The sequence below is a fragment of the Ochotona curzoniae genome, unplaced genomic scaffold, assembly GCF_017591425.1.
Source record: "Ochotona curzoniae isolate NIBS_2020 unplaced genomic scaffold, NIBS_Ocur_1.0 contig_4514, whole genome shotgun sequence".
NCBI classification, from domain to species: domain Eukaryota; kingdom Metazoa; phylum Chordata; class Mammalia; order Lagomorpha; family Ochotonidae; genus Ochotona; species Ochotona curzoniae.
The window spans coordinates 2,283,411-2,571,768 of record NW_024466312.1 but is presented as its reverse complement, the minus strand read 5'-3'; the positions used below and the strand labels follow the sequence as shown (position 1 = coordinate 2,571,768).

Sequence of the window (288,358 nt, the reverse complement as noted above, 5' to 3'; positions counted from 1 at the left end):
TTCCCAGAGGGTCCCATAGCCCAATTCCCAGGTCTCTACGGAAAGAACATGCATCAATCTCTTTTACTTATTTCCAAGTCATACACAGCTTTTCTTGGCAGAAAAGAGTAGATACATATTAAGTGGTGTGAAAATTATGGAAGAGGGTTGAAAGTACCTGTTTGAGCTGATGTATTGAAAGAAAAATTGCAGGGCAGAATGGTGTGACACTCCCCACGGTAATCTAATTCATGAAGGCTGGAACTCATCACTCAGGTAAGTGTAAATACAAAAACTGACTTGGAAATCTCAGGAGGATACTGGCTTGCTTGTGAGATGTAGACACAGTGTATCCAAACTCATACGCCTTTTAATGGACCAGATGACCAAAATCACAGCTGACCTCTTGGCAACACTTCTTGCCAAATGATATTCAATTGTGAGAATTGAGATTCTGCTGCTGGGGCAGGCATTTGGCCCTACAGTGAATTCATCTGTGGGTGTGACAGAGTACCAGGTTTGATGCAGGCTACAGCTTCCTGCAATTCACTTGGGAGGGCAGCAATGATCACGCAGGAAGTTGGGTTCTTGCCATTATGTGGGAGATCTGAAATTAGTTCCTGTTCCCAGCCTCAACTTGCTTCCGGTTTTCCAGGTTTTTGTGAAGCAAGCCAACAGAGAGAGAGCTCTTGTTCTTTGTCACTCTGTTAGATAAGTTTTTGCAAAAGATATATCCTTTCCCCACATTGGAAAGGCAGATTTACAGAAAGAAGGAGAGACATAGAGAAAGATCTTCAATCTGCTGGTTCACTCCCCAAATGGTCACAATGGCCAGAGCTGAGCAGATCTGAAGCCAGGAGCTTCTTCAGGGTCTCCCATGTGAATGTAGGTTTCCAAGGCTTTAGGCTGTCCTCAACTGCTTTCGCAGGTCACATGCAGGGAGCTGGATGGGAAGTGGAGCAGCCAGTATATGAATCAGCCCCAGGAAATGATCCTGGGGCTTGCAGGTGGAAGATTACCCAGTGAGCCATAATGCTGGCCCCAAATAAATCTTAAAACAAGGGGTAAATGGAAAAAATTCTACTTCTTTCAACATCTTTGGAAAAAAAAATGATTTGACATGTTTCGTAATAGTAACATCTTCAGACATCCAACAGCACAGTGATTTTACTGAAACTACTTTTCTGAAACTACTGTAGTGTTTTCACATCCCTAAAGACCATTCCCCCTCCCCAGCTGTTCCTGGTTTGATGACTAATCCCAATGCAAACCATGATCATGAGAAGCAATATGCTTATGATGAGGGATGATTGGTACCTAGAGAAAGGTGCTGAGGTTTGCCAGTTAAAGCTGACATGACAGCCCCATCTGTATCAGCCACATGCCTGTTCTCTGTCTCACCAAAACCTGCCTTCCATGTCACAGACACCACAAATTCCTCAACGTTGCAAACTTAGAATTGGCACCAGCTGGAAATATCCAATAAAGCTGCACCAAAAGGACCTTTGGGTCATTACATCATTAAAATAAATTCACCCTGGGGAGCTTCCCCAATCCCCTGTATGCCTCTCGCTATGACATTTCTGATAATTCAGAAATAGGGCATGTCAATGAAATACTGAAGTCCCATTGCAAATTTCATCTTCTTTAAATATTCAGTAATGCACCAGTGGAGACACCAACCCTTGCACCTCCTGATAGTACAAAAGGATAGCGTGTACATGGTTGGAGTGGGTTCCTTTTCTCTCTCCCAGCACTTGACTCTTGACTCTGCAGTACCCCCGTGGCTTTTAATAAATTCTACTTTCCAGTGCATCCTTATGCCTCCACCATGAATGTTTTCACGCCTGGGGAGAAGGGTCTGAATTGAGGCCATTCAAGGCTTCACATACCTTGATCAACAACAGCTTCTGAAGTGTTCATGTGTACAGTGGGTGAGATCTTACTTTCCCTGCTCTTGTTCCAATCAGAATTTGTAGGTTCCCGTTTGAGAAGCTGCAGACTAAACTGAGTGATCAGATTGAATTGAATCAAATCTGGTTTCAGCAACCAAATCCTAATTTGGGCTGGTCATCCATAGCCAATCTAGAATGCTTAATGTTGATACACTATTTGGAACTCTCTGGCTGAAATCCAGAGCTGATTTTTAGAGGTGGCATTGCAAATGGCTAATGATTCTGGTTCTAGAACCTGGTTCTAATCCAGGTTCAACACTTCCTGGATTGAATCTCTATTTTACCTCTTGCCAAATCCTTTGCCTCTGGGAAAGTCATATCTCTTATTGGTTTAGGTTCCCTAATTTTAAAACAGGGACAATATTGGTAATTTTCTGGTGAAGTTCAAGTGAGATCTGAATAAATTCACATATATAACACACACCCAACACATTGTCACTATGATGTACATATCAACTTTATTCTTCCTGGCTTAATTATAGCTGAGCAAGTCATGTTTGAAGATTTACAGAAGCAACAGAGTTTCAGATATATTCAAACACACAAATAGGCAACATTTGTGTATATCTTTGCAGACAAATATTGCAAATGCATCTATATGTACATGCTATAAACATATATTTCCTACTTGCCATTGTATATATACATATCAGAGTTATATGCCAGAACTCTACCAAATACACCAGTTGAGTAAAACAAACATAAATATATATAAAAACACACACACACATATAAATGAGAGACAGAGATAATTCCAAAGAAAGAATTATTTAATAAGATATTAGAGACTGAATAGGCAAATCCAAAATCCACACGTCAGGCTAACAGGCTGGAAATTCTTTAGTTACTAAACCACTGTTGTGCACAGACAAAATCTGTTTTATCTTGGGGAAATCTGCTTTACATTTAAGAGCCATGAACTGATCATTGAGGATAATCTCCTTAAAGTCACCTGACATATATTTAAGCTGCATACACAGATTACGTTCCATAGGACACATAGGTCAGTGTTGGAATAACTGAACTCAGGCCAGGCCAAGTTTACACCGAAAGCTACACCTTGCAAGATGCTTTCAATCCTGGATGCTGTTCTGGATGTGAGGGTTGTTTACTAAAGAATTCGAGCGAGCTTTTACTTCTGGTAGTACTGCTAATAATTTGATGACATCATGTGTCTTTGATTCTGAGTTATAACTAAATAATTGTGGACCGCATGCAACTACAGGTATCCAAAAGTTTTCATTTTTTTCCTTTATTTTTTTTTCCTGCCTTGAGAAATACTTTAGAAAAATTATCTGGAGTTGGCATAGTGGCATAATGCGAAAAGCCACCACCTGCGATGCCAGCATCCCATATGGGTGCCACTTCATGTCCCTACGGCTCCACTTCCATTCCAGCTCTTAGCTAATGGCCTTAGGAATGCTGAAGAAGATGGCTCAACTGCTTGGGCCCCTCCACCCATACAGGAAAGATGGAAGAAGCCCCTGGCTCCTGGCTTCAACTTAGATCAACCTGGCTGTTGCAGCCACTGGGCCTGGGCGTTGAGGAGCGAACAAGCAGCTCAGAGATCAACCTGGATCTCTCTTTCAGTGTGTTAACTCTGATTTTCAAACAAATAAATAAATCTTGTTTTTAAATATCTGGAAAAGGTTGTACTAGGTTAAATGCACTTTCTGAAATCCACTGGAAGACAAAATTCCCAGAGTGACTACATAAGGCCTTGGAATTAGTGTTTGAAGGGCTTTTATCTTCCTTTATTTAGAATCCTAGAATTGTAGGAAGTCTGCTGAAGAGTCAGGCTCCTTCATCAGTGTACAGCAGGAGTAAGGAATGTAAATGCTTCACAACTACAGAATTACATCCACAGTGGAAACAGATATATCTATGTTTTCTAATTTCCAGTCACCTTTGGTTTTTCCTATTGTATTCATTCTTTCCTTTTTGTTATTTTATTTTTATTGGAAAGTCAGATATACAGAGAGGAGCAGAGACAGAGAGGAAGATTGTCCATTCACTGATTCATTCCCCAACTGGCTGCAATGGCCAGAGCTGCGCTGATCTGAAGCCAGGAGCCAGGGGCCTCTTCCCGGTCTCCCACACAGATATTGGGTTCCAAGGCTTTGGGCCATCCTTGACTGCTTTCACAGGCCACAAACAGGGAGCTGAATGGGAAATGGGTCCTCTGGGATTAGAACTGGCACCAGTATGGGATCCTGGCAGGTGCAAGGCAAGCCAGGCCCCCATTCTTTTCTTTTTGTCTATACATTTTGTTCAGCTGTTTAAATGCAAAATGCAAAAGGTTTAGCATTAAATCTGCTGAAGCTAAGAAAACATCTTCAGACTTTTTAAAAGTCAATATTAAGTTCCGATAATTCTAGAATAATTATTTTGCACCTTTTTCTTACAATAGTGAGGTGAGTGATGGAATACTTGATAATATAATGTTAGAGATGAATGTAAGAAAATCTAAAGAAAGAATAGATATTTCAGCATGATTCACTAACAACCCAAATGTTGCATTATTTATAAAATGATTCCACTAGAGTAAAAAATTAGTAAAAAGTTTTGTCCCATTAACATACGAACCTATTAAGAGCTACAAAAGGTATCTTCTAGAACCAGTGAGATTTGTTTTATGTGTATAAAGGAGACAAGTCCAGCGTTAGAACTACATGTATCCAGGTCTATCTCTGTACAACCATACAAGAGCCCTTTGGCGATCAAGTACTGTTCATCTTTGTTAACTGCAAAGGTCAGAACAGTCCACGGCGCGTACCTGGCCATCAATATCAGTGAAGGAGTTAGGTGTGCTCCTAGAATGAAGGGTTTTTTCCTAGTTGATGTGGATGGTGTGTGAGGGCTAAATGCTTCCCTGTTTCTCTGAGATGAAGCACCCCAAGCATTCCATTTTAGAAACATTGTTTAGAAATAGGTTCAACTTCCTTCTGTGGGAACTATCTTCAAATGTTTACTCAGAGGCCTGAAGACAATGTGACGTTAAACATAATAAAGCGAATTGCAATGTAACCTCATATACCGTGAAAATGGAAAATGTGCTGCAGATTTTAAAAAATATTGCCTTTTTTCTATTACAAGGTGCTTAATAATAAAAATAAAAGCATTGATATTTATCACCTATTTAGTGCTGTTGCACATTTAATTAAAAGTTGTACTTATAACAAAAGAATTATGGGTGCTTATTAGAACCTTCTAGCTCTTTTACATGTATATAGGATTTTGAAGGTTATGTCTACTGTATTGCAGAATCAAATTTCTTGGAAGGAAAAGTAGGCAGATTGAACCACAATTGGAGGAGCTTCTTTTGGAACTTAGCTCAGACTCTCACTGTCCCATTGGCAAATAGCATAGCTCGAGCAGATCCCTAACTCTGTCTAGCCCACAAAATAATGTCCATCTTCTGGTGTGACATTTGTTGAAGAAGTGAAACTATGTCCAATCTTATAAACTGATTATTCTGAAATGGAACTGCACTTCATTCCAAAAACTTTGAATTCTGGGACAAGTTTAGTATCAGGAAGTTTTTTTATATTTTAGAGCAAAGTCTGTGAAATATATTCTACCTAGATTTTTTAATTTGCAAAAGATTAGGCCAGCATTATATAATATGCTTTTCTCCCCTAAAAGTACAAGCCACTTACAAAGAGGGCCATTTGTCTCTTCTGGGCAGTGTGTGTGTGTGTCTCTAATGCTTTCTAGTACCTGGTGTGTGCGACTGTGGCAGAAGCACTTTTCATTCTTTAAAGTAATGGCTAGCCATTATATTCATAATATTAATAATGTTAATTGATTGGATAAATTCTATTTGCTTATTGTAGCTGTAGGCATTTTAACCACATATAGCATTTGCTTGATGCTTGCCAAACTTTTGCAAGTATATTTATTCTCTCTATTTCTAAGAGCAGAGCCAGAATCAGGGAGATGGGAGTGTACCTGGAAAGTATCAGAATCACATGCTAAGGCAGAGCTATCCCACTCCCCTGGAGTCACCATGCCTGCACTCAGTGTGGAACCCATGCATGGCCATCTCTATAATATATTAAGATTAGTTTCCAACTGCTTTGGGTGCATTTAATCTAAAGGGCCTACTGGACAGTCCAACTTCAAGGAACTACCATCCTGTGGTGCTGTGGCATGAGCCGCAATCCAATATGGGTGTTGGTTCTAATCCCGGCACCTCTGCTTCCCATCCAGCTCCCTGATTGTGGCTTGGGAAAGCAGTGGAGGATGGCCCAAAGCCTTGGGACCCTGCACCTGTGTGGGAAACCTGGGTAGGTTTGTGTAGCTCCTGGTTTCTAGCTTTGAATCAGTTCAGCCCTGGCAGTTGCAGCCACATGGGGGGTTGAATCACCCAGCAGACAGAAGATCTTTCTGTCTTTCCTGCTCTCTGTGTATCTGACTTTCCAATAAAATAAATAAATCTTAAAAGAAAAAAAGAAAGTGGGCATTTTGTTTCTTATAGGACAAACGCAGATGTTCAGGTACTCCATTCCCTTGTGAGCTTAGGCTGTGTTCCAATGATTCTTTGTGTGTGTGTGTTCCAATGATTCTTACACACCTTGCTTGTTCACACCTCCATACAACACTCTCATTGGGCACAGTATACCCACCAGGGCGGGGATTCCTTCTTACTTACATAGATGCCTTCTTTTTAGATCACCACTTTGATTAACACATGTTTAGCTGAAGCCTCCATGGGTAAGATTTGGGGTTTAAATGTTTCATGAATTTACATAATCCTTATCATCATGATTACAAAGCACAAAGAGTACAAATCCTGTTGATCCCTCTTGGTAAAGAGCTTTGCATGACTGTAGAAGGGAGAGTCACACAATTAGTGGAGAATTCAAACAGAATTTCAACCAATATCTTACTCAAGGGCCCACATATTTAAGAATTTTACTTACTGAGTTTTGCTAACTTAGAAGGCACAGTGACAGAGACAGAGCCATTGTCCAGTGGCTGGTTCACTCGCCAAATGCTGGCATCAACCAAGGCTGAAGCCAGGAGCCTGGAGTTCCATCCTGATCTACCACATTGTTTGCAGAACTCAACTACCTAAGCCATCGTCCGCTGTTCCACTGGAGCACGTTACCTGGAAGTTTCATTGAAGTGGAGTCAGATATTGAACCAGGCCCTACAATATGCAATGCAAGCAAGCTTTCTTACCTGGGTCTCAACTGCTATGTCAATTGCTGTCCCTGGGGGCAACATTCTTAATTTCTCAAACTACTTCAGAAAAGTCTTCATTGCCTCAAAGACTGAGAAACTTAGATACCATACAGTAATCTAGTGGCTAAAGTCCTTTCCATGCATGCACCGGGATCCCATATGGGTGCTGGTTCATATCCTGGCTTCTCCACTTCCCTTCTAGCTCCTTGCTTGTGCCTGGGAAAGCAGTTGGTGATGGCCCCAAGCCTTAGGATCCTACATCCATGAAGGAGGCCCAGAAGAAGCTCCTGGTTCCTGGTTCCTGGCTGTAGAAGAGTTCATTGTAGCCACTTGGAGAATAAACAAGCAGATGGAAGATCAACCTTTCTGTCTTTCCTGATCTCTGTAATCTAACTTTCCAATAAAAACAAAGAAATCTTTGTTTGAAAAAAAAATACCATATAGGATGTCAACATATAAACCCCTGAGTCTTTTCTCTCCCCTCCCCCACCACCTTGACCCCACGCACCCCTCTTCTTTCTTCCTTTTTTCCCCCCTGCTATCAGGACCATTTTGCACATCAATATCAAGGTTTCAGTGTTGGCATCTCTCAACAGTCCCTACTTAATTTCATCCAAAGCTTTGTAATTTCTCTGTGAAACTCCTTGAATCGACTTTTCCTGCCTGTTACTGCAATTTGAATTCAGTTGAAATCTTCATCTGACTTGTTCTTTTACCTCCTTTATTATTATTATTATTACTACTGTTGTTATCACTATTTCACTTCATTCTCTTATTGTTCTGAGATCCGCCATGAAGCTAAGCTGGTGTGGCCTCTCCTTTCTCTCTCCCTTTGCAAAAACAGTTCATGGGGAGATTATGTGATGCATAGTTACCATGCTGCTCTGATACCCTCATCTCTGGTCAGAGACCTGCGTCTGAATCCAGCCACACTTCTGATTTAAGCTTCTTGCTCATCAGGTGATGACTCAATCGTTCGAGTCTCTATTTCCCTGATGGAAGACCCGGATTGGGCTCAGCCTCCCCAGCCAGAAGAAAGCATGAGAATTTTCTGCATGTCTGAATGATGGACTTGTTTTCTTGAATCTTCTTGATATCAGAAAAGACAGACTTGCATGATTGTCAAGATCGATCTTGCCTCCCTCTCTTTTCTTTTGCTTGTCTTCCTGAAGCTTCTTCTTGGCCAGCAGGGATGAGGCTCCTAGGTAAACCAAACCTCAGACACAAGATAGATGTGCAATCCACACAAAATTAATATTTTGTCTATAAATAGACCCTGGAGAGTCTGCTCCTTTTCTCCTCCACGTGTTTTCAGTATTATCTAATTGAGAAAAAAAAAGGAAAGAAATGGAATCTCTGGTGTGGCACAGCAGACAATGATATCAGTTAGAACAAAACATCCACAATGAGCTAAATATGAACACTTAGCCCAATTCCTGCAATGTCTTGTTTCTCTATTATTGTAGAACTAACAGTACCTGTGTTCAGGGGAAAGGGATTTCATAATTGAAGCTAACATGCCAAACATATTTATACTTCTCCCTTCTTATCTCTCAAAACATTTTTTTCCCCTCTATTCTGTGTGCTGGGTATTGCTGATGTTAACTAATTTTCCAAGATGGAAGCTGGAAGCTGCCCTTGATGCTTTCTATTACCACCACACTCACCCAATTAATTTGCAAAGCATGTCAAATCCACCTGCTACATACATGTGTATTCACATCAAACAGCATGTCAACATCATAGTAAAACACAATTGTAAACTATGGGGGGGGGGAACAGAGAGGAAATCAAATCCTAAAAAGTCAAGCTCCGAGCCAAAGTTTCTGGGGCTAATGGATAACAGAGTTGAGGTTTGAACCACAGCCTTTTGAGGCTCAATAATGATTTGTGCACTGTGACACACTGAATCTACATTCCATTTTGTCTTCTTCATCTGCAAGTGTCACAGTTTTTAGATAATCACAAACTGGAGAAGAGGCAATTATAGTCTTCTGTCATTCCCTCCGTAAACTTGAAATGGCACCTAACCTGTCTATTGATTTATCTGGGAACAGCTTCCTAGCAGAACCACTTACTCAGGGTTAGGAAAGGACTGGAGAGCCAACAATAGGTGGAAAGAAACAAGTTAGCTAAAATATGAATCAGGAAATGATGGAATAGTTCCTCCCCAACATGCAGGTTGTCGAAAACACTAGGGGAGGTTAGGCAGAGGGACCCACATCCTGAATTCCAGAGCTGCAGATAGGGGCAGTTGGTTGTTTAAGCCATCACCATAACTCATGATGAAACAGAAACTAGGATTTATTTCTCTATACTCTGGGAAGGGTGTTGACCTGCTCACTGCCAAACCTGCCCTCCTCTCAGTGTAGAATAAAGATACATCCTCTAAGTGGTCCTCATAGTAAAGACCAGCTGGTAGGAAAAACATTCAGAAAAATAAAATGGCATGGAACATATGGGCCATTCATGCTTGGAGTATGAGTCACGGACAAGTTTCCTAAAGAAACACAAGTTCACGCAGCATTGTAGTGACTCTCTTACACTTGTTCTTTGATTGGCTTGGTTTCAAAATGACTCCATGCTTTTATTTTTGTACCCAGGAGCAAGAATACATTGCCACCGAGTGTGTGGTGAAATGTTGCCATTTTCAAAAATTTTGTGACAAAAGAGAAATTCTTTTCCACTGCTTTAAGAAATATAGCTTAACATGATAGAAATTTGTCTAAGCCATCCATTCAGATTAAACTGCCATTAAGATAATTCCCATGGCACTTAGGCCTAGCACTTAAGATGCCCCACCCTATGTCAGAGTGTTTGGCTAGTACCTGGCTCTGGTTCCTGACTCCAACTTCCTGTTACTACAGACCTTGGGAGGCAACAGTGGTGGCTCAAGCAATTGGGTTTCTATCACTCACATGTGCAACTTCCAAGTAGGGAGTTTCGTGCCTCCTACTTTAGCCACTGCCAACAGTTGTAGCATCTGAGGAGTAAACAAGCTGGTTGATACCAGCTTGGTCTCTTTGTTCCTCTCTTCAACTAAATAAAATTTTAAATTAAAAAATCCCAGTGTTTAGAATGTTGCGGACAACACAAAACATTTCTTTAGCTAACCTTTTATGGGAACTGTTCCTATACCAAGCAAAACCTTGAGCATCACTGTTTAATTTTTCACAATGATAACCTTTTAAGGTATACACCTTGATGACCTGGAGTATTTGTAGGTACCCATTGTAAAATGATCCTCTCCCCACCCATGCACTACTTTCTGTGTGTGGTGAGAATGCTCAGGCCCTGTTCTCTCATCAAGCTGCCTGCATGGAATATCGTATTGTTAGCTTGTTAACAGTCGCCATGCCCTACATTAGGTCTCCAGGACTCATTCTCTTTGCGGGTTGGTAACTTGGTTTCCTTTGACCAACATCTTTATCTTACTTTTCCCAATCTCCCATTAGCCACCATTCTGCTTTCTGCTTTTTATAGTTTGACTATCTTTTAGATTAATTAACTTATTTCAGAGGCAGAGAGAGAGAAGACTTATAGAAAGACACAGAATACAGAGTACGCTCCCATCTGCTGGGTTACTCCTTAGCTGCCCACAACAACCATGAACCAGGAGCCAGAAACTCCACTCCTGCTGGTAGGGACACAAGTATTTGACCAATTACCTGCTCCCTCCTGCAACACTCACTAATAGGACACTGGAATCAGGATCAAAATAAGTTACTGAACCTAGGTACCTGATAGCGACATGGGTCTTAACTAGCATTTCAATGCCTAGGCCAACTAATTTTACTGTTTTAGCTTCCATATACAAATGAAACCATGCAATTATTGCCCTCTTGTGTTTGACTTATTTAACACCGTGTTTTTGAAGTCTGCACAGTGACAGCTTCTCAGCTGCTTCCTTGCAACAGCGCAGGAGTGGTCCTTGTAGTTGCATATGAAGAGTCTTGCTTATTGCTCCAGTCTATATTGGGCAACCCTTCTCCCTTACTTCTGAGCAACCATCTCTACTTCTTCATCCATTCCTGTGCTTCTCCATACCTCCTTATCAGCTCTATCCAGGGGGCTCCATATCCCCTGATTTTGTGACTTCTGTGAAAGGAGAGGGTACCTGCATGAGCAATGTCCTTGCTCCCATGAATTGTGTACTTCTTTCTGGTTTTTCTCCAATAATATGGATTTTAAATGAGTTTCACAGAGAACCAGCAAATAGCTAAAATATTAATGAAAGAAAGAAGGCCCGGCGCGGTGGCGCAGGTGGTTAAAGGTCCTCACCTTGCATGCCCGGGATCCCATATGGGCGCCGGTTCTAATCCCAGCAGCCCTGCTTCCCTTCCAGCTCCCTGCCTGTGGCCCGGGAAAGCAGTGGAGGACGGCCCAAAGCTTTGGGACCCTGCACCCGTGTGGGACACCCGGAAGAGGCTCCTGGCTTCGGATCGGCATAGTATCGGCCCGTTGCGCTCACTTGGGGAGTGAATCATCGGATGGAAGATCTTCCTCTCTGTCTCTCCTCTCTCTGTATATCCGCCTTTCCAATGAAAAAATAATAAAAATAAATCTTTAAAAAAAAAAAAAGAAAGAAAGAGAGCAGCTGAAAATAGAAAAAAAGCAAAAGAGGCCTGGATAATCCATAAACTGTGCTGTGGAGTTAATCCCACTCTCATAAAGTGGCAGCAGGAGGAGTTTAGAAGTGAGGATCTGAAGAATATTTCATTTTGAGTTTAACAAGCTAATTCTCTGGAATCTTGCAGAATGAAAATGTCTCTCTTTGCCTTTATGCGTGATGTTTTTTTTTTTTAAAGATTTATTTTTATTATTTTTTCATTGGAAAGGCAGATATACAGAGAGGAGAGACAGAGAGGAAGATCTTCCATCCGATGATTCACTCCCCAAGTGAGCACAACGGGCCGATACTATGCCGGTCCGAAGCCAGGAGCCTCTTCCGGGTCTCCCACGCGGGTGCAGAGTCCCAAAGCTTTGGGCCGTCCTCCACTGCTCTCCCGGGCCACAAGCAGGGAGCTGGAAGGGAAGCGGGGCAGCCGGGATTAGAACCGGCGCCCATATGGGATCCCGGGTGTGCAAGGTGAGGACCTTAACCACTTGTGCCACCGCGCCGGGCCCTATGCGTGATGTTTTGTTGTATTTCAGCTCATGGAACTTTTGAAGCAATACACTAGTTATCTATAAAATCAAGTAGTTGCAAAGTCAATTGTGGTGCAGCAAGTTAAGCTGCTACTTGGGATTCTGGTGTCATATATCAGAAAGCCAATTCGAATATTGGCCACTCTTTCAGATCCAGGTCTCTACTGATGAGCCTCAGAGGGCTGCCGGAGATGGCCCAGGTACTTAGGCACATTGCACCCAGGTGTGAGATCTGGATGCAATTCCCAGCTTCTGTTCTCATCCGCAACCAGCAACAGTCATTGTGGGATTTGGAGAATGAACAATCAGATGGATGATTCTTCTGGTTCTAAATTCTCATCCTTTAAAATAGAACAAAATCCTTAAAAACGCTTTATATAAGAGCTGGAGCAGTGACATAGTAGGCTAATCCTCTGCTTTGGTGCTGGCATCCCATATGGGTACTAGTTCCTGTCCCATCCAGCTCCCTGCTTATGGCCTAGGAAAGCAATGGAGGATGGTGCAAAGCTCCTGCACCCACCTGGGAGACCTGGAGGAAGCAACTGGCTCTTGGCTTCACATTAGCTCTGGTCCTGCCTTTGTGGCCATTTGAGGAGTGAACCAGTGGGTAGAAGACCTCTCTCTCTAAAACCTGCTTTTCAAATACAAATAAATAAATATTAAAAAAAAATGCTTTTGTTTAAAATGTACATAAGATAGTTGGGGTTATTAGTAACTCATTCTAATCTCTAATACATTTCAGTCTCTAAGGGTTAAAAATTGTTTCAACTCTTCACTTGAGGAATTAGGAGGTAAAATGATTAGCACCCAAGATCACTTTTCAAATTCATAATTTGACACCCAATTCTAAAGTATCTTGAGTTAAAGAATTAGTTTTAACAAGAACTGGGCAGTCTGTTACGTATAATAAATTGTGCATTGAAATATGTTCTCTAGCCTAATTAAAGATTCTGAGACATTTTAGACTATTCAGCAATTTTCCATTTTGGTGATTTGGTACATATAGGTCCTATTTGAATTTGGAAATTAACTTTTGAAGCATGAGCATGAGTAGTCAACCAATCAATATCCAGTCAACCACCAATGTTGTGTGTGTGAGTTGTGTGTGTTTGTGTATACAATTGAGAAAATTCAGGTATTTGCGGTTCAAAACTTCAGAAGAAAGCACCAACCTACATTTTACTGCAAGTTAGGTACAATTTATACCCTTGATTTTATTAAAATTGAAATAATCTTGTAGTTAATCCCCTACATTTAGGAGCTTTACTAGTAAATACAATTCAAATCAATACAAGCAAAGTTCAAGAGAGGGTCATTGCATCAAAATATTGGTAGTAGTAAAAAGTCATGTAATAAATGCCTAAACATGAGAGTTTATGAAGGATGCTAGGATAATGGCTAATATGTAAAAATGAGAATGTGCAAGAATTCAAAATGAATTCTGGAAATACAGTGCTTGAACATGATTCATGGTCTTGAAAAAGAAACACCTACCTTGGCCGAGTTCGGTTTGCTGGATGAGAAATGGGGAGTGTGTGCTCCAAGAACCATCCCAGGTGTCCTGGTTTGTTCCTTCACTGTGATTTTCTTCTCTTTCTCAAACAATGGTTTCTTTATTAGCCCAGGAGCACTTTTGTTTTTGTTGTTTTTCTTGTCTTGTAAGCATTTTACAGCCTGAACTAGACATAAACCTTAGGAAGACGCTTCCATTCCTTGCCACTCCTCTTTCCACCCTCATGAGGCTATTTTATAACGTCTTTGCTGCCGAGTTTGGCATCTTTTTAATTTTCCTGACATTAGCACAGCTGTGCAGTGCTGCTCTCTTGGTTATGAAGATGCATGGCTGTGCTCTCTGTGTTGCTGCGGTTTTTGTGGCTCTCTCTGAGAGCAAAGCCGAGATGCCCTTCAACCTCGTGTGATGGTACGGGAATTCTTCCTTTGTGGTTAACAGGCACATCACCGCCTGAAGCCGCAGGGATGACATGTTGCTGTGTTTTAGGGAAATCTTGGGTTGGAAATCTTGAGTTGGTCTTTTTTTTGTTAGGAGGATGCAGGTTTTGCTTGTGCTTTGAGAAATGTCCTCAATTAAATTGCCTTTCCATACCTGAAAAATGTTTCGATGTGCTGCTCTTTCCCCAGTAACATGAGGAGTTAGCAAATAATCTGCAAAGCCAACAGACATCTGTGGCACTGCACTCGCTGTTGGTAGACTGACAACTCCCAAGTTTCTAAAGACTTAGTCTGGAACTTAATACAGAGAATGAGTGCTCTGTGGTCATTTACTAGCTTAATTTGCTTCTCTTTTGATTCAATTTTGAGTTCATTTTTCCCCCATACTATTTTCCCCGTACTATTTACACATTTTGTGTATGATTCAAAGTGAAAAGCGTATTGGAAACATGTATTTCATTCCCTTTCCCCCAAATAAGTAACTATTGCTATTACCTTCTCGCTCATTTCACTTTTGTTTCTTTTTGCAAAAATTATCAAATAATTGTAAACATTTTATGCACATATCTTATATGAAAGACAGGATAGAATTCACATTGTAATGTGCTATGTAGAGCTACATATTTTTTATAGTATATATGGCATATATATATAGATAGAAATAGACATCAGGCTCGATGCGGTGGCCTAGCGGCTAAAGTTCACACTTTGTACACGCTGGGATCCCATATGGGCACTGGTTCTAATCCCGGCGGCCCCGCTTCCCATCCAGCTCTCTGCTTGTGGTCTGGGAAAGAAGTTGAGGACGGCCCAAAGCTTTGGGACCCTGCACCTGTGTGGGAGACCCAGAAGAGTTCCTTGCTCCTGGCTCCTGGCTCCTGGCTCCTGGCTGCAGATCGGCGCAGCTCTGGCCATTGCGGTCACTTGGGGAATGAATTATCAGAAAGGAGATATTCCTCTCTGTCTCTCCTCCTGTCTGTATATCTAACTTTACAATAAAAATAAACAATAAAGAAAAGAAAAGGGAGAAAAAAAGAAATAGACATGTACTTACTAATAATAACAGCAAATCTTGGAGAACCTTCTTGTTTCTTACTATTATGTCACTAAATATTCTAATGAGGGGTTTTGTTTTCTAATAAATCCAATAAAACTTAGCAGTATGGGACTTTCACATTATAAAATCTGTTACATGTTATAAATTAATTGACAAACCAGAAAAGATGATTAAGTTGGAATTGAGTTATCATTTAAAAAAAACCCCGAGGCGAAGCTTCATGTAATAAAGCTTGTAAATGGCAACAAAACAAAACAAAACAAAACAATACAATACCACAATCATATACCCTTGATAAAGTTCAGACATGTGAAATTTGATCTGGGGAAATTGGACTTGCTATGAGCAAGAGCTGCCAGAGAAAAAAAATCACAATAATGGAAGCTATAATTGCAAAAAGATGATGTTCTCATGAAATCCAATAGAATAATCAAATCTTCAGGGTAATATTGAAGTTGGAGAGAATCAATCTCTATAAAAGTAATTATTAGTTACATTAAAGATAAAAATGAAGAAAATTAACTGAGTGATATAGAAAATTGATCAAGGAATCAAATTGGCTTAATGGAATGAACTCTGGAAAATAGTTTCTTGATGAACATTAATCATATCTGTATAATTCTTAGCATATTTTCTTTGGATCAAAATATTTATTTCCTCAGAAGATGATAGCAGCATAAACTGCACTGATCTGCCCTCAGCTCCTGCAAACATGGCTGTTCATGATTTTTTCAGCTTCTCTTTTTCATTCTTTTGTAGCCTTCAATGTGCTATTTCAGAGCTCCTTAACCACGAATCAACTTTTTATTTGAAGGATTGTGTTTTTTCCTTCCTACTCCCCAGTGACACCAACTCTCTTGACTCCTCAGGCCTGACTTCCTCTGCAGCTTGGACTGTCCCTCCTTCCATCCATCCCATCATCTGTCACTCATCATCTTTGCTATATCTGTTAGTGCATTGGAAGGAGCACCCAGCCTTAGCTGTGGGTGCCCTCATTGCTGCCTTGGAAACCTTCCTACCTCCCGTCCCCCTCTCTCGGCCCTCACCTACACTCCTGATCCTCCACTGCACAGGTAGTCCAATTCTAGCTGGCATCATTAGATTCTCAGCTGAAGAAATTCCACTGACGAAGGACACGAGTGTCTAGGGGAGGGGACCTGATGGCAGAGCATCACACCAGTTCTGCTGCCTGTGCCAAGTTTCTGTTTAGGTTAGTGCCCTGATAAATGTTTTATCCTCCACATCAATATTCCCATCTTGTTTTTTTGGTGAGTTTCTGTTTTGATGATCTATTTGGTACTTTTGTTTCACTAAGACTGCATTGTGGGTCCAGTGTGGTAGCCTAGTGACTGAAGTCCTTGCCTTACAGGCACCAGGATCTCATTGGGCAGTGGTCCATGTCCCAGCTGCTCTACTTCCCTTCCAGTTTCCTTATTTGTGCCCTGAGAAAACATTGAAGGATGGCCCAAAGCCTTGGGACCTTGCACTCACATGGGATACTTGGAAGAAGGTCCTGGCTCCTGGCTTCGGACTGGCTCAGCTCCAGCTGTTGTAACTACTTGGGGAGTGAACCAACAGATTGAAAATCTTTCTCTGTGTATCTGTTTCTCTCTGTAAATCTGACTTTTCAATAAAATAAATAAATACATCTTAAAGTAAAAATAAACACTACAACTGCCTTGTTAGTCCTCTGGAAAAGCAGAAGTTCTACCCTGAAACTCTAGCTTTCGCCTCGTAATCTGTTTCTGGAATTTCCTGATGGCTACCAGCAATCTACCCAACTACACTTGGGAGCATTATTTATTCCATTACCAAATACCCAGGCTCCTCCTGCAGTGGAATACTCACTCCATGTCTCAGATTGCCCCTCCCAGGCATTAACCATCTGGCTGGACTCCCTCAGGCCCCAGGACTTTCTCTAGATGGGACATGGCTTGGATTCTGCTTCTTTCTGTTCCTTGATGTTGGTATCACCCTCCAGCACCTGCTGCATTCTGGGAAGTAATTTTGCTATTGAAGTCTCAAGTTAAGCTCTTATTTCAAAATCTCACTTTGGCCACAACTTTTATACATGTAAATATAAAGTTGTACCTTATTATACTACTCTCCACTATACTGAATTTACCTCTTAATCTTTAGTTCCTTCTGGGAAATATCATTTTGCTGTTTTGTATACTTCATAATGCTCTTAAGTATTCTTAAAATAACAAATAATTCATTTACTATCTATATCTGCTCAAAATTTTTAAATAATCCCTGTGGCCAATATAGAAAGCTTCTGCAAGATTATGTTTTAGAAAACCTGCCATATTTCAGGGCAAATGAGGTATAAAATAAGTTCTTATCCTTAGGAGCTTGTACACTACGATTACAACATGGCATGATGCAAAGTAAAGATGAGCTCTGGAAGAAACTTACCTGACTTGGAGTAAAAGGTTCAGGCGTTGCTCCACAGCTAATTTGCATTCGTTGTTCAAGAATGAGTAAGAGTTTGCCGTAAGAGGGCATTTGATATGCCTGCTTAAAAAATAAAACAGGAAATGGAAATATACCAGTTACATCAAAACATGGTCCATGCCATTAGTGGAAGGATGAATAATCTGGGCGGGTCCATTAAAAACCACATTTGAAGGGGTAAGGGCAGGAAATATGGCTGGAGAGACAGGCTGAGGAAGCCTCTGGAAAGATCTTCCATGCTATGTTGAGGAGTTGGGGTTTAACTCTGTTGGTGACAGAGACTGCTCCCTGATGGTTAGGCAATTCTTCATCTACCTTATGAAGTGATCTAGTTCTTCTTATCTGCCAACAATAAATAAATAAATAAAACCCCGCACAATTGTATCCCCAGCATTTTAAGGAAATGTAAAGAATATCCTGTTCTGGAAGCTGTGTGAGGCTGGCATGATTTCTCCAAAAGGCAGGTGCTATTGAAACAACTCTACAAATACCGTTTTTCAGGACCTACATGCAGTTTTCTTTGTTTTATGGACACTTTGTGAGAAAATATAGCTAAAACTGTAGATCTCTGTGATATTGCACTGACACTCATTTAATTTTAATGATAGTATAGTTCTAAAGCTCTCTCTCTCTCTCTCTCTTTCTGTGTGTGGCTTAAGAGAAGCAAAGACAACAAGAGACATAAGAAAAGATAAATACAAGTAGACAGAAAAGCTGTTGGAGAGACTAGAGGACAAGGTAGAAGGGCTGGAGAGAGAGAAATTGGTGGGAAGAATCTCATCATTTGGAGCTGGCGCTGAGGTGTGTTAAGTTAAAGCTCCACTTGTGCCAGCATCGCACATGGATGCCAGGTCAGGTCCTGGCTGCTCTACTTCTGATCCAGCTCCCTACTGATGACCTGGGAAAGCAGCTTGAGACAGCCCAGGTCTGTGGACTCCTGCACCCACACGGGAGACCCAGAGGAAGCTCCTGGCTTTTGGCTTCAGACCAGCCGTGTTCTGGCTGTGGCAGCCATCTGGGGAGCAAACCAGCAGATAGAGCTCATTATCGCTCTCCTTCTTTCCTTCTTTCTCTGTAAATTTATCTTTCAAATAAAAAAATTTAAAAAAAACAACCTCATGATTTAGCAATGTACATTTTGTGTTCTTTAATATTGTTTTGGTAACATATAGATTCTTCTTCCTTCCTTTTAGGATATGTTGCCAGAATTTTCTGGCAAAATATCAGTAAGCTTAATTCTATTATGTAATTTTAGAAAAGGAACTATGTGTCCAATAACTGAAAATATTTTTAAAACTTTTTTTAAAATATTTGTCAAGATCTGAGGTTTTGAGAAGCATCAGTAAAGAATCCGAGAATGGTTGATTCTTGCTTGCTTGTTCATACGAGTCTTAGTCAACTGTGGCAGGTGGGGGCCGCTTCTTTTCTCACTACCTGCTCAGTGTTTGCTATCCATCAGGCCTGTGATCAGGTGGCAGCGTTGGTTTTGCAGAGATACAGGGTCACTCCTCTTTCTGGAGCCATCCTGACATCTCTCACTCACTTTCTTTTCTGGCCTCCCTGCTCATCCCATGGTCTCAGGTGTATTTATGTCCCTCCAGGAAGGCCATGATCAGAGAGAAAGGACTCACCCAGAAAGTGCTTCTGTGCCACGTTCCTCATTCTCTCCCTCTCCTCATCCACTTCCTTCCTGCTTTCTTTTGGGAATACTAGAATCATTTCCAACCCAAGGCAACAGCCATGTGCGTCTCCAAAAGTCTCCAGAGAAAAAGACTCAATAGAAGCTAGAAAAGATGGTAGAAAAATGTCCAGTAATTCATAGTGGTGGTGTTCTATTACTTTACACAAGATACTGAATTAGCAAATATTAAGCCATTCCTCCTGTGTGCAATAGGTAATACAATGGAAAATATAGCACTAAATTTCTGAAGTCTCTGGTCACATTTTCCTCAATTAATCAATACATAACCTTGTCTCATGTGGGTTTCTTTTTAAAAAGACCTTGTTTAATATACATTTATGATTCATTACCATTGAGTTCATGGCCAAGTCATGGCTAAATGGAGTGTATTAAGCATATATTTTTTCTCTGTAAGACATTTCACAAGCTTCTTAGGCACTTTGGACAGAACTTCAGCACCATGCTAGGGGCTAAGGCAAATTTTAAGCAGTAAAATCAACAACAAAAAAATTCAAAAATGCCCCCCAAAATAGTATTAAATACACTACAAAAGTACTTTTTTTTACACTATTACACTGTTATTGACTAAGACAGTTGAAATAGTGAAGTATTGCCTAGTTGATCATAGATGTGAACATACAAGTAGGGCAACTCAGAACTTTCATTACTCTGAATATCCACAGAGGACCACAAAAGCACCATGAATATGGATTTTTACGATTACAAATAAGTTCTAACAAGCAAGCCAATTAGTACTTATAGAATATATAAGTAATGATTACTGACTGTGCAATATATATGCTATATATAAACAAGTATATATATGTATGTAACATACATGTATTACAGAAAGAGACTTGAAAATCACGCAGGAGATAGTGCAACTACCTTGATGCAGTTTCATTCTGAGGCAATCTCCAACTTTGGGAAGACCTTCAGCTGGTTGAGTTCCAACCATAGTATTAAAGGTAGTCTTTTATATTCTTTTATATTAACGAATTTTAGATGATACTTACATTTGCGACACATAGATTACTGGTTGGTTTAACTACTAGGGTAATAAAGCCTAACCAAGTTGTACAAACACCAGCATGCATACCCTACAAAGGGCTTTGCTGTAAAGTTGGTTTTTCCATTGTTAAAGCATCTTTGGGTCACTACAACACCAGATGCCTCCATTTGCTATTTTGTTGCAGTCTACCTCCTTAGTCCCATCCTAGGTTGATCATCTTTTTGTTCATTAGGTTTATGCCTCCAAGGCAGGATCTTCCAGCTCAGGAATTCAGCCAGTTATTTTCTCATGTGGCTCTGGAATTAATTCAGTTTTCATCCAGATACAGGTTAAAAGTAATTGGCTAATCGTGGATTTGAAGTAATAAGTCTTGGGTAACAAATAGTATCCACCTAGGCTGGGCATAATCCAGGGGAGGAACGAAAGGAACCGAAGTATGGAACAAGATGAGTAGAGAGTACAACCCAAATCATGGGACAGAAGTTGGATGCTAAAATTCTATGAGCTGTGGAAGACAGATGAGAAGGTGGGCGCGGGCCACATGGTGGAGTTTCTGGCATGAAATGATGAACGATGAGGAGCTGTTTCTGTGAACACAGCAGCCTGCGCCCTGAGCTTGTATTTTCCTCTCCATTTGTTATCACTGCCTAGTAGAAGACTCCGTCCCCTGGCTCCTGCACCCTGAGGAACTCCCTGTAGATTCAACCTGAGATGCGATGCATGTGTCTGAGTGGGATCACTTTCTCCAACAACCCGGGTTACAAAAGGCAGTAGCAGAGCTAAAACTGGAAAGGATTTTCTTACTACACAGTTAGCAAGTCATGAAAGAGCATGGTATTTACTCCACTTTTCACTTTCCATTTGAATGAGAAACCAGGAGAAATTCATAAGAGGCAGGACCAAGTGCCTGCTAGGAGGCTACGGGGGGAGGATCCAGCAGACAGAATGAGACAGTGTTTGAAAATGCAAAAAAGAAAAAAAATCTCTTCCTCTCCATTCCAGAAAGTGACCCCAAAGAGAGTTGAGTGCATTCTCTATTCTGTCCTCCTGTCTTCAGAATACAGAAATCGCAAAGCACTGCCTGAAAATGGCTGGTTTCTTTGTTCTCCCTCTGTAGAGCTAAGGGACCTTGGGAGGTATTTACAGGCAGTTCAAGTGCAAGTGGATGTCGTGTAGCTCACTTTCTGAGGGAAAAAAAACACACACACACATAAAAAGCTCCAACAAGTTGCCTCCAGGTGCATCCCAAATGGCAGGTTGATTGACTGGGCTCAGAAAGAAATTAGGGATGTAAATGCATTTGAGAAAATTATTACTCAAATCACAACATCCTCTTCAGACAGTTGTATGATTGAATACTGAAAAGAACATTTAAAATCTTCCAGCAAAAGCCTTTACGAAAGAACTAAATGATAAACTGGTATGAATTCTCTTGTTGCCCTCTGAGAAAAAGACCTTATTTGCCTTTGATATTAATTCAGGTTTGTTTGCATGTATAATTCAGACACATTTGTGGGTGGCTTTCTGTAAAAATGTCATGAGATTTCATATTTAGAACTTCCAATTTTTAGATTGATGTAATGATCATTAAAATTACTGGCATAGAAAACTGCTGCTAGTGTCTTCAAGCAAATTGGGTGGGGATAACACGTCCTAAAGATGAATGGATTTAAACCGAAGGAATCGAATCCCAACAATCTTCCTTTGTGTATTGATTAATCTCTTTAAAACACTCTTTACATGAGTACTTTTATGGACAATTAATAAACATCTGAGCTCTTTATCGCTCAAAGATTTCTTACATTATGAATTGATCAATTCATTCTTGCAACTCATAAACATAAATATCAGTTAAGCATTATGCCCTTACGGAGCACAGGAGAGCCAGGCTGTGCTAGCTTTGGAGCTTATATTCTTAAGAGAGGAGACAGGCAAGCTAAAGGAAATAAATGTGCAAATACTTCTCAGACCCAGGCTTGCTTCCTCCTTCTACCATTCAATCCACCATTGCTGATTAATTTCATCAAGATCATCCATCATCTTCAGTCATTGCCATGTATTCACAGGAGTTCCTGCAGAAATGTTTCAACATACCTGAGTGGAGGGAAGAGGAAGGATGATTTTTGCAGATGTTGATCTTTTTTAAACATCAAACAGCTGGACTTGTCTTTGCTCAATCCAGGATGGTTAATAGATCATTTTAGAAAGATAACATTGCTATTTTATATTGCAGGCTTGTCTTTTTGTGAGCCTTTGTTCTTGCAAGTTCCCAGGGACCAAGGAGTGTGTGTAACAACCTGCAAACAAAATGCGTTTGTATTGATCAGCAATGCATGCATTTGGCCAATGAACCGAAATTATATATTGCAAACGTTTCTAAACGACGTCCTGTAATAAGTGTAGTTTTCTGTTTCCAACCAAGTGAAAAGAATCCAATATCAGTTCATAATTGAACTGAGTCAATCTCTGTCTCCCTCTTTTTCTCCCCCTGTCCTTCAATAACTCACCAATATTTCAGGAATGACAAGTTGAAGACACAAGACCAGTGTCTCCAGGGCCATCTCTGGCTTTAACCCATGTGGGGACCTGTGTGTCCTTTTTCCTGGGGTAATAAAATAGTTTTGATTATGCAATGATCAGGTAGGTTATGGTCAGAAAGCAAACATCACGCTCAAACTAAATAGCATCCCAGGAGTCTGCTTCTATTCCCACATGTAACTAAGATACAAAACTTGTGCCTCTGATTTCCTGGATGCCATTCCCTTGTCTAGGTGCTAACTGTAGGAGAGTCTCAGCCCGTCTGAGAACTCAATAATGAATTTTTTTTTACTTGACCGAGTTTCAAAATTATAAAGCTATTATTATCAATAACAGTAAACTACTAGAAAAAAATTGCATTTTGTCACTGAATAAAATTTCCAAATCTACGTATATCTACCACTGTGTTACATGGTGTTTAAATTGTGCATTTAGGTGTATATGATCCTATTTGATAAAGAAGGGCAAACACTACTATTGTTTAAAAAAAACCAGCCATAACAATAAAAGAACACTGAACTGGAAGACAGAAAGCTAGATTGCACAATTTAATAATTGGCTTGGGCAGCTACTACCATCTTCTGGGTCACAGTTTTTTCTCACCTATCAAATTAGAGAGATAATTAAATGACATCTAAGTTGCCTTTCAAGCTTCTTCAACCACTGAATAACTGGGCAACATGACTAGGGGCAAGCTGTGTGGAGCTCTTAAATCCTGTCCCCACTGGAATTCCATTTCCCTATTGTCCTTCCTTCAGAGTAGATCAAATTTCCTGGACTAAATTATAGACATGAAAAGGGGTAAAAGAGGAGACGCTTTTAGAATTAATTATTTTGCCTGTTTCTGTGGATAATTTTTTTTATTAAAAATTATTTTTAATGGGCCAACATTGTGGCATAGTGCATTAAGTTGTCACCTGTGATGCTGACATCCTGTGTGTCTACTTGTTCAAGTACCATGTGCTCCACTTCCTGTTCAGCTTCTTGCCAATAGACCTGGAAAGGTAGCTGAAGATGGCTCAAGTGGTTGAGTCTCTGTACTCGTGTTGGAGAGCTAGCTCCAGCTCCTGGTTTGTGCTTTTGGCCTGGCCGAGCTCTAGCTATTGAGGCCATCTGGGGAATGAACCAATGGACAGAAGATCTTTCTCTGTGTTTTATTTTCTGTAACCCTACTTTCAAACAAACAAATAAATAAATATAAAAATTCCATTGAAGTTAAACAGTTGGAATATAATACGAGACATGTGATATTCAAGGGTCTGGGTTGGAGTCCTGGGTCCACTCATGATTTCAGCCTCTTGCTAGTGCCAAACCTGGAAGACAGCTGATACTGGTGCAAGTATTTGGGACCCTGCCACCTACATGCCAAATCCAGACTCACTTTTTGCTTTTGGCCTTTGACCTGGCCTGTTCCCTGCCACTGTGACTTTAGGGAAGTCAACCAATGGATGTAATCTCTGTCTATCTCTTTCTTCCAGTGTGGCTCTCAAATTAGACACATCCGAAAAATACATCTGCTTGAAATGCTGGAGAAAATACAAAGTTCACTTGTAATCATGTTCATACACATTCTGGTTTTGTTCACTGGCTCCACACATTGTTACATAGAAAATCCTTTCCATTACACTTTAGAGACAGAAATCATGCAGCAATTCTGAAATCATTCTTTATTTTTAAAATATAAGCTGGAGCTGATTATTATATTTAAGAATGCTCTAGTTTTCCCCAGAATTTCTGTGTCCTGCACTGATACTAGACTGTTTCTCAAGTTCCTTCTGAAGAGTCCATCTTGGACCTAACCTCCTAGGTCTGTTCCTCTTTGACTTCTATTTCTACTTCTCACCTGAATTCAGACTCCCAAGGGAATTAGTATCTAAAAAATTTCAAGCAAATCTTCTTGTGGATCTACCTTTATTTGGGGAGTGCTTATGGAAATTTGGACAAGTGCATAGTCACACAACCAGCATCCTATGCAGAGTATAAACCGCTACTGTTACACCAACATCTTGCCTCAGCTGTCTTTTTGTAATGAAACTCTACCCCAAGCCTAATCTTTGTCAGTTGCTGATTTGTTTCCTGCCCCTAAAGTTTTGCATTTTCCAGAATGTTACATAATTAGAACAATTTGGTACTAATGTTTTTGTCTCGTTTCTTTCACTTTTCATAATGTATTCAGGACTCATTTATTTTGGTGCCAAGATCAATAGTTGATTCCATCTTGTTACTGAGTATTGTTCTATGAATACCATATGGATAACACAGCTCCTTTTTTCACCTGCTGAAGGACATTTTGGTTATTTTCTGGCATTTTTCTTGCAATGATGAATAATGGTACTTTAAAAACATTCATATTCAAATTGTTTTGCAGATTTACATTTTACTTTTCTTCGGGATATAATGAGTAGAATTGCTGGATCATATGATAAGTATATATTTAACTTTCCCCAAATGCCTAAACTGTTTTACAGAGTGGTAGTAGCAGTTTCCATGTCTATTAGTGATATACTAAATTTATAGACTCTCCCTTGATAATGTCTCACATAGTTAGGTGTTTATTTTTGAGCCATACTAAAGGTGTGCAGTGAAAGTTCTGCTTTTGTACTGTAAGAATATCTTTTATTTGATGAAATAAATATATAGTTGATGTTGCAGTCTAATGTATTTGCATTTGCATTCAATTGCAAATACCCAGGGAGTACCAAAGTAACATAGACAGTGAGTGGGCATTTGATATCTGCATGGCAAAGAAGCTGCATAAAAGAGAAGCTTCTCAGAATGAAGACACTTCCCAGTGGTAAACAGGACATCTTGTGCTATACGCAGCAACTGCAAAGTTTTAGAGTAAGTCACTTGTTAATCTCATAGCTCACTATCAAGAGTTCAGAAATAATGGAGCCCCTTAGACTTATTCACTAGGCAACGAGAGAACATTTAAAATAATAATAACATACCTGCTTTATAGAAGTCTAAATATAGACTCATCAGGACCGTTAGTATCGTTTTTTTTTTAAGATTTATTTTTATTATTTTTTTATTGGAAAGGCGGATATACAGAGAGGAGAGACAGAGAGGAAGATCTTCCGTCCAATGATTCACTCCCCAAGTGAGCGCAACGGGCCGATGCTATGCCGATCCAAAGCCAGGAGCCTCTTCCGGGTCTCCCACGCGGGTGCAGGTTCCCAAAGCCTTGGGCCGTCCTCGACTGCTTTCCCAGGCCACAGGCAGGGAGCTGGAAGGGAAGCGGGGCTGCCGGGATTAGAACCGGCACCCATATGGGATCCTGGAGCGTGCAAAGTGAGGACCTTTAACCACTTGCGCCACCGCGCCGGGCCCCGTTAGTATCGTTTTTAAGAAAATCGTCTGGATTGATCTTTACTTGGGATAGCCTTCTCCCACTATCTGTTGAGCGTTTGTCCTCATGGCATTTCAAAATCCTGCTGATTTTCCAACCCTCATGACACTCACGATTTATCCTGCTTGCAACTGCTTAGAACCAAGCATAACCGGCTGACATTGCGAGGGAAGGTTCAGTTCTCAAGTTAGCAGAAAAGGGAAACAACTCACAGTCAAAGTTACTTCCCAAATTCCTTTCGAAGACATCCAAGCTGGAGGCTATCAGACCAGCTCCCAGCTGAATCGAACTCTGCCAGTTTTTTTCTCCAACTTCGAAGCAAACAATTCTTTCTTCAGTTGAGCACCAGATGAAGGAGTTGGCTTGTGTTTAGGAGGCCTGCGTTAAGAAAACCTTCTCTGGCATCTGAATGTTGCAAATTCTGTTTAATTCATCTGATTCTCATCCTGTAAGCCTCTTAGTGGAACTCTTATAGGAATTGAGACAAATTGAGACAATAGACTCACGCCTGCTTCAGATTCATCTTGGGCATGCATTTAGCCAATGCAGGAGGAATTTCTGGCCCCTTGTTGACTCTTATTTTTCTGCTGCCCATTTCACACCTGCCTAAGGGTTTCCAAAATGTTCCTGCTTCATACTGGTTTCTACTAGCTGGCTACTGTATCCTTTTCTATGTCTTCACATGGAATGGAGAGAAAAGCTGACAAATGTTCCCTACCTCCTGCTGCTTCATGGTGTCTTGGCCAGCTCTGCTGTTGCTGCAGGCGAGGTCCCCCAGCAAGTGCAGGACAGATGAGCCTCACACAGAGCAGCCATATTCCGCCCTGTTCTTGCTGGACTGAGGGATGTTCTGTGCTACAACTTGCCCAGAGCCACAGAGCGCACCTCTGGAGGTCTATAAATGCTTAGGCAGTTTATAGAGCTGGGCTCATTAAAATCTGGCTGTAGAGCAATGGTGGTAATAGAATCTGATGTGTTATTACTTCCATTTTCATTTTCTGAAATGACTGTGACATTATTCACTGGAGATGTGTTAGACCTTTTGGACATGTTTTTACATAATTGGGCCCACAGAAATAAAAATGATAACAAAATTCTCCAATATATGCCAATACAAATTGCCAAGTCTGGTTTAATATAAGTAATACAAGATAGGTTCTGTTTACCCATCATAAACCATGGTGCATAAAAATAGGTAAAGATATATAAATGCACTTAATTTAAAAAAGCAATACAAAAAAATAGGTAAGTGCAAATTGAGAAATTGCCAACATTCAAAGCCTTCCATGTTAGGCATTCATTAAACATCCATCACATTGGCTCCTTTTGTTTCAACCCTCTGTGTTGTAAGGGCCTAATCATGGCAAAAGGAAGACAAAGTGCTTAAACAAGAAGAGTTAGCACCTATATCCACTTCCTGGCTTATTTTCAAAAGGTAGTGTGGTGCAGCAGAAATATCACAAAGCTAACTAATATACATTCATATCCCAGCTAACTATGTGACCTTGGACAGACTTGAGGCTCATGCACATCAGTTTCTCATTCTCAGAGTAAAATAACATTTGGAACATTCTGGGCAGTAGTTAAAGTTGCAGAATGATTCCTACTGTTTAGGATAAGGCCATTAAATACTTACCTTATTGCATTTCTTTTGTTTTGATTCTAGACAACCTCCTAATTTTGTAGTTTCCCTGCTGGGTTTCCCTAGAGGGAGATTTTCTTGGTGACCATCTGGGCTTCCTGACCTTAGCAGTCATTTCTAATTTTAAAGCAAAGATTCTGTTAGCTCCTCTCATTGCTTAACCAGAGAAAAACAATGCACCATTTATGCAGATCCTGGCTCCCCGTCTACTGCTCTAGTGAGACCTCCCACCTAAGTTAATATGCCACATTGTATAAGTGTTATTCAAAGTGAGCTTCAGAGCCTCTCCGAGATAGACATGCTTTTTACGTGCAGCTGAAATTTAGTTTTTGAGCCTGCAAGGTGAAGGACTAGCAGCTGAAGGTTATAAATTCAGTGAATTTGCCAACCAAGGAGACCAGGGCAGAACAAGCAACCCCTTTGCAGGCTACTCCATTTCTGCACAACTGTTAAATTTTAGCTAGGATCGTTATTAAAGTAACGACCAGACATAATTTTCAAGCAAAATGTAGTATTTCACTTATAATGAAAATCTCCTGATTCCTGCTGCTGAGAAGGGACCATTTCCGACTCCCTAAGGGCTTGCTTCTGGCATTCACCTCCACATTTTAAAATTGCATGTGAGTAGTGATGGTTTCTTGGTTTTTAGAGTTTCGGACATTTTCTGTTTATATCATACGAACTATGGAAGGGGAGGATATCGCTTACCTATAGTCGGGGGAAAGAGAAGAACGAGGGAGAAAGAAAAGAGGCAAAGAGAGAGGGGGCGGGGTTCACTCCCCCAATGCTTGTGATGGCCAGGGCTGCTGTCCGGCCAAACCAGACACCGGGAGTTTCATCCAGGTTTTTCACGTGGGCAGCCAGGACCCACCTGCTTGAGCGCCATCCCAGCTGTCTCTGTGAGTCTGCTTTAGTAGGAAACTTGAATCGGGAGCTGGAACTGAGAATTTAACCAAGGTATTCCACCTTAGCTGCTATGGTAACTACTCGGCTAACCACCTGCTGCTGATTACACACCTTTCCTTTTGCCTAAAAATGATGTTGACAGAAGGATTTACAACCCCATAAGGCTACAACATAGAGCATACAGCAAAAGAGTGTTCAAATCTCAGAAAATTATAGACCCTAAACCTTCCACTGCACGAACTCCAAGATTCTCTCTAAGTGTTTGCTGTCAGCACTGTTTTCAAGTGCCTGTTTTCAGAGTGGAGCTCAGCATGTACAATTTCCACACCCTGAGGTGTCCTCCACCAGCTGCAATGTGCTGACAAGAGGGCAGTTCTGGAAACAGACCTTAGGTTGTGCCCAAGTGTGAGGCAGAATCTAGCTGTGATGTGTGAGGACCTGAACTTGATGGGCTCCAGCCTCTGGCTGGCTTGCATGCAGCCCCCTCCACACCCACCCCCCTCCGTCTTCCTGAGAGCTGAGCTCCTTAAAGACAAGGTTGCTTGCTACATTCTGAATCCGAAGCCGTAGCTTCCGAAACAGTTGTTACCTTTTGTCTCTGTTTTCACCAACTTTTCTAACTGAAAATGTGCTAGGATTTTGTCCAGTTGACTTTGTTCCTGGAGAGGGGCGTCCCGAAGCCCTCTTTACTTTCCTGCCACAGCTGCTGCCTGGCATCGCCCTTTGCCCACATGCACACAGGGCTCTGACATCCTTCTCCCCTTGGGGAAACAAGCTTTTTGGGGCACTCTGTTTCCTCATTAGTGTTTCTCCTGAATCACAGCTCTGTTTGAAGGAAGCCTACATCCTTCAGCAGTATTCTGGGGAAAGGCTCAGGGCAGGTACTCTCACATGTATAGTTTCATACCCTGACGGATCATTATTCTATTTCACACTTTTTAGTTTGATTGCGTTTGGGTTCTAGCATTGAGATGACCCTTTCTTTACATTTCAGATTTTTTTTTTGTTTTTGTTCTTTCCAGCTTCCAGTTTTGTATTTGGGAAATTGCATAGCATTTTTCATTAATAGGCTTATCATTATTATTATTATTTTAAAGATTTCTTTATTTCTACTGGAAAGGCAGATTTACAAAAAGAAGGAGATACAGAAAGATCTTCCACCTGCTGGTTCATTCCCCAAGTGGCTGCAATGGCCAGAGCTGAGTCAATCTGAAGCCAGGAGCCCTTTCTGGGTCTCCAGTGTGTGTGTGTGTGTGCGCGCGCGCGCGCATACGGGGAGCAGAGCAGATTTTAGAAGACCAAGATGCTAAGAGAGTGAACTAGGTATCATCTGTTCTAGTATGACTCAGGTGGTAAGCCACATGCCTTCCCTGCTCTGAGGTGAGGATGTGGGTGTTGTGGCTGGGCTGTTTCACAGTGCTCTTTGCCAGGGTTGTTTGAGCACATGTTTGGTGCTCTGTATACATCTTTGAGCTGTAGCCACGAGGGTACTCTAGGCCTGTTCTTTGGAAAATGTTGCTGACCTACCAAGGATAAGAAAGAAGGTAAGTCACCCAGCACTCTATGTGTGCTTAAGGGGTTCCTGGTAACCTAGTAACAGGTACACAATTATCAATGTATTAATCATCTCGTTTGTGCCTAGTCTTGCTAAAAGGTCTCTACATTAGGATCCTACCTTCAAGTACTTTATATTTTAGAAGACACATGAAAATGGATAAACATGATCAGGAAAAGAACACAAGTTGAAACAGAGAATGTAAGAAAGAAATGCATGTTATTAAAGAGAAATAACAGTGACCCCAAGAACTCACCTTGCTTGAGGCCAAAAAACAATCTTTTCTGTTCTCAAAGAAGAGTCAGGTGCCCTGGCTTTACCCAACGTGTTTTTGTCTTTTTTTTTAATTCTGCAAAAAGATGCTCTGATGTCCTCTAATTCAAGTCTTTTGCCCCAGAATTGGTCTCATTCAAACATTTGTATCCTTATATTTTTAAAGATGTGCTAACATAGAAGGATAAACCAATATACTTTGGATAAACGTATTAGTCATTTTCTGTTGCTCTTCCAGAAACAAGGTGTCCAGAAGATTTTAGCAACAGAAGACTGAAGTGATTGGTGTAATACCATAAGAGGAATAAAGAGGACAGAGGAAGGCGCATTCACACAATAGCAGATGGTGCAAAACTAGGTTAGACCTTTTAGCAGGCTGGTACTGTTGGTTGAATGACTGCGACTGAAACCTGCTAATGCATATCAGCAAAGGTTGATGCTCACTGCAGTTCTGCTGCTTGCAGAAGTCAAAGAGGCTTGCATTCTTAGCAGGGATGCCAAGTTCAAAAGAGTTGGTTTTCTTTTTTCTTCTTTTTTTTTTTCCTTTTTATATTTTTCATTGCTCCACTCAATGCAGTCCCTGGACCTGACCAATCTCTGCCAAACCCATGCACTGAATCCTCTACCCCTCACCTGTCCCATCTTTTTTTATCTTAAGATTTATTTACTTTTAAAATTATTATTAATTACATTGTATTATGTGACACAGTTTTATAGGTACTGGGATTCCTCCCACCCTTACCCTAACCCTCCCCCCATCGTGGATTCCTCCACCTTGTTGCATAACCACAGTTCAAGTTCAGTTGAGATTCCTTCAATGCAAGCATATACCAAGCATAGAGTCCAGCATCTTATTGTCCAGATAAGTTGAACGGCTTGTTGGGGAGACCTTCTCCGGTCCCCGTTCAGCTGGTGGTTGCAATTGCTGGGTTGGTTCCGTCTTGAGCCTTGACTTCCACTGGAATGAATGGGTGTTGTAGTCCGTCCTGGTTCTGCTTGTCACGTACTCCACCATCACACCAACCACTGGGAGCTACAGCCTAGTGGGAGCGATCTCCAATAACCCGACCTGGTCCGCCCCTACCCTGATTTGCCAGCACGTGTAGCAGCCTAGTTCAGTCTGCCCCATGTCCCATTGGACTCTTGTAAGTGTCAAAGGGTATTGGAGCTTAGTTCCATTCAACCAGCTCAACTGTCCAGCCCTCACGGATGTTGTTGAGTGCCTCTCTGTCTAGCCATCCCACCCCTGTCCTAGTTGTTATTGTGCCCTCCCATGGGAGTGTTAATTCAAGAGGGAGGAGCCCACTATTTCCCACCCAGGTCACTCTCAGAGAGTTGGTTTTCTTAAAATGGTTATTTAAAAAAAAGACCTTGCATAGCAATGTTTTACATTACATGGCTTTTTAAATCTTTATTTTGAACACAGTTCATCCAAGAGGAGAGCTTCGTTCCACTCAGTATCCCTTGCTGATCTTCAGCTGTAATGGAAAAGCATGACTTACACAGATAGGCATTCAACAACATTTCAGTATGAGCCTCCCACGCGTGGGATCTGATGTAGGCTCTGGAGATCACGACATGATTCCGACAGCTTAAGGATTCACAAGTTTACATTGCAGTGAGAGAGACAGAGAGCAACGAAATCATTACACACTGTGAGTGATGCGGTGTTAGCTGGGCAGTTCATAGAAGCTTAGATGAGCTTGAGCTCTTTTACCTCTGTAAAGGCGTGCTTGCTCTCTCAGCTTGGTGTGCCTATGTTCCCTATTTACACTTGTCTCATTCGCTTGCCTGCTAAGACCCTGCTCTATTTGCGTATCTAATAAGGGTACCACTCCTCTCTTCTGACCACAGAATGGACTTACACATAGAGGCATCATTCTCACTTTTTCCTTTCTCTTTCATAGGCAATCCTCTCACCCACTCACAACGGGAATTCTTCTGTTGAGGGTGGTGGGGTGGCAGCCTACCCACGTGTGAATCTATGTTTAGTTTCTCACTGTATACTACATCATGTTCCTATTTGTGAATGTTACTACTCTCCACTTACATTTTTTTTTTCGGTGTGAGGCAAGAACCTGGATTGGAGGTTGAAATGCTCAATGGCACATTACTGGAAGAGCTCTGCAGCAGGTCAGCACGGTGCTGTGGACATCAGGTTAGATGGGCGGGAAGCGTGTGCAGGACACTGACCTGGAGTCTGTAGGGTGTGAGGAGGCGATGCATCAAGGCAGGCTAGAGCTTTAGGAAAGCATCAGGTATGAAGGTTTTGCCGGCCACAATGCAATCCTGCCTTTGACTTAACCACCAAGAGAAGCCATTCAAGGCTTACAAAGGGAGGTGATCTCTTTTGATATGTACTTTACCATTTTGGATCTGTATGGGTCATTTTGAATGATAGCTGGAGAATGACTGGAAAGGTTAAACTGGAAGAAGGCATTCCATCTGTAACTGATCAAGCCACATGGAGAATCATTACACGAAGGCAGCATTGAATTTCTAAGAGAACACAACTGTAAAGGATGTGGAAAAACTCATTTCTGTAGCCCCTCTTAGATCAGTAAATGCAAAAAACTTCCACGACAAATGACTTCATAAAATCTTCCAGAAGAGGCAAATCCACCACATCTCTTGGGAGCTGATACTGACATTTGCCTTTATTACCAGAGAGCCCATTCGGTGTTTTAAAATGCCATGTCTCTTATTAGATAACCTTCTCCACAATATTGAGAAGTGGCTTGGCATCATCATTTGACTTTTACAGATGTGGGGTTTAAGGACTCAGATGCAGACCATCCAAGTAGTTACTTTAGGTGATGAGAAAATGGTTGTTGACTTTTTTTTCTTTTCTTTTTCTTTTTTTTTTTTTGCTTTCAATTCATACATAACATACTTTATTGAATTTCCATAGTATCTTTTCTTGTTGTTAAGTTTTTATTTTGAACTTTTGGATGTTATGGTACAATTTTGTATAGGCTTGGATTTACCTCCCCCACAAGCTCCCATCCCTCTGACAGATTTTCCCTCACATTATGATAGTATTGTCCTTCATAAGGAGCCATGGTTCCATCAGTCTGTTGTTTAAGTGTGCCCTGACATTGCTGGTACAGACAATGCAGACAGTCCAGCATCCCATTGTCTACACATTTCCAACAGTTTCATTGGGAGCCCATCTTTGATTTGGAAGCAGGGATGCATATTGCATTGTATCTCCATATCTGGATATGATAGTCTGTATTACTACATCACTATACATTCTTATAAATGAGAAGCCATGAAATAAGGTCGACAACCAGTATGAATTTTGACAACAACAAAATTACAGCATCATGAAAAAAAAAAGTGACACTGAGTAACCAACGCATGGGTAAAACAAAACAAAACAAAACCCCAAAAAACAAAGAAACAAACAACAACAACAAAAAACAAGCCCACAAAAGTCTCTTGGGTACTTGGGTAAAATGATGCCTCCGTGTGATCTATGAACCAGTGATGAATTTGACAAGAGAAAAGTGTATTTGAAAGAAATGAAACTGAGATAAAAAAAACACCAAAAACACATGGGATGCAGCCAAACGGAAAAAAAAAAAAAAAAACCCAGTATGGAGCAGGTTATTGAAGTTACAATTTGCTGATGGTTTCCTTATATTAGAGAGAGCATATGGTATTTGTTCTTTTGTGATTGACTTATTTCACTGAGCATAATGGTCTCAAGTTGGGACCATGTAGCTGCAAATGGTCTAATTTCATTCTTCTTAATAGCTGAGCAATATTCCATGGAATAGATGTACCACAGTTTCTTTAACCGCTCTTCTTTGGATGCACATCTAGATTATTTTCATGTCTTTGTTATCATAGATTGTACTGCTGTAAATATAGGATTGCAGATCCCCTTCTCACATGCAGATTTCATTTGTTTTGGGTATAATCCTAGGAACGGGATAGCTGGGTCAGTTGTTGACTTTCATCTCCAGCTTTCAGTTTTCTCAAGTGTCCAGGTGACTCTGCATTCAACAGCAATATCTTGGTGCCCTTAAAGTTGGAATGAAATCAAATCTGATATTCTAGTCTAGGAATATTCTGGATATTCTCAATGTGATTCTAATCTTGACCTTATGCCCTTGACCTCAATTTTTTGTTTCAACATACACAATTTACCCATTTTCCTTCTGATGTTGACCAATTCCTCTGTGTTGTTTACTAACCTTGAAGACAGGTTTTAACATACCAGTATTACAAATTTACAAGGTGAATCCACGAGATAGGATGTTCATAGGATGTTCATGATGTTGTCTCTTGATCACATGGGAAATGATAAAAATTTTGTTCTTTTTTTAAGATTAATTTTCATTGGAAAGGCAGATATACAGAGAGGAAGATCTGCCCATTGATTCACTCTCTAAGCAGCTGCAACGGCCAAAGCTGAGCCCATCTGTAGCTAGGAGCCAGGGGTCTTTCCTGGATCTCCCACGTGGGTGCAGAGTCCTAAGGTTTGGGGCATCCTTGACTGCTCTTCCAGGCCACAAGCAGGAAGCTGAATGGGAAGCGGGGCCACTGGGATTAGAACTGGTGCCCATATGGGATCCTTGCGGGTGCAAAGCGAGAACTTTAGCTGCTAGGCTACCGTGCTTGTCTCGACTTTGGCTCTTAAATGCAAGCTTTCTCCATTTTGGATAGGAAATAAAAAGCTTACTCTACAAGTGCTTTAAAATTAAGTTCTTGATAGCCACATTTTCCCGATTATTAATTTTGATTAACAGCTGTTGTTTGACCTATATTTGTGACTATTGGCTGCCCATATTCCAGAGTTTTCAAGAGGCTTTAAACATAAGTGTTAGCCTCTAAAATCCCTGGAAAATGAAAACGGAGACATTTTCTTTCAAACATACACATGCTTGTGACCAGGAATTTGAATTAATGATTTCCCATTAGTTCACTTAAAATTTCATTAGAGAAAATAATTCAAATAATTTGATTCTTCTCAGGAGGATGTCAGAAGAAAATATTTCACATAATAAAAAGATTGTAGTAGGTATTGGAGCTCATGTTTGAGTGTAAATGCACCAGGCTTATAACATTACGTTTTGAAAAGCTGATAACATTACATCTTGGTTATTCAACTGTGATTATCTGTATAAATGTAGGCAAATGCGATGTAGTTGGTTTTAATTAAATATAGTTAAAAATACAGCCTTGAAGTTTATTGAAATTACACGTATTCACTCACACAAATGCTGTCAGCCTAGCACATTTTCTAATAGAGATTTCTAATTTTATTATTTTTTTGTCTAAATGTTTTGAACTCTTTGGAGTCTGTGATCAACTAAATGAAATCATCAAGAATGATGGTGAGTAAAACTGTAAAAGTTAAACAAGGAACATGTTATCTGTATAACATCAATGAACCTCGTCTCAAATCACCATTTGCAGTGGATAAATCCGACAAACCGTATCTTAACTAAAACTCAAAGGGTAACACCTTGAAATATAGAAATATCAGAATGCTACCACCGTTTTCTAGGGAGAAACTTCATACTTTTTGCTCACAAAATAGTAGTTTTCCTAAATATTTCCTGGCAGATGCAGACTTTTTATTTACTGTAGCTACTCATTACACTTTAAGTATTCAGTAGTAAGTAATCTCTAATTTGTATGATATTTACTGATTTTCCCATACACATATGTAATATATGAGAGTCCTTCAAAAAGTACATAGAAATGCATATCATGCAAAGATTTAAAATTTTTTTGCAACAAAGCAAACTTAACACTTAATTTCCTTTTTCCCATGGACATTTTGAAATACCCTGAGAGTACATGTTATTGAAGGAAGAACTCTAAATGGAACACTGTTACATCCGTGTTACAAAACTGAGTTCCAAAACTTTCCCTTAGAACATTCTTTTGTGTTTCATGGTCAAGGAACCTTTAAGCTTTGTAAACCTGCTCCCAAGTAAGTTAAATATATGTGAAGTTTACCCCAAAGAATAAATAAATCTCCTCGTCCCAATTGATGTAAATGAATAATTGAATACATAAAAATAAGGATGAATATTAATATTCTTTATGTAAGAGTTGAGTTAGTAGAATCAGAATAAGAAAGGAGGCAAATATAAATCCATCATTATTACACTCTATGATATACAAAGGAGCAAAGGTGAGCCATTGGAGAAATGATATTCATTTCAAGAAACTGTGCTGGAAAAACCCGAGTATCCTCACTGGGAAAAGAGTTCTAAATATAGGCCTTACTTTTCACAAAAATGAACTCAAACTGCATCATAAATTTGCTGACACTGAATCATTTAGTAACTCTATTCTCTGAGCTTCCTTCATTGTGAAATGCGGACAATAGTAGTTACTCTGTTTTGGAAGGTTCATTTGATATAAAATGGTAGAATGTCTATTAAACACACTTTATTGTAAGGTCATTTCTACAGAGAGGAGATAGAGAAAGATCTTCCGTCTGCTGGTTCACTGCCCAAGTGGATGCAACAGCCAGAACTGGGCCAATTTGAAGCCAGGAGCCAGGAGCCTCTTCTGGGTCTCCCACGTGGGTGCAGGGTCCCGAGGCTTTGAGCTGTCCTCGATTGCTTTCCCAGGCCACAAGCAGGGAGCTGGATGGGAAGTGGGGCAGCTCGGACATGCACTGGCACCTAATAGGACCTTAGAACATGCAAGGCAAGGAGTTTAGATCATGCCAGGTCCCTGGTGATTTTTTTTTTTTTACTGAGAAGTATATTGAAGAAATGGATAACTGTATTTAAATTTAAAACTTTGTTAAAATTGATAACTTTAAAATTAAAATATCTGCTCTACAAGAGAATCTGTCAAGGGAATCCACAGATTGGAGCAAATGCTTTCAAAAGACATGTTTGATAAGTGGCTGTTATTTCCAAAGCTTGAAGAAGTTTTAAAATTAAATAATAAGAAAAAAACTTAAATGGACCAATAACCTTAAAAACACCTGACTGGAGATGACAGACATGCTATTTAAGCATATGGAACGACGCTCCTCTTGATTATCATTAGGACAAATGCAAATCAATCAGCAATGAGATAGCATAGCCCATTGGTTAGAATGTCTGAATCCAGAACACTGACAACAAGAAGTTCTGGCAAAGATGTAGGGCAGCAAGAACTCTCTCCTGTGTTGGTGGCAATGCAAAAATGGTGCAGCTATTTTGCACAATAGCTTGCTAACTTCTTATTACACTAAACATTCTCTGGCCATATTTATACCACATCTATTCTCCTTGATAATTACTCAAAGGAGCTGAAAACTCATGCCTACACAAAGAGATGAGGACAGATGCTTAGAGCAATGCAATTGTAAAACTCAGAAACAACTAAGTTCTCCTTCAGTAGATGACCATATCAGTAAACTGTAGTATATTTAGAATATTTTTCTTCTTTAAGAAGTGTCAGGAGTGGGTATTTGGCCTGGACATTCTGATGCCTGTTACGGCATCTTAGATCCCACTTCTGAGAAGTTAAGTTTGATGGTTGGTTCCAGATGCTAATTTTATTTCATTCCAGCACAGTCTCTTGGACATGGCAGTGATGGACAGCCAGCTTAAGGAAGTTGGTTTCTCTTATCCGAATGGGAAATCTGGGTTAAGCTCTAGGCTTCTCCATTTGCTCTGGGCCAACCTCAACTGTTCTGAGTATTTGGGAATGAGTCAGTGGATGGGTGCTCTGTTTTCTAGTCTTTGCCTCTCTTCCTCTCAGATAAATACAAATTAAAGTAAAAAATGGCTGAGAAGACATAAAAAGAAATGCTAGAAATTAAATGTGTATTTTCAAATGAAGGTAGCCAATCCTAAAAGGCTACACCCTATAACTCCGGCAATATTAACTTTTAGGAAAGGCCAACTGCAAAAGAATCAATGATTGTCTTCATTTGCAGAGGAAGTGTTTCATTTGGCAGTAGAACTGCTTGGCTTGATACTATAATGGTAGGTATCCGTCACTACACATTAGTCTACACTCATAGAATATATGCTAACAACAAGCCTAACACATTATTGACTTTGGGTTGTCATGATGTGTCAGTGTAAACAGCAACAGTAATAAATGTGTCACTGTGATTGGTGTATGTTTATGTGTGTGTGTGAGTGTAGGTGGAGGAGTGTTGTTTGTTCAAGTAGACTCTTTTCATGTGTAGTAGTCATTGTTACATAGATACTGTCCTCTCACTTTTACTGTGAAACTAAAATATGCTAAAAAATAGTGTAAAAAAAAGACCCACTTGTATCACAACATGACCAGAAAAAGAACAGAATCTCCAGAGTGATACAAATAAATAACTGAATAAGCAGACAAATAATGCAAAGGGAAGACCCTTTCCTTTCAGAAGAGTCCTACTTAATAATTGCAGAAGGAAGGTAGTAAACATAAAATCTTCATTATAACCCTGCAGAAATTATTGCTTCAGGCTAGATCCACTAATGGATGTTAAAATTAGTGAGCAGCATTTTAAGGAAGAACAGAATGTTTGCATCTGCAAGCCTTTCTTTCCAAGCAGTAATTGTGGAGTGGAAATATCTGGCTGACACCACCTTAACCAAAGGCTCGTGACGTGCTGACGTGGCTCACTAAGGAGTCTTCTCCATCTGTATGCTGATTCTTAGTGGTAGTGGAAAGCTTAATCCAAACACAAGCAAACATAAAACAAACTGCGATGGATGTACGACTGAATTAGACAGTCATTCAGTGCTGCACACAACATTTTTTTTTTTTTGGTATACATCATCTTTTATCTAGCCATTCACCTGCCAATGGACATGTATTGATTCCATATTTCAGTTATTATACTACTGCTATGAACGTGGACATTAAAAGAAATCCTTGAGACCCTACTTTCAAATGTTATTTTTATTAGGCAGAAGTGCAGTTGTACACAAATTTTAAAGTGAAAGACAGAGGAAGTGCAGCACTCTGGAGGGGACTGGAGACATATCAGCTAAATGCTATGTGGGATTCTGGAACAGATTCTGAGGCAGAAAAGAGACTTTTGTCAAAGACTCCGAGGAAAGTTTTAGTTTTCTTAACAGTATTGAGGCAGTGCTAATTTCCTGGCTGTGTTGGTACCATGATTATGCCATATTGGGGAAGATGAGTGAGGGGTTTGTGGGAAAATCCTGTACTGTTTTGCAACTCTTCTATACGCCTAAAATTATTTCAGCTAAAAGATTTTTGAAAGACAGTTAAAGCAGAAGCTAACACTGTGAAATGAGCACTCTCTTTACTATGCTACAAATACCCCAAGTTGGGAAATCTAGGGCAATGAAATTTCCAGTGTTCGCTTCCATCTGCACCACTTGAAACACATTTGTTCCATAAATACTGGATATTTCGAGACATAGTGATGAAGCTCTGTAACTGGCTGTAGAGCTGTCAGAATGCTCTCTTAATTCTCACCTGTATCTCAGGATTTACTGCCTATAGGCCAATTTCCGCATATCCCCTGGGATAGAACGAATCTTCAGAGCAGGCTGCATTTGAGAATTCATCACAATCTCAGAACCCATCACAAATTCCAGCCCACAAAACGCTTGCTTTGCAGTCATTTGTTGTGAAAAGTCCTTCGCGGTGGGTACTGCTGATGGCAAAGCACTGTAGCAAGTCCTTGGAGTTCACTTAGGTGAAATGTAAAACCCAATTGCTTTTGGTCTTTTGCTTTGGATATCTTGGGTGAGACTGTGGCAAAGTTGGTCTGGACTCTTGTATGCCTTATGGAGCATAGTGGGAGAAGAAAGATGAGAGTAGGATATGTAACCTTCTTTCCTTGATGGTCAGTAATTGTGCTCTGAGATGCTGTCCTGAATACGTTATGGACGTGCATAAACATGGAAGAGTATCAATAATATCATGAACAGTTTAGTTCATATTCCCTCATAATTTGAGGGGAATTGTAACATACTACAACCAATTATATGGCAGAATTTAGGAGAAAGACATGCAGTAACATGTTTTCCATAAAGGATTTTGTACATAAGGCTCAAATTTCAAAAGAGTAAATTTTGGGAACTTCTCCCACCCTAGAAAATGCTTGGTGGTCTATATCTTTGCATTTGCATTTTATTCTTAGATTTGATTATAAGAAACTTTCTTGTTAAATGTTTATAAAGGCTAGAGTTCTGCAGTTCGGTGAAAGAGAACAAAATGTGTTTCGTTCTAGCATTTTACTTTATTCAGAGCACCCAGGAATAGGGTAAGGCCACCCAATGTTATCCTATGGTCCCCGCTGTGGAGCATGTTGCAAGTATATTGTTTAAGTGATTTTCATACTTCTGAGATGCTATTGATTTTTTTGCTCTAAGACTGAGGAAATCCTTCCAAGGACCACTGGCTGACAGTCCACTTTAGAGACTTGATTCACCCAGATACCTATCTGGGAGAGCTGTCCAATTTGTTCTGCTCTCCATGATACTAGCTGTCCTCTGCAGGCCTCAATGAATTGGTTGTTATGTCCCCATGCGCATCTGAGCATGCTGTCTACCACACAGGCTTCAGCAACTGTGTAGACCCAGTTCTGACATATGTACACCACGATCAGACCACAGATTCTGTGATTTTCACCATGGTAGGAGTTCTGAGTCCAGTGATCTAGTTGGGAGGGTGTCCACAAAGAAACCTTACCAACCTGACCCCATCCTGACTCCTGTGTATGCCAGCCAGTGTGGGGTCCAGCTCCTTCTACCACCCACATCCACCTATACACATATGGGTGATTGCTCTCACCTGGCTAGTTCTGTCCACAGCCTCATCTCATATGCAAACCAACAGATGCTACAGCCCAGACTAACCCTGCCCACCACACATTCTGCTGTCATATACTCCAGTGGGAGCTGCAGCCTAGTTGGTGCAACCCCCCAAAACTCCACTCCTAGCTCTGGTTCCTATGCATGCCAGTATTGCAGCAGACTGGTCCAATCTGTCCCACAACACATTCAGTTCTTGTATACATTAATAAGCATTGGAGCCTAGTTTGATTCCATTGTCCAACCCACACTCATACCAGGAGGTGCTGCCACTTTTCTAGCCAGGACTGCCCCTAGTCTTGGTTCTCACACTCACCAGTGGAGTTGCAATCCATCAGAGAGGTGCTCACAGCTTCCCTACTGGGCACACTCCTAGCCCTGGAACTTGCACTTTCCAGGTTGTGCTACTATTGTCTAGTCTGATAGGACTTGTCCCCAGTCTCAGCATTTGCCAGCTGTTGCTGTGGCAAAGCCCAACTAGCCTGCATTTACTCTGGCTCATGCATGTATCAGTGGATATGGTTGCTTAGCCCATCCTGGCTCTCCCAGCTCATATGCAGACCAATGGGTATTATAACCCTGCCCAGCTTAGTCTGCCCCCATTCCCAGCATGAACAGTGCCCAACAGGAGAGTCCCTGCAGCTCCCCTGCTAGGCACCCCCCCACACACACACACCAATCCAGGGTCTTGCATGTGCTGATGGGAGCTGTAGCCTCGACTGGTGTGGTTCACCTCACCTCGGCATCCCACAGTGGGTGCTACAGCCTGGCTTGGTATGGCCTGCCTCCAATTCCAGCTCATGCTGGCAGGTGCCATAGCCTAGCCCCGCCCAGCCAGCCCTCAGCCCTGGCCCTAATGTGAAGTGGCTGGTGTGGTGGCCCACCCAGCCCATCCTGCATGCACCCTGTACTGGTTCTCAGATCTGCCAGTGGGTGCTATGAATGGGACTAGCCTGGCATGCCCCCAGTCCTGAGGCACATGTTTGCTGTCAGCTACCATAACATGATTTTGTCTGGACTGCTCCCAGCCTTGGTTCTTGTGTTCACTTGCAGGGACTGTGTCCTGACATAGGAGCTCCCCAAACTCCTCTATCAGGTCACGTCCCATTGGCAGATCTTGCACACACCAGTGGGTTCTTGGCCCAGCCTGACTTGGCCCACCAGGAACAGTGGCCTTGCCTAACCAGCCCACACCTGATCTGGTTCTTACTGTTGGGCCTTAAAACCTAGCCAAACCTTGTCTATCCCCAGTCCTAGCTCTCATGTGGTTCAGTGGGTGCAGAGACATAGCTCAGTCAATCCTATTCCTACCCTGGCTCTGTGGGCACCAGTAGGTGCTGGAGACTGGCCCAGTCGGACATATCTCAGACCCAGTCCATACCCATGCTGAAAGATGCTGTAGCCATGTCCAGACCAGTTTGCCACCCCCCTTCCAGCTCTTGCATTCACTAGTAGGAACCACAGCCAAGTGGGAGCATCTCCTTGGCTCCCTGACCAAGCTCACTCCCAGCCACAAATCTTGCACTTGGCAGTGATTGCTCTGACCTAGCCTGGCATAATCCATCATCCAACTTAGCTTTTACCATCAGATGTCATAGCCTGGCTTTGCCTGCCCCCAGTTGCAGATCTCACTGGTGGGTGCTGCAGCCTAGTCCTGCCCAGCCTGCCCCCAGCCCTGACTTCCATGCAAACTGGTAGGTGTGATAGCCTAGCCAAGCTCAGCCTGGCCAACACCCCATCCTGGCTACCACACATGCCAATGTGTTGTGGTTTGACCTTACCCTGCCCAGTCTACCCGCAACAGATTCAGCCCACACACCTGTTGACAAGTGAAGCAGCCTTGCCTGGCCTGATCAACACCCAGGCCTGACTCACATGCTCACCAGTGGGAACCAAAGCCCACCAGGGAATTTCCCCTGGCAGTAGCCAGGTTGTTGGAAGTCCCTCAGAAGTCACTCCTCACCTGTCATGTTCTCCCTCAGCAGTCCTCCCTCCCACACATCTCCAGAACCACTTCCCTGGACAATCCACAGTCACCTATGCCTCGTCCTCTGGCGGTGCGCCATGCCAGCTTGGGGCCCTGCCTGACTACCCAGGGCCCACACACCCTCGCATGTGGGTCCCCAGACTCTGTCTGTTGTCATGAAAGCATCCGCCCCCTCTCACATATTTAAAAAAAAATACAACAGGTGACTATGATGGCACACTGATGTAATATGTGGCATTAACCAGGCCCAGGATGCCTACAAGCTATTAGTTGTTTTTCCTCCAGCAATGTAACACTTGTCTAGGTACAATATAAATAAGGGAATCATATTACTTAATTTTTTAAACCAGTTCTGGTTTAAGAATACTGTATTGATAATACTTATGTGTTACTGTGTCAGAAATTACCCCCAAACTAGTTTTAAAATAAGATAAAGCTATGTCATCTCAAACTTCTGTGAGTTAGGGTATATTGTCTTATTTTAATAATTCTGGCTTGGAATTTCTCTTGAGGTTGCAGCTCAGATGTTGATTAAAACTTTGGTCATCTGGAACCTGAATTGTTGCTACGAGATCTGATTTCCATTTAGCTCACAGAGTGACTAGCCTATGGGTCCTGGTTGTTGCCCTCCTCACATGGGCTTCTCTGGGGCAGACTGAACACCCTTCACGATTTGGTGGCTAGATTCCCCTGGAAAAAGCAATCTAAGAATTGTAGAAGACTTGTCTATTTTAGGATAGTGTTAGAATTTCACATCATTCAATTGCTGTTCGCTGAAGTCTGTCCTATTCAGTGTGGGAAGGTGCTATTCAAGGACAGGGACAGCAATGGAACTGGGGGCTGGTTCCTGCAATCGTCCCCCTGCATTTCCTCTTAACAATCATATGAACCACTAATGTAATGTTCTATTGACTTAGTGATTTCAAACTTAGGAATTATTCTTGTACATTAACAGCCTTCAAAGCGTACAATGATAGCGACATTTCACTCTTGCTACAACAATTACATCTTTATATTGCAATTGATGTGTAATTTAAGTACAACAAGCCTATGAACACATTTTATTTCACACTATACCTTGAATTTACTGATATTTGGAAGGGCTAATACAGTCAATAATAATACTTCCAAATGACTTGTCTTATGTATCACTGAGAATGTCATTCTGATTAGAGATAATATAATATACATGGTGACATCATCATTGGATCACACACTGATCGGGGTTGTGTAATGGCATTCACATAGTAGATACTTCTGACTCTTTCAGTGTTGGAGGCTATAGAACAAAACTAGGTCAAGAAACAATGTCAAATTTCAGGATGGCTCCCCAAGTGAGGCTGTTGGTAATTTCAATATGATATTCCATGTCCTTCTCACTGATGAATTAGTGCTAAATGTGAAAGAACTGCAGTTGTCTTGAAATTCTTTATGCTACAACTTGGCCAGAAGGTGTGAGGCCTGGAGCCTCGGAGTCTTAATGGCTGATTATGAATGGTGTTTAGTATTTAACAGGAGGATCAGTGTCATTAAAAAAAATTATGCTATAGAGTTATCACCTGAACTTCAAAGGAAATAATGCTTGTACTAAGAATTTAACAAATTCGTGTTTGGCCCTGAAACCCATAACCTCAGTGATTTGAATTTCATCCAGGCTGTCAGAAAATATGCAAATGCTATGCATTCCTTTCCAGTGTCTTTTGTATTTCATCTCATCTTCAAACAAGACTGCTCCCACCTTCTACGATGATAAGACACATCCTCTTGGACACAAACTGGGGAACGATCAGGGGAAATAATCCGAAACCAGAAATACTTGCTCTTAACTTCCAATAAAATAGCCCAGCACTCCTACATAAGAAGGCTGGAAATTCACTTACACTCCCACCAAAAAGCACAAGTAAAATGAAACCTCTTTATTTCCTTTAACACATCAGATCTTTCTTACAAGTTGTTATTTTGCTAGAGAATATGGAGGAAAGGCAAGTCTTTACACCTGATAATTCCCAGCATCGTAGCATTTTCTAGACAGAGTAGCCTCCTTAGGTTGATGCAATATCTTGAGGATACATTGTTGGTATCTGATATTTCATCTCAAAACCTCGTAATCCTCTTCAATACACTCATGAGGTTTGTTGAGGGTTAGTTTTATGATCTTGAAGTTTCAAGGGCCAAGCTGCCAGTGAGATTTGGGAAATGAGTCATGGATCCTCATTCATTCAGGTCTTCATTCATTTTGAAGCTTCACTCATCTCTACTGAGAGACAAATCTCACCTGTTCTATGAAATTGTAACCCTCAGAGGATGGTTTCAGATATCATGCTGATTCCCACCATGAATGGCCATGTGCAAAGAACATTGGTCTGATACTGAAGCTTCTCCTCAGAGCACAGTCTTTTTTGTTCAGTCAGTAACATGAATAGCATGTTTAAACGTTCTCAGTTTTAGGGTTAGCAAGGTCACTTCTTCAGAAGCAAATACCTATAAAGAAGTGATGGAAGGAAAGCTCCGATTTCCCTTCTGGTGGTAGGACAGGAGCATAATGACTTCAGGGGATTTTTGGAAGGCAAGAAGTTTTTGTTGTTTTAGTGAGGTTCTAGTTTTCAGGTGCCTACATGGTTCTGCTAGATTAAAATATGATTAAACGTTTATGTTTACTGAACCTTTGTCATCAGATCGTTGAGATCCTGTAGCAGTCGGGGTCCAACCTGAGCAGTAGAACCAGCAGGAGAAGGTGATGAAGGGACTTACTGTAGGGAATTGGCTTATGCAATAGTTGGGGCGGCTGGGCAAGTCAGAACTCTGCAGGGCAGGAAGAGCAGGTTGCAATCCAGGAGTTGAAGATTCTCTTCTTCACCGAGGATGCCTCTGTCCCACTCTGAAAGCCTGATGGAGTCAGACCCATTCTGATAACCTAGGACTATGCCCTTTTCTTCAGGTTTAGTATTATGGACCTTAGTCACAGAAATGAGTTGTTTTTTATAGCAACAGGTAGGTTAGCCTTTGATTGAAGAAGTAAGGCTTTGGTCTGGCCAGGCCAAGGGCTCCACCATGTTTGTCCCTGGAGTTTCTCCATGTTACTCATGATCTATTTTTCTGTTTTGTTTCTCTGATAATAAAGGGTTTATTGTGTATATTTACTTGATATTTTTGTGTATTTAAAAAATTCAATCTGACCTATAAGAACAACACGATATAGTCAGTATACTCTGAATATAGGAAATTCACATTCATTGTTTAATCCATTTCAATGAAGTCACATATGATGGCATTAATTTCTGTTGGGCTTTGCTTGCTAGTTCAGACTTTATATTTTGTCAGAACATTCCAAAATAAGATCTCTTGATTTAAAGTATAGTCAAGAGACTTTGACATATGTTTAAACAGTTTTTAAAGTGTCACGAACAAGTTATTTATTTTCTGAGTTCCTTCAGCAGTCACCTGGCAAGCTCTCTGCTGAAACTATAATGTTTTAAAAAAAACTTGTTCAATGCTACAGTGAATGTATAATTTCTGTATTAAGTCTTACCTCATGCTTTCTACCATCAGAGAGTCTGTGCAATTGTAGTGTTTGCTTTGGTTCACTGTATCACATTAATGTCCCCATACCCTTATATACATGCATAAGCACATACATACATATGTATGTGTAGATGTATATGAAAAAGTAAGGCAATTTTAATATTTCAGTTATGAAATATTGCTAAAGATGAGCATTGCTCAAAGTTTCTAAAGAAATTTAGCAACTCTTTCAAGTTTGAGTGACAATAGTTGATACTAACAATTGCTGCAATTTTCATATTAGGTATAAGAAGTAGATAATCTTATTAATTTACTGAAAGATTAAGCATTTCTATCACATAATCACCTCATACTTAATGGGGAGTAGAAGGGTAGCTGGATAAGGCAGAACATTCACCTTAATTTTTCACTGTATATAAGAATATCATAAGTACGAAAGGTTTCATAAGATATCATAAATATGCAAGATGTCATGGGATATCATGGACCATCAAAGGTATCAAAGAATATAATGAACATGAAAGTTATGAGAGAGAATCAAAGGGTATCACAAATAGGAATATATCAAAATAGAAAAATCTTCAAAAATTTTATTGTACCCTGAGAATATGTCATAGATCCAGAAGGGTCTAGGCTTCTATTCAAACTGCCTTGAGCATAAATACAAGTAGAATACAACAAGATTTCATTCATTCTGATGTATAATTGAATATTTCTTTGAGAGGGAAATAAATGATGTGGAATTAATTTCATTATCTTCTTAATTGTCATTGTTCTGAGGTTCCAAGTGATGGAACATTATTTTGGTTTATAATAATAGTAATTAACTGAAGGGGTTGGTGAAACTCTTTACTTCTTTAGGAACGAAAACTCAACAGCCCTTTTTCTGTTGACTGATAAGCTTAGTAATGTAGATACATTCCCCTAGGATCTAGCTTTGAAAAGAGGTGCAGATTTATTAGGCATTAGGAAGGAGAGCAATAGATTTGTCCCACGGATGAAGGAATACAGAAAATAACAAGAAGGGACGGGCAGATAAAAGGGTCGAGTTGGGGGAGAGTGTACAGAGATAAACTCTACAACCTGTCATCATATAATCCAAGAAGAGAACTAAACTCAACAAAGACTTTGTGGGTGGCTTCCTTTTGGTTGTTGTGAACATGAAGCATCAGTGGGTTAAACTGCCTTGGGACATAGAGCATATGAATTCAAGCCAACAACCCAGACATAGGCATTGGGAAGCAGAGAGACCTGGGCTCACGTCTAGGTATCTACACTTGATCTTTCCTGTTAATTCTCCATGCATATCTGTGAATCAAGAATAACCATTATCCTACTTATTTGATCAAGTGCTGGAGCCTCAGACATCAACTTAGCGAGGAGGTGGTAGAACAAACTCAACATCTTCTCACTGAGGGAGTCCCTTCCCTGCTCCTCCCAGTGCAGGCACAGGCCAACAATTCTCCCACCAATCCCTGTGGCCATCTTGCCCCTTGCTGTAGTTGCTGCCTGCTTTTCCAATGTGCTCTGCCACATCTCATACGTTTCCTCTTATAGGGAATAGAATCACTATTTCAAAATGTCATCTTGTCAATGACAAGAGGCTGGATTTCCTGGGCTCCTTGAACTACACAACACATTTGTTGTTTGCTCACAGCGCTCAACTTTCATTATTGGAGGAAGGCTGAAGATCTGAGGGTCAATCCAGGATTGTTTCCCGTAAAAACATAAGTGGTAGAAAAGCCTGGAGAACTTTGGGAACATTTATTTTGTTGTTGTTCTCTTGGACAATTCCATGGTCAATAAAGAAAGAAGAGAGAGTAACGGAAAGAACAAGATTAATTCCAGTGCTGTCTTCTAAATGATTGTTTCTGGTTGAGATACATTTATTTTTATATCTGAGAATGCCACCACTTAAGAAAAGGGTTAATATACCAAGTTGATCACCATAAGCATAGCAGAAAGTAATGAGCAGTTATTTAAGATAATTTTGAATTGATTGTTTAGAAAAACATTGTGGGTTAATCAATACTCTATAAAACTTTGTTCGAAATATCTGTCCAGTTCTCTGTAGCAAGTCTTCAGAGGTACCACAACCATATGCTCTGATTGTCTCATGCTACCATTAAAACACTCATTAAAATGCATATCTGGGAGAGGCAGATGTTTCAGGTTTATTTTATCCCACTCTGCTCACATTTCCAATCTATGTATGCTTATATAATGGAAAAAGATTCTTTGACACATGCTTACACATATACTTTGAGTCTCTAAGTATGTGTTTGTAAAGAAATATGTATGGTGTATGTTCTTATATATAAAAGTGTATAAAATGGTAATTTTTGAATGTAGACTTATAAATTCATTCTAGCCTATTTAAAATTCTATTTTTTAAGAAAAGATTTATTTATTTTTGTTTCAAAGGCATATTTTTACAGAGAGGAGAGACAGAGAGGTCTTGCATCTGCCAGTTCACTCCCCCAAATGGCTGCAATGGCTGGAAGATTCTTTCCAGCCTCCCACGTGGGTGCAGGGGTCCAAAGCCTTGGGCCATCCTCCACTTCTTTCCCAAGCCACAAGGAGAGAGCTGGGTCAGAAGTGTAGCAGCTGGAGCGTGAACCAGCACCATAATAGTGGATGCTGGCATCAAGGGCAAAAGATTATCTTGCTATGCTACTGTGCTGGCCCCAACAAATGTTATTCTTAAGAAGTCAAAGTATCAGATACTCAAAAATGAAGTATTTCCAGAGGTTTGTCGAACAAGGGGACTTAAATATAAGCTTCATTTGGTGAAAAAAAAAGTGAAACCCACTTAGGTGTGTGGAAACTCGTTGTAACTGAGCATCATCAGTGATTGCTTCTTTTTTTTTTTTTTCTTTTATTTTGATGATCTTTACGTAGTTGATTAGGGCTCAGAGGGTCAAGGGATACAGGAAAGTGGGTAAGACCATTATCTGATTGCTTCTTAATTCTTCCTGATATCTTGTCTGCTTTCTGTTTCAAATATTGGCAAGCCAGGGATAAGGAGATGCAACTGTCAGGACTGGAGGCCCTAGAAACAGCCACAAAGGGACAGACCTTATATCTGCATGCATTGGCCAATTCATGCTGGTGTTGTTGGACATTCCAATTAAAACATTTTATCTTGATTTGAATTGAAGTCATTGATTGCATGATTTCTTCCCAGCTATATCCTCTCAAAGTTAGGCAGTAATAATTACAGTAGAAAGAAAGGGTGTCTTGCTCAACACTGAGCAGTTAACTGGGGGACATATTTTTCCTATATTGAAGGTCAAAGTTTAAAAATACAAGGAGTGATCATCTTAGAGTTTACCTAAGAAAATTGCTTTCTAAGAACAGTTGTGACGTATTCAAAAGAATGTATTGTAGAAATAAAATAAATCTTTAAAAAAAGAATGTGTTGCCACCCTGTGAATATAGGAACTATAATGTTTGTGATAATCTTCTTTTAATTGCTCTGGAAAAAGGATGGCCACTGAGGGCTGAACCATATGATGTGATTGGTTTGTTACATAATTTTTGAAAATTCCTTTTAACCTGTATAAGATGTTAATGGTAGGGAAAACACAAAATGAGACAAAATGTATAGTACTTTAAACTTTTTGCTCTTATGTTTAAAAAAATTGATTTAAACTTACACAGTATAACAAGACTGATATTTCTGATTATGCCTCCTCAAGTATTTCCTTCAATTTTAGCAGTTGTTTAAAAACATTCAAAGTATTTCCACCTTTCCTTATTCCTTTTCTTCGTAAGACTACTAGTATAATTAAGGAAAATTTTATTTTACAAATATACTTTAATCAGCTCAAGCAAATTGTGACTCGCTCTGTATGAGAGGGTGAATACTTCTTTGCAAGAGTGTAAACCACCTTGAAGTCCCACAGTCATGTGGCTCAGTGTAAGATAATCATCGACTTTATCCGACTGGTGCTCTGGGATGACTGATTTGTGAGGGGAATCTGTACCCCGGTGCCTTTGCAAGGACTTGCTGCTTTTACACATACAAACGAATGAGTCTTATTAAGTTCCCTCAGAGTACATTTGGCTTCTTACTTTTATGAATGAGGTTTTGGCCATCCACAGTTCTTCTGCCTATTTGATCCCTGTAGCATGGGGAATGATAACACACTTGAAAATCCTGAATCTGGTGTCTTCCTCCCACCCACCTGTTTCATAGCATGCCTTATCAATGTCTTCTATCGCAGGTGGGTCTTAGGTAATGAGGTATTTGTAATGGGTGCCTTATTATCTTAATCCTTGGGTGGAGCCCCACCCTCCTTGTAAAAGAAGGGTGCTATTATTTTCACTATGAGTTAGCTTCCATTTCCCAACTTGGCTGTGCTTTCCTGCCAGAGTTAAATGTATGCACATGACATGTTTTCTTATTTATTCTTGCTTGATGAGGGCCTGCTGGGGAGCTGGCTTTGTAGAGCTAAGACCTGGGTTCAAGTCATTACACTGACACTTGTTGGCCCTTGTTAGACACTTGCTAGATCCAGGAAATCTATTTGACCTGTGTTTCCCTATCTATGGAGGTACTAATATTGACCACACAGATTTAGCTTGAGGTTTAGATTCTGTATGTAATGAGCATCTCATAGCATCTTAACGTACATTCATGGTTATAAACAAATCGCTGATTCTTTGGATAATGATCAGTTTGGAGTTAGAGGAGTAAAAGTACTGTTTTAGTTGCCAATAAAATGCCTAAACTATTTTCTTTATTAATAGCTCAATTCCACATTTCCTTTTCTGTGCAAAGTGGTGATTTCAGGTTTTAACTTCAATTAATGTCTCATTCTACTGATGTTTTGCCTCTTTCTCCCCTGTGAATTTTATCACACTCCATCCTCGTAAAAAGTTTGAAAGGCAGAGTGACAGAGGAAGAGATGAGATCATTCATCAACTGGATCACTCCTCAAATGCTTACACCACCAAGGGTGGGACCAGATCAAAGGCAGGATCCAGGTGGCTGGCATGGGTGACAGGAACTCAGGAACTGGGCCGTCATCCACTGCCTTCATGGCAGATTCTAAGGAAGTGAGATCAGAGGCACAGAGTAGCCAAGACTCGCAACAGGAACTCTTGCAATGGGGTGTGAATGTCCCACACTCCTGCCTCGCAAGCTGTGCTGTGATGCCCACACTGTACACACTGTCTTTTTAGAAGTGTTGCCAGAAAATTCTCATTCTAAAGCTTCATTATGACATCCTTTGCTTTTTTAGCTGTAGGTCTCTAACTTCTTGATCTTTATTTGTCCCACAAATTTGCTCTTAGATTTAGTCAAGCCAACGTTCTTCCCTGTCTTCAGGGATACAGAATGAACTGTCAGCTCTTAGTTTCACTAGACATTCTCCCTGCATCCAAGGGACTCGGCATGTAGATGAAGAGACAGAAGAAGGCGATACTATGTATGGACAAAGGCTTATGGGGAAACAGACGAGGAAGTGATTAATTCAGCCAGGAGGGGGTGTGGGATGGATGGGCACAATGAGCCCCAAGAATTGACACTTGTGTAAGTGCTTCAAAGAATGAGCACCATTTCATTTTGGGCAGAGAGAGCAGTGTGACCAAATCCTGAAAGTGAACAGTCTGCCTGTAAGGCACATGGCAGATGGCAGGAGGGATGGCTGAGGGGGGAGGGATTCCTGATTAAGCAGGCAGCAGCCAGGCTTCGAAGTGTCTTCCTGTTCCACTGAGAAGCCAAAAAGAGGAGCTGTCCTCTTTCTGTCTTACTGGAGCATCTATTCTTTGTACTGTCATTTTGGGCAATTATTTTTCATGTGTGAACTTAAAAAAAATGCTAACTTCTTTTGTTTCCTTTTTAGTTCTTCTTTTGGAATGTAGAGCATGGAACTAGAAAATGTGTGGCTACAGCTCGAAAATATGAAAGAATTTGAGTTTCTCCCTGCTGTTTCTACTGGCCCCACTTCTAACTGAGCTTGAGCAAGTCATGGCTCCTCTAATGGTCATTGTCTTCCTCTGGAAATGGGGACAGTAACCGTTCGATAAGGCTTCTGTGAACATTTGAGTACTTCAGCAATCTTTGCTACTTAATTATTCAGAAAGCATTAATTGATCACTTACTACAGGGCTGAACCTGTGCTAGATTTGTATTAAAGAATGACAAACTAGATACTGGTTTTGTAGTTCCATAATTATTATTATATTTTTATAATTGTAACATGATTAATTCATTAGAAAGGCAGAGTAACAGGAACAGAAAGAGAGAGACAGGAGGAGGGAGAAATTGTTCTTGTAGCAGTCTACCCCAACAAATACCTGCAACATTCAGGGCTGGCAGGAGTAACACGTGGGTCTCCCACGGAGGTGGTGGGGACACAAGTGCTTGAGCCACCATCTGCTGGCTTCTTCGATGCAGTAGCACAACACTGAACAGCTGGGTCCTGAACTGACACTGTTGTATAGGAGGCCAAGTCTCAAGTGGAGACTTAATCCATTGCACCATAACACCAGCTCCCTCAATATCATCATTATTAACGCAGATCTTTAAGATATTCTATTAAGAGAAATTCATGTGTTTGAGCCACATTAAACCTCCTTTGTGGTTGGGTCAATTTCCTCTTTCCCTGTCTCTGGCATATGCTACATGGTAGGCTGGCTGACTGACAGGTGGTACCATGTCCAGTGTTTATGGAGATCATTCACACAGTGGTGCCACCCAAGAGTCATCATTCCAACTTCACTCAGTTGATACAGTGACCCTGGGGTCCTTCAGTTACAATTGCAGAGGATGATCATGTATGCTCAAAACTAGTTCTGGTGTGGCCTAGTCAAATCTGGCATGGCTGAACTTAATTTATGATACATCAACATTGACTTGGGATCCTTTTATCTCCTCCTCAAACTCCTCTCCCCCACCCAATTGATTTCCCTCTATTATTACAATAGTATAATTCTTCATAAACAGTCATAAATCCAGCATTCTACTATTTAAATGTATCCTGACAAAGTGGTCATGCACAATGGCAGAGTCCAGTAGCCTATTGTCAAGATATAGTCAATAGTTTCAATGGGAGTCCATGTTTGATCTGAAAGTAGAGATGCATACTGCATTGTATTCTCACACTTGGATATGATAGTTTCCACTATATAGCTACTATACATCCCCTTAAATGAAAAGCCACAAGACAAAATCACAAAACAGGAAGAAGGGTCCAGTGTGGTGGCCTAGTGGCTAAAGTCCTAAACTTCAACATGCTGGGATCCCTTATGGGCACTGGTTCTAATCCTGGTGCCCCTGCTTCCCATCCAGCACCCTGCTTGTGGCCTGGGAAAGCAATCAAGGACAGCCCAAAGCCTTGGGATCCTGCACCCTCATGGGAGTCCTGGAGAAAGTTCCTGGCTCCTGGTTTCAGACCAGTGCAGCACCGACTTTGGTGGTCACTTGGGGAGTGAATTGTTGGAGAGAAGCAATTCCTCTCTGTCTCTCTTCCACTCTGTGTATCTGACTTTGTAATAAAAATAAATAAATCTTTTTTTAAAAAAGGAAGAAAAGATAAAATTTGCAATGTTACGAAGTTAAATAACATGCTACTGAATGACTAATGTGTTGCAGAAGAAATAAAAAAGAAAATCCAAGAATCTTCTTGAAGGAAAGATGCTTCTATATGACCTATGAGTCATTGAAAACTTTAATATGAGAAAAAAATCCCTTTGAAGAAATGAAAATAAAAACACCAAAACCCATGAGATATAGTTTCTGCTGATCTTTGATGGTGAAATGTGTCTCCCGTAGTCAACAAATGAATGGATTCTGAACTTTATTTAATCCTGTCCACTCATCTGTGATGTTCGATTGATGAGTGTAAGCCATTTACATTTAGGGTTAATATGAATAGGTGGTAACTTGGTTCTGTCATTTTAGCAATGGATTGTTCATTGTCTTCCATTGTCATTTTACTGAAATGTACTCCACATTTGCCTTTCATTTTGGTAAGTGTTATTCCTGTTCTCTGTCAAGAGAACATCTTCAAGTATCATTTTTAGGGCAGATCTGGAAGAGGCATATTCTTTGAGCTTATCTTTATTAGGGAAGAATTTTATTTCATTTTCAAAGACAAAGGAAAGCTTTGCTGGGTACATTTTCTGGGCTGACAATTTTTTCCTTTTAGAATCTGGAATATATTGCTCCATTCTGTTCTGGCCTGTAGAGTTTCCTTTGAGAGGTTAGCTGTTTTGGGGTTCCTCTACATGTCCATTGATTTTTTTACTTTGATTTGTATTTATATTTATATATTTAGCTTGCTTTCACAAGAGCTAAGGAAAACAGAATTTCAGACACCTGGGATGCCATGATAGGGATATCTATTTGCTTTTACTCTTGGTGAGGTAAACACAAAAGCCAAGGCTGTTGCAGCTCAGTCAGATGGGAGGCCACCTTGAGAAGGTGAGGCATGTATTCATCTCCAGAGAGGAGAGTCGCCAAGAACAGAGAAAGTAAGTTCAGGTACATACTGTGGGTTGAGTGTTACAGTCACATTTTATAGGTGATTAGATCTCTCAATCCTCCTTAGTGAAGCAAGATTAACTTCTCTGTATAACAACAATCTGGAAATAGCTTATTCTTAAGCATGCTTTGTTCTTGTGTGTCATATTGTTCTAACTTCGGTTTTGTTTATTTGCTGATCAGTTTAGTTTTGAGTGCCTCTCCCCAAATGCAGATTCTTCTCTTTCTTCAAGGGAAGCTCAAATTGTGTACAGTAGCACCCCAACCTAGAACCAGGAATAGAGTACAAGGCTATATCATCCTGATCCATGCAAAGAAGATAGAGTATGTAGTTTTTGATCTTGTACGTTCTTCCTTCTGTTCCTTTTTTGAGTTAGTGCAATAATCATTTCAAGTTCTGTTCTAAGCAGAGCTTGTGGTATCTGATTCATGGAAGCCTCAGACACCAATCTAATGCAATGATTTTCTGCAATGGAATTTTTAGATGTTGTAACATATCTTTTTAAAAGAAATGTTCAAATTTATGAGTATAATAGGAACAGATGTGGTTGATAATAGAAGGCAAGATCTTGATGTTCAGAATCTGCTAAAATTGAAAACTATGATTGTCTATATATCCTAATATAAACTGTTTCTGATTCAGTTTTGTGAAAGATTGCCCTGGACTCCAGGGAGAGATGTGTAGTATTTGGAGCTGGGACAGAGTACACCTTCACGTACAAAAGAATATTTTGAGTGTATAAAGTACCTAACATTACAGCTTTGGTATTACACTGGAGAGCAGGATCTCCTCGACAATCATGGGTTGTAATAAATTATGTCACCTTCATTAGGAAACCAGAGGAAGCGGATGAAGGTGCACAGGTAAGAGGACAGCTTGAGGAAGCCTAACGGGAGCGAAGCGAACAGCCACCAACATCAATGAGCCTGTGATTCTCTTGGGAGAGGTGATGAGTAGCTGCTGGGAGAAGCTGTGAGAGGCTCCTCAAGATGACCTCTCACCTGCATCTACCATGTGGTGAGTCAATACTTTCCATCTGAAATGACCTGACCTAAGGAAGGGAGTGTGTGCCTGCAACATTTTGCATCGTGTCCAGTCACATCCCTAAATCCCACCTTATCTCTATAACTAAGCACTGTGTATGTGTGAACCACAGCGGTCCTGCTTTGTAGATGGTGACAGGCAGCAGGGAAAGAAGGAAGGGAGGCAGGAACTCGAGTCATCCAAGATTGTGAAAGCCAGGTGAGGCTTGACGACCACACCCCGAGAAGGAAGGGTGAGGGCATCGCTGTCAGGACCCTCAATAGTCTGAATATCTTGTATCTACCCTATTCCAAAAACAAACAAACAAATTAAAGGGCTGAACTCTAGTTGTCCAGTTCTGACTGTGTCATGTGACGTCTTCCAGGCTGGTTGCTGATGGCTCTGCAGGGCTGGCATGGTGACCAGGCAGTGGCACTAGCAATTACTCCATGTTTGGAGGGGGAACTCAGACAATGCCTTCTCTGAGTTTGAATTTGTCAAGGTAAGGCAAGAGGATGGAGGAGAGTTTCATCATCCCTGTCTCTGTTTAAATATTTGTGGCCCACCAAATTACATGCACGAGTACTGAGCACCTTAGCTGCTGTGACACAGAACAGCCCACAGTCTCAACAAAATGTACAATCCAGTGAGAAAAAGAAAATAGATAAAATATATATAATAAGATATATCAAATGGATGTAAATATATAAGATATGTCAAATATATATATTTGAGTTTTCCCAGAGAAATGGCCACCCCAAACAGTGTTGAATTCTAGAACAACAGAGAATATACTCTACAGGGTTATCTGAGGAGGCTGCATGGAAGATGTCAAAGATGTCAGCTAAGAGTAACTGGCTAACTGAGTAACTAACAAAGGGCCCTAGAGCAGAAGAGGGACATCCCAAGTAGAGAAAATAAAGGAACTCCAATAGCCTGATATGATAGGGGCTTCCTGTAATAGACCCAGGAATCTTCCCCCACCAAAATGAAGGAATCCACTGTGGGGCATATGCATTGCCTATCTGAAGCTTCTCTCTTGTTACCTACATCAAAAATAAATTGGGATAGAAAGCAGAACCTTGCCATCGTGGCCACTCTTGCTCAACTCAAAGCAGTGTATTGTACATTGATTGTACATTGCTGCTTTCCCCTAGGGATCTAATGATGGGCTAAGGTTCAGAGCTGCTTTGACTGAGCTCTGGTCTTACTGACTGAAAACATCTTAATGGTACTTTGAGTCACTCTAGACTCCCCGTCTGTGCCCAGAGTCTGTAAAATGCTGTGCCCTGCCTTTGTGAGAGGAAGCGCTTGTGCTTGGAGACAAGGCAGGGGAATGCAGGACAAGTCCTACTGGCCCGGCCAGGGTCCCACCTAATTCCTGATGACGTGTCTAATGCAGGTGACACGTTCTGTAAGGTGTGGAGAGGCAGTTAATTTTATGGCAGTAGGAGGTGTGGTTTTTTTTTTTTTTCTTGACAGTGGGGCATTATCTGAATGATATTCATTCTTTCTTGAGTCTGGAGTTCATGCAACAAGCAGCAACTGGATATTGTTTTAATATAAGCACAATCCGTCAAAAGACGCTGATCTGGGTCATTCCTTCAGAGAAGCTATTGAGAAGTGTTTCTTGGTCAAGACCTAACCAAGGCAAAACTCCAGCAAGAAGAAGAAAACCGTGGGTCTCTTACCCCAGCTACCACGGGAGCGATGCCGTGAAAACACTCGTGACCCATTGACACGCTGCAAATTGAACTGGGTGTTGATTCTTCTTTGGAGGACTGGAGGGAAAGAGAAAGATTCCCTTGCGGAGACATCTGAAGCATGGCTTCGCATTTTCGGCAGCTCCGAATCCTCGTCTGGAAGAACTGGCTTGGTGTGAAAAGACAGCCGGTGAGTTTCAACCGGGAATGAGGATGCGGGGCACAGGACACTACTTCAGGCAACTCTAAAATGTGGTGTTCATGTAGAAAGAGGAGAGTTAAAGGGCATTTGGCAAAGCAGGAAATAAGATACTTAGAATTCATCCCTCTGTCTTTTAACTAATGGGGCGAGTCTTAACATGCTTCTAAGCAGACTTTTGATTTCAGTAAATTAAGAGTAAACCAAGACATGCCCTAGGCATAGAAAAGGATGTGCCTTGTTGCTGGTTGAATTGGAACTAGTGTTGAATTCTGGGTCCAGGCCAACTTTCAGAATCTTCTTCTGAAGGAATTCAGTTCAAAATGGAATGAATGAAAGTAAGGTGTTATTTGAAAAGAAAAATAAATGGAAGTAAGTTATTGAAGAATCAAAAGGAATGGAAAGTTTTGATTAAAAATAAGTGAAAGAAGAAAGCATCTGAAGGCTGTTAGCATGGAAAGGCTTCTAAGAAATTTTAATTTCTAAAAATCGCTTACTGGAAATACCACAGAAGAGTGTATTTATGGGCTATGATACAAGGCATTATTGAGTCATCTAACTTTACTGCCATGGTCTGTGTTTTCTTTGCTCACTGCAACATCTTTTTGTGTTCTCACACTAATACTTGCATTTTAAATTACAAGACCTAGCAGTTAGCTGCACCAAATGGACTTCAGGAGACTGAGAAAGAAGTTTCTACAGATTTTCACAGGCTCAAAGGAATGTTTGGAAAGCATAGAAGGTCAAAGTGTACTCATAGACTTTATTTTAGAGAGAGAATTTCCAGGCTTCAGTGAGCAATATGAATATTATGCAAATGATGCACATCATAGAAACCAACATTAATTTATGTACCTCATCATGTTGTGGGTTTGCCTGCAATGTCAGATGCCTTGTTTTGAGTGTTCTTATGCATGTATTAAGAGAGAAAGGTAGGTAGTCATTTAACTGGGTGAATTTGATGGGTAGAATTTAAAACCTCAAGAAATACGTACTTGCATGCATCTGATGTTTGAATAGAAAATCATAAAACCATTAATACTTAATTTTAATGGCAAAAATTCAAAAGGGAAATTTCTAAGTATCACATGATGCTGGGTTGGTGGCTGTGCTCAGAGGGTGAAGGCTGGCTCCTGTTGTGACCAGCGTATGACATTTTTCTCAAAGTACCAGTTGGCCCACGTGCAAAATGGGTGTGTGTTTTGTCATCTCAAACCCACAATGCTGGAAGAACTGAATATACCCATATATTTCAAATAATTTGTAAATGGGGAAAGACAGCAGACAGATTACTGAGGGGTGTGGAATAATGTATGTGTTACTTTTTAAAATTCAGATCCTAAGAAATTAGTCCCCAGAACTTTCCCAAATTTCAATACAAATAACTTGTTTCATTAAAAAAATTGCAGTTTGGAATTGTATTGACAAACTCCTTCCTTATTTCTAAAATAGTGAGGATATCAATTTTCTATCTTAGACTTTTCTCTATGTAATCCCGTTTCTCCCAGACATGGTAGCATAACTAGAAGAGAAGCACATCATAAATGAGGAGAGTGCTTCATCCTTTACCAAAATTATCATGTTGTTCCCATTTACCAAAATCCCTAAAAAACTCTTTGTAGTTAGACTTTTTCTGTGGAAGGAAGGTAAGTGAGTTATTATTTCAGATCTTAAGTACAAGTTGAGAGAATCTTGTCCAGGTTGGATAAGTCTTGGTTGCAGGAAATGAATTTAAAAAAATTCAGGTTAGGGACTGTGCAGAAGATTCACTGAATCCATTATAGCTAAGCAGGGGAACACAGAAGACCTGTAGAAGTGGCCAAGAAGAAGGAAAGACAACTCCACGTGAAGGGCAGAAGGGTAGGGAAAAGTGCATTGCCTCCTTTGTTGTTTGGCATGTGACCAGTTCTATCTCTTGGGATTAGCAAACTTAGGAACACAGAGAAAGATGTATGAAGATACTGCACGTTAGAGACACACATGTCTACATCCTACAGAGTCCTTGGGTTCTACTCCTGGCTCCAGATCCAAAGTCTAATGAGTGTGGACACTGGCTCAAAGTCAGATTTCTCTAACCTCAGGTCTATCCTTCCCATTGCCTCCCTATCTTTTATTGCTTCTGGTTGTTTCCTTTGCCAGTAGTCTCTGGCTGCCACTCAGAGTTCAGGGCCGTGAAAGGGAAATCAAATCCAGAAAGGGAATTGGAGGAGTTATCTTAGATTTTCTTTCTTTTAAACATATTTGGTAACACAAACTCCTAGTTCCATTGGGGAAAAAAATGAATGCTAAAGTAGAATGAAAAAAATACATGAAGTACAAACAGAAATGTTAGGCAGTTGGGAAAATCACTAAGACATAATTGATCGCTACTCTACTAAGCTTGTAATTTAATTCTTTAAAAAAGTTTTAAAAAAATGAAAACCCTTTCTGGAGGAGTTTAAAAACATGGGGGCTCACCTAATGAGATGCTGGTTAAAGACAGAAGTCAGGATCCTGGGCCAGCAGAGACCTCAGGCTGAGAAGCTAACGCTTTAGCAGATGAGTTCCACTAGACAATTCAAGGAGTGATTGCCAATCTACACTGACCTAAAGAAGACACAACAGTTAGCAAATCATACTTCTCTTAATGGCATAGCCAGAATTGTCTATTACACACAGTGCTCCAATTTTGACACTGTAACAATTTTATAGATTGATTTGAAACACACACAGGTAGGGAGGGAGAGAGAGAGAGATATCATTTCCATCCACTGGTTTACTTCTCAAACGCCTGAATGTCTGGGCTGAGGCCAGAGTCGGGGGCATGGAACTAACACAGTACTCCAGTGGGAGCAACCCAATCCCTCGATCTGCCACCACAGCAATAGCAAGAAACTGGAGTCAGGACCCAGAACCGAACGGACATCAATCTCAGGCTCTCCGATGTGGGATGCAGTTGTAGTAACCACTAGGCTACCCGTCTTCTCTGACACTAACATTTTGGATCAAGCTTGACCCTTTCCCCCAATTTTCCACCTGCTCCTTTCTCAGAGGGTGGACCAAGAGGAAGTTTTAACTTAAGAACTTTGGAGCAGTTTGATGTATACTTGATATTAACTTAAATATTAAAACTATTTAGGGTTAAACCCTAATCCAAATTTCATTCTAAACCAGGTAAAAATTATGTAGGTTTTGCACAATTCATTCTCCTGTGTGGTCATATTTTCTAGCTTCAGGCTCCCCATATTAGTATTACCTGTTGATCACATAGCAGAAATGAATACTTCATTAATTTAGTCCATCAATAAAACACATGAGGTAAAGATGCTTCAGAATTGGGAAAAATAAATTGCTTACTATTCAATAAAATGTGTTGCTTTTACATATATCATAGAAACTGTGAGTCTCTAAAATACATTGCAGCCTCTAAGAATGAAATTCAGAAAACTTTCTTGATGTCCTTTTCTAGATGAGGTATGAATTTGGATGGCAGTGTTGAATGGCTGCAAGCCCAGTGGATTGAGATCTCTGCCATTTTTTTTGTAGTCACTCATTTTGCGATAATGAAAAGTTACGGTTCCAGGTTATAAGGAGACCTTTAAATGACTTTTAATTCTCCCTGGCATTGAAATACTAAAAAATATTTTATTACTCTCAAGGCTCAACTAATAAAACCAGAATATTTTATTAGAAAGAACCAATAATCTATTTTGCAGAGGTTCATCTAAGTAACTTGGCAATATTTGTTGGTGCTGAAACTAGATGCCCTAAGTTCAAACACTAGCTCCAACATTTAGTGGCTTGTGGGTAAAAAAAGAAAGGCCGGTTAGTTCCCTTGAAATTCTATTTCTCCATCTGCAAGAGGAAAAGAGGCAACACATGGCACATGTTCGACAGCACATGACACATTTTAAGTCATCAATGTACCTCAACTATTACCATTTGAAACATCACATTGATTAATGACATGAATTATATGAAGGTCACTTGATAATAGGAATCCATCCTGGGAAATATTAAAACAATACTTAATGATAATTTTTGCAGTTATCCAGGAAAAAGAGGGACCTTATGTTAAAATATTTCCAGAATTCTCATGGGAAAAGGAACCAGACCTACACACAGGAGCACTGGTCATGAGGGAGAATTTCACATCAGGAAAAGCAAAATTATCAGACATTGCGAGTCACTCAATGAGGAGAAGTCTCATAAGATAATGAATCTCTTGCCACTAGAAGTAGAAGCTTTTAACTCAAAGTGATGGAGTCATTCTGGACCCATTTCTGTTTGTGTCTTTCAGATTTTAGACTCTGTTTTCCTTGATTATTTCTCTCTGTCATTACTTCCTACATTGTAGCATTTCTATTATAAGTTACATATATATGTAACTTTTAATAAATTCTTTCCTCAAAAGTTTGAAAACTTTGATTTTTCCCATCTCCAGTGCATAGAACACAATGGGCGTTCAATAATGTGTTTGTGTGTGTGTGTGTATTTAAAGATTTGTTGTATTTACTTTAAAAGTGGAGATACAGATGGAGGGTTCAACTCCTCAAGTAGCTACAATAGCCAGGGCAGATTCCAGCTGAAACCAGGAACCTGCAACTCCATCAGGGTCCTTTGTGTGATTGTCAGGAGCCCAAATATTTGGACCATCTGTTGCCACTTTCTTGGCGCATGAAGAGAGAGCTGGACCACAAGTGAGCACCCAGGACTTGAACTGGCACCCATATTGGATGCCAGTTTCACAAGCAGCAGCTTAATCCACTATTGTTATTTTCATAACAAATGCACAAAATTTATATAAATTATGACTATGTTATATGTCAAATCTAAAGTTTACCCCAACTGTACAAGATTATGAGTCCATGATGAGAAATAGAGAATGTTCACCCTAGATATTTTCTTCATATGCTTCAGAGTTAGGTAAATAAAGTCTATTGAAACTGAGAAACTGTGCTAATATTCAGTGTCATTCAGTTGTAACATAACCAATTTAAGATCAATTTAGCACCAAGCACATAAGCCCAAATATCTGTAGGCATAAGGTCGGCAACGTGACTTTGTAAAGTGCACCTGCTACAATGCAGCAGGAAAGGGTGTCATGTGTGGCAAACTACAGAATGTGTGCCTTAGGTGAAGGCATTTGCATTTCATCAAAACAGCAAAACTAAACCTGTGTGCAAGAGATTGAAAACTTTCAGTACAGGCTCTGCCATCTCTACTAGAAGATTATGAAGCTATGATAATTAAACTCATGCAAACTCCAAATGAAATTTTAAAATAATTTCTTCAGATTTTAAAGTACAGAGTAAAGCTCATTCTTTAAAATGGACCCATATCTTAATTTCTTACATTTTAAGAAAATTGATAAGAAAAATAATAAACATAAAAGAATCAGATGGATTAGCAGGAGATAGAATGAAGGATTGTGGCAAGGTAATGGAACATGAATGATTTAAGGCTGAAGGTGTATGCTCTGCCCAGATTTTTTTCACAACATTGGGATTTGGAGATTTTCAGAGATTTGAAACAATAGGACTTTTTGCAAATACAGAAGCAAGTGTTAGCAGATAATTAAGTACTGCAGGTCAACTCTAAACGAAACAGTTTGAGTGGACTTATTTTTGATTGCTTCAGAGGACTGCTAACACTTTGAAATAGTGATTTTGAGTGAATGATTTCATGGACCACAGGGTTGCTGAGATGTGCTCTGGCATCGTCCTTAGTTTCCCAAGTGTTAACACCTGCTGGTGTTCTTGAGTAAGAACTTCTGGGCCTGATTTCCCTTCCTGTTCCTTCATTTTTGCTTCCTTGCTAAAATTGTTCTATATTTTCAAAGAGAAATATGAAGATACTTTGCATAATTTATAAACCTTGCATTTTGAAACAATTTCAAATTTAAGAAAAAGTTGAATAGTGTAAAGGACTTTCATTCTAGGACCTTATGAGATGGATGCCACATCACCTTGGATTTGTTAGTGTGCCTTTTACATAAACACATAATACCCAGTATCACCATCGTATCCTCAGACTTAGTTCACATGTCACCATTTGTTAAAACTGTCCTTGATAGAGCAGGCTAAACCCCTGCCTGCAAACACCAGTATCCCATGTAGGCACCACTTTACATCTAAGCTGTTTCATTGCCCATGCAGCTCCCTGCTTATGGCCTGGGAAAGCAGTGGAGAATGACTTAAGTCTTTGGGCCACTACAGCTACCTGGAAGACACAGAGGAAGCTCATGGTCCTGGCTGCGTTTCAGCGTGGCTCCTCCAAACTGTGACCATTTGGGGAGTGAAACAGAAGATAGAAGATCTTTCTGTGTCTGTAAAATATGCCTTTGAAATACAAATAAGTGCATCTTACAAAAACCCAAAAAACACAAAACCTGTTTCTGTATAGTGACAAGATTCTATTCAGATCACACAATACATCTGTTTTTCATATCTTTATTTTCTTTGGTGAAACAGTTTCTTGGTCTTTCTTTGACTTTCAAGAACTAGAAAATCTTGAGCCTTCAAGATCAGTTGCTTTCTTTGTGGTTTGTTCATTTGTAGAATCAGGTTATCCATCAATTGCAACGATGTCCTAGAAGTCATGCTGTTTTCTTTCCATTACGTCACACTTGGTGGTGCTTGACATTAATTTGTCCCATTTTCTAGGAAATATTTTGAGACTGTATGCACATTCCACTCCTCATTAAGTTTTTAATTCATTCGTATGTTTTCTTATGTATTTGTTTATATCTAACATGATAAATCATCACCTGTAAATTTTATTATCATACTTTATTTCAGTGCTTAAATTTGGCCAGTGGATTAAATTTTTGGACTGAATTGTGTCTTTAGATATGTCCTCACTTTTAAATGGATTCTGAACAATTTAACTGTCACGTTTCTATCTCTTGCTATGCCTACATCTGTCCATCCATCTGCCTATATGTTGTGAATCATGCATAATCTCTCTCTTTTTCTCCATCTTTTACTTATATTCTCTAGCTCTGCCCATAGTTGGAAATAGTAACAGCCAAGAAGCAATGAACATAATTAACTCCCTGATGTCCACTAAATGATGCTGCCATTTCTTGATAAATGCATATTTTCAGGGCTGGGACAAAGTGCATGCACAATGAGACAGAAATGATTTGTGAATGCAGGAAGCAGAAGAGAAATAGTCACTATACATTCATACACACTTGTTTGTATTTACATTGAACAATTCTTTACATATTTTGGAAACACAAATGTCATGGCCAAATATCGAACAGGAAACTATTTTGTGGATAGATAACCTAAGATGTCAAGAAAGCAGGGGGCTGGTATCCAAATGAGTTTCACTGGCATGATAAGATAATTGAAATATTAATTAAAAATTCTGAACCTATATATTCTTATTTTCATTAAGTTTTCAAGTAGTTTCTGTTTCTACAGGTGTAAACGCATAAGATTAGGCCTTTCTCCAAATAAGCAAGAAGTCATGGCTCACTGGCTTAGTATTTGAATCCTTGACATTACATTTGATCCAGGCTGTTTATTTAGGATGGTGTTGAGAGCTGTCCTGTTGCTATGAAAATTTAAATTTTGTTTATTTCTTGCTGTTGTAATTAATTTATCAAACTTAACATTCCCAAGATTTCAGAGTGGAGAATTTTGTGTTTACTACTCCTCTAAAATACAATATGTAAAAATGTTCTGCAAACTTCTATAATCTTGAACCTTAGCAAACATAATAATTGATCAGCATATAGTTTTATTGTGGACTTTGCCTTCAATACAGTTGAAGAGTGTTAAAGTGTCTTAAACTTCTCTGATAGATATATCAAAGCAATATGCATATATACATATACATATACACATATATTTCTTGATTTAAGGCATGTGTAATTAAAATTTGTCAAAACATCCTCATGAAACTACCAAATTAGTTCAATCAAAAAGCTGGCCCTGTGGCTCAACTGACTAATCCTCTACCTGATAAATGCCAGGATCCTATATAGGCACCAGTTTATGTCCTGGCTGTTCTACTTCCCATCCAGCTCCCTGTTTATAGCCTGGAAGGCAGAAAAGGATGGTACAAGGCCTTGGGAATCTACATCCATGTGGGTGACCCAGACAAAGCACCTGGTTCTTGGCTTCAGAGGAACTCAGTTTTGGCCATTACAGCCATTGGGGAAACAGCAGATGGAAGGTCATCTCTGTCTCTCCTTCCCCCTGTAAGTCTACCTTCCCAATATAAATAGATAAATCCTTATAAAAAGGCAGCTTAAAAACACAATTTATTTCTGTGATTTGATTATGAATGCACGTTTGTGTTGATATAGCTGAGCTTCATCACTGACTTTTCATGAGGTTGCCATAGTAGCATCTAATTGATTAGATGCTCCTAAAAGTGGCTATGGGCATTAAGCCTACTCAGCCCACTATTTTCCTTAAACACACACACATGCACACACATGGCTATGACTTCAACTCAAAAAAAGACAAATCTGTAAGTATTAGCGGTTGTTTATTTTTTTTTTAACAATCTCTTTGTAGTCTACATTTCATATGTACTTGTTGTCTAGGATCTTTGAAGATCAGACTCTCAAGAATAGCATAGAGCAAGCTAGAACCATAATATTTCTGCAATATGCATTTTCCACCACAATTTCTGTAATGCTTTTTCTGCCCTTTGGTGTTGTAAAATTATTATAAAAGTCATGGCCTTTGTGCCTTGCGGCTAATATCCTTGCCTCCCACTTAACCAGCCAACTGGGTATTTGACATTGAACAAATCATGCTCTCCTTCTGCACCCAGGAGAATAAAACAGGTGTTATATTACAACAATGAGCCTTAGCATCTTCAAAACAATGAACATCTTTGGTAGTTTGACCAAGCCTATCTCCCTTCTAAGAATGTTTTCTTAAATTCACAAAATAAAAACAAATAAGGCTATAAATAAAAACACTTGTCTAAAAATTCAGTTATCAAAATATTGAAAACATACACTATGTTAAAAAGTATATTTGCAATAGTATTAAATAAAAGCTCTAGTGATAAAGCCATAACCACTGCAATTTCAGCACAGTGGGGCATGTAAACAGCACTTTATGATATCATCAACAGCTCTAATTGAGTTCAAAACACGATTTTCATTGGTGACAAAGTCACAGATATTTCTAATAACATAATGGTTCATTGCCTGCATCCATTACTAATGGATCTTCTAAATTTCAGTTACAAGTTATAGAGAATAAAAATATGGCATTTTCCTCCTATCCAGGTTTACAAATATTATGAATTCAATGGATTCAGTTATCTCTAAGAAATGTTACAACATCTATATTACAGGATTTTATAAGTAATTCTGCTAGTTGGGTAGAACAGAATATGAAGGAGTTCTACTTTTCAGGGAGTTTGCTGAAAAGTAGAATTTAGTAAGTTTACTCTAGAGTAAGAAGTTGAAATTCATGCATAGTTTTTTCCTCATATGCAATTTAAAAATATTTGAAGACTCCTCGTCTAAATGAATAAAAAAAATTTTGCACCAAAATGATCTTTTAAGGCTATTTTCCCACAAACTTTGTGAAGTGTTTTCATAACTTTGAACCACTATTCTCAAATATTGCTTGGGTCAACACTTAGCAGCAGCATCATTTACCTACCTGGGCATATGCTAGGAATGCAGTCGTAGGTCCCACTTGAAATCCACTGAATAAACTCTGCATGCTGATGAGATCCCCCACATGATGTGATGTACAAACGAATATTCGAGAAGCATTGTGAAGCCTGCTAGCTATCATGCAGTCAAGCACCTGGAGATTCATTAGAACTACCATGAACTTCCGCCATTTTAAAAACTATGTCCTTATGCCAGAAGTCTCATAAGTTCATTACACGCCTAGCAGCGAGAACAGTGCTTTTAATTACACAACAGATTGTGGTTTTTGCATTCATTGCAATCCCAATCAAAATGCCTTCAACATTCTTCATGCATAATAAGAAAAATGATGTTAAAAATCATCTGGAAACACAAGAGACCCTCAATAGCTAAAGCAATTAAAGAACAAAAATAAAGCTAGAGGTTATCACGAAACCAGACTTAAGATGTACTAAAGGGCAGCTGTAATCAAAACAACCTGATACTGGCACCAAAATAGACCTGAAGATCAATGAAACAAAATAGAAATCCCAGAAATGAGCCACACATCTACAGCTACCTGATTGTTGAAAAATGAACTGAAATTAGTCCAGTGGACAAGGACAGTCTCTTCAACAATTGGTGCTGGGAAAGCTGGAGCTGCATGTACAAAAGCAGAAAACAAGACCCCTGCCCTATGTCTTTCACAAAAACCAACTTTAGGTGGATCAAGGATCCAGATCTCTAACCTGATATCATCAAATTACTGGGAGTAAAACATCAGTGACGCTCTGTAAGACATAGTGTAGGCAAAGAATTCTTGGAAAGGACTCCAGAAGCACAGCCAAACAAAATAATAGGGATTACATCAGATTGGAAGCCTCCACACTACAAAGGAAGCTGTCCACAAAGCAAAGAAATGGCCAACAGCATGGCAGAAAATATTTGTTACCTATGCAACTGATAGAGGATTAATATGCAGGATGTAAAAAGAATTCCGGAAACTTTACTACAATAAATCAAGCAGCCCAGTTAAGAAATGGGCAAGCAACATGAGCAGGTATTTCTCACATGATGTAATTCAAATGATGAATAGACACATGAAAAATATTCAGGAGCACTGTCTGTTACAGAAATGCAATTAAAAATAAGATTTCACCTCACTCTAGTTAGAATGGCTGTCTTCCCAAAATCATAAACCAATAAATGCTCATGAGGATGTGGGAAAAAGTTATTTTATTCCACTGCTGGTGGGGTTGTAAACTAGTGTAACTGTTATGGAAGACAGTCTGGAGATTCCTCAGATATATGGAAAAATGTCTACCATATGACCCAACCATCCTAATACTGGGAATTTACCCAAATGAAAAAAGCAACCTGTAAGTGAGTTATCTGCACCCTCAGGTTTATACCAGTTTAATTCACAATAGCTAAGATGTGGAATCAACTCATATTCCCATCAACAGGTGACTAGGTAAAGAAAATGCAATACATATACACCATGGAATACTACTCAGTTCATAAAAAGGATGAAGTAAAATATAGTTTTTTACAACGAATTGGATGCAATTGGACACCATTGGGGTTGGTGAAATACCTCAGCCCCATAAAGACAAATATGTTTTCACAGTTATCTGTGATAACTAACACACAGAGTACAAAAATGCAATCTGTAGGTGTGAATTACATTCTGGGATCTCGTTATTGTGTAGAGCTTTTGTCTATACATCCAAGAATGGTGGGGTTTTTTGGTTGTGGTTTGATTTCTCCTTTGTTCTTTGTTGTTGTTATTTTCTACTTCATAGGTTTTAATATCTTTACCTAGTGGAGTATTAAATCTGTAATTGTGAAATTGAATGACAGTATGATATTGTAAAATCTAGAAAAATGAATAAGGAAGCAGGAAGACGGGTGGGAAATGTGGGAAGAGGTGAGTAAGGTGGAAAGTACCAGTAAGCTTCTTAACCTGTACTGCAATAAAAGTGAAATTTGTCCACGTTAAATAAATGAAAAATGTAAGAAAAAGGATCAATGATTGATTTGTGTTGCTTTGGTAAGTTGAGATAGTTTGACATTTTGAAAAATTCAAATGTCCCTAAAAAGTGGAGATGAAAATGAAAACCCATCTGCATAACCATACAAGAAATAAGTTCCTACTTTAAGTTTATTAAAGATAGGCAAGGTGTTTTTCTCGAGGGCTTGGTTGAAGCACTCTGTATACCAATAGATGTTCTTGAATATATGCGTTCTTCACCATCCTAGGTCCAATTTTATAAGTAAATAAAATGGTAAGCACTTAGTGTTTTCAAACTGAATCATGTCTAGGTGAGGGGGAAAGTGGGTTACTTAAGTGCCTTCAAGTGACATTCTCTAACAGAAGTTTCAAAGCAGTGTACATGTTTGAAAACTTATTTTGCACCAGGTGGTGAGAATTCAGGTCTGATTAAGATGCTGTTTCTACAATAAGAAAACTGTCAGCTTATTTTGGGAATCAATCAATGTTGCTGTTGACTATAGCACCAAGTTCTATGATAGAAGCAAGAGTGGGAAATTATAGTGTTATAGCAGATTGCCTAGAACTTCAATTACCTGTTTCCTCAGTTCATAATTAATTCAATTATTTACTTTTGGGTTCACTCATTCATTAATTGGTTAAATAATTTTGACTGAGTCCTTTCCTAGTGTCACACACTAGGATTTAAATACATACAATGTCTTTGTGGCTGAGCATAGATTGTTAACATTGAAAGTTTTCTCTGACACATAATGAAGGGAAAGATTACAGTCTGGCTGCATAATCAGACAGAAGTGGTTAGATATGCCTAGGTTGAAATTATGTCAGGTTTTATATGCCTTGCCTTTTAAAGAAAATATTATCCAACATGTGACTTGGAAACTCTTACACATTTTAAATAAAAATTGGCAGTTTGATTTGAATTTTAAGATAATCCTCTTGCAGCAGTCACAGAAGGAGATTAGAATGCAGGTTTCAAAAGATCTTCCGAAGTTTTAAATCTGAAAAAAAAATTCTTGTTTATTTAGAGGTCTTTTAGGCTAATAATGTATTTTATTTTGTTCTGTTACTGGTATTTACAAACAATCAACCCTCTGGCTTTTGTTGGACTTTATAGTGTGGCTTAGTTGTGCTTAGAATGTAGTGATTTTTCTTGGATCCAAAAAATACTTAACATTTTTTCTTATCATTATTTTACAGCTTTGGACACTTGTCTTGATCTTATGGCCAGTCATCATTTTCATAATTTTGGCTATTACCCGGACCAAATTTCCTCCAACAGCAAAAGCAACCTGTAAGTAAATGAAATTGGCTTGTTTCCCCAACCTTTGGATTCTAGTTAAAATTTATTTTTTCGATCAAGTATTGTTTCATTTTCAAATGCATTTTTAAAACGGTGCTTTCACTTGGAAGTTTTTGTATAAGCAGTTTGTGGGTTTTTACTTTAGTTTTTCAAATTGATCAGAAGTTTATGGTACATATATAGATATATATAAAGCATGATCCTGAACATATTTTCATATTCTTAAAATATTTACTCATTTATTATGAATGTTGTAAAATTAATCATGCTACATAAATACAAATAAGCAGCTAGATGAATCTTTAATTTTACAGTGGAAACTACAGACTTAATATTTAATTGCCTACATCAATGAAATCTACAGTGCTATAAAAGTCTCTCTTCATAGCTAATATTTGAGTGCTGTGAATGTGTCAACATATTTAGTATAAAAGAAGATTGTTTTCTAACTAGTGCTGTTTCAATTACATTTGACCATTGCCAAATCATAAAAGTGGGTAGAACGCCCAATGTGTTTCATTGTTTTACTGTAGATTTGGAGTGGAAATTCAGAAAGTCCTCACAAAGTTTTCAGAACTGAGGCAAGTAAACTTTTCAAGCCCAGTGGTTTGACAGTGTTGGGTTTGCTTTTGTTATAGCTCTACAGGGATGATGTTTCTATTCAGGCAAAAAAGCAAAGGGAGACATCTCATGTCTCATAAAACATCCATTTCCTAAATCCTTTCTTATAAACCTAATTTCTGTAAAGCAAGTTGAAGTATGGACATTTCCAATATAAAGGAATACAATGTTGAGTTATTTTGTAGAGAGTAATGAATTAGTGACTTTTAAAGTGGTAATATTCTTCAAAAACCTGGTCCTAATAATAAAACTAGAGTCATGACACAATCTACTCGAATCATCCACAACAGGATAATTAAACAAAATAGAAACACTATCAAGATAAAGCACATAAACTCTTTAGAGAATTTCCCAGTAATGATAATTATACATATTCACGGGCCATAGCGTAACATTCCAACGCATGTATACGATGTGAACTGAAACTGCGTATGCACTTTAGATTCTACAGTTAATAATTCCTTACATTTGAAGAATGCCTTGTTTCTAAAGAACTTATGTGGAGGTCATGATATTGAGTTATTGATGAAGTTTTATTAGGTTGTTTAGCAACATAGGATGGTGCTGTTCCTTTTGTATGGTGAATACGTTAGTTTTATTGAACAGATTAATCTCATTATGTACTGTTGGAAATTAAGTTATTCTTGTTTAAGTATACAGTAACATAATGTAAAGAAGTAATGTGTGCATTTCCAAAATAATATATTTAGTATATAAGTAGGAAAAATATTGTGAAATATCCCAGTTTGCCATACTTCTGCTATATTGATTACAAAAGGGACAGATGAAATCTAGGAACACCTGTCAGCAACTTATTTTCATCAATTTCTTGTTTTTGAAGGATTTTTCAGTTACATAAAATATCTCTTGTAACATTTTCAAGAGAAAAATATAAGCTCTGTAAATGCTTAGTCTTTTTTACTTATATGTACGAATTTATTTATACTCTTTTTTTATTTATATGAACAGATTCACCTATTTCACATTACAGATAAAGAAGCATGGTGTTCTTTCACAGCCCTTGTAGAGTTCTGAGAAATAGTAACTTTTTTTCTCTACTTGCTATGTGTTGATAGCTTTACCTAGCAGAGTGTTAAGTTTGTGATCTTAAAGTGAAACAAAAAATGCCAGTGTAAAAATCAGGGAAAAAAAGAAATAAGAAGGCAAGGTGAGATGGGAAGACTGAGTAGTTTAAACTCACCAGTGCTTTCAGGCAACATTTTAGAGACTTATGGGAAAATCATGAAGAGCTTTTTTAATTGCAATAAATTGGAAGGCAAAATATACTGGAGAAGCATTGTGACAGGTGCTTCCAAACCCAGAAGAGAGAGCTGTGATCTGACACACGGGAATGGAAAAGAGATGCTCCACTCTGGATCTATTATCACATTCTAATGACAATTTGCTGTGAAGCAGTTGTGTTTTTTGGATAGGAGAGGAGAAAAAAAAAATCATAGGATAGTTAGAAACACTGGATGTTTGCCCATCTCTGAGACCATGTAAGTCTCAGTACAAACAAACAAACATTTTATTGGAATAGGCATTTGGCGCAGCCGTTTAAACAGCTGCATGGGTGCCCTATCCTCTATTGGAATGCCTGTGTGTAAGTGCTGGCTCCACGCCCCATTCCAGCTCTTTGCTAATGCACACCTGGCAGGCAGCAGGTGAAGCTCAGCAGTGAAGCCTCTCTGCCTCACAAATAAAATTAAAGAAATAAATAAGCATTTAGAAGCAGCTTATTGAATTACCAGAAGTGGAAGGGATTTCCTCACTTTACAGATAAGAAACCTGGAGCCCATGGAGATTTGTCAGCATGCAATTGCATCTGATAGAAAAGAAAGATACTGAAGATCACAGTTTCTTATTCTTTCTTCGTGAGATTTATGTCATGTTTTATCCTCTCACAACTAATACATCCTTAGTCTAGATACTATTTCTTGGATCAACAAAAACTGAATAAAAATATGTCCATGGTTTAAACTTATGTGATAATTTTACACAAGAAGGTATAATATGCAGAGTAATTTGGAACACCAAACTACTGTAAAAGTTACTTTTTTTCCCATTCTTGTATTGAATATTGATTAATTTTGATTGATGGTTCAGGTTTAAAATTCTGCTTTGCTTCTCATATTCATTACACAGAAAAAAATTAGAACTAGCTGCTAATAAATAATAACAAAAATAAATATTTATTGGCCTCATACACTTAGAGAGGTGGTAGCTGTATTATTTGTTTGTAGTTGAGAAAATGAATGCACAGAAACACTAAGTAACCTGGCCAAGACTGCAGAGTTAAAAAGTGGTGGCATCAGGATTTAAACCCAGGCAATCTGGCTGTGGAGTGTGATCTATATCCAGTACTTAACATTAACTTCTAATGCTGCTTAGTTTAGATTTAGTAAAAATAGAATAAGGCATTAGAAATCAGGAATCGAAACACTTTCTGTATCAGGAATTGTAGAAATATAAGGAACAGGTGCATTGCAGTTGATGCATCAAGATTATCTTCAATATTAGTATACCATGAGGAATGCTCTCTAATTTTTCATGCCATTATAGTTTTAGTATGATAGAAATTAGGCCCACACTGAAAGAATCAAAATCTTTTCTGAATGGAAGTGCTAAATGGGCCCAAAAGAACTGAAGATGAAGCTAAGCTAGAGCCCTAGCTGAAACTTGGCCACTGTGAAAATGGGAGTTGCAAACCCATGGGTTCCTTCTACTTCCAAGCAGAGCTGGGAAGCTCTGCAGGCCTTGATAAATTATTTATAAAATATAAACAATGATTTAAAGGGCTTCCTCCTTAGTCTTTTTGACTAATGGGGACCTAAAGATATCTGGATTGGGGTAAGTAAAGAGATCATTACAGACCCTGCCACTGTGGCTATTGGTCAGAATAAAATGCGTATTTTTAGCATTATGTATCTTTAACTCACTCTCTTTTATGTTGTGATAAATGGATTAGGTAAGCAGCCGTTGCGAACTCTGAATCCCAGGAAGTGAAAGCTTTCTTAACCTTGTTGGCAGTTTCTATGCTTCTCGAAGCGGGCAGGGAATGGGCTTAGGTGCCAAGTTGGAAGCCGTGCCAGCTTCTTGCAATCTTTACAGGCAGAGACTTGTCAAGAGGCGAAATTTAAAACCTAAACAACCATGCTTCCAAACAGAGACAAACTAAATGATGTAAAACACCCACATATACCAAATCCAGATTTAAAATGCAGCTCTTATTTGATTCCTTCTAATACGTAGAAACACATCAACATCCAGAGAAGCAGTTCCTATTGTTTTTTTTTAGAATGATAAAACCTTGCCAGAATGAAATAAACATCCAAAAATACATTCATATCAACCAATCAGTTGCATTTATGTGATGTTAATGAAAGATATTTTTCCAAGTGGTTGGAATATCTCCAAAGACACAATGATATTATACTGTGACAATGTGATCATACACTCACACAAACTTGTAAAATGTCAAAGCTGTCACTTTTGTACAGCCCTGCTTCTTCAGAGGATGTAAAATCCTTCCTATTCTTCATTTGGAAATAGAGGTTGATGGAAGGCATGAGCCAATTACTTATTGAATTCTAGGCAAGTTTATGTTATGGAGTATTACTGAAGTTTATGGAGTTAATGTTATGGAGTTATACTGAATATCATCCATCTACACGTGACTTAACAATTTTGGTAAATTCATGATCTCCCAACATTTCTAATTTATCTTTTGACCTTCAAAGCACACTTCTTGTCTTCAGGGATGCATAAATACTATAAAAAGTGTGAACACTGACTAAGCACCATGTCAGACATCATGCTAAGTACTTTCCATATATTAACATAATTAATGCAAACCACTTCTTTTTTAGCCAAGTAATGCTGCCTATTTCAAAGATGAACACACTGACTTAGAAATGTTATTTACCAATGTTTCTTTGGCTAGCACAGGAACCCCCTCTTCCCCTTCTTAAGAATGTGTCTGAAATGTAGAAAGACAGGGAGAGAAAGAGAGAGAATCTATCATATGCTGGTTCACTCCCCAAATTCAGCAGTCAAGGTTGGGCCAGGATTAAGCCAGGAGCCTGGAACTCAACCCAGTTCTCCTAGGTATGTCAGAGACTCTAGGACTTGTGCCATCATCATTTCATGCATTCCAGGGTTCATAGCAGCTGGAATGGGAAGCAGAACAGGAACTGGAGTCCAGCACTTGGGTATGGAATACAGGTGTCCCAAGTGGTGTCCTGACCCAGAGTCTCGTCTTTACCCACGGTTGAAAGCAGAAAGATGGTTTCATCCAGGCTGAGGATGCCAACAATGGCAATCCTGGGGCATGATTCATTTGAGGTCATGGTATCTCCTTCTTCTTCCTTCTACCATCTATCGGTGGTAACACAGACTCAACATGTGATAAAAATGAACTCAGTTGATTTTCCTACTTGTCAGCAGCTTTGAGAAGACACATGAGGAGGGAGATTGACATTATGGGTTGCCTGTGGGACCCAGACATCCTTTTATATCTATGGTGTCTGGTTGTCCAGAGGAAAGTATCCGTAGTCCTGTGTTGGAATGGTCTGGGCAGCACCCCATCACAAAGGGCTTTGCAAGTCTGGAAGGGTGAGGTCGTTCCTGGCCTCATTCTGGCTGCTGACTTTTCCCAAGTAGAGCTTCTGGGGAAGCAAAGGCAAATGCGTCAGGACAGGATTCCAGGGCGTACCTGTTCTCCTGCACACCAGTCATTTAATCCCTGTAATTGAGGGGCCCGTAATAAACTGTTCTGGCTCAGAATTTATGTAGGTTTTGTTCTGGGACACTCAGGACTCATTGTCAAGTATCTTTTCCTGGGGATTGCCCCATCATGTGCCTCCATTCTCATGAGTCCCAGTGACAGGAGTCAGTTTCTCAGGTTAGAAACATCTGAGTCACTCCGGACTCCTCCCTTTTCCTTGCTTCCCATACCTACTGGATTTCATGGCAGAATTTGTATTGTGACACATGTCCTGGAGTTACCTCTGTCTTATATCCACTCCTTGGTTCGAGATCCCATTGCCTAATGCCAGGGTGAATCAGTGTCTGAGTGAGTGAATGAATGTACTCTTTCTGATCATGCTCTCTCTGCATCTACTGAGGAGGCATTACACGTCCTCCACATGTGCCATTCATATTCCCACTTGGATGCAAATGCTCATGGTTCATCCTCAGTGTCTACTAAAAGGGCAGTTCATCACTAAAACTCGCCCTTTCATCCTTTCCTAATCAGTCAAATTCAATCAGTTCTCCTTTTTTCATGTGAATCATGTGGATATAGTGGATATAGTTTCCTGTTTCAGTCTTTATCTATTGGAAGAATTGAACCATAACAAGAATCACATTACAATAGTATTCAATGTCCACTAATTCCATAACATTATAATTTGTTGCTGATGTTATGTATGGGCTTTTAATTGATTGGAATGATACTCTGCCGGCTCTACCTTCAGACCAGAGATAGTCTACCCAAGAAGCCGTTGAACTTATCTGAACAATAAGTTACTGGACTCTATACTTGGTATATGCTTGCAATGAAAGAATCTCAACTGAACTTGAACAGTGGCAATGCAGCAAGGTGGAAGAATCCACCATGGGGGGAAGGTTTAGGGAGGGGTGGGGGGAAATCCCAGTACCTATAACACTGTGTCACATAGTGCAATGTAATTAATTAAAAAAAAATAATGAAAGTTCAAAAAAAATAAGAAAATCAGAAACAAAGAGAAAAAAAAAACAGTATTCAAATACCAGATGCAGCACGATTCTTGACACAGGGACGATAACACATATTATTTGTAAAATTTATCTGAGCTGATTAGATTCCAAAATTCATTTGAAGAGGTGTAGTAACAAAATGCAATGTGATCATGAGATGGGTAAGAGACAAGTTTTGCTTTTCTTGGTTTTCTTAGACACAAAGCACCTGCCTCATAGAGTTGTGACAATTTTAGATTGGATAATGCTTTTTAAAAACCTAGAAAATTTGTACATAGTAGAAGCTATCTTAGTGTTATTATGTAGAATATTCATGTACTCTTCAGCTTATAATGGGATTCCTTCTCAATAAACCCACTGTAAGTTGAGAACACTGTGAATTGAAAATGTGTTCAGTGTTCCTAATCTACCAAACATCACAACCTAGCAACACAGTACACCACACATGATGGGTTATCGACCATCACGATTACGTGGCTGATTGGAAGCTGCAGGTCAGTCCTCATGTCCAGCAGCATGAGAGTCATATAGAAGATACTATAATCTCTGGCAGAAAAAAAAAATCAAAATTTGAACAATGGTTTCAAATAAATGTGCATCACTTTTGCATTATAGCAAGTATAAAAATTGCTAAATCAAACTACCATAGAATCAGACTGTACCATGTCAATCATTGAGCCTCATTAAAACAACTCAGCATCCTGTAATTATTGACAGATGAGGAAACTGAAGCTCAGGAAATTTAAGATACTTGATTGAAATTATACAACATTTAGTGTTGCCATCAGGGCATACTTAGGTTGTCTGTCAGGCATCCTAATTACTGATCAAGAAAGGCAAGATCCCTAAGAGCAATCAAGTCTATAGGAAAGAATAATACACATATTAGAAATGGCAATGTAACATTAAAATCCCCCAGTGGGACTGATCCCAAGGCAGAAGAAGCAAAGAGAAGGGAATCAGCAAGTTCACCTTAGGTAAAGCTGAAGCAAATACGAAGCTAAGGCAGCACACAACTCAAGAGAATAACAAACACTCAGCAATTGAGATCAATTGTTTTTCAGAGCAATCTTTTTCAGAATCAAAATTGATGTCAAAACTCCATAACGAACAAAATATCAAAATTTAAAGTAAACTCAGGATCAATACTACCAATTTCTCTTTTGCCTCAGGCTCCACTGTGTCTCCCATAGCACTGTCTTGGATGTCAAGAAAGGCTTTCTGCAAAATGCCCATGTCTTAGAATGAGTCTTGAAGAATAAGTAAAATGTTCTTTGGTAGACAACTGGTGTCGTTGCATTCCATACAGTGAGCGACCAACGGAAGTGAAGGCACAGGACATGAAAAAAGTCAGACCTGCCAGAAATTTAGAGGAGTCTCTTTTATATGACAGAGTAGGATGTTTGTGAGTTCTGAAAGATAAAGTTGCACATATTTTAGTCCATATTAGAAATATTGGATTTTATTTTGAAGGAGATGCTACTGAAATTTTTAAAATCAAATCAATTGAAGAATGTTTATATGTTTTGCTGACAACAAATATGCATGTTGATTAAGAGTAAATAATCTAATGCAAGTATAATAATGTATATAATACTGCAATGCAACTTGTAAAAGGAAGAGGACTTGTGCCATCTTGCTGTCTAAAGAGAATCATTGTTAACATTTTAGCATAATTTTTCTGGGATGCTTTTGTATATTCCAAACACACACCTGCATACACACAGCCTAAAGAGGACTCTTGTCATCAGACGGCATTTTATAAAGACCTCCTGCAGCTGTGTGCAAGGAGGACAGCCCTGGGAAATATGAGACAGTTTCTCAACTGAGTGTGGAGTTCAGGTTTTAAGACTCCACTTCAGCTTTTGTTCTAAAGAGTTCTTGATCATCTTGGAAGTGCCCTGGGGCTGACATCTCTAGATGTTTCCATCATAGTTTGCTGTTTTTCTGGTTCTTTTAAACCTCCTCTTCAATATCTTCCCAGAGGTTTAGACTTCAAATTTTTCAAAAAATAGAAAATTACTCTTTATATTATGTAGACTTCCATGGCTACACTAACTATAGCCCTTTGATTTCAGCTGTGCGAATAGATTGGCACAATTCAGGATATGAAACCACTAATGAGGAATAATGCCAGGAATCAGATACTATTACCTGTATGTTTTCCTTTTTGCCTTTTTTTCCCATGCTTGTGAGTTAGAAGCGGATCTGCACAACCACTCAACTTTAATGACAATGATCTAAGTGTGTCTGTTGAAAGACATAGATTTTAGGCTCTTAGCCTAGGATTTCCAAATTAGCTTTTCAGTGGAGTTGATGGAGAAGAAGGCAGTAATGCATGTTAACCATGGTGAGAACCAGGCATCTTGTGTTTTAAAGAAGTCCTTTAAATGATTCTTCTGCAATTTGAAGTTTGAAGCCAGCTTTTCCTTTCTGTTCAACTCTCATTTTTAAACTGTAGATGATTTACATTTTTCACTGGCTTACTGCTATAGCACGGAACCAAGGAATTTGTTCAGTAACAGTAGCAAAGAGCTTGCTTCCCCTGAGCTATCTTGGGGGCATTTTCATGATTGCCAGCACCCGTTGCTTTGTTTCAGCACTGACTCTTGCTCTGTAATCCTCAGAATTTCAGAAGCCTCACACTATTTTTCATACCGTACGAGAATACTATTTTTCAGGACAGTTGAAAAGAGAATGCCTCCTTTAAGAAAATACTGTGGGATTGATATGTATGGATGGAAATATTCACGGTTTCCTGAACAGGTGTTCCTCCAAACCGATTCATGTTTAAAGTCTGTACCCAGGGGACCCCAGCGCACAGAAACAACTGCTCCACATGCTGCCATTGTAACCCTGCAGTTTTGGTTTCTTCAATAGCAAGATTATAAGGAAATTCAACACCTTTCCATTAATTTCTCACTGCAGCCCTAGATGGAGAGGTGTTTCTAGAGTCATGTTCTACAAGTCTGTGTCTACGTCTGAAAAGGATTGTTTTTGTCCTCAGATTTCTGACAGTTTCATTGTAGAGTGAGCAAGCACCAGTGGAAAACATTGTGTGCCTTAACAGATTTGAAATAATGTTTGCAACACCTGTTAGGGTGCTTGGAGAACCGAGGTTCGATCTCTGGCTCAGGTTCCTGACACAGCTTTCTGCTCAGTGAATTCTGGGAGGCAGCAGAAACAGCTCAGGGAGGTGAATTCCTGCCATCCATGTTCCCAAGGCTCATGGCAGTTATTTGGAAAATATACCAACAGATGGGAGCACTCTTCTCTCTCTGAATCTCAAATAATTAAATACTTTAACGTTAAAATGATATGAGGAAAAGATGGTACAGACTTTGCATACCATAGGCCCTCAGATGATTTTTGAACAGCAACATGTAATGATTTGCTGTGTCTCTCCTGAACAAGGATCCAAGAGAGAGGCTGAAGCTATCCTTTGGAGCTTTGTTTTATTTACACAAAACAGCATTTCTAACCCTTTATCTCATCACTAGATGCTAGATACAACAATTGGAATTTAGACAAACATTTCAGAATATTTTTGGCTCTAAACAACATTTTTAGAAGGAGAGAGTGAATTGCATGTGTATTATAATTCAATATTCCCCCAGTCCAGGGACTTCTTGATGGTGGTGGTGCTTCATTTTAGCATGGATTGATATTTAATCAGTATTTATGGGGTATAATAAAATGTTTTGGTACATGTTAATATTGTGTAGTGTTCAAATTAATTCATCCATCAATGCAAACATTTCTTTGTGATTCACTCTAAAATCTTTAATCGACCACGAACTATTGTGAAATACAATAACCTTGGTATGCACCCAAACATACTCCTAGTAACTGTAGCATTGTACCTATTGAGCAGTACACCCCACCTCCTGTGCCCTCGCCCTCTCCTTCCTTCATCTTCTGGTCTCTTTCTACTTTTAGTTTTTAAGAGATCAACACTTTTAGATTGTGTTAGTGCGTTCATGTGGTATCTGTCTTTGTGTGCACAGCAGGATTCAACCAACATAATGTAAAAATGTTGAAACCTTGTCAGAACTTATACTTTCTATGACCTGTTTTGGAAGTCTTAAAATAGCAATTCTTCCATATTCTATTCATTAGCAACACATCACTAGGCCTGACCCATGTTCACAGGCAAAGGAGCTAGACCCTACTTTTTGAAGAAATATGCAAATGATTTTTGGACACATATTAAAACCATCTCCACAGAATAACAAGATTTAGTGGTCCAATAAGAGCATGTGTAAACACGCTTGAAATGTCTATCCCATCCCCGGCAAAATCCCTTTCTACTTTGGACCATGCTGCATTCTAGAATTTTTGGATTGTCCCTATTCATAGATAAAGATATTTATTTTCTGTGATGTTAGTGACAGACCTGACAAAGCATTGATTTAATCTGATCCTATCAGGCTCTTCCATTTTATACCGTGCAATCCATCAAACACAATCACTCATGTCTATTTAAAACACTCACTTTGCTTTTCGCATAGCCAACAAAATCACTCTCTGGAATATCACCTGGTATTTAGTAGTCACCCAACAAATATTTGTTGAACAAACAACTGAATTTGGTGCGACAATAATTGAAGGCTAGAACTGTACAGAGTCTTTTCTGATTTACAAGTCAATGGAAGACTGGTGAATACAGCCAGCATGCTTGCTTCTTGTGCAGGTTATGGCTTTTGTCCTATTTATTGAAAGGGCATGATGTTGAAAGCTCAGCAGATACACACTGAGGCTGGGGACAATATGGAACTCTCAATGTTGAGATTTATGTCAGTCACACACAAGGATTCTATGGCAAAATAACTTGATATCATTACATCATCTTGGGGGCACATTCTTTCCAAGCACAGTGCAGTTGGAGAAAGCAGGAGAAGGTTTGTGTGGAGTATCTGAAGCTCTTCCCATGATGTATTGTCCTTTGGCATCAGGGTACCACGTGCCATAATAACACTCTCCTGCATCTCTGTATAGAACTCTTACATAATTTATTCTGGAAAAAAATATACTAGCATAATTGAGCCAGATCACTTTGAATATTCACCACTCTTGAATCCTGTTAGCTGTAATAAGCTATTATTAGTTTTTATGATAAGCAGAGCTGTAAAAATCACAATATGATTACAGAACTTTTTTTTTTTTTTAACATGGATTACATTACTGTCAGAGGCATACCATGAGCTAAAAGTTAAGGTCTTTATTGTGATGACTGTTTTCGATTTTATGTTGAAGGTTGGCAAAGTTCATTTTGGGGGTGTATTACGAACTAAATGTTAACATTAGGTAATGTTGGGCCCGGCACCATGGCCTAGTGGCTAAAGTCCTCACCTTGAAAGTGCCAAGATCCCATATGGGCACCAGTTCTAATCCCGGCAGCTCTATTTCCCATCCAGCTCCCTGCTTGTGGCCTGGGAAAGCAGTCAAGGACAGTCCAAAGCCTTGGGACTTTGCACCTGTGTGGGAGACCTAGAAGAAGTTCCTGGCTCCTGGCTTTTGGATCGGCCGTTGGGGTCACTTGGGGAGTGAATCATCGATGGAAGATCTTCCTCTCTGTCTTTCCTCCTCTCTGTATATCTGGCTTTTCAATTAAAAAAAAAAATTAGGCAATGTTAACAAAGTCAAACCTCCAGACAAAAACGTATCATATTTTGTGTCATGTCAGTGCAGAGTATCAAAATTCAGTACAAATAAAACCCAACTCAAATAAAAGAGATAGGATTAGGTAAATATAAAGCATTAGGGAGGTTGTTCAGTAATAGAGTCATAAGCACAAATCTCGCTTTTATTTTATAGATTACTATATAACTCAATGTCCACATCCTGAACATTCAATTCATTAGTCAACACATACTCAGTCATCACAGCATCACGCAAAATCTGAAGGAAAAGACCACAAGGTTCCTAGATAAAAAAATATCAATAGTCAAGCTGAGGTTAGTTAAAACCCATGAACTCGTTCATAATTAATTGTGGTGGACAAGGTTTCTGGAAATGCACTAGTTTTTTTCAATGTCTTTGGAAACCAGTCAGTACAGGCACAACAGTATTTTAAGTAGGTCTTTAACTGCAACCTGAGGAAGACTCACAATGAAATCTGCGTGAAGAGTGGGATGTTTTTAAGGGAAGGAAGAGGAAGAATCAAGTTCTTTGTGACAGAGCTGTAAGGTAAATGATGTTTACTATTTATATTAGGTTTCATCCTCATACTTTACCACTCTCTTGTAATTAATTTAGTAAATAGTACATATTTGTTTTATGTCTGTTTCCTGCACTCTCCCCCTGTGTCTGACCCTGTCTTTCTCACTATCTGCAATGCTCCATACAAAAGACTGTCTGTGTATCAATAAACGGCCCTACTATATTCTATTGACTGGAACATGTGCTAGACTGAGAGATACAGGAAACAAGACATCCATAGTCTCAAATGTCAGATTTAAAATGCTGGGATGCCTTTGTCTGGTAAGCAGTTAAGAATGACTTATGGCAAAAGGAACACGCTATTTTGTGTGTATTGATAATTACTGTGAGGAGGCTAAATCTGCAATAAGAGCTGGAGCAAGAATAAGAATTATATGGTTGCTGGAATTACAAAAAGCAGAGGGCATTCTCAGATAATCGGAGAAACAAAAATGGATATGGATGACTATGTCTTCATATTAGGAAGAGAAGGTAAATAGGGTAGATTGAGATTGGATTTTGGCGGTTACACATAGCAACCACACAGAAGAAACCAACGGGTAACTTGTCCAAGATGAAATCAATAGTAACTGACAAGAGATTGTGACTTGAACCCGTAGAATCTAACGTACTCACTATGCTTGTTCTATAGGAAAAAAAATAATAATTAAGAGGCATAAAGGTAAAATTGCTGCAATTGTAGTTGTTTGTTAACCAAAAGATACCATTTATTTATTGCAATTATGGTTTTTTTTTTAATGACTCAGTGATCTGGGAGTTGGCATTGCAACATGGCAGGTTAAACTTCCCCTTGGTGACACAGGCGTTACTTACATGACTTATGATTACAGTGCAGGTCTCTACTAATACTCATGGGAAAGCATCTCAGGATGGCTCAAGATTTGACCCTTGCCACCCTTGTAAGAATCTTTCATGGAGCTCTGTGGCCCTGGCTTCAGTCTACTCCAGCTCTGGCTGTTATGGCTGTTTTGGGCAGTGAACCAACTGTTGGAACATTTCTTTCTTTCTTTGTTTCGTTTTTCTTTCTTTCTTTCTTTCTTTCTTTCTTTCTTTCTTTCTTTCTTTCTTTCTTTCTTTCTTTCTTTCTTTCTTTCTTTCTTTCTCTCGCCACTCTGTTTTTTAAAATTAAGTAAGTAATACATTTTTTTAAATCATTGCTTTAGTATTTGAGGGCAAAAACAGTCAGTATTTCTGACAAAATGTCATAGTTCTGACAATCTAAATGATTGTAAGAATTAAGAAAAGACACTCAATTGTCTTTGTCATTAAACAACCAGATCATAGGTGTGATATTATGTCAAAATAAACACACTGGACAGGCCCAGTGCGGTGGCACAGAGGTTAAGGTCCTCGCCTTGCAGGCCCGGGATCCCATATGGGCACCAGTTCTAATCCCGGCGGCCCACTTCCCATCCAGCTCCCTGCCTGTGGCCCGGGAAAGCAGTCAAGAACAGCCCAATGCCTTGGGACCCTGCACCCACATGGGAGACCCGGAAGAGACTCCTGGCTTCGGATTGGCATAGCATCAGCCGTTGGGGTCACTTGGGGAGTGAATCATCAGACAGAAGATCTTCCTCTCTGTCTCTTGTCTCTGTATATCCGCCTTTCCAATAAAACTAAAATAAATCTTTAAAAAAAATAAATAAACACACTGGATGAAAATTCTGTTAACACTAAACTAGTTTTGTAAATTTTACTGATGCAACTGCTAATCACACTTTTTTTGTCACTCTGAACTTTAACATCAAATACAGTGCTTCTGTCTCATATGTTCATAGTTGTGAGGCCAAGTCTGTCTTCAAGAAACCAACATTTGGACCAATTCTGCTTCCTGCAGTAGGTCACACATAGCAACCACAGAGAAGACATGACTGATGGCACCATTTTTCCTGAGAGTAGAAATATTAGAGCCTTCTGCACACTATTCAGTGAGATGAAACCATATTCTTGTTAGTACTTGCCTTGAATGTTCTAGATTATCAGAGTTCCTGAAGTTTTAAGATAGTAACAATTAGTCTTTTTAAACTTATTCTGTCTCATAAATCTCGTGAAACAATCAACAGATGATTATATGGCTTATGAGGAACTTATTTTAGCACAAATAAACCTTAAAAAATAAATCTTTAATCCACCACTGAAACAAATCCAGCAAGAGTAGAAATTAATCACTTTAGTTACGTATATTTTTGTCTCCTGGGTTCCATTTTCTACATAAGGAATTATGAAAACATTATTTCGTTATCCCAAGTATGATTTGATACCTTTTAAATGTGCCCAAATTCTCCAAAGTCTTTCAATGTACATGGCACTTAGCAAGTGTTCAATAAATATCTGTTGGATAGGTGGACCAATATGTGAATAATTTATAGAATGTTAGATCAGCCAATGCTCGAAGTTTTGAAGAAAAACTCTCAACTCTGTTATGATAGTAAAACTCACTGTGTCAAATTACCAAAATCATTCAGCTGTACTGATGACAAGTGTGTGATTGTAAGTAGGCGGTTAGAAGCTTTTTTAAAAAGAGCTTCTTTAAAAAGCTTAGAAAAAGCTTTTGGAAAAAGTCTTTTTATTAGTAAGGCAGATTTACAGAGAATGATCTTCCTTCTGCTGGCTCACTCCCCAAAGGGCTACAAAGGCTGGAACTGAGCTGATCTGAAGCTAGGAGCTTCTTCCAGGTTTCTCACACAGGTGCAGGTTCCCAAGGCCTTGGCCATCTTCCACTGCTTTCTAAAGTCATAAGCAGGGAGCTGGATGGGACCTGGAGTAGCCAGGACATGAACTGACACCCATAAGAGATGTTGGAGGATTAACCTATTGAGCCATCACACCAACCATCCCTGTCCCCCATAACCCTCATCCTCGACCTTTTATTTCCTTGTGGAACAGGGGTCTCCTTTCTCATTTTCTTTTCCTTAATGAGATCAACTTGGCTTTTTCCCATCTATTAAAATTCTAGTTTGGACTGATGACAAATAACCCCCAAACTAAGCCTCTGAAGGCTTCGTTTTCAAATCTTCCAGTCAACTCATTAAAAATGAATTTAATCCGGCTCAGTTCCAGCTATTGAAACTTAATGGTTTTTCATTATGTTACACTAATCCAGTTGTAACACCTAAAGAAAGATAATTAAGGAAATGTGGTCTGTTACAAGTTTTCAATAAATCCAAAACAAAAACCTTTACCTCCTATTTACCCCCTAAACTGGTTTGTGCATAATGGGGGGATATATCTACCATCCAGTGAGTCATTCAGAGCAGTGACATGGTAGTCATTTTTTCCTTTCACTGTACATCCCTTAGTCACCAAGGCCTGTCTAGTATCCTGCCTAATGTGCCAGGAAATCCTCTTGTATCTCCATTTCTGCTACCACAACCTTGGTTTAGATCTTCATCCTGTCTCTGTAATAACCATGGTGGATTTTATCTAATTGCCATGCCTCAGTTCTAATCCTCTCCAATCTCTCCTTTATATTGACAGCAATTATCATCCTGAACACAAACCAAGTGCATGGCCATTTCTCCACTAACTGTTCTGCTTCAGTGTTGCTTGCAGGCTAAAATCCAGACTGCCTCCAGGGACATCAAAGGCCTTTCACAGTGATTCCTTGATCTAACTCTTTAGAGCAATATCCAACTTTGACCCCCTTCTCATCACTCACAGACTTATAATTCATAACCCAGCCACTTTCACTGAACTGAATAAAAGAAATGCTTTCATAGCATTGTAAGTGGAATCTAGAACATTCATTCATGTAAAATGTAGGAGTCTGTTTTGCAAGGATAATGAAATGACCGCGTGAGCTGATTGCCTTATATTGGAATTCAAGCTATTGCATTATCATGAGATTTTTATTAGACTTCGAGATTCTCTAGGGTTTCTGACAGTCATGCTTTTGCATATATTATTCTTTCCCTTCCTATCATTCTTTCATCTTGCTCTAACTTGTCCTTCACAATTTATAACATTACCACTTCTCTAACTCACAGCTACCTCCACTATCCTCTAAAATCTAACCATTTTAGAACTGAAATCTCATACATGAATAACATAGCTGTACATGACCCTATCATCACAGTAAGTATCACCAATTGTAACTGTGCAGTCAGGGTCTCTTTTATTTTCCTGAACCCCACCATCACACAAAACACATATACATGCATAGCACACATACACACACACACACTACGCAGCTAGTACAACCATGCAGGGTAGAAATTTTATTGTTCACATCCATCTGTGCTTTGTAAACTCAGACCAGTGGTCAGCACATGGGAGAAATTTTGGAAATAAAAGAAAGCTCAATATCCATGTCCCTGCAGGTACCTAACAAGGACCTTGATGCAACAGTGTGTTGGAAGCACATGCAACCATAGTTTCACAGTAGAGCATATTAACTTCAAAACCACAAGATTCTCAGTAGGATGTGTGGTTGCAGGGAGCTTTTTGGCTACCTGTGTCCCAGAAGAGCTTTGGATCCTGCATTTGCTGACCATCAGACCCTGTCCATGCAAACGTGGAGGTGCCTGCATAAGATTCTTAGCCAAGCCACATTAACTTGCAGACCTTTCAGGTGACTGGGGAAACTTATTTCTAACACACTTTATGCTACCTCAAGACAGGAGAAGCATTTTCTTATAGATTTCCATTCTGGCTCCAGTTCTCCCAGAGTCTGTCATTCAAAACTAACTATTCCCAGTCTGTGAATTACTGATTTGCGAACTTCAAAAATTAATACCAGCCACTGAAATATACATTAGAATTAACCATAAAGTTCATGCATAGTTTGTAGGTTATAATTAAAATTAACTGGTTCATTTTAACCCTTTGTAGCATGATGTATTTTAAAATAAATTGCAGACCATCCTGGCACCTGTGACTGGTGGGAATGCTGTCTGCCAGTCTCCTCCTAATGATAGTACACATTAAGTGCTGTTGACAGCAATGAGATGTGGACCAGAATGATTGATGAAATGAGCAAATACTCTCCTGCCTTGGCTGGAAATATTCCCTATTCCTTACTACTTTTCTTGAACTCATCTTGAGCTTATTGCCCTGCTTCAGTCCAGTAATTCTGACATGTAGCATCACCCTTATTTTTTATATATAATTTTGTAGAAATGGTAGAATGGTCTTTTCATTTATATACTGCATGTGTTGGTTACATATTACTGGACTCCCAATATACTAGACTGCCGATGCCTTGAGGAACCAGATTTATGCTTTGTTGAACATTCTCATCTTTTTTCTTATGTTCTTCCTTCCCTTCCTTGCTCCAGTATCTCTAGTGCAGTTACTTACAAGTATAAATTGCTAAAATGTCTGTTGAATGAATGAGTGACATTCAAAGTTACAGAAGTTTCTCCATTATGTGCAGAAAGCCAAAATGCAGCTGACAGAATTGTTATATGTAAAAGCAAATTAATTTAGGCCAGGTTACGTTGAAGTAAATTTCATCATAGAACATTTATGTATTGGATATTAACACTTACTGCACCCAGGACTATGAAAATTTTTTACATATAATGTCTTGTCTGATATTCAGAATATCATTCTTAGTTCCCCTTAATGCCTCCAAGGAAAATAGAAAGTTAAATCAGTTGGTCAAGGTCATACAGTGATTGAACTGGCTTGGAGTTCAGAAGAGGGCTAACACCACACACATCTCTGTCATAATCTGCTGCCAATAATATTTTAAAATTTTGTTCTGCTTTACTTAATTTCAATTGATTTTTAAATCAGTGAGTTCTACAGCATCTACAGTACAAGAAGCTCTTTGCAACTGAGATTTAGACCATATGATACAAAGTGCAAAGTTCTTACATAGGTGCTAACTATTGTGTGACTCACTCATTTGTCCATTTTTTTACATTCAGCAATAATTTTTGAGCTCCTTCTCCAACCATATAATCACAGACTTATTTATGACACAGTGAACATCTACACTTGGCTGGTAAAAGTAATATGATCTTGCTTATGAAGCATTGTAACGACTAACAGGTTCTGGGATCAAATGAGCACATCAACAGTGTTTCTGCAGTTGGAATGACAGTGACAAGAAGCTTCTGGCCAAGCTCCCTCTGCTGACAGTTAAGAATTCCCACTCAGTAGTTGAACATCTTCAGTCCAATAGATTACAAGATGGTGAAAGACTTTCTTTGATTTTGGCATGGCAGTTGCTTCTGCTGTTTCTGTCTTTGGTGACAAATAAAGGAAAATAAACACAGCTCTTTTGTTTCATTTGGGTAATAAGACAATCAGCTGTTGTGACTTCAACTGAAAATAAATAAACATGCCTAATCTTCTTCCGTGTCTGAAATCATGCAACACATAAATAAAGGTTCAGGCTCACATGTAAAAATGGCTTTGGATGTAGATCAAAACTACTCTTTATAAAAAGACAAAAAGTAGAATCTGTTACCTATAAGTTACCTGTTACAATCTTGATAGATTATACTTTCCACATATACTCTAAGAAGGTGGAAGATTTCTCTGCCCTCCCGATCTATTGCAGAATAAAAAAGGATATTAAAAGCATATCAGGTTTTTCAGTTCTTTGATGTAGATCCTCTGGGGATTCCATCTGCCAAGAAGATCAAAGGGAATTTGAATGTCCTCGTAGGCCAAGAACCCTGAGGTCAACCATTCCCTGTTGGATCTGCTACGCGGGATTGAAGCAGCCCAGAACCCTCCTCACAGAATTTAATGGCTTTGGAACAACATCCATAGCCAAGAAATAAATTTCCTTCTTGACTCAGGAGTTAGGAGCTTTCTCTGGTTCTTAGTTGCAGCTTTGGCCTCTCCCAATCCTCTCTTGCCCTGACCATCATGGTTGCTCTAGAGCCCCAAAATTACCTCAGATAGACAGACTGATATAGAAAGATTAGAACAGACAAGAAAAATGGCTTTTCAAAGACTTCACTAGGCAGGATGCAAAGTTCAGTTATTCCTCACTAGTGAAGTTACTGGAGATTTCTCCCTGCACTGCCTAAAACTGTTCTACTCTTTAATTATTAATATATGGCTTGTTAGAGTTATAAGTCTGTTTTGATTATCCTAAAATGCACACAGTTCTGTAAAATCTTGCTTGAATACTATATATATATAAAAGACAAGAAGTAGAAAGAAACTTTATATGATAAACATAAAAGTCATCAAAATCAAGCTGTATCAAAACTATTCCCATTATGCAATAATGGTGTAAGAGGCAAATGTGTATAAATATCAAAGCTAAAGCTCCCAACACGAGGTACCCTGTGCCTCTGTCATCGGATTGAACATCCACAATAAAGCCATCCCGTGCCATGTAAGCAATTCTGCCGCAGTATTCCTAACTGAACTGTGGCTTTTAATCTCAGTATTTCCAAGAAAGCACCAAACGATGAAAAGCAGTATTTTTCTCATTTGAAAGGATACTGAGTGTGGCTACAGCTCTTTCCCAATTGTCCATGCTAGAGGAACTTCAATGAATTATTGTCTCTCCTTCCCAAAGAAAACAAACACATCACATCACAAGATATCCACATCCAGGGCCCGGCACCATGGCCTAGCGGCTAAAGTCCTCGCCTTGAACGCCCCGGGATCCCATATGGGCACCAGTTCTAATCCCGGCAGCTCCACTTCCCATCCAGCTCCCTGCTTGTGGCCTGGGAAAGCAGTCGAGGACGATGACCCAAAGTCTTGGAACCCTGCACCCATGTGTGGGAGACCTGGAAGTAGTTCCTGGTTTCTGGCTTCGAATCGGCGCAGCAACCGGTTGGGGTCACTTGGGGAGTGAATCATTGGACGGAAGATCTTCCTCTCTGTCTTTCCTCCCACATCCTTTCTCCTTGTCTTCCACCTGATGCCTTTGTTCTGAACCCCAATATGTATCCCTCTAACCCTGATATCCTACTCAGGAGCAATCTCAAACGAGGAATACTTTGTAGACTCCTTTTCCATTCATTTCTCCTATTCTTTCAGTTATTGCCATGTCATTACCTACCAGCTACCTGCAAACGTTAATAACTAGTAGGTACCAATCCTTGCAAACATGAGAAAACTCCTTATGTCTTATATTCTCAATTCAACTAATGTGATACATTAATGTGATCTAAATTAACCTTTTCCAGTAACCCAGTTCTGTATGGAAATACAATATCACATGACAGGTTGGGAAGAGCTTTTGATTAGGAGGACTTTTACCAGCTTTCAGATCACACAGTCCGTACAGAATGGTGTGGTGGATAGAATATGCTCCTTTTATTCACAAGTCCTTTTTAAAGTGCCAACTTCGCTTACTTACAGATGTCACTGAGATTTTATTGCCTAATATATAAAAAGGGAAATGATGCTTGTTGCCCAGGGTTATGAGAACGAGGTTCAAATGTGATTTTATAAAAGAACTTTTAAGGCTAGAAAGCGTTAAGATACTTTATAGTTATACATGGCTCCTTGTGTTATCCTAGTAAATGAAAAAGAGACCCCCTGGGCAAACTCTTTAAGAGAACCTAAGAGGTAACATGTATTCCAGAAAACAACAAGAGGCCTGCTATTAGCAAGAGGCTGTCATGTGGAACAGTGGGTCACGGAGCTACATATTTATGCACTGGCCTTTTCAATGACTCCTTACAGGATACAGATCCCTTCTCTTGTTGGCCCAGCCTTAATGTCATCAGACTGGCAATACTGAAGACAAAAACGGCAACTGCTTGTAGCAGGAATGCTGATTGCCTTGGGCCTATGTTCCTGCAATTCGGCAACACAATTATCAAAGTGTTATTGCAAAAAAAAAAAATGATGCCTTTTTAGTAGGTGGGAGAGACATGGACTGGTTGAAAGGGAGAGACAGCTAAATTATGATTGACATTGGGTTTTATTCTGAAACTGGAAAGCTATTGCAGAAATAAGGTCCTAAAATATGATGAAGAATTGAACAATTTTCTTGGAAAGCCTGAACAACACATAATTGCAAATGCACTTATTATGAAGGAATCATATTTTCATCCAAGGTCTTGTATAAAAGCTGTAAGAATGATGACTGCAATAGGCTAGTAACCAAATAGAAATTACCCAATCCCTTTTTAACAGTGGTGTTGTGTTAGACATTTGAAGATCCCTTATTTATTAATAGGAGAATAGAACACTGTTCTGAGTCTTTTCTTCCTTAGCTCTCATCTATTAAGTCCTATAACTTAAGCAGATAACTTAGAAGAAGGGAAGAAGATCTTGACTTGGAACTCCTTACAATGGTTCCCTGACTTTTTAGCACTGCCTACAGAAACCGCTGTTAGCGAGACACACTGAAAATACATTATTGAGTGGAAGATGGCACATAGGATACAATCATGACTTTTAGGGAAGCAACCCACTGGAAGTGAGCAGGTGTGGGTGTTACTTATAGCACTGACCCCACTACTGCCAGCACATATTGCTCCTGCAGTGTATTCCTTGCCTAATCTACAAAGTTTAAAGAAGTGATTTTTCTCTCTGAATAGCTTAACACAATTTTCTTAGATTTAAATGTGTATGTTTACATAATTTTTAAAATTTAAGAATGTGTCTGTTTTATACTAAACCCTTCAGTTATTTTTAATTCACTTATTTGAGAGGTATGTCTGAACACTGAAGTCACTTGCCTAAATGTAAAATTTCTATTTTTCTCCAAAACATTGTATTAGGTAGCACAATATTAGGGACTGTATGGTCTTCCCCAAAGGAGCCACTCAAACAATCTGGGGGCACACGGAGGATGTGCAACCAGCTAAGAGCACCAAGTGCAGGTGGCAACTCAGTTTTTCTTTTTAACTGAGTAACACAAAACAAGTAAACAACAGCAAGGGAAAGAGAACGTTGAATAGGAAGATACTGATAGCCTCGACTCCGCGCTTGGCTAAGTCTCTGTAAGTCAGTCAAGCCATGAGTGATGAAGTCGCAGCAATCTGACCTTCGAAGCATGGAGATCAGTTTGCGCATTCAAACACTTTCCTTGTTTTTTTTTCTATTATTTATTAATGTTCTCCAGGGCTAGTTCAGAGGATTTGGCATTGAATACCAACTGTTTAGTCATTTCTTTATTGTTTTGGAATCAGAAGGGCATGGGTTAGAATTGCCCAGATATGATTCTTCTGTTGCGTAGAGTCTGTCACATTTTTCTGAAAAGAAATCCACTATCATCAAGAAGCAAGTGTGTGTGTGAGAGAGAGAGAGAGTGTGTGTGTGTGTGTGTGAGAGAGATGAGAGAGAGAGTTGTTTCTTTCTCTGTTTCCCCATATGGAACCTGGAAGAAAAGATAATATGAAGGATATACTTTTAGTATCCTTTGTCTCTGAAGATGAACAACCTGAGGAGATTTTCTCATGTCCTTCTGTTTTTCTCCACATCATTAGACAAAGGATAACCTACTAATCAGCTATGGAAGGAGCTACTACAAAATCCACTAAATACACATAAAAAGGAACAAGAATGGAAAGGCAAAAATCTACTTCCTCTCACAGTTGTTATGATGCCCTGCATCCCAGGATCTTTTAATTATTGCGGTTATCTGCATAATTCTTAGGTGTTAAATGCCTAAGGCAAAGATGGGGTGACTAGGGTTTGTTGTGATACTTGGTAAGCTCTGTGCTTTTGCTTGTCTTTCATTAGCCTTCATAAAGGCTTTCTTGTTCGTAAACAGAAGCTCCCCACAATGGATATAACAGACATTCAATAGCTGGGGATTGACTAGACAAAGGGTGATGCTGCAATGGTGTAGACTCATATATGGAAATCCTTGTCTACTCAGGATAAAACAAAGGGGCTGTTTATTAGCTGGACTGTGTACAAAGCAAGACTTTTTAAATTATGAAGGGATTTTTCAGATCATGCTACCCAAATTGAAAATCGTAAAAGGAATTTTATGACAACATCATTGTGATAAAACCAGGGGCATCCATGAGATTGGCATTTCTTCAAACAGTCAGGGAGAACAAGGGCCAACTAGGACCCTGCATGATTTTGGGGGTACTGGTAGAGTCCGGTGAAAGCTGTACGAGCTAAGCAGAGTTCAAGGACCCTGCTTCCCCTGGCTGTCTTCTCTAAAAGCAGAAGGAATTGAGGAGTAGAAGCAAACCACTGCTGATACTCTCTCACTTATCATTACTTGTGAGAATATCTTCAAAGAGAGGCCAGCTGGCTAATGGCTAACCTGCTTTAAAAAATGTGAAGCATGAGGTCCTGGGACTTCACATTGGGAGTAAGCAGAATTTTCCCTTAGCAGGAAAAAACAGTGATGGTGCTGGAAGTTCACATGGTACAGTTTTAATGAATAAGTTGTGTCTTCCTGCTGAAATTTATCAACGGGATTAGCTGAATATTTGATGCTTAGAAAAGAAAGTGGGTTGGCACATTTTTGTGATCATTCCTCAAGGCTGTCAACAACAGTCCTCTTAAGTAATTTGAGATATAACCTTATCATAGATCAAAGATTTGATCCCAGAAGAGCTTCAAACCAGCTGAAACAGGCTGATATTTGAAAAGGGAAGAACGTACTCAGTTTGAACAGTGATTTGATTTTTAGAAACAATTTAAAAACTTATTTATTAATAATTCAAAAGCAATGTAAATGATTGATATATATTAGCCAACAAGGAGAAGCCAAGAGGATTGTGAGAAACTCATGCAAGACTTAATTAAGCTTAGTAATGTGGTAAACACAACAGCAGATGACGCTCAATGGAGAGAAGATGGAAGTAACAGATAATGGAACAGTTGGGACTTTACATCTAATGAGCTCAGAATTCACTGTGGCTCTCAGGAAGACATACCCCAGCTAGTAGCATAATAAACTGGGGCAAGGATGACAGTGGCTTAAAAAAAAGATAAACCTGGGTCAGTGAGGTGTCTCATAAAATCTGCAAAAAGCAGATGGAATTTATTAACTCAGCATTGTTAAAAAGCTATTCTTGAGCTAACATGTAGGTGTAAGTATTCATGAGCTTCTTCTGGCATTTCTGCAACTAAAACCAGGAAAATTTCTAACAGAATCGTAGCATCCCATCATCAATAAAAATATGAAAAGTTTCTAACACATTGACAAACGTATAAATAGCATAGGAGCAGGTGTTGTGGCACAGTGGGTTAAGCGGTAGCTTGATATGCCTGCATCCCATATCGAAGCATCCAATCTGAGTCATAGCTATTCCATTTCCAATATCTTTTTTTGCTAATGAATATCCTGTAAGGTAGAGGTGATGGCTCATGTGCCTGAGCCTCTGATTTGCACATTGGAGACCCAAGTGGAGTGTCTGGATTCTGGGTTTAGTCGGACTCAGCCTGATTGTTGCATTAGGGGAATAAACCAGCAGAGGAAAGACTATCTCTTTCTCTCTGTATTTGTGTGCGTTTTCTTCTGTTTTTCAAAGATATAAAAAGAAATAAATTTAATGAAAATGACATTTATCTGCTTCCTGACTGCATCGGACTCTTTTTTTTTTTTAACCTATTTGTTACAGCATTTATCTTTCATCCTTGTTTTAACATCAGCTGTTAGAGGTACAGTTGAGGCCCCAGTGTAAGCTCCCGGCTCCCATGTATCCCTCCTTTTCTGCCACCTTCCTATTGTTCCTGAAAGAAACCATTGTCCCGAGTTACCAACCTTCTTCCAGTCAGTGACGTCTGCATGTTCAATTTGTGCTTTTCACTACATATTTTTATTCCTGATTACATTAAATATTATCATATTGAGGGATCCTAAGTATTATGTAGTTGGTATCTCTCATTCACGTTTTTTTACAACATGATTTAGGCTCAACTTATGTTTTCTTAGCACTGCATTTTGTAGATGAATCTCCACTGACACGTGCAACTCTCATGCGTTCATTTGGCTATAAACCCGCATCGTAATCAAGCCAGTCCATTCATGGCTTCTGGGAACAGGTAGATCATTTTGGGTTTACTAACAGTAACTTGAGAGATACTCTCTATAACTGTCTCATTTGCACATGAGCATTTTGTCAAGAGCATTTTACACTCTGCAGAACATTGTCAAATAGACTTCAATAGTGGCTTTAGCAAGTTGCTTTTCCCGATCACTGGATGAGTCTCCCACTGCTCCAAGTTCTCTCCAGCACTTGATGTTGTTCGATTTTCAAACTGTTGTTAGACTCATAGGCACAGAATGAAACCTCTTGATTTTAATCGTTTTTTTTTTCTGAAAAAAAAAATCTGCTTTAGAAAAAAATAGAATATTAACTGTTGTGTTAAAAGTATCAATTTTGACAGCCATCACAATTTAGAAAAATATCACTGGGGAATTTTTCTCTGCCTTTTTCTCCCCTTAATGAGACAATGACTTTGACAAAAAGTGATTCTGCTCAGAGGAAGCGAGAAAGCTAGTAATATGTTGTGGGTTACAAAGCGAGCCACGGGTCACTGAAATTGTCTCTTAGTAATTGGCAGAGGTCTTGGTAAGGGGATCCTTGGTTTAGGAAAAAAGTCAAGCTTGACAAGAAAATGGGGTTGCTACCTGTCAGCAGTGCTGCTTAAAGGAAAAGGTTGCAACACACATTTTTCCCTGGCAGGCTGTCACACGTATCATTTGTAAGGAGACAGAATATGAATACCAAACACCAAGATGTCGCACAAACTGCTGCAGGATGACAAAATCTGGAGCTGGGCCCTGAGCTTCCCAAATGAGGAGACCATCTGTTGAACCACGAAAGTCGCTAACAGTCTGCCATTCTGGAATCTTCTGTCCCCTATACAGTGATCTCAACAAGAGCTTTCATTGGCTTTTATTTTTATACCACAACATTCAAAATTCTCTGTGATCGTAACTGACTCAAATATCTGAATAAAACAATAGTTGTTGGAAGTGTCCCTCCTTAGCAGTAATCACTGAAAATTTCCCCCCTATGTCATTTCTCTTAATGGGTTACTGAAATCACATTTCCAAATATAATTTCCATCTTAAGTGCTTCATACTTCAACATGCTAATCTCTTTACACAAAAGATTCTTATGGCTGAAACGGTAGTGATGGATGGGTGGTAATGATCTTTTCTCTTGTGTAAGTGAGGAAATTGACTCAAGTTGGAGGGTGGTGGCTACATAATACATTAGTTGCAAAGCTGGCATTAGAATGAAGCTTTTTTTTTTTTAACTCTTGCTCCTCTATGCTATCTTATTCATTAGCATGATTCCTGAAAGCCTTGGCTAAATGCAGGCTCTCACAACCACTCATAACCCTGCTCAGCTTCTAAGAGATGCCGAGGTTTGCAAAGGAGCCAGGTGTTTTGGTGACTCCCAACAAGCCCACTTACGCTCTTTCCAGTATCATACTCAGTATCCTGCGTACCACTACCATTATTGCCTCCGGTTGGCAGCAATTGTAATACCAGTTGAGAACAACACCTCAACTTCTCTCCATCTTTGCTATCCCACCCAACCCCATCCCTGCTTCTCAAGGATCAGTCACTGGGAGAGTGAGTCACTTTCACAGGTGCTTCCACACTGGGTAGGGGCTAATGCGCTAGGAACACACTAAAAGTTCTTGGTGCGTGAGAGAGGTGCTTTGTCTCTGAACCAGAAAAGCCGTACCTGTCAAAACATGTTCATTCATTTTTATTTTACAAGCTGTTGACCTGGCCATGTGTTTATATTTGTTAGAACTTCTTATGACCTTCAGATCCAAATTTGTGACCAAAATCTGATGACACGTAGACGTTTGATGGGTATTACTGAGCTGGCTTACTTTTTTCCTACCCTTGTTTGCTTTCATTCTGATTTCCTCATTACGTTATATTTTCCCATTATAGAGTGTGTACTTTTATAAGCCTCCACAAATCCTTTTGGAATGAAATTCCCTTCTCCAACCAATGTTGTAGATGGGTCTCACTGTGGGACTTCCACAAATAGCATAGCCTGGCACTGGCACAGGCGGTAGGTGTTTGCTGAATTATCATAGTTAAGCCATATTCAGGGAGGCAACCGCTTACAAGTAAGTTTTAGCGTGTCAGACTTGAAACTAACATTTTTTCTTTAGCAAGACAGTTCCCTCCTGGGGAGACAGGTGGAAACGTTTTTGCTGTTCCACCTTCAACTGGGAACATGTGAGAGTATGGATTAAGGCACTGTTTTCTAAAATGTACCCCATGGAATATCACTGGTGCAATTTTAAAGACAGGAAGGAGAAAAAAAAAGAAAAATGATTCTGAGATCGTGTAAGTAGAAATGTGGAATTAACTCTATTTACTTTTTTTTTAACTGAAAAACTTCTCAAAATATTTAGTATGCAGATGTATTCTGACTTCCCCAGAATGGGAGATAGAGTTTAGTTTCCTAAGCTCATTTTGCCCCAGAGTCTAGTTTGCAGAAATCCCTGATGTTCCCACATTCTCCATTCCCCCAAATCCAGCATCACTTTGGAGATCATAGTAATAGAAGAGGAATTAAATCCTCTACTGGTTCCTTCCGTGCAGGCTTGGTGAGTTAATCACCTGGATACCTGAGTGATCTGCAAGCAGTTAACTATTAGAAGTAAAGTAGATGTAACAGCCCTGTGGGGAGCTCTTCTCTTCGCAGTCACCCCCACAACATCAACTGCTAGCAGGAAGTGCTGGATCAGGGCAAGGCACAGAATCTCAAGAGAGCAGTACCATGGTTCTCAGCCCATCAGCACCAGATCTTGGTGATACTCAGCACAGTTGTACCTGGTTGTACACATTCCTGCTACAATGCTGGCCTGCCCAAAGGTTGAAGAACATTTTCTATAGACACACTGCAGGAGAATTAGGAGACTAAGTTTCAATGGGTGAATGTTCTACAATGAAATGAGCTAGCCTCATGTTTTGTATCATTTTGGATGAAGAAGAAAAAAATAGTGGCCAAGACTGTATTTTTTTTTTTGTATGATTTATGAATCTGGGTTACTAAAAGACAAATTTCAGGAAAGCAAAATGTTGACTATCATTAGGCCCACTAGCAAATCCAGCAGAGCCCACTCACCTGAGATGAACCACAGACCTCAACATTTTTAGCCAGATGATAATATTTTAAATTGCAACGGTTGAAATTCTTATTTTTAGACTTCTCAAAATGCTGTCCAATTGAGAGTTTATTATCTACCATGGATATGCAGACGGGTTTTTGTTATCTCTCCTAACCTTGAATCAAGGCATTTTGTTTAAAATTTAAATAGATCAGGGCATGGCCTCTGGAGTCACACAGCAGGGGACCTGGAACACTCACAGAAAGGAGGGGAGGTGCATTCTAATCTGGACTTTCATTAAGGTGGGGTTATGGAGCCCTTTGGACTGACCATCAATTTCAGCGTGCACTTATGGGTCAAAGAGATAGTGTTCAAGGACAATGCAAGGTCCTGGGTCTAGATGCCTTCTAAAAATTTCTCTTCCTATAAAAAGTGATAATAGTGATTTGGCAAAGCTATAAATAAGTCAGGAATCTTTTCCTCACTTACTCTCACTTGCAGTTTCAGAACCAGAGGCTCAAAATTATCTCCACAAGGACAGGTTTTTGCTCGTTTCAGAATTCGGCTATGGTACCTTGTCAGCAGCTTTGAAAATTGTGAGGCATTAAAGAAATAGGCCTGTATTGTAGGATGCTCCTTCACATGACCCAAGGTTTGTTCTTGCTCTCTGTGGCCATACCCTTTTAACATCTGTGGTTTGAGTTTAGGATCACCCTTCTCACCACTTTAAAGGTTAGTTCTTTAAGTTCTTAGTCGTTGTCAAAGTTCTTAGTACCACCCACTTTTCTTCCAATGAGTTTGAACTTGGAAAAGCACCTGAACTATTAAGCAAGACTTGCCTTAGGATAATTAGGAAGAATGTGTCATAGCACCACACCCACTGAGCACCTAGCAGTTGAAGCATTCAGGTACGTACTGTGAATTACTAGGGAAGGAAACACATGGTGCAACACTCCTAAACACTCATTGGCTCATTGGCAGAAGTGGGAGACAGGGTAGAGCAGCCAAGCTTCAGCCACCATGCGGTAAATAAGAATGATGCAACAACGGTCTGAGCAATGGTTCCTGGCGGGTCTACTGAGGCCTTTTGTCTTCCGTGTTCACAGTATTTTATGCATGCTTTATCTAGTTAATCTTCTCTGCACCCTGGGTGGTAGCAAAACCAATTTGGTAGATGTGGAAATTGAGACTTAGGGAGGTTAATTTATCCCCTGGGAATCAGTGATTCAACAGCCAAACTAGAAAGGTGCTCCTTTTCCCACTTTTCAATCTGTTCCCTGGGAGAGACTGATACTCGGCTGGGCAGTTTTGTTTCCACTATTCTCGTATGTCAAGAAGTTCTAGATCCATCTCTGACATTTTGTTGTCCATGTGCTCTCGAACGAATCATTTTATTTCTGTCGTGTTAGCTTCAAATTGGGCATAACCCTAGTCCTGGCTATCCTACAGCATCCTTGTAGGAATCACACAACAATCGCGTCTGGTAAGTCCCTTTAAAAAACACAAAGGGATTTTAAAACCAATTGCAACTATTTTTTTCAAATATGTTCTCTTTAATATGCAATATCTCTTACTAATTGAGGCACCAGATGATTTTCATGCGTACTTGGTTTAATAGAAGTATGATGAACTTGAAATTCAGCTCTATCTCACTTGTTTTCTCTCTATATATATATAAAATAACTCAGAGTTAAGTGTTTCAAGTGTGAATATGGAATATCTCTTTTAAAATAGAATAATTAACCTTAGTTAATATCCTTATGGCTGATTGCCCAGAACTTATTTATTGATAGATGAGAGATAGATTCACTTTGCAGATAACAAATCCAGTCATTTGTATTATGGGTGTCAGATTATATTTCTTACATTTTCAAGAAAATAATAATGCTTAAAGGATATACAGCAATAATATTACAAACTTTATTAATTCATTTAATCACTTATATAAGGTGCATTGCAATATAATACAACGTTATTCTCTCTGCTTATTATATTCATTGCACTGATGATAACACTAGGTTGAAATTTCAAGCTATTTCTACAAATAAGCACGAACGTGCATATTATGATAAAGCCTAAATCATGGTGTGTTCTTGTGACTCTCAGGAGTCCCTGTATTTGTTTGGGTATTTAGTTACATTTGGGGTATTGTCCTGTGAACAAGGATCATTCCTTTCAATATCTCACAAAACTGCCATTTTTACTAAATAGGTGCCTGGATTTTAAGGTTCGTAGGCATACATTAAACCTACAGAGAAGCCACAGTGGCCCATGTAAGGATTGACACATTTGTCCAGAAGGGCTGGCATCATGAGGAACTGGTACATTTGACTTTCAGTGGTGGTCAGTGGTAGAACAGTGCACCTACCCTCAGACAACTCGAACCTCTGGATGGGTGCTGTGTATGAAGGAGAACAGGTATAAAACTATGGCTTCTAGATAAAAGGTCTTACAATTTTAATTACATCTTGGAAAATGCAATGTAAGACAAAACTTGCCTAATGACTATAAGCAGAGTAAAAATGACTTCACAAATTATTTTAAAGATGTTCCTGAGATTCATTTTTTTAATAATTTGGATTGTGGTATTTGGTAATTTCATGGTGATGTCTTCAGCTGTGCCCAACTCATTTTGAGCTCTTGGGGTGTTGGCAACGCCCACGTTGCCATCTCCCTCTACCCCAAGCTGAGCGGAGAGACTAAGGTTACAAACAAGATAACACACAGTGGGTCATTCTTGTATAGAGAATGCCATTTCTTCGAAGTTAGCCTGCCTCTTTTACGGTCTGCCTAGATCCTCCCAGTATTTTCCCAAGGCTCAAGCAACTCCTAAGCTCCCTTGGGGACATCTTAAAAACGGGGAAGCAGGGAAGAGGGAACTTGCAGTCAATCCAGGGGTTAAATGTATCAGGCCAAGATTGCCCATCCTGTTACCCCTTAAGAAACAAGCTAAGCTGTGGAGTTAAACCTTGGGAGACCCGGCCGTGCATTGGGAAGTGCTAAATTCTTGTGTTCAATAGGTAGACATTGTTTGTCCTCAGAAGACGCGGCGATTGTTTTGCCAGTGTGACCCTGTGTTTGGAAAAGTATTAGGAAAGTATGGTTCCAATCCAGTAACCCTGCTGATGTGACTAAAGGAGACAGCAGAGGATGGCGCTCAGACTAATGTGTGTACCTGCCACCCTGTGGGGGACCTACACGGGGTGGGGTTCTGTGTTCCTGGCTTTGTCCTGCCCAGCCTCAATTAATGTAGGAATTCGGGAAGTGAACCATAGAATGGGAGATATTCTCTCTCTATATCCTTTCTCTCCCTCTCTGCCTCTGCTGCTCTGCCTTTCAAATATGTAAGACTCCTTAAAAATCAGAAAAAAAAATTTTAAGTATAATTCCTGAACGTAGCAACTGTTTTTAATAAAAATTCTTCTTTCAAAAGCTATCCGTTATTTCTTCGCTGAGATAAAAATGTCAAAACCCGTAATTCACTAAGTATAATGGTTTCCATTTGCATCTATTTTGTTTGAAAAGACAGGATTTCATTCTTTCATGGCTGAATCCGTTTTTTAATAGTGACAGATATCATGTTTCCCCTGATTTGTCGTAACTAATATTCGGTGTAAAAAATGTAATCTAAATGAGTGAAATTGGCATTTTGAGATTTGATCATTGTTTACAGTGTCTATACTCTTTTTTTCTACTTGCTATTTGTTGATTCTTTACTTAAAGCAATGCTAAGCTTGTGATGGTGAAGTGAGCCGAAAGTATACCATTGCAAAAAACCAAAAAGAAAAAAGACATAATGAAGGAGGATTATTATGTCATTATGCTCCTAAGCCTGTGCTGTAAAATATGTAAAATTGTTTCATCTTATATAAATAAAAATAACCTAAACTATTAAAAAAAAAAACTACACCCCTTTCATCCGGAAATAGAAAAATACCTCGTACGTTGGATTTTGACCTGTTTAGAAAAAAACACAAGGAATGACTGTGGACATTCTCCAATTCTGCAATCACCATAGTGTCTGCCAATGTCAGCCAGGCAGCCTGCACAGCGTTGCCTGAGCCTCATGATGCCAAATGGAAGTAGCTTCATTGGCAAAAAGACTGTGACACTTCCTTCTTCCACAATAGGATAAACAGAAACTAGCACTTTCCTAGACACTGCCCCTGAGCAAGGGCCACCTGAGAAAAGTGGGCAGAAATCATTTTGTGAAAATGTCCAAGTTGCATGAGGAGATGCTGTGATAGACCCCCTGCTGGGCTGCATCAATGAGTAAAGAAACAGGAGAGAAAGGAAGAAAGAGAGCCACAGGAGAGAGAGAGAGAGAGAGAGAGAGAGAGAGAGAGAGAGAGAGAGAACTAGAACCAGGCAGAAAGAGAAATGGTAGGTGGAAAGAAAAGCAGAAAGCACAAAGGGATATTAAGCAGACCAAATGATGAAAGAGAAGAAGGAAATATTGGGTGAGGAGAGGAGATGATGGGCAAGCAAAAGTAAGACATGAACACAGGGGAGGATGAGAGTGAGGCAGGTTACCAGGGAGCCAGCCACCTTCAGCCTGCAAGATGCATCTTCCTGCCTTTTTGGTAAATAAACTTTTATGGAAATACAAGCATGCCCCTTGCTGACTACACTGTGACTTTTGTATTGCCATCACAGAATTAAGAAATGATGAGGAGACAAGGTAACCCATCAATTTACAGTCTTCACTATTGCTGATGGAAAGGCTGGCATTTTAACCCCTTGGTTCTGCAAACATCAAAATGTATCAGAATTACTGACAGGGCTTGTAAACAGTCAATCGCTCCACCCCTGCACTCAGGGCTCAGAATGCAGTGCTCCATCAACAGCTTCTCCTGTTGCTTCTAGTCAAGAAGCTCTGGGGTGAGCTTGCACTGTTCGTTTCAGATGCTGACACTGCTGATCCAAGCAGGATTCCGAGAGAATCATGACTCCAATGTTTACATTATATCACACTAGTGTTTTTCTTAAAAAAAAAAAAGTACTTTTGTGCAGAAAGAGAAAGGAAAAGTAAATTTGATCTCGCTAGGTAAACATAGATGTATCCACTGAAGTCACAGGTGTTTGTAAAATGTCTTTGAAAAAAATCTCTAGGACTGAGTGTTTTACAGCAGTGGTTTCATGATTACCACAATGAGATTAGAGTTTGATTTTATTTTAGGCTTTGCTGCTTGGCAGTCTGTTCCTGAAAATGTTATATAGTTTGGTTTAGTTCAGTTCCTCAAAATAATACTGAACTTTGCCTATGTTATTATCAGCTTGTGTCAATAATGTGGACTCAATACATTTTATGAGGATGACCTCTCACCTCTTTTCCAAGTAAGACTTTGTCCACCCACTTTTTCCACGAGAAAATGAGGCTGTGTGTGGCTGGGAATTCTGGTTACCGCTCACCTCTCACCTCACCTCATTCCCAAACTAAGTTGGAGGACGGTGGAGTTGCCACCAAGAGCAGGAACCATGTTAGCTTTCTCTTATAGATGAACGTGCATGGCGTCCTAGGTATGGAACTTCAGAATCCTTGTTGCAAGGATGCTTTCTGGGTTTTACACTGTCTCAGCTTTGGAGGCCTGTTCTCCCACCTGCAGGTGTGGCTCTGTGATTTTCACAGTCATGGTTTTCCTTTGCCTCGGTCCCTATCTCAGTGCTCTGGTTAGAAGCATGGTAACTCAATCATTAACCTTCACTGCTGATTCTCCATGCTTGCTATTCAGAAGTTTTGTGAAAGACAGAGAGGTGTTTTTTTTTTTTCCTTCATCCTGGAGTTTGGTAATATAAAGGGAAACATAATTTTAGAACCTAAAAGTTCCAGAAACACCTTCAGAACAGAATGAGTTTGAGTTTAAATTAGCAGCTTTTAAAAAATGTGTGATGATTTGGTTCTACCATTGCTCTGACTTCTTGCACAAATCACCTAGTTGGGCAAAAGATTGGAAAATTTATTTTCTATAAGAAAGCAAAAATAAAGTTTGGATTATATTCTGTCTTGTTAACTTTGCAAATTTTCTGTATTTTGTAAAAAGCTGATGGTGTGTGTGAAATTTTGTATGGATGTCAAGGAAAGATGGGTAATGGAATGTGTGTTACATCCCTGGCATATTACACGGGATGCCAGTGCTGCTTAGTCAGGTAATGCTATTGTTATTGCAACCGTGCCCCCTTACTTTAATGAGTGCATCATCCTTGCTTAAAAGATGACAGTAAAAAAAAATACAGTCCATTCACTGTATGACACTGTACTTATTAAAACATGTACATATCTATATATGTATAAAAGTGCCAAGCATTGCTTGTACTTTGAACAACATGGGGGCTTATTTCCAAAGAAACCTCAGAATAAATTTTTCCTTAAAGTAGTTATCTTCTTCAAATATCATATCAAGGAATGTTGTGGGTTTAAATTCTCTTAAATTCTTCTAAAATAATTTACAGGTCATAGTGCCAAGGAGAGTAAAATTAAATGTAAAGTGCCACCTCGCCTAGGTTTTTCCATACTGACTTATTTTAGCAGTTCCTATGACATCCTTTTCCATCTTTAAATCTACATTTTGTGAGGCTTTGTTGAGCGTTTGTTGATTTGCACACTGCTGGACTCAACGCACCCTCACGCTGATGGGCGTCCTACGATAGAGGACTTGTCTGGCCATCTGTTGTCCTTTTATCTCTTCCTCTTCCATTCAAGTCACTTTGAGTGTTTGAGAGCCAGTAGGTACGAATCCATTTGAGGTTGCATACCCTGAATAAGGAATTCTAGCTAGGATCTTTGTAGCAATAGCTGTTGAAGCACCACGACAAATACAGGTCTTGTGGTATCCAGTCCACGGTAGCAGAATATTGTTGTGAAAGGGCAGGCAGTACATGAACCCCACAGGCTATTCAACTGCTCCTCTTTAGCTTATTCAGGCAATTGTATTACATTGAAAACATAAATGGGAATTATTGGTGATTGACTGCAATTTTTACCATTGATTGTTTTGGGGTTTCTCAGAAAAGACCAATGGAAAGTTTGATGGGTACATGGTTTCCTCAATTTCAGAATTTTCATCTTTACTCATGTTTTTTATAGTTTGTTTCTTTAAGAAACCAATGCAAAATGAGTAACCTGAACAAGTCCTAAACTTAGTGTTTTATGATTCCGGATATCAGTTCAGAATTTGGTCTCCCTGGCTTGGAAATCAAGGCATCAACAGGCAGATTTTCCTCTGCAGGCTCGTGGAGGGAGCTTGTCTCATGGACTCGTCTGGCTTTTGGGTGCTGTCCCTAGGCTTTTGGCTGCTTCTTGCTAGTTCAAAGTCAACCATGATGTATCTTTCCTAAATCTCTTCCCTCTGCTCTCTCCCCATCCACCCGCCTCCCAGCTCTTTATTTTTTTTTTCCTTTGGCCACATTTCTCATTTTATTTCTCCCTTTCACTTCTGTTTCTCTTTCTTTATGCAGGTTTTTACTTAAGTTACTTGGATCCAATTTCTATTTACTATTCTCTCCCTGCTAGCATTACCATTTTTTTGTATTTTTTTTTCATTTTATCTTTCTCTTTGTAAAGAAAGCAGACTTGCACTGATACCCTTTTAAACAGACTCACTGGGAAATTAGGGTTTTATTTTTAAGCCTTCTATACAGAACTTCCCTTATATGTTCTAAGTCTCTCTTATTAAAATGTCCATTGTCCCCGTATTTTCTGGAAGGGAAGACTGCAGTGTTCTAATCTCAAAGCTAATTATTAAAAGGCTTATATTTCATGGTTCTCCTATTATTTTAACTCCTATAAAGTTATCCTGAAACACAAAATATAAAATAAAGGTTGCAAAGCCCTCTGATGTTACAGTTCTTAGTTTCTGTGGCTAATTTTTGGAATGAGCTACAGCTTCACTTACAATTACTACCATTTTCTAAAAAATAGGAGCGTAATCATAGATATAACTAATATATCCAATGGATATAAACTGAAAACTTATAAGGAGATAAAAATGTTTCTCTGGGTAAAGATCAGCAGTGCAGATACCAAAACCACAAAAGAATGCATTATGTGAAAAAAAGTTCATGGGTAATCCAAAGGAAGTAAATACAAATTATGCTAACTAGTTCACTTGGGGGGAAAAGGCACCAATAGAATTTTGGATATATAGCTTTCAAAGTTTTAATATGTTTACATACTTGTATATGTTAAAGGAGATTGTGCTATTCATGTTTTCTAATCAATTCTTCTTAATGAGATAAAAATTTTCCATCGTAATTGATGTTTTAACAACTGCATTGGATTTACTATGGTTCCACTGTGAATTACTTTTAAATATTCTAGATGTATTCTTTTTTAAAACTTACTTCAGAAGAGTTTTAGCTTTACAAAACAAAAATCCCAAGACCATGAAGAATTCCCATATACCCGACATCCAGCTTCCCATGTTGTTAGCACCTTATCTAGTCAGTCTAAAGACCCCACCCAGTTTTTCCTATTAATAACCTCTCCTATCAAAATCAAGATGTATTCCTGGGGCCCGGCGCGATAGTGCAGCGGTTAAGGATCCCATATGGTCACCAGTTCTAATCCCAGCAGCTCCACTTCCCATCCAGCTCAGCCTGTGGCCCGGGAAAGCAGTTGAGGACCGACTAAGACTTTAGGACCCTGCACCCGCGTGGGAGACCCAAAGGAGGCTCCTGGCTTTGGATCGGCGCAGCACTGACCCTTGCGGTCACTTGGGGAGTGAAACATCGGACAGAAGATCTTCCTCTGTCTCTCCTCTCTGTATATGCACCCTTCCAATAAAAAATAAATAAGTCTTTAAAAAAAGATGGATTCCTGAAGCTACTTTAAGTATTTCTTCATAATATATCACAGAAAGAAAGATTTCTGGGGCCACAAGCATTTTTATGTCTTTTGATTAATGAGAACTGGTCCAAGCTCGACCAGCATGCCTAGAGGACGCAATCATAATGCTGAGGTAATTTCACGACGTGGAGCTACTGCACCTTTCAATCCTTGAGCAAACTGATCCTAGTGATGTAATTCTCATTGTGTCGTTTCAGGTTATCTTGCTCCTCGAAACCTTCCTAGTACAGGCTTCTTCCCATTCCTGCAGACTCTACTCTGCGACACAGACTCTAAATGCAAAGACACTCCCTACGGACCACAAGATCTGCTTCGCAGGAAAGGGGGCAGTGACGCACTATTCAAGAACAGGTGAGGCACTTGGAAAACATGGTTGTTCTAAGAGGTCAGATCTGTTTCCTTCTAGGAAGCCAACCTAGGTTAGATGTATGCTTGATTTTCTTTGTTTACAAATGTGATGATCTAAACACAAACATCAGCTAGCATCACTGTGCTTGTGACATTGAACATAAGCTTTTGTTAGGTGGGTCACTCAAGCTTTTAGTTTTTATTGTTTCAGATGGAGAGAGAGAGAGAGAGAAATTATTTCCAAAAGCTGGCTAATTAAATGCCTACAGAGGCTGGGTTTGAGTCAGGCCAGCACTGGGAGTATGATGCAGGGCCCCAATCTGAGACGTCACCTGCTCTCCTGGAAAGCTTGAGTCAGGAGCCAGTGGTAGGAATAGAAGTCAAGTGCTTCAGTTTTTGATGCAAATAGCAAAATTAATAGACCTAAACCTATCCCTCAAACGTTCTGCTTTTGATGGGTGATTAAAGCAGTCCTTCTTGACTTGCCTCAAAGGTTCTCTACCCTGCTTCAAATCATCAGCAACAGATTGTCCTGAATTAGTTTTAGCACAAGATGTCACCAGATTAAGATTAGTGTCAAGAGCGCCATCTCCTGGAAGAATAATATGTTTCTATTAAACTGGGTGGTACTTCCAGATACAATGAAAACCAAGAAGTAGAATGAAATTATAAGTAATATAAGTAATAATGAAATGCAAAGTAATAAAATCGAATGATATGTAATTGATAAACAACCTTTCATTGAAGTGAATCCATATCCTACTTGATGGTGTGGGAGACAGCTGAGGGAGGAAAATGGAGAATCGAGACCATTTACAACCTCAATTTTCTTTCCCGGGATTCTGAACTAATAGTGACACGCAGGAGTGGACCTTTGCATAAGACTTAACATGATGCTTCAATCTTGAATGATCTATGAGATAATTCTGTTAAAGGGTTTTTTTTTAAATGGATTTTTCCTCAAGAAAAGATTTTCTAAAATAGGAGGTATTCTGTTTTTTTTATTTTATGCTATTTTTTTTTAATTTTATGATACAGTTTCATAGGCTCCTGGGATTTCCCTTAGCCCAGTCACAATCCCCCCCACCTACTTTCTGTATATCATTACTAAAGTATAGTTCTTCATACACAGTCATATGTCCATCATTGCGGGCATGGACAATGGCAGAGTCCAGCAGCCTATTGTTAAGACACGGTAAACAGTTTCATTGTAAGTCCATCTTGGTGTGGAAGTGGAGATGCACACCACATTGTATCCTCACATCTGGATATGTGAGTCTCCATTTCACAGGTTGTGTACATCCCCTCAAATGAAAAGTAATAATACAAAACCAATAGGAATAAAAATAGAAATTTGTAATACCATGAAGTTAAATAACATGTTATTAGATATGACAGTCTTCTAAAATAGGAGGTATTTTATACCTATAATATTAAATTTCCTTGGCACACAGCACAACTGTTACTTCAACATCATCATCACCATGATTTTTTAATTTAATAATATGGGTAATATTTAAGAGAGTGCAACTACAAGCTATTTAACATAAAGAATGTCACAGATACTCAACAGATATCCTTGAAGTAGGGACAGACTTGACCATCTTAGCAGAAAGTTAGTTAATATGTTTGTAGCATATTAAGGGAAGAGATGGCAGTAAAGAGATCTGTTGACATGAAACACAGGAGTAACAGAGTATTCATAATGTATCATGAAGGAACAAGTAAACGGAGTTATATTATATTTGTAGCATAATGAGAAGTCAATGGACAATTTTAAGCTGGGGTATAACATAACCTATTGTTTATGAGAATAAATGCTCCAGGCATATACAAGCATTACCTCAATGAGCACTGGTGCACAATTCTGAAAGGAGAGCAATACCAGTTAGAGTCTAAACGCAAATACATGAAGATAACATGCAAAAAAGTGTGATATCCCCGGTCGTTCAAGTGTTGGATATCAGTGCATTCCTGTATCAGTAATAAACTGGACATGATATATGCTGCTGCTCTAGCAGCAAAATTTTATCTCAAGTTGTATATTGCTATATGTTCAGACATTTTTTTCTGAACTACCGTGTAATTGGAACTTAGCTTAGAAAATGATATGAAATGATAAAATAATAATTAATAACAATGTATCCTAGCATGCTTTTTATTTTTGTGTTTCATATAGCATGCAATGAAACTGGTAATGTGATTACTGAGTAAACCATACTAGGTAGGTTGTTTCTTTTTGGTGAGGAAAGCTTCACAACCATGGCCTCATTAAAAAGCAAAAGAGCCTTACTCTTTTGTCCTGTAAGTAAGGAAAGAAAGGACAACGTTGGCCTCATCAAAACAAGCTTGTCTTGTTTCTTTTAATAGAATGTCCTTATGAAAGACATGATCACGCTGCAGCCAATACTGGCTGGTCAGCTGCCAAATGTTTTGATGTGATTTTTGCAGTTGGCACCATCCTTCGGCTATCAGGTTCATACTTCTTTAAGTGTTAGTTTCAGCAGGAGGTGTTTCAAAAGGATGGGACACTATACTCAGCACCAACTCTAACTAGTTATTTGAGAAATGATTGTATTTGTGGCTTTCTTGCTCATTTGCACAACAGATGATCTGGCATCACAGATCCTACCCTTGTCCTTTCTCCCTGCACTGTCTCCAAGAATTCCTCAAACAGCGGGAGTCACTGGCTATGTCATTGCTCACACAGTTGGCAAATGGCAAAGATCATCCCCAGGGCTCACAGGGTCATTATTTGGAGAAGTGATTCGGCATTCCTGCAGATCCTGTGCGGGAATTGCCTCTATGGGTTTGCTCCCTGATTCTGTTGACACTCATCCAAGACTGGTAATTTTAAAATTGATATCTCTGCTCCTATTGCATGGCTCCTACAGACCAGGTAAATCAGCTTAGCTAATTTAAATCAGGGATAATTATAAGGTGGTAGAGCTTTTTGTTTAATCCTAAAAAAATATGGATGAGTTTTAAAAATGACCTAAAGATTATTATAAAGAATGTGTGGCAAGTGGAAATAAAACAGATGTTTAGCCTCTTTTGACCATAATGGTGAGATAGAATAGCTAAGTCTCACACTGTTTTAATCTCAAATTATACCACTTTAGTCACCTTTTACCTAGAGTTGTTATAACAAGAAAGGTTTAAAATTCATCTATCAGTAAATACAATGAAAAATCTTAACTGCCATGCAGGCAAAACTATTCATTCACTTGGCAATAGCGTATTGAATGTGTACAATGTGCCAGAGCATATGCAAGTAACTGCAGAGAGGTCAAATAGAGAAGTCCCATTTCCTGCCCTACAAACAGATAGAGAGGCAGGATAAATGATAAATTGTTGTGTAACCTGGTAAATGTGATGAATATTTCTTTGGATCTCATTTTGTCTAGAACATTAGATATCAGATGGTAAAGAGGTATCATAGCAAAAAGGTACCCTAAGACACAGGTACCACGGGACAGTATTTCTCTATGGGGAGTGTGAATGTTACTATCACTTGTATCCTTAGAGTGGAGCTGGGTTTGGATGTCAGTGTCTAGCATTCAGAGCAGAACAAGGGAAGGCATATTTCAGATAGGCTATAAAATTTCCCAGAACTTGCAGAAAAATAGATGGATGCCTTTATATAGTTGGCTTAGGGAAAATGAAAAGAATAGCTTCGCAAAACACTGTAACATGAAAATTACAGTTTCCATTGTATTGCTGCCAGACTTATCTGTTCATGCTTATATAAAACATAATCAGTAGATTATCATGGCAAGAACTATGACATCATCTTCTTTCCCCTATTATACATGTTCTTGACCCATACCTGCTCTCTAAAAACCTCCTCACCTGCCCCACTTAGTGCCTTTAAAAATTCTCTAATATGGGCCCGGTGTGGTGGCCTACTGACTAAAGTCTTTGTCTTGCATGTGCTGGGATCCAATATGGATGACAGTTTCAATCCCGGTGGTCCCACTTCCCATCCAGCTCCCTGCTTCTGGCTTGGGAAAGCAGTCGAGGATGGCCCAAAGCGCTGGGACCCTGTAACCGCATGGGAGACCTGGAAGAAGTTCCTGGCTCCTGGCTTGAGATCGGCTCAGCTCTGGCCATTGTGGCCAATTGGGGAGTGAATCATCAGATGGAAGATCTTCCTCTCTGTCTCTCCTCCTCTCTATATATCCAACTTTGTGATAAAAAAGTGAATAAATCTTTTTAAAAATCTGTAATACTTTAGTTCAAGTTATATATATCAATAACTTCAAAACCCTCCCTAGGATTTAAATCAAACCCCAACAAAATCTTTGCCAAACCTGCCTGAAAAAAATTCTCTAAATCTTAATGTCTTTACTTATCTTGACTTTGGGATGAAGCTGGACCACTTCACAAAAAAGTCTGGTTTGATTGTGAAAAGACATCCGTTTATAAATCACGGTTACTCTCAGGAGATGAAGATCAGGAGAAAGAATGAGATGATACATCATTAGATTTTTACTATGAGCTTTTCTGCATGGAGAAAGCAAGGAAGGGCACCTGTGTCAGATCTGAGGGCTCCTTAATGGTCATTACAGAATCTTCAGTCCTTAGCTGTGGCTAGAAATCAGTAGTGTTTTCTGTAACTGTGAATGGAACTGAGCTTACAGCACATCTCACATCTTCCCAGGTGTCACTACATACCCATATTATTCTGTGCAGAGAAAAAAAAAATAGCGTGTAAAACTGTGACTAACCTTTAGAGACAAAACAGAATGTCAGAATTTTCTTTCCAGGATTTGCCATCTGTCTTTTGTGGTAAGAATTCCTTTTATAAACATAATTTACCGTGGCACACATGGATACAGGTAGCCTCCCACTCACAGGAAAAACAGACATCCATATAAGTGCATAAATTCTACCATATAAATATATGACATTTTCCAAATGTAACTGTTGGTAGACATATCTGAGGAGGAAGATCTATTCTGAGTTTAGCGTCCAAGGAGGATGATATTCTTCTATCCAAGATGTTTCTTGTACTGAATTCCATTTCAAAAGGGAGCCCTCTACCCCTGATGCAGAGTCTGTGACTTCAGCAGCTCAGAGGTGAGGTGTGCAGCCACCTCCACGGAACAGTGTGTGAACTGGGCAGAAGAAAATTATTGACGCCATAGAGCACTTGTTGACTTGGTTCAGGCCTTCTTGGCTCACCCTGGGGATTTCTTTTCTGGAACTGGATGGGTTGAGTTTGGTGGATATGTAAGTTTTCTGTAGGGCTTTAATAAACTTTACAAAGATAATCTGCACAAGATAGATTCTACAAGACTTGCTCATAGTGATTCAAGGATCCTGAATGGAATGTCCAAGTGTTTTGAGTTGGTCCCAGGAGTGGGAGTACCATCTCTGTTCTACTTAACTGTCATAGTCCAGTAAAAGGCTTCTGGACCTTGAACCTGTTGATCAACAGATCATTCTTGTGGACTGTGTGTTATAAGATGCTTAGTTGTGTTCTTGACTTCCACCTTCCAAAGACTTTTGTGTAACTGGGTAGATGATAATGATGAGAAGACCAAACTCATTTTTAACAAGGTGTTACCTTAGCTATAAACTGTTCCAGCTAAAGTTCTTTATTGTCAAGTATTCAGTAGTTGTCATGTGCTAAACACCCTGCCTTCTGCCAACACAGCACACTGCAGACTTTTCTCAAGAAACCTAAAATCTTAGAAGGAAGAAATTGAACATTACTGTATATGCAAAATTGCTCTCATGTATAGATGAAGTGATTATACAAACCCCTACAATGAAAAAGGGGTTAAAAACCCTGCATGTGAGCCTCTGCTTTATCCCTTCTTATCAGCAAATACTTGCAGGTTCCAGATGATAAAATATTTGGTTGCATCCATTTGGTGTTCTAGGATTCTAAATGAATAATAGATTATATCTGGAGCATAAATGCATAAGTCTGTGTCTTCACTAACTCTAAGAAGAGCTGCTATGAGAAGCGTTAGTCAAGATAGCGAAGATTGTGTCTTAGCACCAGGTTCTTTTGTGTGTACTTTGGCAAAGTATTAATATTAGCGAGCATCTATGATAATAGACCTTAGACTAATATTGCATGCATGTTGTAACACACACACACATCTATAGGGTAGACAACATTATTTTAAATCTAGACAACAGCTGAGATAGTTTAGGAAGAGGCGCTTAACTACAAAACTTTTTTTGCCACACTCCAGCAATATTGTATGTCTTTTTTTATTTAATTTGTATCAGATCTTGCTGTCTACTACTGTGGGACTATAAAGAGAGATGATTGCAGATCCCAGCCTCAGCTGCCTGTACCGCATGGCTTGATCTGGAAGTGTCTGCGTGTTCTCCCTTCTTGTCCTACAGAAACTTGTTGTTGTTGTTAACTTCTTTGCTGAAAATTTGCATCAATCAGACCCCCTGAAAGCTCAGTTCTTTATTCTTTACCTATCCCAGGTAGCCTAAGTTAGTAGCTATGCCCTACCAGCCATCTTGATAAATGAGACAAATAAGACATGATACTTGCTTCCAAAGATGTTGCAGAGTAGATTAAGGAAATATGGAAATTATACATAGGGTTATGAAATAAGATGAGTCTTCAAAAAATTTCATGGAAAACCATAGTTTGGAAAAACTGTGCATGAGTTTCAATGTTTGCACCAAAATAAATATCTTTTAACTCATTTTTTCCATGAATTTCTTGATGTGTGCACAAAATGACTGCATTCCCCATACTTGTAAGAAGCTTGTCTGTGTGTGTAATTATGCTCATCGGAACGTTCAGACTGGCTACCTTCTTAACCTCATCTGATGCTCTTGTGGGAAATGAGCTATATTTTAACGTTGAGCCCTGATGCACCTAATTCAGATTTAGCATATCTGAATGCTTGCTGATTTGCATTTAGTTTGGATTCTCACGTGAAGAGCTGAAAGAGAAACTCTTGGGCACAATGGAAGAGGACACATGCCATCAGACTGCATCTTGTAAATGCAAAATAAAACTAGCTATGGTTCAGGAACAAGAATGGCAAAGCGTATGTGATGTTCCAGACTGTCAGCGTCACAAAAAATGTACAAGAGGACCACTGTTAAGGATACAAACAGCTACATTACCATGGTCATTTCCTAGTTAGCAAAGGGTGCTGTGAGAAAGGGAAGCGCCAGGATTCCTAGCCTGGGAACAGCAGTTTTAATGGGGAGTACACTGAGACTCGGGCCAGCTGCATGCTGAAAGGGAAGTGAGCTTGTCTTCCCTCAGTGTTTATAGAATGTCCATAGCATAGATTTTGAGCTGTTATCTGCTCATGGATGGAGTATCTTGGTGTGCTAGGGGCTGCTCCTGTTTTTCCAGGATCACTTTTCTGCACTCCCCGTGGACTCTCCTACCTTCTTTTCTTTCCCCATTCCCATTTATCAACCAGTCTGTTGCTCTTTCGCTGCTCATTTTGATCTTTGTCATTCTTTTGGTTTTGATTGCTGTTGCTACGCTTAAAATTTTTATGAAGGCAGTTTTTCTCTTGATTTTCAAAATGTATTGATATTCAATAGTCTTGCTTACAGTATTTCAAACTGAACCTTAAAAAGCAGTCAGAAAAAGAAAAATAAAAAACTTTTTCACATGTTCTAACTTTTTAGGGGGGAGTAAAGAAAAGGTTCAGGTCAGTTCTTATTTTTATCTGAGCAGTTCTCCCATCCACATCGTCAGCATAAGCAATGTAAAAAGATTTGGAGGAATACAGTGATGGTCATGAATAATTCAAATAAACATTAAGGATGCAGAATTTTTGGAGCAACCAGTATATTTTAAGGAGACTATTGGAAAAACACTAGGAAATGAAAACAAATATCACCTTTTCTTATTTTTTTATAAAAATAACCACATAAAAAATAAAGCAAACAGATTTTTTTCCCCCAATTATATATCATAAAGCACTCTGGAACCAGGATTGAGATCTTGCTTCTAAAATAGAAGTCAAATTGAACTACAGTGGTAAGCAAAATTTTTTCCATTATGTATACTTTTCATAATTCTAACTTTGAAGTTTTATTCATGTATTTATTCATTTGAAAGAGTACCAGAGAGCAAGAGCTAGAGCTGGAAGAAGGCAGAGAGGAGCAGAGGACCAGAAGGTGAAAGGCCTGAAGGAGACAGAGAGGGAAGAACAGAGAGAATCTTCAAACTTCAAATGCCCAGAACAGGCAGGAGCAGGTCAGGCTGAAGTCAAGAGTCAGAAACCTCTTGTTCTTAATCCAGCACCTGCTGCTTTCCATGTCCATAAGAGGAAAGCTGGATGGGAAATGGGAGCAAGACTAAATCCTAGGCACTTTGGTATAGAACATAGGCCTTTCTAGAAGCAGCAGATTAACATGTGGAGTCAAAATGCCCACCTTTTCATTATGTGTTTATGTCTCTATGTGTCTTTCAGGATTCTTATGAGTAATTACACAAAGTTCACCTAGCTTTTTTAACCCTGAAAATCACCCACACTCCTATATTTGGGTTCATTTCATTTCGAAAACATACGCATTTATTTTGTGCACTTACATTTACATGGATACAGTTTGGATTGTAACCAGCTAAACTAGAAAGGAATTTTCATTTAAATTTTTCTTTAAACATTTACCAGTTATTTGCAAGACAGAGAAAGAGAAAGGTCTTCATCTACTGACTCATTGCGGAAGTGCCCCAACAGCTGAGGTTGGCAAGGAAGAGACAGATGCTGTACAGCTGTGCCCTGAACCTAAGCTCTCTGGAACAAGCTGCAAATGTCACAAGGCGTGTTTTAGCCAGCTCAGCTGCTACTCCACTTGCCTGCCTCTAGATGGAGAGGCTTTTAGAAATGGGTTACTGAATTGTGAAAAGGTTCAGTAACAATTAGTTCCCAAGGCTAGTGATGTCACCTTGTGTAGGAATTCCTGGCACTACAGAAATGGCATCACTTCATTGACAGGTTTAATAAACTTAGAAACCTGTTTCAATCTCACTCCTTTTGTACCAGGTGTCAGAGATGACACCAACTACAGCAACTATAGTTACTGGCAAATGCTAGGTTTTTGTTAGATACATGTTGTTTTTCTTCTTCCTTGAATCTGACTAATGAGTATTCAACTTTAAAAGTGCTCCAAATCCCACCTATAATTTAACATAAAGTTATTTATCTTTCAATGTTTACACAAAATAACACTTTCATTTCAGTTCCCAAAGTACCCTTGAATGCTCATCTACTTTGAATTCAACATTTTAAAAGAAATATGCACTAATGATATATTCACTGTTTAGCCCCAATATCTTTTTAAAAATATTATTACAAGATTAATACCAAGTAAATATGTTAAGCCTCATCCCAGCAATTTTCTCTGAAAAACCTCTGCTTTACAGGAGACTTAATATATTCACTGGTATATGGTTAGGTGAGTTCTTCAATGAATATTTTAGAAGGTTGATGAGAAATTTGACAGTCCTCCATCAGCCCTGGAATCTGCCACACAACACATTGCTTTAACTCATTGAAATGAATGTGGATGAAGATATAGAGTTCTTTTTCTTTTCTAGTGAAATTCTGAGAAAGTCATCCAAGTTGGAGAAGGACAGTAATTTATCACTCCAGAGCACCCCAGTTCCAGAGAGAAGGCATGCATCACTGGGTAAGTTATTCTTTTCTGTAGAGATTAGAATAGGTCCTTCAGAACAGTGGTACAAGTCTAATCTTTAAAGGGTTTATACACCAAGCTTTTCAAACAAAGATAGAATGCTTAACATATTCCTAAGAGATCTAAATGTTCCTCATGGGTGCCTGAGTGTAGTAGTCCAATTATACAAAGTTCTTGAGAATAATTGGAAATTAAATTCTTGCTAAATTGCCCTATAGGAGCAAAAGCTGCTTCCCAAAACAGCCTCTGGAAAATTGACTTGTCTACAGTTAGGTGACACTGGGATAGGAAAGATGCTTGAAATTTGTCTAAAGTTTCCATTTGAGGGAGGAATGGAAGTGCTGTGTCTCTTGTCCAGGGCTGTATAAGAATGGCTTCCAGGCCTGGGCTCATTTGGGTCTATGTTTCGCTCTCTCCTGCATGTTCAAAGTCAGTTGTCAGCGTGATTGTGCATTGGCTTCAAATCCAGGCCCATATCCTCCAAATTTCCTTTTGCATAAAAATCTTCCTGAATTACTTCATGGAAACATTAGTTCCGGATGGTTCCATTCAAATGATTCTAATGCAGAAACTTATAATAAATGCTGATGAGGAGCCACCAATTGAGAATACAGGATTTGTAAAACAACAGGACTATTTTGGACTCATCTGACAAATACTTATTGAATGCTTGAGTTTATGCAGGCTTTGTCCTAGGGACCAAGAATATATTAGAGAGCAAAACAAAGTTTCCCATATGATGGGATATGACTCAGATTCAGAAAAAGATATCTTTAAATAGCACTGGATATTTAATGCTCAGTAATTAAATAGTATTGTACTACAAGTTGATGGACCAAATAGATGATTTTGAAGAGATAATATTCTGAGTGAATGACCTGTGGATGTTTGATTGAGTAGGTGAAAGCATTGTAGAGGTAACGTCACTGTGCTGTGGTCCAGTAAACTTTGCTTTTCTCATTAGCCACATATTATGTTTCTTGCCATGACCAGTCACCTGGCAGATGTATTGCCTTGGTCCAGAAGAGTAAGTTATAAATTCTTTAGCTTAAAGGCAAGAAAGTAAAGCGCAAACACTATTGAGAATGGATTGGTTGTGTTTTTGCATATTAATATCATTTGCTGTAAACGTAACAAAATGTTTCTATCCAACATTTATAAACGTCTTAGTAAACACCCATGCTATAGACATGAATATATACTTCTGACTTATGCTTCAGATTCAGAAAACTCTGTCACATGATAAACCATGCTAGACGAGGCCACTTTGGGAATTACTTAATTAGAGTATACTGTATTCCAGGCTTCATCCCATTTATTTGATCTGAAATATCATTCAGAAACCACTTTGGGGAGGAGAGAATTTATGATCCTAAGCAGATTTCAGAGTCCCTGTTGGGTAATTAAAAAGAAAGACCATTATCACCAGATGTGCACTGGCAGATCCTCTAACAGATGTTGGGTGTGATGGATCTGTGGAGCCAGTGGAAGCACCTCAGATCCTCTAGGCTTGCAAAGAAATGATCTCTTTTATTGAGCAATAATATTGGTGATGAAGTTTAATGACACAAACTGGAATGAAAGCAAATGGCATCTAAATGATTAGGAAAAAGAGTGCAGACCAAAACTATCACAATTTTATGAAAATGAATAACCCATGGTATTTTCCATTTTGTTAGTATGAACTTTTCATGGATAAGGCATATTGGGGCACACTCTTAGTGTAGGATATATATGGCCAAAAGTGATATATATGAATTATTATGTGATTTTGCCAATGCTTACATATGTATGTAGCACACTAATTATTACTATTTTTTTTTATAGCCACAGCATTTCACAGTCCAAGTTTTGATTTGGAAAGCTTTGAAACAAATACCTTCAATGGCAGTCAAGCGCTCTCGTGGATCCTTGGCTTAGAAAAGGTAACTTTATTCAGTTTGTGATGGACAAATAGTAGAAAATGATTGGGAAAAAATGGCTTGTAGGATAAACGAAGTGTGTCCCTGTTGGAAGAGGTTTGGGACACTTTTCTCATTTAGATTAGTCTCTCAAGCAGATTCTTTTGTTAGGTCCTCTTCAATAAACAGTTTAATTTTAAGGCATTCTGAATTGCTTAAAATCCTGGGAATTTATTTACTTTCTTGTAAAGTCTCTTAATTGAACTTAAGGTTTTCATTTACTAAGAAATAGTGTGGCATTATATGTGGTCTTGTAATTTTCTAAAGGAGAAGGGAATTAAAGACCAAATGAAGCTATCACATGCTTTGAACTCGCTGTCTCATGCATGCTATTAACACTTTTGGTAAAAAGACTCTCCTAGGTAGGAAAATCCTATTCTTGAGTCTATTTTAAAGAGCTTACTTATGGATTTCTCTTTATTTCCTAGTGATTATCTATTTTAATATTTCCCAGGTGGCAAGATAACAAGCACAATTTCTACCTGAGGTGTGAACAGGCAGCCTGTGAGCTCTGTGCTGTGTGTGTATGATCTGTGTGTGTCTTTCTGTGTGTACACAGGTTTTCTAAGAAACTGAATTTGTGTGTCTTTAGGCAAAACAGATGTTTCCCAGTTAAATATAATCCCTACCTCTTCTTATTATCTTTCATGTATACATAATACTTTCAAGGTTTAAAAAAATTTTTTTTCTTTATCAAGATAAAGAGAACAGTTTTAACATGTACTTAAGTTTTTAGGTTGGCCCTTATGAACACTTGAGTCTTATTTTATAAGTTCTTCTGAAATGAAGAGATTGTTTTCAACATTTTGCATTAGACAAATTATTGTGTCTCTCTCATACTCAGACACATACATGCATGGGCACACACAACATTTTCAATATGCATTTATGTCTTTCATATAAGCCATAATGCATGTCTCTGACCTATTTTTAATTCTAAAATCTATAGCAACTGCTACCTCAAATTTCTTGGGTTATGCTTGAATTAATGTTTTATACAACTGACGCATCTCAGTAAAATGTTATTTGAACAAGCCATAGAGCAAAACAGGAATGACGCCAGGGAAGGGTACAATATTCACTGATGCAACTCTGTAGTGCTGACAGGAATATTCCATAAAATGTTTCCATTCAGTACAGTGTGCACACTGAAGGTGTTATATATGCAGTAGTTGAGGTCTGTCAAGAATGCCCAGCATATGAAATCTGCCAATATGACTAGTTAATTCTGTTCTATTCTTTTCTCAGTTTCTTTTTTGGAAGCATTTTATTAAAAGATAGTATACACACCAAGAAAGACACGGAAATATACAGATCAACATGTTTTTTTTTTTTTGCGGGGGGGGGGGGATGGGAAACAACTGATCACCCTCAAAACCAAACCCAAACACAGCAGTAAGTCCTGCCCCAATTAAATAGATGCGTAAACTAGAAGAAGTCATCGTATCCTAGTCCGTGTCTTTCACCTTGTTCCCAGAAGACAGCCATGCACTGCATTAGTATGTTCTTTAGTATTTAGAACAGCAATATATAATTATCAAAAATATCACTTGATTGTGTTGAAATTTGCCAGTTCTCGTTCTCATGCGGAATGACATTTCAGAACTTTGTGAAGCAGCACAGAACTGTATCTTCAGAGGAGATAAGCCAAAAAAACTTTCTATGAATAGATATATATTTTTAGAGTAGTTGGAGCACAGAAAGGATGTAAAAATTAGGATGACATATTGATACTATGTCAGCAATCTCTCTGACTTCTCTTTCTTTCTCTTTACTGTTTTCTGCAACCCTTGCAGGAATGACTAGAGAAATCATTTTGGGGTGAGTTTATGTGTTATGTTAGGAAAGAGATCAGGATGAATGGCTGGAAGGCCAAACACTTACAGTACATCTCAGATAAGTGGATGCTGTCTTGTTCCATTATATTCAGGAGTGGCTGAAAGCCAGAGTACAGATTGTGGCATATAAAGTTAAAGGGGTGAAAAAGTTGGCCCTCATCTTACAGTGTTATAGGATTACTAGGAGCAATGCCTTGAATATTACAATCAAATATAATCCATAAATACCTAAACAATTGAATGATATAAATACTATCAATATGAGAGGTGAAAGTAGTATGGTGTCTGTGACAGGTCTACGTTTAAACAGAAGAGGAAGATTAATATTCCATTACTATAATGGTTTCCATTGATTACTTTTATTAATTATGTTTAATTACATATATTTTATTCGTGTTTTACCATTTTCTCTGCTTAAGACTAAAACTGAATTATTTTGAAAATGAAACATACTGCATGTCCACTTCTGTAAATTAGTGCTGCTAGTCCTGTGAATAGTCCTGGAAGCTCTTTTTTCCTAAAATTTCTTAAGAATATAGCCAACTTTCCATGAGTGTTTACAAAGAATCAGGACTCCTGAATTTCTGCCACCCAGTTCTTAGGGAAAGTGAAAAAGATTTTTTGTCCAAAAGACTCTGATGTATTTAGGTCTTCTTGTTTGAGATATAGGAAATGAGATCAGATAAATAAATCAGATTCAAGTAAGTCAAATCAAATCAAAACACAACAAGAATTTATCACATTTAAATTTGCTGTCCTTAATGTGTTCTGAAAAATCCATTGTTCTCTTTAACATAGATGCTATAATTTGGCAACTTAAAACAGCTATTGCTTAGATTGGTCAATTTCTTTGAAGACCAAAAGTATTTTAACATTTATATTTACTGATATCATTATCTGACTCTTCTCATATTTGTTTTAGCTGTTACAGCAAAATTCAACTTCGGAAGATATACGGAGAGAACTGTGTGAGAGCTATCCAGGATACAATGAGGAGATTTCCTTTTCTTGGATCACAGTGGGAAAAAATGTTTTTAACCATTTTTGCTTTTCCAACATGACACTTCTAGATTCTTCTCTTCAAGAACTAAATAAACAGTTCTCTCAGGTGAGTGCAGAACCTTTATCAAGATCAAGATCCTGTACACTCTAGAAGGAGGTGCGCTGTTTCATTGCCGGATCCACCGAAGAGTAACAACTGACATATGTGATCTCCTTTGCCTATTTCTGATATAGACATTTGTATACGATGCTTAATATTAAGCAATGTCTACTTATGTAAGTCTATACGGTTGGAAGCAAAATATTGCAAAATTATGGTTAATGTAGGGACATCTTCACAGACGAAATTTAACTTTGCTCTATAATGAATGAAGAATGATCGCTTTCTCTGAGATATTTAAGTAAGATTACTCAGGAGGTAATGCACATTTAAAAATGACACTGCAAGTGTCATGTAAGTATTGCAAGTTAGACTAATGGATAATTTCTTTTTTACTTCTCTGACTTTAAAAATGAACTTGAAAGCTTAATTTTAATGCAACAAAATACTCTCTCCAAAAATACACAATAGATTGGAGCCAAGAATGTTGAAGTGTTAGTGGTCATTTTATAGGCTAGTCTTAAATGACAATGGTGAAACCATGCCACTAGCTATCTGTATTTAATGAAACACCACATATAATCAAAGACCACACAAATATTTTAAGTTCTCTTAGAATAGAAAAAATAAAACACTCACTTCTGACATTTCCCCCTCGATTTTCTGGGTTCTATTTTAAGTAATTAATTTTAACAACAGGACACCTCCATCAGCCTTTCCCAGTCTGGATTTTCCAGTTGAACTGGATTAGAGACAATGTTATAATGACACCAAACTGATGTAGGCACCTTAAAGTCTCTCCTTAAAAACTGGCCATCATTTGGAGTAGAATGGGTGATCAAAATTGCGTTGTTAAAAATCACATTCTTAGTAGTGAGGCCCTCAAACTGAAGCAAATTAACTATGTTACCATGGTAAACTCTAAGAAAATTACAGTGGTTGGGAATATAGTAAAGAAAAATGTCTAAAAGTAGTCGCTGGATCCTGTTATTCAGAGCAAAATCTAGATCATGCTTTTTATTTATTTGCTTCTGCATAGCACACAATTTGGATATTTGAAAATATTTTTATTGAACTACATATGTGTAATTCTAATAAAAATTCATTAATGTGTTCAAGGGGTTTACAAAGAGCACATAGGAAGTGTAATTAAAGCAACTATGCGTGGATTTCCAAATTTTTGTGTCAAAATAAACTTGCCCTTTAACTAGACTTTCTTGAGCTTTGAAGTTTATATTTACCATGATTAAACATATCAATCCTTTATTTCATTGTCTGCATCAACCCAATTTTGTATGTGTGTATTCTGTAATATTCCATACTCAAATAAAATAAGGTATAGTGATAGATATAGGAAAGATATATCTGCCACTACTAAGGAAGAACTTGACTTTTACAAAATTAATTCTAATTTGCAAATAGGTAAACTACTTCATGTAAATACAGCTTTGTTAGCCAAACTATAAATATGCCAATTTCTGGAGCTATAGGAGAATATATATTAGAACATGGTTGCAGTTTTTCCAAGTATAACAAAGTGAGGAAAGAAAATGCATAAGAACTATGTGATACTTTCAGACCATAAAGCCATGTGATTACAAATGCTAAACCTCACTTTGCCTCTCTTGTGGTTTCCTTTTGTAAGTTATCAAGTGACCCCAACAATCAGAAGCTGGTGTTCCAGGACCTGGTTCGAGTGCTTTCCTTCTTCTCACAAGTGCAGGAGCAGACAGAGTTGTGGCAGTTCCTCTTGAGTGTTCCAAGTGTGTTTCAGAATGAAACATCATTAAGCAACCTGTTTGACATTCTTCGAAAGGCCAACGGGTAAGACAATGTAAGAATTCAATGGAATATTCTTGTCATCAGGATGTCTTTACAACTCAGTGGATTTTGGTTGGCACCATCCAATATTAAACCACCCTGCTATGTAAAATTTTTCACACAGTTGTCTCAAGAGGGTTGGCCTCTCTCATGTGCAGCCAACTTACAAATGATCTTTCTGAGCTTGAATATTGGATTGGCTTGTGTTTGGTGCATGTGTCACAAGGACTTAAAACTTTTGCCAAAGCAATGCCTTTAAGGGCTCTACAATCCCTATTTCAACTCTTACATTTTCATCTTACTGCATTACATCCAGTGTCAAAAGTCCACTAGAGGTGTAAAGCAGAGTACTACTGAAATTATCATGTATAAAGGAAACTATTATTTGGTGGGAACACATACCAAAACTACATGTAGCTGTTTTGTTCATGAAAATGCAGAGAAACAGAAGAAAGGCAGAAAACAAGCAATGATTTCTGAGGGTTTTTATTGAGGCCAGATAGTCTTCTCTTCATTCTCCCTTTCCCAAATAATTAGTCTCATGGAATGTTCTTTTAGTAAGACCTACAAATTCACCCTGTAGAAATTTCATTTCTCCTAGCAACTTGTTTTATGAGCATAAGCTATAGACAGACCAGTTATCAAAATCAAATGATGTCATGTTAAGATTACAATGGAAATGAACAGAAATGAGCTATATCTCAAAAGGGTAGATGAAAGAATATGTAAGATTTGATAGAGATACAAGTAATGCAAACTCATTATGGAAAAGCATTATCTTAGAAGGGGCAATTTTTATTTTTACATGATGAAGAATGGAAAAAAAATGAAGTAAAATAAATATATCTTTACTCAAAGTTTTTCAAAAAGTATGAGGACCAGCTCTCATTATTTTTTGTTTTGTTGGAAAAAGATAAAGTCTACTGCATTTTATTCACAATATTAGCAACAATAATGCCTACAGTGTTGATGAGGTGGCTCAAGGGTTCACTCTTTGAAGATGTGACATTGAGACAACAGATAGGGGAGGTGGGTACAGGGTCACTTTGGGAAAAGCCTGACCAAGGTCTATTACATGAGAGGACTTAGCTGGTCTATGTGATTTATCAGGGTTCAGAAACACCCTAAACTTCCGATAACCAGGAGATCAATTGTAACTGTGCTCGTGTTATCCACTATTGTGTCTGCAAAGTAGAAAAAGGATTACCCTGACTCTTGTGGCCAAACATTTACAAGCCCAGCTGAGGCAGAGCATCCATAAGATCCGGGCTCTGAGCAGAAGTGCTCTGCTTGCCTGCTCCTGGCCCCGTTGCTGGAGCAGAGAATCTGTGCCAGAGGTAACAAACAGGTGCACAGAACACACACTCTACTTATTCCTACCTGGACAAACAAGCAAATGAATGCACTTTTTAAACATTAGCTGAAATCACTAGGAAAATATACTTGACATATATATATAAAAGCTTTTACAAGCCTACATACACATCTCTATGTACACGTGCATCTTATATTAAAATAGAGACTACCTACAGGGCTTTCAAAATTGAGCTCTCTAAACAGCTATCATTTGTATACAGGAGGGTAACATAAAAGAATCTTAATCTAAATCTTAAAAAGCCAACAGCTAAAAGAATACCATGGAAGTATACACATGTACCTTATTCCTGGAGTTTGCTTCCAGTTAACTAGGATACGTATAAAGAAAGACTACTAGATAATTCATACTACATAGAACTTCACAATAGCAAAATTATTAACAAAATCCTTTTGTTCTAGTTACTACTCAAGTTAATTAAAACATTGACTCAGCCTTGATTGTTGGTATAAATCACAGTATTTGTGAAATTAAGACATGCTTGTGCAATAGCAATATTTTAAAATGTGCTAATGACTGCAGGGGATAAAATCATTTCTTAAATAATTAATTGCTATGGCGAAATATAGAATGAACTTCAGCATGAAAGAATTTGCTGATGATCCATGTTCAGTGGAGACTGCACTAAATGACTGGTAACATAAAAGTCATAGGAAGACAATACCAATTAGTATGAGTATTAACATCCAGCTACCCCTGGAGTAGAGCCCATAGGCCACTTAGACAATAGATAGATGTCTTTCATTAGGGCACAAGCTCCGTCTTTTTCCTGAAACATTACCATTTGTTTAGCAAAAGACAGAGACTTATGAAATGCTTAAATATTAGCCATGTCTGAAGCTGAATCTTTTATCTGTGTATGATTTTTAATGAAAATAATTTATAAAATATAATTCCTTATTTGAAAAGTGATATCCTTCCATTTCACTTCCTAAGTGTTGTAAGTCTTAGCAACCCCCCTTAACCCAACCACCCCCCTCAAAAAAGAGAAAGTGATGTGAGGTTTGCACCCTTATTTCAATGCTTTTCAGGCTTTAGAATCCTGGAAACAAAGTTCTCTGTTCTGGTTCAAGGATATTTTTGGAGATTTTGTGCATGAAAAGACAAACAAGTAATTAAATTACACAGGCAGCATCTTGCTTTGTATGCTATAAGAATAATTTTTCTATACTATAGCTATTTTCTCCTTGAATAACCTTTTGTTTCTGTCTGCAAATCTCCACATACAATCTGGTGTAATTGTTTTTCTCCTTGTTAGGGTGCTGCTGGCTGTGCAGAAGGTTTACCCACGTGTTGAAACTAACGAAGGCTTCAGAACCATCCAGAAGTCTGTTAAACATCTGCTGTACACTCTGGACCCCCCTATCCCAGGTATTCTATCTCCATCTCACTGTGTTAAATTTAGTGTCACGAAGCCCATAAGGAATACAGAGAAGAGTGCCACTGAAGTTATCATGTGTAGCCGAAGTGATTCTTCGGTGGGGACATATGCTTCAGGTCCATATGAATCTCTTGTTAATCAAGTTGTGGAGAAATGGCAAAAAGGAGACCGACATTCTAGTGTTTTCATTTGGTAAAAATGATCTCTCGGTTGTTGAAAATGTTTACACTTGGTATGGAAACTAAATATCGAGTAAAATTCAACAAATAGATTTATTTATAGTATTCTTCTTCTTTTTTTTTTTTTGCAAATATGAATGACCTTTATTGTTACCATGCCAAAATGGAGGAGGGGATGATGACAGCTCCTTCTGCTGCAGAGGCGTCCGCACACTCCCTCACTGCCCTCCGAGAGATATAGTATTATTTTTGAAACAAAAATCTTAAAGAAATTATAATATTTTTGTCCTGATTTCTAAATGTTTTTGACCTCTCAGCCATCCATCTGAAGAATTCCTGCTGGCCCTAAGAACATGGATAGATCACTATAAATCCACTGTTAGCCCGAGTGAAATAAGTAGAGCTTGCCAGTGGGCAGTGTCACTTTCAAGGCTGCTACTTGATTTGATCCTTACAGGTGGCATACATAGTTGAAAGGATCATATTAGACCCACAAAGACATACACTTTTTGACCAAAGATTTTAAGTAAAATTAATTTTGATGTTCAAATGTTGTGTCTGCCAATAGAGTCTAGCATTATCAAGTGGAAATATAACATGCACAGGTACCTGCATCTAGACAAAATTTTCAGGATATGAAAAATAAATCCAAACTTCCCAAGAACATTTGATTAGTATTTAGCACCCCTGAATAAATTTAGAATTGTGTTGTGTCAATAGAGTTTGTCAGTGATTCAACACATGAAGTCTTGCTTTTGGATGACAAAATAAGCATCCTAGTAACACTGAGGATGTCGGCTCAGAAACTCCTCATTCACTGGGTTGCCTTCAAACATCAGTTTTCATATGAACAGCAGGTATGTGGAAGCTTTAAAGAGTTCTCACTTGTGAGTCCAATAAACCATCTGATACAAATTTATAGTCTAGAACATTCTCATATCTGTGATTATGAAATTAATGACTAGCTTTCAAAATTGATAACTGTTCAATTTAATGGGCTTGAAGAACATCAGAAAAGCAGGATTACTCTTTTTAAAAAAGGACCTAAGATAAATATCAGACAGTGCTTTAACAAAGGCTATTTCCCCTGTATTTTTTTTAATGTTTGCATTTGAGGCTTTGAAACATTCATATTTTTCTTCCCTTCTTTTCCTTTTCATCTTTAGACATACTTCATAATTAGTATGAAGCAATAACATTATTTTTTTTTTACAAAGGACAAAAGATGGTCAATGTCTTAGATGCCAGGGATGTAAGCAGTGCTACAGTCATGTTAGCTAGGCAACAGAAACCAGTTTTCTGGTGGACAATAGAACTCAGTTTTCAATATTTAATAAAGGCCAGGATTACACCTGTGAATATACAAATGACTTTCAGAAATATTAAACACAATGATTGGGATGACAAGGGAATACATGGAAGGAATATATTTTCACCTATAAAATTTGTTGTTCTCAATGTATTTTTTTTTTTTGCTTTTGATTTTGTGATTTTTATGCATTTCAGATGTCACCAACACCCACCTGCCTGACTATAGATTTTGTAGGTTTTTAAATATTCTAGATATTTCTTAGGAAACTCAAATTTGATCACTTCTCGGCCTTTTGGTTAAGATCAAGTGTAGGAAACTCAAAGTTGCCATTGATAAGTGAGCCAGTGACACTCCTCCAGACGTTCTGCCACCAGGTACATTCCCACTCATGCTTTGTCTTGAAGGTGTTTATCCATGTGTTTGAGTTGAACATACTTCCTTCACTGCTTTTACATCAGTTAAGCTAGAGCAGGTGATATCTCATAGCAGAGTTGCTTGGGCATATGACAGGATTAAGAAAACTGGAGGTCTCACACTACTTCTTAAATAAGAAAGTAATAGGTAGTACTTAATGTGTCATGCTTTGGATTTTATTATCTTAAATATTTTTATTAATTTCCTTTTGACATTAAAAATATCTTCTTGGATACATTGCATGGATATGTTGCAGACAAAGAAACTGAGGCATGCCAAGGCTGGGCACTTTGCCTCTTTCTCAAATCCACCAAGTGGTCAAAGGAAAAGTAGAGCTGAATCCCCCTACCCCAAAACTTGTCTGTCTTGCTGTTTTAGAGAACCTTCTCACATTGTTTCCTCTGGGTCACACATAGACCTGATTTCAAGGTGTCTCGCTGGGCTGTCAAAGTATCTATTCCATCTCAGAACACCTTCCCCTTTCAGCCACACACGGAATCGGCCTCCTGCTGCTCATGCTCCTTTGCACAAGACAGACTTCCCCCCCTAACTATCCCCTGTTTTTGCTACAATCCGATTTCTTTAAATGTTCTTTATTAATATGAAGAGCCACGCTCCCATTTCTACAAGCCTTGCAACTCATTTTTCTTATTTCTAATCAAAACCCAGGTATCAAGACTCTCCAAGATAATTTCAGGTGCTTCCTTGGCAACCACAAAAATGTGAAGCTGGTAATCAGGGAGAGATTACAGGGAAAAAGTTACCTCCTAATTTTCTGTCTTCAGGAATCTTGTTCTCAGCTCTTCCCCAGCAAGGCTCCCTGCTACAGAGCTCTTAAGCTCCAGTATATTCATTTATAAACACTGACTTTCAGAATCAGGGATTGGTTCTGTGGCTCATTAGTATTTGCTCTTCTGCAAATTGCAAATTACATGAAATTACATTTTTTAAGTGTAAAGCAGTCCTCAATGATGAAAACATTTATCTGTGTTACTAGATGGCTGTGGGTGCCATTTTTAAAGATGCTTAATCCTACATATAAAAAAGAAATGAAATCTCATTTCTTTAAAGGTCTGAAACATTTTCCTTTTCATTAACACCTGCTTATAACAAGCATTTCTCTCAAGATGCTTTATTTTCATTAGTGCCCCAAGGGAAAATTCCATGTTTAATTTCAGGTCAAGTCTATTCTTGATAACATGCAGTTAATTTTTCTATTAGTTACTCATTTTTATAGCTTGATGCAAAAGAGAAATTTCTTAACTATATAGTAGACAAACACCAATTAACTCGCCCAGCATCCCATAGGATTTCTAAGTGAGTGAAGATTCAATCCTGGAAACGATTTTGTAGACTTTGACATTGTGTAAGCACAAATCTGGAAAGATTTCTATTTTAGGTTATTCTTTATACAGGTACCAATCTGGAATAGGTGCTGCTCTTATTAATTAGGTCTATTTGTTGTGAGCATTTTCATTCTTGGCCCTTTAACTTGCTGATGTAATATTCAGACGGGTTTTGAGTAGAGTGCAGGAAAACTCCAGTTTCCTGACTTGAAAAAAACACCTGAAAAAATGATCCCGTTAGCAAGGACTGTAAAAACATTCAAACTGATACAGGAGGTTTTTAATTCCAGGATAATATTTTTCATGTACACATGAATAAACAACAAGCAGCCAGGACCAGGGACCCATGGGTGATGATGCAAGTAGTGCTGGCACGTTCATACAAAGTTTTAGTGGGACACTAATTAGAGATAGCAGAATAATCATTAAAGCTAGTAGTAAAATATCCCATTGAAAGTCATTTTTAGGACAATGTTAGAAATGACAGCAGTGAAACACATTAGTTTATTTACAAGACTTAAGTAGTGCCTTACGAATATACTGAAACAGTGATACCATTTCCATTAAGGAACTGATGAAAGCACTGGATTTGTGGTGTTTTTATTTGTGCAGTGGCCACTGAAAGCATTTTCATCTTCAATTTTTCATGTGAATGCTGTTGCACACTTTTTTTTATGACACAACCTAATGCAGCCAACTGAGTCAGTGACCTATTTAACTTTGAGAGGCAACTCACAACATTGAATTAGATCTTCACATATGGTTTCCATTAGACTCAACTTACTGATTGCCTTCCACACTCTGCACATTCATATTATTTGGGACCACTGAGAACAATTCTGCTAACATTATCCAATTTGTATTCACGGCTGCATTCAACTGAGAACCGCGGATGCTTTTGAAAGAGAAAATATGGATGGCAGATGCTTCATAAAACTACATTCTAAATAACCGAAGGAAAGAAAAATCCAGTGACCCATAAGACTAAATTTGATTAACAGATCATGTATTAGTCAAATCTTTATTATACTGCTCAAGAATCATGCATGTGGGTCATAGGATAAAATAATATATTGGTTTGATGCACAAAGAAAGAATGTTAGAAATTCATGTGCTTAACTGTTTGATTTTTAAAAAGATTTATTTATTTGAAAGGTAGAGGGTAAAGGAAAGGAGGGAGAGAGAGATCAAGATCATCCATTTGTGGGCTGGCAGAGTGAGTCAACAGGCTAATCCTCCACCTTGTAATGTGGGCATCCCATATGGATATCAATTCTAGTCTCAGGAGCTTCACTTCCTACCCGGCTCTCTGCTTCCAGCCTGGTAAAGCAGCAGAGGATTGCCCAAGTCCTTGGGCTTCTACTCTCACGTGGGAGCCCTAAAGGAAACTCCTGGCTCTTGGCTTATGGCTTCAAATCAGCTCAGCTTGAACCTTTGTGGGCATTTGGGAAGTGAGACAAAGGATGGAAGACTTCTCTTTATCTGTTTTCTCTGTAAATCTGCCTTTCAAATAAAAGTAAGACTTTTTTTTTTTTAATCTTCAGTTTGCTAGTTCAATTCCCAAATGGCCACAATAGCCTAGGCTGGGCCAGGCAACAACCAGCAAACCAGTAATTCTAAGTTTCCCATATGGGTTGCAGGGTCCCAGGCACTTGAGCCTTAATCTTGTTTCCTAAACACATTAGCACGAAACTGGGTTGAAAGTAGAACAATAAGGATGCAAACAAATATCCTGCAGCACAACACTGGCCTCCTGTTTGGATTATTTAACTTGTAGGAGTCGGGACTGGCCTGGTGGCTAAATCTTTGCCTTTCAGGCACCGGGATCTCATATGGGTACCAGTTCATGTCCTGGCAGCTCCACTTCCCATCCAGCTCCCTGCTTGTGGCCTGAGAAAGCAGTAGAGCATTGCCCAAAGCCTTGTGACCTGCACCCATGTGGAAGACCCCAATGAAGCTCCTGGCTCCTGGCTTTGGGTTGGCTCAGCCCTGGCCGTTGCAGCCACTTGGGGCGTAAATCATCGGATGGAAGACCTTTTTCTCTGTTCTCCCTTTCTCTATATATATCTGCCTTTGCAATTAGAAATAAACAAACAAACAAATAAATCTTTAATTTGTAGGCATCATTTTCCTATAAATATCTTAAATGATTCTAACAAAGTTATAGACATCATTTATCAAATTCTTTCAAGAAAGTTCTTTTTCCATTCTTTCCCATTTTCTTATAAATATCCTAAATAATTCTAATAAAAAGAGATATCATTTGTCAAATTCTCTCAAAGTTCTTATTTTCTATTTTTTCCCAAGTAGTATTATCTTGGATGATTTTTGATGAGAAAAATCTCAATAATTAAAATACTAACTTTCATAAATATAATTATTTTAGGTGATTCTGTTAACTCAACATTTGTGTGGAATGACGATGATGGGCAAATGCTCTCGCCAAGCAGTCTGGCTGCACAGTAAGTGTTTCTCTGTTGGTAGGTAACTTAGCTGAACCAGCAATCAACACAGTTTACAAGTGATAAATTCTCTTTTAAGTGTGTAAAATCATGAAATAGGGAAATCTACTAGCAACTGACTAAAGGAAAGAACACTGTTGAAGTGCGGTGAAGTTGGGACTGCTAGGTGATAGAACATATGGATTGCTCTTTCGGATGTCTGAATGGGCACAATTTTATCTAAAGTATCATGTCTCTGGGTCGGTTACTTCATGTAACCGTGAGACGATTCTGGGTGGAAGTCCAATTTTTACCATGAAAAATGCATGTCCCCATGAAAATGTATAAGCATTTATCTTAGACTGTTATAATAAGCTAACATAACTTGCGTGGCTTCTTTCAAAATTATTTTTATCATTTTCCATAACATATTTTTGTAGGTATAGGGATTCACCCCCAGCTCTCCCCTTTTTCCAACCCCATTTACTCTACCACATCCTCCCTCCGCCTTATTATTACAGTAGTATAATTTTTAATGACAAGCCTTGTGACTTCCAAACCTCAGAAACTAATTTTTCACGGTTCTGGAGGCTGAGAAGTCAAAGATGAAGATGCCAGAAGAGTTGGTGTCTGATGGGGATGTGGCATAGAGAGGCACCTCGTCATCCTGTCTGCCACCTGGTGGAAGGGGCAAGGCGACCCTGCACAGCCTTTCTTATAAAATCCCCCATGCTTTTCCTACGAACTCTACCCACAGTACTTTCTCACCCCATAAAGCTACTGTTATTGATAGCTGCAATAACGTTGGAGGTTAGGGTTTTAGCATGCAGATTTTCTGGGAGGATATCAAACATTCAGACCACAGCAGAATTTTGTGTTTCACATTGCTATCTCTTTTGATTTTCAAAGCATTAAAGACATTTCTTAAGCCCGATGAATGTAACAGAAAATTTGCTTGCTTTCAGAGGTATTCAGGTAGGCAAAACTGCTTATCGGTAATTTAATTTTGGACTTTTATTGGAAAATATAAAGTCTCAGGAACAGGCAATAGAAATGAGAGCAGTAATTGTGGTGTCTAAAGACCAATAATGTAAGCAGATTAGTGAAGTAACTAATAATTACGGTAGGAAATGCAGGCAGTTGCCTCTTGGAGCTGACTGAGGAAAATTCCTGCAGTTCAAGGCAGTTTTACAGACTAGCTTGCCTCTGAGATAAAGGATGCATTAGCCTAATAAATTATGCTATTGAAATTCTGGCTTTAGTTTCAACTAATATGTAATTTTTGTGTGAATATTAACTTTGTAGTTTATTTGTGATGAAACTTGACTATATTAGATATATTTATTTCAATGGTTTGTGGAAAATGAAACGTGGAATTCTTTGAAATCTTTTTGCAAACAATTTGTATAAAATGGTATGGTTGGAATGACAGAAACATGCGTTTATATTTGTTACAGGATTACACTAACATTTATCCTTTGAGACTTTTTTTGATTTGGTTTGCATTTTTACATTTTAATTGTTTATGTAAGATGGACAAATTTCAGTGCAGACTTGGGAACATCGTACCCCTCCCACTCTGCCCTCTCTCTTGCCTTCATTTCTTACTCTCCCTCCTTCTTCCAGCCTTTTTCCTTAATTTTTTAAAAATTTATAAAAGCATATTTTCAGTTGATTTCAGTCACACACTGAACATTACTCTAGATCAAGAATTAATAGCAATTAGAAACTCCCCCTCCCCACTGTTTCTCAAGAGTGTAGACAATCACTATAAATAATAATCAAACCTCTAAAATGTCAAACTTGCTCATAAAGATTGCATTTTTGTATTGGGTGTATTACCGCATGATATGGAAAACATGATATTTGTCTCTTGAGCACTGATTCAATTCATTAATTTAATTCCCTAATTAATTTAATTAGCTAATTTAATTCATTAGCATAATCGTTTTCAGTTGTATCCATTTTGTGGCAAAAGGCAGGGTTTTACTAATTTTTATTCCTGAGTAGTAGTCTATGGTGTGTATATTCACCGTAGATCCTTCACATCCTTGGTTAAATTTAGTTCAAGGTATATAAATCTTTTGCAGTTATTCTGAATTAAACCAATGTCACAAGTTATTTCAGGTCTCCCATGCAGGTGCAGGGTCCCAAGGCTTTAGACCATCCTCTACTGCTTTCCCAGGCCACAAGCAGGGAGCTGGATGGGAACTGGAGCAGCTGAGATATGAACCAGCACCCATATGGGATCCCATGTGCATGCAAGGCAAGCACTTCAGCCACTAGGGTACTGCGCCGGGCCCTGCAGTTGTCTCTTGATAGAATCTTTTGGTTTCTCCATATAGAATGGCATACAATCTACAAACAGTGGTAGCTTGACTTCCTGCTCTCCAGTTTGTACTCCTTTGGTTATTTCCCTTGCCCAATAGATCTGGCTAACACCTCCGGAACTGTACTGAATAGAAGTCATAAGAATGAGCATCTCTGCCTGGCTCTGGATTTTAGCCTACAATGACTATCATCCCACTGACACCAAAACGAGTATCCCATAAAAGATCCACAGAGTTTTCTGTGTGAGTGCACTGCTGTGCCATAATCCACCTTGGGGAAACAGGGAGCTCTGAGCCTCTGATGTCAGACATTTGGAACGCCAAAAGGCCCAGTTACACACCACTCACTATGGTACAGTCTTTGTATGCAATGCACCACAGACACGGGATGCTGAGGATCCACACAGCCCTGTGAGCCCATCACAACCTCAAAGAGAGAAACATTTCAGCACCAGATGTTTACAAGTGTCCCTGTTTTGCAGCTTGTGTCTCAGTGCCTGTAGCACGCTGGAGGAGTGTGTGTGTCTCACAGACCTAAATGTGTGTGCAGCCACTAACCCATATTCAAAAATCAGTGGGGAAATGTGTATTTATCCCTTCAATAGAATCACCTAATTGTGTGCCAGCATCCAGGGCCAGGTGTATGTATTACAGCCATTGGGACTTTTGGCGGTCCAGTCCCTTCCTAGTTGGGGCTTTCTCTCCACTGGTTCATGTGCTTTGTATGGGTGATGTGAGAAAGAGGTATGCTCATTCCTTTTCCCTTGATCTGGCTCCATTGTAAACCTGGGGTCAGAGTGGTCCACAAGTACTGCCAGTGACTCTGGCTGTAGTGGTCTGCTTCCACCTTTCTCTCTAGGTTAGTCATCTTCTGTGGGACCCAGCATGACATCTCTGCTCCCTGCTGCACAGTATATAGTCCACACTTCACAGCATTTATCCATTTTATGCAAAATGTCCACTGCAAAATTCTTTCCAACGCGCCCTTGAGAATGCAGTTTGCTTTTGCCCTAATCAAAATGAGCATGTCATTTCCCTATTCAGCCAACATGGAGACCCCATCATGAATGTAAATCTGTATAAATAAAAACAGGATTTAGTTTCTTTTTATAAAAAAAAAGAATGAATGTAGTTTATAAGTGTTATTTTTCAGTGAGAAATCTTTAACCTCAAGTTGTTAAGTTATAGTAAAAATCTGAACATAAACAATCTGCTCTTATTTCTAATGCCATCCTTCTCTTCTCAGTTGGTTAATGGAGCCAAGCTCTCACATTCCCGATAGTCAAGCCTTTTGAAGATTTATTTGTTTGACTGACTGACTGAATGATTGAGAGAATTACACAGAGAGAGGGAGAGACAGAGAGATCTTCCATCTGGTGGATCATTCCCCAAATACAACAGCCAGTTCAAAGCCAGGAATGAGAAGCTTCATCCAGGTTGGCTACTTGGATAGAAGGGACCTAAACACTTGGGCCATCTTCTGTTGCATTTCCCAAGCCACAAGCAGGGAGCTGGATCAGAAATGGAGTGGCTGTGGCTCAAGCAGGTGCCTATGTGGGATGCCAGTCCCACAAAAAGAGGCTTTACTTGCTATTCCAAAACGCTGGTTTCTAAATTGCCAAAGCTTTTAAATGTGTTCCTTATGTGAGACTGCTGGCGCTGATTATCATTATCAGAACCTGGGGGCATCCCCAGCACTTCTGATGGTTCCACAGCGAATGCAGTTTGTGACTGATGACAAGCTGACAGTTTTTTAGGAAGAATTCAGTGCCTCTGAGATGGCTCTTCTTCTGATCGAGAAAATAAACATGTGTCTTCAGAACTCTTGCTTTTCTACTTCGGACAAATCTAATTGATGACAAGCATGGCAGGAGAAAAAAAATTTTTTTGCCAAAATTTTCTAGAAAAAGCACTCAAAAAGATTTTCCCCTCATAGTTCTCTTATCTCATAATTTTTATTTTTTTGTTTGTGTGTGTATCTGTGTGAGAACAGACACAGGTGCTTGTACACATGGCTTTTCACTGTAAGCAATGTTGGGAAGTAGGTTAGCATTTTATATAAAGGGTTACATAAATAGTTTAAAGAAATAATTTGATGCTTACAGTTAGAAAAAGAGCACATAAATACGGAATCAAATTATTCCTCACGAAATCAAGGCAATAACGTAGAAGATATCTCAGTGTCGCATGTAAACCAGCCGTCCTCTGCTTTAAGCTTGCCGGTCAGTGCGCTATAGGAATTTCTTACTGTCTGTCTGGAAGGTTGGATCAATATTTTACCTAATATTAAGTACTGTGGCCAGGTGGAAATAGCTCTATGCCATATTAACTACAACCAGGAGAAAGATGCAGCTAAAAATCCCCGGTTGATATTGAGACAAGTGGGGAAAGGTAAAGGAGAGATAAAGGATGACTGCCCTGATGCAGGCAATGGCCTCACACAGGCCCAGCCAGACATGCTGCATTGAGCTGCTTCTCAGAGAAATACACAGTACTTCTGCAGATACTTCTTAAAGAAAGACTTATTTATTTATTTGAAAGTCAGGGTTACTCAGAGAGACACCTAGAGAGCGCTCCCATTCACTGATCCATTTTTCAAATGACCACAACAGCCAGCGCTGGGCTAGGCTGAAGCCAGGAACCAGGAGCTTCATCTGGGTCTCGTCCATGGGTGGTAGAATCCCGAGCACTTGGGGCCATGTTTTGCTGCTTTCTCAGACCATTAGCAGGGAAGGTAGAGCAGTCAGGATATGAACTGACATCTGTATGGGATGCCAACGTAACAGCAGTGACTTAATCTGATGTGCCACAGCTCTGGCGCCTTTCCCACATCTCTTTCACGTATGTATTTATACTCCCAACAGCTACTAACTCAAGTCTGTGACATACAAAATTGAATCGATCATTCTTTCAAGTTGTTCACAAGAAACATACATTTATCCTGAAATTATCCCTTTGGTATAGTTAAAGAAAATAAATTAAAAAATCAACCTCCCAAAGAAAATAGCTGCAATAAAATGTAGTTATTTCCAAGGTTCTGTTTATTTCTTCTTTGATGTATTGGATTCTCAAATTTTACCCTCAACTTTATCTTTAGGATTTTGTTAATCTAGACCAGTTTTCTGTTTCCTTCCGACTGTTAATGTTAGTCATCAGCATTCAGTGCTGTGCCTGCATTGATCACTTTGATCATGAGCTGACTTATTGATGTATAGTATTGCCACAGTCCCTGAATCTTCACAACATACAGGCATGACTTGATGTTTTACAGAAAACCTAGCCTAGGGTTAGTTTTGTCATCTATTACATTCCTGTTGGAATTTTAGTAATTCCAATGTAATTAAAGTTCCTTGACAGCTTACTTCTTTTATGCCTGCCAGAATAGTTAGGAATAGTCACCTGTCCTTCATTTTTGAATTGATAAATGGCATTGATTATCTACAAGAAGGCTTTCATAAGTAATGAGGCTGATCAAAATTTTTTCAAAACTCATACATAATATTATCAAAATTCTCTATGTCTAAGCAAAAGGACTTTTGAAATGGATGCTATAATTTTATTCTGGAGGTTATAAACCATACTTTAAAAAGAATCAGCAATGTGACCTCTGAGCTATATTCTAATTGCCAAGTTAGAGATGTTTATTGCTTTTCAGATCCAGTAGTTAACATACATCTAAATATCCTGAGCTCTCTCTAATGTTAACACAATCATTCTCTAAATTTACTAGCTATGCCAGGAAAGAACTCTCACACTACTTGTTTAATAAAACCCAAGTTAAATATCTGATAGGACTAGTTGGTTTTTGTACTGCACAAGTTGATTAAAAGCAGATGGCCCATGAAAGATACGCACCCAAGGAAACCCTTAATCATCTCAAAGCTACACTTTATATGTATGAACTGCAGCAGACTAATCCACTGTATCACTTATAGACACAGCTGACATTGATTGTAACAAAAGCAATCACTCAGACTATACTCCTGAGCCCACCTGGAATCAAAGCCAAAGCAACAGGCCAGGTGGTACCCTGCCTACCAGGTTAATCAAAGCATTTTTATAATCAAATCTATGCCATAAATAAGAGACGGGATCACCCGATGGGCAAATGTTAACATAAGGACAGATACACGAAGAAGCAAGGTAGCATAACACCTCCAAAATCATGCAAGACTACTAGAATTAGATCCTATACTACTGGAAATCTAACAAATTATGTAGAATTCAAAATTCTAACTATTAGGAAACTCAGTGGCCAGAGAATACAGATAGGTTAAAGAATGAAGAAACCAATAAGTGTCACTAATGGAGATAGTGACGCTATGGAGATAGAACTCATTAAGAAGAATCAACCAAGCATTTTCATGAGGAAATCTTCATCAGTGCAATAACAAACACAACCCAAAGCTTTAAGAGAAGAATAGACCAAATGGAGGAAATGATTTCTTACCTCAAGGGCAATTAACTTGAAATAATCCAATCAGATGAAAATAAAGAGAAAAAAATGAAGTAAGCCAATGCTAAACATGGCATACCACTAAATTACTAAATATCCATATTACACATTTTCCTGAAGAACAGATGAGGTAAAAAGCATTGAGAATGGGCCTGGCATGGTAGCCTAGTGGCTAAAATCCTCGCCTTGCATGTGCCGGGATCTTAAATGGGTGCCAGTTCTAATCCCGGCAGCCCTGCTTCTTATTCAGCTCCCTGCTTTTGGCCTGGGAAAGCCATCAAGGATGGCCCAAGACCTTGGGACCTTGCATCCATGTAGGAGACCTGGAGAGGCTTCTGGCTTCAGATCAGTTCAGCTCCAGCCATTGCGGCCACTTGGGGAAGTGAATCAGTACATAGAAGATCTTTCTCTCTGTCTCTCCTCCTCTATATATATTTGACTTTCTAACAACAAAAAAAATCTTTTTTTAAAAAAGGCAACAAGAATCTGCTAAATGAAATAATGATTGAAAATTTCCCAGGTCTTGAGACAAGGACATTCAGATGCAAGAAGCTTAAACAAACCCAAGCTGACTCAACCAAAAAGATCCCAAAGGATTATTGTAAGTCAAGGTTTTAAAAGTTGAAGGCAAGGAGAGAATGCTAAAGACAGTAAGAAAAAAAAAGAGTCAAACTACATTTAAAGAAAGACTAATTAGATTATAACATCATACTTCTCCGTGGAAATCCTATAGGTCAGAAGATAATGAAATGATATATTCAAAGTCTTAAAAAAATATTTCCAACCCAGAATATTTGATCCAGCGAAGCTATCCTTTAAAAGTGAAGGAGAGGTCCTGGCTTGATGGCACTTATATGAATGGGGATCTCATATGGGCGCCAGTCAGTGTCCTAGCTACTCCACTTCCCAACCTGCTCCCTGCTTGTGGCCTAGGAAAGCAGTAGAAGATGGCCCAAAGCCTTGGGACTCTGCACTTGCATAGGAGACCAGGAAAAAGCTCTTAGCTCCTGGCTCTGGATCACCTCGGCTCTGGCCATTGTGGCCATTTGAGGAATGAACCAGTGGATGAAAGATCTTTCTCTCTGCATCTCCTCTTTGTAAAATCTATTTTCCAATAAAATAAACAAATCTTTTTTTAAAAAAAGAAAGCTTTTTTTTTTTTTTTTTAAGATTTATTTTTATTATTTTTTCATTGGAAAGGCGGATATACAGAGAGGAGAGACAGAGAGGAAGATCTTCCGTCCGATGATTCACTCCCCAAGTGAGCGCAACGGGCCGATACTATGCCGATCCGAAGCCAGGAGCCTCTTCCGGGTCTTCCACGCGGGTGCAGGTTCCCAAAGGTTTGGGCCGTCCTCGACTGCTTTCCCAGGCCACAGGCAGGGAGCTGGAAGGGAAGCGGGGCTGCCGGGATTAGAACCGGCGCCCATATGGGATCCCGGGCGTGCTAGGCGAGGACTTAACCACTTGCGCCACCGCTCCGGGCCCTAAAAAAAGAAAGCTTTTTAAAAAGTGAAGGAGATATAGAGGAGAAAAATTTCCAGATAAGCCGAAACTGAGACAATTCAAGGCCATCAGATCAGTCTTACAAGAATTTCTGAAGTTTTCAGCATTATAAGTAAAATTCAGGAAAACAAAAACTTTTTTGAAATAAATGCAAGTGAAAACTCAACTTATTAGGACTTGTGGGATACAGAAAAAGCAATATTAAGAGGGAAGTTTTCACCATTAATAGCTTACATGAAAAAAAAAATAAGGGAAAGGCCAGGGCCAGCAGTATGCTGCCATAGGCTAAGCTTCCAACTGCAGTGCTGGAATTGCATATGGGCACTAGTTTGTGTCCCAGCTGCTCCATTTCCCACCCAGCTCCCTGTTTATGGCTTGGGAAAGCAGCAAGGAATGTTTTAAGTCTTTGGAGCCCTGCACCCCTGTGGGAGACATGGAAGAATCCCAGCTACCAGCTTCCTGGTTCCTGGCTCCTGGAGTAGGATGAGCTTAGCTCTGACAGACGCTGCCTTTGCAGAATGAACCATTAGATGGAAACTCTTTTCCGTCTCTCTCTCTCTCCCCCCCCTTTTCCCTCTCTTTTTTTCTCCTCTTTCTGCAATTTAGTCCTTCAAATAAAAATAAAATAAACCTTCTTAATAGAATATCTCAAGGATCTAATGATGTATTTTGAATACTCAAGTTTTTAAAAAGACCCAAATCATATGGTTAGAAATAATAAGAATCAGGGCAGAAATGAATGAAATTGAAACTTAAAAAAAAACCCACACAGAGTCCACAATCAGGTTTTTGTTTTTAAGATGAAATGGGTAGCTCTCCAGCCAGACTAACAAAGAAATAAAGAGCCAATACTCAAATAAATGACAATAGAAATGAAAAATAAGATGACAGCTGAAACCTCTGGCATAAAAAAATCACAAGAAACTACTGTGAATAACTATATACTAATAAACTGAGAATTTCTGAAGTAATAGATAAATTCCTGGATTCATATAAACTACCAAGATTAAATCAAGATTTGGACATTCTAAACAGAACTAATGTTGAATAATAAGTGGAATAAGCTGAACACAGAGAGAAATAGACTTTGTTTCCCCTCACACGTGGGAATCTCACTATTACTGAAAACACAGTTTTATAAGACTGTGTTTTAAATCTTGTCAGGTCAATGGCGAAGAATGTTATGCTACAATAGTTTTAAAATCCACTGTACATTGTTGAAATGGTCATCTTTTTCATTCAATTACTGTTCATAGCCATTGTCTATATTTCCACCAAGCAATGTTCTTTTTGTTTTTTACTTGTTAAGCTTCCTATTTGGTAATAAGCCTTTTTACTGCAATGTCAAAATTTTATCTCACAAACCAAAAGAAAGGAAAAAAAACAGAAGGAAAGAATGAAAGAGGGTGAGAGAGAAGAAGTAAGGGAGGGAAGGAGAAACATAATATCATTATGTTCCCAGAATTGTATCTGCAAATCACATCGAATCTGTTCAAAACGAATTAAAATTAAAATTAAAAATTAAAAACCAGATGGTCCTCAGATCAGCCTTTGTCATTTATTCATCTTTATGGTGTATTAAACTCAGTAACAGACACTAAGGAAAGATGTTACCAACAAAGTAGCGGTGTAGATTCACAGTCAAGGTGACAGAGCAAACAGAACTGAAACACACCTGCTCGTACACAGACACACACTTCGGAAGTCTTAGATTGCACTGGAATCAGTCAGTGTGAAAGGAAATTAGCAAGTAGTTAATTTGAAACCTCAAAACTGGTTGAAGCAAAGGGGGAAAAGAATGTATAATGGATTTTGGTTGAACTATTTCTTTTTCCTGACAATGAGATACATTTAAATATAGTCACGAGTCATGACAGGTAGAAGATCCATCGGGCTGGTTCTTCTCACTAAACAAGGAAGGAAAACTGAAGCCTAAGAAGGACTTGCCAGATTTAGAAAAAAAAATCAACATTCATGGTGTACCCCACACTAGAAAAATAAGCAATTTATCCATAATTCAACTGTAATTGTCTGTGTTTGGGCAACCCTAGCCTACTGGTGTGTTTTCTGTCATAGAAAAGTGCTTAGAAACAAGCTTAAGTTGACTTCTTGATGCGAGACTAAAATGACTAAATATTTGAAAAGTATATAGGAAAGGCAAAATATACAAAGAATCCAGATTTGGTGCAGCTGGCTTTGATAAGGAAAAAAACAGGTTCAGTTTTACAGTGTTGTGCTAGCTGAGTTAGCCCATACCAAACAATGAGCAGCAAAAATAATGTCATTAAAATGGCTTTGTTTCCTGTTACATGTGTACTGCATATATGACTTAATTTATAAATTCTCTTTCAATTGTGCAGGCTCCTGATCCTGGAGAACTTTGAAGATTCTCTCTTAAATTTATCTGCAAACAGTCCTTATCTTCCTTATTTGGTCTGTGTGAAAAATATCACTGACAATTTGGCCAAGGGTTCAGAAGGTAATAATTAACCATAAATTTCTGATCTTCACTTGTAATGCTGTCCTAAAAGTGGTACATTTTTAAAGGGATTTGTTTTAAAAAGGATTTTTATAAAAGTATTCATCTACCTCTGATTCAATTTGGTTATGGTATATGAAAGAGAATCTAATCAACATGTTTTGCATTTTCTTATTGCTGTTACGAGCATATGCACAAATTTTACTATATACTGGCCACACAACAGAAAATGTGATCATGGTTAGCTAGACAAACTTTCTGAATGTCCAGGTCATTAGCACACATAATCTTTCGTGTGATCTTCTGTGTCCTTAATAACCTTAGCTGTTAAGAACCAACAAGAAATGATAATACGGAGTTCCAAAAGCAGTTGCAAATTCCATGAACAAAGGCACGTTTGTGGCAGGCTACTTTCACTTTCTCCCACTGTATTTTCAATTTTCTGCCTACATGGGCAACCAAGAATATTTCATTAAATCAAATGTTTCCTTTTTAAAAAATGAGCTTTTTTTTTTAAAATAATAAGATACTTTTGACACTCACTGGAAAAAAATCAATGGCACAATGAATATTGAAACGTGGCCATCATTGACCAGGTATGAATCAGTCAAAGCTGAAGGGACATCTCTAGCTCATTGTGATTTTACCAACTGTTTTCACCAAAACACTTCAGCTTAAAGTATGTCCAAAAGCAGAAATTAAAGCATATCCAGTTTGCAAAGAGCTAAATCTGCAAAGCACATTGGTTTATATTTTTATCTCTAAGCAGAATATCTATGAATACTTTATAGTAATAACTCTACAGTTTCCATCAATCAAGGAAAGATTACATTTTATATTTATCTTTACCTTTAATGAGGATACCAGCTTAGGAAAACCTTAGTGATAAATTGAGATAGAAGTATCTTTCAAGTGAATTTCATAAGTGATCTTGTAATCCATGTAAGGTAATTCTTCTCACTTTTTTTTTACAGAAAATCTAAGACTCCTCCAATCCACAATTCGATTTAAACAATCTTTTCTTCAAAATGGCTCATCTGAGGACTACTTCCTTCTAGTTCCTGAAGTCTTAAAATCAAAAGTAAGACACAAAAGAGTCAAATGAACTTCAACATTCTCTAAAATCATTTGTAAAGATCCCCTTTACATTTTCCATCTCATCTCTGTAAATAGTGGCCCTATTTTTGACTCTAGACTTAGGCTGGAAAGAAAGTGTTTGTCATTTTAAGCTGAATTTTGCCTTTAATCATCTCTTTTTTGAGATGACCCTCAGACTAATTACAGTATTTGCCTATGAAAGAAATGGCTGGAATATGATATCTCATTAAGCATCTTAATTAGAAAAGGATTCATAATATGATTTCTAATTTCTGATGTCTTTAGTTTTAAAACCATGAAAGTAGATTTCAAAATATGGTGCTTTAAATCTTAAAAATTGACTCTATTTGTTTCTAGAATCGAGGCAGAAATTGATATTTCATATCACAATATATGAACTGGACCCCCTGCCAAATTTGAAATCTGAAGCTTGAATTGATCCATGCTTATTTGTCTATTATTCTTTGTTTATTTCATAAATAGAGTATACTGGTTATCATGAATTTTACTTCGTTTCTTAAATAACCTGATTAAGTTTTGGAAACACCTTTCCTGGTAAGAACAGCAGTTTAATTGGATTTATGTTGCTGGGATAAAGTAAAATTAGATCTGATCTATTCATGGCAGGCAAGATCATTTTCTGTAGAGTCAACATGGTATAATTAAAGAGGCATGGCATGCAGAAATATTATGTCCATGTATATAATAAGTAAACATGTCAATTAGCTTACCTACATTTTGACCATAACTTTCTACATAAATCAGATTTTTCTAATATGCTTAATTTAACATTGTCTTTAGTTCATGAAAATCAGAAAGAATTTATGCATTCTCACAGAAAATTTTAATCAACCTTCCAGGACAAGTTTAAATGTCACCCCTCCTAATTTTTACAGAATCACCTTTCCCACATTTTTCAAGCCAAGATAATATTTTGTTTTTTGAGTTTCTGTAATATTTATCTACTTATTCATTCCACCCATCATTTGTATTCCCATGATGCTAATCTATTTATGTATAAGATAGAATCTTAATTCCCAAAGTGCTTAAAATCAGTCCAACAGGGGAGATAGAAAAACAGATCTATAATAATAGAGTGAGACACGTGTTATGGTACATACAGGGACAGTATTGTCTATATGGAAGGAAGATATCTAACTCCGATTTTAGGATATGAAGGTGGAGAGATACCATTTTGAAGACGTAATGCTAACACCAAGTATTGAAGGTTTTGTTGGGTTAGGTTTGATTGGTGCTTTCCAATTGTAGACCTCTGTGTTTGCAGGAGACATGAGGCATGAAGATGAAAGTCAGATGTAAGTTACCTTGAGTTACATGTTCAGCTGGTGCAGGACAAGGGGCTGCAATGGGAAGCTGAGCATAGGTCCAGAAGGTCACTTTTAGCTTTGTCAAGGAATTGGGATTTCATCTTGAAATTTGTGAATTTGAATAAAGTGAAATGTACACTTTTATCACGAGATTACGCAGGAACGATTATGGAGACAAAATTGAAGGAAAGCCAAATAAACTATATCAGTGACAAAGTGTAGATGGAAAAGGATTTCTAGAGTTACACAGAAGGTTATTGACACACCAGGGAGAAGTGAGGCACAATTAGTAACCTTGAGACTTCTGGTTTTGGGCACTCATTACTGGCATGGTACATGGTACGTAGGATCTATTTCCCACACTTGAGTGTGAACTCTAATGAAATCTTGCCTTCTTCATCAATAAAGCTTCATGTAGTAAAGTTTAAGGTTTGATGAATGAATTACTCATTGTAGTTCTCAACTTATGAATCAACCAGGCAGAATACAACATACACTGGAGAAATGGAAACAATGCATTCTCAACCATTTATACTAATAAAATGGGGCTAAGAATAATTTAATAAGTCATTATTTGGATGCAATGCAAATGAAAATAAGCTTTTATTTTTGTCCCTTGGATAGAAAATCTGTTGTCATTTATAACAAGCAAGGGTGCTATTTTAAAATGACAGAATGCATTCAGTGCTGAGTCCTGCGGGTTGTGAAGACTACCCAGTTTCTGTTCACCACAAGATCAGCAGCATCTGGTTCAAGCTTGACATGAGGCAAATATTCAGTACATATCATGAAAAGAAAAAAGATAATCCTTGTGGTTTTACAATTTAGAAAAGTGCTTACTTCCCTGCCTTGCCAGCCCTCGGAGTCATTGTCCTCACCACAATAGTCAGTGAGGACTCATTCATTCTAAAATTTTATTCATGGGATTCCTAAGACAGCAGTTTAGACTCCAGAATGCAAAATGCCTGCATTCATGAATGACTTTTGCTCATTTCCAAGTTTTGTCTTCTAACTCAGACTGGAAAAGTCTGCTTTGCTTGAGGTTGTGTGTTCGCCCCTGCCTTTCTATTTGCTCTTTTTCACTTCCCAGTCCTTTGGTGGGAAAGACAGCTTCCTGACGGAGGAACTGTGCATAGAATGTATGCTGCCCACATCAGGCGGAAATACAGATAACACCCTATCTTTACTTGTTAAGTAGACATCTGGCTGTGCTTGCCCATCAAGGGTTCAACAGCATAGCTGCTTTTGACATTTTATGGTCAGAATATTTTGAGGCCTTTATAAGCATATCATAATGAATTTAAAAAAATTATGTGAGAGGCTGAGAAATAAAGAGAAAAGAATGCTACAAAGAGAAGCAGGGTATTCTCATCTGCTGATTCACTGCCCAAATACCCACAAAGAACCGGGCTGGGCCAGACCAAAGCTGGGAGCCAACATCTCATGGTGGGTCTTCCTACTTGAACCACTACCTGTTGCCTCCCAGAGTGTACATGAGCAGAAAGTTGGAGAATTTGCTGTATTATTGGTAGAGATGAAGTTAGCTATGGGTTGATGTCAGGTTTTGTAGCTGAGTCCTTGCTTGTGATAAAGCAAAGGGGTCTTCTATCTGAGGTTTTTGCAAATCTGTCCCTGAAGCTGATATATGATTATTAACTTTTAAAGAAGCTTCTAAAAGTTGAGTGTATGTAGAATGGTATTTCATAAAAGTTTATGGAAAATGATATCAAAATGAGGTTGTTTTGGTTCCAAAATTTTGAAAACCTTGGAAAGTTTTTCTTTATTTATTTAAAGGGCAGATAGACACGCATACATGTTTAAGTCCTATAACAGCTGGCCCTGGACCTGGCAAAAACCAGGTCCCTGTGCCTCAATCTAGGCTTCCTACATGGGTGGCTGGAACCCAAGTACTTCAGTCACCAACAACTGCCTCCCAGGGTACACATATTAAAAAGCTCATTTAGAAGGGGAGCCAGGAATTGAACCCAGAGACTCTGCTGGAGCATATGGACATCCCAAGCAATGTCTTATTTCCAAATGCCCACCACCATCCCGTTTTTAATAGTATATATTTTTCATGAGCTTTTTGAAGAAGTATTGCTTTTAGAGTAATGTAGGAAATAATGGCAAATACTAAATTTGTGCAATAATATACTCCTCAATGCAGTTTTTAGCAGTGTAGCTAGACTGCTAATTTTCCTTCTATATCTTGTATTTCACCAATCCATGATTAAACTACATCTAACTTTACTAAATTATGCATATGTGTCTATCAAACTTGCTATTAAAATTCCAGGCTCCACTAGGTAAAAATTATTCAAGTTTACTACATCCTCCCAAAACTAATATATTGAGTCAACAGTATTTATCTTCTTGTTTGAGAAAGCACCAAAAGAATGTTCATGAAAGATGTAGTATGCAGGTTTACTTTATTTGTCAGAGGCTTAACTATATCAAGTATTTTGGAAATCAAAGGAAGGAATAGAGTAACAAATGTCATAAAACAGTTGCTAAAATGGGCCTATTTCAGTATGAAAAATTTCTCATAGCCATATGACCAGTAAGTGGAACTTCTGAACACATGAAATTATCTTAGATAGTTCAAACTCAGAAGTTAATTATAAAATTAAAGATGGTAGAAACTAATGACATTCGTTATCTAAGATGATGAATGATTAATTACTACCACCTCTGAGCAATTAAGATAAACCTCTCATTAAGTCCATCTTGTAAATGGTGGGAAGGAAAAATTGGGAGAAAGCAGAGAAAAGGGGGAAAATTGGAAGGGAGAAAGCAGAGAAAATACAAAATTTTATTGTTGAAAATAATAGCAACATTAAAAATTTTAAAAATCCATCTTGTTATATGAAAAACAATATTCTAAAACACTTATCTATACTGAAAAAAATTTCATTTCTGTGAAAATTTGGCTTCTGGTTAGATACTGAGCTGAAATGAAAGGCACACATATTTGCTTCTTTAGGCATTGTTCCAATTGATTTGCCTTCTTATAAGGGGTAGCTCCAGGGCAGCTTCCAAGTGCAGCAGAATTGGCTGTCCCAAAGGCGTGTTCTTCCCCCAGGATGGATAATTTTGGAGTACATTCTCAGAATACACTGATCATTCTGAACCAGAGAGATGAGTATAGGTGACAGAATAGAAACTATTCTATTTCCATTTTTCCCTCTTTTCCATTGGGTTTGGGATTTATGAGCCCTTTTAAGCAATTCGATGAAACAAAAACACCTAGCTTCCTTCAATACACAGAGGAACAGAAAATAACATTAATACTAAATAGTGCAGGCACTTCTGCGAACCCAGGCACATTCCTGCCCATATTTGAATATGGCTGTATGGAAATGTGTGCAATTCTCATGCTGCTGATGAACTGATACCTTTTTTTTTTAAGATTTGGTCACTTAGTTTTTAAATTGTGGGGCAATGCACATAGCAAGCTTTACATCTTAGTCATTTTGAAAATGTACTCAGTGTTAGGCAATTAAGCTCCAGAAATCTTTTCATCTTATAATTTAACAATTGCCTATGCCCGCTTGCCAAAGCTGAAGGTAGACAGCATTAAATTCTCTCTGTCTGTGAGTTCACTACTCAGAGGACCCCATGGAAACGGCATCAGATTGAATTTTTCTTGAGTTGCTTCTACCTTATGGCTATTGAGAGTAATGCTATTTGAAACATGTGTGTGTACAAATATGTCTCCAAGATGCTATTTTTAACTCTGAGTTATAGAATGAAAGGAGGAATTTACAACGTAAGTAGTTTTGTTTTTAATGTCATGGAGCATGGCTATACTATTTTCCATAGGAGTTGTACCATTTTACATTCACGACAACATTGCACTGATAGCCAGAATAATATGTGTGAAAAACAAATGCTTTCTACGTATCCTAACACATAATACAATAGATACCTGGAAATATAAAATTCGTTGAAGGCTTGCTGTTTAAGAGGATAAAACAAAGCTGTATTTATTTTTCTCATTTGCTCTTTTTACTCTCTTGCTTATGTAGCATATTTTTAAAGACTATGATTCTGTAGTGAGATAGATCTAACAGATCCAAAGGTTTTATAACATTTGAAGGGAACAATAAACTCAAGCGACAGAAAATAGTTCTTTGTAATAAAACGAATGCCAGATGCCAACTCCATAAGCATATATGCAGAATGTCTCTGGAAGTAAATCAGTTTGATTGCTTATTACTGGTAAATATGTAAGATGATGTAACTAATCTGTTTCTCATTCTTTCTCCCTTTTGGAAAGCTGTCTCAACTTCAGAACCTGACGAAGCTTCTTTGTGAGTCTGAGACTTTCAGTTTAATAGAAAAGTCATGCCTGCTCTCTAACATAAGCTTTAGGGGCCTGTGTGAAGAGAGTGTGTTTCATGTGCAACTCCTCGAAACTGCGGAACTGGGCACTGAACTAGCAATGGGCTTGCTGCGCCATGACAATATCCTATCTAAGAAACTGAGGGATTTGCTGACTGGGGATCCCAGTAAAATTAACTTAAATATGGATCAGTAAGTTTTCTTTTGTCTTTTTCCTTGGTGAAATCCCTTCTCAAAATATTGTCATGCTTAGTTGAACTGCTTCTTTTCTGTTTTGTTCCAGGTTTCTAGAAGAAGCGTTGCAAATGAATTACTTGGAAAATATAACTCAGCTGATACCGACAATTGAAGCCATGCTGCATGTCAATAACAGTGCAGATATTTCTGAAAAACCAGGTGTTTCCCCATCCATATATTCAATGCTATTCTGTTAGAATGCATGTGATTTTCCTGCAGCAGTTTTGGAATGCACTTCTGACGTTCCCAGCTAAACATGATTGGCTATCTCCCATTCCACAAAAGAAACCTGAAGCTTCAAATTTGATTACTAGTGAGAAGCAAACATACAGAAAGCCAGCAGAGACTGAAACAGGGAAATTAGATTTCCCTGAAAAGATCTTCAAAAAAATTAAGCTAATTAGGTCATTTTCCTTTTTTTTTTCACTGATATATATCAATGTGCATTAGATAGCTGGCTACATGAGCAAGGATGAAATTTACTTCTCTGAGAATAATCTGATAAAAAATGAAAAGGTGCCCTGTTGCCTACTAAAATCTCAATTCACAACTTTCTATTAGTATTCTGAGCCTGATGCTTCATGCAATGCGTTTTGTCTTCGCAAAATACCTCAATTCTGAAAAGAAAGGCATTCACAACTGTGGAAAACAGTAAAATCGGAAGGGCACTAAGTCCAAAAAGAAAGAAGGCATGCTTGCATGAAGGACGCTCCCTAGAATAAGTGAGAAGGTATCCACAGAACAGAGATTACAATCTATGTGATAAAATAAAAATATTGTTGAGTACAGCTTACATGACCCAAAGTCCTGTGGGTTTTGAGTTAAATGTATTCTATTTAAAGAGCTGAGATTATTGTAAAAGCCCTTTTATCAACTATTGTGTATTGGGAAAAGTAATGAAAAACATTCTGTGTTCATTATGCTGTGAAATTATCAAAGTAAGTTGGCAGTATATGAATCTATGTTAAAAAGTGTTTTGAATTGGTGTGATGTTTTTAAGTCAAATACAGAGATATTTTATTTGGTACATTATATGATCAAAGTCTATGAGAAAATCATTTTTTCCTTGAGTCTACCCAAAGTTATAGGAAAATTTATAACCCAGAACAATCTGTTACTTTGGGTTAATGATATCATAATAAGACCAGCTCTAAATTAGATATAGATCCCACAGATGCAAAGTCTGCCCCAATTGGGAGACATCTGTTACTATCAAGTAAATATGTTCTAGTCTAGAAGACTGCTCCACAGTAGTAAGGATAAAAGAACGCCATTACAACCAATATATGAGATGTACCGTGTTTTTCCCGCCCCCCAGGTCAGCTAATTGAAATGTTTAAAAATATTGAAGAGCTTAAAGAAGAACTCAGGAGAACAACAGGAATGTCCAACAACAGCATTGACAAGTTGCTAGCTATTCCCATCCCTGATAACAGAGCTGAGGTGAGATATGCGTCTGTACCTCCATGCAGACTTTATAAATGTAAACATGCTTAGTGCTGTTAAGTGCTTCTCAGAGGCACTTTCTGAAAATTTCCATGTCAATCTGCAGACTTTCCTATACAAATGGTTAACTTCCCTAATTTTTATTATTTTTATTTTCTTTATTTAAAAGAGAAAGAGAGAGCCCAATCTCATTGAATGGTTCACTCCCCAGACACAGCCCAAAGCAGAGTTAGGAACTCGGTCCAGATCTCCTGCCTAGATGGGTGGAACCCAACTACTTAACTACTGCTGTGTTCAGGGTGTGCATTCGGAGGAAGCTGCACTGCAAACTGAGCCCCAGTACTCTAGAATGGAATGTACACATCACAAGTGGCACCTTGACCGCTACAACAAATGCCCACCCCTAACATTTATTTTAACTTAAAAATAATGATGCAGCATTTGTGCCATGTGATAATTTGACCCTGTATACGACAGGTAATGATCAAATCTGGGCAATGAAAATTTCCATCTCCACAAACATTACTGTTTCTCTGCATGTGGAGGCTCTGACCTTCTCTTGTTTAGATTTTAAAATAAAATCTTTACGGATTAGTAGAAATTATAGTCATTCTGTGCGGCAGATATCAGGATTTGTCTCTCCTATTTTATTCCTCCTATTCTATTCCTCCTAATCCCTGCCCCCATCCTGAGGCGCCATAATTAGGAAAATATGATAGACAAATTCTGAAGCAAAAACATTTTCATGCATTCCACTCATTTTTCCTCTTCCCCTCAGTTCTTGCCTTTCTTTACCTCCAGACAACTTTCTTAAACAATTAATGGAGAACTATAAGCATTATCACAATCAGATTCTCTGGAGTAAATTTGCACCTATCAAAGCGATATTGATTGAGGTCAAACATCAATCACACAATTGGGGAAACCAGCATGGAAACCATTCATATTTGTTGAAAATAAAATTGGATACTCATTTTGCATATTACCAGCTCCATAATAAGGCACTATATATATAATAGATATGACCCATGAAAATATCCAGAAGTTTGTGATTACAGTAAACATATTTTTGTGTGTGGAAATGAGTAATGTCATTTCCTCATGAGCTGATAATAGGGTTTTCTACTTGGAATGTCTTCTATTTAGCCCTTTTCCAAGACCATTATCTGGAAGTGTCATAGAAATTTTCCAGAAGCGCTGCAGAGCTTAAAGTTTCCACATTCAGAGCATACATGTGACAGAGTGTGTCATTGCTAAGCACAGCCCAGTCATTCTCCAATAGGAGATCAAGTTTATTACAAGCTTTGAAATCTGCCTTTGGAAGATACTTGTTTTCTCTTGTCATTTTAATTGGTTCCCCCACATAAAAATTAAAACTGTTTTGCCTTTATGTTTTTTTACTCTTGTGTTAGCAAGTAATATTTGTTGACTTTTTTCTTTGATCTCATCCTTTTGCTTATTTGATCCTAAGAGCAGCAATTAGACTTTTCGTTTCACAGGAGCACAATCACTTTAGTAAGCAGAAACATCTAAACGGAGAATGTGAACTTTTATTACTTTTAAGTGAAAATTTAAAAAAGAGTTTCTTCCTTGACCTTCATAAGAATTTTTTCTTTATTTGAATCTGGTGGCAACACAGATAGCACCTTATTTCCTGTAGTCATGTGTCACTATGTAGGCATACTTGTTCAGGATGGGTGATTTACATTACTGGGTGATTCTGGAGTTTTCTCTTTGATTTATTTCTCTGGGCCTACCATATGTTATATAAGATGATAACTTTTATCATTAAAATGAATACAACATAGACAAGAGAGAGAGGATAGAGAGAAAAAAGAAAGAGAGAAGGGGAGAGAGAGTAAGGAAAACTTCCATCTTTTGGTTCACACCCCAAATGTAGCCAACAACTACAGCTGGTCCAAAGCTTGGAGCCAAAAACTCTGTTCAGATCTTCCACATCAGAGGCAGAAACCCAATAACTTGAATCATCAACACTGCCTATTTGGGTCTGTATTAGCAAAAAATTTGAGTCAGAAACTTGTGTGAAAAATTGAACCCAGGCTCCTTGATTTAACACATTGCTGTCTTAAGTAGTATACTAAATGCCTACTTACTAAAAACACTAAAGACAGAATGACTATCAAGTGAGTGTTTGTCCCATACTCAGTCTGAGCCCAATTTTTAAAATCTTGGCTTATCACTTATGTAGTTTTTCAGCAAAAATATCAATGGAAGTCATAGTGGATGGTCATCCCTTCTCCCTTGTTCCTTAAACTTTCTGGTTAATTGTTGGCTCTCCATACCTTCACTAACACCAATGAAGAATAAATTACATAAAGAAATGTTACATGATTCTTTAAGATAAGTGATCATATTTAAAAGTTCAGAAGAGTAAAGACCCTCTCAAATGCACACATGACTTGTAAATGATTCAACACTGAAATAATTTTCTTTCTTCAATTTGCAGATCATTTCACGGGTGTTCTGGTTGCATGCTTGTCATACTAACATCACCAATCCCAAACTGGAAGAGGCCATGGAGGAATTCTGCAGCCTGCCTCTCCCAGAAAGATCCCGTCAGTCTTACCTCATTGCACTCACTCTTCTTCATTACTTGGATATTTATAACTTCACATACAAGGCAAGTTGCTATAGGTGAAATATGTTTATCTTCATGGTTTAGTATAAAAATATTTGATTACACATCTATGCCTTCTGACACTGTAGCAAAGAGATTCATTTACACAGCTTTTGGAATTATAGTATTATTTTAGAGCTAAATGGGACCTTAGAGAGCATATATTGCAAGTTTGCACATTTTATAGATGGAGAAACTAACATTATTGCCTTATTAACTCTGTATTTGTGTACAAAGCAGGAATTAAATTTAATATATATTATTAGAAAGTGAACTAGAAACATTGTAATCCTTTATTTACAATGAATAAGCATTAATTTGGTAGGAAAAAAATAAAGATTAGAAGGAAGTATTAATTAAGTTAAATGTAGTTTTCGGTCATTCTCAAGTTGTTTGTGTTTTCTTCATCAATTTATATAGAGACTACCATTACTTCCCAGTACAACAAAGCAAACAGACAACATTGGGATTTACTAAAGTCAGCAGTGACTCCTCTGCAATAAACAGATGCTATATAAACATTCTTCAATAAATAAATGAAAGAAAATACAAATGCAGGAAAATAAAACATTAATATCACCCAGCTTATCACTGGGTCAAAAATATTGCATGTTCTTCAAAACCCTGAAAAGACATTTTTTGAGGGGGACTGACATTGTGATGTAGCACGTTAAGAATCCAGCAGTGACCCTGGCATGCCATATGGGTGTTGGTTTATGTCCTGGCAGCTCCACTTCTGAATCAGTTAATTGCTATTGTTCCTGGGAAAGCAGAAGATGGTCCAAGGCCTGTGATCATTTAAGGAGTGGAACAGTGGTTGGAATATCTCAGTCTCTCTTTCTGTGTGTGTGCCCCTTCTCTCTGTAACTCTGCCTTTGAATTGAAAAAAACAAAAACAAAAAATAACAACAAAAAAAGCTTTTCTTTTTAAAGTAAGCAAAGTCAGAAGCAACATAATTGAACCATGTTGTTGAAATGTTACAATGAAGAGGTTAATGTTTTAGTACCTGTTTCAAATTGTCTTATCTTAAATAATCACCATTATCCCACATTTTTTCTATTTCTGCAATTGTTTCCGAATTGGTCTATCTTCCTCCACAGCTGCGGCCCACTTCCCTTGTCATCACCAGGGATTCAGAATGATCTCTGAAAACGTGTGTCACATATTGTCATCTCTGCTCAAAACTTTCCAGTAACCACCCCTGCTCCTTTTCCCAGGAAAACCCAAAATCATACAAGCTGTGTGACCTGGACAATAATGCCCCAGCCCTAAAATACCATGTCATACTTGGCCAAATACCATGTCATACTTGGCCATTCTCTGGGCGCAGTGCTGCTTTGGGCACTACTCCATTGGCTACCTTTCTCACTGCTTTCTATCTGTCTTCACTCAGCCCTGACCACCACAGTAAGGCCTGGCCTGTTGACCCACAGCAATCTCAAAACCCTTTTCCATTCATTTGTTTTGCATTGCATTTCTAGCATAATCTCTGCGTTATTTATTTTTTCCTGTTTCAAATTTATATTCCTGCTAGTGTGAATTCTTAATAAAGGTCCTTTTTTTTTCACTGAAAAATTTCAAATACCAAACACGTTGTCTTTTTACTCATTGCCATGCACAAAAGCTCAATAGTGAGGGAGACAGGAATACAAGCATCTGGCCAGCAGAATCTTGTGCTTGTAATAATGATCAGTCACTTCCTTGGACATGTCCACAAGTTTTTCTTCGGAGGTAACTCACACCTTTCCTCTTCTGCTTGCAATAATCCTCTTGTTACCCTTCCTGTGTGGTCCCTTCTTTCTCAGTCTTTGTGATTCCATCATGGAGAGACTTTCCTATCATTTTGATTAAGGCACAGAGGGTCAAGGGTTACAGGAAAGTGGGTAAGACCATTGTTTCCACATTAATATTATTATTTTCTGTATCTGGGGCAAGGGGAGAGATAAAGGGAAAAGCCCTCCCAACCTCCCAACCATCCCAGGTCCCTGGCATGGGGCATGCTCCAAGGTCCTGCTCATGCAGCTTTGATTATTCATCAGTTCTGCCAGTCTTGCCATTCCAATCATGATTAAACCTATTCAGAATCCACTGGACTAACACAGTCTCTTCATGGTTGGGGTGTAAATTTGCTTCTTAAAGAATTACTTACAAACTGTGTAATATCCTTGTGCATGGCTTTTTCCACTTAGTATGATGTCTCTCTGAGTTTACTCTACAACATATATCAAAATTTAATTCGTTTCTGTTGCCAAATAATATTTTGTTCTAAACAAATACTTATCTATTTGCTGGCAGTGTATTCACTTTTTGGTTATGATAAACAAGGCTGCTATGATCAATACACACAGCCTTTGTGTGGGCATGCGTTTCACCTTTCTATACTCCTATCAACAATGCATGAGTGTTTCTCTACACCAGTCACTCACTTTTATTCTGTTCTCTTAGGTGTTGTTCCCTAGAGAAGATCAAAAACCTGTAGAAAAGATGATGGAACTCTTCGTAAGACTGAAAGAAATTCTCAACCAGATGGCTTCTGGCACACATCCGTTGCTAGAAAAAATGAGATCCCTGAATCAAATGCATCTGCCTAGAAGTGTTCCATTAACACAGGTAGAAAAGTCACCCACAATGTTGTTTCGGGAAAATCCCTTCATTCGATATCTTTTAATAATTGTTATAATTCATTCAGCTACTGATTTAGAAAAAAATTACCTATTAAAAAAGTCTTCTACTCTGGCCACATTTTTGGGGGGGGACACTAAACTTGGCAAAGTTTATCTTTCTGCATTTATATTGGAAATATGCATTTGAGGGGATTTATAAAAATCACAGAAACGCTCTGTCGAGTCTTCTTCCTATGTTTTCTTCATATAGCTCCTATAATGTTATATAGCTCCTATAATGTCAGTGAATCATGGATTTTTATCTAACAGGAAATATACAGAAGCAACAGAATGACCACGCCCCAAGGATCTTTTACCACCATCTCCCAAGCCTTGTGCTCCCAAGGAATCACCACGGATTATCTAATTGCCATGCTCCCTTCTTCCCAGAAGCCAAAAGGCAACCACACCAAGGATTTTTTGACTTACAAATTAAGCAAAGAACAAATCGCTGCTAAGTATGGAATTCCCCTACATACCAGTGAGTATATTTCAAAATAAGCTTGATAAATTTTCTTAATGACTACAAGAACATTTATTCTGTCTTACCTTTTCATGATAAAATGAAATAATAATTTTCCCCAAGAATAAAATATATACAGCACTTATGACATACCAGGCATGTTATCTATGTTAACTCAGGTGCTCTCCACAGCAATCTTAGGAGGTAAGTTTGATGGTACATCCATCTTAGTGAGAGGAAAAGACATACAGAAGTAAAGTAACTTGGCGAGGTCACACAACATGAATTATAGAATTGGAGCTGTCATTTGAAACCCAGGTAATATCCTGCAGTCTGTCCTTTTAAAAGAATATTATATAGTCACGAGCCCTTTAACAACAGGGAGACAGTCTGCTAAACATGTGTTTAGATGATTTTATCATTGTACAAATATCACAGAGAACATTTACACAAAGTCATGGGATCATTCTTATCCCTATAAGCTGTTACTGACGAAAGCATCATCATGTGGTGTGTGACTATATTTAGAATTTTCTAGTTTAAACCACAATGTCTTCCTTGGCAGTAGATAATACAAACAAAGCCCGTTTGGTCAATATTTTTTTTCTTAACGTTCTAGAATTATAAATTTATATCATACAAAGCAGTATGTGTGACGTAAATGAAAGAATGCGGCATAACTATAAACACTTAGAGACACAAACAGTTATTCACTTAATCTATAAACTTTGAGAAGAAAATATGATCAATGGAGTTCTTCCAAATGCATGGATGTTTAGTGTAGTGATTGGATTGCCTCACTCATTTATTCATTTATCTTTTTATTCATTTGACAAATATTTATTTAACAGTTATTGTACATCTGGTACTACCCCAGTAGTATATCTCCATGTGTTTTTGCAAAATTCAGTGATAGAGACGGATATGAGTTGATGATTAATGACAGATATGTTAAAAGACAACTGTAACAGATTTTTAACTTTGATAGTCTTACTTCATCTTGGAAAAAACATCCACTGATTATCCTGATTTGCTTATTGGGTTTAACTTTCTCACCTGAAGACTTCTGTACTGCCTTACATCGGCACAAGATGACTGTAATACAAGTGCGAGAGCGTCACTTGGGGAAGTGATGCTACAAGCTGTGTCCATTCACCACGTGGAAATACACTTCAAACACATTTCTTAAGTGGCTTTGTTTTGCTTTTGCTTCCCAGCACCATTTTGTTTCTCCCTTTACAAAGACATCATTAACATGCCAGCTGGACCTGTGATTTGGGCTTTCTTGAAACCTATGCTGTTGGGAAGGATTTTGTATGCTCCATATAACCCAATTACAAAAGCGATCATGGAAAAGGTATGCTCAATATCATGAAATGCTTTTATGTTTAGTATTAAAGTTATTGACTTCTAGACTTACTTTAGCAACTCTGTACTTTATGGCTTACCTACTATTATGATCATTCTGCTTTTCTAAAACTCTTAAGTCTAACATTTTCTACAGCTGATGTCTAACCTTCAAACTATGTAAAAAGAATGCACAAGAAAAATTATGTTGGTTCATTATTCAACTAATTTAAACAAAATAGTCCTTGAAGTACAGATTCTTGGGTTCATGATTGACTGTACAGTTTAATATCTCATACATATCTAAAAATGGGTGCAGAGAAAGACATTAGAAACATCATGTACTTCATCTAGCCATATTAGCATTTATCTCTCACTTTTAGAGCTGGCCATAGAGATTGGAAAACTAAACCTAATTCTTTTAAAATGAGAATGAAATTTAAAAAAAAAATCTCTGCTTTACTGTTACTTGTTGATTAAGCTATAGTGTTTATGAATACAGCATTTATAGGTCGATGTAAAAATGGGCAGAAGGCCAATGCAAAATGTTCTTTTATTATGTGGAATATAATTCCTTATTTGCTTTATTTGACTGTACATTTGTCTTATTTTTTTTTAAAACTTTTGTTTCTCATAACACAAGCTGAGGCACTTCCTCTTCCACCATCTCTGTACCCTTTTCTCTCCTGTTATATATGTTTTCTCCCATATTACTGCAATAGCAAAACCCTTCAGCAACAGTCTCAAGTCCATCATGCTGCAGTTTAAGTAGATCATGATTGACTATACATTTCAATGGAATTTCTCACAAATGTAGTCATGAACATGTTTAATCTCTAAGAGCACTTTTCTCCTTTCATTTTTGGCTCTGCTTTTTCTCATCTCCTCTTCTTATTCTTCCTGTTGTGTAAAAATTTTAGTATTCAAAAGTGCGTATTCCTATCATTTGCTCACATTTTTCTAAACCTTTATATATATTATTATGTACACATCATGTACTTCTTACAATATTAAACTGATATTGCATTATAATGCTTTTCTACATGTTGTTTTTTGTGACACAAGAATACATTGTGGAAATTTTCTCCAACCCAATAAATATACTTCAATTCATTATTCTCAATGATTGCAATTTTTTGTTATTACAGAATTATCTCAAACAAACCTCAATTTTTGGAGCAATCATTTTGTTTCCAGTGTTTACTTGTTTTGTTTTTGCCAATACAAACAGCATGACCACAAATAATCTTGCATGCATAGTTTCATGCAGTGGTACTTTTATTTCATTGAGATGGAATATTTTCAGGATTGAGGTATTGAAGGTCACTGTATTTCATTTCAGTTGCTGTTGTCATGCATGAATATATTCTTGAACAAGGGTATTTCTTTAGTGTTAAAATTAAACATGGATAAGAACAAAGCACTTGTGAGAACTCCAAAAGACATGCATTTATTTTGCCTGCAAATTCATCTTGGACTTGGAGCAAATACTGAATTTGCTGAAATTTTTATAAAAGATCTTAACTCTAAAAAAGCTGTCATTTAAGACTTTTGACCATATGGAAAATTTTTGACAGCTATTCTTGTAAACTGATACAACAAAACAATCTTCAGATGTCTTTTTGCATTAAAGGAAAATTATAATAAACCAGATTTCTTCTTCTTCTTCTTTTTAAAGTCCAATGTAACTCTGAAGCAGCTGGCAGAATTAAGAGAAAAATCTCAAGAGTGGATAGATAAGTCACCAATCTTCGTGAATTCCTTCCATCTGTTAAACCAGGCAATTCCAGTGCTCCAGGTAAGGGATCATTCTGTCACTCACCAAAGGAAGAATGCATACATACATTTTTTAGGTTTTAATCTCCTTCAATTATCTGAATGGGCTGGTAGTAACTCAGAATCCATATTCAACAGATTAAAACGACCTCTTCTCTAGAAGCCAGCTGTGAGATAGAATACGGACCTGCCACTCACATTTACCAGCACCCTAACCTCTCTGATTGATGTTCCTTGTCCAACATAAGACATTTTACACCTTAATATTGTGATTTATCTACCGCTTTAGATCCATATTCCAAAAGCAAAATGGTGTAATAACAATATACATATGTTATGTACTCCTCTACTTTAAATTATGCTTTTGCTAAATTCACTAGATTAGAATTCCTACAATAGCAGCATTCTAGAGAGTTCTTTGGTTAATATATATATGCATAGATTTCCAAATTATAAATTTATTTTAACATATTGTGCAAAGGTGTTCTCATTAAAATAGTTTTAAGCATCATAAGTTCAAGGCCACACAAGGAAACAAAAGTTATCATATCTTAAAGAAGTGCTCTAATGGATCGACTCCCCAAAATTTAGTCTTAATTAATCATTATGATAAATCTAGGTTAAGATTTGAAAATGCCACTAAAATTTAATGCATATTATTTGAAAATTGTAACTTGCAATTCTGACAAAACATGCAGTTTTCTAATGATGCTATAAATAGTATGGGAAAATATTGTAAAAGCAAACAAAGCAATTGACAAGTAAAAGTCAAACAAGTGCCAGTTATCCTAATTATCAGTGGGAGAAATGAAAATAGGCAAGGATGAAAACCAAAGAGAGGCCCTGGGAAAAATGTTGATGTGCTATTCAATCTTTGTTTTCAGTAGTCATTAGTGCATAGTTATAACTGGAACCTGACTTTTGCTTAAAGGACAAACTACACTTCTAAAATAGATTTAGTCAGTTTAATAAATATAAAAAATTCTTTAAATATCTCCTCCACAATTTACCCTTAAATTTGGGTTTTAATTTTCAGCGTGCTCACTGTGACCTTTTGGAGTAAGTTCCATATAACGAAGCCTCCTTAGATAGTGCTTTATTGGCACATGTACTTTTCCAGTGAACAATAGCCCTTTTCTCCTCAAACACATTTTGTGAAAAGGGGAAAAAAAGTCACGTACTATTTTCACAAGACAAAATGTTGCTATCTAAAAAAGTAAGTTAAGAAAGGACATTATTTATGTATGATTATTTCAAAGTGTAATACATTACTAGAACCTCTGTGAACATTCCATTCTAAAACAAAATAAATTTTAACTGTTTTTTGTAATCATGCAAACATATTCTGTAAATATGCACAGAATTTGAAAGAATAAAACATATAGCGCCAGTCCCGGCTGTGCCCTGTGAGCCCTTTGGCAAATAACTTAAAGTGCTTGAGTTGCAGTTTTCACTTTTAAGATAAAAATACTGATACCTGCTTCACACACTTGCAAGGATCATGTGTTCAGAAACATTTAGAAATTATTAGTAGAGCCATGGGTCTGACTATGAAGAAATAATGGGAGACAATTAGCAATGCTCTGATTCAAAATTTTCTAGTACTCACAAGTTAATTCCCAGTGAACAGACTTTACAGAACACAGCTAGCATCGAATGTAGACATATCTCACACAACAGTGAGTGCATATTACCAGCCACTGCTAGAATCTTCAGCGCTTGTGGAATTAGCAAGTTATTCTTACCATATACATTGTTGAATAATAAATATTATTTTTAATCATTCATTTCCATGTTACCAAAGCAATAGTAATTGGTAAGGATAAGTCAGTGGTATTGAACTGTGTTCTGAAGAGAAAATCAGTGTAGCATAGCTACATTGACAAAAACACAGCCATGAATTTATACTTAAGATGGAGTTGAGGGCCCAGCGTGGCACCCTAATGGCTAAAGTCCTCGCTTTGCATGTGCCGGACCTCATATGGGCGCCACTTCTAATCCTGGAAGCCCCGCTTCCCATCCAGTTCCCTGCCTGTGGCCTGGGAAAGCAATCAAGGATGGCTCAAAGCCTTGGGACCCTGCACCTGCATGGGAGACCCGGAAGAGGCCTCAGGCTCCTGGTTTTAGATAGGCGTGGCTCCGGCCATTGCAGCCACTTGGGGAGTGAATCAACAGACAGATCTTCCTCTCTGTCTCTCCTCTTCTTTGTATATCTGACTTTACAATAAAAATAAAATAAACCTTTAGAAAGAAAGATGGAGTTGAGAATGAGTTCAGTTCTCAATTAAATTTAATTTTTCCTTTAGCCCCAGTCACTTATAATGTTCATCCAAATATGTTTTGGAAACTAAATGATAAATTCAAATCAAATTGGAGAATACAGTGCCCTGCGTATAGTAGGAACTCACACAGCAGCTGTGAATATTCCCACAGGGACAGAAAGTAAAGTTCCTAGTTTGGAAGACTGTTATAAAAGTCTTTATATTTAAAGAATTTTTTTTACAACCGTAGTTTCCTTGGGTATAGATTGATTTAGGTTTTCATCACTAGTTTAATTTCCCATGTTCATATAAGTGCACTTAGAACAGCACTTATGTAAGATGATGTCTCAACATCCTGATTATTTTGACGTGGGGACTTGTCATTCATTTCTACCTTCCATTAAAGAAAACTGAGCTAGAATAGGAGGGGTGCTTGTTTAAAGCCTCAGGGCTGAGAAGAGGTAGAAAAAGAATACAAATCAGTTATACCGTCAAATTTTGAGCAGAATTCACAATCTCTAGAAATCGTTTTTTCTTTCAGTTGAACAAAATTCGAACATGAACCATAACATTGTGTACTTCATGTGTTTAAAAGCAGCGACATGAAGAAGTCATGAAGGAAAGGCTGACTGTAATTTCGTAATGTTGATAATTATGTTCATATCTGGCCTCTTTTGTGTTTTAACAAATGTGTGTAGACAGAGCCCCAGTCTTCCCGATCACTGTGAGCTGCCCACCTTCTCTTTCTCAAGGATCTGTCCATTAGCCCGTGCAGGGCAGTGCCGTGAAGGCTGGTGGTTACTTCAATTCCTGTGGTTGTTGTTAAAGAAACAATAATGACATCTTGTTTTCTTGTGTTGAAATGGATTTCCTATTATTTGCTAGAATACTCTAAGGAACCCCTTTGTGCAAGTTTTTGTGAAATTCTCCGTGGGACTGGATGCTGTTGAACTCTTGAAGCAGATAGACGAGCTCGGTGAGTCGAGATGCATGAAATTTGTTCACTAGTCGTGTCAGAACTGTGAAAAACGTTGTGCCATAGGACAAATTCTCTTCCTTTGTATCAAAATTGAGTTTCTAGAGTTAAGCAAGACTGAATATATTCCTCATTCTTCTTCTCAGTTGGTTTCCAAACTACAAATAGTTATGCCAATTTGGACATTCAATGCCCAAAGTTAGCTTTAGTAATTATGCTACCATCTATTTCATGTAAACTCGGGTTTTTCTTCAACCACACATAGGTTGTAAGAAGTAAGGAAACCCCCTTTTTTGGAGGTGGGGAGTACCTTGATAAAAAGCAAGTCTTTACAGGGAAGAGGAAATGATTTCTTTCTGGTTGCATTGAATTCTTTTTCTCTACTGGCTTCCCTCTCACTTGACTAACCCAGAACTTAACTGGGTTGCAGAGGACGATAAGGAGGTAACACAGTTAGCAAAAGCAAGACAAAGGCTCTGGGGAGACGCACTGGGAAGTAGCCATAAATCAGCATGCAAGGTCGGGTTTTTCTCCCCTGGTCGTTTAAAAGAAACAAGCTGCTGCTGATGAAAGGAAGCAGTCTGAACTCGTGCATCCCCTCTGCCGTATCCCCACTTTCAACCTAACGCAAGCAAGGCTTCTGATTCAAACTGTGTCTGGTTCACTGTTGCTATGCAACCACGTGTATGAGGAAGGGATTCAGAGCATCTCTATTTGGCAGTAGCAGAGCAAATGCCCCGTCTTCCTTGGCACTGCTGGGGCATAAATGACTTGGGTCAGATACCGCTAGGTAGGAATTATGCCACGTTCACGTGGAATATCACTGTGCCCATTTTATGATAGTCAATCCAGTTTGATTAAAGAAAGGTATTAATGGATTTATTCACTAAAACTGTAATTCAGATGAGGAACCATTTGATTAAAAAAAGAATAAACTACAAAATTCTCACAGAAACTTATCCTCCCTAACTTTTGAAATGGAAAGTGAGGTTTACAATTTAAAATTGGTTACAGTGAATGCAGCAGAGGGGCCCGGTGTATGTATCACATAGTTATATAATTATATATAGGTATATGAAACATATGTAACTTATTATTCTCAGAGGTTGTAGAATTCAAACATGGCAGCCCTGATAATGCGAAGCATTTCTTCTGTGTATCAGTTTCTGAAGGCTCCTCTGGGGCTGCACTGATCTCCATGGCCGCTGGAGGGCACTGTTCAGCCACAATTTACCCCTCCCCCACCACATCTACAGCAAGTGAAATATCTCACTGGACATCCCAATGAGAAATACATTTTAGATGTTGGCCTCTGTAAGAAAGTTAGTCACTTTTTGGATGATGTAAGAGACGAGTTCTGTAAGAGGTATTTCTGATGTTCACAGGCTTGCAGGTGTTCACAAAGATCAAGTCAGTAAAAAATTAATTGGCCAAATAATCTGTTAACTTGCAATTCTATTTTTAAGCCCTTTGTCCCAGGTGACTTTTTCACAAGAAATCATGAAATGGAAGAGCAATTAAATTCTTTTTCTTCCAGAATTATTACCCCAAATGGAATCGGGATCATTATGTTTAGATTAATACAGATATCAGCAGAAGCAATACAATAAGGTTTTAAATCACACCATATTAGAAATTTTCAGCTAGAGAGCACAAATCCTCAGATGTCATAAGTATTTGATATGCAGCTTATCGAATGACATAATTTATTTCTTCTACACTCAGCGTACACTTTGCTTCAACTGTACTTTCACATTTGCAGTTCAGGGAAGACACTATTCTATTTAGTTTAATCTCAACATTCTCACTAGTTTCTAATTTCATTGCTAACTACAGGTAGATAGAGTTTTCACCTTTTTTAGGAAAATGAAAGCTGATTAAAATTATTCAACATTCTTTTTTTTGTTAAATAAATTGTACCTGAATATACTTTTATTTTGTTAGCTTTCTATGAATCTGGGTTTACTATATTTGTAAATAATTTGTAACATGCTCTTCAATGAATGTGGAAATCCAAAACTGGAAACATTTATCTAGGTATAGAATACTAAATGTTTTTAGCGTAAATTCTTCAACCCTTCATGGTTTACGATGTAGTCTAACACGTAGCTTTTATGCAGACTATCAGTATCTTGTCTCATTGCTACCATCATCAAAATTGCGATGTATCTTTAACACATTTTGCCTTATTTCTTCAGACACTCTGAGGCTGAAACTAGAAAACAACCTTGACATCATTGATCAGCTTAACATACTATCCTCGCTGACAGTAAACATTTCGTCCTGTGTGCTGTACGACCGCATTCGAGCAGCAGAAACTACAGACGAAATGGAGAGGGAGGCTGAAAGGCTCTCTAAAAGCAACGAACTCTTTGGCAGTAAGTGTTTCTCTTTGTACTCAAATTGGCTAAAATTTCCCCATACCTCTTTCATCCAGAACTCAGAGGAGTCGCTGTAGGGGCCACTGCACCTTCTGATGTCTTTAGAAATGAGAACATTTCATGTAGTCAGCCAACCCTTTTGTCCAAGTGCAAGGGGTCTTCAACATATGTCCGATTTCTTTGTCATAATTAACATTGAGAACGAGAAGGGCTACATGGGCAGAGTGAAGTTGAGCCCATCCTCATGATCAGCCAAGTTATTCATTTAAAAGTGCATTTAAAAAATTTTAATAAGTGCCTTACGGTGATTTGGCCACTTAGTTTGTGACTATTTTTTCAAACCCAAGTTAGAACTGCTGAGGCTGACACCTCTAATTAACCAGCCTTTCCAAATCAGGAGTCTGAACTTACTGTCACTTAACTAACTCAATCAACTGGCTGCCCCCATGTGTGCCCTCCAAACAATGAGTAATGCCAAGCGTGCAGTAACCTTTCTGCTGTTGTTGTCATTTTATTTTTTAGGCGTTATTTTTAAGCTTCCTTCTAACAGAAGCTGGCACAGAGGTTATGACTCTGAAAATGTCTCTCTTCCTCCTGTCATAAAATACACCATCCGCATGAGTCTCAAGACCGCACAGACCACCAGAAGCCTGAGGACCAAGATCTGGGCGCCGGGACCACACAACTCTGCATCAAACAACCAGATCTACGGCAGGGCGTTTGTTTATTTACAGGACAGCATCGAAAGAGCAATCATAGAGCTGCAGACGGGCAGGAACTCCCAGGAGATCGCAGTCCAGCTTCAGGCGATCCCTTACCCGTGCTTCATGAAAGACAAGTAAGCTTGTGCACTTGGAGCTAAATGATGACAGTTTTCTGAGAAGTGATGCTTGCTCATTCATCCTGATACGTGAAGTGAAAGTGATGGCAGTCACTAAAACTTGGTCATCTATTTAGTATCTACGATGGAAGATGTCTGAATGTTTCTTTAAAGAATAAAAGCAAAAGCATTTTCCCATTTTTATGGGAGTATGACCATAATGCCTCTCTCTCTACCTCTGTCTCTATCTAACTAACTTTCTATATGTAAAATTCTCACATATATATAATTATCTTTTTATATATACATACATATATATGTAACTCTCTATAAAACTCTTTCATATATAAAGCTCTATATATACATATGTTTATATGTGTGTATATATATATATATATATAAGCTCTATTGCATTCAAAGTGCTTTTTTCTCTATTTTTTTTCATTCCACGAAACAGTCTCATAATTGGCAGCAAAAATTATCATCCATACTATTCAAATTAAACTGAAATTCCGAAAGGCCTAGTAACTTGCCTAAGATGCCAAGCTGACACTGCATCAGATACGCTGAGTACAAGAGCAGCATTCTCTCCTTCATAGAAGACCAACCTAAAATACACACTCAGTTGGGAGAAACATTGCAGGGGGAGTTGTTATTAATGAAAGGAGCCCTTGTCTAATGCTGGAGGCAGAGCTACATTGTGGCTGGACTTAGACCATGACCAAATCCATCTAACAAGGTTTCTTTAAGTGCCTTTCTTAGGAGCTAGCATTGTGGCACAGCAAATTGGGCTGCTGCCTGAGATGCTGGCATCCCGTGTGCATGCTAGTTCAAGTCCCAGACACTCCATTCCCTATCCATCCTCTGGTAATGCACCTGGAAAAGCAGTGGGCCCCTGTCATCATGTGGGAGGGACCTGGATGGAATTCTAATCACAGCCTTCGGCTTGGCTGGGTCCCAGCTGTTACTGGGAGCATTTGAGGAATGCGCAACTGGATGAACGTGCTCTCTCTCTTTCTCATCTTGCCTTCCAAATAAATACAATAAATATATTTTCGTAAAAAATGCCTATCTAATCTCACATGGTTTCTCAGGAAACAAACAAAACATTGAATAGGCCCAGACTCCAACTGTGCCCCACCGCAAAGCATTCCCCCTTCCTGATGGTGCCCTGCATGCTAAAATGACAATGACTGATAGCAATGCTATGTGCCATTAGTATCTACATTTTTCTCTTAGGAAACATGAAGGTAATGCTTTATCCCCTACGAATTAAAAATGAAATGGCCTTGGGATATTTCTCCAGGTGAAGGTCTCAGTGCAGCCCAACATGTAAAACACAATTGCTTGAGTTCCTCTCACACAACACAGCTGCCTTTACCCCGTGGAAGTACTCCACTTAGCAGAACCATGGCTCATGACATGTTGTTTCTGGACCAGCCATAGCATAAACACCACCTGTGTGACTCCACGCCAGATATAACAAATCAGAGACGTATCAGTAGCACTCAGAACTTTGTGTTTTTAGAATCTCATTAGGCATTCCTGATATATGATCAACTTTGAAAGCCACTGTATTTAAACTTGTAGCATCTGGGCAGGTCCCACAGGCATTTATTCAGGGCGAAGTGTTGACGCTAGGAACTAACATGGACTTTGGTAGGAAAGATGTCTGAACTGCTGATGAAAGAGTTCCTATAGCAGTCATTATTCCTGGGAAATCAAAATTCTCCATCTTCATTTTAAATCAAGTGTGTTGGATTTCATGGTATTTTATTACATAAAATGTAGCTTAATAATAACTAAGACTTTCCCAGGGTTAACAGATACAGCAATTTTAGAAGATACAGCTTTTATTTAGTTAAATCAATCATAAATCAAATTTCAAATATGCCTCTTGGATAAGAATTGAGAGAAAAGAGTTTTGAACCTTGTAATTAAATCTAAATAATAATTATATTCCCAGACATGAAACATACTAACATAATTTTAATAATATGGTAATTTTATCTAAATATTTAGAACTATTTTTAAAATATTCTTGCATATTATATTAATGAATCAGGAACCCACCATTAAGTTAGCTTTGCATTGAATAGATAATGCAACAATCTTAATGATTATTCTCAATTTGAAGTGCGATTTCATTGTAAGTGGGAGTGTGTCCTTTATATGTTACAATTTGCAAGTGTCTCAGTCATTTTGGTCACTGGATTTTTGCTTTGTTTTGCTTTACAGTTTCCTAACCAGTGTCTCTTACTCACTGCCAATTGTGCTCATGGTTGCCTGGATTGTATTTATAGCTGCTTTTGTAAAAAAACTTGTTTATGAGAAAGATCTCCGGCTTCATGAGGTATGTTGAGAATTCTTTCTTTTAATGAGCAAATCCTATTCATAGAACAATTTATTATCCTGATTTTCATCATGCCTATACCCACACAGAAAGCCTATCCGATAACCAGTGACTTACACAGAAAAAAAAAAAGAAACAGGCCTTTTCTGACTCACAAAGGTAACTGATAAGCGAATATTGTTTTCTCTGAAAGTGACATGAAAGTGTTTTAATGATTACTCTGAAAAACAAAGTCTGAGTATTATGAATAAAACACACACACAATTAGGATCCTAAGGGAAAGTCCTATAGGACTCAGTAACTAACAGAATATACCTCAATGCGAGTGATAGCAGTAACTGGTAAGGCAGGAAGATTGTTGGCATGGTGACTGAGTCCAAATGGAGAGGCAGATATAAACAGAGGCATAGGGCTTATTTTGGCTATCAAAAAGAAAATTCTCTCTCCGCATACCTTGTCTCCTCCAATTACTTTCTCCCCTATTCCTCCTCACTCCTGACTTACAGAAAAGAAGAATTTCATCTTATGTTTGTGACTGGGTTAATAGTAAGGTAATGACAGAAGATAGGACTAGCAGTGGCAATGCAATATCGTACTTCTTGTTATAATGCACAATATACCATTGTGTACTTTTAGATTGTATTTGAGTCAAATGTTTTTATCTGCTCATCATGTATTGGGTTAGTTCTTATACTTGAATGTGTAGTGCAAAGAAAGCAGAGACATTTCAAAACTGGGACACAATAATTTTTGCAAATCTGGCTGAAAATCTGAACTAATGAGGTTACAGAAGCCTGCAGGTAACCCGCTTGTGCTTCTCAGAATCCCTTTGCCAATGTTTTTGGGCAATCAATTTTTTCTCCTTATAAGTCACAAATCATTGCTTCGTGTAATCATTAGTTTAGCATCAGCTTTGCACGATTGTGCCAGTGTTTGAAGCTACATTTCTCATCTTTTCTTCTTCTTTTCCTTAATTTATTTTCTTGTAAAGACTTATTTATTTTTATTGGAAAGGCAAATTCACAGAGAGAAGGAGAGATAGATCTTTCATCTGCTGCCTCATTTCCCAAATGGCTACAATGGCCAGAGCTGAGCTGATCCAAAGCCAAGAATCAGGACCTCCCACCATTCTCAGATCTCACACACAAGTGCAGGGTCCCAAGGCTTTGGGCCATCCTGCGCTACCACAAGCAGAAAGCTGAATGGGAAGTGGAGCTGCCAGGACATGAATAAGCACTTAGATGGAATTCTACCCCTGGCAGGTGAAGGAGTAGTCAATTCAGCTACTATGCCGATCCCATTTTCTTATCTTTTCTATTTGACCCACCAATTCTTGGTGATCCTTACAGGTACTTTGTTATATTTTAGCTACAATTTGCTAAGCATTTCCACTGGTTTGAGCACTGTTATATTCAGGAGACTGTATGCAATGATTTCCTAATTCCAATTTAGAATCCTGAATCCAGGCCCTGGACTCTAATTTTGCTTTAAAACTCCTACATTATATTTCTTCTTCAGAATTCTGGTGTTAAGAAATGAATCTTCAAAGATTAAAATATATTTTGAAGCAGGAAGCTGTGTTACATTTTGTGTTGTTTTCTACTTCAAAATAAATGTCTACCTTAAAATATCACTGGTGATGGAAGAAATAAATTTAAGTATGCATATGTGTATATACATACATATAAATGAGAGCAAAACTTGGGTACATGTGTGTTCGTATCATTTATGCATTCTATTATTTTGCATTTGAACATGGAATTCTCTGAATGCATCTGTATATATCACACAAAAATCAAAGCATAACGAAGAGTTTTTCTCAAGTGAAGATGTGAAGGATATTCTTTCCAATAGTTTGTTTTTCATGTAAATACAATATTAATACAAAAAGATTCAAGGTAGTTCAGATACAATTCTAAGAAAGTAGTATTGTCCTGTTCTTTCTTCTGTCCCCAACCACCACCACTCTCTCCCTCCCTCTTCCTACCCCTTCCTCCTTTTCTAGTTTTTGATAAAGCAAAATTTCATAACTCAGGGGGCACTAAGTTATCCATACTATCTATATTTAATCAATTTCAAGAATCTATTTTTTTCACTTAAGACCTTTGAAATTAGGATACAATAGGGTGTCATAATTTGTCTGATAGCAATTTTTCTTTATTGGTGACACACAAAACAATGGCACATCACATCAGTGGCGCCCCAAATTTGAAAAAACAGTGCTCAATAACAGGTCAGGCCCCAGGGGAATGTCAGCTCCTAGCCATGGCCTGCAGTCCTCATCTGCACTTCCTCTTTCTAAAGATGAGAAAGCTGAGAACTTACAGCTAGTTAGTAACAGATGTGGTACTCAACTTCAGTACCTTGAGTTCCAACATACTCTTTTCCATATCCTACCTACTTCTGCTTTTAAGGACTCCTCAAAAGAAAGATGGGTAATCTTTGAGGCTGCTAGAGACTCCAAATCATTTTTAATCCATTATTTTATATTCAATTAAGGTATAAAGCTTCCCCTTTCCTACTTGCTTCTTCCTGAAATTGATCTTAAAAGACAGTCTTTTGGCGTTGTCTTTGTGTAATTATTCTCAAATGGGAGCAAGAAAGCTTAAGTCAGTTACAGCCTCAATAAACCTATTAAGACATCAGTACCCATGTGAGTGGCCGATAGCTTCCTCTTTGAAATTAAACTTGCAATTTTGAGAAAATAATCAACTTTTCAGTCCTCACAATTTGCAGTTTTGTTCTTCATTCTTTTTTAAATTTTTTTACATTTTATTATTATTATTATGATTTTATGATACAGCTCCATAGGCTCCTGGCATTTCCTTTATCCCCCTCCCAATTACCACCGCCCCCCCCGCTTCATTCTTTTAAATATTAAAATACTGAAGCTTGAGGCTGTAAACTACTGATTTTTACAACACATATTAAAGAGTATTTTCTCACAAGTATTGTCATGGTTTGGGGGCTTTATCTATTTAATATAATATGTCACTAAAGGGGCTTTAAGCACTTATATTCTGTTGGTGACAGAACCCTGAAATCATTTCAGTTCAGACAGGTAACCTACTTCAGGGCAGTAGAGATGTTATCAAGACCAGTGTGAGTTTATTTAATACTCTAGTATTTCCCATTAGACAATGTCTTACACTTTCTTGACATATCCATCCCATTAGTGGGAATCTGAAACATTCCAAGTAAAGATCACAATAACCTGTATCTCTTACTAGAAAAGCAATAATATGAATATCTACTGTGAAGGGATTTTTGATTGAATAAGGAAATGTCATCACTACTTAAGAAACAGTGCTTGACATCCTTGCTGAATTGAATGAAGAGCACATTGCTGTCATGCAAAAGAATGAATACTTATTATTCCTTTCCAGACAGTATTCATGTCGACTCCTGTGCCCCAGTTTCTTAACTGTATGGCACACACATTTACACAAAATCCTGCAGAATCTCTCTTGTCTTCCTGCTGTGAAGGAAGGTAGATTTTGAATGCTGTGCACAGGGATTTCCCTTGAGTAATAGGTTATCAGATACTGATGAGTCGTTCTGGCAGGCTCAGAGGCTTGAGACGAGAGACTCTTTGATTGCTACACTGGCACCTGACATCTGTCACTTTGTGGAGGAACTGAGGGCATCCAAGGAAGCACAGACAGCCGTTCTCTGTGGGCCACCTGCCGATGGCGAAATGTGGCTTGTTTACTACGGCAACGTTGGCAGTGAAACTGGATAATTTATGGATGACTTATACACTCTACTGCTCTTTCTCTTTATGATGAGCAGCTGTTCTCCTCATGGCATACAATCCTGAGGCTTAACACTGAAGTCTTTTCTAGAGCATTTAAGTAGTGAATGCTGCTGAAAGCACCTACTTCAGCCTATTTCAGGTAAAGACCAAATGATCATTGTTCAGTTTTCGTCAGCTCTGGGAATTGTTATCTTGATTCCCCAATTTTTCACAATTGTAGTTATAAATGCCCTTAATTTTTGTCTTCAGGCTTGCCAAATTATATTTTCATTAAAAAATTCGAGATTTAAAATGTTTTATATTGCAGCTATTAGTTGTTAGGCAAGAACATCATGTTTACGAATATAATGTCAACTTTATTTCATGGTGGATATTTCTTTACATCCAGCATGTGAAACACATTATTGTGGTCTGCTGTTGACATATTTCATTTTCATATATCATTTTTTGAGGGTGAATGTGGGGAAAAGTTTGGATATGTTACATAAAATTATTTCTTAACTCTACACAATTACATTCAAATGGATAGCAGGATATCTCAAGAACTAACAGATGTCACAGTAGTGGCATAGGGAGTTTAGCCATCGCTTAGGACGCTTGCATCTCATGAGAGAGTGCTTGGTTGGAGTCCTGGCTACTCTGCTTCTGTGCAGCTTCCTGCTCATTAGCCAGAGAGGCACTGGATGACAGCCCACGTGCTTGGACCCCTTCCACCCACACAAGACATGAGGATGGAGTTCTTGACTCCTGGAGAGAAGCCATCTTCATGCTCCTTCTCTTTCCCTCCCTCTCACCCAGTCACTCTGCCTTTCAGATAAATTACTAAATCTTTTAAAAAAAAGAGTCTAAGATATAATTACATTGATATAGGTGAGCGTCTCTGTAATGCTGTCATCAAACAGGACACAGTGCTTTTCTCCATTTTTTGGATCTGTGAAACCTTTCTTTCTTTCACACTCCAAACCCTAACCGTGTTTTCAATGATAATCTCCCCAACAACTGGAGGGAAACTTTACATGGTGAATCTTTGCTGTTTGGTAATTTTTAATTTGACTCACATTTCTGTTTCTATGAAAATACAGGTAGAGGGTTTGCTGCACAGGGTGACAGGGCCTAGTAGAGGAAAAGCAGTAAAAGCAGAAGAAGGTGAAAAGGGGGGAAATGTTAAGAGAAAAAGTCAGTGGCATTCTCTTTGTGGTGATTAGCTGAGGGCCCACAGCTTAGACTTTGGCAGTCAGGTAGCTGTTTCCATGGTAACAACAGGAACAGGCAAGTTATCCAAATGGGATAAGTTATAGAGACAGAAAATAAAATTCACTTGTTTGCTTATAGAGCAAAAAGATCCTGCATTCTGTCTTATTTTGTTTTTCCTACACAAGCTAGATTTGAGGATGAAGACACTGAAAATATTTGATTCTGCAAAAAATAGACAAAATATTTCTTTCTTTTTTATTTTTAAAAATGGATTATGAGGTTTGTGCATTTAACATTAATTATGAATTGTAAAGCTGGAAACCAAGATATTTAGATTTGCCCAAAGTATCACCTGTCACCCAATTTAGAACAATTGAGGTCCGTGGGACTCTAGATCTTCTAGGATCTTGTGTAGTCAGTGCATGAGCACACCATGCTGGTTTGCATTTTTTTTTTTTTTTTTTGCCTAGGAATCCACGGAGATCATGAATTTATCAAAGAATATCATTTGAGAGCATCTGAGATATATGAATGCATTTTATAGATATGAATGTCTTAGAAATCAAGGATGAAAAACTTGACTTGAACTGTCAGTGAATATTAAAGATGGGGAAGCTATGGCTGAGGACCAAACGTCTCCCTTCAGAGCTTCCATTTCTTAAGTTTCTTGGATCAGGCCTATCCCATTTATCTTAGGAAAATAGATACTGATTATTTTGTTCATTGAGGTTTCATTATAAAATAAAATAGGTTTAACTACAAAAAAATTACAAAAATAAAAAATATTGTGATGTAATGGGTCAAGTTGCTGCTTCCAACACCAGCATACCATATGGATGCCCCTTTGAGCCCTAGCTGCTCCACATACATCCAGGTGTCTGCTAAGTGCCTGGGGAAGTGGCAGAGGATGGCCCTGTAACCACAAAACAGATATGTATGAAGCTCCCAGTCCCTGCCTTTGTCCTGGTCCCCCCGACATTACAGTCATTTGAGGAGTGAACCAACTGATGGAAGAGTCTTTTCTCTCTCTCTCTCTCTCTCTCTCTCTCTGTAGTAAAGCCTTTCAAATAAATAAAATAAATCATTAAAATATCCATTTAATGACTTATTGTGAATGCATTTAATCTAGAGACATCTGCTAAATGCAAATTAAAATGTGGAATTGTTATCTTTAAAAAAGAACCTCAGCATTTAGATCATTATATCGAGGTACTCTGGGAACACGCACTGTTAGACATGTATGCATAGTCTTATTTCACATAACATAGTCCTATTTCACATAGAAAGTATTGAAAAATTACTAGAATCACACAAATAGGTCAAATGTCTAGCTTCACAGAGATGGAGTCTGTCAAGGGCATTTTTGACCTAACAAAAAGTTTTAGAAGCAGCTAACACTTTTTCCTTCTTACAGTACATGAAGATGATGGGTGTGAACTCCTGCAGCCATTTTTTTGCCTGGCTTATAGAAAGTGTTGCATTTTTACTGATTACCATCACGATCCTCGTCATTATTCTCAAGTTTGGCAATATTCTTCCTAAAACAAACGGATTCATTTTGTTCCTGTATTTTTTGGACTACAGCTTTTCAGTTATTGCCATGAGCTATCTTATCAGTGTCTTCTTCAACAACACCAACATTGCAGCTCTGATTGGAAGCCTGATCTATGTCATTGCCTTTTTTCCATTTATTGTTCTGATTACAGTGGAGGATGAGCTGAGCTATGTATTGAAAGTATTTGTGGTAAGTCAACCGTCAGAATGGCAGGTGTGTAAGAAGAATAAACCCTTTCAGGTTTGTGTGTAGCCTGTTAACCTGCAAGTTCATTTAGGTTAATTTAAATGTTCAATAATGGAAAAATTCTAACTTTTTCTGATCCAGATTCCTTGAATACCATAGAGCCCCTAGTATTAGAAGCATTCTGTGATTTTCATTTTAACACAGCTTACACATGTAAACACAAATGCATTGGTGGCTTGTACTACACTTTGGCTTCTCCGTTGCCTTTCCAATGTAGAAGCAGTCAAGTTATGAAAGAATTTTAGTGAAAAAAATACAGTTGCTTATTTTGAAATTTGGAAAGTTGGGGAAAGTCACATTAAAAGCTGACTATTTATGAAAGTAGAAAGTGACGAATGACTTTCTTCTAGCATAGACTACTTTGCATTCAAACAAAATTTAAATGTGTACATTATTGTAGTATTAAGTTGATAGCTTTGGTACATTTTTATTCCTCATATTTCTTTTACTTAAACTTACAAGGTGAAGACATCTTTTGATCACTGATGTTTTCGTTTAATTTTACTCTTAACATTGCATTATTCTGTGACATTTTACATCTTGTCAAGCAACGTTTAAAAAGGTTGTACTTTTTTTTTTAAGATTTTCCATGAGTCTTTTATAATTTGCAGATTTCTTTTATTTTTCCCCCTGTCTTCTTTCAACAGTGTAGCATTCTTGGTAGGGAACTCCTGTATCGGCATCCTCAGAGTGATGACAGCTTCGTCTACACCAATATCCAATTTTATACAAATTCTTAAGTGTTTAACAATTCACCTGGACGAAACATGAAATCTATAACAACTATCTTTCTGTCCAATTTCTTCACAGAGTCTGCTGTCCCCAACAGCATTCAGCTATGCCAGTCAATACATTGCGCGCTATGAGGAACAAGGCATTGGTAGGTAACATCCTGTAAATCCAGATTTTAGCTCTCACAACTGTGATATGTGTCATGGAAGAATAAACATCTGTATTGACTTTTTAGGCCTTCAGTGGGAAAACATGTACAGTTCTCCAGTGCAGGATGACACTATATCATTTGGTTGGTTATGCTGTCTAATCTTGGCTGACTCCTTCATTTATTTCCTTATTGCTTGGTATGTCAGAAATGTTTTCCCAGGTATGAACATGCTTTTTTATTGTTGTCTTTAATACAAATCAACTAATGACATGTCATTTATCATATATTAGCTTGAAAACAAATATTCAGATCCTCAAACTAATCAGAAGTTTCAAGTTAAGAGTCAGCATTGCTGAGTTCTGTCTCTGATACTACATAAAAAAAATGAAATGAATGAACAATTTTTGACTGGTGTGAAACAAAAACAGCCTTTCTAAAGTAAGACTATAAAATAGTGTAAGGGAAAAAGCAAAGTCTTCTAATACTAAGGAGAGTTTGACCCCAGTAAAGGAATACAAATTGAATTATTCTTTTTTTGGGTCTCAAGCAGCGGTACTTTCTAAAAACACTCTGGTATTTTTCATTAAACCTTATTTACATTTGTACACCTTTGGAAGCTGTGTAAAAGAACATGCTTTCATTTACAGAGAATTTCTGTAGATGTCAATGCTGGTTTCAGCCTTGAGATCTCAGCAGAGATTACCTTCCAATGGGAGAAAGCTATTTGGAATTTAAGAAATGATTTAATATTAATTGTGGTTGCGGTGGCTGCACAGCTTTTTAAAATTGTTAAAAATCACTTGTTAAATATAGTTCAATGAAGCTGTGTAAGAAACAGATTAGTGTTTCCATTTGATTTTGGATACTGAGACCACCTTTGACTTTACATAGTATTTGAAATATGTGATTACTTCTCGAACAATATGTAGTACTATTGTGTTTTGTTTCTGATGTTTCATGCTAGTAATAAGTCAGTCATCACTTTTCTTAATGCTTTTACTTGCAGGGACATACGGTATGGCAGCCCCGTGGTATTTTCCAATCCTTCCTTCCTATTGGAAGGAGCGATTTGGATGTGCAGAGGTGAAACATGAGAAAAGCAATGGCCTAATGTTTACTAACATCATGATGCAGAATACCAACCCATCTGCCAGTAAGACAAGTGGGTCAACAATATGCATTATTTTGAGAGAAATGATATGAAAATTGCATGAAGAGTGGTTTTCATTATGTTTTTCTAAATGGCAAAATTATCATCCTTTTAGTCATGGATGAATATGTCTACACATATGTGTTTGGACTCTTACGAGGTTTAAATTGTGTCTTTTTCTGGGCTCATTAGCTCAATTGGTTAGCATATGGTGCTAATTAGGCCAAGATTGCAGATCCCTTTGTGGTCCAGTTAGACTCACACAGAGAAAAATTTGTTTCTTGGCCACATTCTGCACCCTTACTCCAGCCATCTGTCACCAGTCAGAAGGAGTAACCAAGTAACAACTATGAATAATTTAGCATAACCTATTACTGATAAGAAAAATAGGTTAAATATCATATTCTACCAACATTGGTAAGTAGTTTGCCTTTAAAAAATGAGGCCCTTTTATGATGCCTGAAGGAGGTACAAATAGTAATTAATGAACTGGATTCTATAAACTACAGATCTGAACTTGCCTTGTTACTGTAAAACCAAGCTTTATGAATATTTATTCCATTAGTTGGAGTCATACTACCTCATCAGAGGACCAAGGCTCACACTGATCTATTGAACAGATGAGTTCAGATATGGAGACAAAGTGCTATATGTCGCCATGCCTACAGACCAGAGATGGACTCCCAGTGAAAGAACTGAGTACAGCCTAACTGTAAGATGTTGGACTCTCTGATAATGTCCACGTCTACATGTTGGGGAGACACGTCAATAACAGCTTGATGAACTTATGACTGTTCATGAAGGACATCCAATGTAAAACTAGAGGGGAAATCAATGGGCAGGGGCAGGACCTTGGGGAAGTGCACAGGCAACCCCAGAGCCTATGAAACTATCATAAAACAAATAAAACATTTTAAAATGTAAAAAAATAGATTGAATGAAGGCAAATTCATAATTATGACACTGTGTTCCAAGACTACTTTTTTACAACAGAGTAGGATGATATAAATCTTATGAAATATGGCTCCTTTTCCTCATTCATTATATAGCTAAGAAGGAGTATGAAGACTAAAATAAATCTTTCGTTTCTGAAGTTTATTTTTATATAGAGGATTATATACTCACAATACTCAGGTTTTAATAAAGAAAAAGATTAGGTCTAGTTACATTTTCTTACCTTTACTTTATTCCTCTTTAGGTCCTGAATATATGTTTCCTTCCAACATTGAGCCTGAACCCAGAGACCTCACGGTTGGGGTAGCCCTGCACGGTGTCACGAAGATGTATGGCTCAAAAATCGCAGTTAATAACCTCAATTTAAACTTTTATGAAGGCCATATTACTTCACTGTTAGGACCTAATGGAGCTGGGAAAACTACAACCATGTATGTTCCTTTTCAATATCCACTGTCACAAAAAAAAAAAATATCAAAGAACATTATTAAACTTAGATATCTTTAAATATACAAACCTCTTCTACAAAAAGTGGTTATTACAAAAAGTCCCCAGATGGAGCAAACTTGCTCAACTTGCATACTATGGGGTGGAGTCTAAATCAGAAGTCCTAAACTGTGCGTCAGAGGTCAGGCCCATTGGATGACAGGTTTCTGTAGTTCACTTACTGTTAACCTGTCCAGTGCTTCTTAGAATGCTTAATTCAGTCCCACTTTTTAACAGGGAGGCGTTTCCTAATAAAATAAGCACCCTAGGGATCTCCTAGGTAATACAAACATTGACCCCACATTCTTAGGGAGAAACTTGTTTGGAGTTTGTTAGTGACAGGTCTCATACAAAGGACATCTGCTTTCTGGTTTATCCCTACTTTCCACTGTGCTACGTCATTTATTTGAATTTAGGTTCTGCTCTATATACAAGTTTGAGTTTTCACTCACTGATATAGACATACTTATCCTCAGTTGCTCCAACACAAGAACCCCTAATTTCACAAGAAAACAAACGAAATCATCAGCTATCAGATGAAAAAGGCCAGGAGTAATACACAAAGCTTTGTTTTGTCACTCTTCCCTTAAGCAACATTTCCCTCCATTAGAATACAGAAGACGTTCAAGTTTCATTTTTCTGAATGTGTGTGTGTGTCTGCATGTGACTTGCCTCCAGGACCTCACATTTACCTAACTGCTGAGTCAGCTCATCTAAATGCTGTTGGTGCTCTAGCCCTTGTTTGAAGACAAAGTGCCAGTCACTGCAGATGCTATTTAGTATCATAGTAAGCTTGATGGTTGCCAAAACACTGAACATTTTTTCTTTTTTGACAAATAAGATAGGAAGGTCAGGAAGAAAGAAATACAGCCTTCTTAATTTGCATGACCTACTTAAAGCCAGAGTTGGCCTGCTAGGAGGACATAGTGCTTAAAAGGCAAGATTCCTAACAGGCAATAAGAGGCCTGTGAAGAAGAGGAACGGAAAAGGTTTCTGAAGAGGCTATAATTTTAGCTGATAATGCCTCATTTTTGTTGTTCTAAATATAAACCTTAATATAAATAATGAAATATTATGAATATTTTAATGTATTACAGGGGAAATTTTCACATAGATTCTCCATTTTACCCAAAAGTGTTCATTGCAAAGCAGTGATTAAGTAGTGAGATTGGTGAGATGCAGGTCAGTTCTATGACCTCATGAAGGTTACTTCCTAGTGGGGGGAAATGAAGAGTAAATACCCAGTTTTACCCATCATCTGAAAGATGATAGGCTATTATCTAAATGAGAATACACTAGTCCTAGTATAAGGAAAGAGAACAGATGATCACAGAAAATTGGGAAGTACAATTAGGGAACTTACAGTCGTGGTAAAGACAACTGAAGATGGAGGCTGGCCATTTGGTAATGGCTGTACAAATGTGGATGGAGTTAACAGATGTGGATGCAGTTAAGAGACTAAGAGAGAAAGAGGGTGCAACACTGACTTGTACATTCCAGGATTTATAACAAATATATGAATTCATCACATGGAAAAGAGGGAAGACCAATGATTTGAAGGTGAAGATAATGTACTCAATTTTATTTTTTTTTTAAGATTTGTTTTTATTATTTTTTCATTGGAAAGGCGGATATACAGAGAGGAGAGACAGAGAGGAAGATCTTCCGTCCGATGATTCACTCCCCAAGTGAGCGCAACGGGCCGATGCTATGCCGATCCGAAGCCAGGAGCCTCTTCCGGGTCTCCCACGCGGGTGCAGGGTCCCAAAGCTTTGGGTCGTCCTCGACTGCTTTCCCGGGCCACAGGCAGGGAGCTGGAAGAGAAGCGGGGCTGCCGGGATAGAACCAGCGCCCATATGGGATCCCGGGCGTGCAAGGCGAGGACTTAACCACTTGCGCCACCGCGCCGGGCCCTGTACTCAATTTTAAACACATCAAGTTTGAGGCCATGTCTCATGGGAAGTGGCATGGTCTGTTGGATGAAAGACTACAATTCTGAAATTGGGCGATGTGGTCTCAGCCAAATATAGAAATCTGAATGTTATTGACTCACAGACTATGGGGTGCCAGGGAGTGCATGAGTTTCTCAAGGAGAGAGTGGACTTAAAAACCTTAAACATTTTTGTCATAATTACCACCACCACAACTATCTAAGCATCATATAGTGTTGACATAACCTTAAAAGATTGTAAGTTAAATATAGATTTTTTCTCTTTTAATTCCATTTATTTCATAGCCTAAGATGGCAAGGGAGATACAAAAAATTTCTCCCTTATTACTGAGACAAATTTAGCTATGATATCTAACTTATATGTGTGGTTCATACCTAATTTATCATTTATCCATTTCCAGCTCCATGTTAACTGGACTATTTGGAGCCAGTGCAGGCACCATCTTTGTGTATGGAAAAGATATCAAAACAGACCTCGATACAGTCCGGAAGGACATGGGGGTTTGCATGCAGCATGATGTCTTGTTTAGCTATCTTACTACCAAGGAACACCTTCTTCTGTATGGCTCCATCAAAGTTCCTCACTGGACGAGAAAGCAGCTCCATGAGGAAGTGAAAAGGTGAGTTATGACACCTTTGAGGCACAAGTCCAAGAGATGCTAACTGTCCATTTCAAAGACACTTGTCTTGATTGACCAAGCACTGGCAGTAACACAAGCAGGAAATGTTTTCCTACAAAACAACCAACTGATTTTTTAGTTGCTCTATTTCTTGGCTCTTTTACAGTTGATCTTGCACATATTAAAAATATTTGGAAAAAATATTATGCCTATACTGAGCATGTGTAGACCCTTTAGTCTTTTCATTATTCCCTAAATAATTTGCATAGCATTCATATGGTTTAGTTCTCATAAGTAAGGTGTTTGGTTTAGATTATGTAGGGGCACTAGGAGAATGAGTGCTCATACGGAAATTTTGTTTATTTAAGAGATTTGAGCATCTGCAAATTTTGATATGTTTGAGGGTTCCTAGAACCAACCTGTGATTACTTAGGGAATTCTGAATACATTTGTCTCAATGATCCTCACCAGTCATTTATACTGAACTAATTCTACTTTCTGCCTCGCTGGCTCCATACTGTCATGGATCCTCGGTTTCTTTTCTCCATAGCTACTCCACAGGTACAGGACCATAACTTCTACACTTTCCTCATACAGTCTGTTCTGTAAAGAGTATGTAAAATGATCCCTTCTATTACATATCAGACTTTATCACTGTAGGGTATGAACCCTTCAATGGTGATGGCTGGTGTTGTGACATAGCGAGTTAAGCCACCAACAATGCTGCCATTCCACAAGTGCCGAAGTTAAAGTTCCATTTGTCCCTATCCTATTCCAGTTCCCCAATAACAGCCTGAGAAAAACAGCAGAAAGTGCCGCCATGTGTTTGAACTCCTGCCACCAACACTGGAGAGCTACAAGAAGCCTCTGGCTTTAGCATGGCTCAGCCAGAACTGTTGCATCTGAGGAGTGAACCAGGGAATAAGCAGTCACATTTCTCTTTCTCCCTTTTCCCCATACCTCCTTGTAACTCTGACTTTTAAATACAAAAACAAATGAATCTTGCAAAAAGCCTTCAATGATTTCTTTTCACTCACTATAGTATTCAAAAGTTCTTAAAGAGGCCTTTATGTTCCTATACCACTTGCTTCCAATCTTGCTTCTGATCTTATTTATCTTTGCTTCCCCTCCCCCACACCCCTCTCACACCCGTGAATATGTTACACCTGCTCCAGTGGCAGAGCTTTCCATGTAACCTTCCTTGTAGTTACAGCACCCTTTCCTAGACAGCCATTTGATCTTCTGTTTAGTTGCCTAGTCTCTGCTCAAATGCCACCTTATTTGAAATGACTGTCATAATCTAAATATATGCCAAAAAGAGCACGCCCCAGGCACTCCTCTAAGTAAGTGTCATGCTTTTTTTTTCTGTTGCATTTATCATTGTCTGCTGTATTTAGGCTGTAGTTGAAAATATGTTTATCGACTGGATTTCTCTATTCAATCTTCTGCTGCAGAACATAATCTCTATTGGGTTAGAAACTTCATTTGCTTGTTGCCTTTCTCCTGAAATTAAATGAACTGTATTTTCCTAGTGTATTAATTTTGTACTTCTGACTAGAGAATAAATAGTAAGAAACTACATTATAAATTTTCAAAAATTATACCTTCTGAATACATAATAGTAGCTTGGTGAATGTACATGTTGTGTTTTCCAACATTCAGACAGTGTATCTATAAAAGTAAGAAAATAATCATTGTGCTGTATTTCTAAAGGACTTTAAAAGATACTGGACTGTACAGTCATCGTCATAAACGAGTTGGAACACTGTCGGGAGGAATGAAGAGGAAGTTATCCATATCCATAGCTCTCATCGGTGGATCAAGGGTAGTAATTTTGGATGAACCATCCACTGGAGTGGATCCATGTTCTCGCCGAAGTATTTGGGACGTTATATCTAAGAACAAAACTGGTATGAGTACTTTCTCATAACTTTTCCAATCAACAGTCACAACTCTGTCCTCTAGGATATGCAAACAACAGCTAATTCCTTTTCTGTTTCTGATAGAGATCTAAGCTTGGTTCTTTCCTTTTCCAGGATTGCTCTTCTCATAGCTAAATTTGTGGGTGCATGTTTCAGAGTCTGTCTAGATGAGCTGAGAATCTAATTAGAGATACCAAACATACACAAATGAAAATAAACTGAAAACAGACTAAATAAGTGCTAACAGGATGTGAAGCAGAGCAGCAATCAGAGTGGAGTGGATTAATCAGAGCGGAATATGCAAAAAGCCTTTAAAATGACTACTTTTCCATAGTGAATAGAGACAGGCAACATGAAGGTGGCACAGGAGCAAAATTCTGACAGATTGGGAAGAGTTTCCAGTGCCTACAGAGTAGATGATGGGCATTTATTCATACAATGTAACCAATCCTTACTTGCCAATAACTTATATGAAAAACAGCTTCAGATATTTAAGAACATTACTGGATTCCCTTTGATCATTTTGGATATCCTTTCTCATCAGACAGGCTTTTTTTTCAGTTAACCCATAAAATTTGACTCTCCTCATTCACTACAGGATTTACTCTCACTCAAGATAACTCTAAGGAGCCTGGAAATGGTATGTTCTTTTTCATTCTTTTTCTCCTGTGTATTTTCAAGCCAGAACAATCATTCTTTCAACACACCACCTGGATGAAGCCGAAGTGCTGAGTGACCGCATTGCCTTCCTGGAGCAGGGTGGGCTCAGGTGCTGTGGCTCCCCTTTTTATCTTAAAGAAGCCTTTGGGGATGGCTACCATCTCACGCTCACCAAGAAGAAGGTGGGTAGGATCCTATGTTAATGTTTTATATGAAACAGAGGAGGGATATTTCCATCTTGATTCATTGCTCAAGTTTACTAGCATGTTGGCTTAGCGGTTTTCAATTTTGAATAAGCATCAGCATCCTAGAGGGCTTGGTTAATCCCAAATTTGCAGCTCATCTCCCAAGAGTGTATGCTTTAAATGGTCTGTGATGGATTTCTTCCTTTTTAAATGAAAACTGTTTATTTGCAAGTTATAGTTTACAAAGAGAGAAAGGGGGACATAGAGACAAACGAGAAGAGACTTCCATCTGCTGGTTCACTCTCCAGCTGGCCACCAGAGCCAGGGTGGGGCCAGGCTGAATCCAGGAGCCACAAGATTCCTACAGGTCTCCCACATGGGTAGCAGGAGCCCAAGCACTTAGAGCATCTTCTGTCACTTTTCCCAGACCATTAGTGGGAAGCTGGATGAGAAGTGGAGAAGCCAAGAACTGGAACTGGAGCCACTCTGCCAGCCCCATCTTTGCCATTTCTAATGTGTTTCCCTAGGTGATGCTGATGCTTCTGGTCTGGGAACTGCAGATCAAAAAGCCAACGTGCTGGGGACAAAGGGATCTCCATCTTGAGGTTAATGATGGAGAAATAAGCCTTTTGACTTCTCTAACATGTCAGCCTGTCAAGCTAAAAATTAAATGTTCTGACATATCAAGAGCAAATAAATAGAATATGGAGTTGTATATTTACTTTCTGAGCAGCATTCCTCCTATGACAGTATGGAAACTAATTCAAACACATCCACAGAGCTTTCACATCTTTGGATAAACAAAGATGCTGACTAGGGATTCCTGTGTGCCTAAGAAAGCATCTCAGTGTCACGCCAGATGTATAGGCTCCAAAGTGAGTTTTGATCACCACCATTTATTTCATATCTATTCATCCTTACAAGATTTTCAAAATACAAAGTAGTTCATTGTTATATTCATTATTTATTTCAGGAATGTATGTTTTAGATTCATATTATGCCCTGAACACTGTTCTAGGCACTGAGGACACAACAGAGTAACACAATCTCTGGACTCATGACATATGCATTCTAATGGACTTTGAAGAATTCAAATGATGCACTCACTAAGGGATTATTTAATGCGTTAATACTAGTATTCAGTATATGGTTTAGTATTTCTAAGCTATGGATAGAAATAGAGCAGGAGAAAAAAATGTTACTGTGGTGCAATTTTTGAGCAGAATATTGAGAAGGAGTCCCTGAGAAAGTGAGAGTTCAGGAATGAGTTGGGGCCTTTGAGCACAAGGATTGCCTTATACAACACTGTGCAGACGTAAAACTGGCAAGGAGCCCCTGGAAAAGAGACGCGCTATCTGACTCTGGTCAAGAATAATGGAAAGAAATCACTAGCGCTTATTGCGGGCCCTTGGCCCCCAAGGACTAAAGAAAGCAGCGTTTTACTGTTTTTGTCTTTAGAGTCCTAATCTCAGCGCCAATGCGGTCTGTGACACGATGGCTGTGACAGCGATGATCCGATCACACCTCCCAGAAGCCTACCTCAAGGAGGATATTGGGGGAGAGCTGGTTTACGTGCTCCCTCCTTTCAGCACTAAAGTCTCAGGAGCGTACTTGTCCCTCCTAAGAGCACTGGACAGGGGCATGGGCAGCCTCAACATCGGGTGCTATGGCATCTCAGACACCACCGTGGAAGAGGTACACCTGGACATTTTTTCTCTTAGAGTTGATGAAACTTGTTTTTGCCTTAAAATGAATAGGTATTGTTATTTAAGCAAACAAAATAATTAATTTTCATAGAATCAGAAAAGCTTTAACCATCTTAAAATTATTTGTATGTAAGTCTGACTTCTAAGAACAAAGACTCATGACAACTCTTTATATTTTAATTTAAAACACAACCATTTGCATTGTAAATACAAATATAGCCATCCAAAGTCAGCTTGGAAATGGCTGTTATAATAAAAATGATAAAAATTCAAGTTAAGAATTGAGCTCAGAAAGAAGTGTCATATACTTTGTATGCTAATGAAGTAATCTGTGTTTTCTTTCTAGGTCTTTCTGAACTTAACTAAAGACTCACAAAAAAGTACTGATATGAGTCTGGAGCACTTGACGCAAAAGAAAATTGGGAATTCCAGTGCCAATGGCATCTCAACCCCTGATGATTTATCTATGAGCAGCAGCAATTTCACAGACAGAGATGGTATAAATCTACTGTAGATATTTTGCTTAATTCTGATGAATGACATAAATGATAAAATCATAGTACCAATGCATTGTTTAACATCAACCTTAAATTTTTACTCTAAATTAAAAAAATCAGAGAACTATATACCTCTTTTGATTATGTAAAAAAGTCATTAAACCAAGTTGAAATCTTGTTTTCAAAAGGACTCTGGAAAAAATAAGGGAACCGGTATGCTGGAATGGTGGTGGTGAATACTCCTTCCACTCACCAGAAACCATATTAAATATGTAACTCATTATAATTTAAAATGTAAATCATTAAAATCTAAAACTTAAAATGATTTGTGCTATCCAACAGTGGACAAGGTTGCCATTTGGGTAATTCACTCCCTGTTACTTGAAGGTGATAAAACGGAGTCAACAGTTTCAACAACAAAAAAGATTTGTTTAAAAAGCAAATCCTGTCATCATTCTTCATAGAACTTCATTGGAAAAGATGCCTAATTTTCTCCTACTCTGAGTTAGCTAGGTGCTGAAAAAATACTTTTAGAGTATGGGAGAGTCCTTAGGTTAATTAAGATGGACGTGTTGACTAAGAATGTATTATAGATTACTGTTTTCCAGTTCCTTTTTGGGGATATGTTTCACAAAACTCACGCATCTTGTTATGAATTTAAGAGGTGACATTCTTTTGAAAATATTATTTGTTGGTAGTTTTCCTCTTGCTGATAGTCAATTTATACCTCTGGAAATACTATTTACTTAAGGAAGCATATAATAAATTGATATATGAGTTATGTAGTCATTTCAATAATTTGCTTCAACTGGTGAAAAAAATCTGTAGGAACAAATCTCTTAATTAAACATTTACCTATCTCTAAAAGTCAGAGAAAATCACCACTGATGTTTGTAGAATTTTGAAAACTGAATCTCATTTGTTCTTTGACATAATCTTCATTTATCACCCTTTGGGGAACATAATTGTAGAGTATATAGAATTGAGATTTTGATTAGAAAGTGGTCAGCTACCTTGGAAAGTAAATTTTATGCGTTTGCATCTCCATCTGCCTCAAAATTTGAACTATTCTTCAGTCAAAATGTTCCCATTATTGACATTATCTTTGAGAAAGCACATTTACTCCATTTGATACACCTGTAAGCCATCCACATGTAATTTCTAAAGAAACAGAAAAGCATACTAATTAACTCAAAATATTCGACTCCTTCTGATTTCCTTCTGCCGAGATAGGAGTTTGCATTTAAACTTGTTCACTGTGTTTAATTGGAATTCATTTTAAATTAAGCAGCTTTGTATTTCTTGTTATCAGCTAAATGAAGATCATGATTTTTGTGCTGCATAACTTGCGATGGAAAATTAAAAATATACACAGAGTTGATGAATACTGTCATCATCTAGGAAGGTGTGTTGGTGGCAGGCTTTACAAAGAATGCTATATTTTTAAACCTTTTTTTTTAGAAAAGGTTGCTGAAATTATTAGCCACCTGAGCTCTGGTGAGGAACCAGTGGTTTACGTCTTCTCTATCTCCTTAGACAAAGGAGACATGGATTTTTTTCTAGGCATCTAAAGAGCACATCAAAGTTGAGATGGAATGGGGTTGATTTTTTTTTCCAAGTGAGCTCTTTTTAAAATAATGGTTAAAATGGAGCCTTAAAAAGCCATGCATTCATAACACAAACAATCAGTATTGAAGCTGAAATTATACTTTGTCAGCAAGTATGTTTCCCTTTTCCTGACTTGTGGTGCATTCACTGGCCCTCCTGAGGCCACTGGCAAGGGGGGTGATGACACTCACCAGAGCACTCTGTGGGCAGTGTTAGACTCACTGAATACACTGCAAGGGAATGGTATGCAGGCAAGGCATCTAGGGGCAGCTGCCTGCTGCTGCAGCGCGCGCACACACACACACACACACACGCGTACATATTTCTATACATGTAGTATGTATGTGTGTGTATACATATATTTGCATGTTATATAGCAGAGTGCCACTAGCCAGGGATTTTCCCACTCAGAGGGACTTTTCCATCACTAATAACTTCCTTATTTTTGGAGACCTTGCCTATACAATTATCAGTGCTTTCCTTATTGCTGGGTATTTTCTCATCACTAATGATTTCCTTATGATTAGCACCTTTTGCATCACAAGTAACTTCCTTATTACCAGGTGCCCAGGTGAACTCCATGAGAGCAGAGCCAATTAGACTTACAATCCATGAATCACTCATAATAGGAATGAGTTCTTAGATTGGTGATTCTATGCATCTTACTGAAATTCAGTCTCTTGATAGGAACTTTTTTTTGAGTATCGGTAATTAGTACATATTGCATCTGCACTGAGTCTTTGTGGAATTTAATATTTGTTTTACAATGCTAGATATATTTTATATGAAAACTTACTATGTATATGACTAGTACTATTTTGTGTCCAGGGAATGATAATTTTCAAAGTAGTTTGATGCAGTTAGTATTATAGTGTTCGATTATAGGCTTAGCATGAAGGTTGACAGATGTGCAAGTTGTAAGGATGAATTGCTGAGCCTTTAACCCAAGTCCGTATTGTAAAGTGTTCTTAACTTTTTCCCTCATGCTACAGTATGTATCCATAGCGTTAGGAGTCACTTGATTGATTTATCAAGGTACCCAGAACCATATCAATTCTCTTTCTGAATCAGACAAAACCCTGACGAGAGGAGACAGGCTGGAAGGTGTGGGGCTGCTACTGAAGAAGGTAGTGGCCATCTTCATCAAGAGGTTCCACCACACTCGCAGGAACTGGAAAGGTCTCATTGCACAGGTCATCCTTCCCATCGTCTTCGTGACCACTGCCATGGGCCTTGGCACCCTGAGACATTCCAACAATGACTATCCCGAGATCCAGATCTCCCCCTCTCTCTATGGCACCTCAGATCAGACAGCCTTCTACGCGTAAGTGTCTTTCCAATAACAGAAACTTTCTTTTTTTTTACTATCACTTTCTCTTTATAAGGTGAACAAATGTGATGTATTTCATCTGTACAGATTTAGGAGCACACCCTATTCTCTCATCCAGACTCCCATCCTTTCTCTTCCTCCTTTCCTATATTTTCTTTTAATTTTTACATTCATATACTGTGTTCATTTTGCAACTACAAGCTTAAGTCTCCATCAACAAATACCAAAAAAACAAAAACAAACAAACAAACAAACAAAACCCCTGCTTTTTCTCAAGAGTATGGACAAGGGCTGTAAACAATAATCAAATTTTAAAATGTCAGTATCACTCAAATATGTTACATTCTTTGTGATCTGTAAATTAATTACCAGAAGTTCGGGAAAACATGTGATCTGTCTTTTTAGAACTAGCTCATTTCAGTAAGCATAATTGTTTCCAGTCACATACATTTTGTTGCAAAAGATGGAATGTTGGCACTTTTTTTTAAAGACTGAGTACTATTAAAAAAAATACTGAGTAGTATTACATAGTATATAAATACCGCGTTTTCTTTATCCAGTCATCAGTTGGTGAACATGTATTTTTTAAAAGATTTATTTATTTTAATTGGAAAGTCAGATATACAGAAAGGAGAAGAGACAGAGAGGAAGATCTTTCGCCCATTGGTTCACTCCCCAAGTGATCGCAACAGCCGGAGCTGAGCCAAGCTGAAGCCAGGAGCCAGAAGATCCTCCCACGTCTCCCACACAGGTTCAAGGTCCCAAGGCTTTGGGCTGTCCTTGATTGCTTTCCCAGGCCACAGGCAGGGAGCTGGATGGCAAGCAGTGCTGCCAGGATTGGAACCGGTGCCCATATGGGATCCTGGTGCATGCAAGGCAAAGACTTTAGCTGCTAGGCAACTGCGCCAGGCCCAGTGGACATCCTTGTTGATTCATATCTTAGCTATAGTGAATTGGGCTACAGTACTCATGGTAATAGAAATAACTTTTATATGTTGATTTCATTTATTTTGGATAAATTCCAAGAATGGGATGGATAGATCTTAGGTAGATCTATTTTCAGATTTCTGAAGTATCTCAACTGTCTTCTGTAATGGTTGTACTAGATCAAATTCACCCCAGCAGTGGCCTATAGAACCTGTTCCCCTGCATTCTCACCAGTATTTATTCCTTTTTTATTTTGGGGTGATAGCAATGCTAACAGGTGAGATGAAGCCTTGTGGGATTTTAAGTTGCTTCCGCCTTACGGATAGTAATCTGAGCATGTTTTCACATGTCTGTTGGACACTTGAAAATTGCCTGTTCATGACTTTCATTTATTTCTTTACTGGAATACTTGTTTGTTGTTGAGTTTCTTGAACTCTGTATAGATCCTGGATATTAATCCTCTATCAGTAGCACAGTTGGCAAATATTTTCTCCCATTCTGTTAGTTGCTTCTTCACTTTGGTGATGGTTTCTTTTGCAGTTCAGAGCTTCTTAGCTTGATGTCACCCCACTGTCGATTTTTGCTTTTATTGCCTTTGTTTCTGGGTTTTTTTTTTTTAAGTTTTAAAAAATTTTTACTGGAAAGTCAGATTTACCAAGAGAAGAAGAGACAGAGAGAAAGATCTTCCATGTGCTGGTCCCCAAGTGGCCACAACAGCCAGTGCTGAGCCCATCCAAAGTCAGGAGCTAAGAGATTCTTCTAGGTGTCCTACATGGGTGCAGGTTTCCAAGGCTTTGGGCCATCCTCTACTCCTTTCCTCAGCCACAAGCAGGGAGTAGAAAGGGAAGTGGAGCAGCTGGCATACAAAGCTTTACCCACATAGGACTCTGGTACATGCAAGGTGAGAACTTTAGCCACTAGGCTATTGTACCAGGCCCAACTTCTGGGATCTTTTACAAGAAGTCTTCGGCTATGCTAATGTCTTGCAGAGTTTCGCTGATGTTTTCCTCTGGTAATTTGAGAATCAGTTTGTAGGTTTATATCTTTAATCCATTTCGAATTGACTTTGTGCAACTTGTAAGGCAGGGGTCTTGTTTCATTCTTTTGCATGTGAAGATGTAATTTTTCCAGCAACATTTGTTGAAAAGACTGCCCTCTCTCTGGGGATTGATTTTAGCTTGTTTGTACAGAGTTGTTCACTGTAGATGTGTGGATTAATCTCTGGGATTTCTATTCTGTTCTATTGATCTACATACCTATATTTGTTCCAGCACCTTCTGTTTTGATAATAACTGCACTCTAACTTTATCTCCAAAGTGTTTACAGAAATGTGTCCTCTACCTGACCAAATGTTGATGAATAAAGACTGCATTGCTTAATTCTGCTCAAGGAATGGACAGCTTGATTTATTGCTATTTACTATTTATTGTCAATAAATGGCCCTTTAAGACTTTTTGTGTGTGTGAAAATAAAGCTATAGTAGAAATTCATTTTTAATTTTGTGAGACTTTAATCAAGAAATCAGGTTTCTCAATTTATTATAGTATGCAACAAATGGCTTTTGATTGGTCTCACAAATATTGAGTAACAATGTCAGAATCCTGTATAATACAATGGGATATATACAGTCGGCAATCAGTACGTGCATGTGCCAGTTACAATGACAGGACGGCAAAGTAGACTGCAATTTGTTTCCACTGACACCTTCTGTGAGTCTTTTTTAGAAAATAATTCAATAGATAGCTCTTTCCTTTTCTAAAATAATTGATTAGAAACAGCTTAACAAAGAATAGCAGGAGAATTAACCATTTGTTTCCAACTGTTTAATATTTCAGGAATTCTCACCCGAGTACAGATGCACTGGTCTCAGCGATGTGGAGCTTCCCTGGCGTTGACAACCTGTGTTTGAACACCAGTAACCCGTAAGTAGTGTTGGCCCTTTCCCCTTTATTTTCAGGGTTTCAGCTTATGGTTATGGAAGTATTTTTGTGTGCGTTATTGGCTGAAATGGTGTACTTCCCTGCAGAAGTCTTTTTTTTATCTATTTCCTTTAATTCACTGTATGGGTATGCTATGCTATAATAATAAATACTAGATGCTTTATAATTTATACAGCTCAGTTTACTAAGAAGCTGAGGCGCATGGAAACTGGGATACTCTTCTGTAGAAACCCAAACAATAAGATGTGTAGCTAAAGCTCAGATCCAAGTCTTCTGACCACAGTTCTCAAGTTTTCACACTTCCCAGCACTACTTATTCAAAAGTTTAATGATAGTACATAAATACAAATAAACCTGACCTTGATGTATTATTATGCTAATGTATTCCTTCTGTCAGAGAGGAAGAAAAGAGCAGAGGATGAAGCGTAAGGATACCACATTCTGCCACAGGTCAACAGGCATTGGTCCAGGCATTGGACCCCCTTATTCCCCACCATGAAATGTCAAAACACTTGGAAATGGTAGTATAATGGTTAGTCACAATATGAAAAATTAGCAAATCAGTCTTAGGACAGCATATCCAAATGCAATATCAAGTTTTTGGTTATATGTGCCTAGATAAACATGACAACACATACACACCTCACTACCTTATCATTTTTTTGACATTGATTGTTATGAAATACAATATCATTTTTATTTGCAGGCAATGTTTAAAGAGAGACAGTTTGGGAAAATGGAACACCAGTGGAGAACCTATTACTAATTTTGGTGTTTGCTCCTGCTCAAAACATGTCCAGGTGAGATGGAATTCAATTTCAGTGAAATTGGGAAAGAAAGGGAATGATTATAAAAACTTGAAAGATCTAGTGAGGTTATGGAAGTCAATATAATCTCATTTTGGGGGATAGGGGATTTAGCACCTCAGATAATATGCTCTAAGAATATTGACCTTAAATCCAACTTAGTACAAATTTCCAAAGGCAGGTAACACTCTGATGTTCTTTGTGAAAATCAACTGAAAGTGTATTTCTGGTTTCAGTTTAGCTCTACTAAGAAAACTGCATGTATCACACAATGAAATGCCACCATAACTGTCACTTTTGAAAATTCAGTGAGACTGCCAGTGTAGAGGTCAGCAGGGAAGGTAATCCCATGAACATCTAGAACAGAACCCAAACCCTGTCTCCAAGCAACACCTCCAGATTGCAAGAAGAATTATTTCCTGAAACAGAAGCTCTTATTCTGTCTATAGTCTATAGATACAGACCTTAGCTTCCTAAGCCTGTTTATTTTCCAACCTTTCAACAGAAGAAAGTTCACTAAGGAAGTTAAAGATGGAGAGAGGAACAAGATACTTATTATATTCCTCACAGTCACTATATTATTAATTTACCTTCTCATAGAGAAGGAATCTACCAACTTTGTCTTCACAGTGGAATATGGTTGTATCCTAAACTGTTCTTCTACAATACTTAGAAGGGAAATAATAGGACTATGTTAATTTTGATCTGATTTAATTAATTAATTAATTTATTTATTGGTTTTGATATTCTCATGTAAAATACCTGTTTAGAGTAAGACCTGGTATTCCACAAGAATCTTACAGACATCTTACATGTTAAAAAAATTGGTCTTAAAAGCAGTAAGTGTTTTTAAGTTTCCCCATTATTAAGTTATTAACCAGCTTATTAAAGCTAGTTTCTGGAATTTTTAAGTATTTTCTTGAGTTGACAATAAAAGGTAACTAAAATTGCAATCTGAGTGATTTTTTATTAATTAAAACACTCCATTAGGTCTTAATTTTTATCCTATTGTGTCATTTCTAATTACTTAATAATAATGAGGTAATTTTGCATAATTGAAACTCTACACACAAAACTTATTCTGTTAAAGTCCTAGATTTTTGAAGAAAATTTATACTTTATATACATCAAAAGATGCAGTTAAAAGCATAAAAATGAAAAACAATGGCGTGAAGGATATTTTTAACACACAATAAAGAACCCAAATCCAAAACATATGTAAAGAAGTTCTACAAATAAATAAGAAAAAGAAAAATTAGCAAAATAGTTTAAGAGGCACTTCACAAATATTACATATGGTTGGTCAATAAATAGTTGAAAAGCCATTAGGGAAGTACAAACTAAAGCCACAGAGCAACCCCACTTCACAATCAAAAGGTTTAAAATTAAAAAGAGAGATTCCAAGTGTTGGCAAGGATAAGCAGTAGCCTTTAACTCTCATACTCTACTGATGGGATTTTAATTTTGTACAAATAGTTTTTTTTCAAAAACATATATTTATTTTTATCTGAAAGGCAGATTTACAGAGAAAGTGAGAGAGAGAGAGAAAGAAAGAGAAAGATACACAGATTTTCCATCTGCTGATTCATTCCCCAAATAGCCACAACAGCCAGAGTTGAAGCAACACAAATCCAGAAGCGAGGAGATTTTTCTGGGTCTGCCAAGTGGGTTGAGAGGCCCAAGCATTTCCATCCTCCGCTGCATTCCCAGGGCATTATCAGGGAGCTGGATTAGAAATGCAGCAGGTTAAGGAAGCACTTGTACTGCCAGCATCACATGTTGGTGGGCTGATTCAAGTCTCAGCTGCTTAACCTCCATTATGGCTTCCTGCTAATGTGCCTGGGAAGGCAGTTTAAGATAGACCCAGTGTTTGGGCTGCTATCATCCACGTTTAAGACCTGGATGGAGTCCCTGGCTCTTGACTTCACCTTGACGTACACCTGGTGTTGTGGCCACTCAGAAGTAAAAGAGTAATTGAAGATCTCTGTCTCTCCCTTTCTCTCTCTGATATTCTAATTTTAAATAAATACATAAATCTTTTTAAAAACAATTGTACTATAAAAATATATATACATATAAAAATATATATATACATATAAAATATACCTATATACATATATCTTTAATTAGTTATTAAATCAGTGTCTTTCTGTAATGTGATCTTCAGGTTGACACAAGCTGATATATGATGAAATCCAGCACTAATTTTTCAGAGCAACCTGCAACGTTCTATCTCTGGATGTACAGCTAGTGCTAGGCTCATAATAACACAGGAACATAGTGTAAAGGGCCAGAAGGATAAACTGGGTAAATGCAAGACTCCTCCAAGCTAAACTTTATGGCAATGAGGCATGAATAGCTTTCCTGAGTGAAAAGTGTAGAAAATATAAAGCCAATTATTTAAAACCAAGCTGAAAACAATAATAAGATTTAATGACAATGTAATATTTAACAGTGGAGGAAACCAGGTTAAAGGTATGCAGAAACTTTCTCTACTATCTTTGTAACTTTCTGTAACTCATATTCCAAACAAAAATATTATCTATATAAAAATGCATATACTATACATATAGCTAATACACACACGAAGACTTCAAACCATTCTTGAAAATATCTATTGTGAAGAAAATCTATGAATTTCCAAATCATTTTTCACCAAAAGAAACTTACCTTTTAATTCCATTTTTCGGTGTATTTTAACACACACACATACACAATTAATTTTTGCTTTCTAGGCTAGGTATCTAAAATTAATAAATATGAAGATTACATCAACTGCCACCAATCGTAGTTTATTTTTATTCTGTATTTATCTTATTCTATTTAAAAGGCAGAGAGAGAGAAATATCTTTCATCTGCTCTTTTACTCCCCAGCTGCCTAACAGGCGGAGCTGGCTAGGCCAAGCCAGGAACACAGGACGCTACGTGAAGCTCCCACATGAGTGCCAAGGCCCTAGGTATTTGAGCCATACCTGCTGCCGCCAGCAGGCGGAGTAGCAGGAGACAGAAGCAGAGCTGGAACTCCGGCACCCTGATAGCGCATGTACAGTTCCCAGCAGCTTCCTGGCCTCTGCACCACATGCTTACTCCCAATAGTGCCTATTCAGTCCGGAGACAAACATGTTTTTCTCCTTCCTTGTGAATTATAGAAGGAATTCTGAGCCATCTTAATGGTTAGTTTTATTCTCCAAAAATATTATGCTTGCCTGCTCAGTGAAAGAAAGAGCTCGCAGACTGATCAGCTTATTTTCTTGATGGCTCTGAGTGAGTCCTAACCACATGTACATACACCATGTGAGTAATAACTACTGGTTCTGGGTGTGTGTGTGTGTGTGTGTGTGTGTGTGTGTGTGATAGGCAAGAAGATGTCATTTCAAACCTCTTTTGAGTCAGGGACAGTCTTTTCACACTGTGTCAATTGCAGAAATAAAAAAGTCATAAGATTGAAGTTCCTTGACATTGCTTATGTACCTTGCACAATCTTAAGTCACAGAACTTAACTTTTAACTTTATTTTTCAGGAATGTCCTGAATTTGACTATTCTCCACCTCATAGAAGAACTTATTCTTCTCAAGTAATTTATAACCTCACTGGGCACCGCCTGGAAAATTATCTTATATCAACTGCAAATCAATTTGTCCAGAAAAGGTAAAGCTCTGTTTTGACTGCACTTTGTTATTTTCTAAGTGATTGGTAAATGACTTCCAGCCTTGATGCAAGAAGTACAAATTTCTATCGACTATGTACATGATTAATATTTTTTAGCTTTACCTAGCCAATAGAGCTTCTTGAAATTTAAATGATGACTCTAAATGACAATTCATTGAACCAAACAAAAACATTGGTTTTTGGTTTGTTTTTTTTTTCCCAAGCCTAGAAGGAGTATGTAGATTTGTACTCTCATTTCCCCCTGAAGCAAAAGAGAAGCACTGGTTATATACCAGTTGAAAAAAAAAATTAAGAAGCTTCTGGTGGCAGCTGACTTTAGTTTCAAATCGTAGGGCAGAATATCTGTGAGCACAGAGATGTCCCTAGGAAAGGCCAGACCACCTGAACAGTGACTAGGATCGTAAGGTTCACAATCATTCCTTTCCTTCATCTCTTCCCTCCTGGTTCTCCACATACATGTGATTAATGTTCACTGCAAAACCATGAAGACAGTGAGAAACTACACATAAGACAGAAGAAGAATTTTCTCTACCCAGATATAACTATTATTGATATTTTAGTGTATATGTTTGCAGAAAAATTCTGTTTTATATGCAAAATTCTGTGTTCTAACAACCTAAGCAATATATCAAAGTTGTAATTTACTTGTCAAAACAATAGTTGTAAGACCATTTTAAGTGATGGTACAATTATTTATTTAACCTAATCCTAATTCAGTGGGCATGTAAATTAATCTTAAAATTACTATTCAGATTTTAAAAATCATTTACTTTGCTGTTCCATTAGCATGGAATGATAATAGCTAAGTAAATTCAACTCCACTTCAAACACAATGAAGAGGAAAAGTACAGTGACAGTGGACAAGCTTGGGGAGGAAGAGGGTGGTGGCAGAATTTGGGGTATATAAGATATAGAGACATTTTGAAAATAAGAACTATTGCTATAACAGTTTAGTATTTGTCAACCAAAACTGACAATATAAGCACTAAAATAGTATGATTTTGAGATAGTGCCTGGTTCAGTTAAAATAGAGGAATCAGTTGGATGATATATCACTCATTTTTAAGAGAATTATTGCATCAATGCAATTGTTTAGAAGAACTTTTATCATATAGCCACAGTGTGTACTTAGGAACAGAATATGACATAAGGAACCAATAAAAACATAAAATTTTTGTTAGTGTTTATTTCATACTGTAAATATTCTCTAAGTGGAAAGAAAAAAATTGGGTTCCCAGTCAAGTATTTTGGTCTATGAAGATCTTTTTCCATTAGTACAAATGCAAATTTTCTTTCCCTGTAACAGATATGGAGGTTGGAGTTTTGGGTTGCCCTTGACTGCAGACCTTCGTTTTGATATAACAGCAGTTCCTGCCAATAGAACACTTGCCAAGGTAAGTTATGATCTTGCTGCCCAAGGTTATGCAACTGAGGGTATGAGATGACGCGCTCAAGCATTTTTGTAAAGAATAAGAAATGAACATGATCAGGTTGACGTTTTGCACACCCCACTGGAATCTGATTCCAATCTAATGTAGGTCTCCTTGGGAACAAGTGCACATCAGCATCTGTTTACAAACTGTACTTAACAACATTTTATAAAATAGCCAGGCACACAACATATGCGGAATTAAGATATGGCTTCAAATTAGTTCCATCAAACTACCATAAATAATATAAATCCTCTTCCATTTTAAGGTGAAATCTCCAAAATACTAAAGCACAGGGAAAGACATAAAAGGATGTATGTATATGATTCCATTTACAATAGGATTCAAAATTAGAGAAAACCATATTGTAGAAGGGAAAGGAGGAGTACCAGCACTGGAAAAGACAGAGAGACAGAGAGCATTTGGAGTGCTGGATATTTTCATTTCTCAACTGTGGAAATAGTTTAATGGGTGTGTTCCTTTCAAAAATTTTTTATAACGCACCTTTATGTTTTATCCATTTTTCTTATGCCATAATTTATGAAATGGAAACACATGAGGGAACTTCAAGAATCTCATGGAAAATGGAATTAAAAAGAAGTTTGATGCAAAAAAATTTTGAAATCCATACTTTTTTTCATGACATACATGAACTTTTTCAAGCCCCCATATATTTGTCCTTTCTTTTTAATGCGCCTGTAAACTTAATGAAGTTGGTGGAGAGAGATAATCCAGTTGGCATTTTTTTCTAGTTCATGCCTAGCCAGAGTTTCCTATGTGATGACCTATAAGATTGATGGTCGTGTTAGATATTTTCATATAGTTATCCTTCATATAGTTCTCATTTGCTACTAAGTGATACATACAGCCTTGGGGAATGCAGAGAAACCAGAATTCATTTAGTGGCTATTATACATCAACCACCAGTGTCACCTATCATACACACTAATTTCCTACTTACATCTCTGAAATAGATACACGTAGTATCAAGGGTTTTTCACTGATTTTCACAGGGTCACGGGGAAAGTAACTGGTAAGGTTGTGCTCTCCTTTATTCTCCCCTCTCTCCACACATGGAATAAATATTATTGTATGAACAAAAAAGTTTCTAATATATAGTGATTTCTATCTATATCAAATATGTGATTTTGAACTATAATGTTACTAAATTGTGATGTACCAACATTTTAATCCCTCTGCCCCTTCTAATACAGAAGTTAGAGGTGGTCAGCATCTTGTTTGTTAAAACTAGGAATAGAAAGGGAGTAGGGGGATTTCAAAGTTATCAGTCTTGTTGTCAAGGCCACATGCTTATATTCATATTCTATCTCTTTCTGCAGCTAGGTCCATGTGCCAGTTATTTTTATTCCTATGACTGACAGTAAGGATCCACTAGCTGCATTCTGTGGATATACCACAGAGATGGAGATAATAATAGCTTCTGCAGTTTATTGTAAGCTTTTACTAGAGATGACCTAGAATAATTAATAACTTAGTGCTATCTAACAAAACAACTGCCTTCCCAGTCTCTGCCCATCTCTCCACTTTGGGGTGTGGGTCATACTGTTCCAAGAGGAAACAGGTTATTGGGAAATTAATGCTCTTATTTTAAACATAAATAAGGTAACTTATTAGAAGTCAAGGTAGCTTAATTGATTTGAACATAATCTTGATCTTGGAATTCAACAGGTCTGGTATGATCCAGAGGGCTACCATTCCCTGCCAGCTTACCTCAATAGCCTGAACAATTTCCTCCTGCGAGTTAATATGTCAGAACATAACGCTGCCCGACATGGTAAGTTTGCTTACGACAAAACATTTGGGATTACAACTCTTGCTATTCTCTATATGAAATGCACATTTCCTCTATTTTCTTCCAGAGGCAGGCATTTTATGACATCTAAATCACAGGTCTTTAAAGGAGTTTGGAATTAGTAATCACCACCATATGGAGCATGCTGAGGGTATCGTTGACTTCAGCTCAATTGAATTACCTAGTTTACTAAGTTAGGATAGTAAAACTGAGCTCACACTAGCATCGGACAGGTATAGCTCATAGGAAAGTATTATTAAAATATGTACTTGTTCATTGGCTATTTTTTTTAGAAAATACATTTGTAAATGTTGTCCACAAATCTTAAAATGCATTTTCTACACTTGACTAAAAGCGCTACCATTTATTGAACACTTATAACATGTGCTTCACATGAAATATTGATGATCCTTACAGTACCCTTCAGGCTACATATTATTGCTCTCCACTGCTTTCTTCCTATACCCAGAGGCAGAACTTGGATCAAGGGCTGTGTAACTCCTGCACACTCAGTTTTCTAGTCCTCCATACCACATCTCTGAATTCATTCAGATCTACATCACTTGGTTTGCCAAGAGGTTTCCATATAGTCTTTAATACAAGGTATAAGAGATTGACTTTTCTGATTCAACCACTGTTCATCATATCATTTTACAATAAGATTTAGAAAAACTGAGTAACTCAGTTTCAAGCCTACTAAATATCCTGCTAAGGAGGAAAAACAAAATACACTACGTCTCCTTTAGAAACACTAACATTTACTTTTCTTTCATCTCCCTACTTCTGAGCATAATGGAGTGGACAAAATTATACCGGTGATCATGCAAGTGAATTTTCGAGGTTGGCCAGCATTGTAGTGTAATAGGTAAAGACATCACCTACAACTCCAGCATTGCATATGAGTGTCAGTTTGATTCCTGGCTGCTTCACTTCCAATCCAGCTCTCTGGGCACCCGTGTGAGAAATCCAGAAGAAACTGACTTTGGCCTGGTCCAGATTTGGCTCTTGCAGCCATTTGGGGAGTGAATCAGTGGAAGGGTAGACTTCTCTGTCCCTCTGTCCCTGTAACTCACTTTCAGTTAAACAAATAAATGTTAAAAAAGAAAAAAGAAGAAGAAGTAACTTTAGAGTCACTCACTCTAGAACAGACTTTTCTTTTCTTCTTCTTTTTTTTTTTTTGCATCTTAATTTCCAAGAAAACAGATCCTCCCCACCCTCCACCAAATTCTTTGGTATTTTCTGTGCTCGCTTTGGCAGCACATATACTAAAATTGGAACAAATTCTTTGATATTTTCTTAGGAGAAGGAATCATGAAGAAAATAGCAAGACCGATAGTCTGCAGGTTTAAAGCATCAATAAAGGATATGGTCAAAAGTGGTAAATTGAATTAAAAGTCACATGGATCTAAAGCAACCTGCATTGAAATAGTATTGAGTATGTACCTTTTAGTAGGATATTTTATTCAGAGGAAAACACAAGTATTTCTAAGACAGATAATGAAAGTCTGAGAACAATGAAAATGAATAGGGGAATGGGTGACAAAGTCACAAAGAATAAAAGAGAAATGGTACTTTTGAAGGGCCAGCTTTTTGAAATCTGTACTCTGGTTTTAGACTGGTTAGACAAGGGCAGTGTGATAGGCTGGCTATACATCCTACAATTGTATTTCAGCTACACAATTCTCAAACATAAACTTCATACTGATCCTAAACTAAAATTTATTTTTAATTTAAAAATAAGGCTTTACTTGAGCTATAAAAAGAATAATAGGCATGGACCTTTATTCCTTATTAATTTTCTTATATAGACTTTTGAAAGTGGTAGTTTTCCATCCTCTCTGTAAAGCATTTGATTTCTCTCAAAGAGAAAATCCATATCACTCCAAAACAGTTATTGTTTCATAAGCAGGTATGGGGTCTACCAGGGTAATATTACTTGTCTTTAAAAATCAATCTAATTGTTCTACCACTTCCTTCTGACACACCACTTACTTGAAGGCATTTTTGTTAGATTCTACATGAGCTGGGTTTTATTCCAGCTATAAAATTAATTTTTAAAAAATTACTAGCATACAAATAAAAATCTTTTAATTAGCAATTCCTTATAATGTCAATATCTATTACATACACGCAGTTCCCTCTAGTGGTTAATTTAATATGAAGAAACACAGATGTGTTTTTCCTTAATGAATGTTGCATTACTTCGCTCTCTTTCAAAAATGCTAACACATTGCCCCTTCTGTGCCAGTGTTTATTCAAAATCTTTTTCTGTATTAGTTGAATGGTCAGTGGAAAGTATTGTACTATAGGTCTAAAGCACTAGAAACAGCAGAAAATACATTATTTTAATAGATATTGTATGCATTTTAAGATGTGGTTTCATTTAATAAGTATTCATTGATGAATTGCTGTGCTGAAGATATTATATTGCATACACAGAAGCTACCAAGACAATTGTAATATACATCCCAAATCCTGGCACATTTACTTGATCAACTGAAAATATGTGTATAGTGACCTGCTTTCTCAGGTTTTTTCATGGAAAAGTAAAATATATTTGCAAAGATTCTTCCAGTGAAATACATTTTTTTGGGTTCTAAAATACAAAGGAAAAATAAAAACTTCCTACTACCTATATTATAATTTAACAACAGGTTTTAAATGAGGCCTGATGGAAAACTGAATCTTTTTTTTTAAATGGGTCCATTAACATACAGAAAAAAATTCATACATTCCTCATGATGTGGCTAAAATTACAGCTCAAATTTGGTTTCTGTTATTAGTTTACCTATGTTTTAATTGTATGATTTGTTTTTTATGTAACCTACAATCACTGTTGAACTCTTCTTCAAAATATATAACATTGTACTAAATAAGCATTATAAATACATTAAGGGAGAGGATATGCCTTTAGGATCAGCTGTAATTTGCTTACACATAGGTACTGCATATGGATTTAGTTTCCTAATATAATAAGCATACACTACACAAGCAGTACATTTTCTCTTAGTTCATGACTCTATAGAAACAAACATTTCCGGGACAGTCTTGATTCCATCCCATGCCATTCTTATACAGTTACCAGACATGGCAGGTTTTGTGTTGTATGCAGTCCTCTTTTTAGAATCTGCTGCCAGATCATTTTTGACTCTAGCTAAGCAAAGCTTGCTAAGGACTTGTAAGGGGTGGGCAGGTAAAGATTATTTCTGCCTCAGAGTTTCTTAACAATTGCAGGAAACCCAGATATTTTGGTACTACAGTGAAATTAAGTCGTTACTTTCCTGGATCAAGCAAACATCACTGAACCTTTTTAGATGTTCATGTTTCACAAAAAAAAAAAGTCTTGGGCATGGTGAAATTCTTATTGTGCTCTGGGTGAGCTCTAGAATGGCAGGCACTTTAAAAGTTAAAAGAAGATTTCCCACCACAAACATAGGACAGTAAGGAAGAGTAAGGTGGTATCTGCTTTTTGGTGGAACCTAAAAGTACTGCACTGGGCTTAGGGCAATAGCCTAGTGCCTTAATCCTCACCTTGCATTATGGGATCCCATAACGGTACTGATTCATATCACAGATGCTCCACTTCCCATCCAGCTCCCTGTTTGTGGCATGGGAAAGCAGTGAGGATGGCCTAAAGCCTTGGGACCCTGCACTCATGTGGGAGATCCAGAAGAAGCTCCTAGTCCTTGGCTTGGGATTGGTTCAGCTCCAGTCGTTGTGGCCACTTGGGGAGTGAATCAGCGGATGGAAGATCTTTCTGTCTGTCTCTCCTCTCTGTATAACTGACTTTCCAATTTTTAAAAAAAAACACTTTTAAAAGTCCTGCATTTTTGAGGCACTGTTAAAAACAAATAAGCATGTGATAGAAGGAAACGAAAGTTATTTAAATGTAATACAGAGGAAAAAATAATGCAAGCAATGTTAAAATCCTGGTTTCCTTCCAAAGTTTCCAAAATGTGAAAAACTTTTCTCCTTATGCGTGCACCAACAATTGTACTGATGGAGTCAGGCAAAAAACAGTTTTCTTTTAAAAGAAGATCCCCATCTTCATTGATTCATAGATCATAGTAGCATCGTTTGCTTCAAGGTTTTTTATTTTCATTTCTTCAGCAACACATTGGATATTTAGCAGCATGTTATTTAACTTCATGTTGTTGTAAATTTTCTATTTTTTTCCTGTTATTGATTTTGCTTTATGGCTTTTCATTTAAGGGGATGTATAGTAACTGTGTGGTAGAGTCTGTGATATCCAGATGTGAAGATACAACACAGTATGCATCTGTACTTCCAAATCAAAGATGGATTCCCAATGAAACTATTAAATAGATCTTGACAATCGGATGCTGTGTTCTCTGCCATTATCCATACCTACAATGTCAGGATATACTTAAATAGCAGAATGATGAATATATGACTCTTTATAAAAGAATATAATAGTGTAATAATATAGGGGAAATCAATGGGGGAACAGAGATTTGGTGAAGGGGTATGAGAAGTCCCAGAGTCTACTGAACTGAATCATAAAATAATAAAATAAATTAATTAAAAAAGAGGATCCCCAAAGTAGCAATTTTTCTAACATAATATGAGAAGAAAAGCATGTACATGCACGTATGTCTGTGTATAAATCGGTATTTCTGATGAGCTGAATATCTACTAATAGAAGAATTGTCTCTTCTTTAAGGTATCATCATGTATAGCCATCCTTATCCTGGTGTACAAGACCAAGAACAAGCCACGTAAGCAGATACCTCTGGCTCGACTACTTCCTCCCTGGCACTGCTGAGATTCCGTACAAAGTGCTAAAGGGAAAACCCAGCTGTGTTTGAATGAATGTCAGTCTAGAAGGGCTGGTAATATAAGTTACCGATTAGGATAAAGAGAAGTTTCTGAAAGTGTGTTGAGTGGGGTTGCCAAGTAGATTCTGTTGACTGAAGACTCAGAGTGTGCTGCTTTCATGAGTCAGTACATAAGTGCTTCATCGTTTCAATTTTCTTGCATACATATCCCTGTCATATACCTCGTAACCCTTGAAGACTGATGCTTTTGTATAAAATACTGCTACTGAACTCAGATGCACAAAACATTAACTTTACTCCAGTGTCGCAGGAGGGTCATGTAGAAGATGGTATCCGGCTTCCTTGCAGAAGCTCTTGTGTGACGGTTAACATTTACATCGTTTGGTTGATAGCTTTAGTCATGAGTCTCTTTCAAAGGAATGGAGCTTCAACATCTTATGTGTGCTTTCCTCTCCTTTTTTCTAACTATAGAATCAGCAGTTTAATCGATATTTTAGTGGCGCTGTCCATCTTGATGGGCTACTCCGTCACAACGGCCAGCTTTGTCACCTATGTTGTAAGGGAACATCAGACTAAAGCCAAACAACTGCAGCACATCTCAGGCATTGGTGTGACATGCTACTGGGTGACAAACTTCATCTATGACATGGTGAGTAGTTCATTCCACAGCAAGAAAGACAGCATTAATTTGAATAGGAGTTATCGGTTTTGTTTTGTTTCTTGTTGGAAAGAGATTTATACAGAGAAGGAGAAACAGAGAAAGTCCTTCCCATCAACTGGTGCATTCCCCACATGGCCACGAAGGGCAGAGCCAAGCCAGTCTACAGCCAGCAGCCAGGAGTTTCTTCCATGTCTCCCATGGAGGTGCATGATCCCAAAGCTTTGGGCCATTCTCACTGCTTTCCTGGGCCATAACTAGGTTGCTGCTGGATGGAAAGTGGAACAGGCAGGATGTGAACTGGTGCTCATAATGGACTTCAAGCACTTGCAGTAGAAGAATTAGTCAACTGAGCCATCACACCAGAACTGAGTCATCTGTTTTATACTCAGGAGTTATTTACTCTGTTTTGTTTACGATAAAATTATAAGGACATCCAACTAAGAGAAATAGTTTGAACCAAATTTACATTTTTCTAGTGGATGAGAGAAAGACAAACCCACCCCACTCCCCAGCTCTGTGGACTCTTGCAGACCCTTTGGGTACTTGTTAAAATACACATTGCTGGGCCCCACTCCAATTTTACTATCTAAGTATCATGGGAGTGGAGCATGGAGAATATGCATTTTTAATGAGATCTCCCTAGGAGATTTTTAAGCACATTGGTATCTGAGAGGCACTACTGTAAAGAAATGGAGGCTTAGCATCATAATAGGCTTACTCAATTGTGTGAAATAATCAAGTTTATAAAAATTTAATCAGCTAATAGTGGAAAATTTGAAGTAGCAGTCCTGCTGAATAACACATCAGAGAAGTTTGCAGGGAAAGAAAGGATATGTTTTATTGACAGCCCTGCCATTTGCATTACATAGTTCCAAAGTTCAGATGTTTTTCCTTGACTCCAAGTGCGCCAGTGCTAGCCAAAAGCACAGGAAGGGTATGTAATTGCCTCATGATTATGATGACATTAAATGAATTGTGGAGATTATTGACCTGAGGAGCTAGAGAGTAATTAACTGCATATCCATTGTGTTAAATGTACCCAGTGAGTTCTGAATTGTGTTTGTTACACAAGTTAAATGTACAAAGAATGCTAGTGATGGCTGTGAACCTGATAAGAGCTTTAATGTTAAGAAGGCCCCACATATACACTTTTGTGAGTCTCCTTGCTATTTTAGATTCAGTTGTTCTCTTATATCTGGTGCTCCCTGCAATTCAGAAGCTTAAACTCCTTCCCCGCATCAAATCACACCATTGTAAATTTGCTTCTAACTTTCTGAAAACTCCTTTGCACTTTATATTTCTACTGGAAACAAGATGCAGTTCTTTGTTCAGAAAACAATGATTCCAAGCATGTGTGAGACTCATCGCCCTAACGTATTTCACAGAGTAGCTCGCTCTAGTTACCAGGTCTTGGAAATCAGCCATCTAAGAGTTGCAGCATTCAAAAGCAAATCAATAATTTTTAAATATTTTTAAATATTTATTTATTTTTATTGCAAAGCCAGATATATACAGAGAGGAGGAGAGACAGAGAGAAATATCTTCCGTTCGATGATTCACTCCCCAAGTGACCACAATGGCCGGTGCTACCAAATCAATATTTTGAAGATTGAATCTGATACGAAGATACCTGGATGCCTTATCTTTGTTAGTGAACCTCTATCAGTAAATGGTCCCATATCTTAAAGCCAAGAGGCAAGAACACCAGGAATCTCTTGGATATCTGTAAATATGTTGATTAGCTGGACTTGATATTGAAGGAGACAAACCACAAAGAGAAATCTATGTGAAATAGGCTGAAAACTACAAGCAATGGGAAAATAAATCAAAATCTGTTCTTCCAGATGTTTGTATGTGAATATGTTGCAAGTGTGTCGCTGTCCCGCAGCGATGGACCTGGTACACGAAGCTGATAATAACACGCGTGGACCCTGACTGATGGTCAAAGCCAAAGTTTATTAGGGGCATCAGACTTTATACACTGAGAGTCCATACTGTTTCTCTCTCTTGATTGGAATTCCTTTTGTTTTGTATATTCCACCAGGTGTTCTCATTTACATGCTGTTTATACCAAAGGTAGCCATTTGGTTGTTGTCATGCAAATACTGTCCAATGAACTGCAAACCTGTGCTCGCTGACCTTCCAGGGTCACAATGTCCTCCTACACAAGTGTTAGAGATGGAGTATAACTTTTTGAAAAGTTCTTGCCGTATAGTAAATGTTATTTTCATATTCTCATAGATCTTCTACTTGGTACCTGTAGCATTTTCAATTGGTGTCATTGCGATTTTCAAGTTACCTGCCTTCTATAGTGAAAACAACCTAGGTGCTGTATCTCTCCTGCTTCTGCTGTTTGGGTAAGCTGCTGATTAAGTAATAAAAGAATTTACAAAATTAAAGGCTGCTAGACACAAGTAGTACCTAAATCACATTAGCTAATTTTCAATTGTCTTGGGATTTTATTTGACATAAAGAATGAATAATAATACATCACACTTGCTATTCTACAGTGTGAAAAGCAGAAAATACATCTGCAAATTAATACTGCTATTATTAATTGCTATACCTTGATACCTAACATTAATGAGCACTTGCTGATGTCAAGTGTCATGTGTATCAATTTACAAATTAATCCAATTTATGTAAGACATGGAAGACTTATGCTGAGCAGAAAATGTAGATACTTATGTGAATTTATGTATTGACATAATATGTGGACTTTTTATTATTTATTTATTCAGTTATTAATGCTTAAGGGCAAACACATAACACTGATGTTTCTTTTTCAGACTAATATACAGTCAATAACTACTGTAGCAATTCTTTGTTCCCAGAATACATAGTTGATATCTCTTAGCTGGCAATTGCAGCTAGTGGAGGAATACTCTCTCTTGCTGCTGAGGTCTTTCCTCATACCTGCTCTCTAGTCTCTAACCAGGCTGTGTCTACTTAGTTAAGCTTGCAAAGATATCATTAGTTTTTCCCAGCTTTAAGTGATATGATCTATACTGATTATACTCATATTTCTAAGCAACAGAATTCTTGGCTGGGTCAAACAACATTATCTCCAAGGGGAATTAATTTGTAGTTGAAATAATGTGGAACTGCTTGCATTCCTTGAAAGAGAAGCTGCTTACTGTCATTTAACAAACACTGTTTAGAACTTTTTTTATCAAAAAGAAGTTGAAAGATCTGACTACAAATCACCCATTATGTCAATTTTTATTTTGAAACCTTATCTAAGATTTAATTTTATTATATTAAAAGTTAAGATATAAGTTTAATTCTCAGTATTATTAACCTTTAGGTATGCGACATTTTCTTGGATGTACCTACTGGCTGGGCTCTTCCATGAAACAGGAATGGCTTTTATTACTTATGTCTGTGTCAACCTGTTTTTTGGCATCAATTCCATCGTTTCCCTGTCAGTGGTATACTTTCTTTCCAAGGAAAAGCCTAATGATCCGGTAAGATCTTTTATTAGTCTGCTAAACTTCAGTGAATGTATCAAAAGCGTTAACACATTCAAGGTGAAAAGATTTTCTTTATTCTGCATTCTTTAAATAGCAAAGAAGAAGATCACTGACTTCTATTAAATTTAGGAAAGGAGAAAGTACAGCTTTTAAAAATTCTTTTTAAGGCTTCATGTAGGTTAATGCCTATTATATTCAAGGAGTGTCAAAACTATTGATATTTCGTAGGGCTTAAGCAAGGTGACAGAAATGAAATCAGACATATTATATACTGCAACATAAATCATGCAAAAAACTACCCAAATATTTTTCTCCTTAACAAATCCTCATGGCATGATGGTGACAAGGACAATGGCTTATTCATAGGACTATAGGTCAAAATTCATTTGAACACTCACACAGACAAAAACCTAATTCACTTGCTTTCAATCATGTACTGGAATCGACTTCATTGTAACCATCAGTTTCCATTCAAAGCTGACGATTATGATCAGTGAGAAAAGAAGCACTAACAGTGTCAAGCAATTGAACAGAAAAGAATAGAAAGGAAATGAAGTGAGCTGAGAAACAGACAAACACTCTTCAGGAGGAAGAAAATTCATGAGGTGGAAGTGGTTGGCCCCAAGTGTGAATAACTCGAAAATGAGCCATTTGGTCCTCTTTGAGATGTTGTGTTTCTCCTTCCATCTCATTTCACCATTCTAGTCCCTCTGAAGCATGAAGTACCTTAGGTTCTGATACTTTACTGTTAAATCCAGCACCTCTGTCATCCAGGCACCTAGCAATGCTGTGTAATGACTGCAGCACCTTCTCTGGTTCTATATTCTAACTGGCTAAGGCAAATCTAGCAGACATTCTGTCTCCAGGATTTAGATCCAACACCTCATGTCACCTCAAGACAAATACAACCCTTTTCTACCGATGAGTTTCTGCCTAAAGTAATCGTTATCAAGCAAATTCAGCATACATGTAAGAAAATTGTCAACCTAAATCACTAAACTTCACAGGTTTCAACATTGTCCACATCTGGTTTTAGTGTTTTTCTTAACTTTTTGGAGGCATAACAATGACATTACCTTTGTTTCCTTATTTCAGACTTTAGAACTGATTTCTGAAACCCTCAAACGCATTTTCCTCATTTTCCCACAATTCTGCTTTGGCTATGGTTTGATTGAACTTTCTCAACAACAGTCGGTCCTAGACTTCTTAAAAGCATATGGAGTGGAATACCCAAGTGAAACTTTTGAGATGGATAAACTGGGAGCAATGTTTGTGGCTTTGGTTTCTCAAGGCACCATGTTCTTTCTCTTACGACTCCTGATCAACGAGTGGTTAATAAAGAAACTCAGGTAAATATAAGAAAATAGTGTTTGATGTCAGTGATGAAAATCAATTCAAAATACAGTAAAAGTCTACAGAGTATTATATCATTGATTTAAAAAAAAAAACCTAATCTGTTACAAAACAACAATGGATTGTGCACTTCAAGATTTAAGAGGGAGTATTTCATGTCAAGTGTTTCCATAATAAAAAAGTAGCAACTGGAAATTGCAAAAGGAGTTGATTATTACATTTAGACTTGTAGGTATTGAGTTCACTAATAACCCTGAAGTCTCTTAGGAATTAGTTTTCAGGTATTCATCATTACTGGATTTAGGATTCTGAACTTGAACAGTGGGTCTATAACTACTTTAAGGCATGGAAAGCAAAATCTCATTCCTAGTTATTGTGACTATGGTAAAATCTATGCTAAATTTCAAGTTATTTGAAATAATTTGAATAATATGCATACATAAAACATTTAAAAGAACCTTAATTATGGATGCTACATTTTCAGTGAACAGAAAACCCATTAGAACATATCCAAATTGAAGGGTATTATTTGTGCAGAATCATTGAGATAAAATCACTGGGTCTGTTTTTAGGCTCTTCTTCAGGAAATTTAATTCTTCACCTGGAATGGAGACGATGGATGAAGACGAAGATGTGCAAGCTGAGAGATTAAGAGTGGAGAGTGGTGCAGCTGACTTTGACCTGGTCCAACTCCACCGTCTCACAAAGACCTACCAGCTCATCCACAAAAAGATTGTAGCTGTAAACAATATCAGCATTGGGATACCTGCTGGAGAGGTAACTATTTTGCTTCTAACTGTCCTTTTCATTAGTATAATAAATGAATAATAAAAATGTCTTTCTAGAAATATGAACCAATCTCTCAATATTTCCATATATAAAACTAAGTTTCTACATATGTTAATAAGTATATATGAACGTTTATATGTATTTAGATGTAGATTACACATGTCCACATGTTATTTGTCTTATAAATATTCCCTCTAAGCAGAAAAAATTCACCAATTCCAATCATTCAGAAAGTTCTAGACCCCTTTCCATACTACTGTCCTCCCAAAGGGGACTTATAGTCACAAAGCCTGTTTAGGATGCTTATACAATTTTTCATTTTCAGGCCTCTTCAAAAAAACAGCATAAAGAAATCAAAAGTTTTTGAAAATGAATTCCTTTTTTTTCAGAGTAATATTAAGGAAGCATTGAAAGGAGAAAGCGAATATAGCTATTTCCTTTAGTTTCTTAGAGCAGAGCTGTAAACTCCATGTTTCAAGTGTATCAGACAGCATAGGGAAAGTACTGCTTCAGCACATTAGTCCATGAAGTTGTGATTTTGTGTGAATAATATGAAATCTATAAATAGAATTACTTCTTTGAGTTAGCACATCTTATTTGTGGGGTGTTTTATTATGTCACACGGAGACTGCTATAATATAATTTGCAGCATGAGCCCGCTGTATACACCTGGATGCTGACATATTTAAAGAAAAACAGTAATACCTAAGTACCCATTTGGCTTAAGAGAGAAATTTTTTACCAAAATCCAAGAGAAAACTGCAACATCCAGCTTATTTCACTGAGGGAGAAGCAGGAAACAGACAAAGCAACAATGTCTTTGATTTGGATTAATGGCATCCCTTTTTTATGTCCTCAAACTAGTGCTTTGGCCTTCTTGGGGTGAATGGAGCAGGAAAGACCACCATATTCAAGATGCTGACTGGAGACATAATTCCTTCAAGTGGAAACATTCTGATCAGAAATAAGACTGGGTATGAAATACTAAGTCCTGATGGCAACCTAATTTAATGAAAAAAAAAAGTAAACGAACATTTTGTCTTGAGGGTTGATTATTAAAAATTTTTAACAGGGAAGCATTTACTAAATGAGCTGAAATTTCTGAACTTTGAACTCTTGTTCTGAATGTGAGATGATTTTTTATCTCCCTTTGTGAAAATCACCAACTACCCTGATGAAAGTTGAGCTCCTTTCTCAATACTGGTGTGGGACATCTCTTTTGAAACAGTCCTGTGGTTTAATCTGATTCAATGCAGATCTCTGGGTCGCGTTGAGTCGCACAGCTCATTAGTTGGCTACTGCCCTCAAGAAGATGCCCTTGATGACCTGGTGTCTGTGGAAGAACATCTGTATTTCTATGCCAGGGTACATGGAATTCCAGAAAAGGATATTAAAGAAGTGAGTACATCTGTGGGAAACTGGTGAACTTGAAAGCAACCCTTGCTTCTGCTTCTTCTCCTATCTCCCTTACTTGATATCTGGAAAATCATGACTTTTTACTCTTCACAATGAATCCATCCTAACCCTATTGTATGTATTATATAAAAACTATGGATTCAACTACAGTAATCCTTAGGTTTGTGTTTCTATTAGGAGCAAGCAAAGTAAGAGCATACTTCCATTTGACTTCGGCTGGGAATTGGTAGGTGGTATCTGCATATACATTAGTGCTCAGATAAACACCAAATACACCAAGAAGATGGAATAACTTCCATTCACATTTTAATCTGTGGTTTTGTACTTTATTACAACCATTTGCCTTTTTCTAGGAATGGCTAACCATTAGAACAGTTGCCTTTGTTTTGGTAGCCTGGAGAACCTGTTTTGTAAGTTCAACTAGGATTTCTAGGATTTCATTATTTTCCCAGGGCTATTTAGCTACAGAAATAACCACATGAATGAATACTTCATAATGTCCAAAACTTGTGATACTGGGTCAGTTTTAAACAGATGTAAAGCATTTATAATAACCCTTAGTACGAAGTAAGATAGCGAATGAAACAATATGGTGACAACGAATGAAAAAACTTCCTTGTGAGTTGTTTCAGCTCTTTCAAGTTTTACAAGAGAATCCTGTTGTAATACAGCAAAGTATAATTTGTAATTGTAATTGCACACACACACACACATTTGGATGAGGGGAATCTCACTTGAAAATGAGCCTCCAGGGAATGGCTTTCATCTGTGTAAATGAACTATTAAATTTTTAAGTGGTCCTTTGGCCATGAAAATAAAAACTCTGTGTTGAAAACTAATTGTTTCAATTTGTGGGAGGTGTAGTTTCCATGATAAAATTTCCCTTTCACATCAGTTTTATTTTTTCCACTTGGGTGAGGGAGAGCAAACGAATTTCTCCTGTATTGTCCACAGACTGTTCATAAACTCCTCAGGAGACTTCACCTGATGCCGTACAAAGACAGACCTACCTCTATGTGCAGTTATGGAACAAAAAGAAAATTATCCACTGCACTGGCCTTAATAGGAAAACCTTCTATTCTTCTTCTGGTAAGAGAATGATTATAACAAGACTAGATTCTAATTAGTACAGTAGATCCAACTATGTGTTAACATTTCTTCATCATTATTATTGCCGTCAACATTTAGTGAGGTCTCACTATGTGCCAGCTGCTGTGTAAACCACTTCACATATACTTCCTCATTCAAGGAATTTATGTCAGCAAATTATCTGTGACTACAACAATATGCTTTCTTTTTTTTTAAGATTTATTTTATTCTTATTGCAAAATCAGATATACAGAGAGGAGAGACAGAGAGGAAGAGCTTCCGTCCGATGATTCACTCCCCAAGTGACTGCAACAGCCGGTGCTGTGCTGACCTGAAGCCAGGAGCCATGATCTTCCTCCAGGTCTCCCACAAGGGTGCAGGGTCCCAAAGATTTGGGCCATCCTTGACTGCTTTCCCCAGGCCACAAGCAGGGACTGGATGGGAAGCAGAGCTGCCGGGATTAGAACTGGTGTCCATATGGGATCCCGGCGCGGTCAAGACAAAGATTTTAGCCATTAGGCCACCACTCTGGGCCCCACAACAATATGCTTTCAAAAATGTTTGGCTGAAGTTGTCAGCTTAGCGAGTTTCTAAGAAAACAATTTGAGCCAGGATTGTGGTGCAGTATGTTAAGCTGCTTCCTATAACAGCAACATCATCCCATATACACTCAGCCTGAGTCCTGGCTGCTCAACATCATATACACTCAGCCTGAGTCCTGGCTGCTTGGCTTCTGATTGAGCACCCTGCTAAAGTGACTGGAAGAATAACTGAAGATGGTCCAAGTTCTTGAGTCCCTGTCACCCATGTGGGAGACCCAGACTGAATTCCTGACTTGTGACTCTCGACTTCAATCTGACCTAACCATTTTGGGAGTGAGTCAGGAGATGGAAGAGCTCCTCATTTCACTGCCTTCTTCTTTCTGTAAATATGACTTGAAGTTTAGTCAATAAATTTCTAAAAAAAGAGGAAACAGTGTGGGAACTGAAAAAAACTGAAACAAATTCAAGTAAAGCTGTGAATGCCTGCTGAACTTGATTCCCATTTACTGAAGAAATGGTGTCTCCTTCTCTGTAATTACTTGGTCAGGTGCACTAACACTCTCCAATTTCTCCTAAGGACAAATATATTTCAGGAGGGTGTATTTTGCTCAGATCTTATTTTCTTATTACTTAAAAATATGAGTTACCTGGCTTAGGCGTCAATCAATACTGTGCCATATTACTTTATTTAGGCTGTGGTAAGATATCATTCAGCCTTTATATTTTTATTTTAGATGTGGAAAATTAAGTTGATCACTTGTACATATAAATTATGCATAATGGTGAGATAGTTATTCTGCTTCCCAGGCTCAATAGTCTAAAAAGGTGCTTGTCTGTTTTAAAGTTTCTCCAACAAATCAACAGGAAGTACACACTATCTTGGTATTAATGATACTGTGAGTATTTTGATGTTTATTTGAGTGAATTTGAACATCTTTTCATTTGATGATTTTTGTAACCCAGGCTATTTTCCTGCTGGCCTATGGTCTTTTTTACTTTTTATTTGTTGGATTCTTTGTTTAGTAGAGACATTAAATCTATAAGGTAAAGTAGAAATGTGATAAATGAGAAAAATAAACTATTAAGTTAAAAAAATTTTTTAAATGGTGTTTATATTACAAAAAGAAATTTACCCTCATTTTGGAAGATCCCCTTCATTCAAGGACTACTGAACTCTGAAAAAGCTTTACTCTATGCAGAAGAAATCCAGCTATAAATCAGCATGTTATTCCAGGGATTAAGTCATACAGTGGATCAGATCATTTAAACTGCCTAGATAGAATAATGCACAACCCATCTTTGCATAATACCAAAAGCTTATAATGCATTATATCCCTGCCAATTGATGCTTGTAATGGAATTCTATTGTGTAAGTGTCCCTTAAATTGAATGAAACAATCCTGAGGCACCCCTGTGAGATAATAGACATAAAGCATTTTAAAATGTTAAAAGGGCTATGCAAATGTTATGTATTAATGAGCTGAACTGAAATACCGGCTGTGAGAGAAAGGTATTGAGTTGTCTTTTGAATGCATTCTCTGTATACGCTGTCTTCTTCAAAAATAGCAGTGGCAACATCTTTCACTGTGTTCTCAAACTGATATTCTATTTTTGCCTAAATTTAACTTCTTATTCTTTTTTAATTAATTAATTAATTTTATGATGCAGTTCCAGAGACTTTGGGATTTCCCTTTCCACTTTACCCCACTGATTTCCACTATTTTATAACAATATTGTAGTCTTTCTGCTATTTAAGTGTATCCTGACATTGTAGGTATGGAGAATGACAGAGTCCCATTATCAAGATATATTTAACAGTTTCAGTGGTACTCCATCTTTGATTTTTTAAAAGATTTATTTATTTTTACTGGAAAGGCAGATAGAGAGGAGGACAGAGAGGAAGATCTTCCCTCCAGTGGTTCACTCTCGAACTGGCCACATAGGCCGGAGCCGAGCCAATCTGAAGCCAGGCGCCTCCTCCGGGTCTCCCACATGCAGGTGCAGAGTCCCAAGGCCCTGGGCCGTCCTTCACTACCCTCCCAGGCCACAGGCAGGGAGCAGGATGGGAAGTGGCGCTGCCAGGATTAGAACCGGCACTGACATGGGTCCTGGCATGTTCAAGGCAATGACTCTGACCACTATGCCAATGCGCCAGGCCTCATCTTTGATTTTGAAGCAGAGGTGCATACTGCATTGTTTCTTCACATCTCGATATGATTGTCCATATTATACAGTTCCTCTAGATGACTGTGTATGTACATGCATGTTTACCTCTATATCTATTGATCTTGTATTTTGCATGAAGGGTGCCTTATATCCTGGAGAACATACCACATTTGTCCTTTTGGGATTGACTTATTTCACTGAGCATAATGGTCTCTAGTTGGGACCATTTTGTTGCAGAAGGTAGAATTTCGTTCTTTCTAAAGTGGTATTCCATGGATAAATAAATGGCAGTTTCTTTATCTACTCCTCTTTTGATGGGCATCTGGGTTATTTCCCTGCCTTTGCTATTACAGATTATGCTACTGTAAACATAGCATTACAGATCCCTTTCTCATATGCAGATTTCATTTCCTTTGGAAACACTTCCACAAGTGGGATAGCTGGGTCATATGACAGCTCAATTTTCAGTTCTCCTAGCACTCTCCATGCTGACTTCCACAGTGGTTGTACTAGTCCACACTCCCACCGGCAGTGCAGGAAGGTCATCTTCTGCTGCTTTCCCAGCTCTCCAGCGGGGAGCTAGATTGGAAGTGCAGTAGCTAGAACAGAAACCTATGCTCATATGGAATGCTGACATTGCAAGTATCATTCCCCAACACCAGTCCTAATATTTTGCCTATACTTTATGCTTTTAGAATCATCAACTGGAAGTACTATTGCTTATTTAGATTACCTACTGCCATGTTTTTGAATTTTGTATCTGAACAAGTTTTCAAAGCATCATCTACTTTAAAATATGACGTTTCTCTTTCTACTCGATAATTTCTGCTAATGTCACTTTATTTACCTGAGGAGTGTTAAACTTTAATTATTAAATTTTAATGAAACTAAAACTACAGTTAAAACCTATTAACTGAAATATTAAGTTGTGTTTCCATGTTAAATGTAAAGACACCATTTTGTCAGTAGCTGAAGCAGATGTTTTTCCATAGAAACGTAAGAGATACATGTAAAGTAACAGAGTGTCAATTTCCTGGAGACACTTTCTAAAACAGATTGACAATTTTAAATGTTTAATTTTGAGCTTTCTGACAGCAGCAGAAAAAAGCTTATTAAGTATGAAACAAGCCAGTCAGAGCAGCTCAAGAAATGATTTCTAGGGAAGTGAGATGCAGTGATTCGTGTAAAGAACTTCATCACAAATTAATTAATTTGATAAATTTTTCTTGTAACTTTCTATTAAGGATGAGCCGAGCTCGGGCATGGATCCTAAGTCAAAACGGCACCTCTGGAAGATCATTTCTGAGGAAGTCCAGAGCAAGTGTTCTGTCATCCTCACATCTCACAGGTAAGTTGAAGGCTGCGTCTTTAAAGTCAAGTGACACAATGTTTGCGTGAAGGACACAGAAGGTAACCCTGTGTAAGAGAGAATTTAACTGTTTTATGCTGATAGTAATAGGAGCAACTCAGAAGGTTTCACAGTGAGAATATCATTTCTGTGGTGAAACACGGCCCAAATTCTTTTTCAAAATAAATGTCTTGTGATTTATTCTTCTCTTGACTCTACTATGACTCCCTGTTGCCTACGAAACAATAGTAATAAATAATAATAATCCTTAAGCCTAGCATGCAAGGCTTCCTATATCATCTGGCCTCATCTAAATTTTCAGTCTTTTCACCCAGTGACATTCCTTGAATGACTTATGGTTTCACACCTACTCACTACACCTTTCATCTCCACACACTTTCTACTTGAAATGATCTTGCAACATGTCTAAGTTCTAAATCCCACCAGTTTTTCCACAGCCATCTCCTGTGTCTCTCCTCAGTGAAGTAGATTCCTCCCATCAAACAAGTATAAGGGAATACTGAAGCATTTTGTCTGTGCCTGTCTTGTACGATCAACCTTTCATCGTGATTTGTATTAAATTCACCTTTGCTCTAAGATTACCATATAGCAGAAAAAATATTAGATCCATTTAATCACAAGAGAATTTCTTATAAACTGAACATGGAGTAAGAGGCATAAATGAAGAGTTCAGTGTTACTTTGCAATGATCCCTAGGAAATGTATGTCTTGAGCCAAAATTTCAGAGGACTTGAAATACTTTCACAGAAGGGGCATTCTAGACAAAAGAGATGGTCTCAAGTTTAGGAGAAAGAGTAAATACTCAAAGATATTTAATTTATATTTAAAATGATTATTTTTCTTCAACACAACTAAAACCAAAAAAAGGACTAAAGAACTGAAACAGTATTCCTAATGTACTAAAATGAAACTGTTAAGATTATGCTCAAGAATTTCAACTGGATCTTCTAAGTCCTCCTTGTTACCATGATTCTGCTCTGTCTTTCAGCATGGAAGAATGCGAAGCTCTCTGCACAAGGCTAGCCATCATGGTGAATGGAAGATTTCAGTGTATCGGGTCTTTACAACACATAAAGAGCAGGTAAAGACAAGCACAATGGTCTGACGTTGAGTAAACCATCTAATGGTTGTCAGACTCCAGTTACAGTAAACCAGCATATTGACGGCAAATCCTCATTGACTTGTTTCTCGAGAACTTGGTTACTCTAAATTAGAAAGTACTCATGTTTAGACACAGAAATCGATATCAATTGCCAATTTTGGAATGCCAAAAAAGCTAGGTTTTTATGTTTTCTTTTCCACGTGGCATTTGCCAAAGTGTCTGACGTTGCATAGAAGTAAAGTAAAAAAAAAAAAAAATCATGGCAGTGCATTTGTATTTCTAATTTTCAACCTGTCCTGAACTTTTCTGGCCAAAGCATAGTCGTTATATAAGAAAGGCAGCTGTAATGGTCAGCTTGGGTCCTGTCTCATTGTCTAGAACTCCAGAGGAGCTATTTTGGCAGAATATAACTCAAAACATAGTCTGCACGTTTTCTTTCCAGGTTTGGACGTGGATTTACTGTCAAGGTTCACTTGAAGAATGACAAAGTGAGCATGGAGACCCTCACAAGATTCATGCAGCTGCACTTTCCAAAAACATACTTAAAAGTAAGTAGCTTAGATTTCAAACCTCACTCGTCCTTCCTAGCAGATGCTTGACTCAAAACGTTGCCTTATTATTAGTCTTAATATACTTCTCAGATCAAGACACCAAAGAGTCGCCCAGCACTATAGCCTAGTGGCTAAATCCTTGCCTTGCAACCACCAGGATCCCAAATGGGTGCCAGTTGGCTGCTCCACCTCCCATCCAGCTTCCTGCTTGTGGCTTGGAAAAGCAGTTAAGGATGGACCAAGCCTTGGGATCCTGCACTTTCATGAGAGGCATGGAGGAGGTTCCTAGCTTCTGACTTTAGATCAGCTTGGCTCCAGCTGTAGCAGCCACTTGGGAAGTGAAGCAATGGACACAAGATCTTTCTCTCTGTCTCTCCTTCTCTCTGTGTATCTGCCTTTCCAATAAAAATAAATAAGTCTTTACAAAAGACACCTAAGAAGTCCTAAAGCACATTATATAAGAATATAATCTTAATAATAATTATATATATTTATTTAAAGTTAACACAGTCCTTTCACATTCATGATTTACTTCTTCCTCACAAAGACCTTATGATAATATTGTATTCATTTTCAAGGTAGAGTCATTGCTACTTTACAGGATGTATACATTGGGGAACTAAAGAATGATAGGTATTATGTAACCAAATGAATTTCTTTTCAGAAAGAAATGATTTAAAGAGTATGAGGATGCCCAAACCCATCAGATTATCTTCTTTCTTCTCACTGGAAAGAAGCCCACAAAGATTGAGCAGGGCTGGATAGAAATCAAAGCCTCTAGTCCTAACCTAGTGAAAAGTTGGACCATTGATTTCATCTCACATAGTCGTATCCATGGGGGGGACATGCATATAACACCTCACCTGCCTAGACTTGGCAGAACAATTTATCGTTAGAACATCTTGGATGTATAATCAATTTATATCAGATAATTTCAGCAAATGATTGTTTGTAAAAGGAAATCAGTTTTGGAATAATGAAAAGAAGTTGGAAAGACTTGGGTGGAGCTTACTGTAACTGGGTACTTTGCACAGACATTCAGGATTTCATTTTTCTCTGTTGTAAATAGCGATAAAACATCTACTTTTTAAAATCACTGTGAGAGCTAAATGATGAAGTACCTAAAAACATACCTCATAAACTGTCTGTGTAATATTAATGTGAAATGATTTTAGTGAACAAAATAGAAGGCATGCTAAAAATAAATTTTAAACGATTTTTTAAAATTTGGAAATGCAGGATTTCAGAGAGACAGAAAGCAAAAGCAAAATAGGGAGTGAGTGAGAGAGAGAGCATACTCCCATCTGGTCCACTGCCCAAATGACTGCAGTGGCTGGGGCTAGGGCAAGGCTGAAGAGCTGGAACGGCATCTGACTCTCCTGTGTGGGTGGCAGGGGTCCAAGCCCCTTGGCCACCTTCCACTGCCTCCTGAGGAGCATCAGCAGTGAGCTGGATCAGAGGTAGAGCAGCCAGGACTCCAAACAGCACTCATGTGGAATGCCATTTTCTGAGGTAGATTAACTCACTGTACAATTTGGCCCCAAGAATTATTTTTAATTACATTACGCATTTATGGGGTATAGTACGATAACTTGACAAATACACACAAAAGTAATAATCAACCTGATAATATTGTCATCTCCTTAGACATTTATTATTATGAAATGCATAATAAGTTGTCATAAACTGTAGTCTTGCTACAGTGCTATAAAACCCCAGTACATGTCTCCTATGTAACTGTATTTTGGTTTCTATTAGCTAACCTAACTGTATCCCTTGTTCCTCTTCTTCCTGGTCTCTACTGACCACTCTTCTAATCTCTACTTCTACAAGATAACATTTTTTTAGCTTCCGAATATGAATGGGAACATGTGATATTTGTTAAAAGAGTGCTTTTATCTTCACAGTATATTTTTTCATTGGCCTCCCCAAGGTTTGGCTAACATATCTAGGAAATAATAGCTTTCATAATTCTTATCAAAGCCCATTTTCTGTCATCTAAATTTAAATCAAATTCAAAAGTGAAAGGGCACCTTTCTTGAACAAAATCGTGTTGGTCATAGCACTTTGTATTTCAGTGTTTCTCTGTTGAAATCTATGTTTATCCGCCAAGTGATGGAATTATATTTTTTCTGGTGTGCTCCTCAAGGGACCAAGGTTATTCAAGTCAAATGAAGTGGTGATAAAGGTCTGATTTCTCTGTAAACAGATCTTTTTTTTTTTTCACTTCTGAAGTAAATTTTAGATCTCATAGAAAGGAAACAGCAATTTGGTAGCACAAACAAGTAGGATGCCAGATTTCAGTGACAGACATAATACAAACACAACTTAATGGGAAAGACCAATCAGTGAACAACCGAACTCACAGGGTTTGATTCTAAGGGAAGAAATCACCTGATCAAACTTGTGTTAGGAATAAACAATCCTTGCTTCTTTGTGCTGGAATAAATCAGAGTTTAAGGTGTCTAGGCTTCTGAAGAGGTTGTTATAGTAACTTACATGTGGCATGATGAATGTCAAGCTAATATTATTGGTGATGCAAATACAGACAAAATATGAAAGCTGAGAGGCATTTGAAACCAAAAGAAAATCAGATGTGGTAACTGATTTAATATTCAGGAAAATAAGGTGCAAAGACACTCCAAGGCATTTCTCAGTAGAAGTGATACTACTTATTGAGTAACATTTAAGCTTTAAAAAGGATGGTAGGGTAAGTTCAGAAATAATACAACATAATTTGAATCAGACTTCTTTGCTTGTAGGATCTAACATCTTTAGCTGATATAAACTGAATAGATAATTACTAGCCTTTTAGAATGATGTTGACTAAGAAGTTTCGAGAATTGATGTCTGGAAAAACTTTATATAAGAGAATAATCTGACAGGTTAATTACTATTCTACAGACTTTTCCCAGGAAAAGTTATAATGAGCTTATAAATTCAGGAGCATGTAGAGTACCCGGGCATTTTCATTAACTTTGTGGATTCTCCTTGATATTTATTAAAACTTTTTGTTTTATCTTTTCAAGCTGGTAGATTAAAAACACACCTATTATTTACTTTCTGGCATCATTTCCAGTGCAACACACTGCATTATTTTCCTTAGTTTTCTGTAATGCTATATCTAATCAAATCATTATAACCTAGTGTTGTTAAGTAACAATTTTTTTCTTTGCACCCAAAGGATCAGCATCTTAGCATGTTAGAGTATCATGTACCAGTGACAGCGGGAGGAGTAGCGAACATTTTTGATCTGCTGGAAACTAACAAGGCTGCTTTAAATATTACTAATTTCCTAGTGAGTCAGACCACTCTGGAAGAGGTAAGATGCATACCATGACCCATGTTCCCAAATCACAAATCAATCGTTACACATTCTGTTTATTTCTTTTTAATGACACTCAATTGGTTTTTAATTGAAGCAATATTTAATCCTGCACCTGAAAAGTTTAATGAATTGCCAATTTATTTCTAACTTGATTTTGTAATATTAAAAAATGTGAAAGGCATGAGCTGTTCTTGTTTGGAGACAAGATTTTTCCATTCTACAACACATCTATATCCATCAGATCATGTTTACGTGTAAAGGAACAAAACATTATTTTCACCTACAAATCAATGACACATGCTTCCCTTATTTTCTTCTTGATAGGTTTCATAAAGATTTCTATTGCCTTACATCACAGACTAGGAAGAGACTAGGATAACCATATAGTTTGGTTCCACAATTTCAGATCTGTTAAATGCTGGCAGTGAAAGCCATAAAACACAGAGTTCTAGTCTTTCATTTATATTTGCCTTAATTAATTATTAATTAAGTTAATCTAATAACCAGCAGTTTCTGGGTCATCCTTTACCTCTATAATTGTGGTGGAGTTCAACTAACATGATGTATAGAGCATGAACCAACAGGATGTATTATAATCCTCATTGGAATAGTCTAGAATTTTGAAAGTTAAAGGCCTTTCTGTTGATGTATGGTAATACGTTTTATAGCCAAATTTTACTATGAGGCTTTGGGCATTTTAACAGAAAACTTTAAACAAGTATGACTCAACTGGCATAGAAGATTTACTGTTTGATTTATCATCAACTGCCAGCACAATGCTTGTCCCTCCCAAGAAAATACTCTCCACAGAGTACATAGCTTTTGGATGAATCTACCTAACAGATTTAGAGTAAAAATGCCTGCCTGTTAAATAATTGGCTAATGGAATATAATGTTAATGTACACTTTACATTCAAATTTTGTTTTAGCACATTAACTCTTAAAACAAATGTAATATATTTCAACATTTTTAATATTTGACATGGTTTAAGACTGGACTTTTTCTGTATGATACAGTAGACAGATACTAACCTAGATCTTAGAAATACAGATATGTGGCTATTGTTAATCATATTCAGTTATAGCTTCTGATTTGCATTGTGGTTTTAATCACTCACAAATACATACATTAGTAGCTATTGGTGCTATTTTCAAAAACCCAGTTACATGAGAGAGGCCATATTACCTGTGTGAGCATATTTCTATAAAATATAGTTTTCTTATTTGTTTTCCAGTGTTTATGTATATATGTATGTGTGTATGAATTAGTCTAATTCCTTGTTTGGTTTACCAGCACTACTAGCCTTCTCTCCTTTGATTAACCAGGTTTTCATCAATTTTGCCAAAGACCAGAAGTCCTATGAAACTACTGACACAAGCAGCCAAGGTTCCACCATTAGTGTTGACTCACAGGACGACCAGTTATAACAACTGTAACTCCAGAAAACCCCATCTCAGCCAATGAAGAAGAGTTTGCCTTGGAAGAAGTGCCAAAGAACATAAGACTTCCTCAAAAATTCTGTTTAAGTTATTATACTGTATGGAAATTTATTATTCTGTAATGCTAACTAGTTATAAACAGAAATTATTCTATGATCCGTGGATGTTATTGCTACTGAAATGAACTCCTGTTTACAGAAACCTGTGAGGGTGCCAATTGGATATGCTATTGATTCCCATAAGAATAAGAAGGCAAAATCACTTCAGGACAAATGTTTTAATGTATTACTTTCAATAAAAAGGTTTGAAAGGCTTTGGAAATTAGTGAAAAGTGAGAGTAGAGAAGGAAAGTAGAGTGGTTTGGGATAAATAGGGTTGGGCAAGCAAAAGAAAGTTTTTCATTTCTAGAAGACAATAGAATGAGCACCGTCATGAATACATGAATCAATTGTAATATGCAAAGTACTGCTGGCTAGGTTAGCAGTGGCACTACGCAGTGTGCACTGTTTCTACAAGGGATGTGAATGTCAATTTCAGTAACTGTGATTACACAGGGACAAGCTGAATTTCAGAAAGCCCCTTTCTACAGGAATTCAATTGCAAGAACAGTTTGCCCTGGTGGTGAACAAAATTTAAAATCATTCCTGCCACGTCTTACCAAGAGTAAGGCACAGGGCAGAGCGTGAAGCCACTTGCTCTTTGGTGTGTGTCGGGGGGAGGGAGGTAGTGTGGGGAATGTGTCAGCTGGGCGGATACAGATTGTGAAAACTGATCATTCATGTGCTGCTGGCAAGCAACATTTTTTTAAGCTCCTAGAGAAATGTTCATATTCTGGTTTTCTCTACAGAACAGATTCCTGTGGGGGGAAATGAATATGAAGATAATTTTCAGCTATTTACTCGGCTGATCCAGATTTGTGTGTAAGGCTAAATGACAGACTTCTTAATAATCCTAAATTAAAGTGGCCCTGAAGACAGCTGCTATATGTATTATTGTGTGTGTGTGTGTGTGTGTGTGTGTGTGTGTCTGTGTGTGTGTGTGTGTGAACAAATTTGCCAGCTGGGCATCACTGTTTCCAAATCAATAAACTCAAAGTTGAGAAAAGAATTCAGCATGGCATTTCATTTATTAAGCAAGAGTCACATGAAGTACAAAGACCCAAATGATTCCATACCTGCTTTTCTCTCTCCTCACCCCATTATTCTTCCTATGCTCTTGAGAATCTAGCCTCGGTAGTATCCTGTTTTCAGTGCTCAAAACTCTTTGTCTTGTCCAGATCTTGGCATATGTGTGAATTCCTGCTGGAACTACTCTCCCACACAGCCCCAACCACCACGATGTTTGTGCCTTGTTGGCTTCATAAACATTATACAGTCTCCAAGTAGCTTTACCACCTTGCTTTCTTAGTTTAAAACTGCACCCATATTCTAATATCTTACTTTATTGTGTCTCCCACCTTTCTGTCAGAGCATATATCACATTAATATAATAAATCCAGGCTAACGATATGTGTCTTACTTAACAGATGGCAGTGCAAATTTCTCTTAGGTTAGAAAATCACTTTGCTGAGTATAAGATATAGACCTCTTCCTTCCTGCTAATTAAAGTTAAGAGTAGTGGACTATTTTTTCTAAACCAATGTACTTCCCACACAATAGCAAAAATACTGCTGTTGTTTAATAAACTCTTCAATGTCTATTTCAGTTTAAAAATATTTTTATAATGCTTGCTTTAAATTTTTTAAATAATATTTAGCTTATTTCTAAAAGTTTTATCAAAGTTTAAAGCTAATTGCTGTTAAAATGTGTGGATGATCAGTAATATTAATATTAATTAAAATGTTGGTTTTGCCCAAAGTACATTTTTTTAAAATGCCAAGCATTGAACGTATTATTATTTTCTTAACTCTGTTGCCTGTTGTGGCATTTGTTCAAGGATATTAAAAATATAAAGATACTGGGGCTTCTAGTCCTTGATAAATCTAAAACCTGTCAGGCCAGTAGGCCCAGGCAGAGGCTCTAGAGTTGCCCCAACAACCGAGATCTGTACCCTATGAAATAGACTTGTTTTAGGTATGTCCCTAACAACCTCACATTGGTCTGCTGTACACAGCCATGACTGAACAGCATCTAGATACTATCAAACCCAGTAATGATCCAGATTAGTACCAGCCTGGTCAGCCAAGGAGCTGCTTTTGTCATCCTTCCCTTAACCTTGGGTAGACATCAAATAACCTTGGAATACTCTATCAGAATGGAATGCTGGGATGGTTAAATGCACATTGGGTAGAAACTAGGAGTTCCTGTCCAGAGGCTAGTGACAAAAGAGCCCTTGGCCTTATTTTGGTGTAGTGTTATTGGAATTCCAGCATCCCAATCACATTCGTGGCCAGCTGAGGTAGCCTCAGGGTCTGAACACATCTCAGTAAAGGCTGGATGATAGCAGTGTGGGCTTTGTTCTTCCATCCATGCTGTGCTTGTAAGATGGGCTACAGGATCCAAGAGGGATCTAACTTGTGGTGGTCCTAAAAGTGGACATGTGGGACTGCTCTGGTTTTAAAGAAAGGCTTGTCCAGATGGGCTAACCCTACTATAATACCTTTCCCAATTCATTCTGAGAACACATCCACTATAGATTAGGTTCAAATATGATTTCAGGGTATCACTGAGGTAGTGACAGTACATGGCCAGCAAAATGGCAGTAAACTTGACTTAAGGCACCACCTTGTGAAAATGGCAGAAGTGTTCAAAGCCTCAGTAGAAATAAACAGATTAGAATTTCAGGAAGCCACAAATACAGCAAGACTACAAAATGAAAAAGATAACTCACCGTTCAAGACAGAGATGACATTATATACTGACTAGCATCAGTAACTTTCAGGAATTCATGGCCTCATTTAGCAAACACAGTAAGATTCCTGAAAGCAACCTTCCTAGATTTGAATCTGTTAAATGCTTGTAAGAGGAATAATTGTGAATAGTTGCTTTAAGAAAACCCAATGAAATGCATAAAAGCTCAAAGAAAGTATTCATTATGACAGAGAAATGAAAATAAATTTAAAAAAATAAATATTAATCTTTCATTTGAAAATTACACTAAATAAAATTAGAAAGATGACAGAATGTCTCAAACAGAAAAAAAGAATTGGAAAGACTATTTGAAATACATAGTTGGAGGAGAAAAAAATTTAAAAATTGATCAAGAGAAATAAAGAAATCTTTTTTTTCCAGCTCAAAGTTTAAGCATTTAATTATGTTATAAATCCTTACTATCTTTTTTATTGTTTTACAATATATATTTTTAAAATTTTTTATTTTCATGATATAATTCTTTAGGAATGAAGAAAACTTGAGGGAATTCGGAAACAGCATGAAAAGAGTAAACATCTGAACAAATGGGATATAAAATGATTTAGTACATATTCAAAAAATTTAAAAAGAGAAAACTTCACAAACCTGGAGAAAGATATAAGCATCAGAGGTCATCAGTAAGATTCTACTCAAACAAACTTAAAGCAAGGCATTATAATTAAGCTCTCAATGTTAAAGGGAATATTCTCAGAGGTGTAAGAGCAGAAAGCTGATAAGCCAGGAGGATATGACTTTCACAATAATTCATGGAAGAAAATAGCTACCAGAGAATTCTTTTTTTAAGATTTATTTATTTTTGGGCCCGACGCGGTGGTACAAGTGGTTAAGGCCCTCGCCTTGAACACCCCGGATCCCATATGGGCGCCGGTTCTATCCCAGCAGCCCAGCTTCCCTTCCAGCTCCCTGCCTGTGGCCTGGGAAAGCAGTCGAGGACAGCCCAAAGCTTTGGGACCCTGCACCCGCGTGGGAGACCCGGAAGAGGCTCCTGGCTTTGGACCAGCATAGCATCGGCCTTTGTGCTCACTTGGGGAGTGAATCATCGGACGGAAGATCTGCCTCTCTGTCTCTCCTCTCTGTATATCCGCCTTTCCAATAAAAAAATAATAAAAATAAATCTTTAAAAAAAAGATTTATTTATTTTTATTGGAAAGGCGGATATACAGAGAGGAGGAGAGACAGAAGGAAGATCTTTCATCCACTGACTCACTCCTCAAGTGCTTACAACAGCTGGAACTGCACCTATCCAAAGCCAGAAGCCTGGAGCCTCTTGCAAGTCTCCCACGTGGGTGCAGGGTCCCAAAGCTTTGGGCCATACTTGACTGCTTTCCCGGACCACAAGCAGAGAGTTGAATGGAAAGTAAGGCTGCCATGATTAGAACTGGCAGCTATATGGGATCCCGATTCCTGTAAGGCGATAACTTTAGCCACTAGGCTACCATGCCAGGCCTCAAGATATTGTTTGTATTATGTAGGAAACACAAACGTATTCCCAAACAAAACCTGAGGAGAATTTATCACAGCCCAAAAAGCAATGATAATGAGTAAGAAGAAAATATCAGAAAGTAGAAAACTCACTGACATGAGTAAGTATACAAATTCAAAACAATAAACATATATATTGCATAAACTATCTGCATCTTTAGTATGAAGACTAAGAAGCAAAATGATTAAAATAAAAATAAGTATATTAATATGTTAAGAAACAAGCCTTATAAATAGAAGTAAAATGGTACAACAAAATCTAAAATATTGGAAAGAATGGAGTGCACATGTAGAATTCTTTATTTGTATTTCTCTCCTGCTTTTTTATTTTTCAATATTTATAATCATCGTCAAATTGATATTACATCCAAGTAGGTTTGTATCATCAGAATATATTTTCACAAGCCTCATATTAACAACAAGCCAAAAATATGCAAGAAATTTAAACATACTGTGACAGAAAAATCACTGAGATGCACACACACACATATTCATATACACAAAGACTGGCTAAAAGGTAAGAAAGAATAAAAGAAAGAGAGAAAAGAAAGCAAGCAAGCAAGCAAGCAGGAAAGAAAGAAAGAAATCAGGAAAGTAAGAAAGAAAAGTTGATTCTCCAGGGCAAATCATATGGCAGGCCACAAAAAAATTTCAAATCTTAAGGACAGAGGTCAAATCAAGTATCTTTCTGAACAGAATACAATAATATTAAAAACCAGCAACAAGAAAAATGTGGAAAGTACAGAAATGCATGGAAATTAAATAGTTTTCAATGTCAGTGGGTCAAGAAAGAAATTAAAAAGGAAATTTTACAATTTCCTGAAACAACAAAAATTAAACCACAACATACAAAAACTGTGAAGTGCAACAAAATTAGTAATAGCAGGGAAGTTTGTAACAAATATTCTTACATTAAAAAAAGAAAGATTTCACATAAATAACTTACTGATGCTCCTTAAGGAATTAGAGAAACAGACAGTCAAACTTAGAACAAGAAATAGCTCAGGGCATGAAGAAATGAAACAAAGATCTGGTTCTTTGAAAATATAAAACTGAAAAAGCTATAAGTAGACAGAAAAAAAGAGGCAATCCAAATAAATACAAACAGAAATGGACAACAATACAATTGAATTACAGAAATACAAAAGATTATTAGAGATCATTACGAATAACTATACAGAAACAAATTTAATAACCTAGATGATGTGGAAAAAAATCTGGATCTACACATCTTACAACAATTGAACTACAGATAATTAGACTAGTTAAAACAGGCCAATAATGCTAAGATTGAATCAGTAATAAAAAGCCTTCCATCAAATAAAGGCCCAGTAAAATACATATTCACTGATGGATTTCACCAAGTATTTAAAGAACAGTTAACAGCTATTCTTTATTTACTGGAAAAGAAAACAAAAGAGAGAATTCTTCCAATTTTATGGACCATATTAGCAAAATCATATAAGGATATAACAATACCAAAAAAGCTACAGGTCAGTATCCTTGATGAACATATATGCAAAAATTCTCAGTAAAATACTATCAAACTGAGTCCAACAGTACATGAAAAAAATATTTATCACAATCAAGGAGGTTCTCCCCAGGGATATCAAGATGTCTCAATAGATGCAAATTAATAAATGTGATACAGCACACAAACGAATGAAAGCTAAAACTCATATTACAATTTCTATTTGATTAAAACTCAACATCCTTTCATTTAAAAAATTTAAAACTCCAAACAAATTAGATTCAGAAAGAACAGATCCCACCATAATTAAAGCCATTCGGAACCATTCAACAGCTAATATGATACTGAAATGGGAAAAGCTGTAGGTTTGCCCTTGCTAGAGCAATAAAGCAAGAGCAAGAAATAAAGGGAATCCAGATTGGTTAGGAAGCAGTTATACCGTCACTGTTTGCAGATGATAGGATCTTATATGAAACACCAAAGACATTACCATAAAATTACTAGTGTGAAAAATGCAACAAAGTTTCAGAAAAAAAGTCCAATATCCAAAAATCAGTACAATTTTTACAAGTCAATCATCAGTTATCCGAAAAAAAAATTTAAGAAAGCATTGCTATTTCTGGTCACTATCAAAAAAAAAAAAAAAAGATCTGGAACCTAATCAAAGATGTGAAATATCTCTACAATAAGAAGTATAAAATACTTATTAAAATGCTCTTGAAGAAAACAGAAACAAATGGAAAACCTCTTTCGTCAAGAGTATAAAAAACAAATCCTTATAATGTCCACCTAATCCAAAAGTGATTTGCATATCAAATGAAACCCATATTACATGTTAATTATATTTTCCACAGAACTAAAAGGAAAAACCATGTAGAAGTATAAAAGACCTCAAATAGTCAAAACATTCTTGAACAAAAACAGCAAACAAAGCAGATAGTATTATAAGATGTGATTTTAAAATACATTATAGAGCGTACTGTGGTGCCTCAGGTTAAACCTCTGCCTGCAACAGGGGCTTCCCATACGCATACTGGCTCAAGTCCTTACACAGTGCACTTCCCAGGCAACTCCCCATTAATGCAACTGGCTAAATGGCTGAGGATGACCCAAGTGCCTGGTCGGACACCCACATAGGAGATCTGAATGAAGCTCTTGGTTTGTCCTGGTCCAGTCTGGGATGATACAGCCATTTGGGGAAAGAACAATAATAGATGGAGGAGTTACCTTTCTGTGTCTCCACCTTTACCTCTCAAGTAAATAAATCTTTCAAAAATATACAACATACTTCATGAAGTTTCAGCCATTTAAACAGCATGATACCAGCATAAAAAAAAAAAAAACAGGTATCTAGATTAATGAAATAGGACAGAAACTAAGAATACATGTTGGGGAAAGGATGACCTAGCCATTTTAAATGGCATTGGGGAAATTAGATATTCAGATGTGAAAAAACAAAACTAGAGCTCCCTATCCCTCACCACTTACAAAAATCAACTCACAATAAACTGCAATACTAAATGTAAAGCCAGAAACTTTGAGACCACTAGATGAAAACTTAAAGAAGATTCTTCAGGACATCAAATTATGTAAGGATTTTCTGAATCGTATTCCCAAAGCCCAGGAAACATAAGCAACAATAAACAAATGGGGTCTCACCAAACTGAAGGGTTTCTATGAAATAACTGACAGAGTGAAAGGAACAGATACAAAATAGAAGAAAAAAGGCAATTTTAACATCTGACACAGGGTTAATACAATATGCAAGGAACTCAACTTGGTAGCAAAATGACAAATAATACAGTTTTTTAAATATGCAGTGGATTTAGATAGGCATTTCTTAAAAGAAATGAAAATGAGTAATAAGTGTATGAAAAAGATATTTAACATCAATAATCATTTATGAAATGCAAGTCAAAGCTAGAATGAGATATCATCTCTCCAGTTGGACTGGCTATTATCGCAAAGATAAAAGAAAAATGCTGGCGACACAGAGGAGAAAGGAAAACAGTAATTTACTACAGAGAATTCTCTGCCAGCAAGGAGCTGGAGCAGAAGTGGGACAACTGGGATAGCCATTGGTACTTATATGGGATGCTGGCACCTCAACAGCAGGCTTACAATGCCACAACACTGGCAAAGTCTGAAAGCTAATTTTTAAAACAAACAAGACTATATTCTTACTTTAGCAGGTTAAATCCTCAAAATAAAGAATAAAATTAGAGTATTGTATTCACTAAGATATCTTCCCTAATTTAAGATGACAAATTCACCTTGATTTGGCACATCCTGGTACTGTTAGGGGTGAGTATTTTGGTGTAGTGGTTAAGACACACTGAAGTGTCGGGGTTTGATCCCCCGCTCACTCCTGAGTCAGTTTCTGATAATGCAGGTCCTGAGAAGCACCAGGGGTTGGCCAAGGGACTGGTTCCTTCCAGCCACCCGGGCGATCTGGACGAAGTCCCCGACTTTTAGCTTCAGCCCTGGTCTTTGTAGATGTTAACATAGTGAAACATCAGAAGATGAAGTTAGGCATACTTTCTACATGAAACTACTTTCTGGCTTCAGTCTCTGGACTACACATTGAAATTATCTGAGGAGGTTATATTGATTCTAGTTTTACTCTTTTCTGGAAAATTTTATTAGTGATTTTGATCACAGGGAGTCTTAAAAGGCTTCTTTTTCTTTATCCTGGTGTTTTTAAAAGGCAGCAAGCATTGAAATCTACCATTTTATCACCAATGGATAATTAGTACCTCACTGGAGAAAAGCAAATATAAAAACAATGTGTAACTTCATAATTTCATTGAATTTATATGGGTCTTTGGTCCTACAGACTGAGTTATAAATTATATTTCTTTATATTGATTCCAGGCATTAATTCTCTTTGACAATTAGCGTTTTAATTTTGCTGCTAAAATTCGAATTGGAACGGGTCTTTAGAAAAATCAAAAAAATTTTTAAAGGTTTTATTTGAAAGGGTGAGTGACAGAGAGATTGGAAGAAACAAAGTCTTCATCTACTGGTTCTCTTGCTAAATGGCTGCAGCAGCCAGGGCTGAGCCACGCTGAGCCAGAAACTCCATCCACATCTCCACAGCTGTGGCAAGGCCCTAAACAGATGAGCCATCACCTGCAGCCATCTCACACATGCTAGAAGCAAGTTGTACTGGACGTGCAGCCGGTGGGACTCAAGCCACATTTTGATATGTGTACTGGCATCCCAGGAGGCAATTTAATCCTCTTTGCCTCAACATTTGCCCCAAGTGATAACTTTCAACTAAGTGACAATCCATGAGGGGGAAAAAATATCCAAGTCTGTCTGGGACAACATTATCAGAAAGAAGCTCTTTCAAGCAACTGTGCTATATATAACTATCATGATGAACATTTTTCTGCTTGTCTGGCCAGGTGGTTCAACAATACTTACAGGTACCAAAACGGCTTCCAATGTATTTATCCCATCTGCTTTTGTAATTATTGCTGTGTTCTTTCTTGTTGTCTTAAAATATAGCACAGAATATGAATCATGTTGAGCTGTTCTTAAATAGGAAGCTTTGTTTCAGCATCATAAGTGAACCATTTAAATCCTACCTAACAATGCAATTAAGTCATTAAGGCATTATGTATGTATCGTGTATAAGAACTGCCACAGAGAAATGAGTTTTCTTAGTAAATTGATGGGTTTAAGGAAAACAGCAGAACTCTTCTTCTATTCCTGTAGATTTCAGCCATGGAAAAGTAAATGTTACATTATAATATTTCAGCAAATTATTCTTTGAATGACTTCTGAATTTTTAAAATTTAAGCATCTTTTAAAGAAAGAAATGCAACAATACATAATTTTAAAATCTATTAAGACTCCATTAAGGAATATATGAATTCAAACTCATTGAAGAAACATCACATGAATATATGAACTAAGATTTAAAAGATGAAATTTTGCTTCTAACTAGAAAACTGAAAAGAATAAAGCTATAAGGTGATAATGTTCTTCCTCATTATGTCTTATTTCATTAATGGTGAAGTGAACTTCAGATCACCGAGTATTTCTATCTTCTGCCTTACAGCTTAAAATGTTACAGATAAGATGATGATTTCAAAAAAGTCTTTTGGAAAGGCTTAGTCTCTCTCGCTCTCTTACTTTCTCACACACAGAGAATGTTTTGGATATTGTGCCTCATGTATGAGCAAGCTGATGCTCGCAGCCAGGAGCTCTTGAGTTTCCTACAACAGCGGCCAAGGCCCAATCATCCTTTGCTGACTCATAAGCAGGGCTAGATTGGCTGCAGAGCAGCCAGAAATCAAATCCATACTCTGATAAGGAGCATCAGCATCATAAGACACAGCTTAATCGGCGGCACCACAACACTGGCCTTGAGACAAAGGGGTTTGATTACAACACTACCGATTTGCAAAACCTCCTCCTCTAGCCAGAGATAATAGCCACAGTGGATTTAGTGTGTTCTATCCCCAAAACTTTTTAGAGTTTTAAACAAGCTTAACAAAGGTACCTTCACATATACATGCCAAAGGGAAATGGAAAAGTTGGATCTAAATCTAAGTTCCACTTCACACAACAACATAAGGTAAAATTTGAAAGATAAAATGAAACTGTGAGTAGACTCAAGAGTAACGGAGCCACGGGCCAATAACAGAGCTAACACAGGAGTCGTGGACTATTGAAACTGTAGAAACTTCATCATTGAGGATTATGGTGATTACAATGACCTCAAAGGAGATGAGGGGTACCAGAACTCAATTATTTATGCATCCAGGGAATATCTCTCTTAAATAAAACTTTCTTACTTTAGCATAACTCACAAATACAAAAACAGATAAGAAGACAGAGTGTCTGCATGTACCGTTATGGAGAAGGGGGGTGGCTAGGAGATGGAGTCATTTGGAAGCTGCTGGAATAAATCATAATAATAAAAGAAATATATAGACTATATGGAGATCTGTAGTTTAGTGTGAATGAAATTTTATCAATCCCTGCCAAACTTATTCTTAAGACTTTTCCTGTTTGTTTAATTGTGTTGTTTTAAGATTTATCTGCTTTTATTGGAAAGGCAGATTTCACAGAAACAAACCAAGAGACAGAAAGGAAGAACTTTGATTCACTGATTCACTGGCCAAATGACCTCAGTGGTCAGAACTGAGTCAATCCAAAGCCAGGAGGCAGGAGCAGTTTCTGGGTCTCCCATGTTGGTACAGGGTCCCAAGTACTTTGGGCATCTTCAACTTCTTTCCCGGGCCATAAACAGGGAGTTGGATGGGAACTGGAGCATCGGGACATAAATCAGCACGCCTGTGAAATCCTGGGGCTTGCAAGGGAAGGATTAGTCAATAGAGACATCATGTCAGGCACTCCTGTTTGTATGATTATTACTGGGTATTAGTAACAATATTAAAATTTTAAAAATGCCCTTTGCATATGAGGAAAGACAGAATAAACAATCTAGGTAAACTTGCTAATGAACTTACATACACAACAATTTATTAAGATGAAGCCTTTGACAAATGTGTATAAGGCTTGAATAGAAAAACTGTAGTTATTCATTTGGTGATGGATCATTATGTAGATATGTCATTTTTGCCTTTTAAAAAGATAGGGCTCAGCACATTAGCCTAATGGCTAAAGTTCTTGCCTTGCATGCGCCATCATCCTATTTGGCTTCCAGTTCTAATTCTGGAAACCCTGCTTCCCATCCAGCTCCCTGCTTTTGGCCTGGGAAAACACTCAAAGACAGCCCAAAGCCTTGGGAGCCTGCACCCAACTGGAAGAAGCTCCAGGCTCCTGACTTTGGATCAGCGCAGCTTTGATGATTATGACCACTTGGGGGGGGGGGGGATGAGTCAGTGGACAGAAGATCTTCCTCTCTGTCTCTCCTCCTCTCTGTATATCTGACTTTCCCTTAAAAATAGATAAATCTTAAAAAAAAAAGATATGTTAAATATAATCAAGCTATTTTTTTTCAGAAGTAATATTTGTGGTTCCTCCCCTGTGCATCATTGGCTTTCTATAGGAACATCAGTTTGTGTCCTAGCTTCTCCAGTTCAGACACTTCTCTCTGCCTGTGGCCTAGGAAAGCAGTGGGGGATGGCCCAAGCCCTTTAGCCTCTGTAGCTACAAGGGAGACTGGGAGCAAGCTCTTAGTTCCAAGCTTCTGATCACCTCAGCTCAGGCCCTTGCAGCCGTCTGGGGAGTGAACCAGTGGATGGAAGAACTTTGTCTCTTCTCTTTCTGAAAAATCTGCCTTTCAAAAAAAAGTAAGAAATTGTTTCTTCTATAAATTTTTTAAAAACTTTTATCAAGGATATTTGTAAACATTTATGAGCTATTGTATGGCATTTCAATGCTTGCATACAATCTAATAAGAGTAACCAACATTTCCCATTCTTTGACACTACTTTATGTTGAGTCTTGGATAGCTGTTTCTCAGAAGAATATGTATCTATTTCTCAAAAGAATATATAAATGGCCTACAAACTGGAAAAATTATTCAGTACCATTAGCCATAAGAGAAACGAAAATCAAAACTATAATGAGATATTACCTCATCCCAATTAGACTGGGTATTATCACAAAGAAAGTAGCAAATGTTTTACATTTCTCTATCTGGTATGGTTATTAAGTTTCAACAATGATAAATCTTTACTGTTCTCATTGCCTTTGTATTACCAATTTTATCTCATAATTTTTAAATAATTTTATATATAAGAGAGGGTTACAAAAATTACTTTCAAAGTCAATATGATAGGAAAGCTTTTGGTTTTGTCACATCAAACCCTGTTGTTCATGAAGCTGACAGGTGTAGAAACAGAGATGTAATAACAGACATTGCTTCATAATAAAAAGATTAATGCTTCTGATATTATTTATATCTGGAAAGAACTAATTTGCTCTGATAAAGTTCAATTAATGAAGTAAGAATTAGACCAGAGGTGCAAATGCACATTTCAAAAATTAGATTCTACATAAAATGTATTTTACTCAATTTAATAACTATATATGAAAAATAATGAAAAGTCAATGTTACACACTATATATTTGTCCTGAAAATGGCAAGAGAAAAATCTTTGCCATTTGCATGAGAAAAATTGGCTAGGTTAGCCTGTAGGAGCTAATAGGCTTGGAGCACTAACCCATCTTTCAGCTATGTTTACGGAAGACTTATTCCTGGTTGGGTTTGATGTAGGTGAGGCAGGGAATTGTAATGGCATAAGAAGCTAAAGACTGCCAACACCCACCCAATGTGCACTACTCCAATTTCAGATTCCATGGCAATTCAACAGCACACTCACTCCTCATCATGCAGCTAAGCTTCAGTTCCCATCATGCTCCAGGTGCCATGTCACCTTGGAGATTAGTATGCAAACAACACAGAATTCTGTCTTCTTTGTGTCTCCAATCAAGCCCTGTCCTGGGCACAATGCCTAGCCTGTGAAAGGAAGAGCGAGGACAATTCTGTGTTGAAGCCGCCCACACTCATAGCTGAGTAATACCAGCCTGGCAACGCTCTCTTGAGATACTCACGTCTGAGTGTACACTGTTTGCTTTTCACGAAATCTTACTTTCTCTGCTCCAGTCACATCTTTCAGCTGTATTCTTATTTTTTTTTTAAAGATTTATTTTTATTATTTTTTCATTGGAAAGGCGGATATACAGAGAGGAGAGACAGAGAGGAAGATCTTCCGTCCGATGATTCACTCCCCAAGTGAGCGCAACGGGCCGATACTATGCCGATCCGAAGCCAGGAGCCTCTTCCGGGTCTCCCGCGCGGGTGCAGGGTCCCAAAGCTTTGGGCCGTCCTAAACTGCTTTCCCAGGCCACAGGCAGGGAGCTGGAAGGGAAGCGGGGCTGCCGGGATTAGAACCGGCGCCCATATGGGATCCCGGGCGTGCTAGGCGAGGACTTAGCCACTTGCGCCACCGCGCCGGGCCCTCAGCTGTATTCTTAAATGTAGGAAGACACAACGTGGACTAAGCCTCACCAGGGGTCTCTCTGAGCCCAACGAGGGTTTGCAATTTCTAATTACATCATTTGGGGATCCCAATTCCCATAGCAGGTTCATTCCTTCAGTACCTGCATCAAGAAATTTGAACTTGTATTGTTAGGCAACATTTTTGCAGAGGATTCCTCCTGCTGCTTTCACTTTTAAGTCTTTAACAAAATAATATCTCTATTAAAATTTAGAAAACATCTGAACACTTGATTGGGAAATTTGATGGTAGTGTTACGGGGAAAACAACAGCGAAGGAAAGCAGTCAGTCTTGTCTTGCACAGGAGAAATTCCACGCAGAAAAGGCAGCGACCAAAGCAAGAGGAGAGGGACTCCCAGAGAGGCAGTCCAAAGAAGCTGGTTTTTATAGAATCTTTTAAGCACAATTTGGTGAGCAAAAAAACAGGTAAAAATAGAGGGCAGAAACAAGGTCTAATCGTAATCCTGGCTAACCTGCTGATGATAAAACAAAACAAAACTCATCAGAAGAGTGGGATGCATAACTTGTTTGGATTCTCTAATAAAGCAACTCAGAAGAATGGGGTGGCACTTTTGTCTTGGTAAGAACATGCATCTTTAATCCTACAGGTCAGTTCAGCTTTGTGTTTGTGAAACAACCTTATTAATAGCGCTCTTCTATATGCTCAGAAATGTACAGCTAATTACACAGTCAACCATTGCTACGGGGTACGCACGAGATCATGCCAAACAAGTCTAAGGCTTATTAAGGAATCCTTATTAACTAAGCTTGGTGATAACAGGGCCCATTAGAAATAGCAAATAACGGGCCCGGTGCGATAGCATAGTGGTTAAAGTCCTCACCTTTCATGTGCCAGGATCCGATATGGATGCCGGTTCTAATCCTGTCAGTCATGCTTCCCATCCAGCTCCCTGCCTGTGGCCTGGGACAGCAGTCGAGGACGGCCCAAAGCTTTGGGACCCTGCACCCACATGGGAGACCTGGAAGAGCTCCTGGCTCCTGGCTTTGGATTGGCTCAGCTCCAATCTTTCCGGCCGCTTACGGAGTGAATCATTGGACGGAAGATCTTTCTCTCTGTCTCTCCTCCTCTGTATATCTGCTTTTCCAATAAAAATAAATAATAAATCTTAAAAAATGAAACAAATAACAATAAGTCCAATCCAATCGAAACCCCAAGAGGAACAAACGGTCATTACACTGAAGTCCATCCATTAAGCTGAAGCCCTATGTCCCAGCTTCTCCAGCAATGTACGTTATCCCAAGAGATGTGCAACAAATGATCTAGACACACAAAGCTGCACACATTTACCTTACCCTGGCTTTTCTGCCCACATTCCACTACTGCTAGGCCTCACCTCTCCTGGAACTCCCGAGAGCACACGAGTTGGAAATACAGAGCATCTATCGCTTCTCGGCCTTTTGGCTAAGAGCAAGTGTAGAAATACAGAGCATCTTAGTATTGCTATTTTCACTGTCCCACCCAAGCAGTGAACAGAGGGTGAGGAATACAGACACACAGGGGCCATGCTCAGGGGCCACCTGTCCTCAGCCTGTCCTTGAGAAGCCAGAGAGCAAGAACGTACTGGGGAGGCCAAGAGTCGAGAGTGCCAGAACAATGCATGCATGTGACCGAGACAGCGAGCCCCTCCCTATCATGGATCTTGACAGGGGATTGTGAGGGGAGTGGTTACATAACAATGCAATACCACCCCTCTTAGGTTCCAGGTGATGACAGGTGAGCATCACAGGGGGTAGGAAAGAATACCTGGGTGGTGTTGAGGGAGTGGAGTCCAGGCTCAGGACCCTAAACCAGCCACCTACTTCACAACACCAATTATTGGAAGAATTAGTTTAATGTTGAATAAATCATATGAGATTTAAAGCTTTAATGGTTATACTATATAGAAAGAAATAAAATATACTGCATAAAACATTTATTCTATGTCCTTACTCAAATGCATACTAATTTCAAATCACAGCAGCAGAGGTTATAGGGAAGATTTTTTTATCCTGAAGGTCAAACTCAGGAAAAGGGGTACAAAGTAAGTGTTTATTGAGAGAGCTTATAGCTTGATTATGGGGATTTGGAGGCGGGGAAATCTGAGAGCTTTTAGGTACTTCACAGAGCTAAAATAAGGAATTCACTTGACTATTTATATTTGCTTTTTTTCTGTAGTTTAAGGAAATTCAAACTACATCATTAGCAGCCAAACTGGAAAGGCAATGTGTCCTCTACTAGCTCCATCTAAAGCCAACATCCGGACCTCGCTGGCAAATACGTTACACAGTCCAAGTGCACACTCAGACTCCCCTTCCAGAGTCCCTGCTTCTCCAAAGGGCCTGTAGAAATCCGTCTTTTTTGAATGACCTTCTACCTCAAAACAAGCTCATTTTGCAAAAGGAAAGCCTGCAGGTTATGATGTGTCCCACTACCACCACAGAACAGAAGAGGATAAATGGCATTCTTGAAGAACAAACAGTACTCTGCAGTCTCCTGCAAAGGAAAGCATATGCAGAGAACACTTTCCTCTTTGGATCAATAAAGTTTTAGGTCCTTCAAAGCACATAACATTCACTTTCAAAGGAAAAAAAAAGAAGTTTCCTATTTCTAAGTGGTTGCATTCAGGGCATAAATATGCTAACTAAAGCAGCAGGCTCCTCTCCGGACCAGAGCAATGACCAGCAAGCATACAGGAAAGTGAAAATCAATGAACTAGAACAAAGAAACGGAGAGCAATTAAGTCCAGTGAATTGGATGTGATTTGCACAACTGTTTTTAAGTCTCATAGTAAATGATTCTAGTTTATTTTTTAGTTCAAAATGAATTGGTGCACATTGTAACTTCCTAGTCACGTGGGAGATTGCTATTATCTCCACCATCATCATCAGTGCTGCTATTAGCATTAAGCAATAGCTCATGGATCCTTAAAAATGCCATCTGTCCTGCAGGCTTTCCATTTCAAAAAGAAAAAGATTTAACAGGTTTAATTCTCTTTTCACTTACCTTTTCTCCTCCTCCTCTTCTTGGTCTACTTCTGTTCTGAAGGTCATAATACCTAAACAGATTAATTACTATAGTTATTACATATAGCTTATATTTCCAATGCAAACAATTTGTTTTCCAAAAGAGATAATCTTGGACAGCTTTTACTAAATTACTTTAAGTAATAAAATAAAGATCAGTATTAGTTATCATTAATTTTTCTGGATATGAAATGTTTCAGAATTAAAAGAAGAGAAAATCTTGGTCAAGTGTCTCCAAATCTGATTACACAAGGGTTATAATTAGAAAAATAGCTGCACTTGGGAGACGGCTAATTTTATTTGTGAAATAGAAAATTGCTTATTATACTTTCTTTGCCTCCAGCTTGGAAGCACAAAGGCTCCATTTAGAAATGGTGAGGCATTACTATAGAACCTACCTAGGCCATTACAAGGACACCTTGAGCTCAGGGAGACGGAGGATTCAGTCTCACTTCCAACACACCTTATAGTTCACACTTCTGGTGTTTGGTAGCAAGACAGACATTAGTGTGTGTGAGTGTGTGAGTGTGTGAGTGAGGAGGACTAAAGAACAAAAAGGGGAGTGTGTGTATGTGTGTGTGTGTGTGTGTGTGTGACTGAATCATTTAAGAAATGTAGGAACAATGCTTGGAAGCAGACCATCAGTTACACATCAAGCCTTGTCCTGTGTAATAACCCTTTTGGGTAGGTCATCTTTCTCCTGGGGTCAGTTGAGGGGAATTTTTCCCACTCTGCACTAAAGTGGTAACTGGGTCCTAAAACAGTATAGTGATGATGAAAATCTAGCAGGAATTTTATGAAATCTGTGCTCAAGAAGTCCTTCACTCAGCAAAAACCCAAACGAGGAAGGGAGGAGGGAAAGTGCTGGTCCCAGGCACATTTCCAAAAACTTCCAGTCTGCATATCCACTGGGGTCTCAGTTCTTTCCTGAGATGTTCGCCTGGCCTGTCAGGTGCAATCTTCTCATTACTTGTTTTTGTTAAACTTGATGAGCATGCTTCCTGCTGCTTTTTGCCTCATGTCTGAAGTTTTCTTGTGCTGAGACAAGAATTGTGGAGCAGAAATCTCTGGTAACAAATCTATATACATGTTGTGGCATAGTATGGTTGGCAAATATTCCATCTTTCAACATTAAAAGGAAGTAATTTCTTACTGAATTTGAAGTTTCTGAATTTTCTTCCTTTTTAAGATTTATTTATTTGTATTGGAAATTCAGATTTACAGACAGGAGGAGAGACAGAAACGGAGATCTTCCGTCCATTGATTCACTCCCCAAGTGGTCGCAATGGGCAAAGCTGAGCTGATACAAAGCCAGGAGCATGGAGCCTCTTCTGGGTTTCCCACGCAGGTGCAGGGTCCCAAGGCTGTGGACCATCCTCTACTGCTTTCCCAGGCCACAAGCAGGGAGCTGAATGGGGAGTGGGGCCAATATGGGATGCTGGCACGTGCAAGGCAAGGACCTCATCCACTAGGCTACCTTGCCGGGTCCTGGATTTTCATGAAAAGTCATTTCTGGCACTAGAACTCCTTTCCCATTTCCAAATGCAAATGTCGCTCAGATACTCAATTTCTTATTTCAGATGAGCTTTCCCAGTTGGTCAAATACTTCTCCATTTCTGAATTATTCCTCACATTGAAGTTAAATGTCAAATATGTTCAAGAGGTATTTTCTAAACAAACTGGAAAACTCCAACATTCCTTAAATTTCACTTTATCCTTTTCCTGTTGTTTGACGATGGTTACCTTTTCCTCTGAGTGTCATGCCCACCTCCTGCTTACGTATTCATTCTCTGAATCCATGGACACTGTAGAACCAAAGTTTCAAGCTCACAGAGAGCCTTCCAGCCTTCTTGACCATAGTGTTCCCAGTGCCTGGAACACTGCAGGCACCCAATGCATATTCATTAGATAAAGAAATAATTTATCACCTATCAGCCTTGTTGTTTTCATTGAAAAGAGAAATATTCCCACCACACCTTTAACTAAATGCCCTGAGGAAAAATGTTACATGCTATGAACCAGAAATCCAGCAACTTCAGGTCTATTCAAAATTGGTTACTTGGATGCCTGCATATAAAAATTAAGGGAGCTAAAGATATAGTAATTAGCATGCAATTGAGATTTTTCAAATATTTTTGAGTGGATTAGTATTATTCACATTTCACACTGTATTGATTTCCTAGACATCATTTCTCCTACAATTTCAATCAAACGAATGGAGAATATTCCTTTTAAAACTGATTTATCGGGCCCGGTGCTGTAGCTTATTGGCTAAAGTCTTGGCCCTGCATGAGTGCTTGGGATTCCGTATGGGCACTGGTTTGTGTCCCAGATACTGCACTTCCTTTCCAGCTCCCCTGCTTGTGGCCTGGGAAAGCAATAGAGGATGGACCAGAGCCTTGGGTCCTGCACCTCAGTGGAAGACCTGGAGGAGGTTCCTGGCTCCTGGCTGTAGGTCGACTCATCTCTGGCCACTGAGGCCACTTGGGGAGTGAACCAGCAGATGGAAGATCTTTGTCTCTTCTTCTCTCTGCAAATCTGAATTTCCAATAAAAACAAAGAAATCATTTTAAAAACTCTAATTTATCACTCTTAATTTAATGACATATATCACATCAAGAAATATATCTTATTGCTTCTGTGCAAGTGAAACTTTGTCAGCATTACCTACCATCTCTCTATGCTCTCCTAACCCTTCACCCAGGTATGCGATCACGATTGGACTCCCTACTTGTATGAGTTTGGCTTATTTCAGGGCACTTTAAAAGTGCTTGGAAAATTGAATTAAAAGAGAAGTTTATTTTGATGCAAAAGTTTGAAATTTTTTCATAATATGCATTCTCATGAATGCACATATATATGTATATATTTGTTGGTCATTTGTATAAATTTGTTGGTCCTTCTTTTAAGATACATCTATTCAGGTATTTTACTTCCTATTTTAACCAACTTACTTGTTTTCATGCTATTAAGTTGTATGAGTTAATATCAATTTTGGATACTAATATCTTACATAATATTTGGTTTCCAAAGAACCACAAAAGGTCAAAATAACCAAAACAATCTTTAGCCAAATTTTTACAGTATTTCAAAATTATAGATATCCCACTATCTGCTTTTGAAACAGATGACAAGGCTACAGAAATTGGTACAGCAGGTACTGGCATTAAAATCAGATACACAGCCCAATGGAACAGAACATCTTAGAAACAAATATATGTCTATATGATCAGTTGATTTTTGAACAATGGTGCAAAGAATACATAATGTGTTAAAAACCGTTTCTTCAAATAAATATTGTTAGGAGAATTGGATAATCTCAGGCAAAAAATGAGATTAGGTTTCAAGTCATACCATATGCAAAAAGGAACGCAAGATGGATTAGACTTAAGAAGGAAAGGGATATTATTTTTTGGTAAAATGTGGGACTCCACAGTTGGTTTATTTAACTTGATTAAAGCGAATGTTGTTGGAGATGAAGAAAAGTTCTCCAGGGGTGGATGCTGTAATACAGTGACCGAAATCACCATCTGGGACACCTATATCCCATATTCAGGGAACCTCAAATCAAGTTCCACCTCTCCTGGAGACCCAGTGGCCTGCTAAGTCTGCTACAAGGCACCAGGTTCTGCCAGCCACAGGCCCGACTCCGGCTTGGATTCAGTCTGGCCTGGCCTTTGCTGTTGCAGCCTGTGGGAAGTGAATCAAAGAATGGAAATACTCCCTTTCGCTCACAAACAGATTTCAGTATTCTTCACCGGGTTACTACACTTCAGACTAACCTTCGAAACATTTTTTCAGCTAACAGAGGAGAGGGGTTGGAAGGCTCCAATCATTAAATAATGAAAAGGAGAAACATTAATTAACCTGATTTGATCAGTATACATTTATTGAAATGTCACACTGCATGCCATAAATTTGTTCAATTATTGTTAATCAAAAATTTTTAATTGCTTAAGAGATGGAAATACTAACGAACCTGATTTGAGCTTCACACACTAAATATATGCTAACATTATATCACATAATGATGTACCATAAAAATGTTTTAAAATAATTTTCCCCTGGACCCTAAAGAAACAGCTTAGAGAAAGAACACTGGAAGCTAAAAGGGGGACCTATGATTTGTTCATGGCTGTGTCTCCACTATCCATCAGAGTGTACTAAGTGTTCAATAAATATTTGCTGACATACTGACTGCCAGATGGAATAATCAGCTGTGTCTCCTAATGGCTGCTGCTGACTCAATATTTCACAGGCTTAAACCGAGTATATTTAGCTCAGGGAGGCTACAATGAAATGATTACTGGTAGTACTGTATTGTGTCTTGAAGGAAAAACCATTTATTCTTGTAGAAATTAATGATTGTTATAAGACTTTTGGAATGGCCTGCTACGGTAGATCTAGCTCCAATAATGTGAGTGTGAAGCCCATTTTATTTTTCTTTTGGAGTTCCAAACACATTTTTAGCAGCACTAAACAGGCTCTATGTCCTTTCATCAAGCAAATCTGGGTAGATTTAGACATAAATATTCATTAGAATCTCCTTCTACTTGCTCTTAAAAAACACTCCATTGAAATGGAGATTTTGACTTTTAGGATAATGAAGATCTAAAAAAGTCTTTATTCTTGAAAAATTAATAATTATAAAGTGACATTACTCTATTTTCATTAGGATGTGTTTTTAAGCAAATTTCAATGTACTATGCTCATTCTAATAAGAAAAAGCCTTAACATTTAGGGGGTTAGAACAGTTCTTTGATAATGTGCTATAATTTCCGTATTATGAATCCCCAATTAAATGCAGCCAGAATTGATTTCATTTTGGTGTTTAGTATCAACTTTGAGTCTCTACTCTGTCTTTGGTGAAAATATAGGAGTGCTTACACTGCTCCATCAGTGAGGGATTTGGTTAACAAGCACCATCAGTCCCCTTTCCAACACACAGTGCTCTTGAATAACGTTTTGCATTAAAATTTCTTTGTTTGGGGGAGAAGAACTATATTCTTCTTATATAAAACTCGAAATCATGAAAAGAGAAATGTTTTGAGAATATTTCAAAGCAGAACATTCATAACAGGGTAAAATTTTTGTTTTATCGATTTGTTCTTTTTTTGCTGTCACTTTTCCTGATTGGAATTGTGTCACTCCTGGAAAATGTAGCTGCTTCCCAAGAGAATTAAGCTCAATAAAGAGAGATGATTTACTATTGCCCTCTGCCTCTACACTGTGTCTATAAAATCTAGCTTCATTTTAAACAAAACAGGTGTTCTGGTGTTTTCAGTTGTACATCTGCTGTAGAATATAATTATAGCATTGATGTCTACTTAATGTGATTGGTTTCCATTGTGCCTTTGTCTGTGTGCACGGCCTTATTTCCTAATCATTTCACTAGTCAGTTGGTCTTTGTCACATTCTACTGAAAGAACGAGATTTGATTTCTCAATTCAGCATATAATATTGCTTTTCACTACATGAAACTATAACAACACAATAAGGTTTATTTTTCCAAGCATATTTAAAGGAGACTTCTAAAATTTGAGAGAAATTAAAGATGTTTAACCAGAATGAATCCACGAATCCTTCAAAAAGCATATCTGCAATTTTATCTGCAATTTAATAATATAAATTGCTTCGCAAGAACAAAAATGTACTCCAAATAAAATTATACTTCTTTTTCAGTAACTTTATTTTACTAAAATGGTTATAAAATATGATGTAAACTATTGGCACACAACTTTTTCCTCCCAGCTTTCCTCCCTGCATCATTTCTCCTTTCCTATTCCAGATGTCATTCAACTACAGAGTTTCAAAGTGTCATACATCATTTTCTTCAATCTCCCTGCAGCCAGGTGATGGGCCTGTGGCCCATTCCTAGCAGTAGAAACCCAAAGGAAAATATTCGAGGGAAATTCTGAGCGAAAGTTTGGGAGGAAACTGTTAGCTTCTACGCAATTGATGTCATCTCTACATGGGATACCTATATGACAGCTGTACTTTTATCTCCAAGAGGTTCAAATTAGCCTGAAGTCCAAGACAATCAGGAGGATGGAGAACTGAAACATAAAAAGATTTTAATTCTTCATACTATCACTAAGTTGTTGAATCAAGAGAGAAAGCATCCAGTCTCTGGTCTCACTTTGTACTGAGATAATTATATTTGCTAAGCCAATTAAGTTGGATTTCTATTGTTTACTGCCAAAGGAATACAATTAAAAATTATCACACTGATAGAAAATATGGTTATTATTATTATGCAATGCAAAACTATATCTGAACTGCATATTTACCAATAGTTCTAAACTGTATTTATTTATTTGAATGCTGTCTACTATATTCTCTTCTTCAAACTACTACAAACTTCAGCAACACTTTTTAATGCTATGTGGAATATCACATTTCAATGGACTCAGATTCTAAGGATACCCTTTCCTTAAGTAGGGCATCAATGATTTTGCCGATCTTGGTGTTTTTCATTTATTTATTTGTTTTCCTGATTACTTTTGGATGCAATTGCAACAGAGTTTCTACAAAGTCAAAAATGGAGACCAGAATTGAAATACACCGACAATCTAGGAATTTTGTAAGTGAGGAAGCTGTATGGTTGTCTAGATATGCACCCAACAAAACAAACTAAAAATTAATGACAATAAACAGGTATAAAAATGTTTCCCAATGTTACAGTTTCATTCAGTTTCAGTGTACAAAAAGAAGTCTTATTTTTCTTACCACCTTTAGCACGCTTCTGAAACAAAAAGCTCCTGAAGTTAGTATCAAGAAAGCAAGTAGGTAATTTATAAGTCTATCTCCTAGCCATGATCACAGATACTGGGGCATCCGCTTCTTCCCAGCAAGGTCAGAACAGAGTTCTAATCTACCATGGGTATTTCAGATGAAGGAACTGGCTGCAGGATGAAAGTAAACAAGCATTCCACTTTGGCAGATAGCCTAGATAAATTTAATGTGCAAGTGGAGGCACAGAAATGGGATAAGGATTAATGGAGAGAAAGAAACATGAATTTCACATTAAAAAGATTAGGGAAATCCCCACCTTTATTATAAAATATCTGTGAGCCTACAAAGATGATTTATAATACTGGAAAAGCTTTAGATATGTTTGGCTAATGCTCCTGGGAAGCTCAGAAAACATAATCCAATTTACTAGTGGTGTACAAAAAGAGATGTACTTTAAAATAATTGCTATTTTAAACTGTAGCCTTCATGGAACTATTGGCATCTAACCACCATATAAGGATTAACAAAAAAATTTTTAAACTACTGCTTTAAAAAGGTGATATCTTTTGTCATATATTCTGCAGGACATGGCAGGAAAAGCCAACTGTTTAAAAGAATCGTTTCAACTAATGTGTGCACCATACCCATACCTAGAAGGGCACACAACAGAAGCAAACTGAAAGTCACGAAACACTATCACCTCTTAATTAAGCTGCATGAGTCATTCTGTTGCTATACTCTGGGAAGACAAAGCTGTAGGTATTACACAGAATGATGCTTTTGAAAACATGTCCTTCCTTTCAGGCATTTGCTTTGTCAAAACTCCTAGGAAGATTCAGGGAGAATTTTAGTTCTGGGATTAATAGTAAGAACCAGCTAATGCACTATAAGCAGGAGATGCATTTGCCTGTCTGACTTTTTAGGCAGTCTTATTTATCTCTTAACCAGTAAATAACAGGTTTCTTGGAAGATTTTCACATTATGAATTATATTTTGGAAAATAAGTGGGTTTCAGAAATGTGACTTCCGTCTGCTTCACTTTGGCCCAATCATCAGCCTATGAATACTTCTCTGCTACAGGCTATTCTGATTGTTTAGTCCATCCTGACAGCCCATCTGCCAACTTCTGTATTAAAGCAGTGTCGAACTAGAGTCAATCAATTCTATTCTAGCACCACTATTGGTATAATGGGATATTCAGTTTTCAAGAGAATATAGCCTGTCATCAATAGCTTTAAGGAAAGGCTGGAAAGCTCCTGGAACAGGAGGTCATTTCCTGGCTGATTTATTCAGAGGTACTGCTTCCCAAGCAAAAAAAATCTTGCCTACTAGTCAAGAGATGTTATTCCACTTAAAACCTTTTAACGTTTTGAGCATCTACTATCTCTCCAAAGAAAAGAGTTAGAACTAAATGCCAATTTGAAATTTTGCCGGAGTCTCTCCTGTTATTTCAATGAAGACATTGTTACTCATTTTTAATAATATAGGGGAAATCAGTGGAGAGGGAGGACTTGTGAGGGGAAGAGGAGATCAAAGAGCCTATGGAACTGTATCATAAAAAAACCAAAAGCAAAATCAACTATTTTATTTATAAGTACCACACTTTAATATTTAAGTCAATTTTGGTGGTGAGCGTAGGGAGGAATCACCATCAAGAACTTCTCCCTAAAAAACAATTATGTTGGGCCCGGCGCGATGGCACAGTGGTTAAGGTCCTCACCTTGCACGCCCGGGATCCCATATGGACGCCAGTTCTAATCCCAGCAGCCCCGCTTCCCATCCAGCTCCCTGCTTGTGGCCTGGGAAAGCAGTCGAGGACAGCCCAAAGCTTTGGGAACCTGAACCCGCGCGTGGGAGACCCGGAAGAGGCTCCTGGCTTCAGATCGGCATAGCATCGGCCGTTGCGCTCACTTGGGGAGTGAATCATCGGACGGAAGATCTTCCTCTCTGTCTCTCCTCTCTGTATATCTGCCTTTCCAATAAAAATAAAAAATAAATCTTTAAAAAAAAACAACAAAACAATGATGTTTGTTTTTCTAAATATACAATTTGAAGATCTACCAAAACCAAAATAAAGAAAATTCATAGAAATAAAAAGTGAGAAAAATCATATTTAGGAAGTCATTGTACTGGTTGTCCCTCATTAAAAAAAATACATTTTCCATGTAATTCAAAATGATTCAATAATTAAAAATAATTGGGGGGGTTGGCATGTTGCCTCAACAGGTTAATCCTTCACCTGAAGCACCGTCATCCCATATAGGCATCAGTTCTAGTCCTGGCTGCTCCACTTCCAGTCCAACTCCCTGGTTATGGCCTGGGAAAGCAGCAGAGCATGGCACAACTTCTTAGGCCCCTTAATTCATATAGGAGACCCAGAACAAAGCTCCTAGCTCTTAGCTTCATATTAGCTCAGCTCTGGCCATTACAATCCTGTGGCTAAGTGAATCAGCCTTCAAATAGAAGTAAATTACTTTTTTAAAAAAGAATAGTAAGTTGAGGGACCGGAGCAATAGCCTATCGACTAAATCTTCACCTTGCATCCACCAGGACCTCAAATGGGCTCCAGTTCATGTCCCAGCCACCCTACTTCTTTTCCAGTTCCCTGTTGTGGTCTGGGAAAGCAGTAGAGGATGGTCCAAAGCCTTGGCACCCTGCATCCACATGAGAGACCCATAGGAAGCTCCTGATTCCTGGCTTCTAATCAGCTTAGCTCCGGCTGTTGTAGACTAGTGTGGAGTGAACTAGCAGACAGAAGATATTTTTTTCTGTACCTCCTCTCTGTAAATCTGATTGTCCAATAAAAATAAATGAATCTTAAAACCAATAATAAGTTAAAATGGAAAATGTTGGAATTCACTATCAATGGTCTAACTAGCTTTGTTTTTAATCATGTACAGCATGTGGAAGTCAGAAAGACTAGTTGTAGCACAAGTGATTAAGAGATATTTGACTTGAAGGTTTAGCTTTCTTCCATCAGTATAAAATATCCACAATCCCAATTATGAAGGGGCACAGACACTCTCTTTGAAATTTCCACAGGTCAATACAGGCACCATAGTTTATCTTCACAGAGCAATAGGGGGTCCATCAAACTGACGCAGTTCAGCCATAAAGTACTTCTCATCCATTTTCAATAGTTTCATTGAGAGGTCAAGAATCTTTCTAAGTGACACCCATGTGGAAAGCTCTTCTGATGATATGTAGATTTTTCAGGCTGTCAAATCATTAATCAAACTCTCTTTTCAATGAAATAACTCCTAGGTACAGTAATACTGTCTTACATTAGAACTTACAAGAAGTCTCTGTTAAGATGGTCTAAGAGGCTGTCATGAGTTTTTCTCATATAATTCTTGAAAACAGCAATCACCATTTGGTCAGTGTTCAGCATATGACCACCTTTTCTCGGGTTTGACTAGTTCATGTAATACATCCCTATCTCTTCCTCTCAAAATTAGTATATTCCTGCCAGTTTCACCTTTGCTACCATCCATGATGGATCAAATTTTCGCCATCCAAATAACATGCTCCACCAAAATAACATCCCCACCAAGGATGAAAATATCTCTAAATTGCTTCAAGTGTAGAATTTTAACATTCTTATGGATGAGTTGTCACCATCTACCACTTTATCTATGTCATACTCAACGAGGTATTCATGGATAGTGAGCATCTGTCAATAGGCACTCCTTGAACTAAAAGTGATGATTACATCAACCAAACTATCATTGTCCTTACTCCCTTCTTTTACCCTTTCTTCCTCTTTGTTCAAAGGGCTGTCTTTTTCTTCTTTGTCTTGTGCACCCCTGTTTTAGCTCTGAATGTCTAGCACTACTAGTTCACATGCTTAAATTCTCAAACTGGCAAAGCTGCCATTTTTGACTGCGAAGGTCATTAAATAACCATGGTCCTCCCAGGTGTGCACCAATTCTGCTATGTTTTGCTCCTAGAAATAGATTGGAAGGCTTTCAAAATGGTCTCCTCATGAGCTTTGATCCTGAATATAAAGTCAATTGTATAGTGCTGTGCTGCTGCCATGGAGAAGCACGTCCTTGTGCTAAGTCTAGGGAAGATGATAGAAAACTGGGAGTGGGAATAGGGTGTGCAGAGCCCATGCCTGTTGCACTACATCTTGTGGGGGATTTGCAAGTTTCTGAAAGAGACTTATGATATTCCTGTAGAAATGTACCAAAAAACCTCAAGTCCATTAGTTGACTCAATTTAATGGACTTTCTGCTAGTTAAATTCCTAGGACAAAGTTTTAAAAAGCAATTTAATGATTCAATAAACACTGAATACATCTTAAAACTACATATGTGGACAGCAAAGATATAGTTTAATATTTGGGGAAACAGATTAGGGAAGTGTCAATATGTGAAATAGAAAATCTTAGTTTGATGAATCTTAAATATGAATGAGTGGTGAGTGCATGAAGACTTGCTACTTACTACACTGACTTGCTTGTATAACATTTCATTGAAATATTAATTCTTATTTTGTAAAAATATTATTGGAGAGGCAGAGAGATAGAAACAGATGAACATAAAGAGCTCCCATGTGCTGGTATACTTCACAAAGGTTGGGCCTTCAATCTAGTTCTCCCACATGAGTGGTAGGATTCTGATTAGGTAATCCGTCACCATTTCTAACCAATGTGTGTGATAGCAGGCAAGCTTGGGGCAGGAGCCAGAGCTGAGCATTGAGATCATGCAGTCTAATATGGGATGTAGGCATATTAAGTGGTATCTTAACTTCTAGGCAGAACATATGCCCTTATTAAAATATTTTTGAAGAAAATGATAACTACCACAGAGGTTCAGAGATGAAAATACACCAAAAAAGTTATATGGTTTCTGCTGTCAGAGTTTACATTCCAAAACAGAGGAAATACATTCTTTCTGTACTTGAAGGCATTAAAAATATTTCAACTCCATATATTTAGTCATTAGAAAAACACAACTAAGTATTCACAAAAATGAAACTGAAAATTCAGAGTTGGTTAAAGCAAGGAAACAAGTAATTCACATGCCTTCAGTGGAAATGTGAAATAGTTACACCACAGAAAATCAGTGGGAAGCTTATTAACACATCAACATGTACCTGCCACACAATATAGCCATTCAACTCCTAGTGAATTATCCAATAAAAAAAAAAAATCAACATGAAGACCTATATATGAACATTCATAGTAACTATTTATCATAGTCCAAAGCTGAAAACAGCCCAAATCAACTCTTCATCAAGTTTTTAGAGGATCAAATACATTTTGATACATTTCTGGAACAGAATTCTACCCATCGATAAAAAAGAAAGGACTGCAGATATGTGTACTCTGTTTGTGTATCACGGCCAGTGGAGGAAATCAAGTCATAAAAGACAAGAGATTCTGTATATCTGCTGATTCTTGCAGGTCCATTCACATATAATGTATGTGACATCCCACGAGCAGAATTCTAATAAATACACTGCACACAAGAGCTCAGCCTGATTCAAAGCAATGCATAAGATAGTGGGTAATAAGTAAGAGTGAATCAGCAGGACACTGACTGCTCTGAGAAGTCAGACTTTCTTCCTAAACCAAATATGTAAAACATCACACACTAATAAGAAACAAGAGTGAGTAAGGAGACTAAATACGTCCTTTTTATTCATGCTACTTCTCTGCATTGTGCTAAAAATAATGATACAGGAAGATATGAAATGCAATTAAAAGAGATGATTTTGTGTAGTATTTCAACATACACAGTAAACTATAAAACACAAATTCTAATGTTGGCATTTCTGACTTATGACAAATATTTTTATGTTTACATTTATGAAAGGCATTGTAAATGAGGCTTGCTCAGCACTGTAGTGGGTAAAGCTGCCACCTGCAATACCAACGTCCCATTTAGCTGCTGATATGAGTCTTGGCTGTTCCTCTTCTGATATAGCTCCCTGCTAATGTGCCTGGGAAAGCAGAGGAGGACGACCAAGGTCCTCGTGGCCCTGCACCCATAGGGGAGACGCAGAAGAAGCTCCTGGAGCCCAGCGTGATAGCCTAGTGGTTGAAGTCTTCACCTCGCATGTGCTTCAGATACCATATGGGCACTGGTTCATATCTCAGCTGCTGCATTTCCTTTCCAGCTCCCTGCTTGTGGCCTAGGAAAGCAATCGAGGACTGCCCAAAGTTATGGGACGCTGCATTTGTGCAGAAGACCCAGAAGAAGCTCCTGGCTATTGGCTTCAGATTGGCTCAGCTAAAGCCATTGTGGCTACTTGGAAAGTGAATCAACAGGTGTGTCTTTTTCTCTTTGTAAATCTGACTTGCCAATAAAAATAAATGAATCTTTTAAAAGAAGAAGGAGAAGCAGCAACTCCTAGCTCCTGGCTTCTGGCCCTTGGCTCTTGGCTCCTGCCTTCGGACTGGCCCAGCTCCAGCCATTGCAACTGTTTGGGGAGTGAACCAATGGATGGAAGATCTCTCCATCCCTGTCTCTGTGTTATTCTACTTTTCAAATAGATAAAATAAATCTCTTTTTAAAAATACTATATAATAAAATATGAATGGCAAAAATTTAGTCTTTATTGAAAATGCCACTAATTAGAAACAAAAATGTCATAAATTGAAAAACACAACACAAAAGAAAAAAATACTTTACATTCTATCACCTTCAATAGCAGTATTTTTTCTGCTTTTTGAATAAGAGGCTCTGTATTTTCATTTTGTAATGATCTCTACAAATTATTTGCCTTGTCTGGACTTTAGCCTGAAGGGTGATGGAGAATTTGGAGAATCATGGAAAGATATTAGAAAAGAAATTGACATGACCAAATTTTTGCTTTATTTTTGCTTTATTTTTGCTCTGGGCAGTGTGGTACTTGAAGGTGGATCTGAGGGATAAATATATTCGAGACAGGAATCTAACTAGAGAGATGGCAACAGCAAGGATGTAGTGAGAAAAGAATTGATAGAAAGAAGTGGATTTTGAACTAGCATTAGAATAGCCAAGATTTGTGGACATGCCTTTTGTTATCTATTATATATTAAGATTGTAAATTCTTAAGCTCTCAAAACTGTCTTTTAACAGTATTTCTCTAGCTTTTGGCTCCTGTGGACCACCTAAATATTTGTCATTTCCCCAGAAACAACAAAAGTGTTAGGTAAACTTAAAGATTCACCATGATTTTTAAGTAATCAAATCAAATAGTCTTTTAAGAGTTTGTAGCACAATTTATTCATATAATTGAAAGTAATTACTTTGCTAACTCTCATTAAAGCAATGACATCCATATTGCTCAATTATTCGTCACATCAGGTCAGGCTTCCACAGTGAATGTTCTCCTTTCTTTTCTCTAATTGAATATGCTCACTGAAATAATGAATCAGATTCGGGGTAATAACTATCTTACTTTCCCAGATCTTACTTTGTATTATTATTACTATATTAGTATTCCTTATTTTGTAACCATAATGAAATATCTAAGGCTGAGTATATGAGGAAAAAAGAGAATTTAGGTGACCATTATTGTCTGGTAAGTTAAGCAGTCACTTGGGATGTTGGTATCCCATATCTGGAGCATCTGGGACCCAAGTCCTACTTGTACTTCTCATTCAGCTTTCTAGTAATGTGCCTGGGAAGCAACGGGTTCTGGTCCAAGCATGTGAATGTCTGCCACCCATGTGGGTGACCTGGGTAGAGTCCCTGGCTCCTAGCTGCAGCCTGGAGCGCCAGCTGTTGTGGACACTTCAGAAGTGAACTGTGGGTGGGAGATCTCTCTTTCTCTGTCTCTACACTCTACCTCAGTCTTACAGGTAAATAAATAAATCCTTTAAAATATGCAACTTTTAAAGAAAACAGGTTTAGCTGAGAGAGAGAGAGGGAGGGTATCGGGAGAGGGAGAAAAAGAGAGACAGGAAGAGAGATTGGGAAAGGGAGAGAAAGAGAGATAATTGGCAGGCACTGTGGAACAATGGGTAATGCTGCTACCTGCAATCCTGGGACACTATATGGGCACCATTTAGAGCCCTGATACTCCACTTCCGATCCAGCTCCCTGTTCATGCCTGGGAAAGCAGTGGAAGATGGCCCAAGTACTTAATCCCTCTGTGTCCCATGTGGGAGACTCACATGTAACTACCAACTCCTGGCTTTGGCCTGGCCCACTCCCAGCAGTTGTGGTTGTATTAGGAAGGAACTGGTAGATGGATGATCTTTCTCTGCAACTCTGTCTTCCAAATAAATAAGTAAACCTTTAATGAATAAACAGATCAAAGGGAGAGGGGTTTATTTAAGTCACAGTTTAGAGGATGAAAGCCCCAGTGGTATAGCCTCATGACAGATGGACCATGGTGGGAGTATAGGTGAGAGGGAACAAGCCCAAGATGAATCAGCAAGCCAGAGCTTGTGAAGAGATACTCTCAAAACAATGACTGTTACAAAAACTAATTCAAAATCCTACCAGAACTACCTTGATGCCTTTTCCTGGCCCACTCACAATGACCTAACTTCTACTGATCCCCACCTCTTAGTCCTTCCATATCTTAATATCACCAAAGTGGGACTCAAGTTTCAAGCAATATGAAGCTTTGGTAGGGCACACATAAACAATGCAAATCTGTGGTCCAAGTATTGTTATTACTAACATCGCTGGAGCTCAAAACTTAGGCATAAATTTATAAGTTCCCCTCATCAACAGATACGGCAGCAAAAAATTTTCACTACTTCTAACTAGAGATGTCTGATAGAGGAATGTTCTCTCTTTTCCATGAGAAGCTAATCAACGACCACATCACAAGTAAAAGCTGAAGGTTTGAATGCTTTCACAGAAAACGTTGTAACTAGGCTACTTCTTGGCTATCTTTTTATTCAGATAATATTTTCTTCTTTGGGGAGTGTTATTTAAAGATGGAACAGAGCAACACAAAAGAGATCTTTTTAGTCACCAATATCTGAGTTTTCCTTTTGCCTGAGAAATAGAACCCTTGAAGTTTAGCTGAGCACTTGTCCCTCAGAATACAAATTATATTTCTCATACCCTCTTGCTGGTATTTAGGGCTATATTGCTAAGTTCTAGTAATCAGGATATATGCAGAAATGATGTAATGTTTTATAGGCATAACTAAGGAAAGTCATTAGTAATTCTTCACTGCTTCTTCCTTTTGAGGGGAACAATTTTAACATACTTGAATTTCACCACTCAGATAGCATACTACACTGGCATACTACAGGGGTTGGCAAACATTTTATTGAAGGGCCAGATGGTCCTTGAGGATTTTAGGGGCAAAAGGTCTCTGTTGGAACTATTCACATCTGCCCCGTATCATGGAAAATCAGCCATAGTGAAAGTGTGTGAATGGATCTGGCTATGTGCCACTAAAATTTTATATTCTGAAGCTTTCTGAACATTAGAATTTATTGGAGGTTCTTTAAAATGTAGTTAATTTTTTTTAAATTAGAAAGGCAGGGGCAGAGAGAGATCTACTATTCATTGTTTCAGTCCACAAATACCTGCAACAAACAGGAGGGACTGGGCCAGATCAAAGCCAACAATTTGGAACTCAGTCCACATCTCCTGGATAGGTGGCAGGGATCCATCTTCTTAAGAACTCGCCTGCTGCAATCCAGGGTCTAGGTCTATGTTAGTGTACAGCTAGGACTCAAACCAAGGAACTCTGATGTAGAACACAGCGATGCCAAGTGGCCTCTTCGGTATTATACCATACACCTGGGGAAATGCTAATTATACACATATCTAGGAATTTCTGCCTAAGCTTCTGATTTGCCTGTCTTCAATAGAACCTAGTATTTGTTAGAAGCTCTCATTATTATTCTCAACTGATGTCAGAATAGAGAATTCCTACCATGTACTATTTTGCCTTTTAATCATTACCAACATTGGGCATTTCTTAGGAACAACCAGTGAAATGCCCTGTAAGGGCTATGTTTTGTCTGTTTCTGCATTTTAACACCCATTTCTGCCCTTTTTCAGAAGAGATTTGTGAGATCACGTTTTTTTAGTCCCTGTGCCCTTAAGGCTCTGAATGTTAACAAGATCATTTGGCAATAAACTCCAGATTGATGCAGTTAAATCATGACCTGTAGCAAACTAGGTCTTAACTGCAAGGTAACTGAATTTTTTAAAGAAGTATATTATAGGAACAAAGTTGAGTCACCTGGCAAAATTTTTAGTAAATTAAATTGATTGTTATTATCTAAATTCTATTGATGTGGCATTGATAGAAACTATTGATTATGTCCAGTCTGGGGCTTCTTCTTTAAATGTGGATCTAACATACTAGTTTTAATTATTCTTAATCTTAACTTTGAGAAAGGCTATGCAATACAAGAATTACTTAGCATCAAGATGCATTCAATTATTAACATTATTTTTTGGTATACTCCAGACACATATCGGTATTTAATTATTTATTAGAAAAGCAGAGAAAAAGGGAGGAGAGCAACATAAAGAGGAGAAGAAACAGAAAGAGAGAGAAAACTTTTATCTATTGGCTCTATGAAAAGTCAGGCCTAATATCAAATAGGTACCATGACACAGGTGCTAAATAAAGCTGATGAAAAAGTGAAAGATTACATAGACAGTAAGAACCCATCCCTGGTACAGTGACAATGACCAAATGTCTTAAAAATTCAGTAAGAGTTAGAATTCTTAGGTAAGATTACCAGTTTTAAAATTTAGTCCTTCCTAGGGCTGGGATTCGGTCTAACAGTTAAGATATTCATGTCCCACATTAGAGTGCCTGAGTTCCATTCCAAATCCTGCTTCCTGCTAATGCGGATCCTGGGAAGCAGCAGTGATGGCTCGGGAAAGTGGGTTCCTCCAGCTTACATAGGAAAGCCTGGTAGAGTTTTGGGCTTCAACCACTGCCCAGCCCAATCTGTTGCAGGCATTTGAACAGTAGACCAGAGGCTAAGGCTCCTCTCTCTGTCTGTCTATCTGTCTCTCTCTCTCTCTCTCTCTCTCTCTCTGTTTCTGTAAGTGTATGTATCTCTCAAATAAATAAATAATTTAAAAATATAACCCTTGCACTTACCCAGCCATATAACCTGTGATAATTACTTACATGTTATAATTATGTGTTGTCATTCACAAAATAAGAATAATAATAGTATTACAGAACAAAATTGTTGTGAGGATGATATGTGCTTATAAATGTAAAGCAGACTGATGAACTTATGACTGCTTATGAAGAACTATACTATTGTAATAATACAGGGGAAATCAGTAGGGGGATGGGAGTTTAGGGATGGGGTAAGGAAATCCAGACCCTATGGAATTGTACCATTAAATTCAAAGTAAAACAATTAAAAATAAAAGTACACTTAAAATAAAAAAGAAGTATTCTTAATAAATGTGTTACTGTTATTATTCTTGAGGTACATGTGTGCTCACAAGATAATCCTACGCTTTATTTTGTTTCTGATTTTTAATCTGGGGGTGTCAAGTTCATGTGATGGACATTTCGCATTACAGTGTGGTAGGTAGGTAGAATATTATCTACCTCATCTAGTATTACACCTGCTAGTGGAGATGTGTCTGCAAAGCAGCAGTCAGTGATGACATCAGAGGTTGAGACAGTGATAAATGGAGAATCAACATGTAGCCACTTCCTATTTTTTAGCTGTGAACTGGAAAATCAGCCCCAGGCTCCCATGAAGAAGGACCAGCTCTTTCTGATCCAAGGAGAAACTGATTGAGGGGAGCTTGATTTAAAGATGCTTAGTAGTTCAGTACACAGGATATCAGCATTGGAAATTCTCTTCGTAAGATGAAACAGTTCTACTGAACAGTTAGGGACACAATTGCAGTAAAACACACACACACACACACACACACACACACAAACCTGGAAGGCAGGAACCCAATCCTGGAAGGGTCTGACCATCAAAAATCAAAATAATCCCCTGAAAACAGGAGCTTAGGATGAAGCTTCTTGAGAATAATCAGAATTAGGGAAGAGGGATTGGAATGAGAGAATCCTCAAGTGCGAGAACAGAGACTGAACTTCATGGTTCCGCTCATACCAAAGATGGCTTGATGCTGGTTCCTCAAGTATTTGGATTTCTCCTAACTCGAGAATTAGGAAGGAAAATGAGCCCCCAAGGGAATACTGAGGGTTATGGAATAGGGAATAGAGTATGGAAAGGAGAGGAAAAATTCTAGGAAGTACATGTTATTTAGGCTCATCAGTTAGGTTATTTCCTGTCAGACAATTGACCTATAGCAGCATTTCCCATCACTGTCCTCATCAATCTATCATGCTATTCAAACTTATCAAATGAATGACCACTAAATGGGAGACCTTGGTGGTCCTCTTATAAATAAATAAGCAAACCTCAACAATCAGACTTTGTATAATTCTGATTGCTGTACATTCATTTCAGTTTTCTTCAGCACCATACAATGTTTGATAAAGCCAGTTGTATTGTCAAAATAAGTGAGATGCTAACATTATTCCCATATATTCACAGCTTTCCTCTGTCCCACACTGTAATCACAGCATTCTTTAAAGATGTGATCTTGTGTCTCTGTTGAGTGGTCCCCCATGGAGTTCTATTATATCATAAGGCAACCATGGGGTTACCCTTCCACAATGCCAGTAACTGCTGAACTCTGTGTTAACTACACCCAGCACACATATAAGGCCAAAACGGCGGACTGAGACTGTTATCAGGGCCCGGTATTGAAGTGCAGTAGGTTAAGCCACCACCTGTGATACCTACATCCCATATCTGAGTGCTAGCTGAAGGCCTTGCTGCTCTACCTCTAATCCAGTTTTCTACTAAGTCATCTGGGAAGGCAGTGGATGATGGCACAAGTACTTATGTATGCCCTGCCACTATGTGTGGGAAACCATGATAGAGTTCCAGGCTCCTGTTTTCAGCCTAGCCAAGACCTAGTTGTTGTAGCCATTTGAATGAAGCAACAGATAAAATCTATCAGTCAACCACTCAGTGAATCTCTCTGCTCCTCTTTCTCTTTCAGCCTTTCTGTGTCACTCTACCTTTCAAATAAATAAATCTTAAACAAATACGTTCCCTAATTTTCCCTGTTTATCCCATTGAGACACAAGATTAAACACCACTATCTTTCAGTCTGTGCTGGCTCTAGAGACTGATTTGAGCAATGAAATGATGCATGCCCTCAGATCCCATATTGGTGCCAGTTCCCAGCAGCCCTGCTTCCCATCCAGCTCACTGCTTGAGGTGTAGGAAAGCAGTTGAGGATGGCCCAAAGCCTTGGGACCCTGTATACCCATGTGGAAGACACAGAAGAGGCTCCTGGCTTTGGATCAGCTCAGCTACGGCTATTGTAGTCACTTGAGCAGTGAATCATCAGACTGAAGATCTTCCCTATCTCTCCTTCTCTCTGTATATCTGACTTTCCAATAAAAACAAATAAATCATTTTAAAAAAGAATTTTTACACTTACTTTTGACATCTTCTCCTCCTATGTTATAAGCCACAAGGCCATCTGAATGGGAAAGGCCATGAAATTACATAAGAGAAAGAGATATGTTGCCAGATGCCCCAAACCTCAGCCACTCAAGCACCCCTGCAGAGTTCATGCACAGCTTCCAGATTGGTGAGCATAATTTGGCTATTTTACGGCCTTAAATGTTGTAAGGTTATTATATAGCAAGAGGTATCTAGGATGGATACTCCTTGAGGGTGCCAGAGATTTTGTGGAGTAAGAAGCCTCCCTTCCTTTTATGAACCCTTCATTTTAGTCTGGAGATTACCATACCAGATGTTTACCCAAATGCAAATTTCCTTACTAACAAACTGGAACAAATACAAGAAAAAGTATAACATAGATGGTGAAAGCTACACTTCAGTACTAAAACAGAAAGCGCCTAAAAACTGGGCCAATAGAGGAGGTCTCCTGAAGGGTTTCTCCACCCTTCGTTTGACCATCACATCCTCAGGTATACATCCCTACATCCAAATCATCAACTTTTGCAGCATACTTCACCTCTCCCTAGACCCACTGCCGTTTCCCTTAAACACTCAATTCTAATGCTTGAAATGCAGAAAAAGCCTCATAGTATTCCAAGATGGCCAATGAAGCAAGTAGACAACTATGTCACAGAACAGAAGAGCAAAGGTTCTAAGCTATGGTTAATAGTGAAGCAGGAATTTAGATTCTTTTTCCTTTAACATTTCCATCCTGATGTGCTGTAATTAAGCTTGCTGATACCTATAATTAAGGAACTTTAAGTGAAACACGTATCCAAGAAAAGTCATTAATTTCAGGGTAATAGGCATTCAAAAACTAAGAATCATACTTCCAGTAGGTAATGAGTGAGTGAGGTAGACTTCAAGTCAGTGATGGGGATCATAAGGATAATGGCAAAACAGAATGAGCTTGTAGATCTTTGCAAAGGTCTTCCAAAAACTACTGGTTAGGAGGAGTACAGATAATGTCACCACATTTTTTTTTCTCTCTTCAAAATTGGTATTTATTTGGGAAACATCCAATTTGTAAAATGTTGAGGAGGTCAATTGAGACAAATTTCTACCCATTGAATTTAGGGTGGCATATGAAAACAATTTTTAGAAAGTACATATACACCACAACTTAACAGTTGTTCCAATTAAACCCATCGTGAATTGAAAAAGATGTCAAAAATGCATTTAATAGACCTAATGTACCAAACACCATAGCTTAGCAACACAGTACACAACATAGTATCAGCTGTGATTAATCCTTCTTGAGACTACTTAGCTGAGAGCTGTGGCTCTGTGGAACTGCCCAATATCTAAAAAACAAAAAGAAATCAAACTTCTCAAATTGAAGCATGGCTTCTATAGAATGTGAATTGCTTTACTGTCAACATACAGGTCAAAGAGTATGATTAGGGGATTGGACACATATTCTTAATGACCAAGAAAGCTCTCTCTGCCTTTCCCAGAGCATCGTGATTACGTTGAGAAGAATTTGGTTTTCTTCTCGCTTTGCCTGGAGATTCTATCTGTATAGCAAATTAATGACATAAGCCTGTAATAATTATACTTATTTTTTTCTTGGAGTCACTCCCTAATATGATTAATTTCTACACCTTAGTTATTACCCTCCAGTGTGGAGAATGGGAGTGTTTATTATTTTCTCCACATATATTTCACAAAGAAATGTGACTTTCACTACCATAATTCTGGCACTCTGCCTCCTTTCATCTTTCCTTGAGCAATACTGTGTTAACCATACAGTCATTCTCTACACAGTAATCATTACCTACTAGTAGCTTTACTTTCATGTTTCACTTATCTGATGTCAATTACAGTCCAAAATGTAAATGGAAAATCCTATGCTTTGAAACAAAGACACGACATCCACAGAACTTTGATTACAGCATCTTGTCACTATTGTTCTGCCTCATTATTAATTAGAATTGTTAATCTCTTATTTATTAATAAGTAAACTTTATGATAGGTACATCTGTAGAAGGGGAAAAAAAACATAGCATTGATAGAGTTAAGGACTAACCACAGTTTCGGGTATTCTCTAAGGATCTTGGATCACATCCCACAGATAAGGGAGCCTCCTACACAACAGATGTTTCTCTGATAACCAACAGCAAGTTCGGGCTCCTAAGTTGACATTTTTAACAGAAAATTGAATGAGCATCTCATGGAAAGCGATACTTAAATTGTTAAAAAAATTACATTAAGATTAAAATTTCTCCTTTTATTCATGTAAATAAATCTAACATTGAATGTCCACCAACTCTTCCCTCACTACCTTTCCTAAATACCTTCTGGTGGTATTCCTGGCACTGGAGTGCTTTAATGCTTTGAGTTCTGCCAATAATTGAGAAGATTCTCTACTCCTGTCTAGAGAACACTTCAGTCTTTTCATTACAGTATGGAAGTCAGAAACTGATCATAACTCTTTATTCTCTATCAATTGCAAATCTTCAGATGTCCATGTGGTAATCCAAATGCTTTCAGCCATCTGGTTGTTGGCAGGCTCTTAATTCATTTCAACTGCTCTGATTCTCTGAGGTGGCCCTTTGTAACCCTCCAACAGTGGGCAGTGAGATGCTGGGATGCCAGTTGAACTCTTACACAAGCTTTTTGATTTTGAAGCAGTTACAATCTGAAAATGCTTCTTTAGAGAAAGAAATCAAAAACAAACTTATGTATAAAGTGCATAACAAAGTGACGTAACATTCTTTCAGCTTTAATTTGAATTAGAATAAGTGGCTACGCTAACCTACATTACCACCAACAGTTAAGTAGGGCACTTTTCTTCCCACATCTACACCAGTAGGAGTTCTTAATAGATTTCTGAATGTAGGCCAGTCTCACTGGTGGTAGGTAGAACTCAGTGTGGTTTTTATTTGTATTTACCTAATAGCTAGGGAGCCTGAGCACTTTTTGATACATATATTTGCCATTTGAATTTGTTCTTTTGAAAAATGCCTGCTCATTTCCTTTGCCAATTTATTCACAGGGTTGTTTGTTTTGCTGTCACTGAGTTTCTGAAACTCTTTGATATCCTAGATATTAGTCTCCTATGTGTTGTGTAGTGTGCAAAGATTTTCTCCCATTCTGTTGTTGTTTGCTTCGTTATTGGTCATTTCCTTTGCTGCACAGAAGCATCATGGCTTGATGTAGTCCCATACATTTATTTTGGCTTTGACAACCTATGCTTTTGGTGATCCTAAGAAGCCTTCATCAAGGGGGCGGCGCAATAGCGTAGTGGTTAGGATCCTCGCCTTGAACACGCCAGGATCCCATATGGGCGCTGGTTCTAATTCCGGAAGCCCCGCTTCCCATCCAGCTCCCTGCCTGCGGCTTGGGAAAGTAGTCAAGGACAGCCCAAAGTTTGGGACCCTTCACCCATGTGGGAGACCCGGAGGAGGCTCCTGGCTTCGGATAGGCAGAGCACCAACCATTGCAGTCACTTGGGGAGTGAAACATCGGACAGAAGATCTTCCTCTCTGTCTCTCCTCTCTGTATATCTGCCTTTCCAATAAAAAAACACACACACACATTTTTAAAAAAGAAGTCTTCATCAATACCTATATCTTGTACAGTGTTTCCTATGTCATCTAATAATTTGATGGCATCCAGGTGTAAATTTAGGTCCTTGATTCACTTAGGACAGTCAGAGGTCTTGCCACTTCTGCTGGTGGCTATCCAATTGTCACAACAGCATTGGCTGAAGGGAACAAACTTTTCTCTGGGCCATTTTCTGTTTTCTTCTCAAAGATTAATTGCCAGTATAGTGTGGGCTCACTTCTGAGGTTTCTTTTCTGTTTCACTGATCTTCTCTGGTTATGAACCAATACCAGACTATTTTGATTCCTCCAGCTAGATTCTTACTCCTCAATAGTTTTGGCTATTCGTGGTCTCCTGCATTTCCAGGTGAACTTTCCTATCAGCTTTTCTGTTTCTGAGAATACTGTTGGGATTTGGTTAATATTGTACAGAATCAGTATATGACTTTTCTGATGATGTATATGGACATTTTGATGATTCTACCAATCCAAGAACATGGTAAATTCCTCCATCTTCTAATGTCTTCTTCTACTTCTTTTTTAAAAAAATTTTTTAAAATGTTCATCATAGAGGTCTTTCAGTTTGCTAAATTATGTTGTTTGATTGTTGAGTTTAAGCCATTTATATTCAGGGTTAACATCAAGAGGTAGTGCTTTGGTCCTGTCATATTAGAATTGAGTTTTTTATTGTCTGATTTAGGTTTCTTTCCTGTTTTTTCATTGAGAGGTTCTCCATATTTGCCTTTGGATTTGATAGGTATTACTCTTTTTTTTCTGCCGACAGCACATCTTTAAGCTTCATCTGTAAAGGAGGTCTGGTAGAGGCAAAGTCAACTTTTGTTTGCCTTGGAAGTACTTTATTTCATTTCCAACTACAAAGGGAAATCTGGCTGGATATGTTACTCTGGGCTGACCCTTTTTTTCCTTTTAAAATCTGGAATGTGTCACTCCACTCTTTCCTGGCCTCTAGAGTTTCCTCTGAGAGATCAGCTGTGAGTCTTATTGGGAATTCTGTATAAGTTAATTGACTTTTTTCATGCACATAACTAAATGTGTTTTCTTTATGTTCAACTGAAGAGAGTTTGATTATGATGTGTGTTAGCACGGATCCTTTCTGGTTGAATCTATTTGGGGTTCTCTGCCTCTCCTGCATTTGCTTTCCCCATTCTTACTCCATGTTATGGAAGTTCTGATTTATTATTTCAATGAATACCTCTTTCCTACTCAGCTTCTCTTTCTGCACCTTCAGGAACACCCATAATCCTTATGTTTGGTCTCTTGACGGTAACACTTAATTCTGGTGTAGATTTCTTGGCTTTACGCATTTCCTCTTCCATCTTTCTGACTCAGCACATTCACATGATATGTTTTCAAATTCTGAAATTCTTTCTTTTGCCTCATTCATTATATTGAGACTTTCCATTGGATTTTTAACTTGCTGTATTCTTAATTTCTAATAATTCATTTTAATTTTGTTTCAGCATTGTTATTTCCTGTGTAACATATTCCTTAAATTCTGTGAACTGCTATATGTGCTTCTCATTGTTTTTAAGGAACTTTATAATGACTTTCAAAAAAATTCTTTACCCTTCAGATCCTCAATGTCTTCATCAGTTAATTCTGACATTGAAATTGTTTCTTGCTCCCTTGCGAGGAAGGTGTCAGTAATCTCATTCATTGTGCCTATGCCTCTTCTTTTGCCCTTTATCACTGTCATTCTGATTAGTGGATTCTTCTCATTGGGGCCAATTTTTTAAGCTGTGAAGTCCACAAGTCTATGGATCAACTTTATTGAACCCATTCAGTGCCTGGTTTTCTGCTTATATCATTTGCACCACCCCCTCCAGCAAGGTTCAGTCCATGAGCTTTTTTGCTATGCCTCTGCCTCAGTCCCTAGAGTCAGGGCTCTTGGATCCCCACACTCTGCTCCTTTTGATCCCATGTTGTGGTCACATTGTTATCTGCTCAGTCTTCTCTCAACCCCTGCTGCCACAGTACCTGGGATTAAAGAGACACCAGTTATAACTTTAAACTAGACCATAGGGCTGTCAGCAGTACCCATTACACAGGTTTTTTATTTTTCACTTTTTTCTTTCCTTTTCTTGCCAAATCTTCTGGCAGTGATGTCTGGGAGTAACTGTAATTATTCTGGATAGAACCGTGGAATGCCAAGTCAGCTTATCATTCTGGTGGGACCAGGCAATGTGGTGAGCTGCAAGTGAGCTATTCTGTGGCATAATGCATGTGCAGCTCACTGTTGACCCCTTCCCCGGAGTTTTGCCTCAGCACTCAAAATGGTAGCCAGTGTGGCACATTTGGGTGTCTGGGTGGTAAAATCCACCCCATTCCCACACCATCCAATAGGGCTCTGCCTCTTTGCTTCTGCTCATGATCAGTTTAAGATAATCAGTGGGAATCACAATTCCATGGCAGGGTTCACCTGCATTCCTGCTGATGTCCTCTTTACACCTGGCAGCCAATGGAATATCTGTTTGCTGCAATGCTGTTCTGCTGTCTGTATTGCTTCCCTGTGTTCATGGTGTCCCTCTGCCTTTGGCCTGCTCTTTCCTATTTGCTGGGATTGCGTCCTCTGTGCTTCTCTCCAGCTAACTTTTCTCTGTCTGTTTTAATATATCCACACCGAATTCTGCATTCTTGTTCTCACTCTTCTTAAAAACAAACAAAAAACCCATTATCTTCATGCTTCTATCTCTGTGACTCAAAGTTGTTTTATTTATTTTTAACCTCCATACTCTCTGATTCTCCCTTCAGGGTTTCTCTCTTATTGCTGACATTTGCCCTTCTATTGCACATTTTATGTTCTCCCCTTCGATTCTTTCTTGCAGTAGTTCTATTTGGGTATAATGGGAAAAGATGTGATCACTCAGGTAGTAATTGACCAACTTGCTGAAAGAGACTTTGCTTTGTAGTTCCCTCATTCTTACCTCTCAGGATATTTTTTCATTCACTTTAAAGCATTCTTTTGGTCACTGATGTTCTATTTTTGAGACAGAAAGAACATTTTGAAAAAATTTTGAAAGCTTTTCCTTTCCATGAAATTAATTTTAAATGTGCATTAGCTGAGACTAGCTAGAAACAAATAGCTGGGGAAGCGGAAGTTTCCAATGTGCTTATGTAGCCCTCAAGAAAACTCACTAAGGCTCTCTGTTTTGTTGGGAGTATGAACAGCCCTGGCTACCAATTTGCTATATATACATAGCATCATTCCCTCTAATTTGGGTATAAAGACTGTTTTTCAGTGTTACAGAAATAAACTGTCCATGATGTAGACTTTTCTTTCCCTCTCCATCCAGATAATTCATAGTGTATGTTCTATCTGTAATCCATATAGAACACTAGAAATGAGATTTCTGTGAAAAATTAGTAGTAAGCTCTCTAGAAAGGGTTTTGAAGGGATGAGGTGATGGCCTTTGCTCTTTCTCATTGGCAATGGCAGGCAGTAGCCAAGGTACAGAGAGGTAATGTTTAGTGATGTGAGAGATCTTATTTATAAATTAAATGTATTTAAGCTTATCACTGATAAATACGCAGCTACATACATAAATTTACACACTGACTAATCAGTGCTATAAGAGGTTGCAATGATTATTTTTCTTTTGGCTTGCCTCATTTACCACACTAGATTGTGAGGATTTACCATCATTGAATTACATTTTTAGGTGAGCCAATTGGTATGCTTCAAGTGAGTGGTAAGAATTACAATTCATCATAAGCACACTTCCAATTACTACTTACATAAAGGACCCAGGAAATTTTCCAACACACCAAAGCAAAGCCTTGATTTTAGTAATTGTGTCTACTCTGATTTTTTTCATTTTTTCTTAGTTGAATGAAAAAAAGTATCAGCTATTTTATATCAAAGTATGTTTCTTCAAGTCACAATGACTCACACTAAAGATTTTTTATAAAGTGCTAATCCATAGTTAATATGTTTTTCCTCCATTAAGAATATTATCTAAAACTTGAGGAAGTACACAGTAGTAACTATGATAACTATCATCCTACGAAAGCATTTTGAGCTACCATAAAAGTGAACTAGAGGCTAGACCAGGAAAGATTTCTAGGATACAGTAAAGATTTAGTATGAACCAGTCAAGGGTTATGTCAGGAAGCTGTGAGGAATGAATTGCAATTTGTTGGTAACTGAGAAAATGGGATTCAGGTCACAGCAATATACTATAGATTGGTTCAGAGGTTGGCACTCTATTTAGTTCTGAATGACTACAGCAAGGTGAGGTAGAAAAATAAGAAAAAGAAGGGAGCATCAATAGGTTTCTAAAAATATGTAGACAATTGTGAGAAAAGAAAAAGCAGGAACAAGGAAGAACAGAAGCTGTGCCTGTAACAGATTCTTGTTACATGATCCTGGTGGAATCATGAGAGGATTGTGACTTTTGGGGTGAAAAGTGTATCCGCATTAATCATTCTCAGTGTTTCTGATTGCTTAACATCTTGTACCTAATTATGACCTCAGGTGTGGAAAAAAAGAAATAAAAGCTCTGATTTGTAAGATTCACCATCGGTGAAAACGCAGGCATAAGTTAAAAGATATGGAAACCAAACACAGGGCATTAGCTGAGCATTCAACACTGGAGACTACCCAAAGATATGAATGGGACAGAGCACTGCAAGATTAATTCTTAAGTCAATATCTAGTAATTCTTTTTTTAAGATTTATTTAATTTTTATTGTAAAGTCAGATATATAGAGAAGAGGAGAGATAGAGAGGAAGAACTCCCGTCCATTGATTCACTCCCGAAGGGCCACAACGGTTGGAGCTTTGCCAATCCAAAGCCAGGAACCCAGAGACTCTTCTAGGTCTCCCACATGGGTACAGGGTCACAAGGCTTTAGGCTGTCCTCAACTGCTTTCCCAGGTCACTAACAGGGAGCTGGATGGGAAGCGGGGCTGCTGGGATACAAACTGATGCCCATATGGGATTCTGGCATGTGCAAGGCGAGGTCTTAAGGCGAGGACTTTAGCTGCTAGGCTACCATGATGGGCCCCCAGTAATTCTATAAAGTACTTCTGTCAAGAGTTTCTAAGCTATGATAGGAATAGGATAAATTCTAGCCTTCCTCTAGCCAAATGTTAGTTTAGGGAATTAAAAGTTCCTAGCACAATGGGCCTGAAGTTGAATTTATGCCTTAAAATATGATGATGATACAAAGGAGGTAATTATATCAAATTGAAACAAAACACAAGGGAACAACTAGGGCTGCACGAGACAAAACTGGAAGCATGTAATCCTAGACCATCTTTCCAACAATTCTGTTCTATTCTCCCTTTTGATGACATGTTCCACTCACGATGAATACTTTCTGCATTTGCTTTCTCCTTCCACACTTACTCCCACTTTAAGGCACAACTGATTTATAGGATGTTAATTTATTATACATCCTAGAGGAATTTTTAAAAAGATTTATTTATTTTTATTGGAAATAAATTTATTTATTTTTATTGGATATACAGAAAGGAGGAAACAGAGAAGATCCTCCCTCAGCTGATTCACTCCCCAAATGGTCACAATGGCTCGAGCTGAGCCAAGCCGAAGCCAAGAGCCAGGAGCTTCTCCCAGGTCTCCCACGCGGGTGCAGGGTCCCAAGGCTCTGGGCCGTCCTCTGCTGCTTTCCCAGGCCACAAGCAGGGAGCTGGATGGGAGGTGGAGCATCTGTGATATGAACCAGCACCCTTATGAGATAATAGAAGGCAAGGACTTTTTAGCTGCTAGGCTACTGTGCCAGAGAAATTTTTATTGCAACAAAGATCAAAGAAATATTCCCAAGATCATCAGATATAGATATGGCTATATTTTCTCTTTGATCATAGAAGTATAGAAAAGCAACAGTAGTTATTTTCCATTAACTCTAGTTGACTCCAGAAAATGCTCTTCAAGACCATTTCTCCAGATAGCTATAAATAACCAAAGTGACAAGCAATCTAAAACTTTTTAAAAATGATTTAGGATTTATGTCATGGCCCTCTACTCGATACATTTAACTATTTTTTCAGATGTCTGAATATGGAGAAAGCATGAAATATATGGAATGATAAAAGGACTGAGACTAAAGGATGATAGTCCATGCAATTATAAATTTAGTCCTTCTACTAAATATAATTTAATATAAAAAGAAAATATTACAGAAATTAAGAGTTTACAATAGAACTCAAGATAGCATGTACCCAAACAGTCAAGAACCACAAACACCAGAAGTCACAGTGCAGACCACAATAGCAGGCTTTTCAGTAAACACTGAAGTGTTACTGGAAAACTTCCATTTAAATTTTTGTTGCTGAAGTTGTGAAATGAATGGCCATCGTTAACTGCACAGTTGATATATAACGTGCTTCTATTCTTCAAGAAACAAAGCAGAAATTACAGATCCAAATTACTACATCCCTTTCTAAGTAGCTGCCCTGTCGCGATACACATTTATTGCACCAGTACTGCCATTGCTTAAAATAGTTTTAGAACTCTTTGGAAATTGCTTTCGGAGCCTGAAGCTAATTTCTTTGACTGTCTCCAATAGTGGCAAATCTTCATCCATTGACAGGAGATTTGGCTTTTATTTTTTTTTTAAGAGCTTGCCAAAAGTCAAGTCTAATAAATAAAGTACTTGGCTAAACTGGATTGTGCTGTTTGGGATTCAAAAATCAGGTGAACTACGAAGTTATGAGTCTGCCTTTCCCACGTAGCTTAGAAACCACATTAAAAGGCAATTATAAAACTAACTTTTTAATAGAGTATTAGTTTACTCAGCTATAAAATAAATGGGTATCACTATATAATCTGTAAAATTTCTTCCAGCTTCAGGATTTTGTGATGCAGTAACTCCTTTATTTAAAAATCTTTCAAAGATTCATTATTATTTTAAAGAAAAAAAAACAAATCTTGATGTTCCTGAAACTTTTTTTAATGTAAAGAAACCGCATATCACGGTAACATCATACTGGCTTATTGTACCTTCTTAGTTATCACTGGCATTCATTTTCCTCTGTAAAATGAGAGAGGGTTTCAGAAAGATGACATGCCAGCTACATATTTTTTTTGTGTACTGTTCTTTAACAAATTGTTTCAAAATTTAACAAATGGTCCCGGCCTAGTAACCTAGTGGCTAAAGTCCTTGTCTTCCCTGCACCAGGATCCTATATGGACTCTGGTTCGTGTCCCAGTGGCCACATTTCCCATGCAGCTCCCTGCTTGTAGCCTGGGAAAACAATCAAGGACAGCACAAAGCCTTGGGATCTTATATCCACAAGGGAGACCCCAAAGAGCCTCCTTGGCTTCTGGCTCTTTGCTTCGGCTTGGCTCAGCTGTGCTCTGACCATTGTGGCCACTAGGGGAGTGAATCATTGGACTGAAGATCTTCCTCTCTGTCCCTCCTCCTCTCTGTATATCTGACTTTCCAATAAAAATTAAATAAAATTTAAAAATTGATCACTCAAATGAACACTTATTATCTCTGAATTTCTGTGTGTCAGGAATCTAGGCCCTCCTTAGCGGTAGTCTCTACTTCAGGGTTTCTTACAGTCTACATTCAAGACATCATCTGATTTGCAGTAATATCCATGTCCAAATATGGAAGAATTCCTGTCCAATCACCATGTCATTGATAGCACTATGGACTTCTTCACAGACTTCTGAAATGTACCTGATGCTTGCTGAAGGCCACTCCAGATCCCTTTACTCTCAGCCATCTCTATAAGGCATCTCGTAGTATAACTTGCATTATGGAGGCAGGAGAGCAGTAAGAGCCAGAGAAAAACGAAAGTTACAGGCTATATAACTTGTCTCAGAAGGGAACTTCCGTCACTTTCACTATATTTTATTCTTCATAAATGAATGATTAGGTCAAGTTCATGATAAAGGGAAAAATGACATAGGGAGTGAATAGCAGAAAGTGGCTTCCATGGCTTCCAGATATTCTCATTTCTGACGACAAGAAAATGAAGCTTACCATCGCTCGTGACCCATCGTGTAAAACAGTATGACTCTTATTAGTGTCTCACCTATTAGACAAAACCACAAAAATATGTGAAGAACAAAGCCCTTAAGCTTCCTGGAGGCCTTCTGATTCGGTGAAGATCTATGAGGCTGATACTTAACGTCCTTCAAGAGGCTTTTGTGCAACTCAGTAAAACTCTGATCCTTTTATCTTTATAAGTCTTCAAAAAGTTGTACGATCAAACTATTAACACGCTTTTTAAAAAGATTTGTTTATTTGCTATTTATTGACTTGAAAGACCTAATTAAAGAGATATGGAAAGGTCTTCCATTCTCTGATTTATTTTCCAGTTGGCCACAGAGGTAGAGCTGGGTCAGTGCAAAGAGCCAGAAGCCAGTAGCCAAGATTGTTCTGGGTCTCCCACATGAGTACAGTGGCCCAAGGACTCAGGCTATCTTCCACTGCTTTCCCAGGCATATCAAGAAGCTGGAGCAGAAGTAGACCAGCCTGACTGGGACCACAACTCATACAGAATGTCAGTGCCACAGGCTTTTTTCCATCACGCTACAGTTCCTGTCACCAAAATATGTTATCTTTTAAAAATGTTCATATTTGGCTTCAAATTGGCTCAACCACAGTTATTTTAACTGCTAGGAATGTGAAACAGCAGATAGAAACTTTTCTGACACTTTGTCTTATAAATGAAAAAGTTTAAAATTAGAAATAAAAATGCATAAATGCCAACTTTCTTGTCACTGGTGTTAGTCTAAAACCCTTGGTGTTAGGAATTATGATTGTTGTGATCCCAGTCAAAATGCCAACAACATTCTTCTCAGAAATAGAAGAGATGACACAAAAGTTCATCTGGAAACACAAGAAACCACAAACAGCCAAAGTGATCCTGAAGAATACAAATTAAGCAGGAGTAGTCCTAGTCCCAGACTCCGAGACATACTATGCTGCCAGAGTCAACAAAACAGTCCAGTGCGGGCACAGAAACAGAGATCAAAGGAACAGAATAGAAATCTCAGGAGGAATCCTTCACATGTACAGCCAATTGATCTTCAACAAGAGAAGTGAAAGAATCCAGGGAAAGAGTCTGGTCTCTTCAACAAATGTTGTTGGGACAAGTGGATAGCAGCCTGCACAAGGAAGAAGCAAGACCCCCACGAGTCACCTTGCACAAGAATCAGTTCTAAATGAACCAAGGACCTAAATCTGTACCCGGAATCCATCAGACGATTGGAGAAAAACATAGAAAGCACTCTCCATGATATAGGAATTGGGAAAGACTCTGAAAAGTCACCAAAAGCACAGGCAATCAAAGCCAAAATAAACAAATGGGACTACATTAAACTAAAAAGCTTCTATACAAAAAAAAAAGAGACAATCAACAAAATGAAGAGGAAATAATAGAATGGGAGAAAATCTTTACACATTACACAACCAATAGGGACTAAGATACAGGATTTACCAGGAGATCCAGAAACTCAGTGACAACAAAACAAACAACCCTATAAAGAAATGGGCAAAGGAAATGAACAGACATTTTTCAAAAGGACAAATTTAAATGGCTAATAGTAATATGAAAAAAAAATGCTGAGGCTCCCTAGCTGTCAGGGAAACACAAATGAAAACCACATTCCACCTACCTAACTCCAGTGTGGTTTCCCTACATTTAGAACTCCACTAACAACACCTAATGACCTGGATATGGGAAGAAAAGTACTTTTCTTTTTTGTAGGTGAGTGTATAGGCTAATATAACCACTAGAAATCAGTATGGTGAGTCCTAAGAGAATTGAAAATTGATTTCTGCATGATCCAGCTATCCCACTTCTGGGAATATGTCCAAAGGAAGTGAAACCTGCATATGAGAAAGGGATCTGTTATTCTATAATTACAGCTGTACAATCTACAGTACCAAAGACATCGAAACAACCCAGATGCCTGTCAAAAGAGGAGTGGATAAATAAACTGTTGTACATCTACTCCACGGAATTCTACTCAGCCATTAAAAAGAATGAAATTCTACCATCTGCAACTGAGAGAGGAGTTAGAGTGGGTAGTAGGCAGTTAGGGTATTCTGGGTCCCCAAGTAAAAGAGAATTTCCCCACCATGTCTTGAACTCACCAGGGCACGTCTCTTCCAAGGGACAGTGGTGCTATTAGCATATCAATTCCTCACCTGAAGTATCGGCCATTACCTCTGGCCATTGTGGGAGGGCCTCAGGCTGATCTCTTTATCATTGAAAGGAGTAATACACATCTGCCTAAGGCCTGGAATGTCCTATGTCTGGTATCTCTGTGACCTTTTGTCCCAAGGCCAGGTACCTTGGAAACCAGGAATTTTCTTTGTTTATGGAGAAACATCTTTGAGGGAAACCTTTAAAAGGTGCATTCCGGGCCCGGCGCGGTGGCGCAAGTGGTTAAAGGTCCTCGCCTTGCATGCCCGGGATCCCATATGGGCGCCGGTTCTAATCCCGGCAGCCCCGCTTCCCTTCCAGCTCCCTGCCTGTGGCCCGGGAAAGCAGTCGAGGACGGCCCAAAGCTTTGGGAACCTGCACCCGTGTGGGAGACCCGGAAGAGGCTCCTGGCTTCGGATTGGCATAGTATTGGCCCGTTGCGCTCACTTGGGGAGTGAATCATCGGATGGAAGATCTTCCTCTCTGTCTCTCCTCTCTGTATATCCGCCTTTCCAATGAAAAAATAATAAAAATAAATCTTTAAAAAAAAAAAAAAAAAAAGGTGCATTCCCCACCGTTGATACGGGTTTTGCTTCTTTGCCTCCTGCCACTATGGCAGAGCACTAGGCTTCTTTTTACTTTTCCTCCTGCCACTATGGCAGGAGGTAAGGGTCTTTTCTATCTCAAAACCCTCTCCCGTCGTTAGGACGGGAGTCTTCTTTTCTCAGCCTTTCTAATAAATCTTGCTTTAAAACTAAACTGTGTCCGCATGAAAATTCTTCTTTCCTGCGAGACAAGAATTTGAGGTTGCTGCCATACTCGGAGTCAAAATTCCTGCAACACAACCAACTAAAGACCATTATGCTCAGTGAAACAGTCAATACAAAAGGACAAATATTATATATTCTCTCTGATACAATGCAACTTTCATGCAAAATATGAGATCATTAGCCATTTCAATACTGTTTTGCCACATCTCAGGATGCTTGATATTTTTGCTTTTATTTTCACTCATTCAAAAAAGTTTTTGTTTTTCTTATTAACTTCCTCAATGACTCACAGGTCACATAATAGCATCATTTGCTTCAGGAAGGCCTTTTTATTTTCTTTTTTATTTCTTCAGGAACACATTGTTTATCCAGTAGCATGTTAATTTCATGTTGTTGTAAATTTTCTATCTCTCTCTAGGTTGTTGAGATTTTGTTTTTTTATCTTTTCATTTAAGGAGATCTATAGCAACTGTGTACTAAAGATTATCACATACAGGTGTCAAGATGCAATGCAATGTGCATCTCTACTTCCAAATCAAAGATAGACTCCCTATCAAACTGTTGAATGTATTTTGACAATGGGATGCTGGACTCTCTGCCACTGTCCATATCTACAATATAAGGATACATTTAAATAGCAGAAGAATGGAGTTATGACTATTTTTGAGGGACTATACTATCAATAATATAAGGAAAATCAGTGGGGGAAATGGATTTGGGAAGGGAGGGGAAATTTCAGAGCCTATGGAATTGTATCATGGAATAATTTTAAAATTTAATTTAAAAAATTAACAATAAAAATGCATAAATGTCCACTTCATTCTTCCTGGTGTTGCTCTAGAACCCTGGGTGTTAGAGATTGTGATTCTTCCATTACCATAAATTTCACAGCTGCTCTACCACTCTGCAGCTGGACCTACTACCTAGACTTAAACTGATCTGGGTTTCACCCAATTCAGATACAACATAATTTACAGATGTTCATTAGATTCCTCACAGTCCAAGAAAGTGGTTATGTATTGTACTATTTTGTAATGATGAAAGATGCTCAGTGAAACAGCCAATCCCAAAAGGACAAATAGTATATGTTCTCTCTGATATAACGCAACTGCACTATCTACAGTATTCTAAGTCTAAAGATTTACACAATTTAAAGATGTGAGGACACAATAATTTATCCTGTACATTGAAAGGGATGTTCTAGGCTCCTTCAAATCAATGAACCCTTACAAATTCAACGACTGAGGCAGATTCTGAATTTCCAGAGCAATTATCACTCACCCTGTGGAACATGTGTCCTTACCTAGATTTATAATGTATTATCCTGGGTACATTTTGTGCATCTGTATCAACTAAGACACCATCATCAATAAAGTGGACTAATGTAATATTCCACATATTTCTCAACTGTCTAGGTTTCTCCAAAAAACATAATGATCGAGGGCATGAAAGTTTATCAAACAATGAGGAAAGATCATAAATGTTTATACCACATGATTATAAATTATTTCCAATATTTCTGTCTGATACAGATTTTTATCAGAACAAATCTTCTAGATCAATGACTGTACACCCATGAACCTAAAGTGAAGGGAATCTGCTCTAACAAACGTGCATTTTCTAGAATACAATTGGCAATTAGTGCTATTTCTCAATGAAGCTTGTAGTAGTCCTCTTTGCATTTGCCAGAATCTATAGGGCTTTTTTAAAAGCCAAAATAAGTGAATTAAGTAGAGATAAGGATCCCATTAGGAAACATGGTTCCCACTCCATTTTTTCTTTACAAGCATCCAGAAAGATGATGGACAGAGTGAGCATGTGTACCAAAGGCAACTGTCCATCTTTCAAAGTTATAAAGGTCTTAGAGGGAGAAATGGGCAGGAAGAAGCCATACTATCTTTCCTCCATGTTCTCTCACTGCTACATGGGGACAATAGTAATGAGACATTTTATGTCTACAGGTTCAGTGTCAACTCAGACCTGACATCTAACACAGCCTAAGTGTGTGATGTTTGTTCTCCTCAGACTTTGGTTACACAAGTAAATGGTTATAATTCTTGCTACAGAATGACTTCTAACTCTGTATCAGGATGGTTGATAGGTATGAGATCTGAAACTGACTAAGCTATGGAAATTAACATACATTTATATCTTTTTACTGAGTTCATTGTCTTCATTCTCTTTAGCACCAATTTTTTATTTGTATTTTTTAAGCTGAACAAGAACTCTGTGACACTTCATATCTCTTACCTTCATGTATATTGTTTACTCAATATGATCACTAAATTGTGGAAAACAATACAACGATAAGACATGCCATTGTACAGTCCCTTCAAACACTGAGTGATGTACAACTTATAATTTACTTCTGACCAACTGGATATGGTAAAGATCATGGAATGTCACTCTCTTATTTTGGTTACCTTTTGGGCATAAACAATGACTATTGTTCCCATGATTATGTTATTTTATATGACTAATAAAGGATTGCCAACAGAAAAAATCTATTATTGAAGAAATCAACAGCTATGATATGATTGACTGCAGACAGGGTCATATGGTAGGGAAGCAAAAGAAATTTACATATATTTAATTGGGATTCCATCTATAATAGTGGTAACCCATATGGGTGCAGGTGCAGGTTCAGGTTGTGCCTTCTCCATTTCTAATCTGGCTCTCTGCAAATGCACCTCAGAAAGCAGTGGAGATGGTTCAGGTGTGTGGGCTCTTGTCACTCACATGGGGCTCTTTGTCCGGCCCATTCCTGGTCGTCTGTGGTTATCTGAGGAGTGAATCCGCAGAGGGGAGATCTCTTTCTCTCCCCCTAACTCTGCCTTTTATAAAAACAAAATGAATATTTAAAAAGAAATAAGAGATCATAAACACATAAACATCAAAGACCTCATTGCTTTTATCTTTTTAAATTCTCTAAAAGATTCAACTGTTTAAATACACCACTAGGTTCCTAATGTATGTTGATATAATATGTATGACAGCAGAAGGGAAGGATGACAAGGTAAGTGGAATTATATAGTCAAAAAATTTCGGGCCCGGCGCGGTGGCGCAAGTGGTTAAAGGTCCTCGCCTTGCACGCCCGGGATCCCATATGGGCGCCGGTTCTAATCCCGGCAGCCCCGCTTCCCTTCCAGCTCCCTGCCTGTGGCCTGGGAAAGCAGTCGAGGACAGACCAAAGCTTTGGGAACCTGCACCCGTGTGGGAGACCTGGAAGAGGCTCCTGGCTTCGGATCGGCATAGTATTGGCCCGTTGCGCTCACTTGGGGAGTGAATCATCGGATGGAAGATCTTCCTCTCTGTCTCTCCTCTCTGTATATCCGCCTTTCCAATGAAAAAATAATAAAAATAAATCTTTAAAAAAAAAAATTTCATGTCTTTGGAAGTAATTCAAGAATATGATAAACTGAAGATAAGATAAATACTATAATCCCCATAGCAATCACTAAAAAATTAAATGCACAGAAATATAGCTTCACTGATAAGTGAATACGAAAATGTTGATCTTACAGAAATAGACAGTACAATAATGACCACTGCTTGGAATAGATACAAAGGAGTTATTGCTGGAAGTGAAGAACTCCAACTGGGTCTCCCATATGGGTTGTAGAGGCTCAGGTACTTGAAACATCACCCGATGGTGCATTACCAGGAGATGGGTGTAGATATTCATTATCTAGCATTCCAATACAGAATTCATTCAAAATGGTCAATCAGTTCTATATGCCACAACACCACAAGAGATGGTGCTATGCCCCTAGAGATGATTAGAATATTTCCAATACAAGTGATAAATGATTGAAATGATGGCTATGTCAATTATCCCGATTTTAGCATCAAATATTGCATATATGTCATTGAAACACTTCACCTTCCTGCATAAATATGAACAATTACTTTGCTGATTAAAATACCAAAATTGGGCCTGGCGGCATGGCCTAGCGGCTAAAATTCTCACCTTGAATGCACTGGGATCCCATATGGGTGCTGGTTCTAATCCTGGCAGCTCCACTTCCCATCCAGCTCCCTGCTGTGGCCTGGGAAAGCAGTTGAGGACGGCCCAAAGCTTTGGGACCCTGCACCCTCATGGGAGAGGTCACTTGGGAAGTGAATCATTGGATGGAAGATCTTCCTCTCTGTCTCTCCTCCTCTCTGTATCTCTGACTTTCCAATAAAAATAAATAAATAAATCTAAAAAAAAAAAAACAAAATAAACTTTAAAATGTCATGTACTTGGGCCAAGCGTGAGACTAGGTGGCTAAATTCTCTCCTTGCATGCACTGGGATCCCATATGGGCATGAATTTGTGTCCCAGCTGCTCCACTTCCCATCCAGCTCCCTCCTTCTGGCCTAGGGAAAGCAGTTGAGGATGGCCAAAAGCCTTGGGACCTTGCACCAGCATGAGAGACCTGGAAGAAGTTTCTCGCTCCTGACTTCAGATCGGCTCAGTTCTAGCCGTTGTAGACACTTGGGCAGTAAAACAGTGGATGGATCTTTCTCTGTGCCTCTTCTCTCTGTAAATCCGCTTTTCCAATAAAAACAAACAAAGCTTTAATTTTTAAAGTCCTGTACCTAATTTCCCTTTTACCTACCACATCTATTAAGTCATAGTTCATTTTTCTTTTTGGGAACAGATTTATACCTATCTAGTGGATTACTAATGTGTTTCAAGACATTGAAACAAAGTTCTCAGGTTTAGAACAGTAGGAAGCATTGCAATCCTTATTTCTAACTCTACCCCACAAATAATATCCTGAGACGGCTATACTAGTAAAATATTTAGAAGGCTATATTCAGCCAATATTGCATGTAACAACCTTGATACACCTTGGCAAATGAACAGTGTACTTTCTTAGCTCATAATGGTGAAGTTATAATTGTTCACAGTTTTGATCTCACCTAAAACCGGCACGTAGACATACTAACTCCTGTAAAAGAACCTGTTGACAGACAGCAAATGCTAGAGGATATCCTAAATTCTTCTTTTTGACAGATGATAGCATATTTCAGAAAGGTTTGGCATAGAAATTAACTTACCTTTGAACTTTGCTGGCTGCACTAATAGCAATTATGTCTTAACTTTTACAAGAAAACTGATGTAAATCAAAGTTCTTGGTCTCATCAAGATCCCCTAATGTGCCTTACAGTAATAATATGTGACATACATTCTGCTTCAGAGGCTTAAATGTAAATAATGTGTCATTATCCGAAATATTATCTTTTGAATCTGACAGACATTACCTTTCTAAAATCTTATATGGTCTGCATATGTTTTAATAAAAAATAGCTCATTTTCCCATGTAGAAGATAATATATGCTTATTTGTGTTGATCTATTTGAAATTGGCAATATTTAACAATTTTGACCTATAAGGAGGCAATTTAATATGGTTTAACCTAATATTGGTACACATATCATATTGTTGTACTTTCCTTTATATACATAATGAAAATATACAGGAAGGAATTCATCATTTTCTCCTCCATGTCTACTCTGATTTTTATAATATTTGTTTTAGTGAATATACCACTGACTATCCAGGTGTCCAGGTAAACCCGGAAGTTAGAATTAAACCTCATTCTTGTTTCCTTTTATATCTGAGTCATAATGAACTCTGTTTTTCCTATAAATATCTTCATGTTTTAATACTGCCTTCATTGCTACTCACAATACTTTGGATCTATTTGCAACCTGCTATAGGTGGGGTTCCTTAGGAACTAGCGTTAACTTAAAGATTATAGGAAAGTGATATTACAGAGCATTTTTGAGATTACAACATGTTCAAGAGAAAAGCTGGAAATAGAACCAAACAGGGGAAAACTAGGCTGTGTTACACCCACAAAAAAAAGCTTCCGCAGACCCTATTAGAGTTCTGAAGCTAAAGTACCATTTGCATTATATTTGTGCAAGAGCAGCAGGCCTTTCACCCCTGCATCAACAAAACATTGACTGTGGCCTGAAAAGGGAGTACGTCCTTAGGAACAGCCATTCTCTTCAGCCGCAGCAATTCCTAAGATGTCTGCTGGCAGAATTCCCAGGTGGAAGAATACATTATTTGGTGCTAAAGGAGAATATGGGTGAAACATCATTCACTCAAAGTCCCTCCTTCACAATACTTAGATCCGCTATTTCATGTCAGTTTCAGAGTAGATCTAGGGTGCCATGGGCAACTCTTCTGGAAGGAACTTATAAGAGAAAGGTCACTGGGACAAGACATAACTTTTTACCACCCCATGCCACAAAGTGATACTTTATATTTATCTTCTCTATTATGCATTCTAGATTTCTCTCATCTTCACTTGGCCTTAATGTTGATCTCCATGTCTTTCCTATAGCAACTGAGCCTTTCTCAGGCTGCAAGTACTGGGCTTTTCCTTTTTCTGGAAGAGTTTACAAAGAGATATTCAAGTATATATCCATGTGGCAAATATGTTCCCCTCCACTCCAGGCAAAAATAGACATAAATTTTCATGATTATACAGTCAATTGCCGCTGTTAACAGAGAGATCACCCATTTTGCCTGTTGAACACTGGATATAAGAAGATATCTTAGAGGTTACAGTTTCTAATCCAAAGAGACTCTCGCATATCTTCACATTAGGAATTTCTGTTTGGAAATTATACCTATAACCTTATAAATCTCAGGGCTGTAGAAAGAAAAAATGCTTTCCAGCTAAGTCAATAGTAGTGGTGCAAAGTGGGGCTGCTTTGGCTTCTAACTCATGGCTTCAGGAGCACAGTATTTCAAACATTGGAACATGAGAGCAAGAATATCAGGGCAAAGTCATTGCTTTCCAGCAAGGTTTTGTAACCTTGGCACAATTGATATTTTGGGCTGACTGTTTAGTTATTGAGGGATGTACTATACATAGTGTGTTTAGCAGTATTTCTGCCCCTATCCACTACTTTCCAATAGAAATCTCTAATTGTAATAACCGGAAATGTCTCCAGACATTGTTATATGTTCCTCAGGGTACAAAAGTTAAGAATCACTGCTTACAGTACATACTGCAGGTGTATCTTGGAGAGTGGCATTCCATCATTGCCAGGTATTGCTTCTGAGTTGTTACTTTAGCTCATGACAGGGCTGTTGCAAAAGCCTGAGTGTGGCTGTATCTGCTGTCAGCCTCCTAGCTTATCGTTTAAGCCTTCCTTCATATGTTCCTAGCAGTAACAAGAAGCAAATACCACAGTGTCCACTTGTCCATGCTGCCACCACAGACCTCTTTTTAGGTTCCTGTCCAGCTGAACAAGTAATTTGCTGTAGCTTATGAGCTCGTGTATATTCTAGCTTCAGGGTATCCCACCCTACAATAAAGTAAATGGCCAGGTGCACTACCTGAAGCTCAACTTATTAACATTTATCTTCGCAATCATCTTCCCAAGTCATTTCTAATTGAGTTCTAATGTAATAACTAACCACTTACACTTGTATCTACATACTAAACCAAACCATCAGTGAATGAAGATGGTATTTTTTTTCTCCATCAGCTAGCCAAAGCATCATAAAGGATGAGAGACTTAACTGCAGATATAGTCTGGTTCCAGAGTTCCTGAGGTCTCTATTTTGATTCTCACATTAGCACTGGGCATAAAGGCCACAAAGCATCTCCTCTCACCGCTGATGCCTCTAAGATCATAGAAAACCTGAAGCTGGATATTCAAGAGATCAGTATAATCATCGTAGCCTCAATCTGCTCAAAACCATTTCCTGTCCTGAACTAACAGCTTCTCCTTTGACATGACATACAGATTGGAACATTATTCTAAGTTGTGGACGTCTAATGAAAATATTTTAAAAGGTGATCAGGATCTGGGTTGCCTCCTTCATTGCAGGAAGATTAAAATGCAATAATTTGTCCTATGCATGTCTCCGAGGTTTGTACTCCAATAAATTTACAAATGTCTTACAGAAGACCTTGCGATGCCATATACAGAGTGAAACACTTTGATGTTCTGTGGAATATGAAGCTGGTTCAAGTCTATTCTGGATGTATTGTCACAAAGGGCACAACAGTTGACACAGCCCTGGAGCAAGATCATAAACATGCATGCTTGCCTGTTCTGAGTGAAGGAAAAGTTTTCTTATTCCTTTCTGGTAAGGGATGGACAAAACTATGCTTGCCAGTTCATTAGTTACATACAGTTTACCTGCAGCCGTGTCAATATATCTGGCAAAGACTCCACAATGACACAGAAGCTGTAGTTGGAGCTATTATTTTGTTGAGATTGTGGCAGATCACTGTCAACCTCTAGAATCTGTTTAGATTTTGCCGAGACTGGCCTGGAGAATGAAGGAGAGACATGAACATAGTACTACCCTTGTATTCCTTACACTGACTATGATGTAAGAACCCCAATATCAAATTATATTTTATCACGAATAAAGCATAATTATCTATTTTATAAGTTACAAAATAACAACAGGCATCCTAATCCTTTTTATTCACCTCGCTTTAGAGGCCAGTGCTATAGGTAGCCAATACAGAAACAACTTTAAATTCCATTTGGAAAAACAGATCATCTCATAACCTGCTTGATAGAAAAACCCTGGCATCGCACCATGTGCCAGATCTACTGGGAGGAGGTGTTCTGATCTCAGCGTTTCTAGGCATTAAGATGGGAATGCCACCTGAAAACAAAATTGCTTGGGGATTTCTTCGTACTGTGATTGTTCACTCTAGTGATTGCAAGTAGAATTCAAATCATTTTAAGCAAGCATAGGAGTTGCTGATTCACCTTGACCGTGGGCTTGCAAACCAGCAGCAACAACCAGGACGGGGGAAAGATTAGAAAAATCAATTGAAATTTCTAACTATAGAAATGCAAAATACAATTTAAAATTCTATAATCATAATTGAACTATAGGAGAAAAATTACAACACTAATATTTTTCAGGAGAGGTCCCACTTTTAAAATTTTGCTTATATGATTTCATTTTTGAGTTTATCATTTTTGTTGTGTGAAATGAACATTTGACATTTTGAAGCACATTGAAATGACGTCAAAATAAAATAAAATTAACGGTGTGGTTATATGCAATTGTTCTAACATATTTTCTATTTTGGAGTAAAACTATGAGCAGGATGCCATTTCTTTTTAACTGATTTCACATAATATAAACAAGAAGTCTAAATTAAATTGATCCTTCTCTTGTTATTCACTCTTCTATTTTTTCTCTTGGAAAATTATGCTTCATCCACATTGTTTAATTTCAACTTGAACTGGAAGACCAGAACAATGTAGTCTATATAATAATATCCTGTGCACTGGTACTGTTTTATATTTTCCAAAGCATTTTTTCCTTATTGAATTTTGCCTCACACACAAATCTAGTGATTACTCTTTTTTTTTCTTTTGATGTAAAAGACAGATGACGCTCCAAAAGATTAAGTGATATATTTCTACTTACACCATTTAATTAGTAAGAAAGCTAAGGCTGTGAGTGTTTGTGTGAGAGTATTTTTTAACATTTATTTAACATTAAATTGCCTACTTCTGAAATTTATTTTTATTTGAAAGGCAGAGAAACATAGTTCTGTCTACTGGTTCATTCTTCAATCTCTACAATAGCCACACACAAGGCCCAGAGTCAGCAGGGGTCTCACGCACATGCTGCCCTGGATGCACATTCATGGGAAGCTTAAGTGGAAGCACAGATGCTCCTTCACCAGCCACAGACTAAGCCCTTCAGGGAAGAGGTCACAGAGGTGGTCAGTTCATGAGACAACCTTTCTCATTCCACAAGAGATTATGGAAATTGTAAGGAGGGTGGCAGTGAAGTTTTTGAGAGAGTGCTGAGAAACCAAGAATGTATCAGTTCACCTGGGAATCAGAAAAATACATCAGCGGGTAAGTAGGTCACAAGGTGGTCAAGGAATAATCTCACTCTGGTTCATGAACGTTTTTCAGACAGCAGAGGTGTCAGAGATCTGAGACAGGGAGAGATGGACTAATGTTGGGCTTCTTCTCTTCAACAGCTAAAACAGAACTACACAGCACGTACCTATGAAATCAATATGACAAACATTTTTCAAGAAATTAATACTAGTGACTGGAAAGAAAGATTTTTCTATTAAAATAAAAAGGTCTCAGGGTCTGGCAATCAAAAGTATTCATTGTCTCAAGGCTTCAAGTGTATTCTATGTCCTCAAATAGGTATCTGTGAATACAACTATCTAGGAACTCAGGGATTTCCCAGAGCTGTCATATAAAATATTTTCTTTATTTGACTTTTTTAATAGAAGAAAACAAACACAGAGAGAGAGAGAGAGAGAGAGAGAGAGAGAAGAAGAAGGTTGCTCCAATTCATGTTTTAATGCACAGTCCAGAGCCAGGCTGAAGTAAAGAACAAATCAGGAGTTGGAAAGTCACTGTAAATCTTCCTCATTGGTAACAGGAACACAATTAATTGTACTACTACTGCTTCCTTCCAGAGTCTGCATTAGATGGAAGCCATAGCAAGGAGCCTGTGTTGCACACTGAATTCAGATATTCCAGTGTAAAACAGGCATCTTAACTGCCCAACAAAATGTTCAACTGAAGCCAACAGGTCAATTCTGACTATACGATTACAAGAAGGAGATGAGGCCTCACCTCATTTGGCAGGTCTAGAGAGATGACAATATGATTTAAACCAAAATGACATGAAGCAAAGTCAGAAAAAAAGCCCCAATTGTTGTGGGGGTACATGAGCGATATACAGCAACATTTTCTTTTTTGAGTGAGCTT

At 38.2% G+C, this 288,358-nt stretch overlaps 1 protein-coding gene across 2 annotated transcripts; it reads left to right on the top strand.

Annotated features, from left to right (window-relative positions):
- Positions 1-58,312: 58,312 nt before the first annotated feature.
- ABCA12 (ATP binding cassette subfamily A member 12) lies at positions 58,313-226,138 on the top strand. 2 transcript variants are annotated; one of them, XM_040986400.1, is made up of 53 exons: positions 58,313-58,381; positions 71,206-71,299; positions 108,875-109,028; positions 118,582-118,673; positions 120,507-120,604; positions 123,401-123,586; positions 125,226-125,404; positions 128,035-128,147; positions 133,795-133,870; positions 144,502-144,620; positions 145,595-145,701; positions 151,326-151,582; positions 151,674-151,786; positions 152,946-153,070; positions 155,541-155,714; positions 158,158-158,322; positions 158,646-158,856; positions 160,056-160,195; positions 161,864-161,983; positions 165,108-165,198; positions 167,397-167,576; positions 168,102-168,417; positions 170,638-170,752; positions 177,118-177,447; positions 178,315-178,384; positions 178,472-178,606; positions 179,394-179,540; positions 180,736-180,922; positions 183,330-183,548; positions 185,262-185,458; positions 186,152-186,312; positions 187,774-188,010; positions 188,368-188,518; positions 191,198-191,450; positions 194,219-194,305; positions 195,030-195,123; positions 198,650-198,777; positions 200,105-200,192; positions 201,918-202,023; positions 206,726-206,780; positions 207,312-207,489; positions 209,743-209,858; positions 210,809-210,968; positions 212,070-212,323; positions 212,900-213,104; positions 213,981-214,090; positions 214,373-214,514; positions 215,487-215,621; positions 219,574-219,677; positions 220,687-220,779; positions 221,243-221,348; positions 224,536-224,673; positions 226,006-226,138. In XM_040986400.1, exons 1-53 carry the CDS (start codon positions 58,313-58,315, stop codon positions 226,105-226,107), a joined length of 7,782 nt encoding a protein of 2,593 aa, XP_040842334.1. In that variant the 3' UTR covers positions 226,108-226,138. The 2 variants fall into 2 exon arrangements, with proteins under 2 accessions (XP_040842334.1, XP_040842333.1); XM_040986399.1 differs by having other exon boundaries at positions 179,394-179,549; positions 226,006-226,107.
- Positions 226,139-288,358: the final 62,220 nt, after the last annotated feature.

Coding starts and splice junctions, on each gene's coding strand:
- ABCA12 (XM_040986399.1), top strand. CDS start 58,313: ATGGCTTCGCATTTTCGGCAGCTCCGAATCCTCGTCTGGAAGAACTGG. Junction 220,780..221,242: donor TTACAACACATAAAGAGCAG/GTAAAGACAAGC, acceptor TTTTCTTTCCAG/GTTTGGACGTGGATTTACTG. Junction 224,674..226,005: donor GTCAGACCACTCTGGAAGAG/GTAAGATGCATA, acceptor TTGATTAACCAG/GTTTTCATCAATTTTGCCAA.